The sequence below is a fragment of the Chlamydotis macqueenii genome, chromosome 16 (assembly GCF_036417535.1).
Source record: "Chlamydotis macqueenii isolate bChlMac1 chromosome 16, bChlMac1.mat, whole genome shotgun sequence".
NCBI classification, from domain to species: Eukaryota; Metazoa; Chordata; class Aves; order Otidiformes; family Otididae; genus Chlamydotis; species Chlamydotis macqueenii.
The window spans coordinates 10824093-11112450 of NC_141571.1; the positions used below are offsets into that span (position 1 = coordinate 10824093).

Here is a 288358-nt window from a genome sequence, read left to right on the forward strand (position 1 = left end):
TGAATATTCTGAATATTACAAAAGAAACTACTCATAATTGGTGCCAGAGGAATCTGTGCCAAAGGCCCGAGCCCAGCAGACGTATGGACATGGAAGAACCAAGTGACACTTGTCCTGTAAAACGCTGCTTAATGAGGACATAGGTACCAACACTGTGGGCCAACACAACCATGATCTTGTAGCACACACCTAGCTAGCACGATTGGTGTTACAAGGTGCTAACTGCCTTGAGAACATCATACCCCTGCCCAAACCACCGGATTTTGTATTCCAACTAAACCCTTGCTTTCTCCTTCTCACCCCAAGAGGTTGGCAGACTTTCCTTCCCTTGACCGCCACTGCCCTCGGGGTTTTCCTCTGCGTATTCTTTCCGTATAACATAGCACAACTCATGAAAAATGCTAATCACGAGCACTTCTGGCAAAAATATTTAAATCACTTGTGGTTGTCCCGCTCCACATATTTTAACCACATACACTTTTTCAAACGCTGCTCAGAGACTGACGGGCACGCATATAATTCCAGAAACTACAGAAAATGGGGGGAAAGTGCTGTAGTGTTAAGGCTGAGAACAAGAAAATAACTTCTTGCGTGAGTCATTCAACAGCTCCTTTGTATGTAAATATATCCACAATCCATCAGCATCTATGGGGAGTACAATTTACATTTTGAATGATCAAAATGTTTAGTATTGGCAGAGAAAATGTTTAAAAAGAGAGAAGGCGGTGGTTTAAAATTTAGAAACTTAGTCAACCGTGCCAGATTATGATCTCAACTTCTCTCCCTCCAACAAATACTATCCTCCATAAAAACAAAATGAATTAGAACAAAATGCTTTTAAATTGAAATTTGGAAGTTCCCCTGATTTTCAAAAGAAAGAGAGGAAGGCAACAAATGCAATAAATTTCAACAAATTAGTAGAGAAATATAAAACTTGGCCTATTAAATGGGATTCACAGAAGAGAAGCACAGGAAAGACTAACACGAGGCGTACGGAGCCATAAAACATTTGCAACAGCTGTGTTATGAAATGCACTTGGTATTCTGGGAAGCAAGAAACAAAATACTTTGTTAAAACACTTGTGAACGTACTGGTGGCTGAAAAGAAGAGACAAAATGAAAAGCACAGTTTAACCATTAATGCTGTCGAGGACATGGTCTCTGGTACCTTGCTCATGCCGTGATTCACTGAATAAGAGAACAGTGATGGACGCACCCCATCCACGGGAGGCTGTGCTCAATTCCCTTCAGGTTAGTGCAGTCCCTCTACCTGACCTGTATCTGCTCAGGCAAGAAGTCCAGCTTCAATGCCAAGTACTCCTGTTAACACAGATAAATCCGTAGCGCTCAGACCCAGACCTTGGTCCAGTCTTTGCACACGTTGAGATGTCTCCAAGCCCGACGCCATCCTTTGGACTCATTTCTAATGTTTCAAGGTCAAATTTTGACTGTGTTTTGCCTTGTTCCTTCAAATCCCTTTCTCAGATGTCAGTCTCAGTAGTAATTAGCTTGAGTGTATAAGATATCCACACACCTGTATTCTGTCAACATGATGAAGGTTAACCAAATAAATAAAACTGAAAAGCAACATCCAGCTTGCTGCAGAACTGTTACTGGAAAGAAGTGAAACCCAACTTCAGATCTCTCAGTTCTCTGATGATAGGGCTACTTTCAGGGAAAGAAGTAAAATTCAGAGAATTGGCTCTGGGAAATACTGTTTTCCAAAAACCTTGGCTACCATAGTAACGTGATTTATTCCATACTTGCTGCAGTGTAGTCAATTAGCTCCCTAACTGGAAGACAATTACTGTAACCAGAGGGGTACCTGGCTGGAAGAGTACTGAAATGCTGCTTATGAATGGCAAAGCGGAGTGCTATAAATTCCAAATTAGTAATCATGATTGTTAGTCATGAAGGACATTTCTGGCAGCGGTTTAACCTCAGTGATATGAAAGGGCACATTTGTCAAATGGGTGCTGGCAAACCCCAGTCACCAAGATTCCAAAACACGTCCTGCCACACCTGTGAATCCCCGTGCCGGGGGGAGGTGGAAAAAAAAGGGAAGAAAAAAAACCAGATTGCTATTGTATGCCTTTCCTGCATTCTACAGCCATCACAAATATAGCTTTTGACTGCAAAACTTTAACAGAGAAGGGTTTTGTGAGCAAGTTGCAGAAATCCACATATATTAATATGCAAAATTCAAGCTGTAGCTGATTGTTGCAATCACAAACATCGCTATGGTGTGTTTGTTGTAAGAGGCCATGCAGAAGACCTCTGAGCTGTCCCCACCCAGCGCGAAGGGCTTTATGCTGCCTTGGTTACTATCGGGAACATTGGTCACACCAGCTCTCGTTTTGCTCCTCCTTACGCTGGCTCTATTGCCCTTGCCCCAGCTTTTCTCCAGCATAACCATGACCAGATGCATATTCTGAGATTATTCGACTTCAGTTTTTGTTCAAGTCGATAAGCTGCTAGCAGAGCTTTTTCTAACACACATCCCAGAAATGTTCTGTGTGTCTTCTTTGGAAATGTCAGATACTGGCCAGTGGCAAAGAGAAAACATCTGTTTTAGTCCTCCCAAAGGAACAAAGTTTTTGTGCTGTTTTTATGCAGCCTCAAGGTCTTTTATTCAGCTAAAAAAAACCCCTTTGTAAAACTTCTGGATTTGTTGTTGTATTTTTTGTTTTTAAACCAAGCTACTAGGTTTTGTTCTTTTTCACAACATCATTTCCCAGGTTGAGATGAGCAAGGAACAGTCCTTCCCAGAAATGTGCTCCCGATAAACATCTGTTCTTCAGAATAAACTAAGCTCCACAGAAAATAGCTTCCAGGCTCACAGTTAATAGATTGTACCTTTGCTTTGTATAGCTTTGGGGGCTTTAAACTAGTTAAACTAATAGTCTGAACACTTCCTCCTCCTCCTCCCTGCCTCCCCATCTCATCAGTGAAATCCTAGGCAAGCCCTGTCGCCATGGTGGAGACTGGCACAGCAACAGCATGTGCGTACAAATGCCATCTCAGCTATGAATGTGAAGAGCACAACAAAACCTCATTTTACCCACCGGAAGCCATCACTGTATTTATATATATAAAACCATCAGTGTCTTCCTGAACAGATGAGAAACTTCCCATGGTGTTCTGGAGCTCCAGATCCTGAGAGCAGCTATGAATAGCAGCTTTAAATTTAACCAAGGTTGGAAAGAGTGAAACCTAAATTCTATGAGATGATGCCAGTTCAGCTGGCTCAGAAGCCAACAGAGCCTCGCTTCCAAGTGGCACGGAGATGAATTCCAGCCCACAGGGCGAACAGCATAGCCATCACTATCCAGTAACACTGCAAAAGTGTTATGACTTTGCATGACTTGTGCACTGCTCAGTCTAGAGCGCTACAACTCTCCCAGGAATTATTCCCACTGGGACTGAACCTTCTGGAGGTGACAGCACATTGCACTGACTCTTGTTGATCAATTTTACTCCCGTGTTCCTTTTCCAATAGCTTGTTCAAGCATGGCCAGGCTAAGTGCCTGAACTTTTGTTCCACCTCAGTCGCCGGATTGCCTTCATGCTAAATAGCAAGCTCATGAAGAGCTGCATGGCAGTGACAGTGGAGCTGGATGGCTGGGCTCCTGCTGACTTCGGTGGTGACAAGAATCATCTGCAGGTTCTCTGCTGAGGTTTGTTTTTGTATATTTGATCTTGGTTTGCCCTTCAGTTTGGGATACTAATGGTTACTTGAAGCTCCAGAGGTAGCCAGTAGAAAAAATCCAGATGCTATGAATTTAACTAGGACAGCAGTTGGGAAAGGGAGGGGGAGGCTGTTTGAGAGCTGTGGGATGACTGGTGGTCTTAGAGTACAAAAACAATATTCTCTGACACCAGTAAGTAGAAGCAGGCCTCAGATTCTGTGGAATTTTCTTGGTCTTTATGGAATAAAGACAGAAATCTGGCTCTATTTCATCATAGTTATCAGCACTCAGGCACCCCTCCACCCTTGAAGGAGATTAGTAGTGATAATGCATCTGGTACCTGCCCCAGCAATAACATCTTTGTGGAGAAGATCACAAGAAATTGTTTGGACTTCTGCCCAGTTCTAGAAGTCCCACCAACCATTTCCAAAAATCCCATCAGTTTTTATGGCTTGTCTCTCAAGAAGGCTGCTGAAACCTACATGAAGGAGAGACTTTAAAAAGATTTTTGCAGACATTTATTTCTGGCCAAATTATGATTGCTTGGAGGAAAAAGAAGCCACCATACAAATCTTGTTAGAGACTTTAGCAGGAATTCACAAACCCATGCAGAACTGAGATAAGCTAAAAAAAGCAATAGCATCCAGGAAGGAAAGACAGACCAGCCAGCCAAATGCAACTCTAATTCCAACCCGTGACAGACCCCTGGGGCAGCTCCAAAGCCACTTAGCACAAGCATGGAGCTGGGCCAGGAGGAGACGCTGGCACCAGAAGAACAGCTCTAGCAAGTCCAGACTGCAATTTGGTGATTTGCTGAGGGGGACAGACACAGACAGACTCGTTACCTCCAGTGCTGTGAACACACAGCTCCCCACCTCCAAAACCCTCCAAGTCAGATGGCTCCAGGGACAATGCCGTCCCCAAGCTCCCTGTACAGCAGACCGTGTGCGTGTGTAGGAAAACAGGGTAACAGCACGTCTGTTAATGACACAAACACGCTGGCAAAGCTCGGTGCTTGGCAGGGGAACCTGTATCAACTGTCTGCAGTTCAAGGTCTAAAGGGCAATCTGCCTTCAGAGACACCTGTAACTTCAAGGAGCCGTGGCCCGGGGTGAAATCGGTGCCTCTGCAGCACTGGGCCTGCACCAGGCCCCCGACACGTGCCAAGTGAGTACCCGCTTCATGCCACGGAGGAGGTGAATTTTCCAGGAGAAAAAAAAGCACGCATTGCATCTTGAGAGGCTAAAGGCTAATCCCTGTGCCTCTTGGACCCCTCCGACAGACCTCACCAGAGGGACTGCTCTGCCAGCACAGGCAGAGTGCAGGGGACATCAGCACAGGGTTACCAGGTGCTGGGAATATTGGCTACAGTAGGGACTGAAAAAATGCTCTTTTTTTTGAAGCATACAGTGCACAGAGCTGCCAGGAAGGTTACTGTACTGATGAGTCTAGTGCAGGGCTGTGGGCCGGCTGACAACTGCCTGGCCTGGGGGTCCCCAGGCAGCACCGTTCAGTGCCGTAGGAGGAAGGCAGAGGAGGGGGACCATTGCTGGGACCAGACGGTTTCCAGCAATGACAGCTCGAAAACTCCCTGCAGGCTGTGTCACGCTGCTGCGGTATCTCCAGACAAGCAGCTCTCTCCCATACAGCTGTACCTTTACAAAGCAGAAGATGGAAACAGCTTCTGTTCCAGTTGCTGGCGAGCAGCTCCCAGCCTCCCAGTGCAGGTGACCGTGTTTGCTGGATGCTGTCCCTGCCGCAGACAGGCGGGAAGGCCAGGGAGGGCACCTGTTCCCAAGACATTTATGATGGTGCTGAGTTTTTTGAACCACGAATTGAACAGAAACCATGTTGCACCTTAAATGTCACTGCCAGGCAGAAGGGAAGTCATGAATCTTTAGCAGTCTTCCCAACATCATGATTTTCACGCAGAAAATGAATATACATTGGAAGAAACACTACAGCTGTGAGTGCCTCAGTGAAGCCATTAACAAATGCAGTGTAACACGCTGAAGCACAGTCAGCTCCGTCTGAGGGCTGCCGAGTTGCTCTCCCATCCTTCTTGCCCTGTCGCTCTGCTTATTGTTTGCTTCATTGTTAATCCCACCTAATTTAAAAATAGGAAATTGATTTCTTATGTATCCATTACAAACCAAATCATTTCTTTATTACAGCAAGGATCATGTTTCATAAGCAAGTCATGGAAAATTAAAACCATGCCTGTTGCTTTGATGAAATAACGCACTGAAAGGCTGGAGGGGAAGGCACAGACAGCTGGGGGCTGTCGTGCCGCCAGTGGTGCAAGTTAACTCTTTGCAGGCACCCAAGGCTCCCGCAGCTGCCAGTTTTACTCCTCTAAGCTTCTGGTTACAGTGCTAAGTACTCCCTTATTGCTAAGCCTCAAAAGCATCCAAGAGAAGGAATGCAACTCCGCTGAGCAAAGTAGGTCAGTGATTTTGGTGGCTGGAGATCATGCTGTTAACAGGAGGTTTGCAGCCTGCCTGTGTGCAGAACCAGACACTCCTCAGTACTAACGCTATCAAAATGAGGTCCTATCAGTTGCTGTTGCATGGGGTACAGAACACAGGAACCCACAGTACCAGCCACATGTTAGTGCAGAAGTCCTTGTAGCATAAATATTTCCAAGCCATGGGCATGTGAGAGCATCGTGCTTTGCTACCAGGTAGGGAGATTTAGACCGAAGGGAAACCACGTTTGTCTGGAGAGACATTCAGTGTACATCACTCACAGGTTGTGTCCGTACAGCAGGGACCTCGCCCAGATCAACTGCTAGTTAGCAGTGTACTATGACTTGAGGCAGATTATAAATTAAAACAAAATCCATTGTGTGCACTGCCAAGGATTTATGGACTGCTCTATGAACCTCCCTGTGGAGCAGACAAGACATGGGTCCTCTGAAAAGTAATCCAGATAAGTACTACAGCTCACAGGACATTGCAACATCCAACCCAAAGTTCATCGACTACTTCATTAACATGCTGATCTCACAGAATTACAGCCAAAACCAAACCTCTTCAATTTCCCTACTGGAAGCAAGAAGATCAGGGAGTTATCACTGTGCAGATTTTTTTTTTATGATGTATTATCTATAGATGTGCCCATATAAAAATGCCGTATCTGAGGACAAAGAATAAGCAAAGCCATCACAACAGACAAAGAATAAGCAAAGCCATCACCACAGAGTGAAGGGTAGCAGAAGAGACTGTTTCAGAGCAGCAATTCATGTCTAGGCTGTTCATCTCTCTGAGCACACCCTTTTGAGCAAGAAACTGTTTGCCATCACTTCTTTGGGAGAATAGTCTCCCATTTTGACAAAAAAAAGAGTCCATGTTACAGTACCTTGCAAGTCTGTGTTACTCTCAAAGTCTGCCATGGCTCAGGGACTTGCTGTTCTTCTTTCTGGAAGTTAGGGCCAGAGAGATTATCATAATAAAGTAATTCTTACCCCAGTTAAGAGGGCTGCAAACACAGCCACCTTTCCTAAACCTTCCCCTGCCCTGGGAGGAGGCCAGCCAGCAGCAGGCATTTGCCAGTTCGCTGCAAAGAGCTTCCTAACAAGCGAGCCAAAGAAAGTCCTCTTAAAACTCTTTATGGTCCTTTTGCGCTGATGATTCTCAGCAAGTTTTGTAACTGAGAGGGAGTGAAGGGAACTGGCTCCTTCCAGGAACATCCTGCATCATCTCTCCTGCACCCACCTCCGAAGGGCTTGTCCAAAGCTGTGTCACTGGGAGATAGCACATTCCTTTCTGCTCATTTCTCTTTTGGCTGCTATGTTGAACCAACTTATTTATGCAATAAAGATCCCAAGAAACAGTCTGTGTAAACTACTGCAATTTACCACCAAGCAGCACCAAGATCAGCTGAAATGGCCAAAGCTTTCTCAGCCTCTGTAGAGTTTTCCTACCTAAGGGGCATTTCAGTTCCTTGTTATGGGAGATGCCTTATACACTTTCTAGTCTGCCATATTGCTCCCTTGTCTAACTTCACCAGACACTCAGTCCTCTGTAATTTGTATCAGCATTTTAATTATTATTGAATATATTATATGAATTGTTTTCAAGAAGTTTCTTATTTGGAAAATATCCTCCAGGAGTTCTAACAAGTATTTGTTTTGATGATATGTTTGATAAGATGATCATCAAAAGAAAAAAAATCAGAAATACAGAAACATTCACCAGCACTTGCACAGAGCCAGTTCACCACCTAATATTTTAATGGAACCACTGGATGTTTTCGTTAGCTGGATTTACCGCTATGACAGCAACAATAACTCCCAGACAGAATTCAAGACAAGACACAGTAATTAGGTCAAACCTTCGGGACAGAGCTGTCACCACTAAACATAAATGTAAGTTATTCCCTCGCTGCCCAAGCTCTGTGAGCCGTGCTATTGCTGTGGGTTGTCTACGGAGGATGAAGGAGTGGAAGAAATGAGGGTCATTCTGCCTTTTGCTGTTCTTCACAATTACCCTGTGTTTAATTGATCTTGATTAATTATTTAAGGTAAATGGAGCTTTCCTGACCTAATGGCAACATGTAAACTGATTAACTTTACAAAACCAGCAAAATGATCTGCACAGTAAGATCAGCTCTTGTGATGTATTATTTAGGTCAAGTTATCCTGTGTCAGTCCTGCCAAGCACAAGACAGCGATCATGAAGGTGTGATGTGGGTGCCCTTGGGGTGAGGGCTGGACTCCCCCAGCCCCTTAGCACCAGGGGGAAGGGAGGAGGAGGAAGAGGGGGGAGCCATCTTGTGCTATGGCAGCACATGGTGCCTCCTGGGGCTGCATCCACATGGGCTAGGGGGAAGGAAGAGGAAGATAAGCAGTTGCAGGGTGGGATGAGGGCTGGGAGCACACAGGGAGCTCAAGGGAGACAGCAGAGCAGTGAGGAGGAGCAAAGCACCTTCGACGGCAGTTTGAGCCGCCCAGTGGGACCAGGCCACAGTTTGGCTAGCGGAGCCAGGCACTGCTGCAGTCACAGCCCAGCCCCGAGAAGCAAATGCAAACTGGGCCTGTGTCTGGCTCTGCTTTGGCAGTCTTGTCAGTCTCTCATGTGTGACATCACTAGGGGTTACAGGGCAAAAAAGTTTATTTTGTGCAGATAACGCCTCTCTTTGCTAGAAATCAAAACCTAGATAAAAGGCTTTCCAAGAGATTCTGCTTGGATTCAGGTCCGAGCTTTGCAAAGGGAGCAGCAGTGCCCTACCCAGGCTAACAGGCAGTGCGGTAAAATTGATTCCTAGAGTAATCAGAAGAAAGTGATTTATTTAGATATCTACAGTGTTTAGATATCCACAGTATTCCCCATCTCTTCTGGCCAATCACTAAGGCAGGTACACAGATAAATAAGAACACACTCATCACCGCTCTGGCTTCAGGGGAGAAGCAGATAAGGCTGATAAGGCAGTAAGTGAAATTCTCCTCCAGGCTCCCATGCAAATACGGACGTGGGCAAAGGCTGCTCAGCTACAGCAGAAATACTGCTGTGGTGGTTTGAAATAACAGCACCTCCAGGCACAAACAGGACAATAACCTCCCATCTCCATCAAAAGCTCCTTGTCCAGAGAACTTGTGGTCAAAAGAAGGAAGACAGGGCAGCTGGGAGGAAAAAGGGGCACCCAGGGTCCTCCTTGGAGGCACGGGGACAGGTGTGAGACCTAGCAAGAGGTGGGTCTTTATAGAGAAGCCAAGACCACCACCCCTGGGGAAGCAGCCTCCCCCCAGGCTGGTTCTGTGTAACTTCTGTGTAAGTGTGAGGATGCAGTTAGCTTGCGAAATACAGAGGGGCAAGAGATGTGGGCACCAGAAGCCAGCTCCACCAGTGAGGTTCCCTGTCACTGCAGGCTGAAGGGGACAACACCCACCGAAACCACTCCATGCTGCTGCCACCAGCCAGGAGGAAAAGTACAGAAGATGGGAACATCCCCCACGAAGAGGATGGACTAATCCCTGCCAGCTGTGCACAGAAACCCCAAATCCTTCAGTCGGTGAGAACTTTAACGATCCGGCCATGTCACCAGACGCTTTGAAACTATCTCCCTCCCTTTTAAACAGGGATTCATAATGTCTCATGAGCCATATTACAAAAAAAAAAAGTGATAGAGTCTGTCTGCCAAATTGCTGAGACTTCAGGGTTTACTCCCCACCAGTTTTTTACATCCCAACAGTTCCTTCCCTGTATTTATTTCTACTCAGTTTTCTACCTCTGGGACCTGAGCAAGCCATCGAACCTGGGTTAAATGTGCCACAAAAGAATTCAAGCCTTGACACGGCCAAAATATTGGTTTCCAGTGAAACAAAACAAAAGGCTAGGATTAAGTAACTATTTCAGCAGCTTGTGCAGCCATGTAAATAGATGTTGCCAAGGGAGACTGAAGAGAGATAAGACTCCACCACCCCTCCAGTGCTCACAGAGGAAACTTTTAAATCCAAGCTCCATTTCCCAGCAGCATTCACTGCTCCAGCTTCAGCTGAAGCAGTGGATAAGTCACATTTAAAATACAAGTGTTTTTAAAAGGGACGGAAAAATTCAGGCTTCCCAGCTGGGCACCAGGAAGGCATTTCCTCTCAGGGCAGGTTTCATTTCCAAGCTGTAGGACATCTGCACTCTGCTACCCGTGAGGAAGGGACCTCAGGCCTGACCCAGGCCAGCAGCGAGAATGAGAGCACTCAGTGTTTGTTTTTATTGAAAAATATATATATTTCTTTGGATGATAATCTTCACTGGCAACACCCAGACCTACCAGGCTGCCCCACTCCAACAACTCCAAAGGCAAGAACCAGGCAGAAAGGGCTTGGCAAGTCTGGGAGAGCAGAGCTCCACGTCCTGCAATGCCAGGGATGTGCTGAGGGGCCAGGGACTGCGCTTGGGGAAGTTCAGGCTGAACAACAGGAAAGCTGCTCCTGGAGCCTGGAGGGTTGGTGCAATGCAGTGAGGCTGCCTGAGATGCCAAGGATTCTCTGTCCTTGGAGGTTTCCAGTTCTGATCCAAACCAGCCCTGGGAACAGCTCAGAGACCAAACTAGAGCCCTCCCAAGGCCCCTCTCACCCATCACTTCTGTGAACATGAGGGAAATCAGTGCAGAGGAGATGAACAAGACTGACCACAAAAACACAACCAGCAGGTACAGGAAAGAGGCAGCTCTAAAATAAGTGGATTTATACCTGTGTGTTAATTAACACTGAACTCAATAAAGCCTAGCTATACATATGTTTTAATTAAGAGAAGGGGCCACTTGGCAGCTCCCCCTTCAGCTCATCTATCCCAGGGACACCCACGCCAGGCAAAAACACTCAGGAATGCAGCTCCAGCTCACCCGCTGGCGTAACGTGTTTGTTCTCCGACGCGTTGGATTCCTGCTTGCAGCCGGCTGCACTGGCTGTACTTTGGTCCGGGAACATTTCACCTGAATGTACGAACCAGTGCTGCAGGCACCGGGGTAAACACTGTTTTCAGAGGGCAACACACAATGCATATATCAACTTTATTTGTATTCAGCCTTTTCAGCAAATTACCAGGCCAGACTGTGCCAGTTCTGCAGAAATCACAGGATTGTGCTGGCCTGTGGGCCTTTGCTTTCCAAGGAGGGGGCTGGAAAAGCAGTTATGGGGAAGCTGGAGCCCCAAAGCATCACAGCAACCCAGAACACCAGGTTCATGGGCTCCCACTCCCACAGAGGCAACACCAGTTGATTTTTGTGGTGGCCTGGGTTTGGAGGGGGCAGAGGAGAAGGGAAGAGGCAGGGCTGCTGGGTGGCTCGGGCTGTGGTTAGCAGGGGCAGGCGGCCCAGGCTGTAAGCACTGTTTGGTTCTGGGGAAGAAAGAAATCTAACCAGATCCTGCAAGTGTGTATATACACTATATACGCTTAAGACACATTGGGAATTAATTCCTACCCCACCGCATCCTTCCCAAGTATGGGCAGAGGGGTAGTACAGAGCTTGGGGAGGGCAGCCCCAGAGGAGACCTGACCCAAATACCTGCACAGCACTGCCACGGGTGTGTTTGCTTGTGCACAAGAGCATGCAGGATTTGAGAAAGGCTGCAAGTAGATGTATGCCTCCAGCAGAGACCAAAAGCACCCCATGCTCCAGGCCAGTGGTTCAGGGCTCAGATCAGGACAGTGAGATTAAGCGCACCAGTGCCTCACTGGCTGGTTCACATCTCCCAGTTACCCTACGCTGCAATGCCCACATGATGCCTCCTTCTCTGCCCAAACCAGCTCCCGTGTCCTAAGGAAATCAATCCTTGAGAGCCAGGCTGCTCCCTCCTACACAGGACCCCCACGAACACCAGCCGTGAGGTGAGCTGGACACAGACCTCATCCTGCACAAAGTCCCTTCACACAAGGCTGGGTGCCCACCCAACAAGGCAGGCTGTCTCGGGTAACTTAATCTCAGCGCTGCATGAAGGAAAGCAGGATTGGGATGTTTTGTTTGTTTTAAAAGTACACCTTGTTTCAGAGAGTGTTTCAGGTAACCGCTGCAGGGAAGTTCGACATTAATGATGCAAAAGTCCCCTGATGAATACACAAGCATGCACCGGTTTAGGAGGAAATGTGCTGCCAGGATTTAGGTTGCCCACTCTCAGCTGAACTGCAGTCCCAGGCCACGAACGTGCTCTTAGCACAGGCTGCATTAGCCTAAACCTCTTTCACAGGAGGCTAAACTACCCCAGCACACATGCTGAGGACCAGCAGGCCAGTTTCTGTGGCTCAGCCGGCATTACCACTCAGCTACAGTGCCTTGCCCACGCGTTGGAGCCCTTCACGACAATCAATGTTTAACCCCAGTAACCTAAAATGACCCAGCAGAGAAGTGCCTCCCATCTGGATACCTGCCAGAGAGCTTAGAGCAAGCCTGAACAAACGTCACCTCAGATGGCAAGGTGAAGCTGGCAGCGTCTGCGCTCATTCCAGCCAGAGATGTCCCCCCACCCAGGCACCCTCCCAAGATAAAGCCTCTGTCCCAACGAGGGCCAATAGCTCCAGTTTATCTCATGTTGTCTGATTGCTGGTGCACTACGGTGCTTATCTGTCAATGTACAAACAGAGAGAGCAGGGCACAATAACCCCTCTCTCTCTACTCGCCTTCTGTCTTAAGAGGAAAAAGTAGCCAGAAGTTTCTGAACACAAAAAAAAAAAAAAAAATCAGGATACTCTGGACTGCCACAAATCGTAGCTGCTCAAACAGGTGTGCAGGTCAAAGCACTACTAGAGAGGTGCTGGGTGTGTGTCTGTCAGATTACTGACTCCCATGACAACACATAACGTCATTACCACCCTCGCTTGTCTCCACAGGGCAGAATTGCTGTGATACTGAAAGATAAGGGGACTCCCGTGCCCATTCAGCGCTGCACCACGAGGGTTTGGTGCTGGAGGTGATAGTGCTGAACACGCTCCTGGGGCTCCCACAGCAGCCAGACCAGGTCTCGCTCCTGAATGGCAGTCGCGTGCCACCCCGACCAGCAGCACTGGGGAAGCGCTTAGACAGCTCACGTACAAATTCCATATGTGCCCATATTTAACAAAAACCCCTCTCTGTTCCTGCAGACATCTTTTCCAGTGGAGGTGTGAGCTGGTTTCCACAGGAAGCTTTTCCAGCAGAAATACCCACAGGGAAGTTGCTTGGCTGCCTCTTCTGCAAACTAGGGCAGACAGGTAGCCCTCCCACCCTGCCTCACGGGGGACAGGCTGGCTTGGGGATGGCCCAAACCCTCCTGTCAGGCCAGAGCCCCCAGGCCAGCACCAGGAGAAGGTGTGCAGCCCAGCAAAGGTGGTGGTCACTGGGGCAAAGCACAGAGAGGAGAGCCACAGAGATCTGGTAACTTCAGGAGAAAGCATCAGCTCAGCAAGACTTCAGCCCTACAGCTCATCATCTCCATCACTCACACAGAGCCTCCCCACCCCCGGGCAGAGCCAGCCCCCATCACTTGCCTTCATCCAACCACGCACTGTCCTCCTCCACACACTGTCCTCTTCCACCACACCCAGGAGAGGGCCTTTCTGCTGCAGCACCTCCAAACAGGGCTCCTGCTGCTCCACTCCCTCTTGAAGGCCTCCCCACCCTCCAGCTGCCCCTCATCAGCGCTCAGGGGGCAGCCATTAACACCCTCCTGCCCCGCCCTGCTGCTGGGGAGATCTGGAAGTGATGGGTGATCCTGGCGGTAACTGGGATGGAGAGGGGAAGCAGGGAGGAATCTTCCCTTGGAGATTTGGCCGTTGCAGAGAAGAGGGGTAGTAGGGGGGTACGAGCAGCCACACACTGCCGTGTACTCCCAAATTCTGCTTGGATTGTTTCAAACATCGTTATTCTTACCCAGACTGGCCATGGGTGTCCCCCTACGTGTTCCACACTCTCCTTTCATCCTTTGCTACAGAAAATCACGATGAGAGATCCCATGCAGCCCAGAGCCGAGCACCTTTCTGCAGGACAGCCCGCAAACAGGCTCCTTCGCTCGCCATCTCGTGGTGGCAGCAGGCAGCCTGCCACCACCCACATCCCCACCACCCACGTCCCCAAAACCCACGTCTCCACATCCCTTCACCAGGGGCCCAGAGTTTGCAGGTGACAGGGCAGGGTCTGGAGCATCTCCATGCCATGGGGTGCTGGGGACCCCCAGCACCACATGCCGGTCAGGTCCCCCTTGTTCCTCCCGGAGCAAGTGTGACCCAGCCCCAGCAGCGTTGATGGGTTTACACCTGTATAACCGGGGCACAGATTTGGCCCGGCACCTGCAGGTCCTCCCTGCGGAGTCGCTCACACTCAGGGCTTAGTCATAGCCCAGAAATTTCCCCCGACTTCGACAGGAGATGCACCAGGAGATGAAGACAATGAGGGTGACGATGTGTCAGCCATGCAGTGATTTCATGCTCCCAGTCTTGTAACACATTTTAAAAGTTTGGCTCTTCACAGCCCCAGCACATTACGTCTGGGGTGCCCACCTTCAGGGAGGCCAAAATTGCTGTAGGTGTCACGAGTTGGGCACCCTCACAAGTGCCCGCAATGGGAACGAAGGTGCCATGAGTGTTCCTCTGTGACAGGGGGACGGCCAGGGCAGCGGGTGGGCAGTCTTGCAGTGGCACAGCTCTGCAACCACCCGGCAGCGTGGTTGCAGAGCTCCAAAGGCAAAGCTCCTGCCTCAAACCCTGTCAGCATTTTTCTTCCGGGCTGCCAGGGCAGGAGCTGGGGCTGAGCCCCAGCGAGCTCTGCCACCCCGCGCCGTGCCAGGGCTGCAGGGCCAGGCCCTGTGCCACTGCTGTGCACACACACAAAGAGCAGGCTTGGTCAAATGTTTCTCATTAAACCTACAAAGGGAAATTCACCGCAGAAAGAGCCAATGCCTGGAAGCTCTTCCAAGCCTGGATACCAAAGCCATGGCTTCTGCAATGTGCCCTTTCGGGCAGGGTCCTCCAGGACCTGCTGTGCAGCCCCAGCCCCTCCTCCAGCATCCCTCACCCTTCCCATCCCTGCAGCACTCCCAGTCCCCACCAGACTTACCCCTTTTCTGTTTCTCCCCTCTAATTTGGGATGAACAGCATAAAAGGAGCAATTTTGCTCCCCACCCCCTTCCCATCCTCCCTCCTCCCCTGTCTGGCAGGTCTGTGTTATTATTAAGACACTTGAGATTATGGTTGTCTGAAAGTCGAAGAATGACAGCAAAGAACCAGATGCTGCACGCTGATAAATTACAAGGGCATTATGCAGAGGCAGCTGTACCATATAAAAGCCTAGTTTTTATACTACGCCATGATTCTCCATGTGGCATCGTATGGTTCCAGCATCTGGGCGTCACCGTCAATGTCTCCCGTATATTTTGCTGAGCACTGTCATTATGATAATGAAGAAATTGCAGCAGACGTTAATTGCAGTTCCCGCTGGCTATTGCGAGAACTCGAAGGCATCGGGGCGGGCAGGGCTTCTCTCATCTCACCGTGGGTTTCTTCACTGTGTTGGCAGCGGATGAGAGGGGTCTGGATGCTCTGAGCAGCATCCAAGCCCCACTCTCCCAGTGGCCAGCCCCGTTCAGGACTGGCCGGTGCTGGTCAGCACACAGAGATGAAGTCAGCAGGTCTTTGTTCAGTTCTCACTGCAGAGATTTATAAATTTGCTTCCCCTGCTTGTTTTTCTAATTGGTCTTAGCAGAGAGCAGCCACGGACTTTGTGCGGGAAGGAGGTCCCCATGTCCCCTCCTCTGTCCCCCCTTCCCATCCTGGCCAGGCAGCGCACAGCGGGGAGGCACCGTGGTGGAGCAGGGCTGAGACTCGCAGCCCCGTGGTTTGTGTCTGGATAGGGCCCCGCAGCAGCTAATCAGTTCAGAGCCTGGAGGGGAGGCCAAGAGGACTTTTAAAAGTTTACTCTCCATCTCTCATGCATTTAGGGATGCCAAGGCCCTGAGCTAGAGCTGCCGCAGCACAAGCTGCCCCCGGGCTGGCAGTGCTGCAGGAAGGGACTCGTGGCGGTGCAGAGCCCGGGCTGCAGCAGTGGGCTTGTGGTGGCACCAGCTCAGTTGCTCATGGTGAGGAGGTGGGTCTCATGCTTGAAAATGTGTCTGTAAGGTGCACAGGTATCTGGGGATCTACTGGCAGGACAAAACATCTTCATTTTGCTAGTTTTGAGTTTGGAAACATTCAAATTATGGTCCTCTTTGGGCCTAAATATCCAGGCTCACCTCTGTGTTTGTCTTCCCCCCTACCCCTGCGTCCCTGGAACTCCAGTTGCATGAGAAGCTACTCATTTCCAGACATTGCTGTAGGATGTATGGAAACAATATGCTCAAAAATTCTCATGACATTAAAGAGGTTTCAGCAGGGTCTGGGAACATTCACTGCTTCCCTGAGCAATTGCCTTTGTACCCGTGTGAATCCCTTTGCAGGACTGAGCTTGCCTGCCGGTGCTCGCCGAGGGCCAGGACACCTGCCTTGTCTGGGGCAGGTCTTTGGGCACCACGGTGGTTGCTCAAACCAGGCAGGATCTCGGTGTCCTAACCACACCGCAGGTGGCACCAGCTGCACGCTGGAGGGCAGCTGCCAGGAGGCCCAGGAACCGCAGGGATGGGAAGATTTGAGGCTCTGGTTTGTCACCCCGTCACTTGAAGAGCTGTTCTACTGCAGGTGGTCCAGCCCTGGGCGTGGGGACATGAGACGCGGTGACAACCCCTCACGCCCTGTGCTGATTCACAGCGATATCTGACAGCCGTCTCTGGGTGATGGTTTTGGTGTCACGCTGAGGGAGGTCATGGGGAGGGTGGCACGCAAAGCTGCAGGAATCCACTGCGGGTATGTCCTCGCTCAGCAGCAGCGGGGCAAGGATGGACAAGGTTGCTATCCTATGAGTCACTCTCCAATAACCAGTCAGACATGAAATCCTCCTGCTGTCTTGCTCCGCCGCCCAGCAGAACAGGGGCTTGGTGGTGATGTGACTCATGCCAGGGAGCAGGGGCTTGGGGTTTATTGCGCCAGTATCACGGGCTCTGGTAACCACCTCCCGTTTGCTCTGGTTGACATCAAGGGCAATAAAGCATCGCACCCACCAAAACCAGCTGCAGCAAGGCCGGGGGAGCAGGCAGCCCTCGCACCCCAGAGCCAGCAGGTTGGACCACGACGCATTCATAACCTTCCCTCACAACTCCACCAAAGCTTTTACAAGTTTCCAAAGCCCATAAAAGCAGGTACCTCTGCTTCCCCCTGCTTGACCCCATCAGACACACATGTTTCTTTCCAAACAGCGCCATAAAGTCACAGGTGGGATTCATGCTCTGCCAGGGTGTTGCTGGTCTGACCAGTGGCAGCAAAGCCTGGGAAATCCCCACGAGTTTCCCTGCCAGCGCCAGTTGAGAAGCAGGAGCTGTGGCAGTGGTGTGCGCCTGGTGCTGTGCCTCCTGCCAGGGCTCCAGGGTGGCCCAGGGCTCCTCCGGCACCCCCGGGGTGTCACTGTTAACTGGGAGAGCTGGCCTCTCTGTCTTGTGCAGCCGAAGAGCTGACTTGAGAAATGAGCTCATTCCCTTCCTCATCACTCTCCATGGCCTGTGGCTTCACAAACCATCCCCAGGGCAGCCCTGGAGCAGGAGGATCTTCATGCAGCATCTTGTACCTCGCCTGTGCCCGGGAAGGTCTTTGCTTGAAGGCAACGGCTCGGTGCACCGACACAGCATTAAACCTCTCCCTCTCTGAGAGCGGTGCTGGCAGTTGTAACACTAACCTCTTTTTTTTTCCAATGGGCAGCGGAAAATATGATGAATAAATATATATGGCTGCAGCTTCAATGGAAAATTACTTTAGTTGCCTGCGCCTGGTCGGCAAGCTGTCCTATGAGATGGAGTGTGCCAGACTTTAACATAAACAAGGAGGATGTGGAGTGACTCAAGCAGGTTCTAAAAAGGGGTGATTTTTCCCCTGCAAGGGGATGTTTTAGCTGCCTGTGAGCCAGAGCGCATGGCTGGGTGTGTGGGCAGATGAAGGTGGCAGGGAGGCGAGTCGGGGGGCCGGTATCAGCACCTGCACTGCACAGCCACTGCCTGCGGCATGGGAACCACCACCTCTGCCAGGGACGGGACGCCAGGTTCCTGATGGAGACGGTCCTGGGGTGCAGTTTTCAGCAGGGAGGTGTTCCAGTCAGAGGTAGCCTGGAGAGCAGATTCAGGGAGCATGAAGTTAAAAGGGATTCAAGAGGTGCAGTGAGGCTGTCAGGAAAAGGACACAGGACTGTCACGTGCTACTGACACCGCCATAAAACGAGAGGAAGGAAGTGTCTTGGAGCTCAAGCAGGCAGGGCCCTTTGTTCATTAGGCTCAAAAGCATTTAGTATTTCACTGAAACAAAAAAATAAAAACTTTTTTTTTAAGATCAAACAGTGTTCATGCTGGCTGTTGTCAAACCTCCAGCTACCAGGAAAGAAGAAAAGAAACGAGATGACCACCAGGCATTAAACCCATGGAGAGTTGGAGCAGGACAGGCGGGGACCCCGCTGCAGAGCAGGACGCTGACCCGGCGCTGCTGGGGAATTAGCTCACTGCTCAGGTATGGCTCAGCCACAAACCTTCCCCCGGCTGCCACAGGCCAGGAGCCACAATTAGCAGCGATGCTCCAGCAGCTGCCTCAGGCGCGTCTCCTCAGGGTGGGACGAGGCACTTGGTAATGCAGGGTCTGACCACCCAGCCCTGCCTCTGTTGCCGCACATAGAGCCTTTGGAGGTGCCACGAGGTGGTCCTCAGTGGCTAAGCACAGCTCCTGCCTCTGTCCGGGCTGGATACATCCCATCCCAGGGAGAATCCCCACTGAACTTTCTCTGAAATTTGCTTTCTTCCTCTTTGCTTTAGGTCACAACCAGCTCTCACCAGCAACTCACCATTCAGCCACACTGGCAGTTTTAGAAATGAGCAACACTATGGATGCTCATCTTTAAAATCTCCCCCACTCACATTAAAATTAAAAAAAAAAGAAACAAAACAGCTCTTCACTCATGTTTGCCTTTCCCCAGAGAGGAACCCTCACCAAGGGGCAGCATCCCACGCTTCGAGCCCCCAGAGCAGTGGCTGGCGGGGGGGAGTCACCCTTCACCTGTGGTCCCAGTGCTGCCTGCCTCTGCACGGTTGGGGAGCCCATAGCCACCCCATGCCACGGCCTCCCATGTTAGCCCTGGGCACACAGAGAGGTGCCATGGGCAGCCCCCCAATGGGTTGGCACTTCTGGGTGTGGGGAGCCTGAGCCATGTCAGGCGGGCAGCCCCGCGATGCCAGGAGCCAGCCCCATTGCCCGTCGCATGGGGCAGGTGCATCCCACAGCCCCTGACAGACACCTCACCATGAAAGCGTCGGCATGGGCCCTTTCCCATTCCTGGCAGATGTCTTCAGCAGAAAGAAAAGGCCTGGGGGACACAGGGGAGATTTTCCTGGGGGGGGGGGGGGGGGGAGGGAGAAAAAGAGAAAAAAAGGAGAAGGAAGAAAGAGGGAGGCTGCCCATCTCAGCTCATTGCTGCCTGGCACCTGTGTCCCGGGGCAGGCGTCCAAGCGCGCCGAGAGCAGGCGCAGTGCCATCACAGCAGATGGGCAAGAAGGCAGGCAGCCCTGGGCCCGCGATCCTGCCGCAGCTCGGGGAGGGGGGCGGCTGTTTAGGGCAAATTTCCCAGCTGAGAATGTCAAAACAGCTGCCAGTCTGGAGTTTATACACCTATAATTAAGGGGGTATGTGATTTCTAATCCAGCTCAAACGGAGCTGGATTAATTGGCAAACCTAAAAATAGCATCCGTGACCATGTAAGGCAAGCTTTTGTGTGTGGTTTAAATTAGGAAAGTGGGCTCTGGCTGTTTGGAGGGAGCTGGGAGAGACAGCAGCATCCTTCTGCCTCTAGACAGCCTGTGAGGGCCTGATCCTGCTGAGGGTCAGGAGCAGCCCGCAGCACACAGCACTACCCAAAAGTAACAGCCTGGGGCCAGCAGAAGGAGCTGGGGCAGGGAGGCAGCACCCTCACCCTCGGGGGTGTGTCCCAGGGGAGCAGGAGAGCGCTGCCCTCAGAGGTGACCCCTTGGCAGCCTCAGCCGGGACGGCTCTGCTTCTCCTCCCCGCGCGCCAAAGACCCCACTGCTCACCGTTTTACCCTGTCATGTCGTTTATAAGAGTCCACAGCAAGTTTGCCTGCTCTGCTTGCCATGCCCAGCAGCTTTACATGGTGGAAAGGGACTTTCTGAATTACTAAAGCCCCCCAGAAGACCCCCTCAACTTCCCCACACCACTCCCAGCTTTGCACCAACGCAGCCACCGACAGAAGAGCCCCCGTTGACTTGTGCTCTGCGATCCGCTCCCTTTCTCAAACGCTCATCTCCCCGAAGCCAGACTGCAAGGTTAAATTGCTTTTAATTTTTGTTTAATTATCTGCAGTGGCACAAATAACTAACAGCATCGATTTGAACTTGGCACACAAAGGCAGGTTCCAAATGGCAAAGCATATTATGAGATCGAATTATTAAACGTAGCTAATGAGCAAAATAATGATGTGGTGCCAAGCTGTAAAAGGTTAGACTTTAAAGTTGTCACAGTTCATGAGCAAGAAAGAATTAATCGCATTCTTAATCAAATATTTATATGATAATGTGTTTTAATCAAAATAATAGCAATTAATTTGGAAAGGAATATATTGTACACTTCCTTTTCTTGCTCTACAGAGGGTTTTTTGCGGTGGGGTTTCAGAGCACGTATTTCCTTACTCAATAATGAATTCCTCCCACTTGTAAGGTATTCCAGCTGTCCGTGCCTGGGGACATGCTGGTGGGGCAACAAACCGCAGGAGCAATTCAGGGCCAGTGGGTGCCCTTCACCCTGCCCAGAGCCTCGTGCCCTCCCGGTGCTGGGCCCTGATCCATCCCGCTGTGGGGCCGAGTGAAGCACGGGGCAGCGGGACCCACGCTGGCACCCACCGGTGAGCCAAGGCCCTTGGCTGTGCCTTTGGAGCACTTACAATTCACGAACGATTTAGCTGCTACCTCTTTCCCTCTGAATCCTGCCAAATCTCATAACTCTCCTTGGCAGCTGATACCATCGCAATGATTTCCAGCTGTGCAAGAAGTGGCTTAAAATGGCTGCTGTGCTGGAGCACGGATCCTCGCCTTCCCCCTCCTCCTTTCCTGGGCAGAGAGGCCAGGGGACGCAGGGCCAGCGCTCGCCTGCTCCCACCGCTCCTGCCCTGCTTGGCAGAGCTCGGGCCTGCAGCTGGATGCTGAGCACCGAGATGCAGTGAGTTTTGCTCCGAGCTTTTAATCCGGTGTGTTAAAAATAAAAAAAAACAGGCAGTTTTAAGACAAGAACACCAAGGTTCAACTCCAAGTGTGTGCAAAGCACAGGGATGGCTGTCATGTCCACGCCTGCCGAGATACCATGTGTGAATGCCATGGAGGAAGGGCCATGGAGGCTGAAGGGCTTGGACATGTGTAAACCTGCCAGGGTGAAGAAAAAAAAATCTAAATCTTTGCTCAAAAACTAAAAATGAAACTTGTTTGATATTTTAAAAAGCTTGGAGGACTGTTTCTAGCAAGAGCTGCAACATGCAAAACACCATGAGAAAACGTCACCTCTTAAGGAGAGCATCAAAGTGCTTCCCGTGCAATTAGCTGAGGGAAGCATCCAAACAATTCCAGCATTTCTTTTAAAATGGAGCCTCCAAACCACCAGCATTCACTGAATGTGGGGAAAAAAATCTTCAAAACACCATGCCACGCAAAACAGGGTCTGCTGAAAGGGAGCATCACTCACCCAACATTCCTGGGGAGGACATTCCATTACTCTGTGCATAGCCCTGACAAAGCTTTTGAAAAGGAGAAATGAGGGCTGTCAGGGCAGTAAGCTCCCAGCTGGCTCATGGAAACCAGCCATGAACCGCCCGTACAGCTTCGCTGGTCCGACAGTGCCCATAGGCAGGGGCACACGGAGCAGCTGATGCAGGAGGCGCTGCTGGAAGCAAGCATGGGGGACTTGCAAGGCAACCATGGCACCATCCGGTAACCGGCCCTTGCAATAACGTGTCAGTCCTGGAGCTACACGGCTGCTGGGAATTCAATCAAAAACACCGTGACGGCATCGAAACGCTGGCCCTGCCTCTGGGCCCCTGGCACACACCTCCACGTATGCACAGCCCGGTATTTTCTCTCCTCCTCCACTTAGCCTCTTGCGCTGGGTGGATGTATGTGCACTTTTCCCTGCCTGACTTTTTAACACTTCATCAGAAAGCTGGAATTTTTTTTTTTTTTTAAGTGCAAAGTTTGCCGTTTCTGTTGGAGTCGAGATGAAAGCTTTCAGTGCACCACCTTTGATTGGAATCACTTCTGTTGCCTTCAGTTTGGCCAGATGTTTCCTAATTACTTATCTGTCAAATTTTTTTTTTTTTTTTTTGTAAATGCACAGACATTTCCTCTAAGTGAAAAATAGTGTAAGGCTCTTGTTTAGTGTCTTCGCCTGAGTGAAATAAGCCAGGCTAAGCTTCATCATCAAGGCTGGATTTTATACTTGAACATGCAACTTAACATCAAAAGCTTGATCTTTTTTATTATTCAGCGCAGCCTTTTTAGACCAACTTCAGCAGGAGCCAAACGGCACATTATAACTTGGGATTTAAAACTTTTCTTTTTAAAGCTGGATCTGAGTCATGCAGCTTTCTCCTGAGCCCGAGCTGGTTTCATGTCATAACGCAGGGCCAGAATCTGCCACCATCACCCACATCGGTGAGGGCTTCCTGACATGAACAGACTTTCTGAACTAGTGCTGCTTGGGGAGGGCAACGGGTACAGAATCAGGTTTGATCCTTCTCCCAGCAAAAAAATATTCCTGCTGATCTGAGTCAGTCACTGCGTCCTGCGAGGATGTCCTGTCCGTGACTCATGCAGCAATTACTTTGGAAGGAGAAAGACAAAGGAGGAAACCGTGAAGAGTTTAATTCCCCAAACCGAGCACCTCTGGCAGTGCAGGCCCGCCTGGCAGGGAGCAGCGATCTGATCTAACGAGGCAGATGTCGTTACGTGTCGGTCATTTGTGGCATTTGGCATCGAATTGCAATTTGGCTGCTGTCAGATCTTTTACTTCGGGTAAGCATCCCAAGGACCCCGATGTTACTGCAAAAGGAAGGGGAAACCAGCAGAACTCAGTCCTGAACAGTTCTGTGGATGCTTCAGAGGTTTTGTTCTCTTCCCACTCTGTTCAGAGAAAAACAAAAATCCAGTGTCTGTGGATAAAATACCAGTACACTAGAAGGAGACCGAATTAACCAGAAATAAATCCATATAACAATTTTTCAATAGCTTTAGCTGTCTTCAAAGCCAAGTAGCATTCTTTAATGAAAGCTGGATCGGGCCAGTAAAGCTTTAAGAGTTTAAAGTTATTTGATAGCTAGTTATTTTTCTTCAAAAAGAGACAAAGTAAACCTCTGCCTGCAGCCTTCATCACTCCACCAGAAATGCTTTGTCAGTGTATTTGTGACAAATTAATTATAGCGATTGAAAATCTCAGTAGAAATGAATATTCAAAAAAAATTTTTTTTAGACTGTTGACTTCAGGGAATGCACTTCTATTTCTAAAGCTGTGTGTTTTCCTCATTAGCTCTCTCCCTCCCCTAATTCTTTTCTGACTTTCAGGAGTGATTAGAAATGGTTTTATTTTCAGCTTGCCTGGGGAATGGCATTAGCAGTGGAACAAACCAACGACAGTAAAGTCTTGCTGGCAACAAGAAATGGCCCATCAGCAAACTTTTCAGGGAAAACATCCTGAAATTACAGTATCACCCTTGAGTACCTGATGCTAATGTGCAGGAAAATGCTTGCATGGGGTTATCTCACAAAGCTTTAACACTGAAGGATCTTGTCCTTGCAGCTCCAGGGATACACAGGAGCACAGCTCAGCAGCTCCATCGTCTAACAAGACCTGGCCTGATCCTGCAAGCTGGGGCAGACCACAGGCAGCTCTAACTTATGGAAAGAGATATGTGGCTCTTGCTCACTGCAAAGGCTCCCACAAAGCAGAGGACTCCAGTGTGTCTCTTGCTCTAGTCATCATCTGTAAATTGCAGATCTCTCTCATCCTGGGGAAAAGTCATTTCAAGGAGCACAATTCCCATTTGTGTATCTCATGGAGGCTGACAAAAGCAGGTGGTCACCGCTCCCTGCCACCTCCAACATCTCCAAGTCATCCTCCCCACCTTCATCCCATGGTCATGCTGTTCCTGTCCCAGTGCTTACACAGCTTAGTTGAAATATTGGCCTGCAGGTCCTGGAGACTCTTCTCAGCAGGTTGGTTTAGGCTGACAAGAATAAACATGAATAAAGCTTCTCCCAAGTTGTGACTGCATGACCTAGCTCAGGAAGCTCCTATGACCGATGGCCCCACCCGGAGCCACATGGATTCCTGACTGTGCTGCAGGAACCAGGCAGAGATCCTCCTCCCCATCCTCACCTTCCCCTGACAACTCAATTACCAAGCTGCCTCATTAGCTTCCTATACTTAATTAACAAGTTGAATTAATAAGTAGCCTGGGCTGCTTAATTAATAATTAATCAATCCTTGGTTAATAAGGACATCAGGAACTAGTTCCTAAGGGAATAATTTCAAGAAATTAAGGTGACAAAGATCTGAGAAGGCATTAAATGTCTGCATGGAGCTGATGCATCTCACCCCACCCTGAGAGCAGGTGTCCCTCCCCTGAATGCAGCTGTGGGGTGCCACCTCACCTTCAAAGCTCCTCTGGCCACAAATCCAAGTTGGAAGTGTCCAGAATGCTCATTTGGTTCTCACTTCTACTGATGATGCTCTTCAGAGCCACTGCTCCATGGCTCCTCCCAGGGAGGTCCCTGTCCCTGCTGGAAAGGAGCAGCTGGGGCTGGTGTGTCACCCCTGGCTCTGCCGCAGTGCAAGAGGGTGATGTTACTTGAAATGAGTAATAAAAGAGGGAGGAATATGTACAAAATACAATCTAAAAACTTCCTTCCCATGCCCTGCAATGCTGTATTACTTTCCAGAGAAGGACTGTGAATGCATTTTAGTAGCTGAAGTTTAAACCTGCTCTGGGCCAATCAACCAAAATTTACTGGTGCTGGGCAAGAGCCCCCACAGAACCCCTGCCCATGGTCCTTCAGCACAAGGCAGGTGTGAGGGGTGCTGAGGGTCCTGGTTCCAGGAGGAAACCCTGTTCCCTTGGGCTCAGCCAACGCTCAACTCAACCATACCCAACTCAATATGTTGACCACAGTTTGACAACATTTGGCATTTTTCAGTAGGAAAGTGTGAAGAATTATGTTGATGTTTGCTTCTAATTTTGATACAGAAATGTCTTGTTTCCATATTAATATTGATCTCAAGGCGTACCTACGTATATATACATACACAGCATTGAAAACTACTCATATTATCATATAACCTTTCGGATTTAGCTAAATAGAAACAGTTGATTTTTCCTGATAGTATTGGTTTGAAATTTCCCATCCACAAACCATTCTAAAATCCCAAACAAAAAAAAAAAAAAATCAGAGTTGTTATTTCCCACACAACAGATGCATTGCGACAATCTCTAGGAAAATGAATTTTTAGTTTATTGTTGCTTATGGTGACTTCTGTTAGTGGCTGGTTTCAAGTAAGATATTGAGTGTAGCAACAAAACACCTTTGCAGAGAGATAATTAGCATTATTTTCAATTATAAAGTTGTCATTTCCAATCCAAGTATTTCAAGACTGAGAAATACAAACTTTACTGTTATTGCCACATTGATAAATTACGTTGCTGGTTTATTCTGAGAACAACAATTCATGGTGCTCTATTTTGTTCCAAAATTTGTTGGACAACCTGAAATAAAACACAGCATAAATCTGTTACTAACAATGGCAGCAAGGAGGGGGTTGAGGGGAAGGTGTTTATTGACAAAGTACTCTAGACACAGAATCTATAGGTAAAATGGAACTGGAAATTCAGCTTCCTAGTAGAAAAATGTGAGATGGCATTGCACTACTTCATATGGTGGAAATCCGTGCTCCCCACACCTCTTATTCAACACTTTTTGGTGTCTGGTGCATCTCTGATGTCTCAGAGTGCCATTTCACCAAGTGTCAGTGGGAAGGCACTGAAAGCAAATGCAACTTATTGGAGACAGAAGGAAGTTCTAGTTAATTTTGGATTCTTTTTTTCTGACACAAATCAGTATTTTCATAAGAGCTCATCTCTATATAGAGCCAAAATGCATGGTGTCTCAAACAGAGTCCTTTTTTATAAAGGGTCAAAACTAGGAGGAACTGAGTGGTTTTTTCCATGACTCGTTGAGTCAGCAGCATGGTTATAGTCCTGAAACAAAGGCTTGCTCCCAAATGCTTCCCACAGTCAATATTCAGTAACAAGTTGGAAAGGTTTTCAAATTATTTACCAGTTGTTGTGTCTGTCACCTGGCGTGGAAGTTCCCACTGTCTTCTGCACAAACTCCACTTGCTTTACCTGCTTTTCATTGCGTAGCATGTATAACACTGTGGCTTCTGGCTTTGCGATGCAAAGAGCGGTAGCAATCTGGATGGCCTTCGGGACCGTTTTGACTATTCTACGTTGGTCCAAAATCCAGCAGCGATGCTAAAGACAAGCAAAAAGCTACCTAACCCTTAAGGCAACTTAACTTTTGTGTAGTGATTATTGCAGCCAGAGATTCCCCCGTTTCCTAGCCACTCTCTTCCTGAATTTTGCCTTTGTGTGGTCATAACAATAATTTTAGATTTGGGAAGAGAGCTGCAGTCAGAAAAGGCACCAAGTAGAGAGCATGCACCACTCCCATCCCTCTGAGCAGCTGGGAATTGCAAACATAACTACAAATTCCTGTCCCGTGAAAACTGTATTTACTCATCCAAAACAAATCCACATGTCACCATTGCCAAGGGCTCTAGCTCCTATTTTGGACCACAATGGACCACACTGATTCATGTGCCTCAGAGACGCCTTGCCAGAAGACTGGGCTTGCTGTGGGTTCTGGCATTGCGAAAACGCAAGCCGACTTAATTTCAAAGAGCAAGCGTGTTCAGGAGAGAAGCCCTGAGCTTCCTGGCTGGCGCTGCCCCATGAGAAGGCATAGAGTTGCAGCTCCATCTGTCATCAGTGACTTCCTCCCGCAGGTCAGCACCATCACAGCTAACAAGTTGGCACTACCATGCTAAAACAAACCAGGAAAGGAGCAGATCTGCCAGGTCTTCCTGCAAAAACATCTCTTCTAGAACCTTATATCCTCTGTGGTCACACTATCTTTTGCAAGCTATATCGACTTCGAAGCTGGGGACACAGAAGATCCTATCCTGTTTCTCATAGCTGAGCTCTGTCTGTTCCCCGTGGCAGGGTATGGATCTGTTTGGAGCTGCCAGCTCTTCTCCAGCAGCTGGATTTCATGTGAGCAACATCTGGGAACTTTTGCTAGTGAATCCCTGGATCAAGACATCATCTCCTGTGAGGCTGGAGCCCCTGATCCCATGACTCCTGTCTCTGGGCCAGACATGGCATGTTTCACCCAAACTTAACCTCCCATCAGCACAGCAGGGCATCCAATAAAGCCTGCAGACTGATTTTTAACCTTCTTGTTCTTCCTAGGTCTGTCTTGAGATTTTTGTTTTCCCCTCCTATTTTTTTCATGAAATCTAGGCCAGCAAGGAGGAAGAGAGCGCTCAGTGCATCTGTTCACCACTAGCATTGACAAACAGCACAGAAAAGCTTTGCCAACCTGAAAGGTATTGGCATATCTAACCAAAACTCACTTGATTTCCCCTGGAAAGCAAAAGCTGTGAAAGGCCATTACTAGCAGGTCGCCCTTGCATGTGAAGTAATTGAATCAGGAAATGGGAAATGTGAGGCAGGAGAGCTTAGCTGTCATTTTACAAAAACAATTAAATGCATGAAATGTATCTTAATGACATAATTAAGGCAAAATTCCAATCTGCCATTAGTAGTGGCATTAATTATTGCAAGCACATTACATTCCGTATCACTGGAATGATTAAATCCTTTGTTATGCAGCTTTATTAACAACAACAAAATCAAAATAAAACAGATTATCTGCTGCTCCTCAAGAGAAGCTCTAAGGCAGAATGACTTTTGAATAAACCTTGATTACCTTCGTCTGTTCAGGCTGATAGTGAGACAGGTCAAAGCACAGGGAAACCGCTGTAAAATACTACATGAGTGCGGGGACCCACTGTGGGCTGTTACAGAGGGTGCGCAGAGAGAAAGTTCTGTGGAGCAGAGTTGGCTGGTGCCATCACAGACCTTGTAAGCTGTTGCCATGAACTTGGAAGAGGTGTATCCATCCCACACACAACCCAGGACACTGGGCAGCACAACATGCAGGCAGGTTTGTGAGCCCTCCCCACCTGCAGCCACCAAATCACTGGTGCATTCGCCCTGAGCTGCCCCAGACTGTGGTCTCGCTTTCCTCCACGCTCCTGGATTTCATCACTTCAAAGGCCCAGACCTCAGTGCTCAGACAGCTGGGAAGCTGCTCCGTGTAATCCCCACCCTTCAAAGGGGCCAAAAACTGCATTGGTGTATTCACTCCTGATGCAAGCCAAGTTTTGTAATCTCATGGACGCTAAGAAATCTCACATGGGTATCTAAAGATAGAGCTTGGCCCTCAAGCAGCCACTAAATACAACCCTGTCATCCACTTCTCCATCCCATCTAAGTATGCTTTCAGCTCCCAACTTCTGTATTTCACAGCACTTTTCACAAATAGCCCCAAACATGTTGTCACCTTTTCCATCACTCAAGAAGTTAAACCCAGCTCGTGTCAACAACTGACTTCTCTGCATGCAAACACCGCTTTCCCAATTGCAGTGGCCAGGTGCCATTCTGGTGGGATCTTTATTGCCAACAAGCCTTTTTGGAAGGGCCAGGCTGCTGCTCCCCCTCCCACAGGGACACATCAGAGCCCATTTGCTCCTTTTGACTCTGCTCCCTCCCCAGCTGGGCTTTCCTGCCTTCGCCTCAGCATCTACAGACTACAAAATGCAGCATAGCTGTAAGATTTTGACCATTTCCTACTCTTCCCAGAGGAAACCCCTCTCTGCTGGCAGGAGAGTTTCATGCACTGCTGGGCTAAGGCACCCAAAACAGCAAAGGTGGCAAAGGATGCTCCCAGGTGGGACACTGACCCTGCAGCTCTTGCTGAACACACTGATTTACACACCAGCTACACACAGGACTTGCTTTTACCCTCCTAGAGCAGCTGAAATCTGTTGTCACCTTCAAGATCCAATCTGCAGCAGGGCAGGATCTCACCTGCCTTATATGAGAGGTGATGAATCACAACTTTTCAGGTTTACAATTTATTTTATACTTATTTTTAGACTCTGCTCCCACTCACTCAGCCTGTCGGTTCTCCACGTTAGGTTTCCAGTTTAGATGCAGTTGGTTTAGCACACTGGAGACAAAAGCTTTGCAACAGAGTGTCTTCACTGCAGAGCAGCCATCGATCAGCTGCTAAAAGGCCCCTGGATATTGCTCAAAATAGTTTTACATATTGGGACAAGTAGTGGATTTGCTGATCTCGTAGGTGTGAAGGCATCAAATATACCCTTCTAACCAAGGGAGGAGGCCATCGATAACGTTCACCCTATGGGTACACTTATTCAGGATGATAAGCAAACTTATTAGACATGGAAGCCTGTTTATAGTGATTTTTCAATACTTAATTCAGCTCAAGAAACAAAAATTAAAAAAATTAAACCCCTCCAGACAGCCATGCGACTCCTAGGTGATAACTGCCAGAGGATAAGCAAACACATCAGCTGAGTGATTATGTGGGTACCTACTGAAAGAGGGGGATTTTCAGTTGTGTGTGGTTGATTTTCTACATGTACATCTCACATTATACAGGGGGTGGGGTGGGAATCAATTAGCAAGAGTCATTTGTTTCCAAATGCATTGGTTGGAGAGAAACATTAGTTCAGAAACATTAATTTCTGGACAAATGTTTACAATTAAAATGCAATTTTGATTCCACTCAAGCCCTGTACTGCCACTCTGTATCTCAGCCAGATCTGGAGAAGAAATGAGATCAGGGTAGCAGCGGTGGGAGTGTGCTGTGCTGCCCGTTGGTTTGCCTTGAGGATGTTGAGATGCATCAAAGGACAGGGCTGGTGAACTGGGCTGTTTCTGCAGTTGCACCTTGTTCCCCGAGAACTAACAAGAACAAAGTGAGAAGCTCATGCAGCTCTGAAGTGCTCGGGCTGGGAAGATAAAGCAATGACAAGCTTCCATTCCAAAATGCAGGAGCACTTGATCTTAGCTACCTGCTCACACAGATCTGAGGCTCCTGATAGAAACAGGGATTAAGAAATGTTTTTATTATTCTTGGATTCAGAAGACCAAAACAAGTGAGCAATGGGCACAGTCTCCTGGGGGCATAAGAAACCGCCCCCGCAGGAGCAGCACATGCAAAAGTGGCAACTTGTGCCCACGCATGGCATTGAAAGCCAGAGCAGGAAAGCAAAACCGATGCCTTTTCCCATAAACCAGAACTTTAAGAGAAAAGGCAAAGCCCAGTTTCCAAGCTCTCATTCAGTTCCAGCAATTACTCACAGCTGGTTACTCATGACTCAGTCCAAGAACACCTCGATGCAGGGCAGAAACCTCACCGAGGAATCAGGCATCTTCTGACAAATCGGAAGAGCTGAGTAAACCCGAACAAGTTTTTAAGAGTTAGTCTACTTCCTTAAAGCTTTTCTTCATACTGTGGGGTTTTTATACCACAAAAAGTATTAATTATATTCCTTTATACTGTCCCTTTGTTCTCAGGCAGAGCTACCCAAACATCACACACCCTCAAACGGAAGAGTTTCCTTTGAAGCATCGCCAGGCTACAGGCAACGGCGACCACATCCTTCCGCGTACATGAAGAGCAAGTGTGCCGAGTGCGCCTCGCCTTCCTAAAGAGCCGTTGCACATAAAGCACCTGCCTGCATCGCCTTCCAGAGGGGTTTTCTGCAAGAAGCGTTGCTCTTCCGCTACAGGTTACTCATCGGATCCAAATTCTCAGCAGCAGGGTGCAAGTGCATCCAGGTACTGTGCAAATTTGCAGAAATTGTTGAGATAAATAGTTTATTTGGGCATTTACAGTAAAATCTGGCCTGGGTGGGTAAAGAGAGTTCCAGTTTCATGCCACTCTTACATTACTGTAAATCTAGTCATATTTAGTATTTTTTCCTTCAAGTGCAGGAATTATGCACCCAGCTGACCTTGCACTGGCGCAGGAGGAAGGAAGCTTTCCAGACCTCCTGTTTGCAAAGCAATAAAACATAACAGGGCTCAGAGATCAGAAGGAAAATAAACAGATCCTCTCACTCACCCTCCCCTCCCCACCCCCCCTTTTTTCCCCTCCCCACCCCCCCTTTTTTCCCCTCCCCAGCTTATATTTAGCTCCAGCTCCTCCATGCCGATGAGAGAGCTGCCAGGGGAGTGGGGAGGCAGGGCACCAGGGCCAGGTGGGGAACCTCAAGTTTTCCTCCTCGGAACAGAAAATCTACAGAGCTGCTCAGCAGAGCAAAGGGAAACCACAGCTCTCAACAAAAGGAAAACAGATGAGAACAAGAAAGCAGTGGGGCCCATCAGGGTTGTGCATCATTTGTTTTTTAACCTGATTCTGCTCATCTGAACATTGCAGAGCCTTGGTTTGAGATTTAAGAAGTCTGTGTGCACCATGATGGACAAGTACATTAATACATTGTCTGGAGTGAACACATGCTTACAGCTCATAGTCTTCCCCAAGAAAACCACCGGTGTGCACTCACCCTGAGTTAAAACCCAACCCAGCTCCCTCCTCACCCTCACACCAGCTCTGCTGACCACCCAGACCTACACAGACTCTCCTTAAAATACCACAGAGCACCCCAAAGGGGCTGGTCTTGCATTACTGCATTTTAAAGCTTCTAAATTGTTTTGGATGCCTAATTTTTGCCTATCTTAATAGGCCCCAAGTACTAAAACACCGTGAACACCTCTTGCAGTAAGGTAGCTGACTGCATTTGGTACTGAAGACGTTAACTCAACACTACAATACCAGAGCAGGAGCTGTGGCCACAGCCCATCCTCTGTTGGTAACACATGGCATGGCAAACTGAGAACACCCAGCCGTGACACTACAGCGGCTGCCTGGGAGTTCGAGCGACCGCACATCCCGCTGACGAGCAACTCAGCAGAGCTGCTGTGGCCCCCAGAAAAGCACAGCCATTCCCCTCCCTGGGTGGGGTATATCCATCTTAAAAGTCTTTTGAAGCAGCCTAGTAGCTTCTGTGGTATTGGGAAACAAGATATGCCAAGTTTTCAATGCAGCAAAAGGCACCTTTTTCTTTCCGTTTGTGCCTTGACAATAGCAAGGCCACAGCAGATCGGAGAAGGTGGGAGCCTGGTGCAAAGCCACCTGCCTCGGTGCAGCGCGCTGCGTGGTGAGCAATGCGGCGGGGGTGCTTTGTGCTGAAGCCTCCTGTCTCTTTTTTTAAACCAGGCTGCTTATTAGCAATGCACATCAACACCAAAGCAATAGCTTTGTGCTTCAGAGTTACTCTCTTAATCAAACGCAGTTTCACAGAGGCACACGGCTCTAATTGCTCACTGTCCAGGTTCCCTGCCTTTGCAGGAGATAAATACTCCAAGGAGCTGCTTCTTGACTGGCATCCAGCACTCACCACTGGCCGCTGTGATTGTGATTTATTGCTGGTGCTAGCAATCAATCTCAAGGCAACTGCGTGCATTTGAACCAAGAGTCAGGACTGCACAAGGGGGAGAACAAACACCCACCAAGTGCTGACAACTAATGAATCCTGACCTGCAGTCAACGCTCTCCCGGATTCCTGCGTTGCAAAACGCACTCCAAAAGCACAGCGGGGAAGGCTTCGTGTCACCTCTCCTCTGCCTAGTCCATAACCATCAGTTTGGTCAGCCAGAGCTCTAAATCTCATTTTCGCACCCTTTAATCTTACCTGACAGCAGGCTCTCCACATGCAGAGCCAGGCAGCAGTGCATCCACCAGCCCAACTCAGAGGCCACCATCCCCCAGCAGATGAGGGATGCTCTCCAGCAAGCTCCACTCACACAGGGAGGAAAGTGCCCCTGTGGCTCCTGCAGCACATTGCTTCAGGACATCCTGAAGCCCAGTTTTGGGTACCCAAAAAAAAAAACCCCAACCCAACCATAAATCTCAATCTCACCTCAAAAATAACAAGCACTGAGCTTGAGCACTAAGTATTGAACCAAAACCCAGTCCCACCTCATGCAGCTGCAAAGGGCAGTCAGAAAACATCCTCTTCCAAACCTCCTGTAGCTCCTACTCAGGAAAAACACAGAGAAAACCCCCAGCCAGCCACCCCCCTCCCTGGAGCTGCTTAAATTTGCCTCCTGGGCCGTGGCAGGATTGTGTCCACCTGGGTCACAGCCCCCACCTGCCCTGCCTGCTCAGCAAGGAAAACCCCTGAGTCTTCCTGCACTGGGTTCAGAGGAGAAGGCGAGCTTGTCTGCAGAAGGGGAAAGAGGGAGGGGGAAGCAGTTTTGACCTCATCAGACCTTAAATGAAGTGGAACTAGAGGAGTGCTTTTCTAGCCCTGTCATGTCCAGAGCATAAGGCAGAACTTAATTCCTCTTTTCTCCTGTCCAGTCTTTTGCTTTTGCTGTAACAGTGCTACTAACACTGTTACGCAGTCCTGTTTTATGTCAAAGCAGTGGGAATTTCTAGACTTTTTTTTTAAAAAAAAAAGAGTAGCAGCAAGTGTTTGGAGTAAATTCCCATTACAGTCAGGACAGTCAATGGCAAGGACTCCTGGGAGAGCTTAATAAATCTCAGTGTAACCCATCGCTGTGACTCTTGCCATGAGGGAGAATTTGTATTTCCAGCCACCTTACTGGGTTTTCTGTCCCTGGTCAGGGCTTCCCCTCCCTCAATGGTATGGTGGGTCTCAGCCTGCGCAGGGGCTTCGGGGCCAGCAACGTGATGGAAAAACCCCTCCAATCAATCAACCTGAGGGAAAAGCAGCCTGAGCAGGTTAAAAAGCAAGAGTTTGACCCCAAGTTTCACACCTTCCCCACCTCAAAGCACCCCAAACCATCTTCTCCTTCTTTACTGGGAGGGAATCGCTGACAGGGACCATCCCCGAGCAACCGGACTGGAGCTGAACAAGCGCTGGGGGGTTTTGCTTCGTGCCCTCCAGACACAAACCAGAGGAAATGCAGGCGCAGGCAGCGACGTGGCGCGAGCTGTCGCCGAGACCCCATGAGAAATGAATCATCTGCCAGGGAGAGCAGGAGCGGGGATGAACGCGGCTCCCGATGAGCGCGATGGTGGAGAGGAGGCGCTGGCAGGGAGAGGGGAAAAGTCTGGGTTAGGGCAAGCAGATAAAATATGAAGACAAAAAGGAGAAAGAAAGAAAAAAAAAAAAAAGCTGCTGTGAAGTTCTCATGCTTTGAAGTTGGAATTTACACCTTCCAGCGCACGCAGCCAGGGAGGGCCAGCAGCGCTGCAAAGGGTTTCGATGCTGGAAGCACAGGCTGAAGCTGAATCTGGTTTCTTAAGTCCTATTCAAGTTGCAGCACAGAAATCTGCTTAAAATCAAAAGCTTTGCCACTTGTGGTTTCCAAAAGTCACAACATTTTTTCTTCCACTGAGTTGCAAAAAAAATTTTTAAAGGGTTAAAAATAATCTTTTGCCAATCAATGAGCTGTGCTGCAGTGTCCCCAGATCACCTCGTTAGCCGCGGGAAGGTAGCTTAGTAACGATGTTTCCCTGCCCATTCCCACGCACTGTGCTGCTTGAACTTGGCTTTTTATTTGCGCTTTAAAAAATTCCCCTTTGGAAAATGTGGTTGCAGCTGAGTTCCTATTTTCTGTGGGAAGATGTTGGTTTCAGCCGTGACTCCAGGGGTGAATAATGTCATTTTTGAAACAGTGATTCCAACCAAACCCTGCCCTTTCCCCCACTTTGTTGTGCCTGGAGCAAGGTGGATTTTTTCCACTTTGATATTTATGATCCTGAGGTTGGGCAGGGGTGTTGCCCCCCTCTCAGAACTATGGCTGTTTGGTGGGATGGGAAGGTGCGTTTGGAGCTGCTCGAGCCAATGCCGGGGCCATCAGCATCCCACCGCAGTCACTGAGCTCCTCGTCCACCCGGGCCGTGCTGCTCCTCGCAGCCCGCGGCATCACGTTCATTGATCGAAGTGCTGTGTCAGTAAAGCAAATCCACTCATCCCTGTGGGTTTTTGCCTTGTTTTTTCCTGCCAGCCCTGATACCACAATACTCCCGTGCACACTGAGCAGGCCATATCTGTTATTCACAGTGCATTAAATGAGATGTCTCTGTCTTTTCAGGATGGGGGCCCGGGTTTCCACGAGCCGTGTCGGCTCCTGCGGAGCTCCCGCCGTATCGAGGGTTAATCCAGCCGTGCTCACATATGGCACATGAAGATCGCAAGGAAGACAAAACTCACATCTTCATTACCTGCTCGAACACACACAACAGGGAGAGTCACCTGTTCTGGTCCGTGTACTCAGGCTGAAATGCCTGCAGCTTTTGCTTTTGCTTCCTCAAAGGCTGTCCCGTAGCACAGCCGTCCCCGGGAGTGCCGCTGGCCTCCTCGCCGGCCTGCTTGAGCTGCTAAGGTACCGTCCCGAAGGGAACCAAGAAGTCCCGCCCTGGAGAGCCCGGCTTTGGGACAAAGCACCACTCTTGATTGCAAACAGCTTAAAAATTTTAGTTCCAAACACTCATGTGAACGTTGGTCAGTTGCTAAAATGGAGCGAGCAGGGTTGTGCCCATTTAAACCACAATTTAGAGGAAAAAAAGGCTTCCTGGCTAACAGCTGGTGGTTGGTGAATGGCCCGGAGGGCACCAAACCCCGGCAGCACGGAACCGTACTGCATACAGCACACCCCCGGTACCTCGGGTACAGCACCTCAGGTGCTCTGTGATGCCTTGAGAAGCCCACTTGCACCTCCAAATCCTTGCTGCCCCATTCATCCCAGAGCCCAGACTGCTGGGGCCGGGGTCCTACGGTCTGAAATGGAAATGAGAGCAATTTAACCTGTAGCGCTGCTCGTCAACCTCCCCTGCACGGCAACGCGCTCTTGCTCCAAGCAGTGCCTGAGCTCTCTGGGAGCCTCTGGCTCCCTCGGGGCACTGGGACGGTGCCAGGCTTGAAGCCCCACCGCTCGCCCGGGCCCTGAGAACAGGCGAGGACAGTCCTGTGCCAACCCCTCCAGCCATGGTACAGCTGCTGACACCAGGGTGTGTTGAGTAATTTGGGTCTAAAGGTAGATGGGCTCCAAACTAGACTCGGTTGGGTATGTGGCCCCTCAGACCCTGTGAGCAGTTACTGGTGAGCAATCCCTGAAGAGCCCTGCTAACGGGCCAGGCCATGGCACCGCATTTAAAGCAGCCAATTGCTTCTGGGGAAAAATTAAAGTGTTCCAACCCAAAGCAGCTCTTTTCCAGTACTGTATCACCCCGTTGTCTTTCCAGCAGCGATGCACAGAGTACACCAGGAATCCCACTGTGAGCGGGAGGTGAGCGGCACAGTTCCAGGATCAGAGCTGAAGGGCTGGATTTGGGGTTCTGCTCCCTGGGCTGCAATTAAGCTGCTTTCAGTCATTACTAGTGACAGTTTCCCCAAGTGGCCATCAGCTCAGGGCTGTCTTGAAAGCAACCGGCTGTCAAGAGCATTCAGGCATCCAGCTGAAGCCCACAGGAGCGCCTCGTGCTCATGGCTCCCCCAAATTAAAGGCACATTTGCCCATCCAAATCAGCTGGAGGAGCCGCTTGTAAAAGCCAAAGGCCGCTGTCAAAATGCTGCCGCCTTAAACAGAGGTTTGCCATCAGCCAGAGAGCAGGGCTGGGGACACCGAGGGCTTAGGCAGAGCTGACAGCCGTCAGACGAGGCACAGGGATCAGTCACTGCACACGCCTTAGTCCCAGGAGGGAACCCAAGGTCTGGGTGAACCTACGGGACAGCCTTCAGAAACACAAAAAGAAAACCCCTGCAAACAGTTACGTTTTCAATCATTTTAATGTGATCACTGCAATTTGACCACAGTCTCAGAAAGGAAAAATTCACACAAATTATCTGTGCTTAGGGTTTGAGTCAATCTACACAGTTCTTGTTGATTGACGGTTATTCAAGTTAAGACCTTCTGACCATCAGTGATGTTCTTGGCTGAAAGGCAGGATCGCAAGTGTTGGACATACTGGTGCAAACCAGGAATGCTTCTTCTGGGATTAAAGCTGCGACACCTGATCTACTCGAAAGAAAACAGAATTGTACACGCACACACGGACCGAGCATGCAAATACACGCGGAACCAGCTACAGCTTCACGGGAAAACATGTCGTGGCAATACAGAGGTCGGCCTGTTCTTCAGAAGGAGCGGGGGCGAACCACACAAATATAAAAACCCGAGAATATTCATTTTCCAATATTCAAAAAGAAAATAGGAAGAGCTTTTGGAATTACATTGTGTTGGCAAACTTTGATTTTTGGGTAACAAAGCAAAAGGTGAAGGCAAATTTTCCAAAGTATTGTAAAATTTATTGTATAAGTATTGCAGCTTTCAGAATGACATATAATTGCCACTATTGGTTACTGGTACACAATAAGCGTTTACAACAGATTTCCGTAAATTGGCATCAGAGTACATATTCATACTAAAACAGCAAAATATAGATAAGTACTGCATTGCATGTGCCGTCAATAGTTTACATAAGGTTAAACTTGAACAGAACTCAGGATACAGGACTGCCTATAACAAACTCCAAAGCCAAAGCAATGCAACTGGAAGTTTAAGAAAATATTAATACAATGAAATGTGTCTATAAGGCAGGCAAATTCGGACTTTAATGTTGTCCTTCATGAGCTTCTACAGTACAGCAAAAATTTGAAGCGCGATTTCTGGAAAACTTTGTTGTTTTTTGTAGCTTTGTGTTGTACATAGAAAATTTCTGAGCGAGACAGAGACAAGAAGAGATTAAAAAATTCATTCTGTTGTCATCTAGCATTGTTAATGCTACACATCTGGATTCAGTCTTTTCCCAATTCTTAGTAAAAATGTTGGGTGTTTTTTTTAATATAGCAGTTAGTGCAATTTTGTAGTTCAATACACACACAAAAGGGTGATTCTCCAGAAAGCAATTGGATTTCCTTGTACCCCCACTTAAGCTAGAACAAATTTCATAACATTTATGGAAACGACGCACTAGATTAGTAAAGCTGAGTCTCCAAACCAGTGAAATGGAGGGTTGTGAAGGGAACACAAGCTTCACCAGTGTCAGCCCCAAATGAAACCCATCCTGCCTCACCATCCTGATCCACAAAGCCACATTCCCATTCCAGGCCAGTAAGATTCGGGGGCACGTTAAGGACGCTGTTTGCCGTACTGTAAGCTAAGAAACTCTGGAAGATTAACAACCCCTTTTAAAGCTAACGTGACTCTTAAAACTTTGAGCAAAAAGGCAGGCTAGGACAAGAGGTTGCTAAGCATTAGCAATGCCTTGTTTCTTCTGTATTTATTTAAACATAAATCATTCCTAAGGGGCCTGAACCTCTCTCTGCTGGCAGCTGCAAGGTGCCAGAGACTCCTACGGAGCAGGACCGGGGTCCAGCTTCTTGCACGAGTCTCTCCTGAGCTGCACAAAGGCCAGAAGGAAACAAGTAGAGACATCAGTGAGGGTGTGCAAAGCAAACTCTCTGCCTTGGCGGCAATATGGGACGTGGGAGTTGGGAAGAAATGGACCCCGAGGCAAAAAGTAACATTAAATAGTAATAATAATAATAACAACAACAATAACAACAACAATAATAATAAAAAAGAACAGACCATTATTTCTAAACACCCATTCAGAACTTGGAGTTGATCTGGGCCCCAGATCTGGTATCTGCACTGGAAATACACAGTTCTCAGGGCTGCAAAGCAGAGGGATGGACAGAAGAAAGACAAAAGGCGACGACTTGGCTCCGTGGAGGTGGACTCGAGTCGCACCCGCTGCCCCGCACCCGGGGCTCCCCCGCAACCGCTGCCCAGGGCCCTGCACCGCGGTGGGGAAGGTGGCAGCCTGGGTTCTGTGCATGGCATGGCCCGAAAGGCGGCGTTTGCAAAGAAATGCGGCGTCGATGAGCCACCGCAATTCACACTCGTTAAACTCCCCAAACTGGAGAAGAAGTAAATGAAAGCGGACCCAGGAACTGAACAAACTGATCACTCAGCTGCAGATGCCTGGGGTGATGCCTGAGAAATAAAAGCTCACCCTGGGAGTGGATTGGGAAGAGAAAAAAAACAGGGAAAAAACCCAGAGAATCAGTTGAAATTTTGAGGACTTCAAAGCACGAGAGCTGTGTTTAATTGCACTGCATTTTTAGACCTCCTCCCACTACCCCTCGGTGCCTTTCCAGAGCCTCCCCACCTCCCTGAGGGGTTTGGTGGCCAGGGGACGCCGCGTGACAAGGCAATCCCATCACTTAACAACCTCCCGTCCCCACCGCAGCTCCTCATTCACTGCTCAGTTTCAGATGCGTGATGATGCATATTCCACCCAAAACCTGCTGAGGTAACTAGTTTTGGTTTTGTTTTTGTTTTTTTTTTTTTTGTAGCAAACAAAGTTTAGATCGCAGAACAATACCCCCCCAAAAAAACAACCCCAACACCACTATTCACACATTTTGGCTCAAGAGGGCAGCAGATATTATAGTTCAGTTTCTCTTTTGGTTGGGATCTCATTGACAATATCCACCACAGTTTCCTACCTCTCTGGGCAGGACAATGTGCAGAACTGCGTTCAAGTTCCCTTAGAGAGAGCTGGAGGAGAGCGGCGGCACAGGGAGCTGCTCCGGGGAGAGCGGGCGGCGCTGCCGGGGAAGAAGGGACTGGAAAATCGAATGCAAGGTCCAAAGGAGCAAGAGACCAGACGCTGGTTACTTCTGACGCTAACGATAATTTTCTTTTCCCCTCTCTAAAAAGGGAGGGTTACTGTTTCTTTAATAAGGCACTAAATAGACATGTTACATAAAGGAAAGATACATCTTAGAAACTTGTACAAATTCATCAGGTTTGTACCTTTCATGACAAACTAGATTTATTCCTTTGCATGACTCTTTTTTATTTTTTGTGGCTTTTTTTTTTTTTAGGTCATCAAAATTTAGGTTACACAACTGTAAAGCTATGAAGATTTCAAGAGCTGTGGAAAAGCAGTTTGAAATATTGAGAAGGTACAGGACTATTTCTAGGCAAAAATTAAAAAGCAAAAAATAATGATCAAACTTCAAGTTCAGCTATTCATCATCTTTAAAATATATATAAATATTGTTCAAATGGTCAGAACTTCAAAACCGTTCTCATGGTTTGTTTTTTTTTCAAGTAATAGAAAAGTTGCTTAAAAACAATAGTTATTGCCTTTATATCTTTCATTTATGTCACTCTACTAGATAGCATCCTGCAGAAAATGAAATCACACCTCCTTGTAAAAGCTTCGCGCTCTGCGGTTCCCCTACCGACGCTTCCTCGCGCTCGGAGAGATGCTCTCCCGGCTGGGGAACGGGACCCAGAACAGGTTTCTTCCCCTTCTGCTTTCTCTCTCTCGCGCTCTCAGGTTTCTCACTCGCTCACTCCGTCACATACAAATTCACCGCGAGGGTAAAACACCTACCAGACACCTACGCAATATAAAAATGTAAACAATAGCATAATAAGACAAAATGCTTCCAAAACCGAGATAAATTAAAGACGCACAACACCCGGCAGGCCGGAGGGCAGGTGGGACCGTGCTGCTGTGGATGAGGACATCTTCAGAAGAGGTAAAGGGGGTTTGCTTCTAAAGCATTAAGCGTATTTCTTTAGCCTTTAACTAATACATCACAGGAGCAGATTCATTTCCATCTACTGTACCTGACGCCTCTTTAGCTAGGATAATAACGTAAAAAACAGCGATGACCAGCGGCAGCCTGGGGATGGCAAAGCTGCGAGACACGGCTGCGCCCGTTTATCACAAACAGAGGTTTGGGAGGTTAACACAAAACCAAAATTACTTTCTCCACCACCACACTTTTCAGCTGGTGCTTTCCATGACGTATTTAAACTCCAGCTGAAAGGCAGCTGGTGGGCACGTTACCATTTCCTCACATTAACTTCCATCACCACTGCTTTAGCTCCCAATAGGGCCCTTCAGTTGAACATTGAAAGAAATAAACCAAAAACCACTTTGTTCCTTCAGACACAGAAGTTTATTCTCATCCCCACCACCCCCCTCCAAAAAGTTAGAGGTTGTCAAAAAAAAAAAAAAAAAAAAAAAAAAAATCAAGTAATTTTTGTCTGCTTCAGTCATTACTGACTTTCAGAAGCAGGGAGTTTTTATTTTACCTTTTTACTCCAATAATCCTACCAGGTGACATAGACACACACCGACTCCTTCTGCTTTGTAGGGAATGTATAAAGCCGTGACTGTCGGCAGCCACGCGCAGGGACTCTGGAAATTAAGGATTTGCATAAGCTGCAGTCTCGCTCACCGCTCCTCCCAGGGCTGGCATCTCCAGCGTTCTTCCACCCCCTTCCAGCTACTTTGTTCTTCAGTTCGACACATATCCCTTAACAGGTTCATGGTAGACATGATAGAGGCTTTGACCAACACAAGCACTGACATATTTATATTAAAAAATAGTGCAAAATTTCAACATTTATATAAATAACTCTAAACCCCTGCTTTTTATTTTTTTTGTGTTTTGTTTTTTGTTTTTTTTTTTACAATGTAATACACACTTTTTGAGTTGGCACTCAAAAAATTGCCATTTTTCTTCTAGTTCAGAAAACAACTTTTTTTTTTTAATAGGCCTCTTCTAATACAAAAATACTCCTGCTCCTTACACATACACTTTCTCTTATTTTTAATATATATTTATATATTTATATTGCAGATCTTTAAACAAAATGTTTTTTGTGCAAATATTTTGTCTTTAAAGATAAGTGAAATAATCAAACAAAAAAAAAAAGCATTCACACACAGCTCAACTAGAAACAAACAAAAAAATGGACTACAGTTGATTTTTTTTTTTCCTTTTTAAACGTCTAGACACAGCTCAATAAAGAAATGTTTTTGCAAGCTTGGTAGGCTTGTGCATTCAGACCAGACATAACAAGTAAATATTTATACATGGAGAGATGGGGAAGGGCTTTTTTTTTTTCTTTGCTCATCTTCCTCAACTCTCTCTCTCTCCTTTTTTTTTAACGAGAAGTGCAGAGTGTTTCATTTACTTTCTTGCTTTTTTATTTTTTTTTTCTTTTCTCTCTCTCTCTTTTTTTTTTTTTAAAAGGGGTGCCCTTTTTGTTTCTCTTTCTCTTTGTTCCATGCGGTTGTGCTCTCAAGGCCATTGATTTGTGAAGGATGGAGTCTGCTGCCCTCCAAGATGGAGGGCATCCCGTTGTTGTTCTGCTGGTGCTGGTAAAACGTCGACCCGGGGTAGTGCCCTATCACCTCGCTGTACGTCGGCGGCGGTCCCTCCATCCTACCATTGCTCCCATAGCAGGTCGCGCTGATGCCAGAGTTACTGCTGGGGGGGCACGGGCCCCCGTAGACGGAGTTATCTATCAAGTCACTGTCGAAGATGGTTCTGTTGGGGGGGGCCCGCACCGACTCTCTGTTGAGCTCCATTTGCTGCTCGGGGTCTCGCAGCTGCAGTGTGCAGGGTCCCTGGTACGGGGGGGGCTCCTCGCCGTCCGACAGCGAGATGGTGGGCGGCAGGTCGATCTCGTGCTGCATGTAGGGGTAGGTTGGCTGGAACCTGTTAAAGCGGTCCCTCTGCAAAAAGGATGGCACTGCCAGGCGGTCGCTGGGTCGCGGGGTGTAGATTTGCTGCTGGAAGGGAGAAAAAGAGAGAGAGAGAGGGCGAGAAGCATGAGACGCCGCGGCCCAGGACAGCGGGAAAGGCAGCGGCACCCGCACCCGCGTCGCCCTCACCTCTGTTATTCCGTTCCCCGACACGGTGCTTTCCGAAGGCCACAGGCTTCCCTCCTGCATTGGAAAGGAGAAGAGAGTGCAGGGTGAGTCTGACTGCCAGCAGTGCTCAAGCTCCTTCTGCAAACGGCTCGGTGCCAGGGTTCGTCCTGCACCGGAGCCCAGGTGAGATGCTGCTGCTGCTGCCAGGACGTTCCTGCCCCGGCCGCAGCAACACAACGCGCAGCACGCGCCTCCTCTCAGCAGGCCCCCAGCTCTGGAAGGGGTATTAGCTACCACCACATACCCTGGGTGTCCCATGGGTACATGCGAAGGAAACACCGCTTCTGATCAAGATTTCCCTCCGTTTTCACCTCCATTTACATTTAACAGATCACTTGCAGAATGAATGATGAGATCGACACCAGCAAACAACTCTCTCCCATTTGCAACTTCCCCCCTCCCACCCACACCCACCCAGCACGTTTCTCTCCCTGGTTCAAACACGCCAGAGGAGTATTTTTCAATTTGTGATCCATGAGCCATGGGTGATTCACAAGGCATCAGAAAATGCTCCATGAAATAATGACAAGATTTAAAAACAAAACAAAATTAAAAAAAAAAAAAAACAAAACCCCAACAACAAAAAAGAAAACCCTCACACCCACATTCTCATGCACATGATCAAGGAAATAATGGGAAAATAAGTGAAAAACCATGAATAACCAAATGTTAAGCCAAATTTTGATTTGGCTAAAAAAAAGAAAAAAAAAAAAAAGAAATCTCTGCAACAGGATGGTTCTAGAGTATCCAAAAGGATAAGTGGTCCTTGGCTTAAACAGACTTAGGAACTGTGGTCTAGAGACCTTCTCACCCTGCCAGCGTCACCCCGATCCTGCAATCTGAACCCAGGCGCCAACCACCCCAGGCACGATAAAGCCACAAGCCAATTTCTCCCAAACCATGAGATTAGTTTACAACTCATGATCAAAACAAACAAACAGAGGCTCTTCCCATTTGCTGGTGATACTCTGAGCACACACAGTTCACCCTAGACGCTTTTGCCTTAAGAAATGAAATATTTAAATATCACTAATACTCACACACGGCAGCACCGTGCCGGCGGGCAGGGCTGGCGGAATGCAAGCCAGAAGGCTCCTAATTACAACCTGCAAGAGCTGGCACTTCCCAGCTCCTTGCAGGTGAATCTCCAGCTCTGGCACTAGCAGGTCAGGCACAAGCAGACGTACTTACCACCAGCAGACAGAAAATGCCGAGTGTGTTTCTTTTTCCCCTTTAAGGTGTCCCACCCAAAGGCCGTTCTCAGACCCAGCCTACGCAGCAGGGCTCTCCGGATGAGCAAACCACAAGCTTTCCTACCGTGAAACAATCTATTCCTGTAATAACCATGGTGGCGGTCTCGGCAGCCCGGACAGAGCCCGCAAAGAGCTGCAACGGTACCGCAGCGCTGCTGACACCTTCGCTGACAAAATCCGAAGGGATTTTGCCTGTATGATGCTCGCTGGACCTCGCCAGCCGTGAAGCACGCAAGGCAGAACGTTGCTGCATACCTCTGCAGCTGCCCCAGCAAACAGCTGAGCAGCACCCCCGCTCCCCCCAGAAGCGCCTGGGACGCAGACCTGGGGTCCCCCCTGGGCAGAGCCCCAGCGCCTGGGCACCCCGCAACTCGCATCTGACTGCCTGAAATGCAGCACCAGCACCAAGTTAAAAAGTCCAAAGAAGCCTCCAATTATATCCCCACCTCTCCTTCTCTCCCCTCCTGCCTTTTTCGTCTTTTTTTTCTCCCCACCTTTGGAATGTATTTTCTCTTGTAGCATCGCACGTTGTATCAGACAGGGAGACAATCCCATCAGGTTCCTGTTTTTGAAGCTCTGCACATAAACCTCAAGGCAGTCCTGTTACCAGTGCAAGGAAAACAGTGATTTATATGGAAATGAGACAGCCTAGACTCTTCCCACTGCTCGGTGATTTTTACGGAGCATCTCCTTGGAGCAGAGGTGAAGTGCCGCAGCACCAGCACCCTTCCTGGCCGTGGCTAACGGATGCGCTGAACCGTGTGCCGCATACCCTTCCTGAGCAATGCAATGCCCCGTTTTACACAGGCCTTGAGACTTCAATATGCCCCTGTTTACACAGGCATAAACTGTTTACTCTGGTCCATTTTACACTTATTTCTTGCCTGCAGGGATGAGTCTACAGTCAAATTCCCCCAGCAGCCAAAAGATCCAAGAGGAACTGCATCTGACGCAGATCAAACTCTTGCCCTCTGCTCAGCCATGGCGCTGACACCAAAGAGGACAGGGAGGGTTTCCAGCGCTGCCACCTGTGCTGCCAGCCCTTCACCTCACCCCAAAGGATGCTGAAGCAGCAGGCAGGAGCGGGAAGCACTCTGAAAATTGTGTTTACTTTGCCATGTCCCCGTGGCAGACTTCCTGAGCAGCGAGTACCCCGCTGCCTTCTGCTAGATGTTTTATATTTAACTTGGCGGTGGGCAGTGCCATGGCAATATCCCATCTGCTTCCCTCTTTCCCGGGAGAGATGTCAGCCGGCTCCCGCAAGGGCAGCTGCAGCCCCGCGCTTCCCGGCATGCGGAGCATCACCATGCTCGGCTGGGGCTTCCCAGGCAGGCAACGGGGAGGGCACCTACACACCCCTACCTGAGCTGCTCCAGGCCAACATCTCGCCTACCCTCAAGTTCTCAGTCACGCAAAGCCTGCACCCCGTATCACACCCAGGTGTTTAGAAGAAAAGCTCTGGCTCACAGATGAACTCATCTGTTTGTACAGATCCTCCAGCCGACACGCAGATGCAAGGACAGCAGACAGGAGACCCGTTTTCCGCAGGACCTGGATCTCTGAGCTGTTTTTAACCACTTCTCCTGGGACTCCAAGGCTCAATCCGCAGCTGACCTACCACGAGCACGCTCACCGCGTGCAGACACTGACCCTCAGCCACGCACAGTACTGTGAGGTGCATCGGGGTAACTGCTCATCTCTCCTAAAAACTCAACACTGGGATTAAAATTGCCAGAAGGCAGCAGTCAGGAGGGCAAAGCCTCAGAGACAGAAAACGCATGCTTTGAGCCTTCGTGTTCTGGCCATGGGATGGCTACGCAGCCCCACCGAGCCAAGCAAAACCGCGCGGCCCCGTGAGGGAGCATCACCACTGTAAATCCTTGTCCTCGGGACGCTCCTTGCTCCCCTCTGGTTTTCAGAATATTCACGACTTGAGTTCATCTCAGCCATGGCCAAGTCTAGAAAGCTATGGTTTTCTGGAACAAAAGCTGAGGTTCTGATGGCTGACGAGCAACACGGCTGTAAAAGCCTCCGCAAGTATGCCAGGACTTACTGCAGGACCTAAAATTACTTTAAAATTTCTTTTTTAGAGATCAATCTTTGACTTTTATAGAATCATTTGTTTTAGTAATGCCAGATAGTTTTCTCTGTAAAGCTGCATGGTGCACGTTAAGTCTCTGAGCCTTCAGGAGGACTTGTATTTTCCATTTTGGGAGATGAAGGTATGCTTGGAAATTGCATTTACACCACTTTTTCTTGGTGTACTGGGCTATCACTACAGGTGCAGGGACTTTCTTAATATAAAAAAGTTTTTAGTAGCATTTCTTAAATACTCTTAGTTCTGGAAAAATAAGAGTACTTGTTATGAGGAGAGAGTTCAAGTACAGTGAGAATGGTGATGGAGAAACACACAACACAATCCTTGCCAGCAAGAACCGCATTAAAAAAAAACCTTTGGGGAAATCAGTTTCTCCTTCAGTTTTAACTTTTGAGCTACAGCAACAAAAGAGGACAACTCTGGCAGATCTAGCAGCATCCTGCCATGGGATGAACTACTTTAATATTTCAGAAGACGAAAAGCGTGTACGCAGCTCCAGTGCCCGTCTGCGGTCACGACAGCGAAATGAAGTTTGGGATTTAAAAAGCCCAGCACCAGTTCAGCGCAAGTTTAATGGATTACGTAAACTGGTATCCAGTTCAGCACAGCCTGCCTGCCATGCCTGAACACTCGTTTAGACTGGAGCCGTTTTCTACAGAAAGACACGCTGTGCTGAATCCGAAAGGAGCCACCTTCCAGATCATTACGATGACTGATCCCACTGTAACCAGCTTCCTGCTCGGCACACGAGGGGCTTCTGTCCCCCGTCAGGAGGGCGCTCGGGCCACGGGGAAGCTTGGCTGCCGCTCCATCACGCTGTGCTCCCAGCACAGACAGGGGCAGGGAGAAGGGGAAGAATTATAAAGAGGTGGAAAAAAAACCCCAAAATGGTACATTGGCATTTCTGTCCTTAGCTCTGAGAGAGGTTTTGAAGACTCTGCATCCTCACTGAGGATTTTCTAGCAGAGGCGCAGAAATAAACCATTGCTAAAAAGCTGTTTAATCGCTGATGTGCCTGAAGGCTGAACAAACAATGGAGCTGTTTTGGTGTGGGGACCGGGCCAAAAAAAATAGCTGGATTTTTGGCCTGGTGAAATTTAAAAAAGGGAAAAAAAAAAAAAAAGGAAAAAAAGGGCATTCTTTTTTAAACAGTCAACAATTTTTGATTCAACCTGAAGTTTTTGTTCAATTTCCATGTGATTTTCTCTCCTCTTTCCATGTTGTCTTCTTTCCTCTTTTTAAAGATAACAAAAAAATGCCACTTTCTTAACAGAAATTAATGTATTAAAATAAAAAAGGCTTAAATTGATATTTGCTTTGAAAATGTAAAATGAAACATTTTGTACTGTTCAAGTAAAACATTCTGTCAAAATGTCAAAATAGTGAAAAATCTGAAAATGGGAAAACAATCTTTCTGCTATTTTTAAAAACTCACACGCTTAGGTGCCCACATTTTGCTACTGCTGAAAGCAGGTGCATGGGACAGCGAGAGACGTAAGATTTCTGTAACTCTGGGAGGAGCGGGGATACATGGCTGTGTTCAAGGTGAACACTAAAGAAAAAGTGTCAGTACGAGATATCCCTGCGCTGAAGACAGAGCCACATAGGCAGTGTGAACAGCACATGCTCACCCTCCAAGCAAAGGCGATGTCTCTGTATGCTCTGTAAGTCTCTCCGAGCTGCTGCGTTTGAGGAAACCCTCCAGCTCTGCATAACCCAACACCTGCCTCCAGGCTGGAGAGGCTCCCCCTTGAGTCCTCGTCGGAGGTGTAATTGAAAACTGAACATAGTCTTTCAGGATCGCATATTCTCTTCAAGGCAAGCAGCAAGTTTTTTAGACAGTCATTTCAGACTCTCCCACTGGAGCGGCCAAAGGACACGGTTCATAGCCGTTAAAGGCAAGGCATATGCACCTCAACTAGCTGAAGGTACGTGGTGGTTTCAGGAACAGGACATGCCAAGAACAGCCCGGTGCAGCTACTGTACTGATGTAAAGTCCAAATTGCAAAGCTCAGGGCAAAGACGGAGGCTACGGCTGTCCTGTCCGTATATCACAACACACAGCGCCCTGAAGAGCCAGAGGCATCCCTAAAAGCCGCCCCCCATAACTGAGAGTCAGAAGGCGATGCCAAGACCCAAACTGGAGGGCGTCTCTTCATGCAGTGCCAAGTGGCACGTGGGCAAACGCGACCCAGACGAGTGCCTTTGGCTCTGATGATTCCCAAATATCCCATCGTTTGTCAAACAGCGCCAGACAACGCGGGTTGGAAAAGCAAGGTGTGACTTACTGATGAGAGGTTCTCGTCTCTCCGCCTCCCCTGGCTGTGCCGGCTGATGAAGGATCGCGCAGAGAGTTTGTAGTGGTTCAGCAGACACGTGATCACCACCACCATCACCATCATCACCACCACGATTATGATTATCTGTACAAACTCCAACTCCGCTGCAAGAGAGACAGACAGACTTTAAGCCACTGGAAAAAAGCAGCAGGTAATTGAGTGCAAGAAGAACTAACGTGGCCAAGACGCCAGTGACACCACTGCATCCCTCCCCCATAACGCTCTCACACGTGCATACGTGGGCTCTGTATGCTTTGAGCTCAGCTACTTACTTAATAAAAAACTCATTAATTCACTTTTTCAGTGTCACAGAAGAATCTCTCAGAGGGATCTTTAAAGACAATCTACAAAGCAGAGCGTTTCCAAGCTACAATGCCGACTGGATGCCCCCACGCCGGGTACAAAAGCAGCAGCGTCTCAGTGCCAAAGGCACTTTGCTCTGGGCCGTGGAGCCACGAGCCAGCGCAATTGCTCCTAACGAAACAATTTAGTTAAATGCCAGCTAGATTTCTGCAATTCTCTCCCCATCACCACCACTCCTTCCTCCAGGGAGGAGCAGATCGAAGCCCTCCTCAGCACATGCACACGTCCCCTCTGTCACAGGGGCTGGATGGCGGCACGGGGAGCCCGTGGCATGGCGCAGCACAGCATGCACGGGCGCTGGCAGCCCCCCGCTCCCCGACACCGGCCCATACACCACAGGGCACAGGCAGGGAGACCTCCTGCTTTTCGGTGAGACGCCAGACCGGCACGGTGCGGCTGCCGGTGGGGGCTCTATCCCAGAGCTCCAGACATCCCTCGGCTCAGGGCTCCGCCAGCTGACAGCAGTGGCTTGAGTTGCTTGAACTGGCACAAAGGAAAACTGCCAAAAATCCTCCAAACAAACAACAACAAGCAAACAACAGACTATCCGGTTAACTGTGCAGACACTTGGCAGGAGGCAGCAAGAAGCCGCTCCTAAAAGTTCCTAAGGAAATAATTCCTCACACCTCTCTGAGGCTAAGGAAAATTGAGCACTGGAGGCAAACGCAGCACCGGGGTAATTATTTCCATGCATTTGGCACCCAGAGAGCAGAGGCCATCCCTGATCTGCTTGTTTGCTCCCCCCGAGCGCCCTCGTGCCCACAGCGCCCAGGGCTCGCTGTGCCAGGACCGGGCAGCAGCAGCTCCAGTGCTCATCGTAAAGGAGAAGCCAGACCAGCAAAATTCAATGGTTTTGGGGATTTAAACTTTGTTTGCTTCTCAGAAGGGACAGCTATAAAATCCAGTTTTGGAAAGCTGTGCCCTAAGCTATCTCGGATGCTGCCATCTGTATTTTATCTGTACACACACATATATATCTGGGCATTCATAGAAGACCCATCACGCCTCGAAGGGCAGCATCTCACCGCTCATACCAGCTGGAGTGGCTTCTGCTGAGTCAGGCAAAGTTTATTTTATGTTTTTAATGGAAAGTTTTCTCCTGGCAGGTGGCATTTAAGTGCCAGTAAAAGGAAATAAATGTCAAGAAAACACTCCAGGTGGTGAGTGCTGCCAGTCACCTCGGAGCTCATTGCTCAACAGCAGCTATTTCAGCCATAGCCCAAAAATGCTTAACCAGCTCTGCCCACCGCCTTCAAAAAGCAGAATTATGCCTTGAAAGCAGGAGCCTTATCCGCCCCACAGACCCCTCCGGGTGTTCTCCAGGGCACCCACCAAAAGCCGGACCCCACAGGGGCACTGACCCAGAGCCCCCTGCCTCACGTGCGCGCGGGCAGCAGAGCCCACGGGCTGGAGAGCAGCCGCCCCGCTTGGGTGCGGAGCTTGCTTCTCACAGAATTCATTACAGAGAAGAAAAAAAAAAAAAAAACACACAAAACAAAACACAACCAAGGGTTTTAGGAAGAATCTGCCCTCAAAATACAATATGTGCTTTAGTCACAGTAAGAAAATGCAAGGGGAAAAAAAAAGTTATGCCAGTGATGGAAAACTTCCTCTTCTTAAAAGGGGTTATATTTCTGGAGAAAAACAAGACCATGGCAGTAGTAAAGGAAAGTCCGTTTCCTAGCATGAGGGGTCCCTTATATGAACCAAACCTCGCTAAACTGGTCATGGTGCCTTGGTGACACAGGGGAAGCTGTGGCCATCAGGAAGCGCTGCCCTAATTCCGAGGACGGAACACACACGAGTCATCTGCACACCACCTCAGCCGAGTTCCCTGCACACACGCGCAGACACCTAACAAGCAGAGCCTGAAGCAGAAGAAAGGGTGGGAATGCCATCAGGCTCCGGGCCAACACAATGGCACCCCATCCATCCCCATCCAGCCCTGAACGCCGTTCGTTCTGGCTCCGGGACTCCTGTAACGGGAGTGTTACAAAACAGCTGCCAAGAGCTGCGACAGCAAGGCACAGTGCAATCACCAGAACGACGGGGACACTGCTTTCCGGCAGGGACGCTCCTCCTGCCCCATCCCTCCCTCCCGTGTTCTCCTGGAGCTGGGCCCCCACAGGGCAAGGCCTGGAGGCACAGGCAAGGTTCGGCTCTTCAAACTCAAAAGTGGGTTATTCCAATGTGGAAGCTGGTCTGACGTTACGGCAGTCACACTGGCGTTATCAAAAGAGAGCGATTTTAATATCTCGCTTTGTGGGAGGAGGGAGAACAATTAAGCTGCAAATTAACATTCTGTAAATGGGTTTGGTGAAACATGTCTGAACATTAAAACCTGATCAAACCCCCCCAGCTGAACTTTGGCCTTTTCATGCCATCAGCCTTGCTCTCCCCCGGTCTCCTTCACCAGCACAGGGAAGCAAACAGCTCAGTCAGTGCAGCGGAGCACATCCACCCTGTCCTGCGTCACAGGCGACGGCTCCAACGTTTAAATATTGTATATGAGAAACACATCTGCCCCCAGGTCTTCTTTGGTGGTGATGCTGAAATTAAAATTTCGTCCCAATGCTGTCTGTACACAGGATGAGGCCAGAATCGGGAACCTCCGCCCTCCGCAGCAGCGGGAGCTCAGGGCAGAGCGGAGGGCACGCCGTGCCCCGAGTTTTGCTCTACGCCAAGGAGCAGCACCGCGGAGCAAACACATCAGGAACGCTGAGATGAGCTTTAATCCCAAGAACGCTCATGTTGCCCAATCTGGCCTTTGTAAAAAAATAAAATAAAAAAAAAAAAAAAAATCAAACCAAACCAAAAAAAGTCCCACGCACTCATTTGGTGCCTTTCAAGTTTCAAGACACTCATACCCACTCGAGGCACCAAAGCTTCTGCCAACTCTCCCTCTGTTTTAACTTGTCTTCATGGGCTGCATTTGCAGAAAGGGGAAAAAACCCAACACACTGGAAAGCTGGATACACTCAGTCAGATTTTATCCAAGCAGCTCAGTCAAACTAATGAAGAAAGATCATTAAAAACCCAAACTTTGAGTTAATACGTTATTATACAAGTGCAATTCAGCTGCTATGCTAATAAAAAGCCTTTAGGGAATGAAAACCAAGCCAAACTGCAAAGCACATAATTTATAATGCTACTGGTATTCTTAAAAACACACACACAACAAAACAAGGAAAAAAAATACTCAACACATTTTGTATTTGACTTCCTAATCATTGTCACTTTTCAATTAGGAGAGACCTCATTCCATTTCTCTCCGTAATTCTCCCCAAGGGAAGCGTTATAAATGCACTCGGCTGTACAAGATGGGCATATTCAGCCTCCAAATGCAGAGTAAGGTCACACTAATTTAATTTTGCATAATTTTTACCCCAGAATACATTTCAAACTAACAGGTCCAGACATCACATTTAAGTGACACAACCTGCTTTTCTGTATTTTCTGTCTAGACGCTGCAGCTTTGGGAGTCGGTTGCACGCGTGCAACTGTTTCGCAACTCAGCATTTTTCCCCCAGATTCTCACAATCCTGAAACTGGATATTTGTGATCGAGTAAATTCACTTGTCACGTCCCATTCGTCAAGTTTGTTGCTCACTTGCCACTTTGAGCCCCATGTGGCCTTGAATAAGGGTTTCACAGCGGATTACAGCGTTACATTAATAAACGACAGGAGAGCCCGCTGCTTCCCAAAGCCTGCCCGCTCCGTAACACGCGGGCTGCGGCTGCTCTCCTGCTCAGAGGGCTTTCGGAGGAAAGCAGCGTCATGCCCTTGCTGCCTGGCCACTGAGACAATAAGGCCATAAAGCATCTGAAATTTATCCAAATGGAAGCTGGTGCTGAGGCAGTGGCACCTCACCGGCACGGCTGCTGGGGCACCCAGCCCCACTCCTCTCACCAGACATCTACAGCTGGATGGAAGCAGCTGCAGAAAGGTGCATCTCAGAGCTTCCTCGAGTGCCTGGGAACAAAATGCTCAGCGCGCACAGGTTCAAAGCGTATTAACATTTTTGCAAGGGGGAGAACTATTTGAGTCAACGGTGATGCTGTGAGCGCTGAGCCTCCACACAGACACACACACGGTTCACGGCGGCCGCAGGGGACACGAGGCTACGGCACACCTTAAAAGTGTTCCCTTACTTTTACAGCCACACCACAGTTCATAAAACGCTTCCTATAAACTTTATTAATGCTCTTCCTTCCACAGAGTATCACTGCTGAAGACAAACGCTCCAAAGTATAAAAAGGCAAGTATAAACAGGAAAAAGAAAGAAAATACACCTGCATTTTGCTGCAATCATGATGGGTACTCAGGCTGTCATTTACACGTGGACAGAACAGCTTTCAGACAGGGTCTCAGCCAAGACCACCTTTGCTTTCCAACAGGTACAACACACATCTGCAGGTCAAAAGTTATCTGTATGCTTCAGTTACAATTTCTCTATATATTGGAATTGCATACCCTGTGAGAAGTGATGAGAAGAAGTGAAATTATTCAGGAGATAATGGCTTAGCTGAACAAATGTAGCTGCACTAGCCACAATTCCTAAGGAAAAGAAGTTTTAAAGAAAAAAAAAAAACCACCCAGTCATCATAAATGCTGTGGTGCGTCGTGCTAAAAGCCAAGTCTGTTTTGCTGAGACAAAATTAAAGCAAGCAGAGAATCCCCTGCAGAATACTTTGCTTCTCCTATGCTCACTTTCACTTCCTCTGGGTATTTTTATCATTTAAAACCCCTTAGTTCTGACTTGAAACAGATTGCTGGGACAGTTCAAGCACAACGAGTCCGATCACAAGCTCGCACAGACTATCAAAAATGGTTTGGAGAAATAACTGCTGCTGCTTTCGTCTGCTGGTGAACATCGGCCTGGTGCAAGGCAACCCAACGCCCTGCTTGGAGCCATCAAGAGACAGCCCCCGAGCAGGGCTCACTGCTGAACGTTAATGAACCGTCAGATAATTATCACCCAGGAGGGATGGGATATGCACCTCAGCTGCCGGATGCTCCTGTGACAGTCCCGCAGCATCAGAACCCCACCATCCCTCCTTTCATCAGCACTCTTTGGGAAAATACATCTAAAACTGTGGTTTGGGGTCGCTCCATGGACCTGAGAAAGGAGGGCTGGTAACAGAGGCAGGCAGAGCCTTCACTGGGCTTTGGGAGCGCTGGGCACTGCCCCGTCGCTACGGGGGAACTTCCAACATTGCCCCAACATCTGCGACAGCAGAGGTCAGAGAAAGGCCAAAAAAAAAAAAAAAAAAAAAAAAAAAAAAAAAAAAAAAAAGTGGGTTTAAAACGAAAGCTGAACCCCAGCAGTCGCCTCTCATCTAGCAACTGATGTGAATTTGAGTAGTAGAAAAATCCAAAAGGAAATGAGTAAGAGTGGGGGAGACTGAAAAGCAGCTGGGAACAATGCAGACTTTGCTGTTTCAAGTTTCAGAGAACTCTGGAAATAGCATTTTCCCCTGAATCACTGCTGCACCGTCACTGCCCGCGCAGGTACTCGCTCCCAGCAGCCTGGCTCCTGGCTGGGCCGGAGGGGTGTTCGGCCCGGCCCCCGGTTTTAGCCCACCACAGCACAAGGACTGTCTCATTGAAGACCCTCCACAAACACCTACAACCCCAGATAAGAGCCCCTGCCTGCGCTGGGATGTTACTCTGCAACCCAGCTGCAGGGAAGTCTCAAAAATGGCCATTTTCCACCGTACACAGGGACTATTTTTAATTACATGTCAGTTGTTTTCCCAGCAGAACACCCTGTGAGTGTCTAATGCAAGCGCTGAGGAACCGCGCTGAGGAGCCCCGCTGCGTACGGCGCCTTCACCTCTGGTCCTCACTTTCTCTGACACACAACTTTCGCACTGAGGCTGAACAGGATGGTTTTGTATGGAGATTCCTCCTGCTGCCTAAGAAGGCTCAATAAAACAGGCAGAAATAGATCAAGACTTTTGTAACGTGCCTATTGTAGTACAGAGAGATGCAATTGGGTCTTGTACAAGCCTGGACAGCATCTCTCCAGAAGACAGAGGCTAAGGATGACTTCTCATGGCGGGCAGCGTGAGCTCCATCCTGCCCCTGCAGCACCTCGACCATGGCAGCAGGGCCCGCAGGTGCCCACGCAGGGTTTTGGAGCCAGGCTTTGCCCGCAGTGGTGGGCACACCTCAGTCTCCCCCCTCCCTCCCGGCTCGGGAGAGCCGCAGAGCCTCAGCCCATGGATGAAGTCACTGCACAGATACAGGGGGCTGGCAGCAGGCAGTGATGTAATTAAGGTCTCCGGGAAGCCGAATAGGGCGAGCAGCTGGAGCAAGGCTTGGCGTGGGAGATGCACCACGGTGAAGGGGGAGTGCTCACCCTGACCCCGGGCACCTACATCAGCTGCCAGGCAGCAAGCCGAGGCACCCAGCCCATCCGCTGCAGAGGGACAAGGTCTTCCCCGGTCATGCAGCCCAGGATTGAGATGCAGCTCCGACTCTGCCTCACTGAGGACCCTGATCTCTCCTGGAACTGCAAGAGGAACACGGCCCCAGTGAAGGCACAGAGCCAAAGAGCTCACCAGCATCAGGACGGAATTACCGGGCACAATCTATTGGCATGAGTGGAGAACCCATGGCAAAGGGCACCCAAGGCCTCTGCAAACAACCAGCCCTCGGGTGAGTACAGGTCTTGTACAGGATACCTGATGGCACTGTGCGAAGAGCCAGGCGATGCTTACAGAGAGGTGATGGCAGTGCCAAGAAGGGCATCTTGCTTTCTGCCCCTGCAGCCCTTGCTCCAACTACGAAGCAGCACTTTCCGCTCCCTGCCGCGCACGGCTGCTTCGTGGAGCGCCTATAGTTATTTACAGAGCCTGGTTCACAACGGTGACTCAGCACCGTGATTCAACAGATCCCAGCCAACAGCCCACAGCAACACGGAGCAGGGTACCTCACTGTGGGTCCCTGTCCCACAGCAGCTGCTGTGTGACCGTCCCACAGCAGCGCTCGGTCAGCGGCACCGGCCTCCAGCACAGCCCCTGGGGACTGGGGACAGTTGAGTCACGTCTGGTCCCAAAGCTTACAAAATCCATAAATGAATTGCTGCCTACCGTCGGCTAAATAGGGCAGCACTGTAATGTCACATTGCATGTCCCGGCTTCTTCTGTAATCCTTGGGGATTTAGGGTAAGTTCAACCAACTGCAACGCTCCATCCTCCATGCACCCCTGCTCACACCCAGAAAGGAAGGTCCCTACACAAATACACACACACAGAGTCGTTCCAGACAGGACAAAATTAACCAGATGAATTAATGAAGAGCGTTCACAAATCTGCAGCAAGCACTTTCATCCCTGATTTTCCATTAACACCTCCGATATCCACAGAGCCGCCCTGGCTGTGCAACTCGGAGCAAGAAGCAGCAGAGATGCGCACAGCCCTGACTGCAGTTCCTTCTCCTCCTGATTTTCCCATTTTTTCATCCACCTCCACCCTTGGGCATCTTCTGTTTGAACAGCTTCCCTGTAGCCTCTGGCAGCAGCACTCTAGTTACATTTAAAAAGCACATAAGAGACATAAATAAGGGTACAGCTACTTTTTGACTGAGTATGTGCAAATGAGGCTATTCAAGAGTAATCAGGAAGGTTCTGGGGAGAAATGGCAGTCCACAGACTGGTACTAGCAATAATTTGAATCCTGGAGATGAAGAGCATCCATGCATCCTTCCTCCCTATTCGTGAGTCCCCAAATTCTGCACTTACAAGCTTTGTGGGATGCCAAGCAGGGACACCTAAGGATTTCAGCCAAGAACAGTTTCAGGCCAGTAACCTTAAAGGCTTCTAAACAAGTCTGCACAGCTCCTCAAAGAGCAAACGGAAAATAAATCCTGGAATAGGAGCAGACAAAGGTCTCCTTCTTCCAGGATCAGTAAGTGCCTGTCAGCACCCAAAGCCTGGGCTGCTCCATTACCATCCTACAACAAGCAACCCCCTCAGCCGCCGGTCCAGAGGTCCCTGCCTGCCGCTCTGCCCAGCCACAGGCTTTGACAGGCAGCAGGACATGAGCCAGCATTTTCTCCAACAGACCTGGGCTGCCGTCTTCGCACGAAACTTATTGCCAATGGGTAGGCAGAGATGCTGCCCTAAACGAGAAGCGATGGGTCTGGTTTCAGCTGTTCTCAGCACCCACATCTCTGGCCGAAGGCAGTGGCAAGGACGGGGGCTTGGGCACCAGCAGGCTGCAGAGGAGGAGGAGGAGAGACACCCTTATCCATTCTGTCAGCTATCTGACAGCCCGACCCGCTCCCCTCCCCAGTCTTCGCTGACATTTCAGAGCACCACAGCCTCAGCAGTGCCTGCAGGCACTGGCAAGAACAAGGGGACGTGCAAGGACAGTCCTTGCCACGAACAGCTGAGAGCCTACCGCTACCTTGTGTGCCCTAATACTTAGGGCACAGAACAAGTCCTGACCACTTTTGGAAAATTAAAGCTGAGGCCACCCCATACCGTCTTGCCTTACACATATTGACACATCATCTTCCACAAGCAGAGAACCAGAAAGGCCAGGAGCTGACATTTCTACGCTGGGCTGCAGCGGACCTGGGCCAAAGAGGGGTCCACAGAGCTGGCCCGGGGTCTGCTCGGTCCCTGTGCGTGCCCACCTAGGCTCAGTTCAGAGCGGGTTTTATGCCTGCCCCAGGAGCGCGCATTTCTGCCTGCCGGCTGCGAGTGCACTTTCGGAGAGCAGGGGATAGACGTTATACCACAACTTGGGCAGACTTTGGACCAGCATGTGGCTCCCTGGAAGGCCCAGAGAGCTTAACTCAGCAGAACAGAGTCCAGCCAAAGTGTGGTTGTTAGGCCAGATGCTCATCAAAGCCTCTGTAAAAGGATGTGGGTTAAGCAATGTAGCCAAAGAGTGGACCTCATTTTTTCTACTCAAGGCTAAAAAATGTGAATTTGAGAAGAGCCATTTGAGTCTAGTCACCCTTCAGAGCTATGATCTTGGCAGGGAATAAACTCCCAGCTCCTCAATGAGCAGCTGTGGGGGCCTGGACCCTGCAGCATCACACAGGAGGGGCAGCAGGGCCAGCGCTGGGACCACGTCTGACCACAGCCCCTCACGCTCCTCTGTCCGTATCTACGGCGTGGAGGAAAACACCCTGGCACGGCAGCCACACAGCCCACTGCAAGCAGCTCTGCCCTGGCCCATCCTTCCCAACTCTGCCTGGAAAGGAGACATGTCCATTATGCTAAACGTTACATCTGAACTGCTCTAATTGAAGCAAGAACCAAAACGGCTCCGGGCAGCAGCTGGAATCCAAAGCTGCCAGGGAGGGTGCAGCACCGAACCCTGCTCCGGGTTTACAGAGGCCATTTCATCCACCAGATGCCAAGCTCCACTTGTTAAAGAGACCAGTGTTCTCCCTCTCCGAGACTGTGAACAGGAAAGAAGAGATGAAAGAACAAAGAACTTCAGATGGTAGATAACTCACCCTCCACTGCTCGGCTGTTAGGTCATCTTAGAAACAATCAGACCAGGCAAAGTCATCACTGCAATATTTGTGTGTTAGCATTTATCTGCTACATTTATCTTCTAAGTCATACCTCCGTAAAACCGCATACAAAGGGCCCATCTGATTGTCAAGGGTTGTGTTTGTTTACGAGGCAGCACGGGAAGCGCTGGAGACAGAGGATGATCTTGACGTTGCCGCTGCCGGCACTGCACAGCAGCATCCTGAAGTCGGAGCTGCAGCAGCAACGCGGAGGCATCAAAGGGAGCAGGACCAGGCCTGTGACAACAGGCAGGACAGCTGGAAAGAGCCAGCTGGATCTGGTCCTGCTTCACGCATCATCAGTACAGTTAACAGCTAAACTGCATTTCCAGATTCAACACGGCCAGTTCTGACGTACACAGCAGAAATAACACTGAGCTAGTGACGGCAGGCTGAGCACGGGGCAGGGGAGCAGAGAGCAAGCAGGACTCAGAAAAGGAACTGGTTTGAGAAAAATCGTTGCTGGAAAACGGGTGACAGGGCCCCAAGAGGTCATGTTCATGGTGTCAACCCTTGGGCTGTAACTGTGTGTTTAATATAGTTCGTTTTCTTCAGTTGTCACCCAGGGTAATCAAGCATCACATCCTCTGAGTCACTGGCAAATGATGGCCTCATCCTGCACCCCCACCAGCTCTTTTTGTTTGTTTTAAAGAAACACCCCCATTTCATGCTTATAGCCACAGAAGTATCAGACTGGTTGGGCCTTGGAAAATTTTTTAATCCTTAAAATGCGGTAACTGTCCTGATCACACCGCTGTGCCTGATTTTAAAAGGTGACCTTTCCGAGCTCACACGGCGACGGCGGCAGCTGCGGGGAGCGGGACCTGCGTTGAAGGGCCAGAACGGCAGGATCGGCGTGGCAGCGCTCAGCTTTTACATGGGAATCGCAAACGTGAGAGCTGGGGTTGGCAGCTCCCTCAGCCGGGACACCTCCTGGCTCTGAGCAGAGGCCTGTCGGCTGGAGACTTGTTTAGAGAAACTCCTGAAGACATTAGCCAGCTCCCTCAGAGCAACGAGAACTAACAAGGTTCCCTGGGACACTCAGACTCTCTGAAGTCTTGCACACACCAACCCCTTCCCTCCTTTTTGTGCCCATTTCTCTCGCCCTCCCCCTTCCCAGGGTTTTGAGAAAACATATTTTCTGCACAGTAAGCTTGATCTCAGCCTACTGAGATGACTGGAAGGAGTGCGTTGCTTTTGAAGTTACTCCCAAGCGTAAGGGCAGCTAAACTGGATTAAAAGAATAAAGTAATTTTGATTTTGCACTTGAAAGGTAAAGGTAAATTTGCTTGCTCACTAGAAAACGCTGAGCAAGGCTCATGGCCTCCACCAAGCTGAGAACAACCAGAGCATCTCCTGCTCCTCAAGAGGTGGCACAATGGCATCAGGCCTGGACGATGTCCGGGGCAGGGGCGAGGGCAGCGCGTCACCTTGCCCCTCAAACATGAGCATCCAGAGAGGGACACAGAAACAGGAGTTTATGGTCTGCAATCATAAATAGCACAAACCCACCAAAAAAAAAAAAATCTACCAAGGAACAAGTGAAAAAACACCGTACAAAATATCCAGATCAAACCCTGCCAGCCAACCCTGAAAGACCAAAGAGGTTTGTTTGTCAGGGGTACCTCTACAGCCAGTAAAAATAAACACATTAATAAATAAGTATTTTCCTATACCCTGGAAACACTCCTAATCAATATGTGGCTTGCTACCGTAAATGGTTTTTTTTCCCTTCCACCCACCAGAAACTCATGACAAAGGAAAGCACATCCCATTTATGAACTTAGCTATAAATACTTTTGCTAACTGCCATTTAGGAATTTCATTTCCTGCTTGAGCAAGTCCTGTTGAAAGAGGCAATTACCAAATTTGTTTCTAGTTATAGAAATAGATGTTTGTTGCTGCCCACATCTGTTTCAACAGACAAATTGCCAGTCGCAGACGCTCCGAGGAGAGCAAGCGCTCCATCCAGGGAGGGCTTTGCCACCTCTCCAGAAAGCTAAGAGCAATTAAAGGAATCGGGTTTCCGATTCCCGCTGCGTTGGAGCCCTGTCTCCCGCTGCACCCGAGCCGCCTCGCACCAACGGGACACCTGCAGCTTCAGTCACCCGGCGCACGACACCGACGGCTGCTGGCAGGCAGTGCCGTAGCCCGCTCCCCGCTCCCGCGGAGACGCTGAGGAACACGCGTTTCATTCGTCACCGGGCCCATCAACACAAGGCAACTTTAATTCCGCAGGTCCCGAGGACGCAGCGTGCTGCGCCTGTTGTGCGCGCAGAGAGGAAGGCAGCAGCAGGGCATGCTTGCCTGCAAAGCAGCGAGACGGCACAGGCTTTCCTGCTCCGCGTGGGACACCCCGCTGCAGAACAGCCAGGGGCAACGGCGCGCGGGCGCAGAGATGGAGGTTTACGGCTGTCATCAGCACGGACCGCAGCCTTTCCCAGCTGAAGGCTGTATATACCAGGTTTTATTTGCTGGGGCTCCCTCCCCTGTGTGCTCCCTTGCCACTCCCCTCCATCCTGGCTGTCCTCTAGAAAGTTTCCATTTCCACTTATTCCTGGGAAAACCATCCATCAGGCAACTGCCAACACGCTCAGCCGTGGCCCCACCAGAGCCAGCTGTGGCCCAGGTGCTGGCCCCCAACCCCCAGCACGGTGCCTGGCAGGTCCTGCGGGACCAGCGCTCGAGCAGGGGCATCCCAAGAAGGACACGGGGACAAGCAGTGACGCCCGTGCCTCCCTGCCGCAGCACAGCGCCCATCGACTCGCGGCCAGCGCCCCGCTTAGGGATGCGGCCTGGGGTGCAGTGCCACAGGGGCTGCCCCGACGCGCGGCTCACAGACCGGTGTTGAAACAGGGATTGAGCAAGTTGGCCAAAGCCCCACAGGTCACGGCAGGGCTGTAACTGCGACCGGATTTCCTCAGCCCCATCCAGGGCCCTTCAGCAGGGCGTTCTCCTTTCTCTGCCTCTTCCCAAGCGCCGTTATCGTCTGTATCGTTTTACAGCTTTTGCTTACAAAAGGAGTGACCTTTCACAAGGTAAGTTACTCCTACGGAACAAGGACAATCTTAAGTTACAGACATAATTATGCACTGCAGAAAAAAAAATATGCAAAACGCACGCAAATGCCCAGCCACACACACCGCGTTCGGTCACCGCAATATTCAAGTTCAGTTCTTGAACTGGTCTGACCACCACCAGATGGAAGCGAATGCATGTGTGCACACGAGATGTGAAAAAAAATGTTATATTTATACACACACATACACACGAGTGAATGGGGGAGGTGAGTAAAAACGCCCCAAATCTGACAAAATTAAAGGTAATAGATTTATTTCCACCTCAGCTGCAGCAACAGCTTGAAAAAGGTTTTAACTCCTACAGCAGATCTGCTGGGAAGTCTAAGTTTTGTTGTAGGGTTTTGCATTTGTGAGTTTTTAAGCACAAACAAAAAGAGAATCTTGTTCTCTCACATAAAACCCAGCAGCGTTCGCTCAGCGGAGACGGCTGTCGGAGTTGAGAACGGGGCTGGGTTCCCATGCCACGGCTGGATGAGCCAAACCTCATCCCAGTCCCCATCCCCTGGCACATCTGCGTCCCTCCTGCCCGCCCCATTGTCCCCAGCACCCCCATCCCGTCCCCACGCAGCCCCCAGACAGCAGATTGATGACACGAAGAGCCGACCCGCGAGGTCAGCCCCAACAATAGGTTTTGGGGGCGAATGGAGGGAAGAGGCCACGGGGGCGAGGAGCCCCCCAGCTTGCCCGTCCCCTTCGCAGAGGCGATTTCTCGCCCGGCTTTTCAAGCTGCCTCCGCGGGCCACCTGCCCATGGGGACGAGGATGCTCGACGGCGGGTGGGCACCCGGGACCCTGGGAGGAGAGCTGCAGCTGCCCTCGCCGAAGGGCGACTTCGGGAAGACGGGGAAGCGGGGAAGAGCACAGAGGGGAGGATTATCCATGGACACAGCTTGTCCCCTTTTCACTGCATCTAACAATAAAGCAGTAGCTATAGCAACGGGGTTAATTAATGCATGCAATTTGCATAACTAAAACTCTCAACCCATTCAAATCTTGCTGATATTTTCATTCTTAAACCTGGCCTGCAAGGCTGTGCTCTTATGGCAAGGGGAACCCAAACAAACACAGGCACGCATACGTACTGCCGGACTGGCAGAGCGCTGTGGGGACACGCAGGGCATCGCCCAAAAACAAACGGGGCACAACTGTGCCTGCTGCAGCCTGACCTGCCGGGGAGGCTCCAGAGCTGAGCTGCTCCATGTACCTTATCCCCCCAAAAGCATCAGTGTTTAAAAATAAACATGCAGAAAAGAACAGAAAAATAGGGACTGAAGTGCTCTTGAAAAAATAAAACGGGAGGGGAAAAAAAAAAAAAAGCGATTTTTCAGAGATGGAGGGAGTAAAGCGCATTCCAAGACAGAGGGGTAAGGAGATAGGCAATGTAAAGGTTTCAGACTATCGTATAACCAGAGGGGGAAATGTCTTCTCACCACAAACATGCATCTGCATGATGTCTAGACAGTCATAAAAAGGGCAATTAAAGTACTGCAGGCTGCAGTAAGCTAATGTCTCCTCTCCCAGTCTAAACAGTTGAAACATACTGTACTAACTTCAAAAAAAAAAAAATAAAAAGGATAGAGAAAGACAAGTTTGTAAGGAAAAATGTTTTGAAATTCAGTTTTAAATAAGCCAGTAAATTAATTCAACCTTGTCAAATCTTTGCCTTATAACATATCAAATATTCCGCCTGCGTCCTGTCTAGACTGCGATAACAAAGGGCATTTAAAGCCCGGCAAGATGCGCTGACAGAGTAGCCATTTAAAGATGCAGTATTGCTTTCTCCATCTAAACCGATTTGTCAGATGGAGTTAAAATGAAAATGATAAGTAATCACTCTGGTTCACAACCATTTCAAAAGGAAAAAACCACAAAACCCCCACAGCTCATAGATATAAATCCCAGTAAAATCATTCCAATGTATCATTCCAGTGGGATTTGTCTGGTCTTTTTTTATTTTATGGCATTTACTTATTTTTATTTGGTTAATCTGAGATGTCACTAGCTTTCTGCAGCACATGCATTTCTAAACAGGATGTATTAAGTTTAAAAAAGCCAGCTCCATATATTAATTGTTTTATGGATACAAAATGAATAAACTATCTCACACAAAGAAACCGACCAGTCTCCATCACCCATACAGCTCAGCCCAGGCAGTCACTGTCCTCAGGAGAGCGAGAGGGAAAGAAAAATTAAAGCAAATTATGTGGGTGTGCACAGCATGGTTTTTTTTTTATTGAGAAAGGACAGTTTTCTGGAAAAAGCAAGAGCAGATACAATCTTCTCTGACAAAAGAAACATTCTCCTCCCTTCCTGAGCTTTATCAGCTGCTGAAGAACCACATCACAAGAAAAATAAATATGGAAAATATCTGATCTGGCTGAGCAGGACGGCTAACGCTGCCCATGATGGAGCAAGTGCCCGCAGGCCGACAGTGACCTGCATGCAGCCACTTTTAACAAAGTGCAGGACTGACTTCTAGAGACTTTATTTTGTTGTGATGTGCCCCTGGCGAGGGAGCGGGGCTGGGACATGCCCAGCCCAGGTCCAACCGCACCACTCGGTTCCTTCTCCAGAGGGGGGCACGGCGGGGAGTCACCCCTGGAAGTTCAACGCTGGGCTGACCGCAGTTCCTCTCTGCTCCTCACCCTACAGCATCCCACCACCACCTCATCTGCACCTCCCGCTGTCTCCCCACCCTTATTTCTTAATTATTATTTTAATAAGACCGTTTCCAACTTCGCTGCTCATTTTGCAATAGCCCAAGGGCTACAACTGTTCATTAGACAGAATTTCTGCTGTAATTGCACTGACACAGATGTGTAGGTTATCTGGAAGAAATTACTAAAATGAGCAGTAAAGAATGGGGCTGGATGCTTTCCTTCCCTTACGGAGGGTTTAATTTAACATGCTTTCTCTCTGTACAAGCACCATCATTCAGAGCATTGTGGGTTCGCAGAGGAATTAACCCCAAATTGTTTGCCCTCAGGGGCTGCAGACGTGGTGCTGGAGAGGCCAGACACCACCGGACCCACCAGGCTCTGTCACCCGTCCCCTGGGCAGCGCAGGTCAGCAACACGCACCCGAGACCAGCAGTGACCGAGACCACTGGTAGAGCTTCAGGGAAGAAGTTCAAGCTGTCGCACTGCCTTGACCTGATTGCAACTCGCAGGTTTTGCCATAAGATAAAACCAGGTCCCCGATGAACGCTTGGCTGCAGTCACCCTGTGCTGTTGCGGCTTTCAGCGACTCCGCAATCATGACGCCCCAGTAAGACGTGGGCGAAGCACCGAACCCCGGCGGGGCAGGAGGGCAGGAGGCAACGCCACCGCTGCCCATCGGCTTGCGTCCATCCCCGCACCAGCACTGCGGGTGCCAGGGCTGGGGCGGGAAGCGGGCTCCCTCTGGCCCCCCTTACTCTCCGCAAACAGGTAAACCACCGGACACAGAAAGATGTCATCGCTTCTGCCCAACGGCGTCCAGGCTTCGAACACGCCACAGCTGTGCACCTGTCAGATCAGCCATGGAGTTCACACGAACTTCCTCTGCAATTCATGTTGGCGAGAGCCAGACACATAATAGCCTTGGATTCACAGAGAAAGAGCTGCCAGCGTTATTTCTATTTAAAACCCCTATTTGAGCTTCATACACTCATTCTTCACACATAATACACATGCACATACACACAAAGTGCAGAAGTGAGCCAGATCCAGAAGCATTTCACTTCACGAGCGATTGCAGGTTTTGGCTCACTGTTACTATTTAATAGATTTTAATTCAATAATAAAAAGTATGAACCTGCCAATTTTTTGTTATGTCTTCCTGCCAGGAAGAAGGAAAAAAAAAAAAAAAAAAAAGAAGGAGGAAACATGCAAGAAACTTGCTACCACCTTCTTTATGGAACCGTTCCCCCACTCACCTCCCAACCCCCGGGCAAGGGGCTGCCCCCTGAGCCGCAGCGCAGGGCACCCTCCGGGCCAGGCAAAGGCTGAAGCTGTGGCAGAACCCAGCCAGCCAGGGTGGGCTGGGGAGGGGGGGACAGGCAAACACACATCAAGGGCTCAAGTCCTCTCTCTGATATGTCTGAAAATAATTTTAAAATGTCTCTTTCAGCAAAACCCATCTTTGATTTAAAGTGTGGGGGGAAATTCGCAAATGCTTCACGTCAAAAAAGTCTGCATTAAGGGAAAAAAACCTTCCCTTTGTTGCTAGGGGACTTACTTGCTCTGTATCTGCTGAAAACCTTTAAAATTCCACCATTATATTTTAACAAAACCCTGAGACTGAAGCATCTCATGTGCTAGATTTCAAGAGACACAGCGCATCAGTTCCATCCTTCATCTGTAAGTACTTTGCTCAGGCCCGACTTCGTTTTGTATCTTGGTCCTCGACGCTTTTTGGCAGTTTGCTCTAGACTTACTGGCATGGGCTAAAAGGTTTCCATTGAGCTGGTGTCAGCTGAGCATCTGTGCCTGCAAGAGCTGGAGTGGGGGTGATCCCCACTGCATTCCAAAAGCACATTTCTTTTTGGGAGCTGCCACAGTAATTTTAAGTCTGGGCGTGTTTGGGTAGCGGGGTGACTCCCTCCAAGGGGTCCCCACTTCTGTCTGAAGCAGACCAGCCAATTCCTGGAAGCATTCCTGACCAGTGGAGGTAAAAGGAGCTGGGAACGCTCCCTAACCTGTGACCCTGCTAACAAAAGGCAGGGAGAGCGTCTAGACCTCCAGTCTGAGGGCGAGAGAAGGCGAGCATTGTGCTGCCGGCGCACGGGGGCTGCCTCACACAAGGCAGGCACACAGGCGCTGCGGGACAGGAGCGGCGATGCAAACCCCAGCTGCAGCCGTCGCCCCTGAAACGCGCCGGGTTACTGAGGGAGGGAGGCCACGCACAGCCCACCCTTCCTCGCCAGCGCGGGGTTTAGCCGCGGCTTTCGGGGCAGCACCCAGTGCAGCTGGACCCAGGGGAGGTGAAGGAGCTCATCGGATTTCCAGCCTGACTGGCCCCGAGTTTCCCTATGCCTCCATGTATTTCACACATACCATCTTCACCCTCCCAAACGCAACCACCCCATGTTCCAAATCCACGCGCATCACCAACAGGAGAGGACAAACAAACAAAGTGCTTTCTTCCAAGAAACCTTTATGCTTTGCTTTCCCTGTCCATCTCCGTTAAAAGGTGACAAACCAAGGTTTTCCCTCTCCACCAAGCCTGGAGATCAGCTCAATTCAGAAAAGCTGAACCGAGACCTAGCTCAGCCACATATTGCTCGTGTGACCCCAGACCAACCCCTTTGGCTTCTCTGTGTTGTAGGTCCCTACATATAAAAATAAAAATAAAATTACCCTAAATAAAAATGCTAGCGCTAATGGCAGTGTACTGCCAGGGAACTGCTCGAAGAGAAAACAAAAGACCTATTAAAAGCCTTCCTTCATCTCTGCCAGAAAGACAACACTATAACCCAGTCCTTAAAAAGATGCATTAAAGGAAACCGAGCAGCCGGGGTTTGAGGACGCCCCTGGCAAAGGAGCGAGGGGAAGCGCTCCGGGCCAGCCACCCCCACGTGCCCCCAGGACGGGGCTTTCCCCAGGGTGCTCCCACGCCCCGGCCGTGCCCTCGGCCGTGCTCCGGCCACGCCACGGCTGGGAGCCAGAGCAGCGCCGGCCTCCAGTGCTCCCGCAGACAGTGGGGCTGGTCCCGCACCAAAACGTGCCGTCATCAACCTGCGGATCAGAACTTTTGACAAAACTGACATGAAACAAAAATAATTAGCTTCACTCTTCCCTAAGGAAAGCTCACCTCTCAGAAACCGGGTTTGCTGCCAGAAGACGTGTTCCACATCAGTCGTACAGACCCTGAAACCGGAGGGACCAACATGCGCAGAGGTGGTGGCACCACCCCGGGCATCGGCAGCGCCCGCTGGCCTGGGACTGCCGCCCTGCACGGGACCCGCAACCCTGGGTGCAAGCAGCAGCCTCCTCAGCTGGCTGCAGGGCTCTGCTCCCAGGCTGGCCTTTCCAGGGGTACAGCCTGAAGCCAAGCAAAAACACCCCCAGCAACTGAGATGGTTTATGTAGCCATTAAAAGCCCACCTCTTCTGATGGGAGGTGAAATATTTGCAGCTGAAGTTTTATTATCCTGGTAGTCACCTGATACCAATCCTTCACCAGAATACACCACCACATCCATACCTTTCTACCTAGAGAAAAGGTGAGGACAGGGATTTTCTTCTTCCCCTGCCTCCATCACTTCCTACCCCATTTCCAAAACACCATGCCTCCTGCAGCCACTCCTTCCCCAGGTCCCCAGGCCCACCCAGGCACCCAGAGCTGCAGCAGGACCCTGTGTGGTGGCATGGGAGCGAGACGCCACGCACCTGCGGGCTCAGCGTGGTCTGGCCCAAACTTCCTGGCAGCTTGGCACCTGCTGTGGCAGCAGCTCATCCTCTAACAACTGTGTGTGATTTATTTTTGGTACATGTGCACAGGGAGACTGACAGATCCTACCCCAGGATTTTATCAGCCGTATCCAGCTATGGAAACAAATCCACTCAGACTAATAGAACAAAATGCCCAAACCCAAAATGCCCTTTGATTTTTAAAGAGTGCAAGGACAGCATCTCCTCCTAAATCGGATGAGGGGCTCCTTGATAAGGGCATCTCCTCTTCACCCTCTGTGAGAAGCAGGAGAGCCGGCACAAGGAACTGCTGCACCCCGATTTGCTCCCCGTGGGGAGGACGGCAGCGCCCGACCGCGCCCCAGAGCACGGCTCTGGGCAGAGGCTCAGCAGCCTGATCCCCTCTCAGCAGGTGAGGGAGATTCACCACCTGCTTACAGAAATTCAAGAACTGGCATCCACTCTGGAGATATCCAGGAGTTACCAGAAGACAGTGGAAGAGTTTAAAAACTCCAGAGGAAAAAAAAAAAAAAAACCAAACCAAAAAACCCCAACAATGAAAGGCAGCAGCAGGGTGCTCCGGGAGGAAGCGGGTGATGGAGGAGGCCATGTCTGGCAGTACTGACCCGGGCTGAAGCTGCAGACGAGGACCCAGACAACAAAGGCGAGGCAAAAAGCTACCCGATAGAGGCAGCCGAGTCTGGCAGACTGCAGCTTTCAGCGGCTCAGGAAGACGTCCCCCTCTTTCTGGGCACGCACCGGCGTCTGCCAACCCAGCTCCTCGCCGGGCGCACAGTTAAGCTAGCAGCAAGATCACGGAAGTGTCCTACACTGCACTCCAAATAAAATTCACCTAGCAACGTTAAAAATCCCAAACACGTGCAAGTGTGCAACGAAGCAGCAAGCAACTGGGGACTGCAGGGAACAACTCTAGAACAACAAAAAAATATATTTAGTTTTCTGTTACTTGTAGTCTAAGACGACCACACGTTTTCACTGGCATCTTTGCCTCCCTCCCCGCAGCACAAAACGGGACAGGGAAGACGGGAAAGCAGAAGGGCAGCACAGCGACACCCCGTCCCTGCCCGCCGCCTCCCAAAATCGCAGAACAAGAACACGGGTGCAAGCCTCGCCGCAGCCGAGCGACAGCAAACACCTTTTGCCAGCGTGACACTGGGGCTCTCGCTGCCCGCTGGGCTTATCTGCGGAAACCTGTCCTTTAAGGCATGAATATAAAATAAATATAAATAAATCACTGCTGCTCCCCTGTCCGACGTGTGCACCACGGCGGGACTGCTGGGGTCCTACAGCTTTTTTGCACAAGCAAAGACTCTTTTGTGGTGCAACCAAATTTTGCTATCAGCCTCAAAATAAAGAAACTGAAATAATTCTTTTTCGTCTTATTTTAGATTATGACTTTCACTAGCAAATGCTTGATAAATACCTCATGAATTATTTATAGGTATAAGCACGTTAAAGATCTGAGTGTGGTTACAAGACAAGGTCATAAGCTTTATCGACATCCCAGGCTCTATAACAATTGATTAGCCATTTATTAAAATAATTTATTCACCACTTGTTAACGGTTTATTTAGTTGGTCTTTCCCCAGCAGACTTGGGGCACCACATCTGAGCCAAGACTCCTGACTTCTGAGGTACTCCCACAAAATCAATCCTAAACCGAGAGGCCCAGCAACGTCACAGCGACGGCTTTGTAAAGCACAGCAAAGGCGCTTTCGCAAAGGGTTTCAACTCAAATCCAGGAGGCGAGTACAACAGGGCTCCCAACGCCTGGCGTCGTCGGTGCTGAACACAGGCAGCCGAAAAGGGGCGGGAGGCCGAAAGAAAAGTAGAGGCCGAAACAGGGTGGGAGGCCAAAAGAAAAGCAGAGGCCGAAAAGGAGCGGGAGGCCGAAAGAAAAGTGCAGGCTGAAAAGTAGTGGGAGGCCAAAAAAAAAGTAGAGGCCAAAAAGTGGTGGGAGGCCGAAAAAAAAGTAGAGGCCAAAAAGGGGTTGGACGCCAAAAGAATAGTGGAGGCTGAAAAGGGGTGGGAGGCTGAAAGAATAGTAGAGGCTGCATAAATGTGGATTCCCAAGTGGGAGGCCAAAAGGAGCGGGATGCTAAAAAGGTACTGGAGGCTTAAAGGGGGTGGAAGGATGAAAAGTGGTGAGAGGCAGAAAATGGGTGAGATGCCAAAGGGGAATGAGATGCCAAAGGGGAATGTAGAGGCTGAGAAAACGTGGAGATCGAAAAGGGCTGGGAAGCCAAAAAGCAGTGAGAGGCCATGGGAAAAAGAGAAGCTGAGAAAAAGGGGAGGTTAAAAAGGCTCAGGAGGCCAAAAAGGTTTGTGAGTCCAAAGGAAAGCCAGAGGTTGAGAAAAAGAGCCTCCGTGCCCGAGCCGGCCGGATCAGGATCCGCTGGTCTCCAGTTAAGTTTCCAAAAATGCAGAAAGCAACAGCCGTCCCCACACCCCGCTCCGCAGCACGGGCAGTGCGCCGGCTGGGGCTCGGCGTGGCAGCACTGCGACACCCCAGGTGTGACGCCCTGGGCACGCACGGAGACGTCACACTGCCACATGATGTCTCACCCAAAACATTTTGGCAACGGCCTGGGATGTGTGGGAGAAGCGAGCTCGAACTCTCTGAAGGCAGGTGTGCTTTTAGGAGGCTGCTTCTCGTCTCTCCCTGCGCCCTTCGTGGCTCTCGCTTGCTCACGTTTGCCCGTTTGGTTTAGCCACGCGTGTCGCCATGTTTTTAAACGCAAATGAGAATTTGCACTGGACGTCAGTGCTTTAAACTCGACCAGAGCCGCCCTCCTCTCTCACCCCTTCCTCCGTACATACATAACTTTTTAAAATGTAACTGGCAGCAGGGAAGAGATGCAGGAATGGGTGAGCAGTCGGCACCTATTCCCTGTGGATCAGTGCCCGGAGCCCTTCCGCAGCCACAGTCCCACCGGGTGACTCCACGAGAAGGGTGGCTCACGCCGTCCGCCTACCAGCAGCGGCAGCAAGGAACCAGTAATTACACTGGCTGGACCAACACCTGCTGGTGGTTTTGTCTTACACTGTTTGTGCAACCAAATAGGCTGCCAACAAAACAAAGACATACTCAGTCTAAACAGGTGAAAACATGAAACTGGGAACGGAGCTGCTGCGTCTGCCCAACTACGCCTGCGCGCAACACAGGTAAAAGCGCTGCATGCACTGAAAAAACAAGTCTGCTGCGGGAGGAGGACAGAGGACTGCCCGTCTCTGGAGCCCAGCGCCTGGATTCGGCCTCGTGCTGTGGCACACAGATGCTCTTTGCTGGGCTGTACCACCAGCGCCAAAAAAGCCTGGCTTGCCAACAGAGTCCCACTGAAACAGGCATCCCACGCAGGACCGGGCCTGGCTTGTGCCAGGCTCCGCACGGGCAGGGGACCAGAGCCCTGCCCAGCGTTTCCCAACCACGGAGCCAGAGCTTGGCAGGAAGGTGGGAAGGGGAGGGCAAAGACCCCAAAGGAGCACTCGTGGCAGTCTCAGCCTTCCCTGCCTCTCCGCAGGGCAGAAAAGCCAGGATCAGCTCCTAACTGCACCAAGTCACCCCCAAGATACGCTCCCCCCTCAGCAGATGGGATTTATTGTAGATGATTTGCCCAGGAATAAAAACATCAGCCCCATCTCTCGCAGCATATTTACTGAAAGCTACTAAAAATATTAAAAAGGCAAAAAGTGTATCCCAGAAACATCTGGAATTTATCCCTTCCTTCTGCATAAAAAAAGGAAAAAAGAAAAAAAAAAAGAAAAATCACACTCTATTCTTTTTGAGAGAGAAAAATGATTATACAGAATTATTATGCTGGAAGAAGATCGAGAAGAGCAGATATTTTCTTTGAAATGCTGTTTGGACAATTTAAAAGGGAATGTTTCAAACAAGAAACAAATCCTATCTCAGCTTTTTCCACCGTCTCACAGTGCCAGGCTTTCCTCCCATGTGTTGGCTAAGACACTCTTGGGAAAGCAATGGATTTTTTTTCATCTTTGCAAGACCTTTAGTAAGCTAGAAGGAAAATGAGCTCTAAGATCTAACTGGTTGAAGAGATACCAAATTAAAAAAAAAAACAAAACCCATCCATTTCCTGCCAACAAGATTCAGAGAAGCCTTGTCTTCCACAGCAAAAAGCAACTTGGGGACCAGCTTTCCAAAAGAGGATGGGTCGGTCTTTGCCCAGGAGAGCCAACGCTCTGTCTCTCCAGACAGAAGAACAGAAAAGCTTTAAATACAGAAACAGGAAAGACTACCTGGATTAGTACGAGGATGCAAGGTCACATCTTCCACTTCCTCAGGCTCCTGATCCCAGAACGGCTGGGTGACAGCCCCACAGCATCACCTGGCCCCGGCCTAGACCGAGGAAGCCCCAGTTCGGATGGAAACGCTCCCCAGCCTTCCTCAACGGGGGACGCAGAGCGGCTGCTCATGCCAAGCCCACAGAAGTGCCTCCAGCTACTGCATTACCCAGCGACTTTAACTGCATCAGTCAGGCTGGAAAACAAAGCTGCAGCTCTTGGCATGCGCACAGTTAAGAGGGCACAGCTGCAAGAGGTTGCATTTTTCACCTGCGAGCAGCTACAACCACAGCAAGAGACACCCCCTCCCCTGCCAGCCCCGACACCGGGCAGCCAGTGCTGCAGGGAGAAACCCGAGGGCAAAGGCAGGCGAGAGGAAACCACTGCTCCAGACGCCTCTCAAACAAAGCCGAGCCTCAGCAAACGACAGGTACGTCCGACTTTGCAAAGGAGGGCAAGGCCATTCCTAGAACTGGTCCCATTACTCGGGCTCCTCAACCCCCGCCTCCTCGGCTGCGCGGTGACTGGATGTAGGATTTCACCAGGACATTAAACTCAGAAGCTGTAAAACCACTGTGCAAAAAACCAATTGTATTTTCGTAACAGCCAATTTAAGCTTGTATTTAGGTCCCCTCACATACCCCTACGTTACATAAAACATTTCTTCCACTTGAAATGTAGCTTTCTGAAGGCCATTTTGCTTAATTTAATAGATGCTTAATGTGGGTCTGCAAATTTCTAGAAGCACAACCAAGGAAGACACATGGCTGCAAGATACGGCGGGATCCCTTCCTGAGCACACAGAAAAAACAGAGGGGGACGGAAAGCTTCTCTAAATCCACGAACCCGCTGCGACTGGAGTGCACTTGTGATCTGAAGAGCAGTAAAACCCCACGGTCAAGTCAAAAGAAAAATTCCTGAACATCTGCACGCGGCTGTTAACCCGCTTGAGACCAGCCAGCGCTCTGCGGGCTGCACGGCGGGACGGATCCTTCCCTCGCTGCGCGGCCAAATTAGCTGAACTGAGCCCACTCAGGCATGCTTCCCTCAGATCTGAAAGAGCTACTTTCTGAACTTAAATAAACGCAGTCATCTTTTTTCCTTTTTTTTTTTTAAAAAAAAAAAAAGCTGCACTAATAAAAAGCTCATAGTGAATCTATTAAATTGAGGCTGTCCATTACATTTATTGTTCCTCACAATTCAGGCCTGGATGGCAAGTGAATGGATGTTGAGAAGAATTTATCAAGAAAACCCAGGAGAATGATGAGGATTAAAAGCTATCAGTAAAATAGAATACGTTTGTAACCTCATAGTTCGCCCTGCGCCTCGCTCGGCGCACGCGGGAGCCTCGTCAGAGCCCTCTGCCCCTTCCTCCTTATTCTTGAGCCCACCTCTGGCACATTGGTCAACAGGGCAGCCGTCACCTGCATCACAGCAACGGCGGAAAAAAGTGCAATTTGTACACACTGCTCTGAGTAAGTCACACTACAGAAGAACGTTATAAAACGTTAACTGCATCACACACCAGTGATCAGTACCGTTGTGTCACACACCTCCTGCGTGTGTCTGAGCACGCTGGAGAGGGAGGCACTGAACTCGAAACCGCATCTTCCAATTCAAGCAAAGTCCCATTACGGCAATGTAAGTGTAACGATAAAAGGGAGATTACCATTTATTATATGGGAAATTTTTGCAATTTAAGATAATTTTACCCAGAATTGTGTGAAGCAAGCGTCCATAAATCATGTTCCTTATGTGTCCTAAAGGCAGCACCTAGCAGGCCAAGGTGCTTTCAGAGCTCAAAGAGCCTAACCTGTATATGCTGGTCTACATTACTGAAGCGAAGAGACCACCCTCAGTAAAGTGGAATAATGAATGAAGGAATGAAAAAACCATGGGAAGAGCAGGATCTGCTCCTCTGGGAAAGCAGCTGAGGCACTTGCCTTTGGCAAACCCGAGCCCTTGCCGCCCAGGCCAACGCCAGGAACACTGATGCTCTGCGACTCTTGTGGAACCAGGTCTCAATGCACCGATACTTGTGAAGAGCACAAGGAAATTCAGTCTGGTTTCACGTCTGGAGCACGCACCAAGAGGAAGTCCAACTCCGGGTCATGCAAGCTGCTGATCTGTGGGTTTCATCCCGCGGCTGTAACAACCAGCCGGTACCCTCAGCACCGTGGGAAACACGGCACAGGAGGATGAGGGAGGCTCGGCACAGCTTTGCGTTGGGGGACATTTTTTGGTTTTATCAGAAACAACAATATTAATCAAAATATTAAACTGAAATCAGTAAAGGGGAGAATTTCCCAGCTTGCTCAGCAGAGCCCAACCCACAGAGACCCCACCAGCGAGCAGACGCAGCAGGCAGCTTCCCGGGGACTCGTCCACGGCAGCCGAAGCTGTGGGCATGTCGCATGTGGACGGAGGAGGCAGCGAGCAGATTCAGGAGGGCAGTTGTAGGGACTGAGGCTCGGAAATGCTAGTCTCAACGCTCAGCAGTTCGACATCTTTTGGGAATTCATCCAAATGGCACTGCTTCCTTCCCTCTTGCCCTGCAGGTAAATCTAGCATGTGGCTTACACAATCTGTTGACTTAAATAAAGCAAGGGCAGAAGAAGAAAGCTGTTCAGACATCAGGAGAGGCTCATCAGTCCTTTGGGCAAAAGTCTGGGTCACTTCCCCCTCCGCAGCATACTCCGTGCGTCAGCCAGGGCCCGTCCCCCTCCGTGAGAGCACGTGCAGCACGGGTGCAGCAGAAGCGGTCACAGCATTCAATATGACAGTAACAGGACGACGACATGTTGCCAAATTCTTCCATATTTTTGGCCAGCGTCGATGCTTAAATTCAATTTACATAAATTTGAGGCCGTGAGCTCTGTGCTCCTGTCGAGTCCTTTAGAAATCAAACACAACCCAGAAGTGACGGCACGAATCTCCCGGGGCTCGGAGAGACGGGGCCACCGCCGCTTCCAAACCTCACGGCACTGGTCCACCTGCGCCTCCAGCTCAACACTCATCCATCCTGCGGACGTGGGATGTTTCCAAAGCACTGTGAGACCATCACATGCTCTGCAAGCACAAAATCTTCTTGGATACACTTATCTCAGGTGCAAACCGCAGCTGCAGCATGCAAGACTGAAGAGCCGGCAGGCACTGGCAGTAAGCGAGCCCACCAGCTGCCCCCATCCGTACGCCCCAGGAGTGCTTCTTCCCCTGGCTATTTTCTATCTACAGTGCCAAACTCTCCCCTTCCCACGTTCAACTGAAGCACCCAAGTGCCAGCCCTGGGGGCTCGGTTCCCCCACTCTCCAGCACAGAAGGGGCAAACTGCCTCCCCCGGAGCAAAAGACTAAAACCTGAAGAAAGCAATTCTGACGCGGCTGCAGCCACGGCTGCTTTTGTTAGCAGAGTCACAAAGGGGAAAATTAATTCTTTCAATTAGTGAAATGAGATGGAAGTAGAGGCAGGCTACCTCGTAAGATGCAGGTCGTCTTCCATCTGAGATTTTAAAAGCACTGAAGATGCATGTGGAAGGAAAACTGACTCAGTCGACCACCGCTGTCTCTATTAGGATGCGGCACAGCCATTCTGCCTGGTGTGCAAATGAGAAAACCGACCACCAACAGCAAGTTAATTAAGGGTTTGGCCAAATTCTGCATGTAAAGCATATAATGACTGAGGTCTGCAACAGCAGAGAGCTGGACTGTGCTACTACAAATACTCATAATGCAAGTTAGCGTCTAAATCTCAAGGAATTTAGAAGAGACTACCCTGCAGTTGTGACTGTGAGCTCCTTAGGAGGCAAGCTAGACACTCAATCCATCTCTCATACCAGACCTACGTTAACATTTAAACAGGACCTACTGCCGTGATCTTTAGCAATGAGTAGATGGGGTTTTGAGTAATGGTTAGTGTTACTTAACCGGTTATATTCACTAATGTAATTGACACCTATTCCATCATCCTTAATACACCCACTTCTTTCTCCGATACCATAAATAGATTAGAAAAGTTTCTGCAGATGGCCATGACCCCATTTGTTTGTGCACTTAGCCATGTATGAATCACTCTTGGCTTGTAGCAGCACTCTGGAATTACTGAAAGATAACTAGTCGGCACAGACACCAATAAATGAATCATGCTTTCCACAAGACCAAACCTTTGGGCTTTCACAAACTCCAATTACAAAGTAAGAAGAAAAGAACAAAGAAATTACTCAGTCTATTTGCACAAAGTCATGCAGAGTTGATTCATAGTTTTACAGAATTATTACTGACAATCATTTGTAGGAGGTTAGAGTAACAAACCAGCTACTTAGCACATTGGACAGAACGAAGAGATGGGAAAAAAAAAAAATCCCCAAACCACGTCCTGCATATATTCTTGAAAAGTAGTATTGATTTTTGTGCAAGTACCTCTTTTCATTCTCAGTATGCTCCAAGCCTGGGGGTTAATCAGCTTTCACTCTCCAAGGCTAAATTCTGCTTTGCTGGGTTACTTGGGCCAACTTTACAAATGTGGGAAATCCTGTTGTACCTGCTGCAGTGCTCACACCTCACACCAGCACGGCATCACAGGCACAACTCCTCAGCGCTGCGGGCAGGAGCAGGGTCTCACAAACAGATCAGAGAACGGCCATGCGCAAAAGCACTCGTCTTCCTAAATGCACATTTTCGAATGCATAATGCACGTGAAAAATTAGCGAGTCTGCAGCATTTTATTAAAGATACGTGCGAGACCAAACACACCGAACACAAATGTGTGAACCACTTGAAAGCACTGTGGACATCCACCAACACTGACAACTTGTGAGGCAAGTTTCAAAAGATGTGCAGGGTATCTCCACGTAACGCCACAGCGTGCGACAACACTAACGCACAGCACAAAAAGAAAAACACACCCTCTTCTAGATGGAGCGTAACCCTGGTCTTCTGTCAGTGAGAAACTGAAGTCTGCCCACTTGGAGAAAAAAGGGGATACTGCATCAATTACAACCTTAGCAATGCTACCTTGCTGTATGCAGTGAAAAAGCAGTGTTAAGTTAAAAAAAATCTAAAGGTGATGGTGAACTTGGTGGCAACCTAAGCCTGCAATATGCACCAGTGCACTGGCTGCAGCACCTCTGAGCATGACGGCTGACTTCACAAGTCTCAGGGTCACGCAGCCTCACACGCTCCAAATCAGTATCCTGTACGATACGCAGAACAACAAGGATAACGTCCAGCTGAACGAAGTCACTGACAGTTTGGAAAAGGACCTAAGTTAAATGTATACATGAAGCTGTTTGTCTAAGGCCCTCCAGTGACGATACCCTTTACGTGTAACCGAAGGCCCAACTTCACAGGCTCATTCAGTTTGTGAATTACACGTGTGCCCGCTTCTACACACCAGCTGAACTTGGTCCACAAGCAGAGAGCTGCCAGCCTGGTACAGCTCATAGTCACAGCTCAGGAGAAGCCAAAACCAGCGCCGGAAGAGCTACCACACAGCTCTAAATCAATTTGGGAAAGTTTCCTTATTTACCCCTGACCCTTAAGACGGCTGATTTCCCAAGAGAGGTATAAACCCTACCCCAAACTGGCTACAAGAAGGAAAGATGCTACGCCAGATTTAAATGAAAACTTGCATATACATTCCCAACTCTTACCCTCTCTCCTACTCTACCCATACTACCTACATTAATGCAACAAGCTCTTCTATAACAACACATAAGCAACAACAAACAACGACCTCCTGCCTCCAATGAGAGTTTGTCTGAGGATGCGCTGTAGATAGAAGGGTAACAAAAAGGTTCCCAACAGCACCTCTACAGCAGCACCGAGCTGTCTTTAGAAAGCTTGAGTCACTAGCACCAAGGTCTTCAGGTGCAACTCAAGACTAAAAGGATGCACGTGCTGAACAGTACTGTGTCCTTGAGAAGGGGGGGGGGGGGAAGCTCTATCAGGAACCAGCAATATTAGGTGGATGCTTAGATAAATACTGTACAACATACCACAGCAATAACGCTAATGGAAGTTTAGGTTTGACGTAGTTTAGTCCCACTCGGGACCAAGCTACACAGCCTCTCGCTCACTCCTCCCACCCTCCAGTGGGACGGGGAGGAGAACTGGTGAAGAAAAGAAAGCAAAACTCGTGGTTGAGGTAAAAAAAAAAAAAGTTTAAGAGAATAACATATGAAAACAAAACAGAAATGGAAAACGAACACACACACCCCACCCCCCCATAAGAGGAAATACGTAAGTCTGTAGTCCGCATTACAACAGCTCCCAGTGGATCCTGATGCTCAGCACCCTCCTCACTGATACACGGAGCATGGTGTCACATGGGATGGACCAGCCCTGGGGCTCATTTGGGTAAACTGTCCCACCTCTTAGCTAATCAGTAACCCACCCCAGCTGTGTCCCCCAGCCACAGGTGCCACCAGCTCCAGCTCCCCTCCCAGCTCAGGTGAAAATGAACTCTGTCCCAGCCAGAACCAGGACAAGGTTTCAGACTGGAGATGTTTCAAAAGATTTGCACAGTTTTGATAATATTTAACATCTCTATTAATTTCCTTTTTGGTGTAATCATAAATTTACCATAGTAGCCAAAAGATCTGGGATGAACTACAAGTTCTAGCTGTCTCCGACACCAACAAGAATAATGTGTGCTGTTACTATTTCCTCTCAAAACATACCTCTGCAAAACTGACTGAAAATCAGAAAAGAAATTGTGAAACTGTCATTACAAATAAGCATTTAAAATGCAGATAAAAGTGCTGTCTTAGAAGCTGTATTCCTTGCCAAATCATCAAAACTCTCTTTACTCTCAATAGCTCCCCAAATCCTCTGGATGATAAACTTCTACAGCTGAAATTTATCTGCTTTAAAACAAACAAACAAACAAACAAACAAACAAAAACCCCAAACTTCACCACTGCTTTCTCTGGTTACCAACTATTTCACTAATCAGTTCATTTTGAACTACTTTCTTGCCTTACTAAATCAATTAGCTTTCAGAAAAGCATTTACGCCTGCACACGCACACAGGCACTACCCCAACACTTTTCCAAGCATTGAGAACTCGCCAGCTCTCAGAGGTGTCCAGGTGTGCGGCCTCACCCTGCGAGTGCGGGAGCACTGACAGCCCAGGCAGCTGTTCCTGCACGGCCGCGCCGCGCTTAACGCCGGTACTGCTGTTACACCGCTCCATCGCGCCCTGCGCTCGCCCTGCGCTCCCCACGGGGCTCCAAGACCACTGCGAGAAAGCGGCCACGCAGCAGCCCACACGATCAGCTCTGAAAGGTGGAGATGATGGGTCAGATCCTGCTCTCGCAGAGGGGAGCCTTGTACCGAAATCCTTCCCCCTTCCTCTCTGGGGCCGGACTCGGCCGCGCCGCTCGCAGCCAGAGCAGGTGTCTGATGTGTTTCCTCACCTGGGATCTACCCAAGTGACCTACCTTCCGTCACCCAAAATAATTATAAAATAATCACTCGGCAATTTAGCCACACAGACAGGAGGAACACTGCATAAAACATCCCCGTTGACATTAATGATTCCTTTGCTTTATGGACGTCTGGGAGTGTGCTCATGGTGTGAACCAAGTTTCCACTTAATTGCAGCAAAGTGGCCCTTGTACCTCCCTCCTCGCAAGCTTTCCAGCCAGGCTTTATTACTTTGATGAAACATGCCAACAACAGCAGCACCGTGTATCGGAGAGCTTGAGGGATCTGATAAGGCAAACCGCACACATGGGATCTCCCTCCAGGAAGCAAACTGGTAGTCAGTTTTCACACGACACACCAGTGCAGATAAATGACCTTTTTTAGCTAATTAGGGTTACCAAATTCTGACGGCTGCTGTTACCTGAAATGAGACCAACAGACATGACCGTACAAAGAGTTACTCGGGGACGAAGCTGGAGGGTAATTACTGTCTATTAGTGACACCAGGTATTTTGGTACTTCCCTTGGAAAGGTCTCCTCACGTCTATCCATTTATAATTTAGGTTTACAAATTCATTCTAAAACTGGATTTATCTAGCCACCAACTCTCAGCCCAGGAAATCTAAAAATATTAGTATATTTGGTAAGCAACAGCCAATAAAAATAAGTAAGAGCATACACTTGTAGGTACTCTTCTCTCCATCTGCAAAGCAAGCAGCAGTAGTTTTGGATAATTCAACATCCTGAAAATTTAGAGGTGATCCCAGACCCTACCTCAAGAACTGCTGACTTTACGGAAAGGAATATGGTTGCTGTTCCCCACACACCCTTCCGTGCCAGTCCTCTCACAGCCGGGACCTGAAAGCACACTACTAAATACAAAGAAGGCATCCAAAGGCTTAGGCAGGGGTAGGGACACCTTCAAGGTACCAGGCCTTACTGTGTCAGACATCCTCTTCTGAATACACCCTGAGACTGACTGAAAAGGAAGAATCAGCCACTAAAGCCCACTCCGCATTACGTATGATCACCTCCGATCACACAGGATCGCCTCTGGTGCTGTGCGTGCCTGGCCGGTCCCGCTCTGCAGCACAACGCAGTCCAGGTGTTCACCCAGAGGAAAAAAAACGAAGTTTGACTCTTTTCCTCCCATTTCCTCCTCTACATCTCTTCCTTCTCCCATTCAACGCCTATTATAAAATGCTAAGATTAAAATCACTGCCTGAGGGCACAAAATAAATTGTAATTTTAAGACCCCTGTGCTCTCCAGGCTCAGGGAATTGGGACGTTCCCTGCTGCCCTCGGCACGAGAGGGGGACCTGCAGAGCTGGGACCGCAGACCGCCAAGGTCCCTGGGGATGGCCAAGGGCACACACTCTGCTCCTCCTGGGCCATACCTTGGGACACTGATGTCGGCAAAAAGCCATGTTCGTCATGGAGACACAGCCGGAGTCAGACATGGGAATCTCCTCGGCTTGGTTGAAGTCAAACTGAGATGCCACAAGCTGAACATACTCTGTGCAAACACTCTCTAGCTTGCTACAACACTCGTAGCACCTCTGGCTTCCCTGCGTGTCCCTACGTCCTGCAGGAAAACTTGGAGGGGAATAAAGAAGTACGTGGTTATTATCCGCTCTGCCCTGGAAGAAGCCGTAACTGCCATTGACACAGAATCAGAAAAGAAATGTATCTGCCAAAAAAGCAGTCTGAAGTGGAAGGAGACGTGATCCCTAGTTGAGCCATCTGCGTTTGGTTTGTTATTAAACCAAAGAATGTTAAAACCTAGAAGTCCTCGCTTGGACAGAAACCCGCTCTCACGGTTCGCTCGCCCCAGCCTGCCACCGGCCGGGCACGCCGCTCTGACACCGAGGGGGACGGCTTCTTCTCCTCGGGGAGACCTAACAACACCTCTTAAACTCCCAAATGCTTTGGCTAATGCTACTGCCCGAGCAAAGCTCTGCGGAGACACCCTGCCCTCACGTCCTGTGGCCGAAGTCATCATCTCGCAGGGACGGCTGGGTGCCCATGGTGGCAGAATCCCGAGCCTCGGCACCGAAACCCTCTTTTGGGATGTGAAGCAGCCCTGGCGCAGCTGTGAGGCCCCCTCGCCATCGGTTCGTACCGAGCCGCTCCGGGCGAGCGAGCAGGGAAGCCAGCGGAGAGGCAGGCACGCCGCCTTGCTCCGCTCCCTGCGCCAAATAATTAGTTATTTACAGACCCTTCCGCCACGACAATCACCCTGAGCTCTTCCACCCAGCCGGAGCGATTAGAGACCACTGCCGCAGACGTCTGGCTGCTTAAAGCCGCCCGGCATATTGGCACTACAGCCCCCGGCGGGTGAGACTCCACGCCCCCGCCCCCAAAAAACCCTTTTATAATCCTAATCTGGGAGCGCCACACACAGAAACCAGCTGCTTCCTCCACCGCAGCGCCGCAGCCTGCCATACGGAATACAGCCTGCAAAGAAATATTTTGGGGGATCAGTTGTACAGTTAACCTAATTAGAGGGTTAAATTAAAAGAGTTTACAGTTATGCCACTTTCCCAAAGCATTCCTGCGTGGTTAACTTTTGGCTAGAAAATTAAATAGCACCTGGTGGTAGCTGCTCTGAGGTTCCCTCAAAGTCGTACTAGAAAGACAAATGAAATCAAGTGATCGGAGGTGGGGAAAAAGCCGTATAATGAATTTATCTCAGGGAGGCTCAACTCTGTCCTTTCCACTGAACCCAGGTGGAGGAAGCGATCAGGTAACAGCCGCTGCAGTGCAACCAAAGCCCTCCTGCAGCACAGAGGTGAGCTCACGCTGCCCGCCATCGGCAGGAAATAAATAAATAACAGCGGCGATAAAGAAACCTATCCGAAAACGAAATAAGGAAGGGCAGCATTAAGGCAGCTGGATCCAAGGCTGCCAGGAGCTAATGGGAACGCAGCGCCTGGGCGTCAGGACCCCAAGCCTGAGCAGCTGACACAGGGGGACAGGCGCAGCGCTGGCAGGGGACGAGCCAGGGAAGGAGCCGGGGAGCTGTACGGCGTCAGGGACCAGGCTCCCGCAACGCCCGCCCGAGTTCAGGTGAGGTGTCCTCCAGTGTAATCCACTGTCCCCAGCCTCTCACACAGCCCCATCCGCAACTGGCACGTGCCTGCTACCAAGCCTTTCACATGCTGAAAAAACAGGGGAAAAAATTATAAAATGTGCTATTTCTGAAAAGTCAAGGAATTAAATTAAAAGCCTGAGTTGTTCCAACACAACTTCATGCCAAGAGCTAGACTGGAAGACAAGCTTTTTCTTCAAAAGACACTATGCATTTTAATTCACAACTTTCATCATAACCATGAGCCTTGATCAGACACAAAGTAAAGTCTCTCATCCTTGCAGTTCTGTGGGACAGAGTTTATGTTCGCTAACGGGCTGACACAAAAAAGAACTGTATCTTCATTATTTATACACTGCCATTGGTATGCACATCTAGCCCGGCCTGTTAAAGTCAGGGAAGAATAATGGTCTATTCAGTACCAGTAGTGTTAATAAAATCAGGCAAATCCAGCTTAGTTTTGTCTGAACACGAATGAGATTAAATCAAGATTAAATGTGCATACAGTACAAAGGGTATGGTTTATGCTAAAATTCAGAACAAACACATTTTAGTAGCCGGTATACAAATGCCTACAGACCTCCTCCAGGACTCAGACACCTGAACTAAACAACGATGAAACTGGAGAAGGCGAAGGCGGACGACACGGGACAAAAGCCATCCAAAATACCACGGGACAGATGCTGGCTCTAGCACACGGCTCCGCAGCCCCGCTGGAGGTAACGGGGCAAACCCCGTGCTAGCACAAACAGGCTCGGCTCAGCTGACTCTCCCCTACACGCACCGAGCGCCAGCCCGCCCCGTCGCAGTGCCAGGAATATATGCAAAACCCAGACTCTTTCCCCGAGTTTGCGTTCCGGGCCATTTTGCATGAGTCTGTGCAGGGTTTAGACCTCACGGCACAGAACGAGGTGTTAAACCGGGTACAATCCTGACAACCCACCCAGCCTGGAACGCCCCCAAAATCTTCCCTCTACAGAAAACACCATTCGCTCTGAATCGCCAGTCACTTCTCTCTCCTCAGGAATAATTTCCCTCTCACCCCCATGCGCTTCGTTTCCAAGAGGGGCAGGGCAAACAGAAAAGTGGTGGGCACGGGGGGCAGGCACTGTACTCACCGCCACTCCGCGGGGGCTGAAACACATCAACGAGAAAAGGCAAAGCGCCCTTCCCCACAGAAGCCCCAGGGGCTGGAGGCGCGGGGAACGGGCTCCCAAACCGAAGCCCTCCCTCCTCGGGTTCCCCTACCCCCCCCCCCCCACCCGTAACGGGATGTTTTACACCTGAACCAGGGAAGACCCCCCGGGAGGGGGCTCGGGGATCGGACCCCCCACCATCACCCTCCCCCGGAGGAGGGGAACGCGTGCGGCAGAGCCGCGGGGCCGGCGGCTGCAGCAGCCGGGGCGAGACGCGGGCGGTGCCGGAGCCCAGACGGGGAAGAGCCGGGATTTGGCAGAGCGATGCGGGGAGGGCGCGGGGTGCGCGGGGCCGCTCCAGCCCGGCCCGCCGGGACCCGCCCGCCCGCGCGCTGTCACGCCGTGTCACGAACTCACTCGCCCCGTGTCACACCCGCACCGGACACCCCCACAGCAACAGATGAGCTACCGCAGCTCCCACGGAGAGGCGGGGGGGCGGGAGGGGAAATAAAAATCACTCGCAGAAAGCGCACGGCAGCGCGGGGTCCCGGCGCTGCCCCGAGCCCCCGCCGAAACTTCCCCGCCCGGAGCCGCCGCGCAGCCCCGCACCTCGCACCCACTCGCGCCCGGGGACGCGGCAGCAGGACAAGTACTTACTGATCTCCATGCTCTGGAACAAAGACCTTTTGCAGTTGCATGTGCAGGACACATTGGGCTGAATAGCTACGGCCGTGCTGTTCAGACCCATGAAGTTATACATTTAAAAAAAAAAAAAAAAAGGAAAAAAAAAAAAAAAAAAAAAGAAGGCGACGGCGACACAAAGAACTTCACGGCCGCCGAGCGCTCTCCGGGCAGCACCACATAAAGCCGGGGCTCCTCCTCAGCGCGGGGGGGCGGGGGGAGGGAAATGCAGCTGCGATCAAAAATTGGAAATAAAAAACCCAGCCCGGCGCGGCGCAGCGCCCCCCGCAGCGGAGCGGCACGGCCTGGAACGGCACGGCGGGTCTCGGCCCGGCCCGGCCCAGATTAGCACGGCCCGGCTCAGCTCAGCCCGGCCCGGCCAGCCCAGGTCAGCCTGGCCCAGATCAGCCTGTCCCGGCACGGCCCAGGTCGGCCTGGCTTGGCTTGGCTTGGCTCGGCACGGAACGACCCGGCTCGGCCCGGCTGGCACGGCGGGGCTCGGCTCGGCTCTTGCTCCGCGCCCCTCCGGCCCTGGAAGCGGCTGGGTTGGGCCCAAACGCGGCAGCCCCGCACTTTTGTGGGGCGCGGCGCGGTGGGAGCGCGGTGGGAGCGCGGCCCGCCCGCTCCCCGCTCCCGCTCCGCTCCCGCCCCCCGCGCTCATTCACGGCCACGGGGACGCGGCCGCGCGCCGCCGCCAGCCGCGGGCGGGCTCTGTGACGTCAGCGCCAGACGGGGACTGCCCGCTCCCTCGCGCCGCCGCCGGGCGTGGAGGGGGGGGGGACGAGGGGGGGGGAAGGGCGGGGGGAAGACGGGGCGCGCGCGTGCCCCGGGGTGCCCTGCGCGGGAGCGGCGGGGGCTCGCGCAGCGCGGGCGGGGCTCCCGGCGCCCGTGCCGCCCTCCGGCCCCAGCGGCCCCGGGAGCGCGCGGCGGTTCCGCCGGTCGGCGCCGACAGCGCCCGGGCTCGGCCGTCCCGCGGGAAGCGCGCGGGGCAGCCCGGCTCGGGCCCGCAGCGGCCGCCGGAGCCACCGCGGCGCGGCCGCCGAGACCCCCTCCGGGCCCGGCCGCGGGCGCCGCAGCACCAGAGCCGCCGAGCTGTTGGCGGCTCCCAAACGCAGCGTTTCCGAACGAAAAATGGGGGCGGCTGGAGAAGAAATGTGGGGGGAAAAACCCGTAAGCGCCGATCTGGCTGTGGCTGAACGCGGTGCAAATTCTGCCGTTGGCTCCAGAGCCACTGCAGACAGCGCTGCTTGCTTCTGCGAAGCTCAGGAACTATTTCAGAGAGAGAAATTCCCATTTTTCTTTCAAACCACCTGGTTCGGTTTAAAATGGAGCAACCCCATTCACTTTTTAGACAGGGAAAAGGGAAAAACGTCCTCTCTTCCCTGAGCGCACGGTGTGGCAAGTTTTAGTTAAGGCAAATTTTTTTTTTTTTATTTTTTCTGGAAAATAAACCTGTGAAAACGGGTTTAGAATGAAAATGCAGAAACAAGCTTAACTATTGTGGTGCAAAGTAGCTGCTATAATACTTGGTGAATCCTGTTAGTGGGAGATAAAGGCAGCTTCAGTTCTCTTCTAAGAAAGCATATTTTTCCGTAATTCTAGACAGCTCTGATTTAGGATTTGGAAGTATCTGAAGAGTCCCCAGCTGGGCCTGTGCTCCTGAGAGACGCTGCGGGGAGGGTGGCACGGAGCACGGCCAGGCTATGAGCGCCACGCAAGAACCCAGCACGTGTGCAAAGCTGTAGAAATCACGGAGGATGGACTGATGGTGTCCAGAGTCAGGTCAGGCACGGTGGCGCTCGCTGGTAAGGTTTAACTTTTATTCACACACACCCCCACAAAGAAAATGAATTTATTTCTACATGATTATTTACAAACTAACATTAAATACACGCCTGTGCTTTACTCCTGTGGCCCCTGGTCCTGTGAAAATGCCAGACGAGAAGGAACAAGGAGTTGCCGGGTTGTTTAATCTCCTATTCTTTGCCACTTGACAGATGGTAACTCCCAACAATTACTAATCCAAAGGAAACACGGAAGAGCTTTGAGTAGTCTGTGCTTCCCAACACTGAGCCGACGTGAATTATCGTACGAGTGCCATTCCCCAAACGCACGGGAGCGGTGCTGGGGTTAGTGTGCAAGCCTGGGAGAGGAGGGAAAATCACCTGGAAAAATCTACCCTACAACTGGAAATAAAGCATTTCCAGTCCTGTTCTTATGCTCTGTTCCCAGGCTCAGTTTCCTCCTTACCTGCCTTTTGGCCAATGCCTTCAGCTTGGTCCTGGAGTCTCAGTTTCTTTTGTGCCAGGCAGATTTCCTGAAACACCTCGTGAAAATGTGAAGCAGCGTCCCCCCTGTGACAGGGACGTGGGCCTTGGGCGGGAGCCTGCAAGCCTCAGGAAGGCCAGCTCACATGTTAAAGCAAGGCACACGCACGGCCAGAAGAACTCTGAAGACTAATGTCTGTTCAGGTAGCTTTATAAATTAGCCCACTTTTATTATTATTTAGCTGAAAAGATATTTTTTTTTTCTCTTTAAAACACTTGGCGGTTGAATACAGAGACCCCTTTCTAATGGACCTTGCTTGACTGCCCAGAAAAGGTGGCTGTGAGCTACGCTGAGCCCACCAGCCTGCAGCTAACAGTCCTTCACACTTAAAAAAACCAGCACCTCCGTAAGTCAGTCAAGGTGAACGCTACACGCTTCCTCACGTTGCGGGAGATACCAGCCACCAGCAGCCTGCCAGCACCAGCCCTGCCACCGCCGCCGCGCCCTCAGGGTTCGTCGGCTGCATGGATGTGGCCATAGTTCGTGCTTGACTCAGGATTCTTGTATTTTAAGAGACAGATGTGACAGATCCTTAAGTGGTCCTAAGCAAGTACGTGCAGCTTCAAGTAAGACATTATTCTTCTGTGGCAGATCCGTTCCTTGACTGGTGGGTTAGAGTCTTTCTCCGCTCTCTCTGCTGCAACAAGCATGGCTTTGCCTTTTGCAAACTGGCACGGAGGAGCCTTGGTGGAGGCATCTCAGGACCCTAACAGAAGAGTCCGTGCGCTGATGACTGAGCAAGCGCAGGCTGGGAGGACTTGGTGCCCAGGTTGCAACTGAGCTGCGGAAGAGCCAGCTCCGGCGGGGGGAAAGGCGTCTGCCCTTCCCATGAATCAGCCAGCTTGTTCTAGGGGCAGTTTTTACAAGTTTGCAAAGGTTTGGTGGATAAAGGCTCCAGTTTCAGATGCAGGCTGCTGCAAGTTCGCACATTTTCCTAACCTTCCTTAAAAAAAAAAAAGGAGAAGAAAAAGAAAAATAACTGTTTGCAAGTCAATGCTGGTTTAAAAATGTGCTGTTTACCACCATCCCAATTTCATCTGAACTACTCATGTGGCTTTAAGAACAATCAGCATTTTTCCACCATGATTTAAGAACACATAATTGAAGTCATCCCAGATGGGCTTGTAAAAATTACAAGTACATCAGCTAACTTTAAATGCTTCACTGCGTAATGACGCTATCCACCCTCCATCCCACTGACGTTTGTCAGAGCTTCTTCTGTACCAGCTCGGCTGGTGGGATACTTCCAGAATGCACTTTTGTTGATTTTGGCTCCTGTATTCTGTCATTGATGAGCTTTTTTCAGTTTCTTTTAATGTCCTCCCTCGAGACACCTCTGATGGCTCCAGGAGGAGTCTGGCACTGCGAGATCTCCCTTCGCTTCCTGGTTTTGCCACAAAATTTCCGAGTGAGATGGGGCTGCTCACTGTGCCTCAGGCTCTTCATCCATGGGAAGGGACACAGGAGCTTCAATAATATCTGAGGTCCTTGGACAAACTGAGCTACACAGACACATCAGTCTGCTCCGGCCAGGTGTGGACTAGAACATAATTTCACTCATTGCCAGGCCAGAAGTCAGGCATTTGCCTGTGCGGTCACATTTAAATCTTCCCTGTTATTCCTCACTGCAACACCTCAGGGTTTGCTAAAGTTTTGAGTGACCTCGCATAATCGTGACAGTGGGGCACGAAGGGCAAACGCTTAAAATGTAACGGGAAAGAGAGATCCATGTGAGAACTAAGTAACCCTAAGAGTCAAATAATTTTTTTCCAAAAGTGGTTGAGGCGATCTAAGGAAAAACTAAACAAAAAACTCCACAACTCCCCAGAGCTTTGTTAACTAAAAAGTTGTCTATTAAAGAGACCAAATATTTCACAGCATTAGTCTTTGGATTAATGTTAAATTGATACGCACTAATGCAACAGGGCAATAGTTACCATGGTGAATAATTCTATATTTATTTTCAAGCAGGCCTTCCTTCTAACAATTCCAGACATGGCTTCCACTTTCTCGTGACTAACCTCTTTTTTTTTTTTTTTTTTTAATTATTTGGTAGCAGAATTTTGACTTTTCTCCCCAACAATGAGAACAAGATCTCTGCTGCGACAGAGGAGAATAACGCCGGGCAGACGCGGATGCTCACCAGTTTTAGCTAGGAGCTTGTTTGCCTTCCACAGTCAGTACAGCTACATCTCAGGTACGATTCAAAGCGTACCAGAGGTGAATTAAGTTTTCGGTAGACTAGCCCTCATCCTTGCTTGGAACAGCAGAAGCGTTTTCCTCCTGAGACTTCGTCCCATTTGCTAACTTCACGGGTGAGGCCGAGACCCTCCTTCCTTCCCGCTGCAGCACTGGGCTGACAGGGGACGACGATGCTGGGGCAGGAGCTGCTGCCAGCAGCCTGGGCAGTTCACAGCTGCCTCCCAAGAGCCTTTTCTCCATCTCCGCGCAGCACTGGGTTGGGTCCCATTTAGGAAGTTTTGTTCCCAACCAGGGGGCCTAAAAAGTCAATGAGTATTTGTCTGTAATGAACATTTTTACTGAAGCCACCAGAACGTTATTCCAACCCTTTCTGTCTCATTTGGGGCCTGATATAACTCCAGCTGACGTCACTGGGAAGACTCCACCCTACCTTTACATTTTATTGGAGGCACTGGTAGGAAATCTATCACTTCACTAACAAAAAATAATCGCCCTCTGAATTCACAGCTCCCCAGCTGAAAACATTTCATTTTCTTGTGCTAGGAAAAACAGGATGGCATGTGTAAAATGAAACAGCGCTAAGGGAAGAGTTTTAAATGCATAAATATAAAATAACCCCAGGCTTTTCTTCATGGAACAGCAGGCATTTTGGAGAGAGGAGGGGCGTTTTGGAGAGCAAAGGTGACCCTGAACTTCCCGACTGAGGGCTGACACACTGAGGTGAAGACTTCGAGCTCATCCCAGGAAGCACTCGAGCGATTCGGAAATCCAGCGCTGACCCACTCGCAGCGGCCCTGCTGCTGGGTGGTTTAGAAGCGGAGCGGCTGCAAACAGCTCACAGACGGCATTGCCCCTGCGGGATGCCCGCGTACGCGGGTAGACAGACTCACACGCACACACGGCTGCTCTGTGCTCGGGTTCCCTTGGTTCTTGGTGCGAGCGGAGGAACCCGGGCTCCGCTCGGCAGGTTTCCGCCTCGCCACGGGCGGACTGGCTGGGGCCCACAGCTGCCCCCCAGCCCGTGAACAGCCCCACGGAGCCCCCACGGGCTCGTTGCGCGGGGGCTGGTTGGCGTTACCCGCGCTGCACGGCCCCCGCCCACTCGCGCCCCCACACCGCCCACCGCGCCCGGCCTGGTGCCAGGGCCGGCCAGGCTGCGCGGCGAGGTGCCGCGGGCCCGATGCGGGGCAACCCCCCCCATCCCGGGGCGGGACCCGAGGCTCCCTCCCGGGCCGCAGCAGCCGCTCCCGCGGGCGCGCACGCCTCGGGGGCCGCAGGGGCTCGGCCTCGCTCCCACGCGGCCGTTCCGGGTTCCCCCGGTGATGCCCCCTCGGTGCTCACACCGAAAACTGGGCGGCCTGGACCAGAGAGGCCGAACCGAAACACCCTCGAGGACGCGCACCCCACACCTCGCCACGCCGCGCGCCCGCGGGCTCTCTGCCCCTTTAAATCCCCCCAGACGCCGCGGGGGCGGCCCCAGACGGCGCCCGGTGTCACGGACGGGCGTTCCCCCGCCCTCCTCATGTAAATGACGCGCGCGCTCAGCCAATCAGAAGGGGGGGAGCCGGCGGCCGGGCGCAAGGCAGCCAGTCAGCGCAGGGGGCGGGGCGAGCCCGGGCGTGCGGGCTGCAGCGCCACGTGGGGCGGGGCCATGACCGCGCGATGACCCGGCGCCGTGACAAAAGCGCAGCGCGCGCGCGCGCGCGCGCTCGCGCCTTCCCGCGCCACCGCCTTAAAGAGGCCGGGGCGGGGGCGGCGCGCGCCCTGCACCCGCGGCACCCACGGAGCAGAGCGAGAGCGGACGGGGCAGGTCACGGCCGCCGGGAGCTGTAGCGCTGAGGTGTCCGCGGTGCACGTTAAGCGCTGCGCGTGCGTAGGGGCACTGCACCCACGGCGTTTCCCACACCGGTCAGCGAAGCCGGTTTCGCGGGGGCCTGCGCACAGACATCGGCCGCTGGGCCCGCGCAGGCTGCCGCCACCCTGCCCTCGAGCTCCTGCCGTCCCATACCCTCAGCCCCTCCCTCACACCTCGGAAAACACCCATATGGGGCGTCGTCCGCGACGGGCGCTGCTGGTGGCGGTCGGTACGGAGCGGAAGGAAAAGCCGCCAAGATGCGCGCGGTACAGGCCGAGCTCGTGGCGGAGCGGTCGCGGCTCCGGGTGGTGGCGAGCCAAGCGCGCAGCTGAACGGCCCCGCTGCTGCAGAGAGGCCCATTGTTCGTGGACGGGCTGTTGAACTTGCGCTCCGTTTGCTCTGCCCGCGGCGGCTGCGGTGCAGTCGAGGGGCCGTGTGGATTGCCTAGCGGCGCGTTTGACATCGGCATCGCTACCTAATAAACCTGTTAACTGGGAAGCTTCAACACCAAAGAGACAGAAAAACAAACAAACAGGGGGACTGGGAAAGAGGGAGGATCCTGGAACACAAATGCTCCCATAAATGCCTTTTCCGCAAGTCTATTTACTCAGCTGCTGAAATGATTTCAACCGAGCGATTAGTCTTACATGCTAAAACCAAGCCGTCCATTCTCCTCTCTGATTGTCCAAAATCCTACATCTGGTACTTTATCTGCAGTCTTTTTTCCCCCCCTTTTGTTTGAGAGAGAGTTTCCGCTGTATTTGATCCCTAGATGCACTGTATCATCACAGTTTGGGCTCAGAGGTGAGTCACAGATATTAAAATTGGTTGTTTCAATCCCCCTCGACTGCAGGGAGCTGAATCCTCCCTCACAAGGCTTTATTTTCTACACGAAAGACACAAGATTGATAATTTGAGAGACTGATTTTCAAAGAGAATGAAAAAAAAAAAAGATGAGAACAACCTTACAATGTACGTTGGACCTCCTGTGGTGCCTTGGGGTGCTGTAGCCCCAAACCCAACGTGCTGTCTCAGGGGATGAGGCTCTCCGGGGGTGCTCTGCTTCCTAAGGCGTACACCAGGAAAAACAGAGGAATTTGTGTGAGGCCAGATCGTCAGCAGCAGCTACAGCGATTCTCTGAACTTGAAGCTGGCTGGCGTGCACTGCGTGTTGTACATCCAGGTATCAGTGCTGTGTACGATAAAATAACTGAACACGGGATGTGTATACAACATCGCCTACTGCTCCATTACCAGTAATGTCTCGTTTTATTAGAATGTTTAAAAATTATTTAGAAGAATGTTTAAAAGACCAATTTTTATACTTCTTTCTCAAATCATGAGGAGTCTTGCCTGAGCCTGGTACTGCCTGGCACGAAGAGAACTTACAGGCACATCTAATTAAATCATATGAATCAGGGATATTGGACTGTCGAAGGGGTTTTTGTTGTTGTTATTGCAGTTTTAGAGTTCTAATGATTCTGATAATCTGATTCTGATAAAATGTGATATTATTAATTCTAAGGTTTAAGAGAAAACACAAAAAAGACACCTTTCTGGGACTCCAGGGGCCACATCTGAATCTAATTTTCCCAGTGAAGAGAGTTATAATATCAGTTAAAACCTAAAGGCTTCATTTTGCAAATCTTTTATGCTAGATTTTATACAGCTAATACATCGCCAATGTTTCCAAGGAAACCAATATGCCCTGTTCTCACTGAACCAAATCTCACTATTAAAACAATTTAAAACTTAATCTGGGTTCCCTCCCTCCCCACCCCTGCCCCCCTTTTGGTATTACCATATGCATTTTAATTAAAATCGCTATTGCGATACATTTTTAACATATACATAGGCTACACTTTAAATTACCTAAAGGAAGCTTGGCTCCAGAGCATAATAATTGGGAATCACATCTATTGCAACAATAGAGCAAAACCAAATTAACGTGAGTTTTGATGAATCAGTTATAGCCACTGCTCATCTCTGAAGGCTGCTGGCCATAGCTGAGGGAGAGGAGTTTATAACTCTGTCAGGCTGTGAAAAATACAGGTTTAGGTGTTAGATACAGCTTAGAGAAATTCCCGAGTCTCAGCTGACATGGCGCGGCGAGACAGCCCTGGCTGGCTGCAGCTCCAGCTGGCCAAAGAGCAAAAACCAGCTCCCAAAGGGCAGCGACACGGCCGGCGCACCGGACTCGGCTGTTCGGAAGGAATTCTCCCGATTTTTTCCGCCGGGTGACTGAGCAATGGGTTTTAAGGTCACGGCGGCTACAGAAGGCATCCGTTTCACAGCCCCACTTCCGCAAAGCCATCGCACAATGTGCACAGCCCTACTGTACTAACGCTTACCAGAGCCTCCAGCGGGGTCGGATGCCATGGGACAGAGTTGCCTGAAAGTTGAACGCAGGCTCAGAGGGGTCTCCTGCCTCGTGCTCGGCGGGTGCACCCTTTTTCGGTGCCTTTTCAAACATCTGCTTGTGAATTGCTTGTCCATACATCCGCATCTGAAGGCCCAGCTACGGAAATGAACCATGTGAGAGGCCCGAATGCCCCCACCTGCACCCGCGCGCTCTGCAACACTGGGAGAAAGAGGGGGCTTGAAAATCCATCACTAACAGGGGGCTTTGAAAATCTGATGGGGTTCTACAGCAGCTGTCAAAGTGCCACCCTCCAAAGCTGGGTGTCTCAGGCAGGGCAATGGATGGCCTTCCTCTGAGGAAGTTTCTTGTTGTGCCAGGTTTCTGTGTGTGAGATTTTGGGGGTGCTGGCCTGAGCTGACAGCCCAAATCAGCGCCAGAGGCACCTTCCACGCACCCGAGCCCAGCACAGTCCCGGGGCGGCAGCACTCGGGTGAGCCCTGCTGCGCCGCCTCAAGCCTCTCTCGGTCTGTTTGTATTGACTTAGAGAGCACCATTGCTGTCCTCGAGAGCTGGAAAACAAACACAACCCAGGGTGCCAGCGCCAACGAGCTTAAAGCCTCAGTGCAAACACACAGTTCAGGCTCTGTGTCCAAAGCGTTTCGCGGGTTTGATCTGAAGAGGCATAAGGGTACAGCCGCGGGGCTTCGGGGTCTGTCTGCTGAAGAGAGGGATCTGCAGGTCAAGAGGCTCATGAAAAGAGGAAACCGGCTCCAAGCACGAGAAGTGAATGCCACCAGGAAGGCAGTAAATACAGCCCCGCTCTTTGTCTCGCCCGCATTGTGTTCCCGGCTCTGCCTGCTGCATATTGACTCGGCTTTTCTGTTCCCCTTCTGTGTGCGCGCGACTTCCACTCCCGTGACAAGAGGCTGAGCACGAAGGAAGGGAGCAGTCGGCACAGAAATGTTTCATGTGGATCCAAGAGCTAAATCTGGCCCTGGCTTGTGCGCTGCCCCGACTCCCCAGGGAGCAGAAGGGAAACGCAGCCAGAGCCGCTTCCTCCGCCATTGTCTGAGCACTGGGACATCCTTCTGCCCGCGCTGGTGAAGGGCAGGGGTGGGGACAGGGCGTTTGAGGAGCTTCCAGTTTGCCTCATGCCGCTGCGCAGGGCTGGATGGGGAAACTGGAGAGTGGCCCAGGCTCTGTCCTCCCTCTCTGGGATTCCCTTAGGGACTGGGTTGCCTGGAAGATTAAGGGAAATGAATCTTGCTCACTCCTTCACATACATCTTCTAGGGTACCGCACGTTGCCGTGTGCTCTTTGCAAATGCAGTTTCCTGTGAAAAAAAATCCCAGCCTTGCTAACATCCCACATGAAATGTGATACATTCCCATTCATACACACTTCCCACCACTCCAACACGCAGCGCTGTACAACCAGGGAGACAGAAAGTGTACGGCACGTCTGCTCTCAGAAATACCAAATTCTTCTGGTGTGCAGGGGGTGACTTGGGGTTATTTGGGTGGTTTCCCCCCGCCTCTTTTCCAGAAGAGTTTGGAAAATTACTTTCCACCATCTGCCCTTCCAGAGCTAGGAAATATTTGGAATACATTCCATTCTCCTAATGAACACGCAGCAGCAGGGGTGCCGCAAATAAGAGAGAGAAAATCTTTCTAATGAACAACAAATGAACTAGAAATCACATCTACATAGCTTCAGCTTTTGTTGCCTATAGCTTTAGGGTGATTCATGGAGACAAAAATCAATGAATGTGCTGGAGACCCAGGTCTAGCATGGCATGCAGAAGTCTTGCCGTGACCCAAGCCGTATTTGTTTTGGATACAAATACAGACTCTCGCTAGCGTTCTTTTCTTTTAATTGAAAAAAGAAAAAAATGTAGGGGAAGAATTTAAGTATGGTTCCTACAACTCTTGTTAACACTCTTCAAAACGTGTTGAATTTATAGGATACTGTCAAACGCGTATTAGTATTCATGACACAAATCACGTTGCTTCCAACTGGTATAGAGAGCTGTATCACGCTCTCTTGTTAAAAAATAATAATATGCTCAAATGGAAGAAATTAGTGGTTCTTTCTCAACGGAAAAGGGCCAAAAAACTCCTCTTGATCCATGCACTTCAGAGACTGGGGATAGACGTTGCTGAGCAGGGCCAGAGGTGAATTTACAGATCCACCACAGTAGGAATTAAGGGCTTCTCTCACCGTGCCACTATGAATGTGCAATTAGCTGTTCTTCTTTTAAGAGCTTTGCCTGCTGCAAACCATCCAGACGTAAGCAAGTTTCCACCCAAGGCTTTTGGTGTCAGAAACTTGGACATACCAAGTGGAAACCTCAGTTCAAGGCTCAGACGCTGTGCGACGCACGATGTGACCCATCACAGCTCCTTATCACAGGGGAAGTACAAGGAATAACGCATTCACAGAGCTGCAACCCATCCCATGCTTATTGACAAAACCTCAGCTCAGATACCAGGACTTTTCCTCACACCTCCTTACTGGCCAATTTACTTTCTTGCACCAGTCTACAAGCTCTACCCTGAAACACTCAAGGAGTGACAAGTGCCAACTGATAACTCGGATCATCAGCTCCGAAGCTGAGGCATCTCTCAGCCTCTCCTAAAGGAAAAGCCACGGGAGAACAGTGAACATTTCCAGCCTGCACTGAGTGTCATGACGCTGCCAAAAGCAGCATTGCCAAGCCAGGCAGATGTGGGTTCTAGAACAGGGAAGGTCTTAGTCCTACAAATGTAACCTTAGAAGATACTACTGACGCTTTCTGCACTACTCTGGAATCCTAGATTGATGCCACACATTCCCTAGTCCCCAGAGCACCAAGTTCCTCATAGGAAACATCACCAACAGGCAAGATGGGAATCAATTTAGCAAGAAATCCATCTCATCCTGCCCTTACGGGAGGTTTCTGAAAGTCTGGAGGCCCAGAGATGTGCATATAGCAACCCAATAAGTAGGTGATAAAAGTGATGGCCAGGTAGGCATTGCTCTATAGGTACCACAATATCTGCTCTTCTCTGTGCAGTCTCTGCATGCTTCCATGCCTTCTATCCTATCTGCATCTTGGGATAGAAGGCATGGCACGGGCTTTCCCCTCTGCACATGCTGTTTTCACCTGGTTGTGTGCCGAGGTGCCGATTTGTTGGTGTATCCCCTCATTTTCTTGCAGCCTGACTCTGCAATTCCTTCAAGCATTTAACCTGCAAAAAAAGTCAGCAGTTTCCCCAACAAGACCTTACATGACCAGGCCTCCTTATTTAACACCATCCCCTCCATACGCGTTCACCTTCCTTGTCTTCCATTCCTCGCAGTTTCACCCACCTGGAAGATCAGCTGCGTTCAGCATCCCAGCCTCATTAAACAGCCACTTGGTTCCCCCTCGTTCTTGAAGTATGCATTAAAAAGGGGAAAAAAAAAAAAAAAAAGAAAGAGATAAGAGAAACAGAACGTTCCTACAAAAAAGCAATTTCTTGGCTGGCCATTTTTTTTTTTTTTAAACTCCCCTCAATATGGCAGGAGATATTTATGTCTGAACAAATCCTTCTCCCTCCCAATCAGTCCAGCTTCCCTTGCTTCTGCAGCGCAGTCACACAGTTTATATCAGTCTGGTGCTGTGAAAATTAATGTGACAACACACAACGCAACATAATGACTAAAGGTGTGTGAAATAGTCCTGGAGAAATGCGAAGTGACTTCAAATGCAAGGTATTTCCTCCTTCCCCTTTCTCCCATCCGACAAGCTGCTACAGTTCTGAAAATGGGACAGTTTTCAGATAGGCTAAATTTGCAGAGCAAAGATGGATGCTATTTTTATTGCAAATTAGCAGATTTTTTAGCAGATCCAACCTCATTTGCAAGTGAAAGTGACTCTGCTTACCATGCAGATATAGGTCTTATGTTGGAAACTCATGGAAATTCATGTTTTGAACATACTTACAGGAGAAAAAAATAGACTTTGCCTTTATTTCTGGCTGAGACTAGCTCCACTGAAGAAAAACCAGTGGGGCAGTGCATATTTGCTCAACTACTACATAATGTGAGCAAGTGGGAGCAATCCTAAAAAGGTTCTAGCTGTGCCCCATGAACTTCTGGGGTGTAGGGACTTCAGGGAGCCCGCAGAGATATAAGAAAAGGTATTCAGCCATTAGCAGCCCGAAATTTGCTATCCTTGGATCCACATTTCCCCTCGAAAATTCTGGATGGGCTGCACATTGATGAGGACTGAAACATCACTACCCTAATACAGAGGGCTGCCTGGGGTTGTCTATGGTCTGCACTGATGTGAAAAATCCAATGTAGTAAACAGAATCAGGAAAAAACCATTCGGTTAGCAGTTAGTCCTGCAAAAGATGTCATTTCAGAATGCCAAAACTTTTCATTAAATCGGAAAAAAAAAAATCTGGTGAGTGTTTTAAGCCAAGAAAAACAGTTGAAAAAAAAGTAGGGAAACCAAAGCACTGCATTTAAGTGCTACTGAATCAAAAGATTTTAAGGGTTTGTTGTTTCAAAACAAGATTTTTCAGTTAAAAGTCAACCTACAACTTGAGAAAGGTGAGCAAATGGTTAATTGCCTCCCAAATAAACCAGAAGAATAAGTCATTACATCCCAAACTGTGCCAGTTGTGTCAAGCCCAAACCCATGTCATAAAAATTACTGAGAAAGTAAAATTCAGGGGAGTGAGAGAAAAAACTGTGCACACCTTTAAAACCTGCATACAACATTGGTGCTGGATTCCCAGAGGTGTGATTCTGGATTTGGTTACAGCTCCACCATGAAAATGAACTAAGAAGATTAAAAAGAAAAAAAAAATCATTTTAATATAGGCATTGCAAGAAAGTGAAAAATAGAAGAGCAGGCAGGGAAAGCAGAGAGCTCTGGTTTCAAGAAGTGGAGTCTAATTCCTACCTGCCAAATTTGCACATTCATTCCTTCGACCTGAAGCTATACAGCAGGTGTGAACCTGTTCGTACCTCTCCTGACAGGAGCACAACAGGGGGAAACCAGCGGTGCAAGTATTCAGGCATGCTAACAAATTCTTCTGGCAGATGCCAGTTTTGCAGTGATCTGCTGCACGTGAAGAAGCAGAAGGTGAGCATCAGCCCTGCTGTTATGGTGCGGTGTGACAGGCTCCGCTCTTCTCTCTCCCTATCCCATCCCTATGTGTTTTTGGGGTATACAGCTCCCATTTCCATAACGTCCATTAAAACTGAGCACATTCCTGAACGCTGTTACCATGGACTTGAATGAGACTGTTTTCACCACAAGCGAGTTTAAAATCTGAGGTAACATCTGAAAAACACCTAAATTCATCTTACAAAAAAAAAAAAATTCAAAGCTAAAGTTGTAAAGAAAAAAAATTCTCAGACACAACATCCCAAACGTCCACTGCTCTGCAAGCTCAGGGGCTCTGTTCGTACACACGTAGCAGCAGGCAGGTAACACCCCATGTTCCTGTCCCAGACACCGATTCGCCCTCCTGTGAGCAATGACGCCCTTGGGTTGGTATCGCGGTGGTAGCACTTCCACCAGCACCGGCTGAGTCACTACAACTGAAGTTACATTTTGGAAACTGAAAAAAAATGTGCTTTACAGTTTTTATGGGCCTTATTTTCCTTAAGATAGATAAAGAGAATATATTTTCTTATTACTGACAAAAAGATCAGGGGATTCTTTTGTGAGCATGCGGCATGCTATCATTTGTAGCAGGCATGAATTATTGCAGTGTCTCCATCCAAACAAGTGAACATCTGTATGCCATTTCCACTGGCACCGTGAGATACCTGGCGCAGCCCCAGAAGGGAATGTTTAGCTACAAGGGTTTAAAATGTGCAGTAATTTGCTGTTGTGTTATCTTCTGGTATTCTCTGCTTTGGAAAAAAAATACTTTATCGGTGAAGTCCCCCCACTGTCTATTTGCCTTGCTCTAGCCCGGAATGAAATGAATCAAGTAAAACAATTTTGAAAGCTTCATTTGTTTTCCCTCCTCAAGAGCGGTGCTTATGGAAGCCAGTTGGAGCAGCATCCTCTGTGGAGGATGGGACATTTCCTGGCCCCCCTGAGGATGTTTTATACAGACACAGAGGGACTAAGTTTATTCAGCTCTCCCAAGGACAGTATTACTGGAAGAGCAATAGTCACAATCCAAGAGTGGGAAATTAACAGAAAGAAAGTCTGGGAGCTCTTTCAGTTCGGCATTGCATCCTTGGCTTTTGATAATACATCCAAGACCGTGTGTTTGTCAAAAGCAAGGTGTGTTTTTACAGCAGATTGCTACCTACAGCAATTAGCCACCTTGTATAAAATTCTAGGGCAGAAATACTCCATTTCTAGGGCTTTCAGCTCAGCCCTTACATCCTGATTCTGCTGAAGTATCTCAGATTCATTGTCCGTAGCACCCAAGATGTCCACGTAGTTAAAATTCTCCCTTTTTTAAATACTGAAACATCTTTATCCCTTACTTTTAGAACTGTCTCCTTGCCCTCTCATGACCAGGGAGAACACTACTGAGAAGATCTTTTTCTCAGTTGCTTGCACTGACCTGGTCACCCTTCTCTGCAGTCTCAGCAGGGTGCCCCTCACCTCAGGAGCTCCTTTGGGGTGACCCCCAGAACTGGCGCCGGAGGCAAGTGAAATGGGGATCACCCCAGAGATAACTCATCAGCTGCTGCTGCTCCCAATCTGTCCAGCTCTGGAACCATCCTCCACCCTTGACCCTACCAGGCTTCAGAGAAGTCACAGCTACCTCCTTTAAATCCTTAACACTCTCCTTTTTCAAAGATTTCTGTACAAAACGAAGCCTCAGCACTGCTGTGCGCCATGACTACTGCCCATGCAATATTACCCACATTTTAACTTGTCTTCCTTGGCTGTTCACACCCCTTTGTAGCTTCCTATAAGGATTATGGGGAAGGGGATTTCCCTTTTCCCTGAATTTGTACAAATTGTACTGAACAATGGGTCTTCACTCCTTTGAGTAGCTGAAGCTCTTAAATGGTTACTCTAGTTGTAATACTACTGCTTTAGTCCATCATGGTGGTTGTACTACTGTCTGCAGAGTGCTCATGTCACAGTCACCATGCCATCTGCTAGATGAACTCACGTCATCTAAGTCACTGTCACCCCAATGTTCAGTTACACTTCCCTTAGTGCCTCTTGTACGCGACTCCACCTCCAGTTTAACTCCCAGGATAGATAAATTGGGCAGAGGGTGGCATATTTCCCCCAGTGGGTCAAAAATGTTCTGGGTAACTTTTTTAATGTGTTGCTACAAGCAAAAGTTTCTTCATCCTTCAGCTGTGCCGAGAGTGACAAACCGTGGCTGGCATGGGCTGCGGCGCAGAGGGAGAAGCAGGGTCTCTCTCTGCCCAGGCAGCCGTCCCCGCACACTCCTGCTATGCGCTGACGGCACAGGACAAGCCTGGAGCAATCGCCTCCAAATGGGAAGATGGAAAAAGTCCTTGATTAGCAACTTGGCCTTTCTCCATCGCTGGGAAACTGAGGCACCCATGGCAGATGACTGCATCTAAACCACAGATGGGCCGAGGGTTTCAGGCAGAGCTGGGTACTGAGTTTGGATCCAAGCTATTCAGACCACACATCACGTCTGATGACTAAAATGATGGCATTACTACTCTGTTTCAAACTCTGCTTGGCTCTGGAATAAGAGACAATTAAAATGGTAGGAAACCTCCTGTTATTAGATGTCCACAGGGAAGCTGAACTGACAAATAAGAAACAAATTCACAAATATCAGCAGACAGTATGTTGAGCTATAGAAATAAAGATGAAAGAGAAATAACTCGATGTCTCCATAAAAAAAACCACAGTGTTACACCAGTATAGCTATAACTGCCCTGGAAGCCCTCTCCTCCCAGGGCAAGGAGGGCTTTTGGGGCTTCAGAAAAGTGGTATTAGCCAATATCCAAACAGTCCTGCTTTCAGGTGTCTTCGCTAAGGAAGATATCCCAAAAATACCAATTTCAGTTGACCCCTCACACAATACTGAGTATTTTCATAGAGTTGAAATCTCATTACAGCCCCTGTGCAAATAAGCTCTCACCAGCTTTGGAGGATCCTCCTGGCAGGACAAGCGCAGGACCCGTCCCTGATGCCGCTCGCCCAAGTGTTTACTGTGCTCCCTGGCAGCCTGCTATCTAGGAGAGCATCAAAGGGGAAGGGATGCCGCTCGCCTAAACGTGAGAGACGATTGCTGCAGGCAGGAGTAACTTGTGCTGTCAGTGTTCAATTAGCACCAAGTTAAACTAAATGTCTTGTGAATATTTCATAACGATCTGCCAGCATCGTATCTGAACTCTCTGGCTTTTACCAAGCCATTTCCCTTCCAAAGTGACATGATGTGGAATTAAAGAGGAATGATGAGCCAATCTTGCTTGTTTCAGTATCTGCTCAAGAATCATGCTGTCTAACAAAAAAGTAGTAATAATTAAAAAACCAGCATGAAATACCTCAGCAACAACTGTCATCTAAAATTATCCTTTGATAATAAACTGTCTTTGAACAAAGTGAGAGTTCATATGAAGAACAGCTCTTTTTTCTGACTGTAAATTTATTGTAGCTTTTGCATTCACTTTGTGAGTTACAGGAGCTGATGTAAGCTTTTATATTTCCCATCTTGTTTTTCACAAAAAGCTCAGGAGTTAAATGGGTTGGAACAGACCTTAAAAGCCAGGGCTAACTTTAACTTTAATGCGGAACTTGTGGCAAGCACCAGGTGAGCTGCACAAGCGAGCCAACCTCGCCGGTGCTGCGTGCGAGACGGCAGTTCTGAGCAGAGCTCCCTGTGGGATCCGGGACAGAAAAAAGACACTCACAAATGCAAATACCTCCCTGCTGCAAACCAGGCACTAAGCAGACATGCAAATCTCAGGCTGGAAAGTAGCCGTGGGATCTGCATCACCTGCCCGAGGGTCCTCGGCAATAACTCTGGCTTCTGGGCCTTGCAGCAGGCGATCTGGAGCACCCGCCGAGCCCTGGCAGAGGAGGGAAGGGCTCCAGAAAGTGGAGGCAGCAAAATCTCAAGGGTCACTGTGCTGATTGCTCACAGCCCCCACTAAAAGACAGCGGCTGCCTCCAAGGAGGGAAAGGTGCCACCGGGCACAGAGTCTTTTCCAGACTTTCTGCTGAGCTGCCAATAAGGAGATCAGTTGGTTCCAACAGTAATGGACCAAAGCCACCAACTCATATCAACTCATCCATCATACACTCAGATGATAAATGACCCTGGGTTTCCACCAGCCTGGGCTGGTATTCTGCAAAACACAGCCAAATTGCCTAGCTCTGCTGAGGAGACGGTCCCCTCAACAGATGAAGGGCAGGCTGAACTAGAAACTTCTGCTGGCTTGGCTACACAGGCTGGGATGAACGTCCCAGTGGATCGCATTTACAAAAGCAGAGCAAGTGCTGAGACAGGTTTTTAAGTGAACTCAGCAGGTAAAGAGCAATAGGGAGTCTGAAATACCCGCAGGGATAAACCATTTCGCTTGCGCAATGCTGAGTGGCCCACGGCCAGTCTCACCGAGCAGCACTGCCTTTAGGTCTTGCGTCTCATCGCCACTGGATTTTACAGCAAAATAGCTAGCATCTATTTGTTATCTGCCCATAATGAAAAAAAAAAATAAAAGCTACAGCTCTTCTGGCAATGAAGACTTAGTAGGAAAAGCCCCATGGGAGCTATGCTACAGCATTGAACACAGTGCAGTTACATGCTGCCGTAACTGTACGGACGTAACGGATCAAACCTGCTCACACAGGCAGGATTGGCGCTTTGCCATTTTAAGAGTAGTATTCTATAGCACAATATATAAAAACATATAGCAGCTCTTCATCTCTGGTCTCCCTCCCCTTGATGCCCAGTCCTTGCCCACTTTGATCACTCACGTTGCTGCTAGAGCCGCTTCACGAGCGCCGCAGCCACGCTGCTGGCCCCGCAGAGGCATTCCTCGCTCTGCCCACTTCTGCTGGCACGGGCACGCGGAGAGGGCAGCCGCGGCTGGGAGACATCAAACCCAAGGGGACGTTTCTCAAAAGGGCCAAATGATCCAGGAGCTCAAATCCCAGTATAATTCGCACTCACTTCTAAGCTGTTTTGAAAAATAAAGTGCCTTACACTTCTCTTTTGCTTCAGCCCAGGAATCTTGTGGTGAAGGGTTCTTCAAACAACCAAGGAGAGAAAACAACCAACCAACCAAAGCCTTATAAAAGGTGGGGAGCTGCAGGAAGGAGGGGCAGGGAACTCCAGAGAGATTGGAGGCACCCGGGGAGATAGGAACTAGGCCTGGAGGAGAAAACAAGGCACAGCTCTACGCTTCTTAGGGCCAGGGCACTGCTGCTAAACCCTACGCTAATACATGCTAATTAACCCTCCGCCTTTCCAGATAACGAGGGAGTCGGCTCTGCTGGAGAGAGGGATTGGCAGGAAGCCTTATTCACCCTTTGGCGCTCACACCTGAGCGATCTGCGTGCTGGCTGGGGGGATACAGCCCAGCACGTGATGTTTAAAGGCTCCCAAAATTTACTTAACAGACCCAAAGACCTACCAGCGTTTATCTGCCCCAGATATAGATGTAATACAAACAGCAAGACAAACCCAAGCATGGCAGTGCTGCAATATTAACCCATCCCTCCAAGGGCAATGGACAGATCATGTACACGGAGGGATTTGCCTGTGGACAGGCAGCCTCATTAACAGCAGGATGCCCTGACCCTTCTGAGTTACAAACGCCGACATTTACCTCCCGAAACGGCTGCACTAACACACTGATAGTGGTGGTGGCATCCTTCCAGCAGATGGGCCTGATACGTTCTGTACACAGACCTGCTGGGGTTTTTGACACCGTTACTTGTCTGAGTGCCAGCATCTGAAAAACAACTCAGGAGGCCTTTTACGGCTCCAAACCGGAGGCTTTGGGGACCTTTTCCATTTTTCTTTTTTCTGTTAGACAATCACAAAGAAAGGGAATTCTACTGAAGTCTGGGCAGATAAGTAACAGAATAGATTTGCCTGACTCTGTGTTCAGCTGTATAGCCGTTGCCAGAGTAAATTCAAGGATGTGCTTTAAAATGCCAAAGTATATTACTAACGCTCATCTAAGAAAATAATGATTATGGGAAAGGGATTTGTTTGTAAGCCTTAAAGAGAAAACACAATTCATCTCATATTTTGCTGGGAAAAAGTCCCGTATCAGCTTGTGAGCTGAGAAGCAGGGGCTGGCACTCTCCCAATGTCACCAGAGCTTTTCCAACCCACCCAGTCCCACTGGCTTTTAGCAGGTTGTTAGAAATAATCAGGAGGTTGTAAAAATAATATTTCTGACTTGATTAACATGATGTTCCACTTAGCCACTCCACGGCTGTTGTTTTTTGTCCTTGGTAATCAACGGGTAGAGGCTGATATCGAGTGTGTAATTGCTAACCACCAGATTGTATGTCAGCCTCAGCCCTCCGCAGCAAAGGGAGTAGTACACGTATAACTGCTCCTATAAACACAGGGACCGGGCAGGACAGGGGATGAAGGGCTTTTCTACAAGTACCTGTCAAAGTTGCTCATCCATCATCAGGCTCAGGTAGGAGTGGACCGTCATTGAATTAGGGCCACAAAGCCTGAGCCCGTGACTTGGCATGGACACTGTGAGACAGCAAAGGTGCCACAGCACCCACTGGGAGTGGGAGCCCAAAGGATTCCCAGGACGCACACTGCACTGCAAGACCTGTGACCTTCACCTGCACTCGGACACCAGAGAGGACTCAATTAGGATCAGCTTCTGCTTCTCTGCACATGGAGATCCAACTCACAGCCTTGTGTTCCTCACTGCAGATGGCCCATACCAAACCCAGCCTTCCTGCCAAATGCGCTGCACCGGCTCCGTGCCCCTTCTCCGGCAGCAGCCACGGCCTGCAGAGTGAGGTGGGGACCCCCACGGCACTGCTTGCAGCTCTCTGTGGTTGAAAGCCACAAAAAAGTCCCAGTTTTGTGAAGTATTATAGTTCACCAGGTGCCTCCAGGTTTCTGTGAGATGTTTTATTGCATTAATGTTGTCAAATGGTGACATTTCTGAGTGTAAGTCATAGGGTTGTTGTTAATGCCAATTTAATGGTGCTAAAATGATTAAATATGGCAGGCTTTTAAATAATGAGGTACATAAAAGGTGTTAATAACCTCTTAAGTGCTTTAATAATATTCTGTGCTATCATAAAATGTTAGTAATTGGACCTCTTAACTTTCATCTGCCATAAAGTAATGAAAGAAAAAAATCTCAACACAGGCGCTGAATGGCTGAAAATTTTGCTTAAATAAAAGAAAAAAAAATTGAACAATGGTAAAACTGAACCCTATTTGTTAAGGAAAAAAAAAGAAGAAAGAAAGAATTAACTGGAAAGCCCAATGGAACATGCATTTTAATATCATGCAAATTTTTTAGCATTTCCAAAAAATGTCTGTGGTATGAGGTACTGCCAGAACAAAGGATCCCCGTAACGGCGTGATGGCTCGCTGCTAAACCCAACTTCAGCTGGGCTGCTAGTCTGATGTGAGACAAACCTGTGTGAGAGACAAACAGCCTCTTACCTGTATGTAACAGAGCTCAGCTACGCCTGGGCCACTCTTGCAGACCGTGCAGCTGAGCAGAGCTTCTCACACTGGTTAGTAACAGTGGATCTGCTCCTGCACTGGGAACATCTCCTGTGAAAGGTCTTCTGGGATAGGCAGAGCAGTAAACCACCAGAATTTCAGAGGAACTGAAAGGGATAAAGAATAAAGGATCGTTCAGCGGTGCCTCTGTAGGTAATGAATCCTGAATGTTGAAAAGCACAGAGTGAAGCACAAAACTGGGTTGGACGGGACGCAGAATAGCCAAATGTAATGAAAATGGCAAACAGGGAGGCCAAATAGGAATACCTAAATAAAATTTGGACAGATCTTGGGTAAGCAGCAGCTTCGCCAGAGGTTATAAAATCCCCTCCATGGCAGTGCTTGAATCCCACCCAGAAAACAGCCAGAGGAGCCGTAGCAGTGTCCATAGAATGTACTGACACTGGGCTGGTTTGCCCTAAGACTCAGCAGGCTCCCCAGCACCATTTCCAGTAACGTTCTTTAGGTCTTTTCCTCCTAAACACCAATCCAACCCAATCAAATTATTGTGAAAAACCTGTATCAGCAAAATAATTTTCATTAATGGAGATTTTCAGGTTCCTGACTCGATGGATCTGCCAGGGAAACCCTTTGAAGGTCTTCCTAGCTCCTGCCTGACATGCTTTGCTTTTCCTTATCACCTGTTAACATGTGCACCCAGCTCATTTTAAGAACAGGTGCTTTGAAATGATGCTGAAAAAGAATCTCTGAATTCTGGGACTAACCACATAACAGACATTTCTGAGCTATGCCAGCCCACCTCTGTGAAATACGGATAGCTGGGATACCAGTCCGCGACTTATAACGTTGTCACACAGGCAGGGAGCAAGAGCAGAGCCATGTGAGTGAGGCAGCCAATTGCTCAGCAGGAATAACAATAGGAAACAGCAGAAGCCAAGAGTTTGCCCATAGGCACTGAAAAAATTATAATGAGCAAATCGATTTTGAGTAGTCTAAATTTGCTTGGAGATAAATCAGGAACAGAACAAATGCTCTAACAGAGAAATGATTCACCAAGTACAGCGTTCCTAGATTCATGCAGAAGGCTCTTGGCTGCTGTGAATGCTGCCTCTTTTTGGGTTTTTTTTTTGGTTAGGGTTTGTTGTTTTTTTTTTTTTGGCTTCATTTCACAGACAAGACCATTATTATTTTCTTCTTACGAGTGTAGTGCCGATCCCACTGAAGTCAATGACAAATTTTCCATTAGCTTCAATGAAGGACTTGGCCTCAGAAAAGCAATTATTCATCCCTACATAAAGTACTTTCTTGACTCTTGTCTTTAAGAGCGAGAGTCTGCTACTCACTCATCAGCATCTCTCTCCAACACAGGTACAATTTGCAAAGTTCCTCTACATCCCTCTGCAGGCCCCAGCATCCCAGAACGGGATCATATTTCTCCTTCCTGAGATGCTCTTTGGTTCATTTGATGTGCCCATTATTTGAGAACCGTCTCTCCTTCTGTCCATTAGGTAAATTCTGGATGAGCTTATTATTCTGGTTTGGTTTGTAACAATCCCTCTGGATCCATCTTTATGCTTATTAGGATTTTAGAAATGCAATCTAATTTGTGCTAAAGCATACAAATCCAGCTCCCCTATGATCTATGCTATTCAACATGCCATTACTACGTCTGCAACACAGCCCCAACCTAAACACATTAGTGGGAGGAGCAGTGGGGGGGTTCAGGCCAAGCAGGGAACCCCACTGAGACAAATACGTGAGCTCCGGTGAGCCTCGGCACCGTAAGTGGAACCAATTGGTTTATAGATAGTTCTTTTAAATTCCTTTTCAGCTCCCCATGAAATACTCATTTTTTTTCAGCTTGACTGGAAATCATCAACCTCCTTTTGTGGCCGTAAGTGCAATCTATATTTTGAACAATGTTCCTGGAATGTCAAAAGATGTGCAAAGCCAAAGAGATGCTGATGTGCTTTTAAAAACTTGTTCTCTTGTGTTTTTTTTTTTTGTCTGCACGCTAGTTCAGATGGTAGCCAGTGCACGCTTTTGCTTTGTTCTTGCTTGCAAAGCTCTGTGCACATCTTCAGCAACATGGAGAAACGCAGCCAAGCCAGACACGCCAACAGCTAGCGATGATTGGGTTCTTGTGTTGATTGGGTAAGTTAAGAGCAGAAGTTATTTTGCTAGGATAGGTTAAAAAAAATACAGAGAAGAGTGTTTAATTTTGTGATTCGGTAGCTTCGGTTTCTGGGGAAACATCTCCAGACATTATGCTGTGCCTTGGTGTGGCTCCTGTGCGGCAGCAGAAACCTTGCCGCGGCACAGACACTTCCAGTTTCTTTCTGATTTCACCCCTGAACTTTCAAATATGGTAACTTACTCACACCAACTGATAACTGATAACCGAAACCAGTTACCTCCTCTGGTACTCCATCTGAGTTTTGTCCCCCCTTCTGCCAGGCAGCGTGCTGGCCCCACTGGAGAAGAGGCAAACACGCAGGACAGGGTCCCGCCACCAGAAAGAAAATGCTTTTCACTCTTCGTTACAGCGGAGTTAGGAGCCGGCTCTGCAGCAGGCTGCCTGCTGCCCTGCCCTTGCAGTGGGGACAGGAGACCAGAAGAGTCCACCCTGGGCCACCAGCAGCCCCTGGGCTGCTCCCCTGAGCCACAAGAGATGCCAAGGCAGGTCAGCGCGCGGCCACGCTGACGGGGCCATGTTGGCCACCTGGTCTCCTTCTCATCAGGGCTGACTGTTGAGTATTTGGTTTCTCCAAACTCCATACTAACTTCAGCCAAGCCTTGTCTTCCTAAAGACTCTTTGCGTGCCATTTAATGTTTAATACGCTGTGCTCTACATCATGTAAAAGAAGCAGATAAAAAAATCAATAAAGTGCTTGCAAAGTTGCTCTGTACCGAGTTCCACATGCATATTTAGAAACCCTCTCTTCCCTGCCACTCACCTCATGAATCTATTCTTGGAGAATAAAAACTGGGAAATACTTTGCAGCCAAAAGTAAAGTCATAAAGAAGTTTGCTCACGTTCCTCGACACATGAGATACAGAGTTAATTAAAAATTGTTCTCTGTACAACAGGTTTGTTTCACTGGAAAATGTCACTGATGTAAGGCTGTTCTACTCCTGTTGCCAGCTACACTGAACTGACTCCATTAAAAGCTTGCTCCTCCCCCCTCCCCATTACTTTTCTTCCAATAATAAACCAGAGAGATCTCAGATCCCATTTTTTTATTGGAAAAGGTGCATTAGAATCAGCTGAGTTGGAGCAGCCATTTAATGCTCTTCCTGTCCCTGTTTATCTGTGGTTCTACAGAAGCAGCAAACACTTCTCCTTGCCATGCATGGTATAAATGAGATATTTGATCCTACAGGCATGATGCTGTTAAAAGATTTTTAATTAGATAAATACATTTTATAAAAAGATTTTGCAAAATAGTTGCCTCTAGCAACTGTAACAATCTTGAAGCTTCATCTTCTAAAAGGAAAGAAAACTCTTGCAGAAGGCTAGTGTGTTATGTAAAAATGAAAGATGGTATTACTGAATTAAAAGGAAGAGGCCAATGGAAATGTAGTCCCACTCCTGGACAAGGGAGTTCGTTTCATTAGTGACTTCAAACAGCACATGGATTTGTGCTCTAGTTTTTCCAGCCAGATTGCCAAGTCTCAGCCATGGGCTGGAGGAACAGCTGGACCAGGCTGGAGGGAGATCCTGTGAGTGCTCTCTTTCCATAGCTGACGTGCTTCAGAAGGCATCATGCAAATGTCAGCTCTGGAGAACACACTTGGCTCTCCCTACACGGCCAGCCTTGGTGCTTCATGAACTAGCTGGGGCATCTTCACCCAAACGTGGCTGGATGTCATCTGTACCCTGTGTTCACAGCACAGCCATATCTCAGTCAGGTTGCCTGAGCTTGCTTTCCTTGCCAGCCATCCATCCTAGAAGTATCCCCAAGACCAGGAAAAGATCTCGTAGCTATCCCTTACTGCCTGAGGATGGGCAGCTACTGGACAACAATCAACATCCTGCAGTCCAGTGCATTCTGCCCGCCTACGCAGAGAGAGGAGGTGAACCCAAACCTCTTGGTCCTACCACCACAGTTGGGAGTCCTAGGAAAGAGCAATGTTAAGTTTAGACGTACACCTAGTTCATGCCAAGGTGACCAGTAGCTACTTTGATGCCCTTTTTCTCCATTCAGCTCAGAGCCATGGTGAAGGCTGCTCCGAACCCCTTCTGACTGCCACGGCCCCGAGGGACCTCTCCGCTGCCGGGGTAGGATCACTGTAGGACTTCCCCTCTTCCCCTTGCAGATCCCAGTGAATGAAGCTTCCCAATGTGCTGGCAAGGTGGGGAGTTTTATCCTCGCAGACTCAGTACAGGATAGCAGCTGGAATGGGAACTTTTCCATCCTCACCCCCATACTCAGTATATTTAGCCCTGACCTAGAAAGACCATCCTTTCTAGGGCTGAGCTGTGATTCAGACAGTCTGCTTACTGAGCAGACACTGCCAACTGTGCCGAATCATAGCTGATTAGAGGTGGGAGAGAGTCTGAAAAACAATACACCCAGGCAAAGGCAGTAGGTTTGGAGCATTTCATGAAAATTATATTTAACACCATTTCGGTGACTTAAAGAAAAATTAAAACAAACAACCCTCGCACCTTCCAAAATAACCCTACCTGTCTCTGGTGGGAGAGGAGAGACTGGCAACGTGTTGCTATTTTAAACCACAGTGGAACAGGGTAAGAAAGAATATACATACAGATAGATACATATATATATAGGTACAGACACACACACATCTCAAGATGAAGCAGAATTCCTTTTTCTGAGAAAGGAAGAATGGACAGAGAAGCGGGTACTTTCTTGCAAGTTAGGGGAAATTCTGTCTTGAAGCAAAACAAATCCTATCAGGTCTAAGGGGAAACGAGCAAAAGAAAAAAAGTAGGAGAAGATGTCTGGAAACATGTAAAATGCTGATACAGAAGTGTCTGCTGTCAGGTCAAAAAGTGTCCCACCTGCACAGAGTGGAACCGGAGCTTGTATCCAGTTATCCTCTGTCTGCAGACAGCTCAGGCTATCGCCTGGGATCTGGAGGAGAAATCTTATCTGCAGGCCTGTGAGAAAACAGGAGGAGGTACACATAGTTCTTATAAACTAGTGATACAGTCAGGGAGTTAAACTGGAAAGTACTGCATCGCCCAGTCTGGAGAGAGCAGAGCAGGAGACTAAACACAACAGTTTAACAAATAATTACAGGTTCTTTATACGGACTAGAATTTGTAATCCGCCTTCATCCACTTCTCTTTGCACAGTTTAGAATTACAATGCCAAAGGGATCACAGGGAATCATGAAATAATGTCGCGCGTTTGAGTGCAGAGCAGACAGTCTCTGAGGGTTTTAGACAGTCCATTTGATACTCTTTTCATGAAACATTTACCGTGTTGTACCGAAGTGTTCGCTCCATTGTGCCTCAGCAAACACAGCGCAGACGCTGTTACAGTCACTCACATGTGCAGGATGTTTGCAGCCATTAAAAGTGATGAGAAAAAAACCTGACCTGGATACATTCTCTTGGATTTAAATTCAGTTAAATATGGGCATTGAATATTATCCCCATAATAAATTTGCCACACCACAAAACATAGTGGGGGATCAGGAAGTAATATCTTGCATTTCAACAAATGCTTGGTCCCCGAGGACCTCCGCATCCACCTGATACACTTGGTATGTAGGAGTACAATTTCTAGTCATCTATATTTTTTATCTTAACTGCAAGGAGAAGATAGCCTTATGGCAGCGGTGCTGGACTGATATTTGGGCCACTGCGGAGCAGTTACCAGCCCCGCAATAGCCTCCCTGGCTCCCCTGATAAGCCGCAGCCATTTGGTTTCCCATCGGCAGAACAAGGCACCAATGCCCCTGCTCCCCTGCCCTGCGCCCGTTCCCAGCCCTGCTGCCGGGACGGGACAGGTACCTTCTTGTTTCCTGGAATGACAATAGCGTATCTGATGACAGGGAGATGAAGCTTACCTTTTAACTGAATTGCAAAATAAAACAAAAAAATTAGTCCACGTTCCCACTTGAATTCTAATGTATAGAGACCACTCTATTTTGGTTTTTTTTTTTTTTTTAATTTGTTTTTGTGTGTTCCAGTACCAACTCCCTTCTTCTGCCTTTTCTTTGGAAAACACTGTTGGAGGCTTGCTGGAGGTGGAGGGTTGGGAAGCTGCGGGGTTCTGCAACGTCTCTTCGGCTTGGGAAGGACGCAGCTCTGGTTCACACGCTGCCCACAGCTCCTCCTGCAGCCCCTCCAGCAGTCGCCAGCCGCTGGGACGAAGCAGCCCTGGGCTGGCCAGCCCCGAGGGGCCAGGGGACACCACCGACACCGTTCCTGCCTCTGTATGGCCAACTGGGCTTCTACATTGTCTTTTAAGGGAACAGCTTAACTAAAGAAACAAAGCCTTGTCTGGCAGTCAAGAATAACTATTAATAATAACAAATGCTGATAAATATGTCTAAAACAACTCAGTATTTTTGATTCAGAGGAACTTGAAATTAATATTTGTCAAAAATCTTTGAGGAGTCAAAAAGGAAAGAGAAAATATCTGAAGTCAAATAAGAGATACTGTTTGACTATAAATAAAAGGCTTTCTTTTTACATTATAAGTGGGTTTTAAGCATTTCTAAATAATGCTGGAAGAAATTGCAAAATGACAGTTTGAAAAAATTGAAATGTTTTGCTTAGAAATACCTTCAAAACCATTTCAACTTTTTTCATATTTTTGGTTTTTCTTTATACAATTAGTTTGGGAAACTGGTTTGGGAAACACTGCAGTATCACCACCTCTGCATTTTTCACCCCTCCCTCCAAATTACCAAACCCATGCATTCAGCTCTGATCAGGAAGTTTCTTTTAACAAATTACAGAATAAAAGGCTTTACTTTAAGCATAAGCTTAAATTCGTTTGATTTCAGTGAGTTAAGCATAGACTTAAATAAAGGAACTGCCAAATGCTTTGCTGAGCAACTCCGCAGTCAAGCACCGAGCGAGCGCCGGGGCTGAGCGGGGTCCTGGAGCACACGATGGAAAGTGAAAATAAAGCACGAAGAAACAAACAAAAAATAAGCACAGCACTTGGAGATTTTGAGCTTTGTTTGTACAGTATTTCTAAGGTGTGTTTTGTGTGTTTGAAAAAATCCCGTTATTCAGGAGCCCAGAATCGCTCCTCCAGCTTGGGCGCTGTGAATAGCAGAGGCGCAGCATGCAGCCCTTTCTTCTGAGGGAGCCTTAATCGCTCCCCTCCCGAAACTGCTGCTCCGTTTGACTGACAGAATTAGAAGCAAGCCACATATTGGAGGGGAAAAAAAGAAAGGCAGACCCATTTGGTTGTCAGACTGTGGGTACATACACAAAGCTTTTAGCAAAAAAAAAAGAAAGAAGAAAAAGAAGAATAAGTTGTTGCCCTCCTAAATCACATCTATATTAATGACATGAATGACAGGCTTAAGGGGAAAATTATAAATCTTTCTTTCCAGCTTTTCTTTTATTGCCCAACCATATATTTCATCTTTCCAGAGAGCAGTGCCGTTAAACACGCAGCTGACAGAGGCGAGCGCTGTAGATGAGCTGCAGCGAGACCGGTCTGACGCAGGCTTAAGCACTTCAGGCACACGTGCCCCGTGGGCCCAGCTGCGAGCCTTTCTGCACCAGGCGATGCCATGCCATACCAAAGCAACCGATACGGCACTTCGCTTCCGTAGCCCCCAGAGTGCCGGTCACCGTCCCTGCGTGGCAAAGGAGAGGACTGCGAGACCGGAGCCCTCAGGTGGGGCTATGCTTGGCCATATAACCCAAAAGTCCTGACACGCTGGTTGTTTGGGACTTCCCACCCCTCGATATCCTGTTTCAAAGGGAATAAGCAGCCCTGTTCTCGTGGCAGAACAAGTCTCTGGGGCTGCCACCTGCCAGCAATAGTGTCCAGGGTGACTCCAAAGGCTCCAGAGCCCGCAAAGGATGTCCCCTGCCTTGGCAGAGCAATAGCCTGTCTGTCTTTATGAAGGAGCTTTGGACTCCCAGTGGAAAGGAGAGTGTTGGATCTCCTCTCCCATGCCACACGAGGCTGCCTCTGTCTCCAGAGCAGCCACAGACCTCTGCATTCTGCTTTGTTCATTCTCCTACACAATCTTCAGGGCAAACACAGAGGAAGACAGAGAAACCCCAGTGTCTCGCAGGATCACAGACCTAGATGTAATAAGCTTAAGTTAAACATAATTCCTTTAAATTTCCCCAGACCCAAGCTGCATTTTCCGTGGAGGCGATATGTAACTAATATGACCGAGAGACCCACTCTCTGTAGTGTATGTATATACATTTATATGTGCACATACATGTTATCCTTCTTCCGTACGAGTCTCTGTGAAAGACTTACGGTCATGTGTAATTGCCTGTGCTCAGACAGACTGCACAGATCCTTCGTGGGGTTTTATTGTCTGTGACGGCCATACTTACGTTTTATAGCAGCCTAATTGCAAACCATCCACTTTAAATGCTGACACGCAGTGGTAAGTTATTCTGCAGGTGAATGAGTAGATACAACATTTCTCTGTGTTCTCTAAAGTTGTGTAGTATCATTAACTGGATTTGTCAACGGCAGGACTGTCTGAAGAAATGAATCTATTGAAATGGTCCTTGATTTCCCATCAGCAGGGGCACCCAAAGCATAGTGTTTGGGGAATGTTTTTTCATGAAGGAAGTGGAGGATTAAAAAATGAAATGGTTTCCTTTCAAACTTCCTGCACAGCTTAGTTTATAACAATAAAAGGCAATGATGGTTCCTTACAAATCAATTGAGGGGGAAAACAATTAAGAAAAAATCAAAATGAATAATCCAGGTGCTGCCACATCCTGCTCTCTGGCTCTACCTGTGCCACACAGCCCACACAGATACAGCTCCCACCTCTTCACCAGCATTGCTACCATAGATAATAAAACTAATTTCATTTTTTGTCACTCTTTTCATCTTAATGGACACCCAGAGACTTCACAACTGTAGGAGGACAGTGCACAAAACCATATATTTTCTGGAATGAAGAGGCACAGAAAAAGAGAAATTTGGGGTGGAAATGCCAGAAGAAATACTGTCATGAAAAACAGGCTTTAAATATTGAAAACACATAAAGGACATACAGCACAGGGGAAATAGGCTGAATAAAACATGCTGCTATTAAAGCCTCGGAGCTCAGTCCTGAAGGGATTTGCATTTTTCCGATGCAGACTGTGATTTTTCAGGGATTCTGAGCACCGCTGGAAGGCCACGGGTCTGCCGAAACGCCGTGCCTCCGGAGCAGTCCCCGTGCTGTGACAGGTAGCTCTTCCCTCCCAGGCTCAGTCTAGCACATTAAAAAACCAACAGTATCTTTCTTTTTTCAGCTCTCTGCTTGAAAGGCTCTCTAACGCGTTACCATTACCCCGTGCTCATCCCCACCGCAGCGATAAGCGCAGTATAAATAGCTACCAGTAGATGACAGATAGAACATGGACATGACAACAGTGTCCTCCCCCAGCTCCCGCAGTCGGCACAGCAATATCTGTCGCGATGCGCTCAGCGCTGGGACTGCCGGAACGCAGCAGAGAGGCAGAGGCGCTGGCAGGAGTCGAGCTGAAGCAAGGCAAACTTTTCATGCTGCCCCCGTAATCCCATCGGAGGGGATCATACAGGTGAATATTTATCTCAGCAAAGTAATAACCTCAGGGTTAATTAGGACTTGGCATAATTTAAGAGTTGGTCATAACCAGGAATTGATGTAATTCGATGTTCAGTGCTTCAGTGAGCTCCCATTTCAGCTCTTAAAACCTAAACCCTTGCAGCAGTGCTACCCAGCTCAGGGATAATGGAGGGGATTAAAAATGAGCTCCTCATCTCATGCTAATTCTGTTTGCCTCACTGTCCTCCTAGATCCAAAGCAGCAAAATACCAGCAGGATGCCCAGCTTTGGGCACCGCAATTTGAGAAAGACAGATCAATTGGCAAGAGGCCAGAGAAGGGCAAACAGGAATGGTAAGAGATTTGGAAAACGTGACCTGTAAGGAAAGGTTGTAGGAATTGGGTTTGCTTAGGCTAAAAAAGAAAAGAATAAAGAAAAATATGACAGAAGTCTACTGATATGCAGAACTTTGTAATAAAGAGGACAATGATCAACTGCTCTTGTTCCTTAAGAAATCACCTTATTTACCGCAAAGACGACTGAAGTTAGGCATTAGGAAAACATCATTCCTACTAGAGGAGAGTATGGAAATCCTGGACCAGACTGCGTACGGCAGTTCTGGGGCCTTCCCTGCTCTGGTGGCTTTCGGAACAGGTTAACAAGGCAGAGGCCACGTACCTCTGAAACCCTCTTCTGGCCCCATCTCCTGCTGCTTTGTGCCCAGCTCTTGCAGCCAGACGCTGCTGGTGACATCCATTGTGTGTGTGTCCATTGTGTCCCGGGCCCTGAGCAGCCCCTGTGCTCTTCCTGGCAGGGTTAGGAAAAAGCTGGAGCTCCCTGCTGGGAAACACTGCCCGTTGGGTACGGTCACCATTTGGAGATCACTGGCCTCAGAAGCTACCCGCGTACCCTCAAGCTTCCAGGCAGGCTGCAGTTATCACTGGCCTATTTGGCGCGTGCAGGGGCAGAAGATGACTCTGTTTTTCCAGCTCAGTGCTCCATCACAGCTTGGCCCTTCATTCGCAGCGGAGGCGTTTCTTCCGCTTGGGGTACTGTTATTTATTGCTATTAGCCCCTCGCAGCTCGAAGGGAAGCCCCACTGCGTCAGGCTTTGTACGAAGTGAGACCAGTGGGCACAGCACAGACAATCTGCGCAGCAGGCGAGGAGGGGAGGGACAGCAAGGCAGGGACACGCTGGAGAAGAGACTTGGTCCAGGTTGTGGTTTTGGGGAAGCACACCCCTGTGCAGGTGCTGCATTTCGACCACTCACATGGAAACCCAGACAAACCAGTAGTGTCCTGGTAAAGAGGTGAGCCCTGACCTGAAGTGAGAAGAGAACCAGCTTGCAAAAGCCAGTCACGTTCTGCAAAGCTAGTAAATATTTCACGAGGTCTGCAAAACCTCAAACTCCACAAGCTTGGCAAAGCCTGGCCAGCCGCTCTCCTCAAGAGCTACAAAGAGTCTGGATTCAACACTTAGCTGGTGATTTGCTGAAGACACGTAGGGCATAAAAGAAACAAAATTTGCTCTGTTTAGACTGACATTGGTTCCCCACTGTTGACAGCAGTCCAGGTTTGGGGTCTGGTCTTTCTCCCACTGAATTCAACAGGGAATTTTTCCATTGGCTTCAATGGGGGAAGCAATAAGCCACTGTATCTGTCCGTGCAGACTGCCAATGGAAGACAAACTGGAATGGCTAATGCTGTCTGTAATGAGAGAGCATTTTTTCCCCCTCCCTCCTCTTCTCCCCCAAGTCCATTTTCAGACCATAACCACATTTTAATGAATAAAAAGTTGTTGTTTCAAATCCTTGCAGAACTGCAGTCCCTGCCAAGCCTGTTTTTCTTCTGGAAAGACAGATGGATGTGCTCACATTATGGTAGTTGTTTTTTGCGTGCCATATATTTTCAGTGATGTTCATGAAACTAGAATTAGTGACACTAATAATGACAAATCAGAGGGCTAATATTGTTTAACCCCGTTAAAGAGTGTTATTACATTTACATGTTCCCACAGAGTAAATGCTGTTTGGCTCAGACATATGTCTTGCTATCTGTTTATTTTTATGAATCAGAAATGAATCAGCAGTCTAAGAGTGTCCCGTAGATTTACTTGTCTCACATACCGTTTTAGAAGGGGGAAAAATCCCCACAGAGGTTTATAGAATCATTTTGTGTTCGGTATAGCCATAACATTTTTATTAAATTAATTCTAATCAGTAAGACGGAATATTGCAGTTCTGCATGGACTTATCCCAAAATGCTGAGCCATTGAGGAGGCTAGACTGTGCTCTTGCTGATGTAATACTCATTTCTATTCAGATGGTGAAGACAAAACTAAACCTTCAAATTAGATCTCATGCGTGCGGCTGTCTGGTTTTCACTGTTTATGAGCAGACACACAACTGCCTTTTTCTCAAGCCAACGGGTCTTTCAGAATGCAAAAAGCAAAGGCACAATGCAGTCTGCAGCACTTAGGTCCTATTTGTGGACAAGATCTACAGTAATTTAGACTTGGGAAATTATTCCCTCTCTGCACTTCACTCAGCAGATTAAAAGGAAACGACAGTCACTAATATGATGCTTCCATCGATGTTTCTTCAACACTCACAGACTTCTGAGAAAAGGATTAGGATCCTTGGACAAGACTTTGAGAAGAATCCCCTACTCTTTGAATTGTTAGTTTCCTTCCTCATACCTAGGCCTTGCATCTTATTTGTAAGGAGCTGATAACAGGCTTGATAATCTCTGCCTTAAAAAAATAAAATCAATACACTGCTTCAGAAATTTGACCAAAAAAAAGTTATGCAAGAGGTAAGAAAAACATCACACTTTCTTAGAGCATCAGACATTCCAAGAATTACAGAAGGTAATTTAAATTCAACTCAGCCGCTACTGTTGCAATATTGAGGTTTTAAAGTCAGTTTATTTATATTTTAGCTTTGCAGTTTCCCATAAGGCACGGTCAAAGTCTTTAACAGAATCACTGACATTAGGAATTCTCGTCCTCCTTTTCCCTTGCTCCTTATCAAGTGTACTTTGTTTCCTGCAATAGTTTATTGGGACCATCTGCATCTCCTCCTGTTTTCTCTCAGGCATGGAGATAAGATTTCACCTTTGGATGTCTGGTTGAAGTCCAGCTGGCAGTCTGGATGTGTTTGGTGGCTGTGGCTCAGTGCCTGTTGCGTGCACGCGCCAGTCTCACATGGTGGCGACAGAAAAACCCACGTGAGAACCACCCTTCATGTTTAGGTACAGCTTTGTTTTCCTCTTCAAGGCCGGGGCCAAGAGCTTCAAACCTGGCTGCCTGAAATACAAACTTCCCCAAGTCCTTATCGGAGTGATTCACTAAACGGCTGGCTTTATGCAGAGACACTGAAGCCCTCACTGATGTAGGAAGGGAACGGCAAGGCCTGCTAGGATGACTAGTGCACTGTTTGCTAAAACAACACCCAAACCACTTTCCAGAGTTTTTCAAACTGCTTTTGGGCAGACTTACGTCCTGGCAGCTGTCTTCCTCTCCGGTCACCGCTTCCTCGTTTCTCTTCCCACTGCCCACCCTGACAGCAGCGCAATTCTGCATCCGCTCAGAACTCACAGTGCTCGTGCCTACAGCGGTCATCACTTTGCTAGCAGCAAAAGCAAACAGGACACTTCCACCCGATGTTGCCCAAGAAGGGGAAATTGCCATAGTACAAGACACCATTTACCCCACGCACCTCAGAGCGCTTCTGGATGTCAGGCCACCTTACCATGTTCCCCTATTACTGGCTTCAGCCTCATCCAGTACTTGAACATGAAGAGAAAAATCCTGATTTCGGTCTTTGGAAGTGGTAATATTCTCTGCTGAGGCCAGCCCAGCTGGGTAATCTGGTTTATTTGCAGCTGAGGCCTGGTAAAACACGCTGCAGCAAATGGTTAGAAAGGGAAATCAGCCCTCCACCAGACGAGGCAGAGGATGATGTTTCCCAAAGCGGGGGGAAGGATGGGAGAGCTCTCCTTCACAGTTTATCTGAAAACCCTGCAGAAATGTTGCAGTCTTTGAAGATAATAGGAGCAAAGACAGTTCCTTTCTTCTTCCTTGCCTCCTCCTTTCCTCCCTTCATTTTGGCAACACATTATCCACACAGAGGGTCAAGTATCTAGTTAAGTGAAACATTTTTCAAAAGCTCCATGTGAAGGTTTGCAATGCAGACAAACAATCTGGAGCCTCACTGCACATTTTCCCAAGAAACCGAAGGAACACCTTGTGTACTCAGTCTTTTGTTTCTTTCTTTCCTTATTCTGTGAATATATTTTTATTCTTTTTTTAGTATCTCATGAAGTAGAGGGAACCGCTCAGCTTTGCTCTGCCTATTTGATGTTTTAGAAAAGCCAAAGAGACAAATCTGTAAAAGCATTTTCTCTGTTTGTTAGATTTTTTTTTTTCCTTCTTAAACACAGGCTGTGAGTCTCAGAAGAAGTCAAGGACTCGACTTTCTCTTTGTTTTTAGTGTCTGGCTGCTTCTACTGTGTTAAAGTGTCAGCTCCAGATAAATAAGGGAATGAAAACAGAGAAGGTCTATTTAAGAGAAAATGTCTGTCCTTCAAAGTCTGGAGAGATAGAAGTAGATTTATGTTCCCCTGGGCAACATCCAGGGAATGGTTTGGAGCCTTGAGGCAAAGTGTGGATGCTGCAGCCACAGCCCTCAGTGGTTTTGTGTGTCCTTAATACTGCACTGCGATCTGAGCTGCTTCACATCCAGCAAAGAGAAAAGTGGATTAAACTGGGAAAGGGAGGGGGCAAGAGGAGGAGGTCTTTGCCCTGCCATGGTTTTGGCATGAACCTCGCAGGAGGGGCTGGTACACGGCCGAAGTGGCAGTGGTATCCACTGGCTGGGACAAAGAGGCTTGGGGCTGCAGGCTGCGAGTTAAGAGGAAGTTCGGTGCTGCGAAATTGAGACTTTGAGCTGAAGAAACTGCCCACAGCTTGAGCACGCTGGGCTCTGCAGGTCAGGATGCCAGCTTGGACCATCTCTGCTGCAGAGGTAAAGGCAGCGGCTTCCTGGCCAGGTTTGAGGGGGCTGTCCCTGCAGTGAGCCTGCCCAGACCTTCATCACACGCCCCGGGGCAGAGTCAGTTATTGCTGGAGAAGGCAAGCAGCTCGTTCCCTCTCCCCTCAATGCGCAGTGGTCGGGCTCAGCGCATTTTACCCCACCATGGGCCTCCAGCTAGCCCTGCCTCCTTGCTCAAAGACCCTGGGAGCAAACGCACGCGGACACCTTCACGACAGGGAAGAGCCTCTCTCTTTTTTGGGCTACACCGAGGAAGGTCTGGCATGGGTGTACAATCTCTGGACCTTGACAGACCTGGGTGAAAGTGGGCTTCTCTAAAGCACCTGTGTGTGAGCATCACAGCTTACATAATCATTTCAATTAGTACCGCGCAGTCTCGCTTATTTGGACTCATGTGATTACCTGAGAACCAAGGCTGCATTAATTCAAAAGGAGAAAAAAAAGTAGGTGTCTTTTTCATAGCTGTGGAGAAATATTCAAGGGAAGTGTGGATTTCTCTATTGATTTTCCACAAAAACATTTCCAATGTGTTCTTTTCCCTCATCATCTTTTTATTTTAACAACATATGGTAAAGCAGCTCTGCCTCAGTGTGGATGTGCGGGTCTTACTGAGCAATGCTGGCTCCCTGGACTGGAGACAGCTCGGATTCTTTTAAAACAGCAGCATTCATAATTGCACTACATGCAGAATCAAAACTAATACAGAAGAGTTACCATAACAACAACACCTCAACATGGTGCTTGCACAAACACCTAACACATCCTAGGATTCCATGCCCCGTTGGGAGAACAACATTCATTCTTTGAAGAATGGACCACTGAAAATGGTGGTGCCCGAGTCATAATTTTATAGCAGGAAATCTGTCCATGAGAAAAGGCTTTAGCAAATTAATTACTAGAATTTTATTGCTATTTTACCTAACCAGTGGCTATGTTAGCTACTGCAGAGATTGTCACGCACTTGCTGGCTGACGAGTCCTACAACTCAGCACATGCAGGAGTGGTTCATCACAGGGTTTCTGGCAGCAGGACAGCCCACTGTGGTGCTAGGCACTGCACAAGCACAGGGCAGCAGGAAAAGAAAAAACCTCTCATCTTCCAGAGCTAAAGCTAAAGATGACTCCAACACACAGTAGGAAGGGAAACAAAACACACAAAATCCTAGTGGCAAATGACAGATTATCTTCATAAATATGTGCTTTTCTGAGGAAAAAGTGTATCTGTCAAAAATAATCCGACTGGAAAGAAATGGAATGGGAGCAATGATTAGGGGGGAATAGGGCAGGGAGGAGAGGGCAGCAGAGATGCACAGAAAATTATGAGTCCGGACAAAGAGAGGTGACCCTACCAGATCAGCTAACAGAGACCTCTTCTTCCATCCTCACACCCAGAAGTTGCAAGTGCCTTCAGAAACACCTTACTGACTTCCACGCTCCACTGTTAGTGGAGTTCTCAGATAAAATACCACATTTCAAAAGACCATTTGGCCTATTGAGAGGTTTGGGGGTAGAGGTTCTTTACTTTACTTTGAGGAAGACTTCTTGTTGGTGTTCAACATTTTGCTATCTTAATCCCACAAGTTTTTTTCATTTAGAGGCCAGGTAGCTAAACACCACACAGTTCCTTTCCCCTCCAAAGTAATTCTTCCACCTGGATCACCGGCTGTAATGAGGCACTCTGCTCACCATGCAGAGCTACGCAGGATATTCACTCCCACTAAAGAACAACCCAACAGGGCAAGCTCCCCACTCCAATCATTGCATCGTCATTATTCTTCTTCGTCTTGCAAACAAAGTGTCAGGCGCTAAGTTTCCTCTAAGTTTCCATAAGGGTTGTTCCAACACAGATCCCTGCTCTTTTATTTATTCCCAGAAGAACAGTGCTTGATTTTGCTTACAGTCCTGCACTGCTATTACAAAAAAAAAGAGCTCAAATAGCTTCTGCTCTGCTTGCTTTGATAGTGATATTCAGCAACGAGATTCTTTGTGTGAAACAAAATCCAGGAAAAGTAGCTTTTCCTAGCATTATAATTTGTTATATTTAGGTGCTAAAGTTTTCAGCTGAGCTGCTTGTAATAAACACTGCATATGCTCCAGCCAGCGTAGGCTCCCACTAGCTTTTCTTTGTCCAGGTTAGCAACATAGTAGTTTCAGGTTCCCACTGCAACTAATGGAGAGATAAAGGCTTTTGAAGAGCTGTGATTTATCCCACTTCAGATCTGAATCATTCTGAGGTGTCTTTCTCCCCCACTGAGCGCAAAGGGATCACAGGGCAGGCGCTTTGCTAACCGACACGGGTACCTGTCAGGTTGGATGGTGCCTGCCCTAAGCTGCTCACCGCCTCAACGGATAAGAAAATAAGTGAATGGGAAAGAAAAGCAAGATGCAATAGCGGGAGGTAGGCAGGAGGGCTCAGAAAGATCAGGCACTGGCTGGAAATCACACAAGGTGCTGCAATGGGAAGAGAATCCAGATCTCTTGATAAAACCCAGTTTTGTGCATTTTGTACCACAGGGCCCTCTTCTCTGTCAAACAAAATGCACGTGATTGTGTATTTCCTTTTTCTCTTCACATCCAGTAGCTGCATGTTAACTAACCACTTAAATTTTTCCAGTAAGACCAGAAACCTCTAAGTCAGATGGAAAGAGCTAAACATTTTGGCCAACGTGAAGTAGCCAGAAAAATAAGCATGTGGGAAAAAAAAACCCCATTGTACAAATAATATTGCTGAGGGAAAGACAAAAATGACATGAGAAGGACAGATAAGGGCATTGTGCAAAGGATAAGGAAGGAGAGTTAGGAAGAAGGGAGGGCCGCTAATTTTGCTTCGTAAGCACAGCTGGTGAATTATTCCCGTTCCTGTTCCTGGTCCCCAAGGTTTTTGACCCCCAGAGCACAGCCACACAAACGCTTCATTTCGCACCACGCACAACCGTGAGGTCTGTCGTAGTTCAGCCCCGATCGGCCCCCCCTCACTAACAAAACCACGACAGGGTCCCGCGACCTTCAGCAGCCAGGCAGTGGGGACAGGAGGGAAGATGGGAATCAGGGGTGGGAACCTTGCCAAGGGGATCTGCCACAGACAAAGAACTGAGCTATCCTGCCCACAGCCGACCTACCTCAGGAGTTTCTTGCCTCTTGTTTTGCTCTGGAGCTGGAAATTTCTGCCTAATTTATTGTGCCAAATGCCAGATTAGCTCTTTGTGTGGCTACAGAGGCAGAAACATCTAAAAATTATAATCAAGGGCTAAACTGATTATTTTATCTGACTTGATCTGATTTTGAACACAGCCCTGCCCCGAGCAGACAGCCAGACCAGATGACCCCCAGATGTCCCTTCCATCCTAGTCTTCTGATTCTGTCACAGGTTACCAGTAGAAGCTGCAAAGATTCAGGAAAACAACTCTTCTATCCTGTGGACTACAAAAATGGCACTTCCAACAGTTGTCTCTTTTCATTATCAGAAAAAGACCTAGACCTCAGAGGCTCAACATCCCTGAAATCCCGGCGCAAAGAGAGGATGCCATGCTGTCTTTTCTCTCCAGTTTATTTGCCTCTCAAGAAAAAAGACAAAGCCAAGCAAAATATAAACTGCAAATTCTACAGACCTTGCTCCTGCTGCTCTCCCACAGCAGTCAAGGAGTGACGATTGCAACATTCAGCCAGTAGAGTTTCTTCATTTGTTTTGAAACCATCTCAGCTGGGACATCCCAGCTTTGGGTCATTTCTTGGCTGTGCTCATAGCTGCTGTACACAGGACCTACAGGTGCCCAGCACCTCCAGAAATACAGCTGAAATACAGTATATGTATGCCACATTGGGCACTTCAGATCATTTTCCCCAGAATTTGGTCACAGAGTCTAAGGCAAAGTGAAGAGCAGGAGGCATGGGGCTGGTGTTCAAAGCTGTGGCCGTAGCACACAGCACGGCTCTGTTTTAGAGGCTGGGGCCAGCAGCCCCGTGTCCACAGAGAGGCATGGGTTTGGATCGTAGTGGCAAGACAGCCACTTGTCTGCAGTGGTGGTCCCTGGCCCTTCCAGCGCTGATCTACACTGCCGCGAGTGCCCACCTCATGAAGGTACACGCATCTCAGCCCACACCACCCAGCACGGGTACACGTACCAGTAATGACCTCCCAGCTCTGCACAGCGCTCACGGGACACAGGTCAAGTGTCCTGACTTCTGGAGTTGTGGTCAGATCATTAGACCAGCGCACTTTGAAGGCATTAAAACTTTTTTATACCCCCTTACAATCCTAACAGCACTTGGCACTATGCCTCCGTAACAGTTTTAATCAGTGTGGTTAGAGGGGGCTCTTACCCCCGCTGCTGCTTTAAACCAAACCAAGATGGCAACCCACAAACCCAGCCACAGTGGGGTTAGATCTGGCGGCCCCCTTTAAGGCTGGGTAGTGAATTAAGTCCTTGATAACACCTGGAAAAGGATCTCTGCATCACAGAAGATCAAACTTTGCTCAAAAGAGGTTATCAATGGGACCCCAGGAGACCAGTCACTTCATTCCAGAAATGTTTTGGAAGCAATTACTTCATCTTGTTCTTTATTCACGGGATTCACTTAACTGATGACATTATAGCTCAGTCCATTAAGTAAATGGGTTATATATTTTCTCCAAGTTTTGAGGAAGTAATGTTGCCGCTATGTCACTATCATTGTCAGCAGTCAATGGGACAGATTTTCATTTGTTTAGTGAGGTTTACCTCTGCTGAGATCTTAAATATGATGTATCTGGCTCTGAGTCTCTTATAACATTTGAGCAGAATTTAGGGAAAAAAAAAAAAAAAGAGAAAAAAAGAAAGAAGAAAGCAAGTATTATTTTCACAAAAATTACTGGCAGCTGTACCGTTTATTATGAGAGGAAAACGGAGCAAGAAAAATTGGCATGTCATTTCTTAAATGAATTTATATCCTCATTTCCTTTAGAAAATCAATCCATGCTCCATCTAGCCATTTTCCATCAATCTGCAGGGGCAAAGTTTGCAGAGCAGAACTGAAATACACAGTTACAGCACAGGCCAGCGTGCCATACACGGCTTTCATAATAAGATCCTCCCCCACCCTCGCTGCCAGTAGCGCTTATAAAGGTTTTATTTTCCATCAGTTAGCCATGCAGTAGGTCTTAAAAGTCAGCAGCAGCTCAGAAAATAATCAGGGCCACATGATCAAAATTCTGGTCACTGGGGCCAAAACGACGCCGAAGGCTGCGGGAGCCGTCGCTCCACGACAAGCCCGTCTGCTGAGAACTGACTCTTGAGCTGCATTCGTCCCACGTCCCTGTGCCGTGGGGGTATCGTGGCGGGCGTTTCTTTTGTTGTTTCTTTACAATGTCTCAGTATCCCAAGGAGGAGAGGCAGCAGGCTGGGGAGGAGATTTGCCAAACGATAAGTGCATTCAGGAGCCAGTAAAAAGCACTGCTTTTGGGAGCCGTCACAAAATGCTGTCATTCAAAAAGAAGCTTCACACAAAATCTCCAAAACAACCTCTTCCTCCTCCACATTCATCCGCCTCCTCCGAGGGGTGGTGGTTAATATACTAAGTACAACAGAACCACTTGGAAAGCACTTTTCATTTTGAGTCACCACCTTGCTATTTTTGCAGCGGCAAATACAGACTGGCGGAGCTGATGTCATCAATCTGGTACATACAGGAACAACCTGGGGAGCTGGAGTTCTGAGGCAAGAGAGGCTCCCGGGAAGCGTCTTCTGGGGAAGGCAGGATGCAGGCAGGGCGATGCATCAGTGCCAAGGAAAGGAAGGAAAAAGAGGATAATAGCACTGTAACGCCATTTCTGGTTGACTCCAGTTTTTGTTTTAAATTATTATCAAATTAGGAAAAAGGAAGGGGAAACATTTCATTTGCCCCCAAGACAAAATGGTTTTGTTTCAGATACAGGCTTTTTATTAGTTTCATCTGAAATCCTAAAAAAAAAAAACACCCAGGAAAGGAATTTCAACCCCCAAAGTTATTTCAAAATGAAAAGTCAAAGGCTCCTGTTCCAGCAAGAAGTTCACGAGGACTGGGTGGCAGACAGGGTGGAAACGCCAGACACCAGTCCCTGGAAGCCTGACAAACACAAGGGAGGGCCTAAATGCCACAAAGCTGGGACACAAAACCCACAGAATCTCCTGATAATTTGGGTCAACATATGGCTCAACAAACCATCTTTGGCCAACATGTTTCAGTCTCCAGGGTAGCGCATGTGATTTTCTCACATCAGAAGTGGAGAGCATGGATGGCACTACGGAAGGAAAAGCTGCTTTCACCGCGCCTCATACGTGTTCTCTGCAAATGGGCTGCTAACGTGCTGTTTACCGCTACATCTGATCTACAGCTCTCCTGGATCTACTCAAAGCTCAGAGGAAGTGTCCTGATGGGTATTTTGGCTGTCGCATGAGAAAGCCGCACAACTGGTGTTAACCAGGGTCCCTCGGTCACACAGAGCGTCAGCGCGAGTGAGAGACATTTTCCCTGACAGGGTGTTGGGTCTGCGCGTCCAGCGAGCACAGGCTGATGTCAATGGGACTATTATGATTTCACCCAGCCTTGCTGCTCCAGCTGCAGTTTCCCTCATTCCCTGAACAGCAGGGAAGGTCTAGACTGGAGCTACAAAGATTTCCACATACATACACACAGACAAACACAGTTTTTTTTTCCCTGTCCTGCCAGTTTCACCAACCATGAGAGCAATCCACAAAGCATACGGAGGCTTTCTTTTCTCCGACTTGCTTGGCTGGCTTTTCTTAGCCTGTCTGAATGGCTCTTCTAGCCTAACCATGAACATACAGAAAACACATTTGAGCCTCTTTCATAGAAGAGTTAAACTTTGGGAGAGAAATGCAGGCATTGAAAGATCAGGGGGAAAAAAACAAACAAACAAACAAAAAAAAACCAAAACATATCCATGCTAGGGGAAGAGGGTCACTCTGTGGGATGGAGAGGGACAGTTCAAGGCTGGCATCTGACTTTGCTATGTGCCAAGTTGGGATCTGTCCATTTTGCGCCAGAGGAGCAGACAAAAACGATTCAAGCATTACAAGCCCTCCACAGTACTCCCTGCAGGCAGATGTTCTCCCGCTGTGTACTTCGTGTCTGTACTGGTGAACCCAGAAACATCTGAGAGTTCCCAGTCGTACTCTCAGCTTTCTCCTTACCCAGGACCAAGCCCCGAGGGTAGGGAGCCACGGGAGGACAAGCTGCAAGGGAGAGCTGGGAGGACGACTGCTGCATTTGGGTCCTTGAGCAAACCATCTCAGTCTGGTGAGCTTTAGATTGCCTCTGCGCACAAAGTGCACTTACACACAGAAGTAAACAGAAAAAGCCCAAGGATGCAATCACCTGAGCAGGGATTCGCCCTGGGAACGTTAGTCAGTATGCTCAGGCTCACACGGCACGCAAGCAAGAGGCCACGGAGCAGCTCTGCAAGCAATAACAGCAACCACAGGAACACGGACTCCAACCGGGCCCGGAGCAGCCACAGCACTGAGCGCTCGGCGCACACGGCGCGTAACGAAGAGCTGCCTGGCAGCCCAGGTTAATGCTGCAGCATCTCCTGCGCGACTCTATGAATCTGCTCAAAACACACAACAGACAAAAAAAAAAAAATAAAAGCAAGGTCAGAGAAAGCAGAAGAAAAATGCTGCAGTGATTCATGTACCTGTAACCAATCTCAGAAAAGTAGCCATGACCAGAGGCATTTTCAATAGGCAATACCATGTCGCAGACTCGGCTGTTTTTAAGTTAATTTCCTTGAAAAGGGCTGATTTTAGTGTAGGCAACAATATAAACAATTTGATAATAATCTGACTTTTATCAACCTCGGGATTTAAAAAGAAAATAAAATGAGAGGAAGGGACAAACACCCACATGCACAAGAGAGGATCTTCAGGAGGAACACAAACAACAGCTGGTTCTGCTTGTATTTGATTTTCAGTTTTCCTGAAGGAAAAATAGAAGGGCATGTAAGAGTGAATTATACTAATGAAATATTGAATAAAAATATTAATACACTGTAAGAAGAATAAAGCATTTAATCTCCTGCTGCCCCTGTTTTTAATGAAGCAATTTTCTCTGTTTTCAGACCCTGTAATACAAAAGGAGAAATCAAAGATTCCTTCTCTCCCGTACTTGGTGTGCACTTCCAGTTCAGTGCAGTTGTTCCAGTTTCTCTTAAAAAAACCCCAAACAAATCAAAAACCCTTCAGGAAATGAAAGTTTCGTTTAATGATCCCTCTTTCTCTGATATGTTTAACACACTTGCGTCAGGTGTTAAATTTGGCATCAGCTGCTATTGTATTGGAGAGTATTTGCTTTTCTATTTGAGTTTGCACAATCCCTATCGCACGATGGTGCATGCCAACAATTTCTGTGCTGGAAAACACAGAAATAAACACAGGAACAACTGTTCTGCATTACTGCATAGTGACCAGAGAAAATTATTTTTTTTCCCCCCTTTTCTTTCCTAATGACTCACACCTTCCAGAATCACATAATCTAAAGTCCATGTAACCTGCTTTTCCTCTTGAAGTCACTTCTCATTTTCCCTCTCCCGCTAGCCAGCTTGGTAAGAAAAAAATTTGCATCTTAGTCCTTTTTATTCTCTCTTTGATAAACGTTGTCTAATCTCCATGAGAAGAGATGGGAAAACCTCCAAAGGTTTCAATTCATTTATCTGAAGCTTCGCAGAACTTTTAAATGTCCCACCCTTCTGCCCAGTCCCTCCAAAAGCTCACATTTCCCCTTTACCCTCCACGGGCTTGTCTACAGGGAAACACCTTCCCAGAGCAGCTGCACTACAATAATTAATCCATATAGATCGGCCAGTAAAATATCCTGCCTGGTATTATCCTGGAATAAGATTTATCTTATTCTGGAAGCAATTCTCTGTGCAGCCATGGCTTTTATTCCAGAACCTGTGCAGGGGTTTACCAGGGTGCAGCTTGCACAGAGCAGTTACTGTGACACAGCTACGCAAGGACACGTCCCTGCACAGGCACCAGGCACGCCAGGAAGGACAATCTGCCCAGCAAGGACTTGAGAGAGAAAAAAACTGTAAAAAGATACTGGGATTAGAACTGGGGCTGCTCTCTTCCTCCCTGAGCTGTTTTGCTCATCAACGGTGCTTAACATCAGCCCAGGACAGTGAGGTCCTTGGAGCACAGAGCAAATGCCTGAAATACGGGACAAAACTGGTTCCACCGAGATTAAAGACCATCACCTTTCCTTGCACTAGCTGTACAGATCTGAAAGCTTTTCAGACCTAATGCTACTCCTAAATATGCTTTCCCATCTCTCTCTCAAGGAAGGCCTCAGTGGTCCGGATCTTTATTTCTAGTGCCTGGCCGTCCCTCTGGCCCCTCCTGAAGAACGCTCAGCAACGCACAGCACAGGGACCGGCAGGCCTCAGGAAGACACCTTCCAAGCTCTTCTAGAGACAGGTGATTTTCCAAGCTTTTTTGTTTTTCTAAATCACCATCTAGTCCCCAAACCCCAGCAGAACCCAGATCCCACTGTGGGATCTTTCCAGGGCCCTCCGGGTGATGTTCTGCGTGATGGCAGCACAGTCAGGAGAGGCAGGGAAGAACCCAGGCTATGGCATGGACGGTGTCAGCGCCAGCTCCGTCACCTCTGCCTTTCGGCGAGTTCTTCTCATCCCTGTGCTTTGGTTTCCCATTTTTCTAGTGGGAATGTAATACTGCTTTGGGGATTAACTAATTGATGAATATAGAGAGCCTGGAAAGTATAAAGCACTACACAGGAGTTAAGTGTTGTAATTAGGAGCAATTCTGATCTTGATTACAATGAGGTAAAGCTGGAAGTCCTACATCATTGACAGATTTAAACTGATTAAAAAAAAAAAAAAAGGATCAGAATCAGGGTCTTATGATTTTGAATGTAAACTCAGGCAGATTCCCTGCCGAGTTACATCTGCAACTGTAATAAGATCATGGAACATGACAACTTGTCATTTCAGTAAGAGATATAGGGAAAATGCCCTTTAAAAAAAATTAAACAGGAAGGAAATTTTTAAAGTGTTTTCTTTGGCTCTGAAACATATGCCCGGGGAGAAACTGTTCTCAGCAATGCTGTGGATCTTGAAATATTTACTGGGTCTGGCATTTAACATAATCTTTCTTGTACAAACGATATAGAAAAAACACATACTATCTTAGACTGCAATCTAGTGTGAGGATGAGATGATATTTTAACAGGGCTGCATTCATCAACTGTAACAAGAGAGGGAATGTGCTCCAACCCAACAAACCCTCCGGGCAACGTAAACAGGAGTGACTTCGACCATCAGATAAGTACAGCAGCGGGAGGCAGACAGACAGACTGCTGGGGAAGGACGGCAGCTCCGGGAAGGTGATCTGACCAGGACAGGTACGGCACCCGTGGCCCGTTTCACCGGGATCCCATGCTCTCACTCCGCACTCAGAAGTGCGCCCAACAAGGGTCCTCCCGGAAACCTGACTTTCTTCCTCAGCTTGCAGCGGGATTTGCATGTCTAGCCAGTGACACTACTATTTTCAGAAGTAATTACATTTTTAATTATGCTTTTTAATAGCCAGTAGCTACTGCTTTGCAGTTTTGCTTCTGTCCCTGTTGGATGCACCATGGAGCAGAGCCATGAACCTCCAACTGTTCTTCCAGAAATATTTGACAGTCCAGTCACGCAGCTAGCAAGGGGGTCGGGACGTGGGCAGCTGAGCTTACAGCCACATGTCATAGTTGCAAACTGAAATCGGAACTGGGCAGTACATGTCAGAGCCACAAGAACATCCCTTCAAGATTTTTCCAACACAAGTTTGGAGAAAGAACTGTGAGACGGAAAGGCCCAGATCATCAACCATTATCAAATTTGCAAACAGATTTACTCCCGAGAACAATATACCAACTTTCCTTCAAACCGGGCTTTCAGGCTGAGCGCTGGTAATTGTACAAAAAAGAGAAAGTCACCATATAGATGTAGCCACAGTGAAACTGAAACAGAAACTCTTCAAAGAGGACTTGTGCTGAAGCACATGCTGTATTGAAAATCATCAGGGAAACTCAATGAATTATTTGTGACCTTGGGCAAGTTGCTTAATCTCTCATGAGTTCAGACAGGCAGAGTCACACACTAACACCACAACCTCCCCGTTCCTCCTCCCTGCAGAAGGGGACAGGGAGCGTGGAAGAATGACCAAGTCTAGATTTTTCTTAACAGATTCAAAGGAAGAGGAGGTCTAAACAAAACATGGAGAAATTAAAAGGCAGCTCATTGTCTGCCTTGTCTTCAGACAGGGACATCTGAGTGAGATACAGCTGGATCACTCAAGTTTGACATTTAAAGGACCAGTGACGTTCCCAAAGCAGTCCCAAGACTCCCTTGCACCCATCTGCAGAGCAAACAAAAGACCCTAAACACCAACTGCTCATTAATTTGCTTTGCTTTTCCTGCAGTTTCTTTGCTAGCTGGTCTGTGGGGGAAGACAGAGCAGGTTTTTACTATTTTCTAGTCATTGCTTGATCCACCTGATGCAGGGACCACGGGAGACAATGGAGCACAAGTTGAACATCGTTGAGCTGCGATGTCCGTGAGCACGGTGTTCGGGCCTGTGGCTGTTCCCAGTCCCTTTGGTGGCACTCCCTCACACGCACCCTTTACTCAGCATTTCAGATGTACATCTATAATCATCCTACCAAGACTGTCCGGCCCCCATGGCACTGCCAGGGGGCAAACGGCTCTGCCCAGGCGCCCTGCCACTCTTGACCTGTCCCCAGACGCTGCCGTCCACCAGCAGCCGGGGCCGGGCCCCTGCAGAGCTCCCACCACCTCCCTGTTGATCTGCACTGCCAACCAGCTACAGACCAGCAGCACCCTGCTCTGCTTCTAATTATCACCATGACTTCAGCAATTCAGGTAACCATTTTTAAATTGCTACTAATTGCTATTAATTTGTGTACAAAGTGGCCCAACTGCATATAGAGCCGGGGTGGCAGAGGGCAATACCTGGTTTTCAGGTCCTAATTTTATCTCGCTTTTTAAAGCGGAGTCTGAACCTCCAAGGTTTTGACTTCTTCAGATGTCCATGTTATGAAGTTATGAGGAAACATTTGTGGTTGGGTGATTTCCTTTTGCCCTAGACAGCTGTCGAGAGCAACAGAATGGCCCAAGGCAGAATGGGATGCGGGTGTAAGGAGTGTCTTAAGCCAGTAAGTTAAAGCGATGGCTTAGAAAGCCTGAGGAAAAAGTGAGCCAATAATTGCTGAAAATCTTCCTATTCTAAATTTATTTAGTCAAATTCAGTGGCCCCTCTCCAGGCCTTCAGCCTTCTCCACAGAAAAGAACCTTATTAATCCCTTTGCCTCTGTTGTTTAATTATCCTAAGCATTAGCAGTGCAGACCAACACTTGGCTCTCGCGGAACAAGTGCCAGCCCTCTCCCAGACTGCAGCATCCCGGCAGCTCCTGCAGCAGGAGCAGGCCAGCTCTGCAGGCAGCAGAGGCCAGAGAGGATTTGGGTCCCAGCGAGCGCCAGCCGGCACAAGGCTCGCCCTGGGTCACACCACGCACAACGCCGCTGTCGCCACTCACCCCGAGCCAGCCGGATCAGGGCTGCCTTTCTCTCCGACTAGGAGCTGGCAGTCAGGAGCCTTTCAGGAAGTTTAAGCATCTTGAAAGCGTTGTCACAAATTACATTTTAGAAACTGGGAGATCAGCTGCTGCCTAAAACCCTCTGAGTAGATTTGAGAACTGCAACCAGATTCTTAAGAGTCCCCACAACAACTCCAGGTGAATCAAACTGAAAATATCTCCTGCCCATATACTGTTTGGAGTAAAAAATGCATTAAAAATATCTTTATTTCACCTTGTCAGTTCTACTAGAAGATCCATTTAATGAGTGGTCTCTCTTGAGAATGGACGAAAACTCTCCACCAAACATTAAAGGAGGTGGAAAAAATGGATTAGGAACTCCAAGACAATTGTCACAGATTGTGCTTGTTCTTGAAAAATCTCAATTTTAATGAACAAATGCACATCTCACCTCCAAACAATATTACCAACTGAAAGAAAATCTGTTTGAATAGTCACTATTTTCAGTGGTATTGGGGGGGCACTTTGTCTGCCAAATTGAAGAGTTTGAGAGAGACAGAAAAGGGGTATTTGTACGTGATTCCACATTTTTACAGGTACTAGTCGCAATGGACGTGTCCTTGGCTCTGGACACTGGCAGCATCCATTGCTGTGCACAAACACGAACCCACATAGCTTGCAGACTGCTGCTTTTGGATGGACAATTGCGGTTGTTCAGAGCTGCACTGAGGCCTGGGGGTTTCTGGCTGCACCCCTGCACTGAGCAGCCCAGCACACGGCACGGGGTCTGCTTTCACCCTCCGTGCTATAACCTGAATAATTCACAACCCGCCGTTCCCTGGAAGTTTGAGCCCCTGTCACAGCACACTTCATTTTACTAAGCAAATATTTGCAACACAAATATAATTACCTTTCTTTCTAGTAGCCTTTGTGCTCCAAATAATTTTACTGGAGTGCTTATTCTCATTCAATTAAAAACTTAAATTACATTTATAATAATAGCAGATTTTTTTTTTTAATAAAGACTCTTAAAATTCAGCTTTTGCTTCTCCTGCCAAATGATTGTGCACAGAGCCATCTCTCTTTGGAGATCTCAGTCCGAGTCTTTCATGAGGCATTCACTGAATATAGACTGGTGGTTATCAGGAAATACTTTATACAAAAGACTGAATCTTTATTTAATAGTCACTCTTCTATTGATTCATGCAGCCAGTAATGGTGACTAAGAGAGCTGTGATTCATTGGCACCTGTTGGTGTCTGGGGCTTGATGTTTCTTTTCACTCTTTATAACCTCTTCCTTCTGCTTCCCCTAAACACACGCATATATTTTTTTTAAATACAAAAGAATAAAATAAGGCAGCTATTTTTTGGCAGTAGCTCTACAATTGTAGTAAAATTAATATCTTACTATGTATCATACCTGCAGCTGTTTCAGACCCATCTCAAAGTTCCTAAAATCTCTCAAATTTACCTACCGTGCTATTTGTCTTTGGTTTTTTTCATCAGCTAGGAAATACGACGTGAAGTCAAGCATATGGGCTATAAGAAATCAGTGTATGATTCATGGCAGTTATAATGCTCAAAAATTAGCTATTCCTTATCCATTTTATACAAGTAGATACACAGTACCCTGCCTATAAGAGATCAATTTCCCCCCAATTTGAAAATAAATAAATAAATAAATCATATTCATATATAGCTGGTAGTAGTACTTTTGAATCAGTGAGCAAAAAGAAATAGCAAGGCAGGAGTCTCCAAAATTATGAAAAAAAACAAAAACCAAAAAACAAAAAACCAACCCTCAAACAAAACCTCCACGCACTTTCAAAGCTGTTCCATAGTTAGTTGTACATTTATAAACACAAGTGGGTCGCATGGGCTGCAGTGCTGAAGCTTTGGAGGCACCCCCGTCCCTGCAAAGCGACTTCAGCGTTCCCCAGCAAGGAGCAAGACCCTTCAGCAGTGCAGTCTGTAGGCCCCCGCTGACTCCAGACTCAATGTTCATTTTTGCACAGAGAGATGGTTGCATCTCCAGGAGTGCATGGCCCAGGACCTGAAGCGAGGCCACCCAACCCATTTTTGGTGAATGAACCTTTGCCAAATCCTCTTGGTTGTGCCCTCAGAGATGCAGACACTAATGGTCTCAAGCTTTGCTCTCAGTCATATGAGATCATTACCTTTCATTGCGAGTCTCTCACTCTTTGATATCGGTTTAAGAGGTGCATATGGCAGGCAATGAAACCCCAGACCTTCTTCCCACTGCAGAGTCTCCCCAGCTCCTCAAACCAGCTTTGTTCTCTCACTTCCCCTAATCATGCTCCTGCCCAACGAGATTATGAGCATCAGGCATGAAATCTTGGCCTCGTTAAATCAAGTCTGACTTTCACCATTAGCATCAGTGGGGCCAGAATTTCATTATAGGCCCTGTTTCCCCAGGCCTAACTAATGGCAGACAGAGCTTCACCTGGGGTAAAGCTGGGTTATTGCAGGATTTCGTTCATTAATGGGTCATGATTTGACACTTGCAGACACACCACTGATTGCTTCTGTGGAACTGGGAGCTCAATAAAACCCAAATATTTGAAATTCAAGCTCTAAGGCCACTCAGACCAAACCCACTCTTTCTTTCTTTTATTTTTTTTTCTTCATCCTTTGCTTCACAATCCACCCTTAAAATCTTTTTTCCCTTGGAGCCTGTCAAAGCTGCCTCCCCCGGCAGTGCGAGCCCTCATGCAGTCCCTTTGTAATACCCAAGCTGTGCAGTTGATGCTCAGGCTGAATTAGAAAGCAGGCCTGCATCTGATCTGCAAACATACCTCCAGCCTTATTTCCCTTCCCTTAATATATTCCAGTCTATGCCTGGGTAGTTAAAATCTTCAGTTCCTACCACTCTCTCCTTTTTACATGCCTGTTTTATTTGCACAGTCATTTCACAGTCCAGTTGTTCTTTCTGGTCAGGTGGCCTATAAAATATTTCTATTACTAGTTTACTCTCTGAAACATCTCCAACTGCAGCCCATAATGACATAGCAGCCCCATTCCAGCCTCTCTCAGATCCCTGCTTTCAAAGGCTAATAAATCCTTTTCCTTCTCAAACAGCTCTCTCTTCTCTCATTCCCTTCTCTTCCTCCGCAAACAATCTAAACAATCTCTACTCTGTAATGTTAATCTCTCTGTTATCTCCTAAGGAACTGCAGCTCCATCCATACCTCTTTCCCAATGGGCAATGCCAACCCTTACAGCTCAACTCAAGCATCCTCCTCCCTCCGCTGCCCGTACAATATAACCTCTTCCTGACCGCGTCTGGGACTGACGGCTTTGCCGTTCCTGAGCAGGGTAAGCAGGGCTGGTTCTTATTTCTGTCCATCGCCCCGCAAGTCTCCACTTTACCAACTGCTTCCAATTTCTCTGGAAGGGAGGATCTGGTTAGAGTCAAGGATTTCTACTTTTTAATGTGTTTCTTCCACTGTATCCCATAAATATGTTTAACTACTTTTTCCCACTCCCATTGTACGAAGCATCCTTCCATCTGGGTTGTGCTGTAGGCTGGTAAGATGAACTTAGTGCTTGGGGTTGAAACTGTTCATGAGATTTTCACTGCGTACCTTGACCTCCAATGCCTTAAATTCCTCCAACTGCATTTTCTTAGCACATGTTTCTGCTGCAGTGGGAGCGTGACCATAACTCATGAGATTCTTCTGCCCAGCCAGGTCTCTGCAGCTGTTTCAGGTACTTGCAGTCCTGTGAGGACAGACACAGCTTTGAGCAAAGCCATGGGCTCTCCCTTGCCATATCCCAAAGACCTTGCAGTCACTCGCGTGTGCCCTATGGAGAGGTGTGACCAAATGCCTTCTCATCTCCCATGCTAAATCTGTGCAAGGATGCTGCAGCAGACACTCAGCGTGAGCTGCGAAACGCCCTCCTGCGTTTAGCCTGCCAGCAGCTCCACACGGGGTGTCCTGAGCAAGATTTTCTGAAGTAGCCAAATGAGGAGCTCATGAAGAAGTCAAACTCCAGAGCTTCTCAAATGATGCTCAGAACACCCCTGGAAGCTGGGATGCCCACGTTCTTTTGTCATAATTGATAGGAGAAACTGTAAGAAACAGCAAATCCCCTCACAATGGGGAAAAAGGAGATAGGAGTGGCTTAGGATTTGCTCCCACATGCCAAGGGTTGCTAGTGTGCTTTTAAGCACCAGGCCAAAGTTTGAGGAAATTTACTCTGCATTAAACTTAACTATGCTAAAAAGGAAATTTGGCCCCAAAATTATTTGGTCCTATGGTGACTGTAAAATGGGATTTAAATGTATTTGTACCAGTGATCTGGCAAAGAGCTTGGGAGGGACGCAGAGGGATACAGCCAGCACAGTTCACAGCACCCAGCAATCCACCCTGCTCACTGCTCCAACTTCTTATTTGTCAAAAAGGCAGAGAAAAGCAATTTCCTTATTTTCCTCTTTTGCAGCCCTGTGACTGGAGTCTCCACATAGCCCCATGGGGCTCCCTCGAATCCAGGGAATCAGCTGTATTCTGCACCAGAGGAAAGCTCTGTTAACAGTATGGGTACTGCTGATACAGACACCCACACCCACCACCACCACCACCACGCTACATACATCCAGCCAAGCAGCCAAATGGTTTTGAGCCAGGCCGTGGTCTGAGAGCCAGTAACATACAGCTCTGGGAGAGCTCCGAGAAGACCAAATGCAGCAAGTGTCCACCATTCTCCTCTGTCTCATGGGCTCTTCCAGTTTCCCAGCTATAATTGGTGCTGGTTTTGCAAACCAGGCCATACCTGAACCTGTACCACAGACCCAAAGCCCGGTAGCTGCACATCTGTCTGTGTGATGATAGAACTCCTGGCGGTGGTGGAATCTCCATCTCCTTCTCTTCTGGCCCCAATGAGCTTGTGATGTTTCTAGCAAGCACACAACCTAGGTGACACCTCTAGGGCACAGTCCTCCAAGAGTCCTGAGCAGAAGGACTTGGCTGGAGCAACTGTACTCCCATGCTGAAACTGGAGAGAGGACTGGAATTACCAGCCTCTTAGCCCACTTGTGTGAAGCTGGAAAGACCTAGAACCCACCTCCTCTTATAAATTATTGAAAAGCTCCCTTTGTGGTTTCCCCATCCCTAGCGTTGACACATTTTGTTGGGCCTTATAATACAGCAGTTGGACTCGGTCTTAACTGAGTCAGATGGATCCCACGTTTACCCTAAGTCCATTAGCAGAACAATTTAGTCCCTCTCACTCCTCTTCCAACTTCCAGATGAAGTTTCTAAAAATCTGTGAATCTGCTTTTCTTAGTAAGCCCCAAAAATAAAAAAAAAAACAAAAACCCAAGACTTGGAAGAAGTTATCCTGAACAAGGACTGATTCATGCCTCCCATGGGCGCACATCTTGCACTAAGAGTCAAAGATACAACTCAGTGAAGAGCTATTAAGGATTCGATCCTACCACTGATTTTACATGTGACCAAACCCAACTCATTTTACCTCTTTATCGATAACTTTTCTCATCTGGAAAACTGGCTACTAAAGATAATCTAAACCCATACATTTTCTGGTATCAAATTCGCTGACCATCATGCAGTACTCTCAGATACAAGGGTGAGTTCATTAGTAGTTATCTTGTCACTCAGTAAAATAAAGTTATTAATTTTTTTTTTTTTCTTCCAAACAGAAATTCCCACCATCATTTATGAGAACAGAGGCAATACATCAGGACAGGTCATGAAGCTCCACTGCCCTACAGCATCCCTGCAGCTACGTGTGACACAAGAACGTGACCCTGGGCTGTTACGTGGATGCACCATCTCCTTTCCCAGCTCATGCACAGCCGATCTCCATTCCAGCGCGCTGAACCACACCTCAGCTGCTGGAAGAAGTCACCCTAGGACATGCCAGGAGGAGGTGAGGCGGTGCAGGGCTGAGGTCTCTGCCCACCCTGTGCCCTGCTCTTGCCCTGCTTTTGTGCCAGTGGCACAGTTTGCCAAGGAGCACAGCAGAGCAACGCAGGGCAGCTGTAATTCTGCGCAGGGACCCTAGCACCTATGGTACACGGCATATAGACCCAGCTTTACTAGGTAAATGACACAGTCAAACAAGGTAAATCAACAATGAGGGAGAGGATGAGAAAATTACATTGAGTGTAATGTTTACAAACACTTGTCACCTTCCAGCTCACTGATGAATTGGTAATTTTTTTGCTGGAAGAAAAGATCCCTCTTGCTTTAAAGAAAGCTATTTGATGAGGCACAAGGGAGACAATTAAACACTGAATTCAGTTTGACCTGCTCTGTCATTACAGCTCTTTGTTTCTCCATCTCTTTCTTTGACCTTTAGGATGTGGTACTTCATGGGTTGTTTTTATTTTTTATTTTTTTTTTTAACCAGGTCAGATCAAACAGATCCTGTTTCCCAAAGATAACATGAATGCGGAATATTAATACAGACCTCCCCTATTGTGTCCCTCTGCCTCCCTTCCCTCTGCCCCTAATTTCCCCGCTCCCCCCGTGCCTCCCCCGCCTGCGCGCTCATTTGCACAAAAGCACACCGAGTCCCCACTCAGCAGCCCACCTTGAACAAAACACTCCAGGACTCTCCAAACAGCAGAAGTGCTAATCAAGCAGGGCCCTGCGCTGTGCGCTTCTGCAGTGGTTGCCTGGCATAGAAATGGGCTGTCTGGCCGCAGCTATGAGGTAACGTCTGGCTTTTTTGCCAAGCTGCAGAACTAGTCAGACACTCCCTGGAACAACATTTCTTCAGGAGGGAGAAAAAAAAAAAAAAAAGAAAAAAAAAAGTTAGGCAAGAAATGATCTTCCAGAAACTTCCTTGCATCTTTCTGTGTGTGGGTTTTTTTTTTTTCTCCTGTGGGTTTGTTTTTTTTTTTTTTGAAAAGTTATATAACCAAATTACTTAGAATGCAATGGGTTTCATCAGCTGATTTTGGGCAGTAATCTTATGAAACTGATTTCTCACACTTACTAGGGAAACTGGAAATTTGGAAAGGGGAAAGAACACACACGCAAACTATATACACACACAGCTGTCCCCCACTCTCTTTCCTGCAACACCGTCTGAATCTACCAGCTATTTTTGGATGCAAGTTGAAATAGAGCAATACAAATCCAAGCAAGGCAGAGCTAACCTGCATCTGCAGCATCTTTTTTGCAGTGCTGCCGATTAATCTAATTAACCAGTTAGGGGAATTTTTTTTTTTGTTACACTGCAGCAGCAGCAGCCCTTCTCTTTCCCTTATAAATGTCTTATTTACCAAGGCTGCACAGTATTATTGATTCAGCCTATTCTGCTTTTTATAATATCACTGACAACTTCATTTTTTTCCCTGAAGGACAGAAAATATACAGTTCATTTTTCTGCAGTGATGGCTGAGAAATAATCTGAACTGAAGAGATATGCCTATTCTTTTGGAGTTTCAAGCTGTGGCTAACAAAATCTCTTGTATTAAATATGTGTGTACAAGCATCAGCCAAAAATTTAGACTTGTCCCTAGGTGACAGCCTTCAAAGAGTTAATTCCGGAGACGCAGCAGCTTTGAAAAGGTGCAGGCAGAAATGGCTTGTCCGCGGGTGGGACCAGCCAATGGAGCCGGGTGCCGGTGATGTAATGTTTCACACCGGGTGCATCATTGGTTCCGCGATATGAGACTGGTAGGATCTTGAAGAGTTTGGTGAGAGGAGTTTTTGCAGAAGAGGCGGTAAATTTCCCTGCACCAAGGACACTTCATTTCAGTTCTCTAGTGTTCTTCAGCCGGGGCATGTCTAGCTGGTGGAAGCTGCTCTGACGATAACACTTCTGTCTTGTGTCGCGCCGGTACGGCTTAGCTGGGCTGCGTCCTTCTATTTGGGAGGCATTTCTCTGAAGTCAGACTGTGCTGGAATGACTTCTCCAGCCTGCCCACGAAACTGAAATGAATTTTTAATAAAAAGCAGTTGTTTCTTCTCTGTACACCTTAAGTCACCTCTGACTGTTAATTGTTTCAAGCGCTAACTTCCATTCCCCCAGATTCCATTACCTTCCCAGGTTTTCATCTGCCCAGTCTTATTTCTTTAGCTGATTACTTCATGAGGAGATGGCTGATGATGTCTTAAACGAACCTCTCCAGTCTGGGCTTGCTCTGGAGGAATCTGCTTAAACCACCGTCAGTCAGCTCAAGAACACGCCGCCTTTTGCCCGCCAAGGTCTGATGCTGCAGGACTTGCAGGAATGCTGCAGCCTCTGAAGCTGCCCGGCCACTCCAGTGCACCAAGTAGTTTGTTTGAACTTTAGCCATGATTCAGACACAGAATGCTCTATGAGATTCTCATCCTTTTCTCTCATCCCCTCTAAATGAAATAAAGAGTCTCACAAAACTCTACAAGGACAATTAAAGCTTTTGTCAAGCCAGGAAGAGGAAAAGGGAACTGCAGAAGATGTTCACAGGCTGTCTTCCACCCGTCCCCTGGAGATGCGGGCATTGGCCATGCTGAGGTCAAGGCAGCAGCATGGGAAGCGCAATCCAATCCACAAATCTCCGGAAGCACCGAGCAGTTCAGTTTCCCGTGCTTCCCCTGGGCACCCTGAGGAGCCCTGCCAGTTGCCAGAGGCCAAAGATCACACAAGGGCTGTGGAGAACAGAGCCATTCCAAGATATAAACGACTTAGTGCTTCTGAGGTTTGCTTCTTTTCCAAACAAGAATAAGGATCTAAAATCCTGAAATTCCCTGGAAACTATGGGTAAATATAATTTATACTCAGGTTTTAAATTTTATTTCAATAAAACCAAAATGTATGTTTTGATGCAGACTTTTGAAAATACATAGAAACATATATAATTTACTATAAAGAAAATCAGAAGTGAAATAATTAATTCCAGAAATAGAACTTTTCTTATAGCCTCCCATTTTTGTCTGAAATAAAAGTTTCGGTGAAACTGGGTCAGGTTAGTGGCATGCTTGCATAGCTATACACACCTTCCCTCGACCAAACTACCTCCACTTCTTCTGATAAGGGAAGCACAAAATGGCCTGACGCAAACATTGCATGTCCTCTCCTTGTGCTGGATGGTGTAAGACACTTCTACACATGGATTATCCCCGTGGTACTACTGCCTTCCCTCTCTGTGTAACACAGCCTTAAAAACCTTTCAGAGAATGAGATCTAAAACTAACCCAGAAGGTCTGTTCCACTACCTAACTCTCCTAATAAGCAGAAAGTTTTTCCTAATATCCAATCTAAATCTTTTTTTTTTTGCTGCAAATTAAGCTGATTTCTTCTTAAACTGATGTCCTGCCTCCAGTGGAGAAGGGAAATAACTAACCATCACCCTCCTTAAATCGCCCTTCTCCATGGCACTAGGCTATTACCATGCCCTTAATCTTTTTTCCCCAGACAAAACCAATCCAATTCTTTCGGTCTTCTCACTCACAGTCTCTGAATTTCAGATAGTTCCTGTTGTCCCGTCCCTGGGATTTTGTCTCTATTTTTTTTGACTGTTTCAAAACTGGACCTACTGTGTTGTGCTCCTGACAAACGTACCGCTGCATCCTCTCACGCTGCTCATCAGCACAGGCAAGGAGAGCAGTGATTTCTTCTCTGATCATGGGCCCATAAAAGCTAGGGAGGGGAATGCCATCCACGTAGGGCCCCTGCTTTGTGACATTTTGTTGAAAAAGTGTCCATGTTTGAAACACTTTACGCAAAGAAAAAATGTGTTATACCTCCTCAGCTTCCCAGAGGAGTAGTGATGCACAGTGCACCCTGAAGGAAATATTTTTGGTAACTTTGCCCAGTGCTCCCACAGCTCAACACTGACCTGCGCTTCCCATGTGCTACCAGCTACCTTTTCACTTGTATCGACCTTCCAGTACGGCGAGGCCAGAATATCTCATGAATGTTGATCAGATTATTCGCATGACATGGTAAAGAAGTAGTAGCGACCCACTGAAACATATGAGAAATGAAGACCACAGCGAAGCACTGTTCCAGTGCAGCGGATGCTGTGGTTGCGTGAAGTGTTAGCAGTTAATTTCATTCTTCTGAATACATGGGATGCAGTCCATCCTTGGTCATCTTGACCTTTAAAAGGTCCCTTCCAACCCAAACCATTCTACGATCCTTGTCATTTGAAGCCTATGTTTGTCATCTGTATTGAATTGGTAGAAAGTTGTTGCCACCAAAGAACAATGACATCTGATTTCTTTCTTTGCTCTATTGAGCAAAATGAGGTTTTGTTTACTACCTTGATGGAAACAGTGCATCATTTCACTGCTACCTAAGCAGAGGTATTAAGATGAAGCTACTGTACAATCATACAAGATTGAATCTAAAAAGCCCCACTGTGGAATTTGTTTTAACACTGTGTTTATGGATTTTGACAATGAAACTTGTGACGTTAGAATGTAATGACAATGAAATTCATATTCTGTGATTCTACAGTTAACTTTCAAAGCAACAGCAAGAATACCTTTTCTCTTCCAGACCTTTCTAGCTTTTAAAGAGACATTTTGCGTTGGCTTTGGAGAATTACTGTTGCAAGAAGTAATGTGGTGTGCTGAAGGCCCTGCGTTCCCTGCACACACTGTGTAGAGACTGCAGGGGTGGCTGTGCAGGGTGTTTGCTGTGTGGTTTATGGAAACGCATCTCAGTTGTGCCTTCGGCCCCGTGAGCTCCTCCACATTGCTGCAATACAATGACAGCTGTGTTCAGAGGGGTTTTGTGATGCTTTGCTACAGCGAGCCTTTCCGTTTACTTCAGGCATTTTGAGAAAGGGCCTTTGGTTTAGCAAATATCTTCTGCAGCACAGGCTTTCATATAAGCCAGATACTAAAGCAAACTATAGGGAATATACATGAACATAGGGAATAAAAGTTAACTGGGAAATTGAAAATATGGCTATTTCCACATACCCTTCTGATGTGACAGAGAAATCCGGTGGACAACCAGATGCTCAAAACGCACTACCAGTACTTCTTCTTCTCACAGTGTGTTTGGAAAGCCACACAAGCCACTTCCCAGCCTGGTGCCCTTAGGCAGGTGCTTAAAAAGCATCTGCAGGTGACCTGCTGCAGGGTGACAGGCAATCCCCTCTGTGGCAGCCCCTGGAGCCGGGGCGTTCAGCCTCCAGCCAGCCCCATCCGGCAAACCGCTCCGGCTCCTTCGGGTGCAGGCAGGCCCAAAGGGAGCACCCGTGCCAGTGACTCCTGCAGAAGGACACCCCAGTTTCAGACGTGTTACTGCCACCATGTTTCTTTACAAACTGCATGCACTTGAGAGCAGAAAAACTGCACTCCGCAGGACATAAAGTGTCAATTTAAGAGTTAATTATATTTTCATATCAGAACATAAACCCCAGTTTGTAAGAACATGGGCGTCCTTAAAATACGTCGTAATAAAAAATTGAAAACAGCTAGTGTTCTTGAATCAATTTTCACATTTATAACTTTAAAGAACAGTTCCCTTTTCCTGTCTCTTTTTGTCAACTCTGTATGGCTTTGTGCTTCGCTTGTCATTTCATCAAAAATATGTCAGTCTGTAATTTGCAGTGCTTCTTTCAATTAAAACCAAAATGCCCCAAAATAACAAGAAAACAAAAAAATGCACCAGAAGCAAAGCCTCAACAATGTGTTAAACTATGTGGCCATAGTCATCTGAAAGAACATGTATAATTTATTTTATCAACTATAGAGAAAACTGCAAAGATTGAAACTACAATTGTGGAGATAATATCCTTCTATTGCTATCGATGGCTGCTGTCTGTGGCCTATACATTACTTCTAATTTTCACAGCTCATTCGCATCTTAAATGAAACACAAAGAATCCAGTGGAAGACACTGTAGATATCACATTTATCATCAGATCTGAGGGCTTTCTTTGGAATCAGAAATTAGACCTTACATATATGTGATTTACTTTACTTATTGGATTGCAAAATTTTAAATCTTTCCAAGGTCATTACACTAATGGGAAGCACAAGCTTAAAAGATGCTGACTACAGACTTTGCAGAACATTTCCGATACCTTCTAAGCACTCATTTCTAATTCCTAAAGCTACTGATTTCTTATTTTTAAGCTTCTCCAAACTCCTGCAAATCCCAGGAGCCCGTAGCACTCTTCCAAACCTCTAGCAGTACATTTACTTTCTTCTGAGTTAACTGCTAGACCTAATTAAACAACGCTGTCTCATCTGAGTGGATGATATTCTTACAGTCTGAATACAAATTAAAATTCCAGTTCTGTTAACATTCAGGTCAGTTAATCAGAATAAACCTCTTTAAAGACTAGAAGACTAAAGTGATTTCAAAGTCAATCATACTCTTAACTTATTTTTAAGGATGTCGTTTGTAATATTCTCTATTTCCCTTTAAAAAATAATTAAAAAAAGATCTCAGAGTTCTCAGATCAGCTTAATTCAATGAAAGAAAAATACAGAATTTTACATGAAGGGTTGCTAAAGAGCTTCAGTTTCCAAAGGGCAGGCATGCAGTTCTGCGTGTTGAAAATTGCACAGACAGTTGCCAAAACAGCATGTGCAAATTAAACATCATTCACATAATGAACTTGTTAGAAGACTAATTCAAGATTTGTATGTGGAAATCTGAATGTGGAGCTACATTATTCCTCGTGAATGCAGATGTATCTATTAGCCTGTGTTTTTTAGCAGATGTTATTTTGAAAACAAGATCCCAAGTCCTCACAGTACAGAAATTAATAACTAGAGATTGTAGTTTCATGGAGAGCTTTTCTCTTACGTAGGACATGGCACTAGACAATCAGAAATGTTGAGTTTTCATCTCACTCTCATAACAGTTTTTCAGCGTGAGCGCAGAGAAATTATATTACTTTTACCTACTTTTGTTTACCTATCAGTGAAATGGCTTTAATATTCCTGATCTGCCATCACACGTGCACTGTCAGACTCAATTAGCTTTGAGCTCTACAAGTGATCACATGTTTTGGAACAGAATTCAAACTTGAATTGTTTAACCCAACTGTCTTCTTACTGCAAATGGGAATCACTTAGCAATAATTTATGAGTGTTAAAGAAGGGGGAAAGAGTGAGAAGGAAACGGACACAGATGCAGGCATACTGGCAAACTCTCAGGTAGGCTGAGAGTCTTCTCCAGAAGACTCTTCTTCAGAACTGGCGTTGGCACTTTGGTGAATAAGTAGGCTGTAGATGAGCGCGTACAGAAGAAGTCAGAAAGCAGAAGTTGCACTTTCACCCACCGAGCAGGAAAACACTGCATTTGGTTGGGATCATATCCCTCCCACTAATCCCTTAAAAAGGGGAATTTCAAAATGTGCATGCCGTGGGTGCTTGGCTTTGGGCTTGGCTGCAACAATGACAAACGCAAGGCTTTCCTTAACATTCAGTTTGCATATTGCTAAAATACACACACCTTTCTGCCCAGGTTTTAGGCCCTGTAATCAGTCTTTTGAAAGTGCAATGCTATTTCCTACTTTATCTTCATTTTATTCTCATCAAAAATAATTGCTGTGATTTAGAGACTGTCTAATGCCCTGTCGTTATCTCCAAATCTCTAGTAGTACGCCGGCATCCAGTAGTGAACCTAAAAGCTGCATAGATGTTCAAGCTGCAGCCTGTTAATCTCATTCACTATGTAGAATGATCTCGCTAAGTGAAAAGATTAATGCAGCTGGGGTTTATATGTACTTTTTCTATGTTTCCAATTGAAGTCCAGTAAATGCTAGGGAAGGATAAAACCCCACCGCAAAACCAAAATAAAATTGATGCAAGTATTGGTTTTGAATTCAATAACCACGTAGGATTTGGCCTGCCCCAATGTGCTCTCTCCATAAAAACCGAAGGTGAACATTGTTCAAATTACCTGGTAGGGAAAGAAATTTGCATTCATGGAGACTGGAGTGTAAGGCTAGTGAAACCTTGACTTTGTCTAAGACATTAGCAAACCTTTTGTTGACTTCATTAAGATTAAGATATCGCTGCCGGATGGTACAATACAGCTGTCGGCAATAACTTTATAGTATGTTGAGACCATTTTGTGGAATACCCTGAGATGTCTGTGTAAGTCGCATTGATTTCTGGTTCTCAAAACCAGTCAGGGAGGAAGCCTTCCTAAGAAATCTCATATAGGCAGTAAAATGCTATAATACGGATTCAGAATGGTTGCTACACCTCACACATTCATGTGGTTTCACTTACTCTGCTCCTACTCTTGCTTTCAGCCGGTTGGCAATACCCAAGGGTGTGGTTTGCGTGTGAGATTAGACAGGTTGAGAGGCAGGCTTTTATCATCGTTCCTGCAGCGCATGTGATTTTTTTTATGTGTTCCTACTTGTAATTTTATCACTTGGTTATTATTTCACAGTGGTTTTTATTGCACTTTTAACTACAGGAGTCTTGTGGGTTTTGGCGTCAGCAATTGGAGAGCAAGCTTCTGTCGCTGTAGCCTGCCTGTGAAAAGCAGGTACTTAGGTGGCCAGCGGAAGGTGGCATTTTCCATCTGTGCAGTCTGTACATTGTGATGAAACCTCAGAAGGTGCCTGGTGTCGTTTACTCAAAAAGCCATCTGCATTATTGTTTCATGCACATCCTGAAGAAATTTCTAACACCGTGCAGCCTGGTAAGTGCTTGAAAGAGCTTATAGGCAAGTTGGTTCTGTTATCCCAATTGGGTCACTCCTTCCCAATTATTTATAACCTCTGTCTGCAGTGTATTGCGCAGCATGATGAGTACTCTCAAATGGGAAACTTCTTGGACATCAAGCTTCTCCTGTTTCAAACTTCTGCTTTCTCTCACAAGGAGTCCCCAAGCAGAGTTCCCTTTGGGCACACAAGAACTGCTGCTTTTCTGCTGGGCCTTGGGGCAAATCAGCATTGTGGATGTGCTCCCTCCTGACCTCCAGCCAGCCTCAAGAATAACATTTGCAGACTCCTTGTATAGCTTCCGATAATGAGGGCTCCCTCATTACAACGTCTAATTATCAGAGTGTGATTGTAGAGGACACAACCTTAACATAGAAGCCTGCATGACCCTTTTCTTTACCCGGTTTATCTGGATGCTTCACCAAGTTGGAACTGGCAGCATGCAGCTAACATCCTCACTGAGCATTTTCCTTCAGTCCCACACCAGCAGTCAGTTGGAATCAGTTTGATGAACCGGTGGGTCAGCAGGAGAGAAACATGGCATATTAGTCTTTAAGCTTCTTAGATAAAATGTCCCAGTGACCTCTGGCAAAAAGAAGAATCAGAGTGGGACCCTGCAGTTAGGGGAGGGGAATTAATGGACATTTGCTGTTTTTATTTTCAGGAAATCAATGGACTTGCTGGAGACTGGGTGATGGAACACACAGCTGGTGGAATGGACAGCCAAAGATCACTATTTTCCTTTTAAGCAAATCAATGTGTTAATTGGGATTCTGGTGGGATTCTGAAGCTGCTAATGGAGGTGGGGGCCAGTGGAGATCATTAGTCTTTATTGTAAGCAGTACAGTTAGTTAATTGGGGTGTGATTGTGTTGTTGAAAGAGAGAACAGGCAAAGAACGAAAAGTGATTTTTAAAAGCTGTCACTTTAAACCTTCCCTAATGAAATGAATTTATTAAAAAAGCTAAGGGAAGATATAATTTGTTACTCCTTCAGGTCTTTGAACTTGGGGAGATCTTAATTTTGATGAGCCCATTCTCTTTTATAAGGCAGGTTTTTCCAGCTTTCCAACCCAGATTAGAGAGAAATGAAGTAATCCTTGGAAAGTTACTATTTATCAGAGCCTTATGAAGTTGGTGGCAATGTTTGATCAGGCCAGATGAGATCAAGTCTTCTCCAGATACCCATACAAATATAGGCACAGCTCTGTGCTTTATTTCAACTTGGAATTTTTTATGGATGCCTGGGTGAAGATGCACAGTTTCAAATAGATATTAGGGCTGTGCCTCAAAGCTAACTTTCTGCCTAACTCACAGTTATCCCGTTATCCCACATTATGAAATCCTCCAGGGTAGATTGTGCAGTGAAATCTAGAGTTTGCAGAAAATCAAGACAGTGTACATGGGCCTTCTTTGCACATGCAAGGGAGTTGCTTGCATACAATATGGACCCAAAGAACTAGACTCAAACATTTATGAGACTTTCATGTTAATTGGAATTTCACGTCAAATTCTCTGGAATTTTACTTTGCAAACAGACATACAGTACTGCATTAATTTATTTGCCTAACTTCTAAAAATCCAGCCCGCAGTTTGAGGACAGCGCAAATTTTTGCTTGTAATTTCACCCCCAGTTTACCTGCCTAGGAGAAGCTCCAAGCCTGTCTGTGTTTGGCCAGTACATCACATAACTGAACAGCGTAAGGCCAAGCAGGTTCCTTTCAGCCCTCAGTCTGCCCTCAGGTCTGCCCTCAGCAGCCAGGAGTGGTGAAAAGCTGGTTTATTCTCACTGAAAGACAGATAGAAAATCTCCTGTGGAGGAATGGCTGTTTCTGTGGATGCACTACAGGGTTTCTTATTAAAGGAAAGGAGTTATTTGCAAAATTGTACTGAAAAATTGTGGAAAAAACATTTTGGGGTAGATTCAAAAGGAAACGTCTTTTTTTGTTCTTTTTTTTTTTTTAACTAACTTAAATGAATCATTTAGGATGAGTAAAATATGTCACTTAGTTTGAAGTGAAAGGTATTGCTTCAACTTATGGTTCATAATGCTTCACTTGTAAGCATTTAAAAAATAAAACCAGGTACATTTCTTGAAGGTGTACTGTTTCATCTAAAAAAGTTGAAAGGGAATATTTTTACTTGCTTAAATTTTAAGAATGAAACAACTTGTTACGTTTAACAGGAATTCACAAAATGTTTCAGTTGACCCAAATCTGTTTGGGTCTCTACAGAATTACGCTTAAGTTTCTCTTAAACCACCTCTCTGATCCCTGCTCAGGGGGTCTTTCTTTTAGTTCCACATCAGAGGTATGTTACTGTGCAATCAACACTGGACTTCTCATGGATTCACAAGTTTCAGACCAGCTCTTCTTCTCCCACTCAAGCATGCAGTATCCACACTTACCATAATGTGATTCCCTAATCGCCTTGTTGAATGTTGAAAGGAAAGCCGGCAGACTTTCTGGTGTTGCTAAAAGCCCTCAGGCCAGGCTGGCAGATAACAACCCTTTTATTTATTTGTCTAAATAAGCATATAGCATGATGGATAAGCTGTCAAGGAGAAATCAAATCAGTGGGGACATAGCTTCAAGGGAATTACTATCTCTCTGCCAGTTCTGCTGCACTTCTATTAAAAAACATAAAAATGAACATAGTTGGTGGTGACTGCCAGAAATTACACGTTGAGAATAACAGTGATATTTTCTATAGAACATTTCAGCTGGAAGGGTCCTGAACTATAGCATACAGTAATCACAAAGATCATTTTAGAGAGGTGTTTAGCCCAGAAGCAAAAGCCGAGTATGTATGCGAAACTGCAGATGACTCCATGTGGGTGATTGACAGGAGGTGAAAATAATTTGATTTTTCCAGATTTTCAACTCTTTTTATATATTTATTTGTGTGTGTGTGTGTGTGTTTGAGAAGAAAGTACGGGGGTTCCTGAGAACCTTAAAGCTTTTAGCAAACTCATAAAACGAGACACTGTAGGAAATGAACTCAATCCAAAAAAGAAAAGCTACTTTTAGAAATACAGCTTCATGTCTGGCCACAAAGTAATTAAGGTTCTTAAAGCTTTCCCGTCCAGATGAGTGACTGGCACAAAAATAATAATAACTACACAGTAATGACAGCAGTGACTTGTCACTGAAGGGAATAGGCAGCAGTAAACAACTTCCAGTAGAAGGGTCAAAGCGCAGGAGTGGTGAGAGCATGCGGTACAGTAAGGGGTAGTGAGTGTGTGCGTCTCTGCGTGGGTGGGTGTTGGAGGAGATAAAAGGGAGAACAGAGACTTCTTGACAAAACAATGCGAAACATCTTGTCTTAGAGTTCAATTCATAAAAAAGAATATAACTGAGTCATATTCTTTCCACTACTCTGTGTGTGTGTGACATAAGATGCAAATTCCATGTGTGATTCATAGAGAAAAATGTCAGTTTTTCAAAAGCCTACATGAGCCCAAGAGCTGGTTCAGGTCAGAATTCAGCCATTCCAGGGAAACTGGCTTTTCTCTTCAAACTTACCTTTCCATATCCAAAGGCAGAACCTGGGGACCTGGCACAGACAGGGGTCACCCACCTCCCACAGTTTGTTTAGCACTTTCCGTTCTTTCTAGCATGAATGGAAGAAACTTGTCATGTTACAGAACGAGCTCTGCAAAACTCATCCAGTTCAACTGGAGTTTTCCATGAACACCGATGGGCATTGCACCAAACCACAGAGGACAAAAAAGGGTTCAACTATGAGCAAAACTCAACAAACTGCAGAACATCTTTTCCCAAACATCTGCCAAATTTTTGATACTTCCACTTAGTGAGTACTTTTGCCATGACTAACTTACAGTAGAAAATTCAGAGAAACTGCAAGTTCAAGTAAGGTGGCATCTCCTGAAGATCCAGAATGTGAGACTGAAAGTCCCTCAGTATAAATTATTTCTGGACTGACATTCACCTCAAACTGACTTGCAGTACAGTTCCACTGCTTCCTTTTTGCACTAGAGTAAGTGAAAACATGCAAGCGATGCCTACTGTCCTTGGATGGAGCATTTTGTTTGGCATTTTCATCAGTGTGTCCAGTTGAGCAATCCCCCACACCACCATGTAATTTGATTATTTAATACTTTCATGGGCTGCCTTTGTTCGAGATGTCACAGAACAGATGAACACCCATTTGTTTCGAAAACCATGCCAGATCTCTAGCTTTGCTTTTTTAAAAAAAAATTAATTGCATTGCGGAAATGAAAGCAAAGGAAGGTTCTCAGTGAAGTAAATTTCAGGTTATTTCTAACTCTGAGGTTGATCAGAAAATACTCGTTTTTCTCAAGAAAATGGAAATAATTTTTCTTGTATTTTCTATTCAAATATTAGTCTTTAAACACATGCACACATATATATGTTTGATTATTTGAACATGTATTTTGTCTTCTCTCTTCTCTATAAGCCAAACTTGGCATGATAGTCTGCAAGAGCCCTACCTTGCTGGCATGGGGAAGTAGTTTATCAAAATAAGCACTAAACAGCTACAAATCATGTTAAAAGCAAATGATAAAGTCACACAAACCCTACTGCATTAGCAGTTTTTGCCCTCCAAAGATACTTTTTAGGAAAGCTGATAGTAATCCATACACATTCATTCAGTGCAGAAGCCGATTCAGAACGGGGAGATTAAAAAACCCCACACTGCACCCCAACATTCACAGTCCCAGCCTAGGGCTCATGTTTTGCGGAATGTTTGAACATCTCTCTGAATGTTCAGAGGCCACAGATGTAGGCTTGGGAGGCCCACCTAGGTCATCAAGCCCATCCTCTGGTGCTGTAGATGAGTACAAGAGGGCACATTCAAGAAGCAGGGGGGACAGTGCCGTGAAGCTGCTCTCCTTGGACGGCTCGAGTTCATCCAACTGGAATCACCAACCAAACCTTCAAGGGTCAGTTAACTTCAGCCACTGCAAAGGAAACGATTTCAGGTTCAGCTCATGGACTGCATTTGTAAAGGGCACCCTGAGGTGCTCACACAGCCTGGAGAAGCAGATCCACGACACTGCTTCTCTCTCCTTTTGTTTTTGGTCTTACAGCCCTTGCTTGGTTATGATTCACCCTCACAGGAGGAAATGAAAGTGTGGTAACTGTTGACTTTTCAGTCAGGGAGACAGACATACAGTTTATGGAGCAAAAACTCCAACAGGAACAGAAGTGGGCTGAACTGTAAACTGAATTCAGATGGAATAAAAAAAGGAACAAAATTATCAGCAACTAAGAGCAACAGCAACTTCGAGCTCCGGTTTGTTGTTTGGCCATCACAGGGTTACAAGGCAAACGAGTGTTTCTATGAGACTGAGGACATGGACTGCAGTAAGAGTACATCTAGGAAAATACTCTGATGGCAAAAACTACTTGCATTTGTATTTCAGTTCAGTTTGTGTCTGGGCATAATGAAGAAACCTCATCTCAAAAAGTGAAAAAGGAACTAAAACTTACAAAAGGGAGGCGTGCTGCAATCTATGTAGAATATCAAGACCAGTAGAATATCAAAAGTGAATATAGCAAACTTTGAATGGGTGTGGGGTTTTTACCAGTGCCCTGAAATATTTGCATGTCTGCACAAGGTTTTTTGTTCTATCAACTTCAAATGGTGGATAGAGAATCAAACATTCCTTACTGTTTATTTTCACTCTCCCAAACTTTCAACAAGTTCTGATAGAATTGTTAACTCACTATGTCCTCTCAGGTGTAAAGGCCACCATAGCACTATTACTGGTTTGAGACGCCAAGGAACAAGAGGGCTGGAAGGCCAGCTTTCTTCACATGAGGGTTATCAATTCAAAATAAGCCCAGCAGAGATGAAAGATGCTCTCTCCATGACAACTGTTTTGCATCAAGTAAAATCCAATATCTCAAATAAAGTCCTTAAGTCGTCTATGTGTACTCACCAGACAGGAAGCTATAGGGAACCTGAGCTGACAAAACAGCACAAGATGAATCAAAGAAAATCACCTGCTGAGTTGGGATCAGCAGTCTCTACAGCTCTAAAACCTACTGTCTCTGAGTGTTGAGTAAGGGAAGAGTAACTTCTTGGGTGCCATCAACGGATATTTTATTCCTAAAAAACAATGTAATGTAGCTGTCAAACTGAAAACTGCCCCACAGACCTACTGGAAATGTCCTGTACATGTTTAAATGTGCCTAAAGCAAGGACTGATGAGTCTGCATTGGATCTTGTCCAATTTTGACATTGGCATCCAAGTGATAGCCGCGTTGTGTTATCTGCCCACACTCCTGAATTGCCCAAGGCATCAGAGCAAGAGGCACTTGCTCTTATCCTTTATAAGCACAAACTTACGCTTTATTGCCTGTAACCCAGTAACGGCTACAGGCTCCAGGTACATCCCCTCTCTCTCTAGAGCCCACTGCTGTTACAAACAGGTTGCCTACCTCAAATCTCCAGAGTAGGATGCACTAAAAGGAGTACCCACTCTTACAGCTGTTAGGTCTGTGCATAAACCAACTCATTCATCTCTCCCATGGAATTTAGGGGATGTTACAGTTTCTAATGGGCCCTCGTGGCACCACAGTGAAGTATGAAAGCCTTATTTGCCCTGGTTTAGAGACAGAGAACTGAAACACAAGAGCATAAAATATCTGGCTGAGAGTCATGTGGGAAGTCCCTGGCAGACCAAGGAACTGAACCCACTTCTTCCATCTCCTCCTCTCCTGTCGTGACTTCTGGCCTGCTTCATCACACAGAAGGAAGACTATCCAGAAAACACCCTGCAGATCCCTGGCAGAACTGGGGGTGAGCTCAGGGGGCCGGTGTTCAGTTGGATGCCCCTGTAAGTGAACAGGGTTGAGCCTCCCAGTCTGCCAAGGCAACAGGAAAACACTGCCTGACTTTGGTTTGCTTCTGGCTAATTACAAGTTGGAGAAGTGAAATATACTCCTTTGCTCTTAGCGTCTGATTTAGAGAGAGGAAGGTCAGTAAAATCATGACCGCAGTACATCAGCCATGAGCACAGCAAGAGACACCTGACATGAAAGTAAGTAACAGGGGCCTACTCAGGTGGCTCCCAAGTTAATGCTGAGCTGTGGAGTCCTCCGCAGCTTCAGACAGTGCCAGAGGCACATTTCGGCCTGGATGGTGAAGGGGAAGAGAAGGATGAGATTTGTACCACAGTGAGGAACAGGATTCTGGGACGTGCCTCTAGCAGACTTGTAAGTGATACAGCTGAAGGTTAGCAACTTAGGTGGGTTGAAAGTACATGAGGACCTTTAAATTATTCTGAGCATCCCTCCCACTCCCCACGGTTTCCTCTCCTTAAACCTCCCTTCATTCCCTGCCTCAGTGGGAGACACCCCTCAGCTGCTGTCCAGAACCCAGGAGCTGCACGAGAAGCTGTGAGGTCCTGTGAACAATAGCTTTATACCATCATCCTGAAGATACGGGTAGTTTTATTGTTTGAACCTACTCATTCAGAATAAAAAGGACAGTGGAAAAATCTTGTAGCTGTAGATCTACAAGTAAATCAGAGAAAGTACCTCTCTATTCAGTTTGTATTTTGGAAAGTGCTTTGAGTAAAACTACTGCATTGATTGTAGCTATTTCAGAAAACCTATGCAAATTTTATGAAAAAATACAGAATTAGTCATGGAAAAAACCTAATAAAGAAACTCTTTCAGGTCTAACTTGGCCTAAAATTTAGGCTTTGTAACAGTAAGCTTTAACAACACTTGTATTTCCGTGACATTTTGTTTTAAATTCCAGTGGGATGGGGGGATAAAATTTTGAACAAAGATTCTCTGTAGTCCTTGCTTTGTGAGAAAAGATGTGAAGCCTGAGAATCTTGCAGTGAGAGTGACTTAAAGCCAGCCTGGGTGAGCACTGTCAGGAATTTCTGTTCATCTGAACACATGCTGCTTCCAGGCTCTCTTCAGTAGCCTTGCTAGCAAACTGCTTAAAAGGCACTAATCACTGCCGACCCAGTAGAGCACAAAAGCCTGGAGCAAAAATTTCTCAGAGCTGGGTTCAAAGAGTTAATTGCTGTTGTCTGGGCACAGTTGCCTGAACTCTGGTCATCTGAGGGCCTGGTTCTTGGTTGCACTCCAGGTGGCCAAGAGCCAGGGTTCCAGCAGAACCTCGCTGAAGTCAATCGAGTCCATACGAGTTCCACCTCGTCTGGGTGCCTATTTCAGGGTCACGAGCTCTTTTCCAGTAAGAGAATGGCCAGCAAAGAGTTGCTCACAGCGCTATTCAGCAAATAACTGGGTATAGTCAACAGATGTGAGAAAACTGCGACGTGTCTTCCAAAAAATCAGCTGAAAATCCTAAGAAGTTAATCTTCAGCAATGACATCCTTTTCCCTTTGTGGGACCTACAACAGAATGTCGCCAGCTCAGAAGGATCTCCAGGCCCTCTGTGGATAGCAGGCATAGCCCATTTGCTGACCTGTAAACCAGCGGAGAGGGCTGGGAGGATTTTCTTCCAGTGAGGGTGGATTTCTTCTTCTCAGATTTTTCATGTATTGAAAGTTATTTATGCATAAATGTGAATTTATGGCAAAAAATACAATTTCTAAGTATTTCTGCTGAACACACAGCAACACGTACATGTAAGAACCATGCTGTGGGCCCTAATACAGATGCCTATGCCCTCTTTTGCTATTGCTCCCTTAGCTGGGCTACTTGCACTGTGCTCTGTATTGGAGAAGCCAGAAATGGTGAGTTACACGCGGCGTGAGTAAGCTGTAAATCTTGGAAGATAAAGTCAGGCTGATTGATACAATGGAATGGGAACATGAAAAATAGGAACTATGGCTCCCACCACGCACTGCATGGAGCATGCCTTGGTTTGGGAGACTTACTTCTTCAAAGATCAACAAATGTTTTCCGTAGTCCTTCCAGTCCTTGCAAAATATTTCAGTTAATCCAAACCCCATTTTTCTCTCCAAAAAAGGAAAATAAAAAGAGATTTTTCATTAAGCCCTAGGTAGGACATTATTAGTACAGTCTAAGATCACAGTAGGTACATTAGGAAATCAATGCTGATATTGAAGATATAATGCAATACAACATTATTTATAGTGAATAGGGATTGTGCTTTTATGGAACTTCTGGTTATCTCCTACTGAATCAAACCGAGAGTCTCATGGCAACAATTAGGGTAAGGCAGCTGGATGATTTTTTCACACAAAAAACATCCCTGCACTTGAGTGCCCCAAAGGGCAACATCTTTACAAGTGTTCCCAAGAAATATATGGCCACGGTATTCATTAGTAGTTTTACTTAACTTGAAGTACCATTTATAAAGGATTTTCTAACATTTATCTGGCAGCAACAGCAAGGGGTTCTGATAAGCACCAGTGTCTCCATCGCGCTGGGCACAGTACCACCCAGTGAAGGCACAGCATGGGCCCCAGGCTGGCATTTAGTTTAGTCTGGGGTTGGACCATCCAAAACCTGCTTGAACCTCTGAAGAGAACATTTCAAGGACACTTTTAGGCAGATTTTTAATCACAAGGGGAAAAAACCTAAAGTATTTGAATTATTTATCCCCGACAGTGTATTTTTAGAGAGAAGAGGTTAAAATAAACTTTATCTGTAGGAAGCCTTGGCCTGATTGCAAACCTCTCCATCCACCCGCAGCCCTGGTTAATAAGCCATCCAGACAGAGGGAGCATTCTTCTGCAAAGCCCGTTTGGCACAGAAGCCCGCAGCAAGAGCTGAGCAGGCAAATCCCACGGCAGGGGAGAGACAGCACTTTTTGACCCAAACAATGTCTAGACAGCCTGAAAACAGATAAATTAACAGGCAGGCAGCAGCGGCATCACACAGCAGCAAAGCGGTGGATATTTGTCACCTCTGTGATGGGTTAAATGAAGATTCAAGGCCCCGGTATAGTCTTTATGAAACACAATGTACTCCAGCTGTCTCCCTGCCTCCTCCTGAGCTATTTACTGCGTTAACAGCTCCATGCAGAAAGTTCACATCCACTGACATGGTAGACATTTCCCATCTTTTCCACACTGCCCTAATGAGGCAGCGGGATCAGAACAAATTAGTGCCAGAATTGCCCGTCCCCGCGCTCACAGCGTAGGAACAAACACCCTTCCCTCACTGCAGACCCTGCAGAATCCCAGCGCCGAGCAGGATGCTGAGATTCGTGGCAAACTGGGGGGGGTTGCTCAGCCTAATGGGGCAACAATATTTTAAATGCGATTGCTGCCTGAGGGTGCTGCGCTCGCTTCACAGTCTGGCTCTCCTGTTTGAGAAAACACATGTTTTGCTATATATAGTGGGGCTTGAAAAATAACTTCCGTTACTAAAACAAGCACAAATAGTTTCAGATGACACTTCTGGTAGGGAAGATATGTGATTTCGTTCACTGTGTTTACTGAAAATTATGCGCACACAAATTACCTTAATGAGATGCAAACCTTGTTTGCATTTAGTGCACCAGTAACGAAATTCTGGTAGCTGCAATGATAGTATATTTAACATACAGAAAATAAATAATTTGTTACATCAATGCTGTCAAAATGAAACAAGCCAAACTGTGATTAAAGCAGTCATCATTAAACCAGAGGCTGACTTCCAGAGCTGTTGTGAAAACAGCAAAAGAGCAATTTTCCTAAGTGCATTTCAAGTGATTGAGCAAAAATTGAACTTATGGTAGACTGTGTTATAGAATACAACTTAAAGTGTTTGGATGATGATACTTCATAACACAGCAGCCTTCATGCAGTACAATTTTAATCCATTTTTTTGTTGCTGAGCTTGAAAGCATATTAAAGATTGAGAGACTTTCTGTCTGTGAGACTCAGCCCCACCAGTCTCCAATGTGACAGCAAGGAAGTTTCGTCTGTGTGAGATTCCTTGTGTGTGTAGAGGGGTGGAAAGGAGAGACGCAGAACTTATACCATGCAAGAGGCATGTCTTGGCTCCTGCCAAGCAATATTCTGTGCATCCTCAGTATGGCAGAAGCTGTAAACATGTTGTATAATCACATAACTGGGCTGTGACCCATTTGTTAGCAGCACAGGAAAAATACATCAAAGTCACAAATAGTCTCTTCAGACAGGCCTCGACAGATATCCATCTGGCAGTAACCTCAGACTGTGAAGTACGGATGATTTATAAAGGTGTTAAGGAACTCTTCTTTTTATATACATAAAAATCCCTGTTTAATCTCTGTACTGATTAACTATGAAGCACCAGGAAAATAAAAAGAAAAAGAATGCATTGTTTTAAAAACAGTAGAGAATTGAGTGACGTGTAAGAAGAGATTTGTGCTGGTTTTGGCTGGGATAGAGTTAATTTTCATAATAGTAGCTAGTATGGGGCTATGTTTTGGATTTCTGCTGGCAAAAATGTTGATAACACAGGGATGTTTTCATTACTGCTGAGCAGTGCTTACACAGAGTCAAGGCCTTTTCTGCCTCTCATCCCACTCCATCAGCAAGTGGGCTGGGGGTGCACAAGAAGTTGGGAGGGGACACAGCCAGGACAGCTGACCCCAACTGACCAAAGGGATATTCCCTGCCATATGGCGTCATGTGCAGTATATAAAGCTGGGGGTGGGGGGGAGAAGGAAGGGGAGGATGTTCAGAGTGATAGTGTTTGTCTTCCCAAGTAACCCTTATGCGTGATGAAGCCCTGCTTTCCTGGAGATGACTGAACACCTGCCTGCTGATGGGAAGCAGTGAAATGAATTCCTTGGTTTGCTTTGCTTGAATGCTTGGCTTTTGTTTTACCTATTAAACTGTCTTTATCTCAACCCACAAGTTTTCTCACTTTTACCCTTTCAATTCTCTCCCTCATCCCACCAGGGAGGAGTGAGTGAGCGGCTGCATGGTGCTTAGTTGCTGGTTGGGGTTAAATCACAACAGCCTGTAGCCATATGAGAGCCACACGTAGTGCTGGGTAGCCCTGACGATCTGCTATCCATTAAGCATATGTGAGGCCAAAGCACAGCAGCCCCAAATGATAATTAACCTTAACTGTCAGTCACTCTCTGGAATTTAAGTGCAGCAGTTGTGACAAGTGCCAAGACAGGCGGTGAGAGACTGCACTAGCAAGTTTAGATATCCTGTATCTGTGGTAAAGTCCACCTATGCAGATCTTGTGCTTTGATTTTATGGAGTTGATGAGCTGCTATTCATTACTCGCTTTGTTTGTGGTCCTTTCCTTTCCAAAGCTCTTTCAGATTTGGGGAGGATGCGTCATTGTTGGTAGGTATCTTCTGTGGTCTAGACTTACAAGTTCCTACTTTGTTGTTATACAGCCCCACTGGAAGGTTTGTAAGTCACACTACTTGTCAAAGTTATGAGGATGCTGAATCATTTTTATTAGGCATCAAAGTCTCCCCCCTACCTTTCATTTCTTTAACTGAAAGCTTCATTAGATTGCAAAATGGCACCTCTGTGCTCAGACAGGCTGTGGGCAAATCAGATTCTTTCCTTTGTTAAATCTGATTGATTTATTTCACATATAAAATGAGCAGTAAATGTTCAAGTTCTAAAAAGTTATTTAACAAGTGTCTGAGTGGAATGAAAATAGCTTTCTAAAATAGTGCAAATACTTATCATAAGCATATTAAAGAGACTTTTCATTTTCAGACGTTACCAAATGCCCATAAATTCTTAAGTAGTCAAGCAGTCAGGCACCTGAGGAAGCTTAGGATAACAATTAATTATGAGACATGCTGCTCAAGCAGCTCTTTGCAACTCGGAGTTCTACAGCAATTTACAAAGAAGGTAGGTACCATTCTGCTTATTTAGTGCAGAGAAACAAGAGGCAGACAAAGGAGGACTGGCATGAGATGGGACATTATCTCAACTTTCTCTCCAGTCAACCCAGTAGACACACACGAGACATCACTGTACCTCCGGACTCAGGAAGGACCTTGCAGAACTGGAGTCTGCTAGTAGACCCTTATTCACGCAATTTGTCAGTGACATCACTCATACAGGATTGTGCCTTGACACTTAGTGCCTCATCTAAGCTTGCGAGGTTTAATGGGAAGAGACGGGCACTTTGCAGGAGAATCCCATCCTCCTTGGAGGCACGTATCTGTCTTCTGCAGGGTGCTGTCTCTCTTGGGACAAGCTCTAGAAATTCAGCTAAGCATCTGCACCTTACCTGGACAAAAGATGAGATAGGTACTGGAGCAGGGAGACCTTCAAAAGGGCAGGAAGATGGGTGTGCACTTTGGGCTCAGCAGCGACCTGGAGGGAAGAGTGGAGAACAGTCATGGAGATGTAAGTTGCAGCTTGTAAATCCGCAGACTGTGTCGAACAGAGTTAAAGAGAGAAGCAAACATGAAGCTGCAGGTGAGCAAAGGCTAGTTCCTATTCTATGCTAATTTTGCTACAGATGGCTTGTCCAACTTCAGAGTTACTGTGCTCATATCCAGTTACTTTTCAAATCTCTCTTGACAGAAGAAGAAAAGAAAAACAAAAAGGAGAGAAGTGTGTCAGAGATGAGAAAGGATTGAAGAAAAGAGAAAAAAATCAGTTGAGAGAAGGTGGCAGAGGACATCTAGGGATTATGCTCTGTAAAAAAAAAAAGCTAAGAGCAGAGACTTTCATAGCAACTGAAGGGGAAAATAGAAAAAAAAAAAAAGCACAACAAAACCCCCTGTCTCCTGTGGTGAAACTTCAGTGAAATGCTATTAAGGATAAATCTTTATTGTATTGTCCTGCAGGCAGTCTGGTAAAAACTGTATTCTCAGCATAAATGAACTCTCCCATTATAAAAAAGGAAAAAATATGTGCTTTCAGGACTGACTCCACGTAATGGCTGCTGAGATACTCACAAGGGGATATTTAGGAGCAGAAACAAGGAGAAGCAGGTCCAGATATTTCCTGCTGAAATAAGAAGGTCTTCTGACTGAGCAGACACATCGGATGTGTTTGCCACCAGCTTCCCATGGGCTGGCAAAAGACTGCAGTTCACATAAAGGATTTAGCCCAGGGAGAGCATTTAAGTGAGCGTTTGTTCCGTGATTTGTCAGAATCTCTTTTAATTGGGTCTTTGGCTGAGAGATAGGGAAAAACACAGGCCAAATTAGCCTTGCTGGAGTTACAGTGAGGATGGATTTGACCCTGAAGCTGTGGAAGAGAGAGAAACAGTTTTCAAAAGGAAAGGGAAAAAAAAAAAGCTTTTTAAAAAGTTGGTCTGGAATAGGAAGTCTGGGTTTCAAAGAGATGGTGATGTAGTGGGGCTTCTGATTTAGCACATCTTCCCTGGCAGTTATTACCTAGGATAGCCAGAAGCCACTGAATCACCCTCTCCTAGACAGCGACATAAGCAGCACATGAACGAGCGGATGAAGATGCAGACAAGCAGCACATCTAGCCAAAGGCAGAACCACAAAATCTTGCTTTTTTTTTTGTCCTTCTTACTTAGTCCTCAGTGGCTTATTAAATTTCTAATGTACCTTTGCCCTCAGAATTTTCATACGTGCGTTCTAACCTCAGCAAAGCTCTTACCACCCACTAACTTGTAATTTTAAAACAGATTTTGAGGCGAGATTTTAAGACAGTTTAGAGGTGCCATCATGTATATGATGTGCACATGTGGTCAAACAGTCAACTATCAACTCGATAATGATATTGTTTGCATGCAAATCACGGTCACCAAATGCACACACGCACACACAGTGTGCGTCAACTCCTGTTGCATTTGAAATGGTGGGTTAGCTCATGCCAGTGGATCTGGCCATGGAAATGAAAGCTCATTTGGAAAAGCACAAAAAACTGCAGTAATACACTAAAGATGCTCTCTACAACTCACTCTCTACAGGTCTTTTGCTCCAGTCAAGTTCCAGGCTAGCTCAGGGCCTCATTCAGCTGAGTTTTGCCAACCCCAAAGGATGGAGAATCCACTGCCCCTCTGGGAAGCCTGCTTTGGTGCTGCAGCAGTCAGCGAACACTTCCCGAGGGTGCGTGCCATCTCCACGGCTGTACAAGGTTGCTGATGAAGACTGTGAACAGCACAGACCCACAACAGACAACTACAGCAGGAAATCCCTTGTGCCAGCTCATCAAGGTAGAGTTTTAACCCTCCCTGTTCCTCCTGAGAAGCACTGACGTTCTTGTGGTCAGACACTTTTAGTCACTTTATTCTAATTTCAAGCCTTTAAGTATTCATTACAAATATATACCTGTTTGTACCAGTTTATGCCTGTGTCCTACAATAATTCTTATTTTTCTTGGGGAACATGAATTCAAGGCCTCTTGCTGCAGGAAGCAGCACTTTCAGAATTCAAATAGCCCCTCTTAATCACTCAGTCCAGGCATTTGAAATACATTCTTCTAATGATAGGTTTTGCAATCTCAGTCTTTGAACATGTGAGGAGTTTACCTGAATTGGTTTTTATCCATTCTCTCATGGTTCCCAACCCTTCCATGTGAGTGTATCCTCACTCCCTCCTTCCACTTAGATAAAAGATCAATTTGCTCAGTATTTCTTTTAAAAAAAAAAATTTAACATCTCATACCTGAGATACTACTGCTGTTGCTATACTAAGTAAAGGATCATTTTATCTTTTCAAGGAAATAAAGACCATATTTAAAATCTTGTGCTCATTAGTTTCTGAAAATGAGTGTAATCTCACTGCAGTTGGACGTGTTCAATCTCAAGTTTACACACAATACTATAAACATACACATTTCTTTACAGGTAACACCGTCCTAAAAGCTTTGATGATGATAAAATGTTTTTTTTCTGATTTCCATATAGGTTGGGTGGGGTTTTTTTTTGCTTTTCTCTCACCTTGGACAATAAAAATAATTGCTGTTTTTATAGCCTGTTTCATTTTTAGGGATGGAGAAGGGATTGCAAGGCAGGATGCTGGGTAAACTAGAATTCATAGTTTACCCCAAAGTAGATTCCCTGCTGGAGCCAGATTTAAAGGTATTTTTCTTCTTTCGGTGTGATTAATTCAGATGCCAGGGGATTCTTGATACATTTCCTAAGGATAAATCCATGGGAATTGCAGACACTTGCTTAAAGATGATTGTTCAAAGTGCAGAGCACTGGGAAAGAGGCCTAAAAGTAAAATCTGATCAAAATTCTGCTGTACTTGTAGTCTGCAGAGATTTAGGGGTCCTGGATGTTTCAGAATCAGATTTTCAATTAAAAAAAAAGTCTTTCTTCTAACCCAAAAATAAACTGGGACTGAGTAACTCTCCGTGGCAGGCACGGACTGGCAGTAATATGCTATAATTACATACAATTTCCTGCATAAAGAGGGATATTTCCAGGTTATTTCTGACTGGCCTTTAAAAACCGTATTTTAGGCATTAAACCCCCCTCAAAGTTGATTTTAATGAACTTTAAAACTGTGTGATGCAGTAAAGTCACACTCCGTGCAGTCTGTCAGGTGGGGCAGACGAGAACGCATGGCTGCAGAGCAAAGTTACTGCTTCCAACCTGAACCTGGAAGCAAGGAAAGTGAGTTTGTCACTTCAGGAAAAAAAAGGCAGCTCCTGCTCACACGGTGTGCAAGGAGTCCTCTCCTCATGCCTGCTGGTAAGTAGCGCCTACAGAGTATCCGCCTCGTGATACCCTGCAAGGGTGAAAACGCTGCTTCCATAGACCCAGCTGCTGTTCTCCATGCTCGGACCGAACAGCTGGCTGCACAGCGGACGGCAAATTCCCCGGTATGGAAGAACCTGTTAAAAGCCTGCAGAGCGGAGACAATAGCAAGGAATAGTGCTGGCTATGTCTACGTTAGCATTTTATGTTGGGGCAAGAATGTGCCTTTAAAGCCAATCAAAAAGGAGGAAGAAGCTAAAACCAAGAAAGTTTTTCCAAACTCTCTGCTGGAATAGCTCTGTGGATGTGCACAGTGGGGCCTGAGAGGCTGCTCCTGCTAGTGAGGTAAGGACGAGGCAGATCTGCAGCATCTTCCACAGAAAGCCACTTTCCTGATGTGAAACCTCATCTCAAAGGTCCGTCAAGCATTTTGTGAGCTCCCCTAAGTAAGGAAAACCCCATACTGGCACCAGGTTAATCACACCGAACTGCTTCTACTTCGTATCTAACCAGCATGGCATTGGGTGAGAGTTGCTCCCAAGGCAGTGCAATGCACTGAAACTCATTTGTGCGTTTGCATGTCTGGGGCTCCTGGACTGAGTTATGCTCATGAATGCAATCCCCACACGGTGTCATGCAGCCCAGAGTTTGTTAAAACAAAAGGTGAACTGCCTGCAGTATCAGAAGGTCTGATTCTTTCCTATGGAAGCTCCATCAGCTTTCACTGTTGAGTGGAAGCTGCTCATCCCCAGGACCTTTGAAACACAAAGTTTTCTGCAACGAAACTCTCTCAGCATAGCGTTACAATTACTGGCATTAGAGTTCTCTCTCCAGATATTCTGGCAGATCCAGTTTAAGTCAAAGAAGCTAGATGCTTGAACAAGGAAATAACATTGTTCAACCATTTCCTGAACATTTGCAGAACAACCTGAGTGCACAAAATTAGAGATGGTTCATCCTCTTACTTGAAGGCTATTTTAGTCCATTGTAAGCAGTATTTACATTTTTGTATGAGGCTTTAACACCAACCTAGAGTTGTTAGCACGTAAGTCTAGAGATGTAAAGCTCTGTAGGTGCATTTTCTAAGTCCTGAGAGAATTTTAGTCAAATGCACTGGTGCATTTCTGAATTTTCTGACAGTGTTTTATGAACTGTACAAGGCAAAACCGTGCCTGAGGAGGGATTTCACATGACTTAAAACAGAGCAGAATGAGACTAAATGCACAAGGCTGGACAATCTGCGTTAGAATCTAGAGCATCCCGCGGAATGCCCTTAGGCCCTCCCCTACTAAACAAAACCATGACACCAGCCCACCCGTGGGCAGGTAAGCTTACACTCCCCAGGCCACGCTCTCTGTGGAGCCTGCTTGCAACTACCTCATCCCAGCTGCAGTAGGGTTTCTAAGTTTTTCTTTCTCTCTCCTCTGCCTCTTCCGAGGTTTCAGGTCTCAGTATTAGCACTGATATCTGTGACTCACCATGTGTCAGACAGCTTGGGAAAAAGAGAGCGGGACAGTTAGTTATGGTAGGAATGAAATATTGCTTTGGCTTTGATTTTCAGTTTTCATTGAAAACCTTTTTCCGGAAGACATAATGGAGCATCAGCAGAACTGTGGAATATTTAGAGAGAATATGAATATTTTTTGCCCCTTTCACTGTGGCCATACATGGGAGAATTTTTTCTCAGATTATTTTTAGGAAGCAGAGATCAGTCTTGCCATTGTGAGACAAGAACAAGCTTGTTTCTGGGAACTCCAGGTAACTTAGATGATTGCTTCAAGTTTTCATCTGCTAGGGTTGAACCAGAACTAAATTTTAGGTGGGGTTATTACAATCAGTTATAAAGTTCCCCCGCAGCTGAATTTTTATTCTATTCCCTTCCCATCTAAATATTATTTTAAAATCCTGTCCTGCTTTCTTAGTATATTTTGAGATGGCAACTTTTCCTTGGTTTCTCTCATGGCTATTACAGAACAATTGTCTAGAGCACAAGCAATATCTGAGGTTTCAGTGTGGCCTGATAAAACTGCAGATTGCTCAGCTGAAATCTTTATCAGTACACAGCTCACAGATATGAGAGGTATGTGCAGCGCCAAGCACTAAGGGACCGTTTATTCTAAGCTAGATGTATGATTATCCAGCTAGTGAAGTTATCAAGAATTTTAGTAGTCGTATGGGTGGGAGAAGTCCCAGGAAGCATGACTGAGAAATTACAGTAAAGCAAAGAACTTAAGGCACAGAAACCAAATTGGCAACTTTCCTCTTACTCGGTCTGTTCTCAGAAAAACTTTTAGATGCTTTCAAAGACACATTTAGTCCCTCCGTGCTAAAGCAGTGCCAGAGCACACATTACAGCCTTGGATTTACCCAACGCAACTGATGAGTTCTCTATTAGGTAAATAATCTTTTCAGTTCCATCAGAATTAATTCATTGAAAAAAATCTGAATTTAAATGGAAAACACAGGCTCAGGTAGGTGGAATATCCTCTGAAAGTTAAGCAAGGGTATTTTTTTTTCCTCTACTTACAGCTAAGGTGGATTAACAAAGGCATATGGAGAAGATCAAATATACCTTGAAAAATGGATGTATAAATCTGCAGACAATCCCTCTTGAGTACTGGGTGAGAGAGGAAATATAAAAATGTGGAGATGATCTACTGAGGGGACATAATACTGGAAAGCCAGAGGGGTTCTAGGATCTTTAATATTTTATAAGAGGAAGCTTAAAGCTATTTTAATAAACCATTGAGGACAGTTTTTAAAAAATGTAAATGTACAACTGTGCACACAATCTGCATATGCAAATCACCACAATTGGGCAAGCAAATCAGATAATTGCATGCAAATATGCACACTCACTCTGTGCCTGTGTCTACAATGGTAGTAACTGTGCATGCAAATTAGGTACACATTTTGTACACATAAAGGTGCAGCTTAAGTGGCATATGGCAGGAAAATATGGCATATAATGTAACAAAAGAGGGAGAAGGAAATTGCAAGGGATCCAGAGTTAGCTGTAAATAATAATATGGAGCATACACAAACACACACAGGAATCTATAAACACTGGATTATATAAAAGAAAATACATGGGTCTTTTGAGTGCTTAAGGAACTGAAATGACGCACAGAGTGTGGAGCAGGCATCTGTCCAAACTAATACAGCTTCCCGAGAGACCCAGCGCCCATTCACAACAGGCTGAGTATGGCTTGTCAAAGCCACACCAACTTCTCACTCATTTGACCCAACGACCCTCTCCTTGGGGAGGAGATGGAGCTCAGGCTCTTAGGCTTACGTTGGCTGAAGACTCAGCCACAACTGTCAGCCATGGTGCCAAATGAACATCAAAGTTAGTGGTGGTTTCTTCTGACACATGGACAGATATCTTCAAGGAAAAAGGCTTTGTAACAGTTTTGTCTTTCAAAAGAATTGATTTTGCTTCAACTACCTTCCTTTCTGCTCTGGAGCCAACCAGTGTAACCTCATTGCCTTTCTCCATTTGGCTTATTTGGATTCAGAGTGCACTATAGCGAGACGGCTGGCTGATAGGATGGATGGATGGATGGATGAATGGATAAGAGGAAAGGATTCTAACCTCAACTGTATCCCTGAACTTAAAATCTGTGTTATATTTTTAAAGCACTTAGACCTTTAACTTAGTTGTTAGCAGATTAATGAGATGCACAGACTGACATTTTATTTGAAATTTTCCAGGCAGAGAAACATAAAGTGCTCCGCATGAAAAGCAGACTGAGTTGCGATGACAGCAAGCCCCCTCATTCACTCCAGTCCTCAGCATGCTCACAGATAAGAAACAATGAGCACAAGTTGAAGAACAGAATAAAAATGTTGATTAAATTTTGATTCAGTCCCTTTTACGTGTGTGATTCCACATTCATGCCACACTCAAACAGCCATAACAGCAAAGATCACTGGCCACTTGGTGCCTTCAGTACTGGGCTCATGGTACTCCTGGCTCTGAAGAGCAGTTTGGAGGCTCACAACCCAAAAAGTTCTTATTGATTCCAAGACAAGCTGGAATCACAAGAGTGACACTGACCCATAGGCATCTGAAACACATGGCTGCATAGGAAACTCAGATGGAAGGTGGACAGAGGTCCAGAATCTCCTGTCTCCAGCTTTTTCAGTGTTTTTGTTGTCTGGCTTTCCTTTGCATCTCAGAAACCTAGGTGAAATTTTGCCGTTACCCACACAGCTCTGCAAATTCATTGAACAGCCCCACCATGAGGAATTTTCTGGCCATACTGTTTTTCTTTTTTTTTTTTTTTTTCATGAACGCAGCTGCCTCAGGAAGGCTCTAGAGGATGGCACTTCTGTGGGAAACTCAGGTCCTGAAAACAAGGGAATGGCTTGGTGAACCATTTAGACATCTTGTTGTCTTCTACACTAAAAATATTTTTTTCCCCAAATCTCAGCCCTGTTTGCCATTCTTTTATTTTTCAAATGCCCTACTCCTCCAAAAACCAGAGACAGAAACTGAGGAGATGTTTCCATCACGTGCATAGTTTGGCTCTGTCCATCTTGTGAGACACTGACATGAGCAGCCCGTTCTACTTATGACTAACGTCCTAATTGTCTACTGTTTTATTTCAGAGCAGCACAGTTTTAAAGTTTTTAAGTCAGCTTTGGCCCAGGTTCAGAGCACATATTTTCCCTTACAGTTCTGCATGGCCTTACAAGCCAGAGCAACAGCAAGTTGGAGCTGCTTCTCACATAGCGAGGATGGGTGCCCATGCACGCATGAAGAGAGCATTCACTTCTCAGTACGTAGCTAGGCTAAACGGATTTCACTTTTAAGAAAGGAGGAAACTCAGTGCTTAATGGATTTTTACTAAACTGCAAGGCAGTTGGGAAGTACTTTCTGACATGCAGCATTAAATACACTGCTCCAGCTGCGCTCAGAGGAACGGGCAAACGTGTGCCAGCCCACGGAGCAGGGCTTTTACCTCACCTCGGATTGAAGCCGGTGCCCGTGGGGGCTTTTCCCAGCACCCAGTGGAGTTAATGAGAAACCAAACAGATTTCGGAGGACTTAGGTGTATCTGTACTATAAATTTGCTCTTAGGAGCAGCTCTGTTGATAAAAATAGGTATTTCCAATCTAGAACAGGTTTATTTTACATTCTCTCTGCCAAAAATAAAAAATGTAGCAAAACTTTGTGCCCAAACTGTTTCATTCTGATCAGGTCTTGTGTCTATTATCACAAACTTACGCAAACGCATGCTGGATGGTTTCATGGATGATACCCATGTGTGACTTTGAAATACATCTTAAGAAATACGTTGGGCATCTTTGTCACAGGCTTGTAAGTAGGAGCTTTGTCTCAGCTGAAAAATTATACTTATTTCTTTCTGTCAAGAGTAACAATCAGGAATTCAACTCATCAGAGCAACTATAGGTAGTAAGAATTTCCCTTTTATAAAAATTAAAATAAAATCAGACTAACCAAGGACTATAACCAGCTTGCCCATTTCTCCCTGTCCGTACACTTTCCCACTCCTGCATGTATGTTGTATTATTTTTCCTCTAATTCTTCTCTTTATAGACATAGAGTCTTCAGAGCATCCCCTGTCTCTTTACGTATTCATTGTTATTTCTTAAGGGAAATAACAATAAAACTCTGTGTTGCAGGCACACACAGGCAAACAGCCAGGACAGTGAGAGCCACCTCAGTGCTTTGCTCCCTGCAGGTAGGCAGCCAGCCCAGGAGCCAGCACAGCCTTCACAAGTGACACCAGAGGAGAAGTTTTGGCTGGGAAGAGCCGAGAGATACAGGCTTTTCCACTCAACTGGCTGTGATACCATTTACCCTCAGGTACTTTGAAACAAGCTAGAGCAATCTCAGAGTTGTTCGCCGTTGTTTTTGAGGACTCCTAAAGGACAGCGAAGGGCCAGAGTTCTGGCAGAAGACCAGCACAGCATCCACTGGAAAGCAGGAGGGGAAGAACTGGGAAATTACTGTCTGGCAAATAAATTCCAGTTTCTGGAAGGATACCGAAACAAAAGAATGAAACCATTTGTAAACCCACAGAAGATAACAAGAAAATGAGTAAGCACAAACATGCAGTTACTGGGAACAGATGATGTCAAACCAAGCTCAGTTCTTTCCGTGACAGGATAACAGGCTCAGGGATAGAGGAGAAACAACAGTTGTCATGGCTTGTTTTAAGCAAGTCTTTTGACTCTGACTCACAAGACATTCTTATAGGCAAGCTAAGAAATTTGTTCTTGAAGCAACTCAGCAGCGGATGCAAGAGACTGCAAAACTATGGAACAGAGTATTTAACAAGAAATTGTTGTCAAATTGGAAGAATATATTGAGTGGATACCTGGAAGGCCTGTTCTAGGACTGGCTGCATTCAGTACTTCTGTTAATGTCTTGGAGTGTGGAATAGGAAAATTTATGGAAGACACAAGGATAGCAGGGACCTGTACATGACAAATTAGAAAACCAGAATGCTTTTCAGTAAAGGGCAAAGTAGCAATAACTAAAAATCTTTGGTCCTAATAGCAGGAAGTTACAAGCTAGAAGCTAACAGATTTTCTGCCACAGGAACTCTGAAAAACATTACCAGCTAAACCCTCCCACAGTCTTTGTAACCTCAGGAGATAATAATCATAATTAATAATAACAGGAGGTTGCAGCTAAGGCCAAGGACCGAGGTACCGTTGATGATCTCTGTGCATTGCTTGCACAGCATTGTTGCCCAGGGCCAGTAGAGGCTGGGGTCAGCCAACCTTCATTATGCACCAGTGTCTTTTAATTTTGATCTAGGCATATGACAGACATCTGCTATGAAATATAGATGTGCACAGGCTCCAGAAGTAGCCGGTGTGCTCTGTGTCACCCAGTTATCATGAGCTTAATGAAATCTAGGTTAAATCCCCTCGGAGATCAGAGAATAATGCCTTTTTTCTTCATCACAAATCTTCAGCTTGCTAGCACAGAGTGAAAGACGAAGTCTTGCATGCTTTACAACCCCTTCCAAGTCCCTGTGGGATTAGTTAATTATTCTTCGCAATAATTAAGGCACAAACAATTGATATAAGAATCTCCATTTGTTTATAGTGTGAGGATTCCCTTCCCCCAAGGCTGGAGAAAGCTCCGAGTATATTTATACGCCAAAGCTGCTGCCCTCCAAAGGGAGATTGTTCTGCTTGGCTGAGAATGAAAGCCATCTCCTCGCCGTGGCAGGTATGGCTATATTAAGGCAGCAGTTGGGGGCCCTCAGGAGTTACTTGATTACATGTTGGAACAGCTTCATTCTTCAAGAACTGGCACCGAGCCAATTAGTCCTATAGGAAGACTGATGTTTTCACCAGGCACATCCATCCGCATTGCAGCTTTCTAAATACACTGTTTTCTAGGTATGGACTCCATGTGCACTTCTATTTCTGATTTTCTAGAAAGGTCAAGGGTCACCTGTGATTTTTGTTCAAGGCAGATGTTCTGGAAACCCAAAACGCATGTCAGTGAAATGCAGACTCTTTCATGTACTAATTACCTACAGCATTCACTGGGGGACAAGGGAGATCTAAAATTATTCAGTTTGGCCTTCACCTGATAGTCTACCATAGATTTAAGGAGCTAGATGCAAAACAGTTGTAGTTTGTAAGTGTCCTATAAGGTCCTACTCAGAAAATCTAGCCAGAACAAAAGGAACCTGCCGACACTTAGAAATGAGACCAAAAATGTACATTGGCTAAAGTAACAAAAACAGCTACCTCACATAAAGACCACAACCAGATATTTTGTCTGTTGAAGTACAGACAAATGTAAAATGAAGAACAAAACCTGCAGGCAGTTTGAAAATAAGAATGCAGAAAGCAGCAAGGCAGGAACAGCACTGGCAGGGACAGGGGTACTGGCAGGGCATCTGCTCTGTTTGTTCTGCGAGGGACCCAAGTTAGCAGGGGCTTAATTCTAAGGCGACAGACGTGCCCCGCAAGCAGTGAAAGTAAAAAACTCCAGTAGGAAATACAGGCACCTCTGTAAGCTAGTTTCAAACTGCAGTACAATACAACACTTCTGATGTCAGTGCTTAGTTCAAAGAGAAGACGACTGAAGGATGATACGATATTCCTCCAAATATATGAATCGCTGCTTAAAGGGAAAAGGAATAATCTGTCCTCTGATGGGAAGGACAGAAAGGCTGGGCTATTACTATAAGAGGTGAGGTGTGGGGGAACACTTTCTGCTAGTGAGGTGGGGAGGTTACAGCATTTAAGTCATGGGGAAGGGTTGGACAGACACTGTTGGAATAGTGTGGACTGCCTTGGGACAGCCGATAGAAAAGATGATGTACGGAATACTTTCTAATCACCATCTCACCAGAAAGCCACAGTTTGACATATTCAAAATGTGGAAACAGCATTAATAGCTAAAGCAACTCAAAACCTGCGCTCAGGTGACAAATTTGAAGGTCTGGTGAGGTCTGGGCTCTGCTCCCTGCAGCAGGCTGGCTGCGCAGTCTCACTGAGGGCGTCCTGCCAGGAGCTGCGATGGGCAGAGCAAGGGAGTAACAGCTTCTGCCTGCCTGCGTTCGCACGGCCGGCATCCACCTGTCAAGGTGCGCCGCAACAAAGGCTGAAACTTGGACACAGACAGACAGATATTTTCCTAGTGCTGTTGCTCTTGACTCTTAGCTCTTTTAAGTTAATGCAACTTACTTATTTTAATAACATGAGTTTCTTCAGCCTTCAAGTACTCTCCAGCTTAACCGCACTCCACATTCAACTGCAACTCTCACGATATTTCATGGTCTTGCTTTTTTAAAGCCCCAGCTGCTAGATTCATGCATTGCAAAGCAATTTCACTTTTCATTTTTAAAAATTATATTTCTAGTTCTCATGGTTATGGGAAGAAGCCTGAAAAGATGAAGTGCCAGTACCCTTACAGCTTCAAAGAGAAAAGGCAAATAAAAGGAATTCAAAGTACATTGATTTAAGCCAATCTCATGATTTCTTTTTCTCCAAGGCCTGGCTCATGATTTTTGAGAACTGGTGTTTGGAAATGATGGACACGTAAAACTCTTAATAAGGAACAGGAGGAGTTACTAAGAAGCATGAAGACAGACATAAGATTTGTTCACTGCAGTAAAAATGTGAGCTTTAAAGAACTGAAGAGGGAGACTTGTTAAAGGCTAGCAAAATTCTATTACTTTCTCACTCAACAAGTCAGCTACACAGGCCCTGGTGACTTAACTGTGCATCTTTCTTGTTACAGTATATTGCCTTTAATTGCACTATCAGCTTGATGGTTTGAACATGACAAAGTCATTTTGTTTACTGGAGAAACTGAAGGGCCTTTTGGGGCTATAGAGAGCTTGGTACCTGTAACAAAACCAAATAGCTCAAACAAATACGGATGGAGGACAAATCCAGATTTTTGTATTCATTGTTCGTGGTCTAGTTCATTTTGCTCCTATCCAGCATCCTTGTGGCACACGTTGCTACCAGAAAGCATTTTCCCCCCTGTTTTTAGGAAAAGTATATTTTTATGATAAAGAAACAATTATGGAATTAATTTGGTTTTTAAACTCACCATAAAGATAAGCTATTCTTACAGAAGTTTTTCTTTTTTAATGAGCTTGAATAGCAAAAATATCATAAAGCTTCTGTTGAGGTACTTAAAGATGCCCAAATAAATAGCATATTTTCAAGTTAAGTAAATACCTACATACTAAATCTGTATCACATTTAAACCCCAAGAAAAAGAGTTATATTGTCTATACATGTTGATGGATATGTTTATATATTATTCATGCCTTGAGATTGCTAGACAAAATGCTACATATATGACAGAATGACTACATTAACTGAAATTCAGTAAGACATGTTTTCCATTCTTTAGAAACTGAAAATGCACAGGATATCTTAGATTCTCCCACTAGGACAAAAATATTTCTTTATTGTCTCTGGCCTATACATCAGCTGAAGCGGGCTAACTTCACAGGCACGCCCTTATCTCAATGCAAACTGTACACTTCAGGTAGCATGTGCTGAGTAGATTAAATCAGAAAACAAGTAGTTGCAAATATTACTCCTTAAAACTTTCCAGGCAATTTTTGATTTAAGATAATCTTGCATTTGAGTAAAGGCAGCATAATTAAAGCAATTTATTCATTTTTAGGAAAGACTCATTGTACTTAGTGATCAATTTCAGTATTCCTGTAGGTACAAAATTCAGCTTTCCTAAAAGTACAGAGGTTCCTCATTCATAATATAGAGACAGAGATCATAGATGAAGTGATCTTGAAAAAAACCAAACCCACAAATTGTTGTACAAGGGACTAGAACAGAACATACTTGATACTTTTCATATAGGAAATCAAGAATATTTCTTTACCCATTGGTCTTCATTGGTTCAAAGATATAAATAATTTTTTTTTAAGAAACAGCTTTGCTTACAGAAATCTAACTAGTATATGGGCAACACAAGTATATTACTTATGTTAAAAGAATCATCTAGTTTATGAATAGTTCCTCTGGTTTCAGTTCTGCTTAGAGCAGCTGAGGGAGAACTCCAAATGCAAGCGACATGGAATCAGGTCCTAGTGATTCCAGAGACGCTCCAGATTGATGAGGACAAATGAGTGTGAAAGAAAAGTTGTTCCAGAAAAGTTAGAGGAGAAAGGCAATGGACTTGAAGGCAGCCATAGTAGAGGCACGCTAAAGGAATTGCTGGGGGCCCTCAGCTTGCCACGTTCACTTGTGAGTTCATGTCCTGAGAGAGTTAGGACAGTGCTGCCACGTGAGGGCCACACTTAAGCCTTCAGTTATAATGTTGAGCAGGTTACAGTTGAATGAAGGGAGGTAAATGGAATTGCTCGAGTTAGAAATTGATAAATATAGGAAGTTCACCCTGATTCTGTATGTAATTGAATGTGTCACTGCAGTGTTGGCATCAACACAGCACAGAAGCTGGAAGATGTGGCCAGGTCCCAGTCTCACCCAGGTCCAAGAATGCTTTTTCCCTGATTCAGTGGGGAGCAGTGAAGGGTCCTGCCAGTTTCTAGTCTTGGCTCTTTTACAGACCATCTTGGGGAAATTAGAAATCAAAAAGCACTTCATTGTAGATGTCCTAGAATGAAGCACTCAACCTCTATGGGATTTCCACGCGCAATCGCAAAACCAGCCTAAGAAATGAAGTGATGCAGCCCTTGACTTTCAGCCAGGAACAGAGAATGCCTGGCTTGCTTGCTTATGTCAGAATAAGGCACAGACACTACTCATGCACATTCAAACCCAAGAATGAAAAATGCAACACGAGCTACTACTGAGCCAATTGCTTGGGCCAGAACACAGCTACCGGAAGAATCTGAAACTGAACCCAAGATTCCTTTACCCGAGATCTTTCTATGCAGTGGCAGGTATCCGTATCCTAAAATTGCCTGCCTAGCATATTCAAATAGACCAGGAAAAGTAAAGGAACATGGAGAATAAAGCAGCTGGAAATAGAAGAGACTGATCATATTGCTTTTGTGATCAGACTGTGTTTTGTATGCACAGCTGCCTCAGCAGTTCCCCCATCAGATGTGCTGCTGCATTTGTGCTGAAAGACAACAAAATGCATAGGATTTAAATGAACATGCTTAAGAGGATTTTAAAGAAAATGCTGTGACAACTTGGCCTGCACAGAGCAGCTCTGTGTTTGACTACCTGAATTAGATTTAATCTGGCTCCCCCAGCGGTAATAATAATATAATAGCTGTAAAAAGGAGTCTAAAAATCTTAAATTGAATCTGTATGTTTACTATGAAAGTAGCTGTGTTGACTGTGCAGTACAAAATTTTAATATTTTCAGCAGGCAAGTAATACATCTTGTCTAGACACAGGAGAAATTTTCAGACACAAAATTATTTTAAATGCTAAAACAAATAATGCAGACTTCACCTCCCATCCCTACCAGATTGTGGAATGTCATTTACTTTAAATTTGCAGCCAGACATCACATAGCCAGAGAAATTGCCTGTAAGAAAAATAGGCTGACACTTGTCATTGCATTCCAGTGGGATCAGGGGGTGATGTCAGCTCTCTCTGTTCCTCCCAGACAATTGAGCTTCCTACAAATCAATAAAAACAAGGTTTATTGGTATGTTTGCTTTATCACACTTGAGCCACTTTCATTGTCCTAGTGACAAAGTCTTCACAAATTGAATCATTAAACACAGTAATTGTGTTTCAAATACATTTTAGAGAGGAGGAAGGGAAGAGAGGGCATAAAAGATTATTTGTTATAGTATTTATGGCTGCAGAATTTAGATTTGTAACAGGTTGCCATATCTCTATTTTGTTTTTCAATATGGAAAAAGGAGCAGGGGAGGGGGCAGAGGAGGGACTCTGGTAAGTGGAACAAACAGTTGCACTCAAATTCAGACCAACTAAGCTTTTAATATTTAGCTGAGGGAATGTTATATAAGGAATTTCTCAACAGCTCCTCACACAAAATGTCAAACTTATTTTAAAATTATTTTTTAAAAATAGATGGGCTTAGAAAAAAAAAATTGCGCCCTGGAGTCAGGATCTAAGGACTGTTACCATCCTGGTGGTTAAAATAATTCCTTCCCTGTGTTGCTCAGTCCCTTACGCAAGCCTGTAAACTCATTTCGCCCCAGCACTCTTTAAATCTTTGTCGCTCTTTGCATATGTGGTTGCAATTTACATGCCACCCACATTTAAAGAGGTATTGACATTTTCAAGTCAGCTATTTTAGCCCCTGGATTTAAAATGGTATCAATCACACTTTATTTCTTCACTTAGGAGCTCAGGCCTGTATTTGTTGCACACCCACCTCTCTCACTGCAGCCCAAGAGGCGTTTAAAAGCCATCTATTTGCATATTTATCAGCCCTTCAGCTCTCTTTCTGTCATGGATTATTTCACCCTCCAGGGATGGGGCTGGGTGCCCCCAACGACGGAGATTTTGGCCGCCCTGTTCTCACAGTTGCCATGCAAACTGTGCTTGTGGCTGTTCAGCGGACGGCATAGCAAAACACAGGCACATTTCACAAAACTATCCGGCATTATTCAGCAAAATCGGGTGTGACTAGCGTTCTGGGTGCTGAAGAGGCCTTTGACGAAGCTGGCATGTCAACGGCATTGTTCCGCGCTGAATGGCGGTGACCTGTGCCGGGCAGGGTTAGGTCAGCGGCAGGCCAGGGTGAGAGAGCTCATAAAAGTTCCGCATGCTCCAAGCCTGACTTGGAAGTAAATCGCAGAGTGCTCTAGACAATGGCATTTGCTCTTTTGTCTTAGCCAGCACCCCTCGGGAGCGGGGAGGGGGAGGAGGGAACAGGAGAGGCTCTGTTGTTGGCAAAGCCAGGCTTAGCTGCACAAACACAAACACAAGCTTCTCTAAAGAGACGTTGCGCAGGTTAAGCGCTGTGAACACCGTCCTTTCCCTTTTATTAGGTTCCCGATGTGAACTGGAGAACATTTCTCCCTCTCTTCTTTTTATCTTGTTGCATTTTTCTTACTCAATTATCCTGAAATGGAACATGATCATGCTTCCAGCTGTAGTTTCCTTCCAGCACAGTGGTATCAGACCTTTCCACACATTATACAAATTGTATTTTATCATTGAAAATTAAATCTAGAAGGCAATGATGTCCAAGTTCATAATACTACAAGGATGTACAAGTGCTTCCTCCACTGCATTGGCTCTTAAGATGAATGGAAGAATGTCAGTCAGGAGCCGCTGCGCTTCCAGCAGTTCCAAGTCATTCAGGGCCCTTCACTCATTACACTGAGGCTGCTGCGGAGCTATGATCAGGGCAGCGCGTTAGGGAAACACAGCAAACCACGCTCGGTGCTCCTACCGCAGCAGGAGATCTCCAGGTAGAGCGTTCGCAGTCTCTGTCCCACCTTGTCCAGCAGCAGAACTACAGCTGTATCCCAATGGGATGCACAAGCCCCTTTGGCAGGAATTAATTCAAGCCTCCCTTACACCATATGTATCACAGCTCCAGGAACCAGAGGTGTCTCTTTTGTTCTTTATATGACAAAGAACTGAAATTTGAGTCACTTGTGCCCATTCCAAATCACAGCAGCGGATCACATCTCAGCTAAGCATTTTGTTAAATATACCTGAGCAAGGTCTTACGCACCTCAGGAAGGCCGAGCTATACTCTGCCGCTCCTGACTGCTTTTTGTCGGACATTGCAAACAGGGAACACATTTGGCACCGCTGCCCCTACAGCTGCAGCTTCTGTAATGGTCGCCATCAGCCCACACCCACCATGGCCTGGACTGACAGAACCATTTCATGGTATCCTTGAGAGAATCCTTCGGGTTTGTTTTTCCTGAAAGGCCATTGCTTCTTATCTGGTTTGATTCAACTCGATTCCTCCCTCTTTCTTTTTTTTTTTTTTTCCTAATATTCAGCCACTGAACTGTTACATACAACTGTTTACCCTCATTTCCTTGCGTATGAACATAGGATGCTGGAGGGCTGTTTGCCTTAGTGCATAGCTAGGAACAAAAATCTGGTGCTTTTCAATGACATCATTTCTTATGAAGGCATCATCTCACACAGGAACAGTCTTGTGTGTGCTCTCCTCTGGCCAATTAAGCGTGGACTGGATTGACAGACTGGCTCGGTGAACCTCCTGCCTTTCCCTTTCTGAGGTAGTTGTTGAGGCAGGAAAAAGTTCTGGTGTGTGCAGGGCAGATATTCTCCAGGGGCTCCCTGGCACCATTTCAAGACTCATGTGTGTAAGGGAGCACGTCCACCAGCCCTCCGTGCTTTCATCCAATGCTCCTGATGGAGCCTGCAACTGCAGACCCACCTCCGTTTCTGCAGCTGGAGGAACAGCGACAGAGTAGTTCTGTTGTCACTCTGCTGTTCAGAGCACAATGCTACCCATTGGTACACACTATGGTAAAAGCCTTCTTGAAACTTAGAGGGGGAGGATACACGTATATTGCTCATGTGTCTGAAAAAAAATCACCTACATCTGGGTCATTTCCTTTCGTCATACCAAGTAAAACAAACGCAGCCAGCAAACAATCCAGATACATGGGTTTGCTGACGGTTAAACCTCGTATTTTAAAATGATGGTGGTGCAAATTAATTCAGTTGGCTGTATCACACACTATTTATCTTGGAGAAGGTCTGCTCCAAAATGAGAGTCTGAGTTTGGTAAGTCTGTCAGCGATGGCTCTGTTTCCCAGTATATATTTACACTCACATCAAACTTGGTGAGTGGGTTTGCTGTTGAACTCGCAAAGCGCAAACCTGACAGTTTGGTTTGAAGTTCCCTGCACTAGGGTCACACAAGAACACAGAATAGCTGCATTCGCTATAGGTTATAGCAATCTTGACAGTAGTGAGTGAATGATTGCTCCTAAAAAGTACATCTTGTTCTGACATTATCGCTTCATTGCATTCTAAAAGTGGCTAACCCAGAGACATCCTTCCCCATCTTTCCGCACCCCTCCTGCCATTCAGGATCTCTCTGGTTCAACAGTCTGTATTTTCAGACTGATTTGAAGGGGTTATGGATTTACACCAGTGGGACGTAATGCACAGTGGTAACATTTAAAGCATAACAACTGTACGTTTTTCCAGAGACGTGCTTAGCTAATTGATGAAAGGAAAAGTATTTTACCCTCTTGTGTGTCTAACTAGTCAATATCCCTATTGAAATGAATAAAATCCCCATAATCTCTTCCACTGGAGCCTATTTCTATTATAACTGAAAGGAGAAAACGTTGCTGCTGCATTCCACGGGAGCAGTGTTTGCCTCATGAAGAACAATTGGTTAAACACTGCAGAATTTACCAACTCCCGAGTTAAACAAAACTCAGAGACATGCTCACCAAGAACGCCACATTGTTTGTAGCTGGATCAGCCTGGCTAGATCGGCAGCAAGGGCAATAAGAAAACGCTGTAAAACATAGATATGAAAAATGATGAATTGCGTTTATATGACTATTTGTGCTTAAAATTAGGGCAGACACTCAAGAACTTTGCTGAATCAGGGCCTTGATTATCGGTACCAGTAATGAATGCAGACATTTGGGAAGGTATGTTTCATTGCTGCCATCTTATTTTATTTTTGGAGATGTTAAAGAAAGATATCAAGAAGATATAAAACAAGTAATTAAATTCCTGTTTTGTGTAATGCAGAGCAAATATTTGCTTCAAGTTTTATGGGCATCTTGCAAATCAAAATCATAGAGGCAGATGAGCTTTTGTTTAAAAAAGACACTCTGATGGCTCAGCAGAAAAGAATAAGAGAGTTTGGTTTTGGAAGGAAAAAAAACAACCGAACCTTGACATGAACCACAGATACATTTAATTAGGTGACATTAAAGATTAGAAACTAATTAAAATTAAAGAGAATGTGTTGAGGAGGATAGGGGTTGTCAGGTGCCTTCAGTAACAGCACATCCTCTCACCTCTCAAGTTTGTGTGGAAGTCAAGAATGCAGACTTAGTGAAGATAAGATATTTGATTTGTGTTTGCTCAGGAAAGTGCTCTGATAGCTTAGGTAAAAGGAATTTGTATTTAATTTGGGTAAAACTTGGACCAGATAACAGCCAAGAGAATACCGGTGCTGGAATGGAATCAGCATTAGACAATGGAAACAAGTTGGTGAGCAAGTTTAAAGGGAATATTTGCTGAAGCACATTCTTTCTAGCATGAATCTTGCAGAAAGTGAAATTCAAAATGCCAAAACCGCCTGTTTTGGACACAGTAAAAAAAAAAAAAAAAAGTTTCCAAAGAGTACAATTCCATAATTTTCTTTCTTTCTCTTTTATTTTTATTAACACTTTCTTACTCCTCTACAAACTACCTTGATCTTGACCCAGCTGAGGGAATATAAAATAGTTGTTACAGTTTTCAGTAGTATTTTCATGCTTAGGGGAGGGAGGAAGGAGGAAGAAATACTTGGATCCTGGAAGGCCAGTGTTTGAAGGTTTCCTAATTTAATCCTCCTCTCTAGGCTGAGCTCTTTGTATTGTAACTCTCACAGTCAGGCCTTTCTTGCAGAAAAAGGGAGAGCAGCGTGCAGTGGAGGTGTGTGGTTTTCCAGGCATGTGGCAATCCAGCCAGAGAACTGGGCCCAGAGAGGATTCTGGAAGCATAAATCAAGAGCTTGCAATTCCCCATCAGGGACTGCAGGCCTTCCTGGATTTAAATATTTCCATTTTTTAGAGAAAATAATTCATTTAGGTTGTGAGCTCCTATACACCATAGTTAACATTTTAGAAAATAAGAGACTTGGTGCAAAAATTGTTCAAGATGGAATTTTTTTTACCTGCACTATTTTGGATGATGTCCACATTAGTTTTTCACCTCTCCCTTGACCAAGCAAAGATCAAGGTTGGTATCAATGTAATGTCCACATTTAACATACAGTTAGGTGCACAAGAAAGATGAAGAGGGAGGTCCTGATCTCTTCTCCCTGGTATCCAGTGATAGGACTCATGGAAATGATGCAAAGCTGCATCAGGGGAGGTTTAGACTGGACACGAGGAAGCATTTCTGTACTGAGAGGGTGGTCAGACACTGGAACAGGCTTCCTAGACAGGTGGCCAAGGCCCCAAGCCTGTCAGTGTTTAAGAGGCATTTGGACAATGCCCTTAATAACATGCTTTACCTTTTGGTCAGCCCTGAATGGGTCAGGCAGTTGGACCAGATGATCACTGTAGGTCTCTTTCAACTGAAATAGTCTAGTCTGTTCTAAAGATACTGTAAGCATCACAGTTTCCTTTTCTCAGATAAGCTAAGCCTGTGGTGGAGCACTTCCAACAGATCACCTCTTTGTCTCTGCCTCTTAATTCAGTATTACATATGATAGGAAAGGTGAGTTCTATGAGAAGATATTTTATCTGAGCAGCTAATGGAATTAAAAACAAGAGAACAAAACCAGATGAGCTCTAGTGTGCACAAGCCCTTTCAACAGCGGAAAAAAAGGAGGTGCAAGTCAAAGTAACACAAGTTCTCCACTGTCTAATCTGAAAAGAAGAGGCAGATGATTGCTGCTCTTTACTAACTACAAAAGCTCAGTCTTACCCATATTTACAGCAACTAACAGCAAACGTACGAATATATTTTCTGCTGTTTCAATATCAGGCAGGGTTTAAATTATGAACTAGCTTATGTAATGCACAGAGCAGAGTGTGTATTTATAGCCTAAGCACCATCTTTTACCTTGCTGCATGAACTGCATTGACATCATTGTATTACAAACCTCCTCGGCTGCAGATCTCCTCTAATATATCGCACCCCCATCAAGTAACAAATCTGGCCCATTAAGCATTCCTCCACTAGCAGATGAAATACTCTGATGTCCCTGCGGAGTGCGTAGGTAAGACTCTCCGCCATAATGTCTTTTAGCATATGGTCAATGGACAGAATTTGGGAGAGTTCCAAAGAAATTTGTACTTTCCAGGCTTTTGTCTTTTGTAACGCTGTAGTACTATGCCCTGGGGGTAAATAATCAGCCCCATTTTCCTAATGAGGAAATTCATCCAAGGTCAGATGGTAAGTCAGTGGCATTGCAAGGAATGAAATTCAGGTCATGGGCAGGAATCACCTACTAGTTTCTCTGCAGCTTAATTGCATTCCAGAAGCTACATTTATTTGGCGTGATAATACACCATCACCTGTTGTAACAAGACAATACAAGAGCAGCAGCCAAAAACAGGCAGAAATATGTCAAAGAAGTGTGGCAAGCAACAGTAACTAATAGAAACCACAATCAGGCTAGGCCCGGCCGAGTCCTCTGAACAAAGGGAGCAGCTTCTAGCAGTTTCCTGCAGAAGCGGTGACCATAGCCCCCCCGCCTCCTAAATAAAACCAGAACACCCACTCCACTATTTTTCAATAACTCACTTAGACATCATTAATCTAATATAAATTTAGTTCACTTTCTAACACAGCTCAAATGATGATATAGCTGTTTGTAAGAAGAGAAAACACACATCTAGTTACCTCCCGCGGTACACCTTTACAAAGCTTGCACCTTTTAAGTGCACTAGATTTGCTGATATTTATATTGACATTTCCTACCTTGTTTCTGTGGATTTACTCCTGGATTTATAATGTATTTTATTCTTAGTCTTAGATATTTGGCAATGAGCACTGCAGAAAACAGAATTTGGATATCCATACATGAAAAGAAAATGCAAAAGCACGGTATAATTTCAGACTAAATCTTAGCATCCCGGGGAACTTCTGATAGCGTTCATGCACAGACAGCTGACACTTTATTTTGCAACTATTTACAAACCCAACAAGGTAACATCCACAATAATTTCAGATATTGAAAAGCAAGTCCTGAATGTTCTTTATCCTTCTAGATCAAGGCATATTCAATATCAGAGATACGCTGAGCAGTTTAAATGCATTTTGCTGCTTTCACAGAATCTAGTTACCTAGTAAAATACAATTTAATAGTGTGAGCTGGAAGTTTGTCTGCACGTCACATTTATTTTCTAGAGTTATTATTTTTGTATCCTACTGGGGAAACACACCTCCCCAGCCCTAAAAAGAACCCAGCAACCCACATTTTTTTGTATCTACCTACAAGTAGGCCATGCTTCTAATCTTCCCACCTGGCTCCCGTGCCTGGACTGATCCTTTAGGCTGCAGGAATAGCTCGATTTAGCTCATGGCCCCACTGTACTCACAGTCTTAGTTTATTAATATACCTATTCTTCTCTTTCCTGCTGGCTGTATTGATTTCATCTTACTGTGAGGTTATTTTCAAGCCTGTCTTACACCAAAAGGCTTGGCTTTTCCCACTTGCACCTTGCCATGACAGACTCGCAAGTATGAGATATGAATTAAAGAACAAACAGAAAAGCAAAGCCCTTGTTATACATTATTTCTCCTAAAGAAAAAATTTGGAGTAGGATGCGTGCTAAGTTTATTTCGTAGCTCTTCCCCTCACTTGCTTGTGCCATTGCACTCTAAAAGGAATTTAGCATCACTGCAATCAGCTCTGTATAAAAGGAGCACTTTTTTTTTTTCTTCTTCCCTCACAAGGACTAATGGCATGTGCTTGCAACTGCACAGAGCAGAGTGGACAATAAGATGTACCGAATGGGCCTTGTGATCAAAAGTAGACAGAAACAGGATAATCCTTATTTCCTGGGCCAAAGCTTCTGAAAAACAACAGGCATGCACAGAATTTCTGCAGGCCCAGCTCACACACGTTACAGAGCAGAGCGATACATAAGCAGTCAAGTTCTCACGCGGATTTTCCAGTACCAATCCTTCATCGCTTCAACCTCCCATCACACTAAAGGGGCACATCAAGCAACAAGCCACAGAGATCAGTGGACTTTCTTCATGTTTTCACTAGTTTAATATAAAGAAATTGGAAGGAAAGAGCCTATTCCCCAAAGGAGGTGTTTGAATGTGGAGCAGAGGTTGCTTGGGAAACAAAGTGCTTATGTGCTGGTGGTTGGAATAGGAAAAACGAGTGTGAGAGAGATTTAGGGATGAGAAAGTTAGAAGGTGTTTTTGCTGTAGCTATCAAACAAAAAAAAAAAAGCTAAGTTGTCTCCTCCCAAGTAGAAAAGTAGAATAGCCCACAGAGCTGCCATCAGAGCTGTCTAAGCAGTATTGCACTTACCATTGATACCAAGTTCACTTTTTTGCACAGCACAAGCAATGTCCTACACCACTCAATATGCACTTCCGCAGAGAACAGCTGCTCTTCCATTCCACTACAAAATTCCCACTACCAAAATACCAGCTGAGCACTCTTACGAGGTTCAGCAGGAGATTGTTCAAGTGGATTTGGTCAGTAATAATTTATCACTCATAACTCATTCTTGCCCTCCTCCCTCCCTTACTCGGACACTCCCAGGATTTATGGAGTCTTGGACCATAAGGTGAGCACATGTTACTGCTATAACAATGATTTTTCACACAGGTCTTCATTTTTAGGATCACAGAAGAAATTGTTCTTTAAGAGGTGTCTGGAAGATGCTTTTATTTCCAGAACTTTTTGTTTTTCTATGGCAGGAAAACATTGCCGTTCCAAGTTGAGTCCCAGACAGATTCAGGGCAACGCAAGGCCAAGTTCAGGCAGAGTGCGAACAGTCCGTGTCTCGAGATGGAAAGATGCCGATAGCAGGCTGGTGGGTGTCAGCAACAGGGAGCCAGCCGGTGGCTGGTGTGCAAGCATGACCTCAGTGGCAAGTGGACGTGGCAACAATTTGTTAACACTCATCAGTTTATATTTGCAAGAAACTACCTCCCAGGACCTTGTCCAGCAAAGAACATCAACTGGAAAAGTGCAAAAATGCTGCTAGTGTCAAGTGAGATCGCTCATGCACAGACATTTATACAAGTGTCCAAGCACTTCCCAGGATTCTGACCTGGGACCACTTTGAGGGCTTCCTGCACACTTAGTAAAATACATATAGCCACATACTTGGCTGAATGAGGAGACAGCGCACTGCTCACACTTTCACGATAGGAAACATCGGATATTTTAAATGGAAAACTACGTCAGGGAAGTGTAGAAATCAGGGTGCCAAATGTCAACAAGTCAGCAGATTTAGTTAGTCTAGTATTAAGTTTGTTACAAGCTGCACCCATAACCAAAATAGCTTGATGGAGAATGAGGTATCGGTTTGTTGCTGGAAAGAGAAGGGATGAGATGCAAATCACAGGAATACGACCAGGCACCAGAAGCTTGCACCTGGAGGTTCAGCTCACGGTAACCCTGGCCAACTGCAAACCTGTTTCTGAACAGATTTAAATCCTAATCAGCCCCAAATAAATGCAAGAGAGAAAGCTATGAAGGCCTAGTTCATGCACACAAACTAAAACTTTCTGGGATTCTACTTGGAATCCATTAAATTCCAAGCTTCCCTGAAGGGTTAAACACTATCAAATATAATCAGATTTACCTGCTGTCCTTGTGTTGGTGTTAGAGGTTACTTTCAAAATCCCTCATTCTCAGGAAAGAACACTCATCAGGCTTTTAAGACCACTGTGCAGTTGGAAAACTGCTGTACTGCTATTGAAGTTGCAGAATCTCCTCATTCTTGAAACAACAGACATATTCCTGGGGACTTTTTCTTGGTAATATAGATCGTTCCTGCAGGAGGCCTCTAAGCTGAAATGCCATTGCTGTTTTATTGCCTGTTTTAAGCTTGAATTTCACAGAACTCTCTCTGTTCTGGTTGTATCCCACCTGCTGGTATATTTTTGTTCCTAATCATGGGGAGACTTGCAGCACATTATCCTTCCAGAGGGAAAGTATTTCATCTTTCAGTACCGCATCAGCAATAAGATTTGTGACTTACATAATTTCTCTATTAAAAAGAACTAAAAGCAGTGGTATGGATTTCAAAAGGTGCAATAATTGCAATAGAGCCACTATTGTTACCATCACAAGACATTTGTAGCAATAAATGTCACTTGAATGGGGAATACTAATTGATTAATTGTGATTAAAGTTGTTCTATTCCCTGGAATGCTCAGGCTATTGCACAGATTTCTCATCCACCTGCATTAAAACTGTCCTCAAAAACCTATTCACAGCTCACAGCATGCCGCAGTCCTGACCAACAGAGGGATTTAGCCACAGACATCGGGATAACAGCTCCGGTCTGTTCTCCAAGACACTCCGTGATCCTGCAGCAGGATCCTCCCTCCCCACCGCCTACGTGCAGGGACTTTGCGCTTCGCGAGGGGCTACGGGCAACGGATGCAGGCTGAGTGCGGCTGCCCCGAGCCATGACTTCATCCCGGAGCGCTGCCGAGCAAGTGAAGGTCACTGCAGCAGTCTTTAAAGCCCATTAAATCGCTGAGACGATTCAGCATTTTTATTAAATGTAGCATTTATTTTACTTACTTTTTCTTCATTTTCAGAGTTACCTTTTTTTTTTTCTTTTCAGTTGTCATTTTTATGTCTGCAATTTTTTACTGTGGTTAAACAAAGAGACTGGGAGCTGGGACCCCTGGGCTCTCCCTGCTGAGCCTCTGTCTATCTGTCTGGCTATTTATAGTCTTTCTCTCACTAAATTGCAGAAGTGTTGAGAGTTTTGCAACTACATTTTGGGGACAGAATCCTGAAGTGTTTCCTGCCAGACAAAACTAAAAGGAGTTTGTGAGATTTCTGCCTCATCAGGAGTATATATGAAAATAAACCAAGCCTAAAATTATTTTTATCAAGTTCTAAGGCACCTTTGCCTCATTCCAGTAAGTAGTAAATTTTCAGAGGAAAAGACTTGCTGTTTTCCTGCTTCTGTAAGAACAGTCACTAACCCCATGTCTACCAGTCCAGTGGACATAATTTTCAGGGGTTTGCAACTCTGGATGGCAGCTACATGGCCCTTTCCATACCGATAAATAAGCAGAGGGCTTATAATATAGGAAAAGCTGAGGCCACTCGGCAGTTAAAACTTCATTATTCTGTATTATCCACACCACACTTCCCATTGTAAATGCTATATTCATAATCAGAGAGTTTATTTTCCTTTGCTCTACTTATTCAAATCCAAAGAAATCTGAAGTTTTAAATAACAGGGAGGACAAATTGTGCTTTCTGAGAAAGGGAATTGGTACTCCTGCTTGAACAGATGTTAAGAATGTTTTTGAGTGTGCTAGACTCATTTACGAGTCTTTTTCACACATTTGAATCTTGGGGACATCAGCAGTTTGTTCAATATTTTTCAGCCTCCTTCCTAAATGCCACACTGGGAAAATGAGTGGAGGAAAAAAAATGGAAAGAGAGAAAAAGGAAAAAGAAAAAAAAAAAAGGATAAAAAACCACACACACAGAACTAATCTTCCATCAGTGTGACAAATGGTGTAAGCAAGAATCACAGCAAAATAGTCAAGGCAAGGCAGACGCAGCCAGACAGTTGGTAAGATAGAATCAGGCTGGAAAAATAGTGCAAGACGATTTTAACACACAGCCCAAACTAGTCACCTTCTGGACTGTAATCCTGGGGTGAGTTTGCAAACATAAGGTTCTCTCTTCTGAGGGAGAACTGAACTGACACCGGCTCAGCGTTAGTGAGACTCTCTCTGCAGACGTGACATAAAAAGCAGCCTAAGCAAGCAGCACGCTAGAGATCCGATTCTCCTTTCCCCTAGCATATTTTAATCACCTTCAGGGATGCGCTAAGGTTTCCTGAAGCAGAGATACAGCAAGAACAGAAAGCATCCTTCAGAAACCATAATTTAATACTAAGTTCATACAGTGCACAGAAGCATGAAACTCAGCTGTGTTTGGTACACTGGGCGATACAAAAAAAAAAAAATTAATGACAGGTCTCCAATTTTGAACCAAAAGAATGATCGGTCCTGGCAGATGATGAAACTCAGCCACTTTAGTCTCTCCGAAGCACACTGATAGGCGCATCTCTTGGAATGGGCTAGCTAAGCAGTAAAAAGGTTTTCCTCTTGTTAAAAATACTGAGAGGGAGGAGGAGAGGTCTCTATGGAGACTACGATTTTGCAAGACTTAGTTTCTTTCCTGTTCTGCTTTTTTTCCTGTCCTTTATTGATGCAAGTAGTTACACTTGTAAAAGGTTTAATATTCGCAGTTATTATGGAATTCCTCATCAGATTACTATAGATCCCAAAAGACCAGCTGCACTTTGTTATTTCAATTTGTATTTTCAACTGAGCAGACCACAAGCCATCAGCACTATCCGAGCCATGAGTCTCTTTATGCTTGCTTTGAAAGGTACTGTAGTTCAGCAGAAAGAACATTTTTCTGGGAATCAGAAAACTTTATTACTATTCCTAGGCTGCTGTTGACCTAGCATACAATTTTGAAAAAGTCACTTCCCTCATCCTTGCTTTGTTTTCCTTCTCATCCTTGGTGTGTCTTGTTTCTAGACAGAAGTTCTCTGAAACAAGTATTTCTCCACCCATGTTCCTCCAGAAATGATAGATCAACTTTGCTTCTGTACTGAGTTAATGAACAATGATTTTTATCGAACATCCTTCTTTTCTCTCATATGTTCCAGTATAAAGTATAACATCTTCTAGTTTATAGTAGAAGGCTAATAAAACTTTCCTGCCGTTGCTAATTTCAGAAGGCTGAAGCTGGTGCACACAAGTAAATGGACACTATCGGATCATTTACTCTACCTCCTACATTGACAAAATATAACACCGGTTTTATTTGTGTGCGATTTCCTGTTTTCAGCTGGAAGCATTTCACCAAATTTAACACACACACACACACACCAAAAAAACTTCAACAAATATTTTTGTTTGGGTAGGAGGTTTCTTGCCCCTGGTGATTTTCCATCATACTTAGAAGACCAACCCCAGTGCGGTGCATTATCAGTGACAAGGCAGACACAGTGGCTGTGGATAATGGGGCCAATTTTGCTCTCAGGCAACCCCAGTGACTTCATTGTCTGGTCTATCTGATGATAGGGTATAAGCTGGTAGAATGACTCATCAAGAAAAAAAAAAAAAAAAAAAAAAAAAACAGGAAAAAAAAAAGCAAAGGCAGCCAAGTAAAGACACAAGGCTGTCTCCTACGGATAATTTTAATAGCAAGACAGCAAGAGCTTTAAAATGCAGCACGGAGCCAGAAATCTCTGCAGAGTGGGGTTCAGCAAAGAGCTATGATGCTGTGATTCAGCATGTGGAGCCTAGGGGTTTTCTGCTTTGGGGGTTTTTTGGTGCTTTTTTTTGGGGGGGGGTGGGGTGGTTTGTTTTTTTTTTTTTTTTTTTTTTTGAGGGGGGAATGTCTTCTTTTTTGGCTTTTCTTTCAATAAAGGCAGTCTCTTTTTTCTTGCTCCCAAATAGCCAGTTTCTCCTCTTCCTCTGAGCACACAGGCCGAGAAAGGGGAGCTGAAGTTAGCCCCCTTTTCATGTATGCTATCTTGGAGCAATAGCAGCTCTCCATAATCACTGCATTTGCTAGAAACAAGCTTTTAAAAAATGTTGCTTTAACATATAATGGGTCTGCTGTATTATTACTGCGTTCTCAGGAACACAGAAGGCCCCAGACAAGGTCGGGATCCCTCGTGCAATGGACTGTACAAACCCCTGCTGAGGAAGAGTCCCCGTTCTTAAAGCATTTAAATAGATACATCAATCACAAGGCTGACAGCCAAATCAGATGAAGAAGACATTTAAATTCTGAGTGCTCCAAGTCTCCTGCCCAGTGCACTTGGTTCCAGCTCCTCTCCTTCTGCAGGGGTACATGGCAACCACGCAGGAGAAGCAGCTCAGTACACGCTATTCCTCCTGTCTCTGAAAACATTTTATAATGTCTTTAGCCAGAGCTGACTTGGAGTCACCTGGTCACTAAAATCAGCAGAAAACTTAGGGAGAAAAGCTGTAATATTTATCCCTGTGACTGGAAAAAATTGTACAAGTCTTACGTTTTCTCAGCTCTTCCCACTGCATCTATTTACTCAGCCCATGAAGATCTGAAGGAACATGGGTAAAGGACCGGAAAAGTACACCAAAAAAGAATCAGACCAATTAAGTGACAGGAGAGCCAATACCACAAGAAAAAAAAAAAAAAAGAAAAAAAAAAAGAAGGAAAAAAGACTAGTGGGCATTTGGATTGATACTAATTAATTTTTCAGTTTCTGAAAAACATTCCCAAGCGAACAATTTGTAAAGTCACCTCAAGCCCACTGAAAATTTTTACAGCACCTTTATACAATCCTCAATGTAAAGGATTTTAATGAGATTAGAAGTCAGAACATAGACAGCACTGTTTAGAGATCAACAATGGAACATACGTAGTCTCAAAGTACTAGAGGAGTCATGCTCTAATGTACTAGATGCTTGAGAACATACTGCTGGTATTCTGGAGTTATTTAGATAATGTTCTGATTGTGGCTTGAAGTCAGTAATAACAAGCCATATGTTCACTTTTTCAGAAAAATTATTATTAATTCTATCAATAGTTACCCTATGAATTCTAAGGGAAAAAGCATATGATCTGTTCCTATGGCATTTAAGTAAATTCTGCTTTACTTTAAAAGGTCAGATAATACTAAAAAGTCTCTTCAGGATATTTCTTACTATGAACCTGTTGGATACATCTCCAGACTTTATTCCTTTCATTATTTTATGCACCAGTAATAGATACACAAGTCTGCCTTGATTTAACTTGAATGGAGATTTGCTCCTACAGAATCCTTCTCACAAAGTAGAAAAAAAAAAATACATGAAACCCTCACCTCCTGCCAACTCAAAACCTTACCAGTTGAGTTTTAAATGGAGTATCTCAATTAATGAAGCTGAGAGTCCAGCTCTCCATTACCTTGGCTTTAAAATGCAGACAGGAATCATCCTAAAGGATCCTCTACCACAACATTTGGTTTGGTTATGACTGTCATCTTACACTGGAAGGGACATAAAATCATGATAGCCCATGCAGAAGATTTTTCTACATCTCCTTCCAAACAATCAATTTATGTTAAGAGAGGACCTCGTTAAGTGGTTTGACATACTTTGTCTCATCCTCAAACCAGCAGTCTACTACAGTTAATGAGATTCAATTTGAAGCTCAGTTCCTTCATTTAGAAAAAAAAAAAAATCAAATAAGAATGCAGCACTTTAGCACTTTGTGATAATCTCTTTCTAATAATAAAGGACACTTACTGTTTGAAAAATCTTGCATACCCAAATTAATGATCCATGTAGGACAGAAACCCAATGTTCTCAGTGCTGTGTAAGACAATGCTTTACAAATAATAATAGTTATTACTAAGGCTTATGCACCACTGCACTTTCTAATACTGCCTTGAAGTGAAAAGGACAAGATGATGTCATAAAACCATCCCAAAATATCAGACAAAACCTTGTTTTGGAGATGTTTCCTATTTGTTCTTCACTAAACTAATTTAAAATTGGTTTCAGATAAGTACTCCCCAACATAAAACTGGTTCACACAGTACACCATGTACAAAGTAGGGTTGCATCAATTTCCAGATTTCAGATACCCCTTAATTCCAAATCTTCAAGGACAAGGATAGGGAGACAACACAGGGGAACGACAGCTTTGTTCATTAGCTATTCCCCGATTACATTACAACCCTCACACTATTTGAGCACACAAGTTGATTTGCTAAGATGGTGCCTAATTACAGTGTGTTACAGTATGGCCAACGTTACAGGAGCTTGTGAACAGTCAGAACACTCATGATGAAAATTTGAGATGAAAAATTAGAACTGAGAATTTGTAGACTCAGCCTGCTTTCCAAGCTGGTTGCTACTGGAAATGGTTGATTCCTCAACAGGGCTGGGGGGGGGGAGCGGAGAAAGAAAGAAGAAAGAGCGAAAGAAAAAGACCAGAGCCTTCTGGATGAAGACTTAAAGGAATTTAGGAGGGAGTAGCTCCTTCCTCCTTGCCAGATGGAAAACAACTGCTTTAAGTAACACAGCTACATTTCAAATGAAGGAATTAGTACAAAAATTTTTGTTAAGAGCCATTGTGCCAGAAAATGTGAGAAAATTAAAATCCTCTCAAAGTATTCAGGATGCATCAAAACCAAATGCATCTGTTCCATCAGCACAGACATTTGGTTATGGAACTATCCAGTACCTTTTAATAGGAAGCAGATTGCAGGTCTATTGTAAATTCGGTATCAACTACATGTAGATCTATGAGATTACATTCAGTGATTTCATTTCTAACAATGAACATCTTATCTGGGTCTGAGTAAGATGATGTATTTTGTTTTCTGGATCCTACAGAGTCAGCTATTTAACCGTGCTCACGCACAGACACAGACAGACAGGCAGCAGAGGGGCAACCTCACAGCAATTGCGAGGGATGGGAGTGACGCTGTGGCAGTCACGGAGAGATGGCGCAGGACACATCACGCTGCAGAACGACAACGATGGTGACAAGTGGTGAGCGCAAGTGGTGGAGATGGAAATCCAAACAGCCATGCGTTTGGCAGCTCACAGTAGCAGGGTGCAGATTAGCGTCAAGGTCAAATAAACATCATAAAACATTGCTTAAGCTGTCAATTAAAGAACAAACAAGCTGATCATAATTATACAAGATAATTGTTATCTGCTGGGTGTTAATTAGATACATTTTATCAGAGCTGCTGTCACTGAACGGAGAGTAAAACTGGTCAAAGATTTTTTTTTTTTAATTGTAATGATTTCATATCTAGTTTTGTTCTTCCTTTAGATGAGACTAAGATCTCATTTTCCATGGTTATGTTTTCTTAACTGTAGTCCTTCTTTTAAGAAGTTTTAAGTTTTCAAAATAAAATTATCCTACTGTGTACCTAAGCTTACCAAAGAAAAGCATGTGTAAAGAAAGATCCAAAATTAAAAATTGTAAGAGACACTTTAACTTTAAAATGGAAATTAAAAAAATCACTTTTCCCTCTAGAGTTTCAAAAAATAAAAAAAAAAAGTGTTCCATTTTATTAATTTTAAATTAAAACGAAATTTTAATCCACTCTAAAGATAAATAAGGACTAAAATCCTGAAAGATTAGCATGTAGGTCTTGAGCAATGCAGTGGCAGATCTGGCCCATTATCTAAGGCGAACATGTTCCTGAAGGGTTTCTCACTACAGGAGATCGGCTTTGAACGTACGGGAGAAAGACAAGACGGTCGAGAGTCCTGTAGCACAAAGGCTGCAGCCTCCCAGTATCCACTCCTCACCCTGAGAACAAGGATGTGACACTATCTCAGAGGCACACAGGGATGGAGAAAATGCTGGAAAACACACATGCCATAGTTCTGTTCAAAGTCTGATTAATAAAGTATCACGCTGAAATAAAAAACAGAGGGAGAAAGAGAGGAAAGCCATCACACAGTCACAGACTTGCCTCCTCCCATTACCCTCCCCTTACAGCAAGCCTCTCTCCATACTGAAATTCCTTTCCATCCTCAGAATTCACTGTTTATCTGCCCAGGTAACAGTTGCCTTAATGTATCGCTTTCTGGCAAGAAAAGACAAATGCCCAATGTTTATTCAATCAATAGAAATATTTAAACTTTCAGCCTTTGGGGCAGGGACTTTTTGTTCTCTATCTGTACGTCACCAAACCCGTAACGGGAACTTCCTGACACTACTGCATTGAACAGCAGCAACAAAAACAAGGGGTTGGTAGGCCAGCAGAAATACGAAACTGTAAGCTTCATTTAAATTCAGGATTTATTCATTATGAAGATAACCAACATTTATCTCATAAGATACAGAGCTTGGTATAAATTGTTTTGGTTTTAGCACAGAAAGAAAATACCAGAATTTTTTGAGGAGAACAGTGGCACAAAGGTTTACCACACACAGCCTAAAATAGTGTGAGAAAGGAACTGACTTCAGCTTGAATAATAGTCATTAAATCAAAACACTGGAAAATGCATTCCTTGTAAGAACATAGCCACTGGAGGCTTGCCCAGTCCTAAACAAAGAGTAGCCGTTCACAGCTGTAGGGGACGTACTGTGGGTACGCACGGGTCTAGGGTTTAAAATATACTTGTGGTCTGCAGAAACTTGGGGATTCCAGTGGCTGTTGTGAGAAGACATTTCAGGTTGCATTCATCCCTGTATCCGATAATAGCATTTCTCTGCAGTTCTATCATCTCTGCCTAAGTTACTGGAAGAGTTGCAAGTTTAAGCTTTATACTGAAAAAAATTAAGAATTAAGAACTTCCAGAATTATATACGTACAAACCAGTAAATCCACTCACAGACTATTTCAAGCGATAGGGAGTGTTTTCATGGCAAAAATTGGTGTGGATATATTCTTAGAAGAACTCCTCCAATATAGTGACAAAGTTCAACGTGACTCATCTGTGCAGGTAATTGATATTATTAACACAAACAGAAAATTTGAGGTCACTACTGGCAAGCAGTATAAAAATCAGGTTTGTTTTCTATGAACACGAAAAAGAAATTACAAGAAAGGCAAACTGAACAAAGATCAGTTAAATATTTAATATATACATGTATATTTAATATTCATCTAACAATACCTCATTCATAGCTTATGCAACCCAAATGGATCACAGGTTGAAGACATTTCCTCTTGTTTCACAAGTTAAACATTATAATACAATGTCCTTTTTTCCTTCCTTCCTATACTAAAAGTCCGTGTTATTGGTTAGTAGTAGATACAGTTGATACTTGGGTAAAGACCTGAGACCTTTCACATCTATGAAGCTAAGTGAATTCAGAAAATCCGGACTTGGAGTAGAGACTGTAAATCCTTTGAACTGTGCAGAGCCAGACCCAAAGCTTAAGTGAAGCTGATGGCACGATCCAAAGACTATTAAAAGCAATGAGAACCTTTCTCTTGCTGGGTATTGAGACGTTTTGCAACCATAAAGTGAGAAGCAGCCAGACATTCAGATGAAAAAATAATCTAGAAAGCCAACAGCAGAGGAGGGAATAGAAAGAACAGCCAGCCAAGCCTGTTAACTTTTCAGATTCTTTAGAAGTTTGTTCTAAGACAGAAGAATTGTTCCTTTGCACTTGGGCTTCTTGCCAAAGGAGCTTTTCAAAGAGACATCTGAGATAAGAGGAGGCAGGCATCTATCACCAGTCACCTTTATCAGTTCTAGGATGCACGATTGCTAACAAGGCTGAACACATTCATTTACACAAGCTGCCACCAAGAACGGAGAAAGTCAAAGCAGCATTTGTTGATGCTTCTGCGTCTCCTCCTCTGACCTGGGAACTCTGCTTCTGGTGATCCAGTCTTCCAAAAGAGTGATACTTAAAAATGCCCTTTAAATTTAGAAATTAGCAGGTACGTGACTTGGAATTCAAACATGAATTTCCATTACCTTGTGTCTTTCAATGAGACAAATGCACAAAGATGGAAGACAGACATGTCTGAGAGATACCAGGCATCAGGGAAATCAATAGCAGACAAGATGACATCTTAGCACTGCATAAATTTTACCAATGAAAAATCACCTATTTAGTGTTGATGGAAACCTTTGCAACCTCTAAATATTGTAAATGTTGGTGGTTTTCTGCTAATTCAAGAGCAGCAAATTTTTCACATGTACATGACACGTGCACAGCATATCAAACTGTTCCGAGACATGCTGATGACTGGAAATCCAACCCTGATTTATCATCTGCTTGAAGACCTCCCCTGGGCTTGGAGCACCTCCACTGTCCTGCGATTCCATTTGGAATTCTCCTTATTGCTCAGTAGCTGGTGAACTCACAGGAAAGCAACTACACTGCTTACAGCGAGAGAAGCTAACCCAGTGCGTTGAGTATCGAACACAGCTACGCTGTTACAAGTTACAAAGTGCCTCAAAGACAGCAGAGTGGAGATCTCCGGTGTTCCACACAACACGTGCTTTCCCAGTTGGTGAACGTAACTCATAACAGGCTTCACTTCTTAGAAGGCGCAAACAGTAATATAAGGCTTCTGAAAGTTGGACTGTTGCATGTTAAGTTATACATTACCACTTTAGTCCACCTATGCACGACTTGGTTTTTTTTCACTGGATATTTAACATAACACCTACCTCATACTACACGAATTATGATTTAATTCATGCCATTGCCTTCACATTCAATCATCATTGGTGCCTATTAATGTAACCTTTAACATGATTGCACCAGTAATTAGGCAATTGCTGTTATTCTTGAATGCTACTGAAAGGTTTCCCCACGCAGCACTTATTTTTGCTGCACGAAGATGGCAGTGACCGGCAGAATGACTGGTGACTAAAGCAGCCTCTTCGCATCCTCGTTAAATTCAAGGTTTCTTTCTGATGGTTTCAAGTCCCAGCAAGGAATCTGCAGGAAATATCCCCAGAGTTTTCCTCAGGTTATTAGCACTACGATGTAGTGGTACGTGTATGAATGCATTCTCATAGAATCGCTGACTACACCATTGTTGCAATATGATGAAAACCATGTGTTACATCCTAGAAAGAACACATTGCCCATGTTGTACAAAAGGCACCTGCTGAGTCATTTAAATGTATTTTTATGTAGCTTTGTCAAGTTTACAGACTTAATTGAACATTTGTACAGAGAAGAATCCAGTGCCTTGTACAATGGATATTGTTTAGTCTAGTACACTGAGTTATGCTCAAGTGGGATAAAATCTACATTTCATCTTCTGTATTAAAGCTTCCTGACTACTGCCAAGAACTACTTCTTGGAATAAAAATGAACACTTGTTCTCATGTTTTCAATTCTTTTTATTCATTTCAATAATAAATCATCTGAGTACTTAATTCTGTTTAATTTTTTTTTGTTCTATTTTTAGGAACATTGATAGAAAATTCAAATCATGTAAATATTTCTCCAACTCTTCTCCTCATTTCCCTGATTATATTTGCTTTGGGAATTATTTGCCTTACTATCTTTATGACTCTTTCTCCATTTCTTCATAAAAGCTACAATTAAGCAAGCATAGAATAATAAAAAAGTAAAAAACAAACCAAAAAACCCCATATGGCTAAGACAGCTAACTATCATAAACCAGGCAAACGTGAAGGGCTCCTGAACAGCCCAGTGATTTAGGTATATTTGCATGAAGCATATGCCAAACAGTACAGCAGAGGAAAAACTAAGAAAATTTAGTCGTGGGAAATCTAAACGCAGAAAAGGGGTAAAGCTTTTGAATAAAGTATTTAACACATCTAGTTCATCCAGTTCTGCTCCTTCCTCCTCATCCAGACCCCAGGCCCACTCAGATATTCTGAATACTGAAATACTGAAATTCTGAATGTGAAACGTCCTTTACAGTTATTTTGAACTGGTCCGCAGAGGTCTAAGGACTAGAAAACATTTTCCATGCTACATGTCTACTTTCTTCAGGGTTTCTCCTTTGCCTGCTGAAAACATGAACGCACAGCATTTCAGTGATGGTGCACTGGCGTGTACACAGCGCATGAGGCAGTGTGACCAGCACGCAGAAATCAAGGCAAAATAGGGAGAAAATGCCACACTTCTCTACTAGATCTGCAGTGTCATGAATACAAACGTTCAAGGTGTAGAATCTATAGAGGGTAGCTATGTATCAAGTTTTAAGTGTCCTGCAAATAACTTTTCCTCTCTCCAAGGCATATAATATCCGCTCCAAACATAATGCAGAGTATATTTTCTAAATAAATAGATTTATAAATATAGCTGTTTCTGTTGTAATGAAAATGAAGAAAAAACAAAGGGATCAAAAAGACTAGTTTTTTAGAATTCTCACAAAAACCTACCACCAAGACAACATTAAATGCAAACTTTAATATTTACACTGAGAAACAGATGACTTCCTTTCTCAACATTAGGACCTGTACTGTGTGATGTGGATTTTAACAGGGTACAGTTGTAAAAAGGGTAGGTCATTGTAAGTCTATACAGGAGATCTTCTGGCTCATAGTCTGGAGGCAAAGTAATGCATATGAGGTTTAAAAAGATTCAGATTCAGCCCTTACATCCTTCCAGACTTCTGGCTACTGTTTGCCTAAGAAGGAGAAATAACCAGTTGGTGTGTGCTGGTGCAAAACTGAGAGATTTTAAAGATTAATTCATGAATTTTCTAAATCAAACTCCTGGGAAAAATATCTAAATAACCTAGCAACAACTTTTGGATAATCTTGCTTTAGAGATGGCTTCAAGGTGCACGGTTTGTATTTGTGTCATCATTTCTCAAAAGCACATCTGAGGCACTCAGAGCTTTGGGCCTGATTTGGAGCCTCCCAGTTGAGAACAACGCCAAACTGAAGTCAGCTACTCCACTGGTGTATCAGTGCCTCTGAACCCTGTACCTTCAGTCTGGAAAGTCATGTGCAGATACACATCTTCCTCATTACAGCCGAGTATTTTTGAGAGATGCAGGCAGATTTCATCTTAGAGTTCTGTGCAACGTCATGACTTGCATTTTGTCCTGGGTCAGTCAAGGTTGGTCCAAAAGCAGAAAAAATGTTTTCTGAATCATAGCCAAACATCCTTCCCATGGGAGAGGAGAAAAAGGGGTTTCTCATCACCTGCTGGGGTAAATTACAAGAATTATGTGACTAGATGAGGGAATTTCTTTCTTAAGACCCACTTTCTCCATTCCTCCTGAAGGAACAAAGATATGCAAGAGCATATTTCTTTGTGCTGCTGCCAAATAGTGGAAATTTATCATCATAATTAAAGAAACAAATTGCCCCAAACAAATATTATTTGCAGATGGATTCCTCTGTCTTCTGTGAAAATTCTCTGTTTACATTTCAAATGAGTGGAAAAACAAGATTATACATTTGAAAAAGCCTCAGGCCAACTATTAGCAGAGATAGCGGTGCTCTGAACTTTCTCCTGCAAAACACACCTGAAAGACTTTCTAATTTCTCAGCATGTTGACATTATTTAAATTCCTGTCTTACTGAAATATAGCCAAAGCTGAAGCTCTAGCCTCCAGAAAATTAACTCTTGTTTAATAATGTGATGGGTAAATCTATCCAGGAAATGTCACAAAATAAGTCTGAGATAAATTAAACAAAACTGACTTCCTTTCTTATGTCAGATGCCTCTAATTTTGGCAGTTTGAGGTGACAAAGGGAAGAAAGAAAGCACTTAGAAATGAAAATGTCTGTTTAGCAACAGAGCTACAAAGAAAAAGTTGCACATTTCCAAATCAGTAACAGAATCTAGCAACATGTGACCTGGGTCCTCCAGCTATGCTGTACACAAATCTCTCACTGGCTTCAGTCAGAGGCACGTTATTTCTCTTTATTTAGAATATTGACTATTGCTTAGGAATACGGGTGCAGGAAGGCTATGCATCAGAGAATGCTAGAGGTTGTATTCATCCATCCCATACAATGCTAGATATTCTTGCCACTCCTTGACTTTCAGATAATAAATTCCTACAAACCATTTGCTAAAATAATAGAATGTCAAGATAGAAGACTAACTAGCACCAACACCAGATGTGTGGAGTTACAGATCACAGAAGCCATTAAAATAATGGTAGACATGGTTCTTCATTAACAGTAGACATGGAGAATTGGCAGTCAAGACTTACACAGACTGTTGATAAATAGCCTCGTAAAGTAAAACAGATTAATATAATATATGGGCAAAAACACAAGCAGTTAATATGAAGGGTAATTTGAGGTCAGGGTAAAACATGGATACTTGTGAGATTGCAGTGTTTTTCTTTGTGATAACAGAACTTCTCCTGCTCCTCGTTTACTTCCTTAAATACCTGGTTCATCCTTTTCACTTCTCCTCAGCCGAACTGCATTCTCTGTTGCAGGGTGCTCTCCAATGCAGGGTTACACAGACTTTCAGCTGCAGGATTTGCAGGCTGCTACCTGAGCCTGTCACCTTTTACAGATGAGCTACCCAGCTGGCTGAGCAGATGCTGGCTGAAATAAGGAAACAATTATCTTTGCACCTGGATGAGTCCTTTAGATATTGCTAAGAGATAGATGACCAACCATGAAAATATGCCGAATAGCGGCCAAGAATATTTAAGGAATTAAATACAGAATTTGCCTAAGTCTTGTGGGTATAGAAGTGATTCCCCCCTGCCCTTCAGATTCTCTCTGGATGTGATAAGGATGCTTACTCATGTGCCATCCTAACCTTACTCACTAATCTGGACTGGGGCTTCATTTCTTTATAGCACCAGATGCTGCTCTGATTAAAGTCACATGACCTTGTAAGCCACACTTCACAATGTATTTTGGGTTGGGGTGGGGAAAAAAAAAAAAAATCTGTCAAATGAAAAGATAAATGGGAACTAAAAGAAGAGACTTATCCCTTGAAAGAAGTCAGGGTAGAAAAAGATCTCTCAGCCAAGCTTTGTGCCTCTAGAGATTTAAAGAATGTGCTGTTTGTGTTACCTAGTACATTGCAATTGCCTATTTTCTAAAGAATAATGTGATTTCAAACCTTTTTCCCACTCCCTCCTTTCCTCTAATCTCTTTTTCTGAGCCTCCATTCTTAATGCCTCTGAGGGAGCACACAGGTGATGCTGAATGCTAATGAGAGAACATCTACTGCAGCCCTGGACCAACAGGGCCCAGTTCCGTCCCTTCAGAAACAGCCAGCTGACAGATACTTCATCAGGCACCGTACCATTCTAGTTGTCCAGCCATTGGTGACTCAGTGGGCAGACTAGAGGTAGTATACCCACAGCTCTTATTTTAAGCTGCGGGGCTTCTTCATCAGTACCTTAAACATAGCCATATGTGTGATGGGGAAGAGACAAACAGTAGAGCAGCAAATGAGAGAACAGTCTTTCCAGCAGATTATTCAGGGGGAGGGAAGATCTCTAAAGTAGCATCAACTTTCCCTTACGAACAAATCCATTACAGCAAGATAGCACCCTCCATCTGGTAGGGAACAAAAACCTAAAAGTTTTCACAACAGCCTTCAAGAAAAGAAACATAACCCTCTTCACATGGATGAAGAAAACAAGGGGCAAAGAGTGATGTCCTCAGGTTCACACAGAAGAGAACAAAAACTAAAACACCCAGAGTGTGCTTGTTCAGCACTGGCAGAGTTCTTGGAAGTATGAGATAGTTTCACATATTACAATCACAGAGCATCACATGGGGTGAAGGAGGGGATGGGAAAGTCTTACTGCTTCCCACAGAAAACCCCACAGTAATAAGCCTGGGGAAGGAGTTTTCCCAGAAGACTTCTTCCCACATCACTTATTGGAGAGGGTGGGACATCAAACCTCAAAATATGCAGCTTGACCTGACATACTTGTTTTTGCACAGTAAGTCTCAGACAGACAAGGCAGCTGCCTGCTAAAGGCGTCCTGTTACTGCCATGCCACTCCAGAAGTTTATTTGGAGGGTGTTCTTAGCCAACTATCTCCATACCAATCTTCCAGTGTCTTGTTACGGGAGGAGAACAAGGGAAAGCAAGGGAGCTTTCCAAAGGGAGAAAAAAAACCCCTCAGGTCTGATTAGTGGAAGACGTGGCATTCCCCATTTGGTTTCTTCCTGTGTGGGAAGAGAGGAATGCGGCCTGCCACAACCACCAAAAGTAGAGTCCGGAGGGCCAGGTAATCTTGAGCGTTTATCCTATATTTAACACTACCTGACACCCTCTTCCAGTAGATAGATCACTGACTCTGTGCCTCCGTTTCCTCCTTGTCACCTCAGCAAGCCGCTTCACAGCTATGAAGCAATGGAAGAATGAAAACGGTCGACCCCATTCAGAATGGGAGATCATCATTCATTTTTCTGAATTTTCTGTACAGTTTTGCAGTTGCCCTAGGTAGGTCACAAAATGCCTGTTTCTCAAAGCAATTGAAATGAGGAAATTCCTCATTTCTTTCTTGAGTTATGATACCAATAAGTGCTACGCCACTATGTACTAAATCAGCATAACCCTTCACGGCTCATATGTCTTGAAAGTGTTTATTGAACTTGTTTTGAACTGAAGAGGACTGCAGCACCCTAGTGAAAAAGGGGGGAGGAAGAAGGGGTAGAGCCACCAAAGAAATCAAACTTATTCTAACAAATAACTGCTCTAATCTCATAATGATGGAAAGTTTCTGGAGAGACTTGTTTTCTTGCTCCTTATTGGGAGCCTTTTTGGCTCCAGTAACAGCCAGAAACTTGGAGAGAGAAGGGTGTATTTATACAAACGCACGATTTTTAAAAGCCCAGCCAAGTGCATAAAAGAAGCAAGGCAACTTTAGCCTCGAGAGAAATAACCTTCAAATCACAATTTGACAAACAATATCAGAAACGATCAGAGAAGGGAGCGATCTAGCTGACTGCAGTGCTTTCGTTCCCTTCTCAGCAGTGTGACCTCATCACCGCCGCACTCGCGCAGAATCCCATTACTGCTGCCTCAGCTGCAGAGCTGCAAGACAAAGGAAGGTTACAGCCATCGCTCCCCTCTGTGCCTTGCTAATCAATAGTTTTTATCTAATTTCTTTGCTTCAAGATACAGGAAAACAAGGTGCTGCATTTGAAATAGAAGGCTGGGAATAACTGAGCTTTGTGGGAATCAATACAAAACAGAATAGCTGACAATGTCATCCTGCCTGAGACACTATGAAGACAGATTTGAAGTTCCTCTAATTATCTAGATGTTTGTATTTTTAAACACTGACTTACTGCCTGCCAAAAAAAAAAAATTTGCTTTATTTAATAGCCATTGTGGTTTCAGAACTTTTTGTGCTACCTGGTAGTCTGCTCAATTTCCTTACGTTTCTGCTCCAGGTGGAAGTTTCCCTTTTGGTGTCAATTTAGGACACAGCACAAAGCGGCCGTGCTAGCTGGCAGCATTTCGGTAGGCAATTTACCCATGACAACATAGTGGGCTGAACCCTGGCTAGCAGGGATCAACACAGCCCAGTCAATGGACAGTAGTTACTGCAGTGGTCATACTTTTTTCCATTTATTTAAATGCTAGGTAATTTTTAATAACCTCACATTATCCCATTTCCTCAAATCGGCTAATAAGAAACATAAAAGCCCAGCACTACTTAAACTAGAACTAGCAGCATTAAGAAATCCTCTAATAGTCAAAGGAGAAGCCCAGAGATACCGAACTCAGAAGAGGGCAAGAAGTCAGAGTTAAGAGATGTAAAATCATCTTCAGCAATACTCCACTGTGAAACGGAATTGTCAATATCAAGCATACTCTGTCTCTTCCCAAACACTAAAGCATTCTTTAAACTAAAGCACATAGGAGAGAGCTGAAAAGAAGGCTGCTGAGCCCACCCCACTTGCCTTGGTGCCTCTCCAGAGAGCCTTTCACCCAGGTATCAACACCAGCAGAAAGCCACTCATTTCCCCATCTCAAACTCTTACGGTGTTCCTGTGGGAAGTCCCTAATGGCTCACAGCTGGTGGGTCTCTGCACTCAGGACAGGCAGCTGTGTTCCTGCATCCTCCCCTGCCCCCCGGGTGAATTAACACTTTCCCAACAGCCCCTTAGAAGGGAACAGAACACATTGTCCAGACTCTGCTCAGCAAAACCCCTTTTCAACTAAGGGACTCCAAGGTCAAAAAGATGGGAACTTCCCAAGCGTCTACGGTTTTCCTGTTGAATGTGTGTATCAGTCTCTGCGAGACTGAGAGGGAAAGCACCTATCACACATCCAGGCTACTCTGGGATTCTGAACTGAGCCATTCCTTTGCCTGCTTCCCCTAAAATCCAGTAGGCTTTTCTCAGTGTGTGCCTGCCATATTGCAGTGGCTACCAGTGCTTTCTGTTAAGAAGGTGGCCAGAGGAGTCCCCGTAATCCAACTGCTTAGTGGTGAGCTTGGTCAGGATGTGGATTCAGTTTCCTTCTTTGGTTGGAGGGATTCAAACCCATTTCCTTGGACATCTCCCCCACTTCGAGGTGAGGATCCTCACCACTGGGCTGCTGCAGAAGAGGGACCTTTCCCAGCTCCTCCTCACACTGCAGAGGCTAGCACACGTCCTGTTTATTGTAAGGGGGAAATAGGAGACTGGAGTACTTACCTCTAAAAGAGAGCTCCAGACAGCTGATCCCACATGGAAAGAGCAATGAGCCACGAGCGCTGAGCAAGGAGCTGGCAAGGGTGCGGCTGAAGGCACATCCTTCTCCTTAGCAGTGGCTGCTTTAAGCAGCGTCCTCCCAGCATGTTGCCTTTTCTGGCTGCCATTCTGAGGCTCCTCGCTCAGGGCTGTGGATCCCACTAAGGGGGCAGGCATCTAGAGCTCGGCATTTTGGCATCCAAATAATACTTTGGGTCTTAGTCTGAGGTGGGCTCAGTGTTCCCTGGCAGAGTTTCCTTTCACCTCCTGCTGCTATTAGAACAGCATCGTCTTAGGCTTCGGGTACAGAAATTGTGAAATCAAGTGAATGCAAAATTCCTTCTGTCACAAAAAGTAGCTCTTGCATATGAACTGTAATGGCTTCATAGCTGAAGCTTCTCAGCTAGAGCAAAATCTTATTTTTCAGCAAACCATAAGATTAATTTTTGTATAATAATGTGTAATAAATATAGTTAGCATATAGCCTCTATAACCTCCCAAAAATGCAGTGCAAGCACCAACTACTCCATGACACTACTTCACTGCAGCTTGTGATCTTATTTTGGAATGCTGTGAGTTTGGTCTGGAAGAGGTTGTTTTAATTTAAGAATTTAGCTATGACAACCTCTAAAACTCATTCAGAATTATGACATGCTTTTGTTTAACGGATAAACAATTTTTTCTTGAATGAACTTTCATAAATCTGGCACCAGCTAGGTTTTTAAACAAAAATATAATTTTAATGTCATGGGAAATTTCTCACTTATTAAACTAATCATTCTTCTCACTCTTACTTTCTTTGTGGACCACAGAACTGGTTGCAAGGTTGGAAGCTGGACACTGTAAAGTGAAAGTGTGAAGATAGATAGAAAACCACTAACAAGTCCAAATCTGAGCTGCAGTAAAGGCAAGAGCTGCTTTATAAGATATGCTTTTACAGTCGCTTGGCTGATGTTTTAATGCTAACCTGGCAGGAAGGTTAGCTGCTTACCCGGGGAAAACTACCAACACAACCGATTCTTATTTGCTAGACAAACAGTAAATTCAATTTAAATTTGCTAAAGTTTCAGTTTCAAAAAAGGGAGACATTTTTAAAATGTCAAAACATTTCATGTTGACATTTTTTATCTAAAATGTTTGTTTCAGAAATGCCTAAAAGTTTCATTTTGACATTTTCCCAATTGAATGTTTTTTTTAAAATCAGCATTTTTCATGTATAAGTTCAGGTAATGATTAAAAAATGAACCTTCTTTAAGACAAAATAAATAGCTAAAAAATGAAGTGAAATATTTCAGTTCAGGTCAAATAAAATATTTCCCATTGATCAAATGCAACTTTTATGTTTCCCTGAAAAGTTCACTTTTGTTTGAACAACAGTTTTTCTCTAGTCCTTTATTCATAAAACAAAACAGAAGTTTTGTCTAAATTTATAACCATCATATTGATGTTTAATAGATTTCTTTTGGTTTTCATAAATCATAAGTCAGGTTCACAAATCAGTTTTTGCATGCTAATAAAACATTGTGCATCATCTGAACGATTTCAGATAACCAGGTGCACCTTTTAGCCCATCACAAACATCCAATAAAACATGTAACTTGAGCTTCGTTAGCTGATGTTTAGGCTAATGGGATTTATTTTGTATTTGCTATGGGCTAAAATTTTTGTTAAAGATCATTCACCACCAGAGGGTCCAGTTCACACTTGGGCTCGGCTGGGGAACAGCCGTGATTTGCTATTTATGGAGCTATATGCAAACTTAGGAAAGGAGCCTAAATATGTTTCCTGAAATAACATCAGCCAAACCAAATTATGAGCTAGAGATCTGCAGATGGATTTGATCAATTAGTAGATGAGCTGGGACAATGCATTTTTTCATTCCTCAATGTTGAGGTCCTACAGATACAGCAGATACAGCAGAGATCAGTTAAATATTTCATACGCATTGTTTCTGATTTATTTTATACTAGGATGTGTTATGAACCGGCTAAATCAATCAGAGAGCTGTTAGTAGGTATCATGGAGATATTGCCCTCTATGGAGAGTAGATCAAGTTGCACATGTTTGAAAAAGGTCAATTCTAACATCTGGTCTTTAAATGGGGGCCGGGACGGCGAGGGGAGGCAGAAGATAAGAGGTCAGTCACTTTGAATTGCGAGGCAAGTATTACAATAAACTACCAAATGTATTTTTATAAACATTTCAGTGGAAAAAGAAGATGAAGGTGAAATTTAACTTGATCCAAGAATTTGTCAGCATCAAAGGAGGAGGTCCTACCTTCTTCTCCTTTCTCTGCATTCAACTGCTTACTTTACACCTGGTGCACCTCTTACTGATGGACCAGCTCTGCTCCAAATAAGGGGAAAAAAGGTGCAGATTCCATATTTATTGACATCAATAAATATGGAATCTGTTTCATATCGTATCTCAAAAGTAAATGGGGAAAACATAGTCTAGGTCTATAAAATGAATGAAAAACTGGTCATAAAATCTTCTGTAGGTAGAAATGATCAGTGGTTCACTGGAAGGATATAAGAAGTGAGGTACAACCCTTCATCTGGTACTAGTCAATATGTTCACTATTGATTTTGGTGACAAGAACACACCAAAAAAAGCTGCAAACACATTGGAAAAAGACATGAGAATGTAAAAGGATTTTGACAAACTAGTGAAATGAAACGAACACACTAATTCAATCAGGAGAAGTGCAAGGTTCTACAAGTAGGCAAGAACAGCTAGTTACACAGATAGAAGATTAAATAGGGGACCAAACCTGTATCTAGGTATTCCCATAGATCACAAACTGAGCAAGACTCAATAACAGCATATGAATTTTTGAAAAGTGGTATCACTTCTGGGACATGGGATGCAATCCTTCAGGTCTGGTGATCATTAGAAAGGCCTCACCTTGAGCCCTGCATTCAGTATGGTACTTCCAGAAGGCTGCGGACCACTGGGAGAGCATCCAGAGGAACACCATAAGAGGACCAGAAATCCAGGTGCATGAGGAAATCCTGATGGAATGCAGCTTGCTTAGGGTAGAGAGGAAGAGATGCAAAAGCAGTCTATACAAAGGTCGATCACTAGAAGATAAAATGTTCCTCATGTCCATGTTTAGCAGGACAAGAAGTAAATTGCAGCAAGGAGTGTGTCACATGAATGCAAGCTATAATTAATTATAATTACTAATTTATTAGTACTATAGAGTGTGTCTGCCAATGTTCTGCTAAACATTGCCAGGCTGTGGGTACTTATGGTTCGTTACCACTCATAAAGTTCTCCCCAGAGACCAATTCAGGACATCAGCCAACTGGTGCAGTCTTTCATTAATTTAAAAAGTTGTCCCACTTGCCCAGACCTACGAAGGAAAGCATTCTACACATTTAATGATAGACTAATAGTTTTATGTCCCTTTGGCTGTTTATTTACTGAAGGAGAAGAAGAGACATGACAGCTGTAGAATTCTTCAGTAGTTTGATTAAATTGTTTCAGTGCATGTTGGCCAAGAGAAGCAGCGCAACATGGCTCAGGATTTGGGCTCTGCTGCAGCAGTAGAGCAGTGGGAGTGCTTTCGAACTGCAACTGGATTGATTACAGCTAACAGATATTCATTATAATTAATGGAGAATCTTAACAGAGTTAAGTTTTATTTTCCCAAAGAACACTAGTTAAATAAAAATTGGTTATAAATAATTGGCTCAGTGCCATCTCTAGAAGATGTTCGAAGCAGAGAAAGAGAGAAGTAACAAAACTTTGCGCCTGAGCAGAAATAGAGTTTGAGGACTCAGAGTGTGTACTTAGTCTCAGTCCAATTTCATTAGTAGTTCTGAGCCTCAGGAAAAAGAAAAAACATAAAGCAAAATCCAGGAGTTGCATCAACACTTAACATATTATATCATATTATATCATTAACTTGTGGCATACTCTGACTCAAGAAGCCTACGGAGTGTAGCAGACAACTGGTTATATGGGTAACACAAACATTAGTCAGGATCAACATCTGTAAGGAATATCCATTCACGACACTGATTACTTGCGCCTTTTTCTCAAGCTCTATCCTATCCAGAAACAAGTAGGAAAATTGTTGGTGGAAAATGCACTTTCTACAAAGCTCAAAGTACATTCAAAATACACTCTCTGAAGAACTGAAAGCTTAAAAAAATTTCACATCAGTGATAACTTTAAGAAATGCTTTCAAAATACCACAGAATTTCATTTCATTCATTTCCCATTCAAGTATTGCCAGGAAACCAAAACCATCAGATTTCTACCACCTCCAAAAATATTGGAGAAGTCTCAGTGGTTGTGATTCAGTAAGGCAATACCCACACAGCTGTGGGCAGGACTTGTCTCACCTAGTCTGAGACATCTACAGTGTTGCAATCCCTGTCTGAGCTAGTCATCACAACTTCCTTTAATGTCAGTGGTAAGAAGCTTGTGTGATGCAACATTTTTTTTATGGTAGGCATCTAAAATAGGTCAGATGCATCCTATTTGTCGCCATTGACAATAAAGGGAATCTAGATCAGATGGAGAACTTCTGCCCTGTTGATGTCTTATGCTAAGCATTCGTGTTTCTGTACAAATGAAGCAGTTTTAACATTAGGAGTCAGACTCAAAAGGCATCACACAGCATCTGTTAAGACAAGCACAAGGAAGATAATGTCTACAAGAGGTGTAATTCATTGCAGAATGGATTCTCTTCACCATCTACCAAATGTGATATGGAGGATCTTCTTCAGGGCACTTGCAAGGCCATCTGCTTTCTCTTCCGTTGTGTCTGCTTTTTATTTGTTGCTCAAGATGGAGATATGTAGGTATCTTTGAGAGTTTTGCTTTCTGTAGCCCTAAGGACTTCAGCAGAGAAATAAGATATCACTTAGACATTGAAAAGATAGAAAATGTGTGAAAAATTGTAATGATGTTCTCAAGGTTGTTGGATGAACTTCTTGTTGCTATCACTGACAATGATTTATCCTAGTTGTTTGAATTCTGCTGGTAAACATGATGCAGTGAGGTCAGCTATGCTCTCATTGTGCCGAGACAGAATTTTCCAAAGCCAAGCACGAATCTCTTACTTTCTCTCAGTGCTCTGCTGACCATGTTTTTAGTAATATGTGCAAGGAAAATAACCCTTGCTACTTAGACAGATACGTGTAGGTCACTTATTGTTTCCCCCTCGTTCTCCATTATAACTGTTCAAGCTCCTTAAACATCACAATTGGAAGAAATCAGCTATTGCATATGAAGTAGTATCTTCACTTAATAGATGGGAACTAGTGACAAGGTGTTGCTTCCATTCTTCCACCTCAAAAAATATACCGTAAAGATGGAATGAAGAAAAGAATATGGTCAGTGATGGAGCGGTGAAAGCCATGAGCTAGCAGTGGAGCAGGCCAGTGGTTCCACACAGCACAATACAGCACAAATGTGGTTATCCTGCTGCAGACATGAGCTGGCTGAGATGGAGCCAGGTTGGCCACAGCTCCTTCTGTAATACAGTCAATCCACCCCCGTAATGAAGATTCATTCATCTGACGCCCAAACTCTATCATCGAGAAAAACAACAGCAACAATGACAAAAAGTTAATAAATCCCTCTAAAGCCTTTTGATGGTTTTATCATCCACAATATCAGAGGAGGCGTTGACAGAAAAACCCACTGTTAAAGTACTGATGTGATACAGGGGCAAATGATTAAAACTTCATCAAAATAATTCAAAACAGGCTTTCTTTTTTTAAAACCTCTCATTCTTCCTATCATTGTACTGCTTCTCTCACAAACTACACTCAGTGGCAAATGCCAACCGCCCTCTGCAGGAGAACAGAGCACATTCTCCAATGACTAGCACTCAAATAACTCTGGCACTCAGCAGTGCCAAGAAATCTGAGGGGTGGGTCAGAACTTGTGTCCTGTAAAGTCATAGAGCAAAATCACAAGAGTGCTCCAAAAAAGCTACTAGAAGGATTCTCTGCTGAAGTACTCATCTTCAATCGAGGTCAAATGGAATATCCAGGTTTCAGAGACTGTTTCTTTGGGATGCATTGATCTGTTTCTGGTTTGCTTCTGGAGATACCAGTCCCACGAGAAAATAAACTCCTACCCACAGAGTACTTCTGGGACGCTCCTTCCTAGTCCTGAGCAAGGCAATAAGATAGTGTCTGTCTGTGACTGTGACCCTCTTTGTGGCACGGAATACCTGCACAGTCCCTGTAAGCACAAGGATGGAGTCTGAACTTCCTTCCCCTGGTTCACCTCCAGCTGTGCCCTTTCCTGTAGGATATTACAGCTGATGAAGAATCCCTCTCCCAGGAAGACAAGCTGTTTGCCCTTTCCTCTGCCTGACTATTCAGTTCATGGATCAGGCCAGACTCAATGAAGACATCCAAGAGGACATGGTTTTAAACTAGAAGGAGGTAGATTTAGACTGGACATAAGGGAGAACTTTTTTACAATGGGGATGGTGGAACACTGGCACAGGTTGTCCAGTTGGGTGGTGGATGCCCCATCCCTGGAAACATTCAAGGCCAGGTTGGACGGGGCTCTGAGCAACCTGGTCCAATTGGAGAAGTCCCTGCTCCTTGCAGGGGGGTTGGAGTGGATGGCCTTTAAAGGTCCCTTCCAACCCAAACCCTTCTGTGATTCCATGAGGTGGAAGGAAAGGGGTAGAAATCCTTGGCAGAAGAAAGGGAAAAGTCTGTGGTAAACCAGTCCACTTGTGATGAAGGGAACTGGACCTCCAAGTCCAGGTCAATGTCCAAGGTCAAAAGAAAGGGAGAAGCTGCCTCCTAAACTTTTAGAGCCAGAATCCAGGAGGGGTCGTTCTCTCTTTGGTGAATTATAAATGATGTCTGGCCATCATTTAGGGCAGGAGCAAGCCCAATACAGACAATCCTTCAGCCAATTCTGCCAGCAGTCACATCACATGAATTTGCATTGAAGCTTAGTTGCCGGGGATTTTTTTAATGGAGAGGACATTCAGCTCACTATATATTCTCATTGTGTAACCATCTATCCATCATCTAGAATATGAACAGCTATAAAAGCACCAACCAGATCATCATTGTTATTTTTTGAGAAAACATTCCTTTGTTCAAGTGCAAAGCTTTGTCTCCTTCAGTTGTACTGGGTTTTAGTTATTCTAAAATCTGACTTTATAAAAACCTTCTGCAAAAGCAGATAAAATGAAGGCGCTCTCTGTGTAGGAGTGATTAGTATTCTGTAGTGTCGCAGTACATTTTCATACTGATTTTTTGTGTGTTTTTCCCCCATCAGAATAGTACACTTGTGGGCTCTACATATCTTAAAATAGATTGAAGATAAGATTTTTTTTTTTAAACCTACACGTGGGCCCCAACTTTTTTGCAACTTTTGAAGGAGGATTATCCATTTTAGGAAACAAAAATGCAGGCAACTACACTTCTGGGGCCAAAATCAAGCATAACAGTGTTTGAAAGGAAGGCTGAAAATATTTGACTCATACGTATTTTCCTTATTACAGGTGCAGAAGTCCTTGGGAATGTAAACATTGTACAGTTTCATTGTTTCTGTAATACATTTGTGGAAAACAATAGATATTAGATATTCCCTAATTATATAAAATTAAGGTACTGACGAGGACGCAGCCTTACAGTTAGATGGAGATCTCGTCGGAAGGGCTGAGCGCCTGCTGCCATTCCCACTGCAGTCTGGGAGCTGAGGTTGCTCAGCATCCTGGAGAAGTGGGCTTTAATTGCCTTGCAGTTCATAAAAAACCCCAAAAGATATATGAGGCTGTTGCAAAGCCAAGGCCTCATATTCTTCACTGGAGCATTCAAGTGAGATATGGCATGGAGACCTGAGCAAATATTTAAACCAGAAACAACTCAAAGCAAGTGCACAAGCTGATCAATGGGATGTTTGAGTTGGTCTGGGCCAAATATCAGGGAAATAAATTTTAAAGAAAAAAAAAATTGTAATGACTTCACTAGCTTTTGAATTGGACCTCTCTAACACAAAAAATCAGATTTTTTTCTCTTCCCTTCCTGTTTATTTTAATGTATGATTGAAAAGATTTTTCTTTTAATTCTTGTTGCCCTTGAACAGTGATTTTCTTTCTGGTTTTCTTTCTGGATATTTTAGGCACAAGCAACTGCCAGTATCATTCCATTGACTTCAGCAACATTACTAATATGCTTACTGATAGAGATGTGCTTAATTACCAAGCAGAAAAGAGACCTTGAATAGTTCCCCAGTATGGGAAAGCTCGTTTAGGTTAACTACGAATGTGATTTGCCTTGTGGGAATCTTTTCCTCACTTCCATGATTGAGGGCAAACCATAATGGAGTAATGGACAGATAATGCACTTAACTCTATTTTTTTTTAAACAATATTTTATTGATTTAACTGAAAAATCTCAAGTCTGTGGGTTTGCTGTCTATAATGTCAGCCAATAACCGTTAAAGGAAAAAGAAGAGGGTAGGGGAATGGGGGAACACTAACACTTCACTCTGAAATGTTAACCCTTTCAAGTTTTTTTCCCTTATAAAGCTCCTTTGTCTTAGAAGATGGTATGAAACAAAGCCAGAAGCATTTCTTTGGCAGACCAATTGGAAACACAGATAGAGAAGGCAAAACACGGACAGCCCAATTTGTGTCACAGCTCACTACATTACAGCATGTCTGAGCCCTGCATTTTCTCTCTGTTCATGCCAGCACTCCTTTGATGATTGCTTTATCTGAAAAAGATAAGACATTATGAATTTGATTATGGCATCACGCCATGTGGGTTGACAGGGCCTCAAGCACATTGGTAAATCGCTGTCTGAGCAGTTCCATTATTATTACAGAGCATGGCTCACAGTTAAGGACTAAGCTGGAACAAATATAGAATTTAAAAAAAATGGTAACAGTCACTCTTAGCCTTTAAAGAAATTACTCTTTTAAAGTTACAGTGTCTTCTCATTATTTGCAATGTCACTCAGTTAAACATTAATAATTGCTGGCCTGTGTATTACCTGCAAGCTCAAAGCAATCTCAGAGCCTAGCTCTACAATGCTGAAATGTCATTTTTGACCATCTTTGTAGAATTTAATCAGTACTTAAACTGTACAGGACTGACAAAGAGAACTGTGGACAGCAGTTGCTTTGAGACTGATCATGTAATTTTCAAGCTGAATTTTATGACTGTGCAGTATTTTAAGCAGAACAGTACAGTAACTGTAATTTTAACATGAGGAGCATTTTATGGGTTTTTTTCCTATGCACTAGTCTGGAATTCTATGCACTTAATAGTCTCTTAGTTTAAAGACCTCAGTCTTGGTACACAGAAAACAAATATACACTACAATTCAGAGCAGGTCATCTGAAGAGCAAGCATATACATCACTTCATTGTCACTGTTAAGTTCAGAAAACCAATTATGTATTATTATTATGCCTTAAAAATACAGGATTATAGTCGGAGGGAAGTCTAAGGAATGACTACTGCCAGATCATCCTTCAGCTAACCGTGATCAGTGCAAGTGGTAGCAGCAATCCAAGACCAAACCTGACCAAAACCAGGGGATGCATTTGGGAAAGCAGAAACTGCAGCTTCATCAGTGGAAAGAAGAAACTTTAATTCATAAGGATCAGAAGCCCATGAAGTGATACAGAGAAGGAGTGACTGCCCTCTCCTATATCATAAGATACTTGCAAATAAAAGTGTATAATCCAAAGGCTAAATCCTTCTTTAACTGGCAAATAATGTCCTTAGTTTGCTTGATTAAAGACAAAGTAGAAATCTCCCAAGCTGTCCTGAAAGGTGCTCAAAGATGGTCATATAGCAGTGTATCTCAGATAGACTGGTACTCATAAGCCAGCTGACTGGGAAGCAGTTTAGAAGTAAAGGAAAATAAGACAGTGAAAGAACTTCCCCACCAAAGCAGATATACACCGATGAGAATTCCAGGGCAGCCACACAAACACATACATGTGTATCTCTGTGTGTGAACACATGTGTGAGTGCACATATGGCTTTCACTTCTCAGGACTTAAACCTATTTAATTTTCTTGAGAAAGTCCCCCCACTCGATCCAGCTGTAAAGCAAGTTACAAGTGATAACAGCTCTTGGCCTGTTTCTGTTTCCTAAGGCTCAAAGCTCAGCGAGTGAGTCAGAGGTATTGTAGCAGCCTCCATGGAGGGTCCAGCTCTGCAAAGCCTTCCTCCTAGAAATCGTTCATAACCTTGCAGGTTTCCTGGGATTGTTTTTGTATATGAAGTTTGCATACCTTAAGCTTGGGCTGTCTACAGAGCCGTGTTACGCTTGCTTCCTCCTCAGCTGCCATGGTGTGCGTTAAGCTAAAGCCAGGAGGGCCCCCTGCTTTGATGTGCCTCACTGGAATCCAAGAAAAGTGTATAGAGAGTATTTTAATAATTAAGAATTATGGATTGGAAAGCAAAGCTGCTAGCATTGCCAAGCTCGACCAAAGTCTTTGAAAAGAACACTGTCAAAATGCGTTTCTAAGAAGAAATTATGTTATAAATTATTTTTATGGAATGTTCCAATGTTAAATGAATATTTAGGTTGCAGTTCATGAAAACCTCCCTCTTTTGAAAAAATGTTTTCATATTTTAGATTTCTCTTTGTCAGCATTTCTAACAGTAAAAATGACAAACTTTCATGGGTAGGTGCCAATGGAGACAGCTGTATTTTATTATTGAATACTTCTGGTGCTTAGTTTGGCACCAGTCCTGTTTATATTGCTAGCAAGATTTCATGCAAGCCTTTGCAAGGTCTTGTGTTTAAACTTAAATGTCTGATATGGTTTGTAATTGATTCCACTCAGTTCCCTCTCTCCTCCTCCTCAGTCCAGTTTGTGAAAGAGAATTTATCATTGTGTGGGGAACACAAACCTTCCAGCGCCGCAAATTCAAAGACAAAATTCCATAGCAAGATCCTAGAAACCTCTGGTTCTATTATGATTCTCTTCAACTGGTAGGAGAATGTATTAATCCCTGCTGTTCCTGCCCTTGGACTCGTATTTTTGTGTGTGTTTTGATTAATTGACTTTGCTCAGGGTTAAATCAAACCAACCCATGTGCTTCCCATCTTAGAGCAAAAATCTAGCAGCTGGCTGTACCTCCCAGTTTTTATTTTTCTGTTCCTTTGCGCCATAACCTTGTGCTCACTACGGATATACCAGGCAGTTTACTGCATGCTTGCATCAGAGTCGGTGAATATAAAAAAGCAACTTCACAATACTGTCCCTTAAACAGGGAGATGGATTTGCTTTGGTGCCTTTCTGCAAAACACTGGATGGGAGAATTTCTCTCCTGTCAGGGCTCACATTACATGAACTCGAAGTCACTAAGAGGATTTGTTTTATATGAGTGAACTTCAGAAGGCAACAGAGGAAAAGAGTTTTTAAAACCCATGCTCTAGAGCTCCATACTGACAAACAAGGCAGATTCATCTGCCTTGGTCCAGTCTATAAAGAGTCAAATATAAACCAAGAATAACATTCCCACTGGCCAATTTAGCATGTAATGAGTTACTCCTAATGGAAATCAGTGAACTGCAGTTGGCCTTGAGAATCACTTGTCATTGCCGAGACCTTTGTGATAGCCAGTCTGGTCACACCTCTTTTGTCACTGCCATGCCTTGTAGCAGATACTGCTGGGCCTGCGATGCTCTTTTTGGCATTTCCCAGTACAGTCAGTATTACAACATCCATGTCTTTGGCTGGGGCTTTAGGGTTACTGCAGTACAAGAACGGAGTGTGTGCCATATTTTGCAGCATTCTGATCTTGTCCTTATCAAATCATGCAGAGAGTTTCACAATATTTAAAATTAGATTTTGCTTTTGCCTTATTTTATATCAGAACAGCTTCCACGCTTTCGAAACCCATTCCCTATGCGCTGCTGATAAATATTATGCAGAAAGATAAAATGGGTTATTCACAATCAACTCAGGTTCCCATGTTACTCTGTATTCTGTGGTGGGCCCCTGTTAAAACTGCAAACATACTCCCTTACCTCATTACTTCAAATTCTGTTACAGTGAATTGCATGTGCAGCTTATCTTACCATAACAAATTTCTCTATAGCCATAGCTGGAATGACAATGTCTTTCTGTAGAGGAAGAAAAACTATATGGGGCTTTAAAAGTCAATGTTTCTCTCCCACCCACCGTAAAAAAATGTCTAGGAACTTCCTGTAGCCATAAAATGATGAAGATAGTTGCACAGGGTATGATTGTCCTTCAAGGGAAATGAAATGAAAGAATACTATCCAGAGTCCAATATGGAAAGAAAGCTATAATTGCATGTTATGCAGATATCATTCATGACAGAATTACAACAAATCTCATATGCCAGTAACTCAGACGAGGAGCTGTCGCGTTTAGCTAATCCCTCTCTCATGGGGTGAACAGAAGATGGGGCATCAGTAAATTGGCACCAGAGTCTAATTAGTGCTCTCATTCAGCTTACCAAGTAGGAAGAGATGGCAGAAGAAGTAGATAATATTCCACAAGCAGAGGGCCAGGCAGGCAGATCTGGATTAATATAAATTACAGACCCAAGATCTCTAGAGAGTGCAAAACACAAGCTAAAATTTTATCCAGCTTAATCACTAGAATGCAAAACAGAAGTCTCATAACTTCTTTTGCTGCAATGGATATGAAGCCAAATGAACCCGTGTTTCCTCTAACTGTTTATTTCACCTTCTACTATGCAGGAAGAGGGGGAAGTAGGGGTAGGGCTAGGATAATAACTTATCCTGAAACATTTTTGGAGCTAAAGGTCAGGTAGAGTTCCAGGAGAAGCAAGTTCCAGAGGAATGTAACTCTGAGTAAGAATTCCCACTCCCATCCTGATGGGGATGATTAGCTGAAGTTTCCTGATGAATGTAGGTGTTTGTAACAAGCCAGAGGGAGAGAAGTGATAGATTAGGTCATTTAGCTGAGCCTAGCACTGCTGTGTGGATAAGCCAACACTTCAGATTTGACACAGCACTCTCAGGCGGTATGAGGCATATAGCACAAGCATAATGAAGTTCTCTTCCACTTGGAAGGTGGACAGCTTCGCTACAATTCAGCATTCATCAAAGGTGCTGGACAGTATTCAAGATTCTTCCCTAGTACAAAAGCTTCACTACAGGCCTGGCTAGAAGCAGATAAGCTTTTTGATTTTAACATCTGTGCATAAAAAACCCACGGCAATTCTTGACTAGGAGCAGATAAAAGAATCATTTTGCTGGAGTGGGATAACATTTCAGACTCTTGGACTGAAGGTGCATCTAGCAGGACCTTGACATGATACACATTTTGACAAGAGGTGGGTTATTGATTGAACACTGGTCAGGTAAATGGAACTTGCTGAGAATTGAGTATGCTAAACAGAGCTTGCTCCACTGCCAGGCAAGCGCATGTTATAATCAATTTGATTTTATAATAATAATAATAATAATCTGCATTAGTCTTAGGATCCATTTAAGCTGAACTATTACTTAGAAATTTCTATTCAAGGGAAAAGTTGCAAGAACTATAAAAACATAATGCTCTAAGATAGAGAGCACTAGTTGGAGAAACTCTAGCAGAAATCACAATTTTCCTTACCCACAGAAAGTTCCAGAGGCTTTTTCTTCATCATCTCATTATTGAATCCTATTGACAGGATACTACAGTAGACGAAACAAGAGGTATTATTTACCAACAGCCTTCAAAAAAGCCTGGAAGTGTGTGTTTGGGAATCCCACCATACCAAGGCTATTTCTGTTACTTTGAAGTTAGTACACGATTTTGAAGTTTTGCCTTTGACTTTCACGGGGCAAGATTTGCCTCATGGGATGGAAACTCTCGCTGTTTATATGCAAGTGCAAATGACTGCAAAACGGAGGGCAGAGACAACTATTAAATTTCCCTGGGCCTGGCTTAACTGCCAGTTCAGACTCATGCTCCAAGCCTTAGCCAGAGTTCCCACTTCACTTATCACAGCCTCCCATCAAGTTTAAGTTCCAGAAATTCAATAGCCAAAAGAAAGAAGCCACTGATAAGTTATTTAAAGAAATGCATTCTCTTTGCTGTAATGTATTAAAGGAAATAGATCACAAAGTTCTAGAATTAATCCAGAGAGCCCTAACAGGCATTGTAAGGTCTTAAGACGTATAAAATACAATTAAAGCATGGCTGTCAACAGCAGAGGTGAATTTGGTCCATGGGACCTTTAAGGAAAGAGATCCATTCTTCTAGAAAGCATGAAACCTTGCGAAGTGATGACACTGATCTTTAATGATGGTGCCATAGCTTGTCTATGTACACTGAGTAGAATGAGCTTCACATCACCTTTCTAGTCTAGGATGTAATAAGCAACAGTTTAGTAGGGCGTCTTTGTAAACTCCAGGTTAAACAGTGCTCAAGGGCTGCTGATGACAGAGTGGAGCTGTGTGATATTTTGGGGTCTGAATGGCAGAGTTTTCATAGGCAAACACATTACTTCAAATTATTACATCTGGCAAGGATGTGTTCATTAGGTTTCATCTGAAAATATAAATGAAAAAAATATTAGACTTTTGATAATAAAGTCAATATCTGAAGTCCAGGCTGGATCAGGAAGCAGGAGCTTTGAATTTAGAAGAAAAAAAAAAAGTATGAATATTCAAGGCTAGATCTGAACCCCGCTAATATGTGAGCAGGTGGACCTAGATAAGAAAACACCCACATCTGGTTCAGCCCAGAAACTGAACCATAGACCTGAAAAGCTGAAGCTACCTCTGCTTGTTATTTCTTTTCTCACTTTCTCACTTTCAACTTTTTTAGCTGTTTTTCATTTGTAGAAACAAAAAAGAAAAATAAGGAAAAAACATATCCACCGCTAAACTGACCTTCCAGATGTTCAGTTCCAGTCTCAATCCAGCTTTTATGAGTAAGATTACAGAGCCTTGGAAAATAAGGTTTCTAATGAAAAGGCTTGTGCAATGACACATTAAGGCAGCCTCTGGAAAAAAATTCAGAGTTGCACATTTCAGCAGAAATGCATCTGTTGCCACACTACAAAATGTAAGAGGTGCCATCCTTCAGCCGGCTTGTTTAAGAAAGAGAATGAAAGAAAAAAAGACTCCTCAATGTTAGTATCTTCCAAAGGGAATAGTCAGTGTCCAGGAACGTAATAGGTCCAGCCCTTTTTTACCCCAATGGGAAAGTAAGGCAGCAACCCTTCCCTTGATCTTACAATAAGGATATGACTTTTAACAATCATTAGAGTAACACGGCTTCAGAAGCACAAGGAAAAAAACTTTCTTTGACTTGCTTTGGGGCTTTAGCAGTTTGAAAAGATCCCCAAATTGTTCTTTCTCATTGAATTGTTTATCACTGATCTTTACAATTCCCCACCAAAATGGTTCCTTATAATTTTCATTTGGGCAACTATGACAGTACTCCTCACTTTTTCTGCTGTTTTCCTTACTGCCTCCTATTGCTTCCGAGAGATTTACTGCTCTACTGACGTAAGTTTTCAAAACCCACGGTACGCAGCATGAAAGCTGTAAGGGCTCTTAATTCATTTGGCAAAACCCATTAAGATTTTGTGAGTGTTGTAGAAGTTTAACAACCTTCCCAAGGGAGGCGTTCAGCAGGAGTGATGACTCAGAGGACAACAAGCTGCCACGCACCGGTTTGTTGTTAAAGATGAATGCTGTTCTTTGCCGCACTGAAGGGAAGCTCTTAAAAACACGTGTCAGACTGGTTTGATTCTTGACTTTGCCACATGCTTTCCGTGTGACCTTGGGCAAGACATGCAGCTTGCTTCCGAGATTCAATGAGACTGAGGGCGGGTGGCACTCAACAGATCAGAACTACAACTGCCAATGGCCCCATCATTCACAAATATATATAGTATACTCTACCCACTTGAAAAACCAAAACCAAATGCTGATCCAGCTCTGATGTAGTGAATCAACTCTGAGAGAAACGCTCCAATCTGAATGCAGACTCTAGGCTTACTTCAGCAACAACTCTCCATAAAATAAAAAGTCCTGGGTCTAAGAAAAAAAAAAAAAATAATCCCAGTTGCAGGACTCTCCCAACTCTGCTAACAAAGCACCTTTATTTAGATCATAGGACAGGTATAGATGTTTGGTTCAGCTAGTACTCAAAGCAATTGATTTTTGAAACCTGCATAATTCCTATGAAGCATCCCTAAATCTTCTGTCCACTCATCAGTGGAAATTCTTGATGACATTTTGCTTCTCATTGTACAAAAAAACCAGCTCAGTTCCTAAGAAACATGGGACAATTAGCATTTTCTCATCAGCTCCCTTTTCAGTTTAATCTGCTTGAATGCTTTAAACTTTCTAGAGAATGAGAAGCAGCACAAAATTGAACATTAATGCCAATGCTTGGTGCAAGACATAAACACACTTCAATTTTCCTAGCACGGTGAAGCAGAGCTCTGCATTTTAACTTCTGTTTGATGCCTAAATTAAGCCCAGCAAAATATTCCTTGGTTTATGAAACTGTAGTAATTAAGAAAGCGTGAGTAGGTTTAAAATGACAGATTTTGAAAATTTTTAGGTCCTGGTGACAGATGTGGAATATTTAAAGAGTCTACTGCAGTGTGGCAAAATTTTGTCTGGAACTTCCAAAAGAAACAAGTGTTTATTACAAATTTATAAAAAGATAGGCAATGCCCTATCTATTTCTGCAAATTTTCCTGGATGAAGATAGGACATTGAAAGATCTCAGACTTTCATATCGACAAACATAAAGGTCATATCTGTGTAAAAGTAATTGTTTCAGCTGCAACCATGGATCTGGAAGCATCAGAAGTCGATCCATGCCATGCTATTTGGAGGGTTCTCAGCTTTATCACTCTCTACTGCATGTGGGTCTTCTTGCTATGTCCCAGGGCAGAATCTATTCCTACATAATCATTCTTCTCTTTCCCCCATTTCCAGGTATTAACACTGGCCAACGAGGGCAAAGTCATGCAGCACACCAGGGACACACTGGGCAAGGCTGAAAGTGGGAGGATGCATTCACTAGGCATCTCTGTGCAGTGCCCATGAGATGTTCCATGCAATAAATATTTGTTCAAGGACCTCAAACATCCTCTATGGCATAAAGGAGAGATACATACAGGACAGAAACAGCCTTGTTCAGTTGGTCCAGAACGAGTGAGAAACTAATAGCGCAAAGGTAACTTTTTATCCAAGATTATGCTAACTCATTCTTTTCTTGAAGCTAGAGATCCCTGCAAATCTGCAGCACAAGATGTTCAGTACCAGTGTGGCTACCTACAGGTCAGTGTACAGAGAAATACAAATATTCCAAAGAGAGAAACTGTAGTCGTCCTTGTCCGCCCCTCAATGTTACATTTTTTTCTGAAGCAGGAGAAATAGTCTGATCCAGATTTAGAGGTTGTTTGTTTGTTTGTTTGTTTGTTTTTTAAAAGAAGACATCAGTGTACTTAATGTTTACACAAGAATTGGTAACTATCTCCTGGAAAGTTCGCCAGACAGAATCCTTAGTTAAATATATTATTATGTTTCTGTCTACTAGATAGAAGACCACATCACATTTCATTTTGAATAATCCTGCCATTAAAACGGCAATTCTTTTTACAGAGCAGTGATGGAGACTGTGTGCCGGTGAGACACCCTCTACCAGATGGCCTCTCAAAGTCACCCACAGGACAGAGCAGACGAGCGTACTTTGAGGCTTTGTGTCTGAGAAAGGTGCTGTCAGCACTGAAAAGGAAAGCCCATGAGTCAACAGGAAATTTGGTTTCTCGCTGTTGCCAGTTCTTTGGACTCTGCAAGCACAAATATTCACTGCAGGAAAGAAGTGCATGAAAGAAAGATACTGTTGACTGCTTGGAGTTGTTGCTGCCATGCCACCCACCATACTAACTCTTCAAAATAGGATTGCATTAAAGTAAACCCTACACATTTCCTTTACGTAATGGTGGTTGAACACTGGTACCCAAGTGTCCATCCCTCTTCCATGGCATTCTGTTTTAAATTATAGCCACTTGATGTTAATTTTCTGCCCTAGCAATTACTGAATAATTTCTGTGGTTTATAGAATGTGTAGCAGGAATATTCCTCTTGGGGTGAATCAATATCAGCTTATGCCAAGAAAGAGAGTATTTTACAGTTTTGCAGTAGATAGTTACTCTTCCCCACCCCCCCGGCCTCATAGGGAGTCATTAATTCCGTGGGTGATTCTAATATTAAGTGTACATGCATGTGGTAGGTGGGTGGCAAAGACAGTTATTGATTATTATATGGACATATCTGCTGGAGCTCATACTGATGTAATTAGAAACCCATTGCAATGAATACTGAACTATGCACACAGCTTAATAGCAATCTTTGGAATAGTTCTTTACAGTGAGTGTAGCAGAATAGACAAGCATGGAAAATGAAGATCTCTGCTTACAGAAGATGTAAATCTATGACAGTTTCCCTCTGCTTTAACTCTAGAGGAGTTAAGATCTATTGAACTTAGAAGAAAGAGCTTCAGTGCACGAAGCATTAAAGTCTGGGCCAGAGATAATTCTCTGACCCTACAGCTGTAGGCTACATCTGGTTAGAAGGTCCCTGTTTTGTTACAGGTTTCTAAGCCTGCCCATCTCCTTTGTTATTGGGAATTATTTATAAATTGCATTGCTGCAATAGTGGAACTAGAGACATGCCATCAAAAAGCTCAGAAAAGAATTGTTTTGCCATTCCTACACTACACTCGTATATTTTCCCACCTGCACTTCAGATTCATACCAATTTCAAACACCAAGATGAAAACATACACACAAAAGAGCACATAACACATTGTATGAATGATAAATACAGCAGCTTGCATTGCAGCAGCGCTGCAAATCTCTCCACTGGAGAGCAAAAATGAGTCTAAGCTGTCTGCTTCCAAAGAACTTTGAAGTGTTCTTTATGAAACAGATCTATTCTACAGAAATTCTTTTCTACAGAAACCCTGAAAGTTGCTAAAACCTTCTGAGAACCACTAATCAACTCAAATTTCTACCGCTTTTGGCAGATGTTCAGAGTGCTCAGCATCTCACAAGGATTTTGCCTTGAATCTCACTAGAATGGAGCATCTAATTTAAGCAAAACAAAATTAATTTACTGTGTTGCAGTCTGTAGCAGCAACCATCTCAGGAGAGAAAATCCAACCTCCAAAAGAATAGCTATGAATGCAGAAATCTAATATCCTCAGGATGCTATAGACAGGACCAAACAAGGACACAAAGAGCAAGATTTGCAAATTAAAATGCTTTAATAATTAGTAAATATCCAGGTACATGCAGTAACCATGAACCTCATATTTGACATTCTAATTAACTCTAAGCAATTGCCTCAATAGTGTTGATGAAAAGCTTGACAAAAGGATATGGCTGGCTACAGTGAGATTTGTACTGGAAAAGTCTGGCAACCACAGACTTCTGTAATATCCAGTGGTGGGTAACTATGCAAATCCACGTGAACCTCTGTAGGCAAAAGTTTAAACTGGGACACCTGCTGGATACTGGATACTATGACCCACCACAAAACATCACTGCTGCTCAACCTTTCTGTATCCAGAATATCTTTGGATGGGAAATTGCTTTTCCACAGTGTTTTTTGGGAAAACCTGTCCGTTGGATTTCCATTTAAAAACAAATAGGGAAATGAAAGTGGGAAGTGTTTCTATTTTTCTCAACAGAGAACTGAATTTTAAAAGAAAAAAAAACCTATATTTTTACGGCAAATATAGATATATTTATATATAGGGCTCTAAGCAACCTGATCTGGCTGGAGATGTCCCTGCTTCTTGCCAGGGGGGGTTGGACTGGGTGGGCTTTAAAGGTCCCTTCCAACCCAAACCAGTCTGTGATTCCATGATATTGTAGCTTCACTGAAGGAATGTAAGTTGTCTAAAATTCTGTGGAGAAAAAAAAGCCTGACTAGCTCACGCGCTTGTAAAATGTTCTGAAATCCATGGAGACAGAGCCGTACTCTGATAGCCTTCCTCCTACTATGTGTCACGTAGAAGGCCCTGAGCATGAGCAAGGCCAGGAGTGTCTAGCAGAAAATTACAAATGGCTACATGTGCAATTTTAATTAATGAACTGGTGACCCCACAACACAGTATTCAGGAAACACCAGCTGGTAAAATTCTGTTCAAGAAAATGAGGCTAAGCAACTGGAAAATCACTAACAGCACAGTGTCTTTTTGTGGCATTGCAGCTAAAGAAATCCATGTACTTTAAAAAGAAACACAAAAGTGAAAGTTTAAATAAAAAGTATGAAAAAAACTTATTTGTTATCAGTATTTCTCCTGTAGGAAATATTATTTTATTCCTACACTAAGTTCAATTGAATTAGTAGCAGTGTAAGAAATCTCTTCAAAGCAGTTAAAACCAGAAATGAGTTAAGGCAGATCAAACTCTTTACAGAAAGGAAAGTGAGCCTGAAGAGACCAGAGTTAGTTCTGTGTCAACACTAATATCAAAACATAGCATTTTCTAATCTTCCATTTCTACACCCAAATACTGTTATTTCTGAGCAGATCAATTTTAAAAGTGAGTGCAATGTATCAAATGTAAACGTGGAGTTTAAATTATTAAAATTACCTCCATTAGCTTCAAGCACCATGACTCCATTTAAGCAAATGAATTAAGCACATGCTTAAGTACATTTCTATTGAGTTAAGCTGTTCAACAAATGCTTTCCCTGCAGGCCTACTGAAGCCAAAAGCATGTAAGCATATGCAGTATTTGGGGATCTACTTAACTGCATGGTTTTCATACAGGTGCAACACTGAATTTGAGACTAATCTTGGACCCAGGATTCCAGTCTGTATGAACAAACAAGCAACTGCATGGCTTTGTTTTGGTTTTGCCCTTATCACACAGTAAAAATAGAGTCTGTAATGAAAGAAATAATTAAAAATCCTTTCAAAGTATTTATGGAAAGGTAAATTTCAGGAATGATTAATGTTATGGTACCAGAGGCAGACAGACTCCAAAGGAGGGGAGGAAAAAAAACCCCACAAGCACTAGATCAATCCATCGTCTGTCAGTGCACAATAAACACTGTGGTCTTCCTGCCTATAATTCACCAGATTCAATATCAGGTCATTTAAGAATCTCTGTGTGACACAAATAGAAAAACAGGTTAGCAGGAGAAATATAATGATCAATTTTACATGTGGCAAAGAGATCTGCATGGCTATTCAACTCCTCGGAAGCCTCTTGACAGCAGATTTTTTTATTTTTATTTTTTTCTTTTTAGTCTACAATTGACACCGTGTTCCTGATGACTTGAAATGAAGTTGTCAAGGGGAATGAATATCACTTATGAGGAGGTTTTGCTGCCAATGGGCATTAAAGCAGCAGCAACATTGTCCTGCAAAACTGAATGAAATTAGTAGCTCCCTCTGTATTGGTGCAGGACAATATATATAAATAAACAGGAAAGCGTGAAGCTAAATGATCATTTATAGCAGCACAAAGACTGCTCTCGTCCCAGCATCTGCATATTTATTAGTTGCTGTGGCACAGCCAAACGCTAGAACCTAAATTACGCTGAGATTCAACACACAACTGAGAGTAGACAGACTGAATTAAACAAACACGACGCTGGTTGTTCCCTTTCAGCTGGAAGAACAATAGCACGGTACATGTATTTCAGTAAATACGCAGTGGTGATACTATTAGGAACTGGAGTAGTTGTTGAGTCATAGAACTAATTAGCAGCTTTATGACTGATGAGTGAAAGAAAATGTTACATAACTTCCTGAATTGCTTTACGTAATCACACAATCCCAATGAATATTTGCAGAAACAACTTGGGAACAACAGCAATAGGCCCAGCTCTGTATCTAGCTACAAACATGGGAAAATCTCCATTAATTTTATAAGAATAAGGAACGTGTTAATAATTTATAGTAAAAAATGTTCACATTTTTAGAAGAAATATGTAGATATACAAAAGTCCATTTTATCCTAAGAATTACTTAGAAGAGCTGTAGAGTAAGATGACAACAATCAAACAAGGAAATACTTCCACGGGTTTCCAGAATATGGCTATTGTCAAATTTTCATGTGAATCCTGTATTTGTGACATTTCCTGGTGAGTTCCTAATTAATTCTTTCTAGAACCAGTACCAATGAGAAATAATTTGAAGTAATAAACAATTAAGTTTACAAAATAAAAGAGAATTTAAAAATCTTTACTATACAGACAACATCCAGGACAACTAATATCCTGTATGTCACTGCTCAGGCCAGTGGGACCGAATAGTTCCAAAGGAAACCTCAAACCTTTTTCAGTCCCTGGAATCTGAGTTGTCTGATCTCAAGAAACTATCATAAATGTGTGTTCTGGCAGTTGATCACTTAGGGGTGTTGGAGCCTGGAATGAAGAGAGACCTTTCTCTGGAGCAGGTGTCCCTGAGTATGAACCGTTCATATCTTTATACCTCCTGCTGCAGAGCTTTCTCCAGACATACTGGGCTCAGGGGAGCTTTTCCCACTGATGTTGCAGGGCTTTGGGCTGTGAATTTACTCAGCATCTGCTCTGGCAGACAGAACAGTCTTTGGGCAAAACTGCAGGCAAGTTCCTACGTGACTGAATTGGATCCAGTTCTTAATAAAGCTTTAAAAAAGAAATGTCCAAATCTAGAGAATCAAAGCTACTAAAAAGCTGGATGAAATCATGTGGCAAACAGACATTTTCTTTCCAGGAAGTAGCTGCACGGCTTTGGAGACACAAGCAGCCTGCTCTGCTGAAGCCATGACCAAAGGGTCACCAAGACGCAGCAGCACAGAGTGCTTCACGCAGACTTTCAGGTAGGCTACTCGCTAGCGACTGCTCCACAGGGTCTTAAACCAAACTGTTAGCTTAGGCACAGAATAATAATGCAATAATTTCAATTGCAGCAACTGCAATGTCATTGTTCAGCAGAGCAGCAGCTTCTGACAGCGCTCTGTAACTCGAGGGGGTGAACTGTCTGGTTCATGACAGCAGAAAGCTACACTGCACCAGGGCAGGCGATTCTCCGAGGTGCTGTTTAAGCTCACCTCATGGTAAATACTGCTGTTTTCTCAGCTTGCTTGCTGTCATTTCAACCAGTGACAGGTTGAGCTGGATACGTAGCAACTCTTTAAAATGCTGCTGTGTTTCCTTTGGTTTGGACTTCAGCAATTAGTGGAAGTTTAAAGTAGATTGCTGTTTCTGAAAGGTTGCAGCATCTCAACGCCTTCAAAGAGAGAGCTGAGATGTACAGGGCCCAGAAGAAGAAAACAGAAACAGCTACCAACATAAGAGCCAAAGAACCTGAAGTATGTAAGACCATCTGGGCATGGAGAAAATAATGACAGAAAATGGAGAGATTATGCTGGGCATCCCTGAACCCTAAATAGGAATATCCCTAGGAAGTGTGGAAGAGAGAGCTACGAAGGATTTTATCACCAGATCCAACCCTCAAATTCCTCTCAGTTAAACTCTTTTCTAGGGAAGAGATTGTTCTCATGACAGCATCCAGAAAAGAACTTAGTAAAGAAGGGCTGGATTTAAAAAATCCTCAATTGTAAACAGTCTTGACACATTTCTATTACTTATTTCACGGAGGTGGAAGATGGATTAATTGTTAAATAATAACAGTTTAGAGCTGGACAAAATAACTCAAATAAACAGGCTCATCAGCAACAGAATTTGTAACACTGTGGCAGTAAAGATATTTTCTCCAGGACCATGTGATATTTACAGAATTTTATCCATTTTACAGTGGTTCTGTGAAGCTGTCAGGAAAGTTTATAGCAGAACAGTCTGTAAAAGAAATAATAGAAAAAAAATCTACAACACTTTGTAGAATTTTAATATATTTTTATAAGCGATATTGATAGTTACCTGCCCTCTACTTTCTCTTCCCTGCCTCAGCTAGATCTCCTTCTTCCCAGCACTCAGACAACTGGCTTCAGGTTTGAGGCCAAAACTGGGATGCTGGATGGTCGCTGCACTCCATGCTCCCAAACACAAACCTCCAGAATACAGGGGCTCAGCACAGTAGAGATCTTCTGTGCCTTCTGTGCTAGGGGAGCGATTAGAGATGGATGACACCAGCACCAGAAAATTTGGCCTTAACCTCCCAAATAAGTACACAGTGTATCTGTGTGGCCTCTACTGAAGGCCAAAAGTAAGGGAAAGCTTTGCAGGCCATGACACTTCTACACTTCCTCCTTGTCAAAGATTCTCAATATTGAAGAGTTTCAAGCACTTTTGTGGAGGAGGGAATAGTAAAACAAGGTCACACAGATCCTCTCAGTAAGTCGGTGGGGGCCACAACCATCAGGATGAACGTGAAGGAGTGCTGTGCGTACAGGGAACAGGCCGCACAAGCTGGGGAATCGCTCCAGGTTCACAACTACCACAGACTCCTGTCTTACTCGCTTCACATTTTTTATTTTAAATGAACAATGAGTTCTTTGGCTTGATGAAGCAATACAATACATACAATTATTAATACTGTAATTACTAGTACTACTGTCTATTGTGAGTAGATTTTTGCTCAGCAGCATACGGAACTGAATATTCTTTCTCTTTGACTTAACATTCTCCTCCTCTCTGTTCTGAAAATTTTTTTCTGAGATCATATCAGACAGTTATCTATTCAATTTTATAACTTTTATGAAGGTGGAGTCCCTGATTCCAACTTAAATTCGAGCTTGCTTTTCCAGGGGAGCCTCACATTCCCAGAAGCAGAGTTGCTTTAATTTATAATCTTTACCTTGCATTATAAAATAAATGCCAGGATGATGGAGAGCTGCCTTTCTAGGTCAAGCAATTGCAGAAAAGCCAAGGAGAGGCTGGAGGGGAAATGCCTATTCAATCAAGAAAGTTCACTAATTATTTCTAAAATGTCTTAATTGCTTCAGCACAATCTACAGGCATCGCTTTCATGCCTCAGACAGGACAAATAACTCCGTCTAATATTTCAGAATTAGCAACTTGCTGAAGTAACCAGACTATAATCTTCCTAGTCACGGGTTAGAATTTTTGAGGTCTCATCAGCACACCACAGCTTCTTTCTTTAAGTGTTTTGTGTAACTGCAGGCTTATCTTCAAAGAGCAGATGTATGAACTATCATTTGTGATTAAAGCCATCCAGTTGGAATAAAAAAAAAAAAATCATCTGCTCACTGCAGTTAGAATCATCTATTTTAAATACATTTACATATTCCCTTAGCTGTCCAAGTATTTTTTCCCTACTTTCCCTTCTTTTTGCAGCTTGGAATCCTGCCACATTTATATTTTGTACTAACTACTCAGGGTCCTAATTAGCAGAAATGGGATGTCAGCAGGGTACCAGCCAGCAAGGGAGGCTTTTTGCTTCATTGGGAAGATGTGCAGCATGTGGCATGGATCAAAATCTTTGCAACCCATGCAGAGAACAGCATGACGTGAATTGCAGAACAAGGTAAATGGGAGAATTTGGGTATCTTGGAAATTTGTGAATTGGCAAAAGCTGCCAATTCACACGTTTTAGCTATAGGCAAAATGAAGGGGTTTTTGCCAGAAATAGTGTAAATTAATCCAAAATTTAGTATTTGAGCATGTGACATACTAAAAAATAATCTGCAGTTCTGGTTTCTGAGCCCACAGCTGTTATTCACAGCCCAGTCCAATTGACATCTAGGGCTAGATAAAAATAAGAGGTTTGGATGTCACAACAGATATTGCGAAGTCTCACTTTAGCTACCTGACCCCCATGAGAACTCAAGTCCTCCAGAACATACAGTGTGGGGAATTCTGCAATTTTAACACCATGGGTCCTCAGTCAGACATCTGAACAGAACAAACTCTCTGATCTTACTCTTCTTACTTCACTAGGACTACAGTATTTCAGGAGATTTTTCTGTGGACATTTGGGAGAGAAGGAACAGTGTGGAGTGTTCTTTACAAATGGTGAATGAAACAGAGACATCATGAGATACAAATTCAACGTAGAGACCTCACTTGCACAGAGTGAGATTCATTTATCCATGGAAAAAAATATTTCACCCAAGAGTCCCAGTAAATCAAAGTAATTTAGGTTTCAAGGGGCTTCTGGAAGTCCTTTAGCCCAGCCTTCTCCTCAAAGGAGGGCTAACTTCAGACATAAATATGGAGCCACTTCTTAACTGAATGCGCAATAGGGGACACTTCTGGTCCTTCATCATGTCATGCTGGGGTATTTTCACAGGGCTAGGAGCACAGCCTTTCTCACTATAATGGGGCTGTGTCCAACAATAGTCAGAGATGACACTGCTGAAACATGAAGAAGGGCCAGAAGAGAACTGGTATGAATGAGATACAGAAGCAGGAAAAAAAAACATCAGAAAGGGAAAAAGAGACTGAGATGCAAGCTATAGAAAGTCATGCCTAGGAAAAAGCCAGGAGCAGATAAAAAATGTACAAAGAATAGATAAATAGTTCTCCATTTGCTGATGCAAACCTTGTGCTTATTTTCAGCACATCGATTTCTGCAGTCCACATCTACCAGTGCACAAAGACAAACAGCAGTGGGTTGTAGATGGCAAAGCTGTTGACTTGCATGTGTTCAGGCATTTCCTGGTATTATTCACTGCTTAACTCTGTCATTTGTAAAAATATAGAAAGCAAAGAAAATCAAGAGAAAATTACTTAGCCTTCAGGGGCACAAATTTGTGGCTATATGTGTTTCTGACTAGTCTGTCTGTCCCTCTCTTAACAGAAATACAGCAATAACAAAAGACGCAACCAGGAAGGTAAGAACTGCAAAAAACACGTGGGTTGCAAGGACAGATTGATCTAAGAAATGACCTGTCTTTGCTTCTCGCCTTTGAAATGTATGGCCACTGCAGCTCTGATTCTTTTCAACAGAAACTCAGAAAGCAAGGAGGACTTCAGTTCTGCAATGGGCAGGAAATCTTGAGAGTAGACATAATTTTATATACAAAATGAAGTGGAATGGACAATTCAAAGGCCAGGTGCATTCTTCACATTTTCTTTTAACACACACACACACACATATATAAATTTGCTTGTTTCTAACTAGCCTTCATGTTTAAAGTCTGTACTGTTATCAGAATTTGTTTTATTTTTATCTTCTGCTAGTTTGTTATTCTTCACATCTGCTTAGAACATAACTCTGTCACAGACTCGAGTCTTAAATAAAGGGACGGCGTGCTGTTTGTTCAGAAGGCTCAAGCTGAAGGCTCAGATCCTGCCCAGCTCCTGGAGGGAGCTCCGGCGGCCGCTGCCTCCTTCTGTTGGTGTGTAAGGACAGCAGGGCCACAGTGAGTGACTGACTGCACTGCACAAGCCGCAGCATTTCACCAAGTGCTTTCTGCAGCATGTGCTGCTTACGCTGTGCTTTCAGAAGAGCATCTGGTCTTGCAGCAGCAACTTTGAGAGGTTATGTCAGTGGTCAATTGCCTTCATAGTACACGAGTAGCTGCTGATTTTCACAGCTGGTTATGGGCAGTAAAGAGCTGGTGTTTCAATAGTTTAAGTGGAAGATATTTGTCAAAATACCCAGACTCAGTGGAAAACTGAGTGGCTTTTATCACTGGTCAGACTGATGGCTTTGGTGCAATTTGCTCATACACTGTCAGAGGGAAATATGATCCTTGGAATTACAAGTATGGTCCTTTGAACTTACAGATGTGGCGCCGTCAAGGACTTTCCAAAGGTATATTAAGCATTGCTCAGTAATGAAATATGAGTTATGATAATAGTTGGTAATGATAATTATTAATATGCTAACTGTATATCCAGTATGAAAATCTTATGTAAGCACTGGGAGGCACTAAAAGGTGTCAAACTGCAGGGGTGAGGTTTTGATCTGTGGTGAAGTCTGTTTTTATTGTAGATACAAGAAGAAAAGAAAGAGAAAACACTATTCTGCTGACAATAAAAAGTAAAAATAAAGAATTTTTCTTGCTTTGCTTTTTGAACAGGTTTGAGTTTGCTTTAAATTCTCTCACTTTCACTCTTCTCTTTTTTTGCTGTTTAGCTTCAGAGTTTATGAAGTGACAGAGGTTTGTTTTGTCTTTTGCCATTAGACAAATATTGGATCTGTTTTGAAATGTACAGAGTGGCATAGAAAAGAGAAAGGAATGGCAAAACACTTTACACTCACTCTTCCTTTTTGTTTAGGAACAAAAATCAGTGAGAGAAGCAAAATCAAAGACAGAAAAAATACCAAAACCTTGACATTTCTGAATTTGAAAGAAAATCTGGAAAATTAAAGAATTAAAAAAGGAGACTTTGCAGTTTTGACCATATGGCCCTTTCTGCAGTTTTATTTGAAAAATTGCCGCAAGTGTTATTGCATCTTTGCAAGCTGGACTGTCCTTTGCTTCAGAATGCCACAGCACCAGGAGGCAGGTGCTTATGCTCCGTGCAAGGCTGAGTTACGCAGAGTGCAGAGAGTGGACAATCAGTCACGTGGGTCAGAACTAGAAAAGGAACAAATTAATGAACCCTTGGAAGTCACAAGATTTTAATTAAGAATTCCAAATGACATTAATGCCAAGATTTATCTACCTGAAACACAGACATTACTCAGTAGAAATAATTTATTTGACCCAGTTGTACTAGGTTTGCTTCATTCTCTTCTAGCTGGTGTTGTGCTGGCAAGATACTGTTATCCTCAGACACAAAGTTCCACCTGATGAGTGTGGTGATGAACCAGAGCTCTGTATCTGCTGTATATACATTTGGTACCGCCAACCACACTGGGCTGCAAAAATAATAACACAAATACCTAAAAAGAACAGATTCTGTCATCTCTTTATTACTTTCTTCACCGTGACTCTGGAAAACAGTAAAAAAGAGTGGGTTATAAAGATTTCTCTAATTAAAGGCATGAATATTCTGATCAACTGAGAGCTCTTAGGCAGTCGTTTTTATCTGCCTAGTGGAACACAGTTCACTGTTCTGAATAATCTCAGCCAACCTCCCAGTTTTCTGAGCACTTTGTAGGAGGTTAGATACTATTATGCTGTCATTACTCTGTATTACAGCAAAGCTGAAATCTCTTGTGACTTTCTTCATGGAAAAGTTAGTCTGTGGCAGGGGAAAGATGTCTTTGGCAGTGTGGGATAATCCCATGAATGACTGAAGAGCGAAGACAGAAACAGCCAAATAAAGAGAGCTTGCAAGTTGGACTTTCCTCTGAGCTAGGGACCCAAGTATTAAAGCTGTCCACTAGAAAAGCATTGCGGCCAATGACAATAATGGCAATGCTCCACACGTCTGTAAAGGCCAACGATGGGCTAGATGGAGTGGAACTTCTCAGAGGAAGTGAAATATTGGCCTCGGTGCAATAGGTGTGGCTTCCACCAGAAGGTGGGCAAGAAGAATTTGCTATGGATTAGCAACTCCAGCATAAACTGCCTCTCTCGGAATAATTCCCGGATGATGACAGTTTCTTCCAGGAAAACAAACCTCACTGAGCTCTGCTCTGGGAGGGCACAAGGAGTCATGAGCACAGGCACTTTATTTTACTGAGAGATTGCCTAGCGCTGCTTCTGAACAAGCAGAGTTATTTCAGTTAATGTCCCTCTGTAGGCATATCTTAAGAAAGAGAGAAAGAAGACAATTTAACTACTTTTTTTTTCCCTTTTTTGTAGAACAAGTAAAGCCTATCAACCCCAATCCTGCAAGGTGCTTTACACCTCCAGCCCTGATGCAAACCAGAACAAGTTAAATCAATGTCCCACAAGAAGTTTTGGTCTCTGCAGTGCTGATCTCAACCAAGGGCCCTTGCCTCCTGCCCCAGAGTCTGAATAACTTTTACCAGCCTCAATGTACTTTTATCTTGCAGCAGGGAGACAGGACCCTGCAGCATCACAAGCACTGTTATTTGCAATGCTATGGCAAGGGCTGTGGGACGAGGAGACCAAAGTAAAGGCTGACTCTTGAAGGCATTGTTCTCCTTATCCATTGCACAAAACTGCTGTACCAATAGGTTATATCCAGAATTATCCATATATTTTAAGTCTGTACCTTAAGGATCTGTCTAATTAGCCCAACCCAATGTCAGCACATTAACTACACTCCAGCAGACCGAGAGTATTTATTACTGAGAGAACTCCCACTAGAAACCTTGGAATTTTTACAATACATTTTTGTCCATACTTTTTGGAGCAATAATAATGTAGTACCACACTCCCTCCCCAAATAGCTGCAGGGTCCCTTTTAATGAATAGGAACAAACAAACTATCCAGCTAAGCCCAGAAACATGACCCCTATCAAAAGCAGAATCAAACAATACCCCGAAACAATCTACATATACAAAGAACAAACTTTTCTTGTTCTTCCAAAGATTAACTCAGCAGGTATTTGGCATTCAAAAAATTCTACAACAACAGAAATTATTTTGTGCTTGAAGAGGTTTTCTTTAGCATTATTGTTGCAATTATTTTGGAAAAAAAAAAAAGAAGAAGAAAGGTTTTAGAAAACAATTCTGAAACATTAATCTAGGTAGCATTCTGTACAGCCAGTACTCCTGTGCTCTCATTCAATGACAGTTTGTAAAGTCTGTTGTGTTTTTAATGTAGAACTTTTTTCAAATCTCTTGGCCATCTACTACCAGCTCCTGTTCAACATTTATTGCTCAGTCAACAACAGTGGCATTTTCCATTTCTCCACAGAATAGCATCTGGTGACCCCAGCACTGTACTGGGCATGGAAGAAGCTTATCCGGAGCTCAGATAGGAAAGGACACAGCCATACATAAAGGGTGGGGCCAAGTGGAGGTACTGAGGTGCTTGTTTGCCCCACACTGAATACCATAGGTTTGTGATTCTTCTATCAAGCCCAGAGAGGGGAATGACTCAGGAAACACCTCCACCTCCTTCGGGATCAGGCAGGACCTTTCCCGGTCCATCTGTTTCATGGGAGTGAAGAAGACTGGAAAGAAAACAGCATCTAGCAACACGGGGTTCAAGTTATGCTCTCCCTCTCCCCCCACCACACCAGCTGCTCTGCCCCCCTGCCTCACAGACTGTCAGGGTCTAAATGGCACAGACCGGTGCCACGCCAGCCACCAGACTGCCCAAGCGAACCCATGGCAGCTGGGGACAGGCAACTCTCCATGCTTTGCATCCACAAAACACTTCCAGCAGAAGCTTGTGAAAGCAAGCAATCCCTCTGGGCTGCACTCCTCTCTCAGTAAAACTGAAATTATCTATTTAGATTCTCGGTGCCCTTTGGCAGGGATTGTCTGATATTAGTGTGTAGCACAGGGCGCCCTGATCTTCTTTAGGATATCAACGTACCACTACAACTCAAGAAATGCCACATGGCAGAATTTATACATCCCAGTGTTGCTTATGGTGCTGATTGATCAGTAATCCCTATAGGGCTACTAGCGCACTGAGCTCTGAGTACTGGCTGCCTCTCTGGGAAAACGTCAGTTCTCCTTCTGGTCATCTGTATTTTTAAGCTCATGTTTGGAAGCATTACAAATAGTGGAAGCAGAGGCTGACCCTTCACGCCTCTGTGTTAGGAGACTGGAATAGTAAAAAAGAAATCAGCACGGAACCGTGAAAATAATACAGATTGTGTAGGCTATCTGTGATGGTGTCTCCTAAGTGCTTCTGTTGCAAAGTGTAACATTCTTTTAGCCAGTCTTATGGAATGAGATGGGAAGGCAGTGAAAATATTGAATAACCTGGTCATCACTCTCAGAGCTGGAGCTTCAAGCAAATATCAGGAATTTTCCAACTTTTTATTAATGGAAAATGCAGTTTCCACATCAGTAGTTTCCAACAGAAGGGTTTGATTTTGCTTTTTATTTTTTTTGAAAAAAAAATTATTTTCACTAGAAAACCTGAAGTAACACTGCTCATCTCAGCTCAGATCCAAATGATCCCAGCACTTCCTCTGAGTGAACCTTTCTCTGAATGTGGGTAGCACTACAGCAGTCTGTCATGGAGCAACTGCTCCCATTCCCTTCACCACTTTGATCCATCAGAGCTTGGGTTTTTCAATTGTGCTGTGAAGCCTATATTGCTTATGGGTGCTCCTAAAAGAGAATGAGTAATAGGATGAGCGTGTCTTGGGCTTGAGTTGGGGGGCTTATTCTACAGAGGGTTTATGGATTTGAAACAAGTCCAAATATGAGTCACTATGCAGAAATGTTACATTTGCAATCTTGCAAAGTGCTGAGGATCCTTGAGTGCTGCAAATAAAATTGGAGCAAGTTCATTCTGCACAGTTCTAATGAGAAATCACTCGGGGATTTTACAGATGTCAAGGGCACACGACCTCTGGCTCAGCGGCAGAAGAGCAGTGGCAGGGACCCGAGGGAGCGGCCGGCTGCAGGCAGCGTGGGAAGGGGAGCACTGCGCCTCCTGACAGCACGGGTCACCGCAGGGGAGGCCGGGGTGGGATCGGGGCAGGCTGCACAAAGCTGGACGGAGAGCAATGGGAGACAGGTCTGATTCAAGGTCAGCCGTAGACAGTCTACAGGAATAATTGAAGAGTGGCAATAAGAGCTAATCACTTCAACTACCTACTTTTATTGTTTACTGCCTGCCTGTGTGTTAAGAAAAACACTCAGTTACTGGGTTTGCAGCTGCTCTTGGGATTTCCTCACACATACCTACACCCCCCAGCCTCTACACCACTGCCTGAGGACCAGAAGCATCCTCCATTTCTGGAGCCAACAGGGCACAGCAAGCTGGTGGTGGCCACACGCTAACAGGGGTTTGGACACCAAGGCGAACACAGCAATACAAGATTCTACACGGACGAGACAAAGTAGCCCTTCAGTCACAGATAATTGTCCTGCTCTGACCTACAGCCACCAACCAGGGAAACAGAGGGGGCTTTAAATTATTTTACGCCAGTTCTGAACCCAGCTTTGCCTTCTCTACATTTCATCAGCCTGGGCTGCGTATTATTTAGCTCTGTGACTCTCAAGCATATTGTCCAACCCGTCTGTCTGGACATTGCTGCAGGGAGGAGGAACGGAGCAGCATTTTTCCAGCTTGAGGCTGATTATTGAAACACAGGGGCCTGCAGTTCCTGAATACTGAAGGTGAGAGAGTAACTAATTTTTCCTGGCTGATTTTCTTTCCCTTCCCAGCCTCCTAATTATTTCTCTGCCTTGGTTGCTGTTAGTCTCCATGTGATTAGGCTGCTGGAAAGAGCAGTTATGCAAAGAAACACGCATGAGGTGGGATCTTGCTTTGAAATCCACAAGTGATGCATTCTCTGCTTACTGCTGCAGTGCTGCACAGACTGATGCTACTCTACAGACAGATGCAAAGACTGTTCTGGATGTTGAAAATATTCAGCATCTGCTTCAGTTCTGGAAGGACAGAGTCTTTTTTTTTCCTTAGTTACTGGAGCAGGCTACTAAACATATGTCTTTTTCTTATTAACATGAGGAGCTTTTGTGTTCGTTCCAGTGCCCAATTGTCCAGTGTGATTAGACTGCCAAAAACAATAACTCAGGAAATTTCATTTTCCACAACATTTTAGCACTGGCTGACTTGGTGGAATCCCAGCAGTGAGCTGTGAGCAATGATATATGAAGTGAAAAATGTTTGCCCTCCCTCCCAAGCCTCTCTGCACACTGCACAGGCTTCCTGCTTGCAATCCATACTGAGGTCATGGGTTGTGCTGTCAGACTGAGCTCCAACGGAGATGCTTTCTGCATGTTTGCCAGGTGGTTTTGATACCACCGTGGCCAGATAGATAGCAAATTACCATCTCAGAAGAAGTTCTCCCTGTTGCCAGTATTACTTTCAGATCAGAACTTCCCATGAGATAATGCAGGACGACTGGCTTGAGGCCCAGGATAACTTGCCTTAAATTTGTGTTTGCTTAGTTCATGTTATAAGGAAATAGTTAAGTATCTAGTCACAGCTTATTATGTACAGCAACCCTGAAAACACCCTCAAATGTCATATACCAAGGGAAGTAGATGGACTATAACAAAGTCTGGCAGTTGGAAAGTTTATAAGTAAAGTGAAAGTGTGCTTCGAAGAGGAAATAATGCAGTTTACTGTAGTATGGATATGTACTGAGTGGTCCTTCTGAAAGCTGTTCATGTGGAAAGAATAAAAAATATAGCAAGGTAGGCAAGGCAGAGTCCATAATAAGCCATAGCAGGCTCTTATCAATGGCTTTTACAGCTTTTCACTACTGAGATGCCATTCTGCATTCAGAGGTTAGGATATAATGGGATGTCCAGATGCACAGATATTTTCCCTGCTTTTGACTGACTGATTTGAAGAATAGGAACCACAGGCTCTGGGCCACAAATGGGAAAGGCAATTCTTCAAGCTTTCATGAGAAGTTGCTTAAATTATTAGCTTCAGCAGTAAAATGTTGGCTCTGTTTATGTTTACAGAAGAAAAAGTTGAGTATAAACTTTCCAACAACTACACAAACTCTGAAAAGTTTTTCTGTTCCCCTTCTCCTCTGGCATGGCTATAATATTTGCTAAATATGCAGTGGGTTTATTTTTTACTCTTAAAATCACACAAGAAAGTCACCCATTAAACTATTATTCCCATATGAAATTAAGCAGAAGCAGATTAGTAGTTAAAGTAGAGATTCTCATGGAGATCTTCTCTAGATGATTATCTTTTATTATTTTAATATTTGAAGTCTACTCTGAGTATCCAGTTTAGCTGAAAAGAAGTCACAGACTTGACAGTGTTTTCAAATTTGTCTGTGCTTTTTATTTCACTTCTTTTAGGACACCACAATCCTGTTTATCCAAAAGTCACTGTGCTCAAAGCAATATCTGCAGATAACAAGAAATACTGAAGACAGTCACAGAGGGTAGAAAAATATGAGTACAATAACCCTTCACCTCTATTCTTTTTTGGTCTATCGGTTTTACAGATGAAAACAAAGGAAATTCTATTGTCTTGAGTTTGCCTGTGCAAAATAAATCAAATTTAATTCTTGGTTCCCTTCTCCTCTCAAAAGAACACACTACATTCTGAAGCAGCAAGGCGGCTTTGGTTTTGTTAACCCTTCCATGGCTCATGCATGCTCAGTCTTCTCAGTCTCCATCTTCTGGTCACATCAAAATTTCCAATATTGACACATCATGAATGAAAGCCAGTTAGCACAGTGGGTAGGAAGAAATCTCTTCCAATAGTATACTAAAGTAAAGATGTAAATTTATACCCTCTCACATGTTTTGATTAGACCATAATTCAAAATAAGATTTGAGTCTAAGAAAACCACTAAACCACTGATCTATTAAAGAACTCTTCCAAGCTATATTCTTCTATGACAAACACTGGACACTTGTGTACATGGCTGGAATGGGCAACCTGAGTCTCCAGAGTCACAGCTTCTGCTGCTCAAGGCTATTTTAGAAAGCACCGAATGTCAAAGTGACATTACTATACTAGGCCACATGGATTGGCCAACACGGTCAATCTGTAGGAATCACTTCTTTTCCAGAGAAGTGTTATCTGTAGCATGATAATGACCTGATGGCTGCTAGCAGCTGATACACTGCTGTGTTAAGAGGTATCACTGAAATCAAATAGGTCAATAGTCCTCAAAATTACTGTCAACATCAGACAACCTTCTTCGTGATTTGACTCTTGGAATATGACAAATAAGGTGGTCATATCAACTAAGCATGTGCTTGCTGTGAAGGTTCTGTGATCTCCCTTGGGTTCATATGTCTCCCTACAGTCATGCCTATATAGATCTATACATGTTGTACATATGTATGTGTATATATATGTATATTTGCAGCCTCTTTTCTAGGATTGTTCTCTTTTTGCAGTCTGTAAACGTTATGTGATGCTCTTGGATCGGAATCATACTGAAAATAAATATCTCCTGTAAAGAAAATTGTCTGTCCCTTCAGAAAGAGAAGCATAGATTTACAAACTGAGCACACTGCTAAACTTTTTCCATTCATTACACCAACGAAAATGTTTCAAGAGAAGTAAAATCTAGGCAAGTACTGAACTTGGAAAGCAGAACACAGGAAGCTGACATGTGCAGCCAATTCAGCATGCGGAAACTAGACATTAATATTTTAAGACTGGAATCTGGGGCCCACAGCTGATAATGTAGAATTCAATACTCTAGGTAACCTGTAAATTTCCAATGGAAGCCAAAATGTCATGTATGGAATTTAAGCAGAACATAAGCCATTCTACTGACAAGAAACACATGCACATTGACTATAACCAGCATCAGCCTCTTGAGGTAGCTTTTTCTTTTGGGTGTATCTGTCCCACAGTCTCCTCCAAGGCCTTTAGACAAGTCACAACTTCCTTTGAGCCACTTGACATCAGAAGCAAGCCTTCAGACAGACTCAGCCCGCTCACAGAATGATCACTGCAAAGGAAGGTTGTACACCTTCTCTCTAACCAAGGACTGAACTTAAACAGTTCTGTTCCAGATAGGCTCACAAACAGATCCCTAGTGCAAACTGCTTTTGTCCATTCAGCCTCTGTCAACAGAGAACAGCATTGATTTTCTAGGAAAGTATCTGTTTTCCTCAAACATTTTTGTTTTTTCATCACAAAGCAAACAAACAAACAAGGTCTGAAAAACTGAATTATTTTGGCAATTTTTCAGCCAAAATAATCTATAGAGTTTAGCAGTTTTTGACCTTGCAAGAAAAGTCTCTGTTTTCCATGCCAAGGAAACCCTTTTCCCAGGTGTTGCTAAAGTCATCAGGAGCTTAAGTAACAAATAAATTCAGCTGCAAAAAGATGACTAGGGAAAATGTGGGCCTACTGCTGACTGGGGCAGGGGACCACAACTGTGACAAAGACAGGAACCAAGGTACTCACTGCCTTCTTCACCTCTGTCCTTACTGGTAAGATTTGTCTTTAGGAATCTTAGGTCTGGGAGGCTAGAAAATCCTGAAGTCTCTGGTGATTAGAAGTAGTCAGCATAGATTTATGAAGGGGAAATCATGCCTGACCAGCCTAACAACGTTCTGTGATGAGTCAATGGTCTTGGTGGATGAGGAGATGAGGATGTTATCTCAGCTGTAGTAAGGCTTTTGGTGCTGCATCCCATAATATCCTCATAGAAAAACTGATGAAATACAGAAGATATATATATACACACATATACAGGACATAAATAGACACATAGATAGGAGAAGGCTGTGAAGAAAAAGGATTCATGCTGTTCAGCAGTACTAGTCCCACTCCTTTCTTAGTGGCTGGAAAAGGATATGAAAATCTTGTAAAACACTTGCATGGGGCAAGTAACATGTTGACATGGCTGAACCATAATTACCACTTGTTATTGTTTCCTTCATCATTATTAACATCATAAGAAAAGGAAGGGGACTAGACAGGGTGTCTAAGATGGCCATTTCCTAGGGCTTCATTACAGGTGGCCACATAACAAATCCAGCATTTCAGACGCCAAAGGCACACATTGATTGTCAATACCGACCTTAGCATGCAAGTTCATCATGATCTCCTGCCTCTCTGCCTCCAAACAGTAAAAGGCTTCCTCATCCAACTAGCACAGGGAAGAGGAAGGTACCTGAGAATGAATCTGACTTCAAAAGAGGCTGATGTCTTTCTACCTGAGTGTGGCAGCAGCAGGGTGAAAACAACAGATGGCTTAGGAGTGAGTGGGCCTGAATCCTAGAATAAGGCGGCCCAAGATCTTGCTGGGAATTAATACTGACAGCAGTAGCTCCATGAGGAGACAGGGCTGAGCCCCTCAAAAGATGATATATTACCTTTCAATTCCTGGGGTCAGCTTGCCTGGGGACTGTGAAGAGAATGTCATTTTTGTTTGGGCTGCAGCTGCTGAAGCCATCATGCATAACATGCTGCTGCATTGTATTCCTACGAAGGGAATCATTCTTCACGTAGGCATCTAGTGATTTTCGAGAAAAGAGTGAGAGCAGTATTCCCTACACCTTGGCAGCACAGGCAGGTTCCTGACTGTCACTTCATGGACCACCATCGTGCAGAACTCCCCACGATGCCCCAGGCTGAACGACCTGCCTGACTGCCCACAATTTATACTTTCTCTGGACCAACCTTTGAGGCCACAAGAAGTGAAGTGCATAGTAGCATACAAACACAGTCTGAGCTGGGCTAAGCACAGAGCTGCACGGCCAAACAGATGCTAACACCTGCATTAACGCTCTGCAGAGCACCCAGCCTGCAGCTCCTGAGGGTCCCCCTCCTGTGCTGCCCTTCCACAGTGAGGCTTGTAACACGAGTTACAACAGTGTTTCAGCATTAACGATTATTAAAAATGAAAAAAAGCCTTGTCTAATCACCAAAAATGCCAATTTGCAGGACCTGTTAAAGCTCTTTTTTAATGCAAACCTCTCCCATTTTTAGCTTGAGAATTACAAGAAAGTTTCTGCAGTGCTGTAACCCTGCCAAAACCCTGGCTCGCTCTTTCATTTGCTCCCTCCCTCTGCCTTTCTTCCTTTTCCCACCCACACATTATTTACTCAGAATACAACCTAATTACAGTTTGTGCTTATCTGAAGGACCTGTACTGCATCGCTTCAGTTAAGGGGGAAGTTTGAATGAGGATGGACAAAAGATCTTGCTAGAGAGAGCAGGAAAGACCAGTTGTTAGACTTGAAGTAAATGAGCAGAACCCACTGTGGAAGGTGACGGTAAGGACTACAGAGGAAAGGCAGTACCTCCTTCAGTCTTGGATCTAAACGGTTGTCATTGCAGGTCTGGAGTATGGCTGATTGTTTTAGCCAAAGTCAGCTTCTCCTCTACTAAACCCAGTTGTGTTATTTTCCCTGGCCTAATCTTACTCACGCTGAAGTAAGTGGTGATTTTGCTGGAAGCAATGCTATGTCTTTTGTTGCTGACCATAATGACGGTGTTTACTCTGCTTCTAGCCAAGATCCTAAAGAGACTCCAGAATTTTTTTTTCTCTCTGTAGTCTCACAGAAATAGTTTTACTTTTCTCTCTTTTAAGACAACGTGAAAGAAACAAGGAAAGCAAAACACCGGAAAGTGGGTGAAGAAAAAAAGCATTGCCTTTGAAAGAAACCTCTGTAAATTTCTGGCACGCATGAACAAAAGAGAGGAAATGGGAGGTTAGGAAGGACAGAGCATCTGCTTACATTGTGATTGCTGTCTCCTTCCAAACATCAAGCTCTAGAAGGCCAGAGCTCTACTTCTGACTGTGGATATCTTGGCTTGTGTCAGATGCTCTTCCTGCACCCACTGACTTCTGCTGGATTTTTGCCATTTACTTCCTTGGAAGTACCATCACACATTAAACCAGTGCAGCTTTTGGTCTTAATGTGTAAAGATGAATAAAAATGATCCTTAGGACCTACTGGAGCAAGGGAACTCAGTAAAGCATGAGTGTAATGTGCTGGCTAACATCTCTTCCAGCAGCTGGCCCTCAGCAAGCACCTGAAGGTCTTACTCCTTCCCTCAGCAGTCAAGGCTTCTGCTGTGATGAGAAGTCCTGGCCATCACCGAATCCTACAGCAGCTTGGTCAGCAGTCCTATGGCATCCCTGCTAAGCAGGGAAATTTCCACATTTGCACAAGGACTTATTTGTCACGTAGGTCAGTTAGATACAACACATGAATAACCAAGGAAGCATGTCTGTGCTGCATTCACCGTGTTGATTACTCCCCTCATACAGAACTCTGCACATCTGGGACAGGGTTATCGTTACATTTGAAATATTCCTCAGTGCAAGAATCCCAAGTGCTTTTCACCGTATGGAAATTTAAGGAAATGTGAACTGCCCAGAGGAATTTCAGTCTGGAGTCCTATGGTGCACCAGAAAGCTGACTGCGCAGAGCTGGAAAAAGTTAAAGAACAATTGGAGAGGATACAACTGAAATCCATCCCAACAGGAAAAAGGGTTACAGAGACCAAGGGGAATAAGTGAGGATGTGAAGATTAGCACCAGCAAAATCTAGAAGTCTTTCAAACACAAGCAATCTTTGAGGGAGGGAGATTGGGGAGAGTTAGTCTAAAAAAAGCCAGCCCAAGGCTGGAGCAAGTTAAAAGAATAGTTAGAAGAGGAAAAGAAATACAGACCAGCTTATAACAGCCCTGCATTGTTCAAAAGCTCTACTATCTGCTAGCAAAAGGTGAAAAAAATAGTTTCTGTGAAAAATAAATGGGAGAAAAGGAAAGTTAGGAAAACTGTGAAATAGTTCCTCCAGAAACACAGGAGACCCCTGTCAGCCTAAGTGGGTGTCACCTAGGGAGGCTTCCAAAGACAGACCGCAGCTTCACTTTGTTTCTGTCTTCACAAGGGAGGACGATAGACAGCACTAACGTATTTCCCCTTGGAATGGCAGCAACGCCATTATGAACTGCACAGAAACACTCACAGAGGGAAAAGACTGGGTGCACCATTTCCCACCACAACTCTTTGGGTTCCAAAGTGGGGAAGAGGGGGTGAGCCTCCTGCCTGACCATCAAAGCTGCTCCTAAAGAGACGGGAAACATCTGCATGGTAGAGACAGTAGTTTACAGAGCTATCTGCCCGGGTGCAATTTGCGACATATTAAATGTTGTTTGCCAGGTTTAGTGTGACAGTCTGATCTATTATGTGAGTCAGTATAGCTTTATTGGTGAAAGATGACTTGGCTGGAGAAATCTTGGGAGTTTCCATCTCCACAGCTGCCATGACAAAATAAAAGAAATGCAGTAGACTGGGAATAATAATGACTCCATTCTGCCTTCATTTATATTTATGCAGTTGAGCTGAAATCAGCAGACTCACTTTTTTCTTTCTTTTTTTTTTTTTTTCCCCTAGTAGTCTTTCACTAGGCTTGAATGGAGTTAACCTCTCTCATACCAATGGAAGTGAAAGGAGAATTCTGTTCACTGATCTCTTATGAACACATAAACAAGAGAAGAATTTGGCTGGTGGCATTGTTAAAAGCATTTTGTATTACACTTTATTGGAAATAAAGTTTATTTATTGGAGAATAATTATGCTTTAGGGGATTAAGTATTTCAGCACACAAGTGTTGTCTAAGAAACTGAAATTAGCTGCGCCATAAAGTCTGTATGGCCAAAAGGGGTCTCTCCCAGCTATCTCCTGTTTGTCAGCCACAGCATTTGCACTGGTGCTTTGCAGGCTCTTGAAGTCCGTGGGAAGATTCCTACTGACATCACTGTTTTGGATCACTTCCAACAGACACCTTGTCTCTTACCTTTCCAGCTAGGTAAACTCATGAAAAGGTTTGCATGCCACAAATTCCCACAGATTTCATAAAGTAATACCACAAATCCTGAGATAACCTCATCCGTTATCACAGACTATTGAGGGGGTTGCAAAGTTACCCGTTCTGAATGGTTTAAATAAGAATATCAAATGTGAGACCTTTGTATCTGCTGACAACACTAAAACTGCAGACATGGTTAAGAATGAAGACAGAGAAGAACCACAGCACTAGGGAGATATTCTGACCTTTCAGGAGAATGAGACAGCAAACAGAAAGTGCTGCTTTCCTGGAGCAATGACCTAAACCAGAAAGGGTTTATTAAATTCATCAGCTATACAATATGATGGCCAAGAAAGGAAGATTTAAAGGACTATAATATGAAAATCTTTGAAACAGTCTGTCCAGTACATGGCAGCTATAAAACCAAGAAATAAGAAGGATGTGATAAGAATGAGGCAGAAAAGGAATCAAGGGAATGATATTGTCATATACAAGGCTCTGATTCACTCTTCTGCAGAATGCTGTTCCAAGTCTCACTGGCACCACTTCTTGTCCCCAAAAGCTCTCAGTATTAACAACTGTAGAATTTGTTCCATTGGTTAATTTGGGCATTTTTATGTTTTTTTTTCTGAAAGGTTATTCCAGTTGTGCAGAAGATGCCACATGAAGCTAATACAACAATTCCAAGAATTAGGAATATTTCTTGTAAGAAAACTTGTGATCATGCAAGTAAGAATTTTTTCAATGGATCAGAGGCAGAATTAATTCCAAAGTGATTTCTTGGGAAAAAAAAAGCTATTGAGGAGATAAAAACAATACACCAAACTGCAAATGTTAACAAAGCTCTTGCTTCTATATCTGTGAACAGCATGCTGCTGCAGCAAAGAAAGGCAACAGGATGCAGTAACAAGGGCATCACCAGCAGAGAGAAAGAGGTCATTATCCCACCGTACTCAGTGCTTGTCAGGCCATACCTGGAATGCTGCGTTCAGGTTTGGTCCCTGCTACGCAAAAAAGATGTGGACAGGGTGGAGAGGGTCCAGAGAAGGGAAGCCTGGGTAGCCTGCCATATCGGGAAAGGCTGAGAGAACTGGGTCTGTTCAGCCTTGAGAAAAGCAAGCTTATCACCATGTTTTAAGAAGATGGAGACTCCCTTTTTATAAAGAGTTACACGGAAAAGACAGGAGGTAATGGGTACAAGTTACTGCTGGTGAGATTCCTATTGGACACAATTTTTTTCGCAATGAGAACAATCAGCCATGGAACGGCTTTTTCCCCAGGAAAGTGGTGGATTCCCCAGCATCAGATACTTCTAAGATTCAGCTGGACAGGGTGCTGGGCCATCTTGTCTACACTGTACTTTTGCAAAGAAAAGTTGGACCAGATGATCCTTGAGGTCCCTTCCACCCTGGTATTCTATGATTCTGTGATTCTGTTGGCTTGTCTGAGACTGTATCCTAGAAAAGTGAAGAAGTTTGCCGTAAAATAGAAATGTGAAACTCACAGCAAGGTTTGCTGAAGTTTCCAATAAGTCTGTTTGTAGCACAGCAGGAATAAATACAGCACTATGGGGAAAGCCTGCAGCGCCAGGTGGCGTGCAGCAGCGTAAATCACAGACAGCACTGCCCTGAACTCACTCATGACCACGGCAGCTCCGTAATGCAAAACCTTGGTAGTTTTTGCCTGGCTTCTGCAAAGGTTTAACAAGCCAATATATAGAGTTTTTCAGCCTGTAATGAATAACCTGCGTTGCCTATGCATTATCTATAGGCATTCAAATTGCAACAAATGGTTCTGGTGAGAACTACAGTGCTTCTTTATTTACAGAAAAATGGGTACCTACAGCTTGTAGATAAAAGCTCAGCTCTGCACTGATAGTTATATATGTATAAATCTAGTAATTACATCTAGATTTGTTGAAAATTCACAAGCTGATCAGGAACAATAAGTAAAAGTAAAGGAAGAACATCTCTTTATCCTTTTGTTGTACTGGATCCATTTAGAGTTAACTTCCCTGATCTGCTGCTGGGTATGGAAAGCCATCCTTTGCAGAGGGAAGGTATATGAAGCCACAGAGCTTTAGAGAAACCAGATGCATGAGTAAAGCAAGAAGTAGAGAAGATATGCACAAAGCCAAAAATTTGTGAAGGAATTTGCAAGGAAGGAGAAAGCGCACCGTGCCAGCCACAAAAAAAAAAAAAAAAGATGGAAGGGAGGAATAAAGGGGTGGGAGTAAATCCAAACTCTTGCTGAGACTCCTGGAACACAGACTTCAGTGGCAAGAGTTTCATTTATAACACGGATGAGTCTTAACACTACAGCACCTAGTGAGTTATATGCTGGTCTCTAAAGCCATTCTTTCTCAGGCCTTACTAAAGGCAAGATGTCTTCTGACAGAGAAAGCCAGTTCCCTGTCCTTGCACCTCTTAAGCCCTGAAATCAGCACTAAAGTGAGACATGGGTTTTGTGCAGACTTTCTGCAGCTGGTCTGACTCTGCATAGCAGTCGGACCAGACTACAAGGCAAACACTTTCTTGAGCAGTAACAGTTCTCCATAGCAGGATTGTTCAGGCAGGACCCAGCATGGATCAGAGCATGAGTCAGTTCAAGTTGGGATCTTGATGCTCTTTCAAAAAAAAAGAGGGTTTGTTCTCTACATAAAAATATTAAATGGCTGGATACAGCCTCCTCACAACCCAGTTAGATATTCTCTGTGTTTTGTTATGTGCCGTTTATAGAATACAGGAGATGGTGGTTGAGGTCCTAGAAATACTAGCACATGGAATCACTTTTCATAAGCTGAATAAACAATTTTCAAAGCTACCATTGTCCTTCCTCTTTTCTGCACCTTGGCTGGCAATGGAGAGGTGTTGTAAAAGAAGAGAAAATACAGTGAACAGTATGACTTTCCTCAGTCTCGGGAAGGAAGCAGAAGGTGCTGAATTAAGTAAACATCTGCCCTGGCAAATAGCAAACAATGTGTTTGTCTAGTAAACTGAGCAAACAGGACTTGGAAGTCAGAGAGAGGGGAGGATGAGACAGAGGAAGCCAAGATGGCCTTTTTGCCAAATGACTTTTTTTCAAGCTCTAGCAGTCATTGTTGTAATTACAAGGATCTCTGGGGAACTGAGGAGTCTGAATCTTCATTGCTTTAGAACATTGCCAATAAGATATAAAAATTGCTAACACAGTGAAAACATTCATATGCAATGGAGTTTGTTTGTTTTTTTAACCAGCAAAATGTCTATTGTGCAAAAAAAAAAAAAATCTACTATAAATTCTTTCATCACACAAATTTCATGCTCATCAAAAGAGCCAAATGAACAATGGCAGGAACCAACGTCTGGTGTTTATTCAAAGGTGAGGCACAGGCATTAATAGGGCATGCTTCCTGCTAGAATGTCCCAACCCTGCCGTGAATGGCAGCTTCGAGATCAGAAAGTCAGTGACTCTTCATGGACCTGTAGAAGTTTGCAGCCAAGGTGACAATAAGAGCAAGCGGATGAGCAAATTAGCACCATAGCTGCAATGGGTTACACTTACTGCAGGAAGTCTCCAGATCAGGAACACCTAACTGCACATTTTATACTCATGTGGGATACTCAGTTTATGAAATTACACAGACACATATTCAAAAACGGGAAGGTCTACCAAGGGCTACATTAGTTTTGTGCTCTACTGTGTCTGTGGATACGACAGGCAAATTTGCACCAATGTAAAATGAGGCAGGGGTAGAAAAAGTAGTTCCTTACCCTCCATACGGGAGTGGTTCCTTCTCTCTTGGCCTTTCACAGATAGAGCGTGAGCACACAGTTCCGAATGCCCTTCATGCCCTTACATCCTCACCCTTGTTAGACCCCTACACTGCAGCTGGAACTGAGGGACCGTGTATTCAGCAGGGCCGGCTCCTCAGCACTGCTAGAGACCGCTCTGTCCCAGCCACCTTTTTCTTTTTCAAAACCACTTCTATGCTGGGTCACAGCTTTTTCTCTTCTGTCTTCAACTTTTGTGAGAGTTTGAACCTCATTTTGTACTTAAAAACCCTAACCGTGGATGTTTAAATCCATTTTCAGCCCTGAACTTCAGCTCTCAGTAAACAATGGCAGTGCTGAACATATGGCTCCCACGTGCAAGGTTTTCTGCTCCCTGAAGAGGTCCATGTAAGGTGTCATTTGAGACAGCACATCCATTCGGTGGCGGCCAAAAGCAGCCACTGACCCCACAGACACTGCATGAAATAAACTAAACTTGGAATTTCCTGCCTTTATTACATTTTTTCTGCCTTTTTGGGTTTTATTTGCCTCACAATTATTTTTTCCATCGCTTTCAAATTAGAACATCATTTTTCTCTGTGTTAAAAGCAAGGATGGCCCTTCAATCATGGATCTTGTTCTTGTCCTTCTTCAGCAGACAGGAATATGTGTATTTTATTGAGACAATGAAATTAGTTAACTAACAAAATGTGCGTAAGTCTTTTCCAAATACTGTAAATGCTAATCACTGTTGTAACCTTCAGTGGTAATTGACAATAACTCAACGACTACTTCCTTTGACTTTAATGACTACAATAGCTTTTGTAATCATTTTGTTGGTATGCTTCAATGATTTAAATTTAAGACATGCAGGGTTATATCTCTCAGCTCCTCTGTTTCAGGAAACCTCTGCAGGCACTGAGAGGAGAACAGAATTTGCAGATTGGGGGAAAGAGAAACAGCACCATAAGCTGGTGGCTGATTTAAGATATTCCAGTCACACAGCCTTTGGTGGAGCATACCCAGTGCACGGCAACAAAAGGAGAATTTCATTTTGTTTTTGAAATGCTGTTATTACATTCAGGAAATTTGCAAAGGCACCTTGACAGAAAATGATCAAATATCTGAACTTCCAGTGCAACAACATTTACTTAGTAAATGACATTTTAATGCAGAAAGTCAAATTTGCATACTAATTAAAATTTTCTTTTAAAACATTTAGACTTTTTGGCCTTCCCACCTACCCACAGTGACAGAGATTAAAAGATTTTTTTATTAAGTCCTGTCAAACCAAACACACTTTTTTAAAGTGCTACAGTACAAAGTAGCACTTTTAACCTATTTTCTAGTCATTCAGGATTTAGGCAGTGGAAGCATTTCCACATGCTTCTTGATCTCAGACAGGCAGCTGATGGTGGAGAGATGGGAAAGATTGGGTTTTCTCCCTCATTAAATTTATACATTGTGGGAAAACAGCTTCATGTACTGCATGCTGGGTAATAAAATAAAAAGACATCACACTTGTAAAACTACACTGGCTCTTTACTAAGAGATTTATAGAGGAGCTGCAAGTTAGAGTAACACTTCAGCTATCTTCACCTTGTTTGACTTCCAGGCAGGGCTAGAGGGTGATACGGGTAAAGTAGGCAATAAATAGTCTCAGATGGCAGGATGAGGATGTTAACATCAGACCGGAGGGAGGGCAGTGGCTAAGCAGCTCTCCCAGCCTCTGTTTTGCCCAAGCAGCCTGGGATTCCAGACCTCAGCTCTAAGTAGCTGCAGCCATGCAGTGACTGGACTTTGCACGTTGCTGCTTTGCCAGCTGCCACCTCCGCACGTCTCCGCACACGAGCACACGCACCAGGCTCTATCAATGTGACAGGGCACTGTGAGGAAAGGAGGAGGAGGAGGAATGCAGCCAGCCTGCAGCCTTGGTTTGAAGTTGCCTTTTTTAAAAAAATCAACCACTGAAGCAAAATTCCTCATATAATAATTTCCTGGCCAAGAAGCTTCTTACTGTGAAATGACCATTTCTGTATCTTTTAGTGGAAACAAAAATATTTCAGGAAGATCAAGACAAACTTGTTACACCATTTTTTTCCAATCTCCTCTTTGTGTGTGCCTGTTACCACCAATAACTTCCTAAGATGTGGCCTCCCCACAAACTGCTAGGATCACTACAAACAGGCAAGCGATTCTGCTAAGCTTCAGCTGGTTTTTGCTCTTTTGTTAAGCCAAGAACCAAAAGCTTTGCTTCTGTTTTGCTTGACAGGACAACTTCAACACTCTTCAAAGGCTGTTTTCTTTGAGAGAATTTATATTCATTTCTGTGTATGATCAGACTTGTCTATTCTCTGCTACACTGTGTGAGTAAAAGCATGTTTACACCGAGTACTTGCTAGAGGACTGCTACGGGGAAGGCTCTGGGATAGCTGGTACAGCCAGATGGCACAGTGCACCAGACAGAGCTGGTACTGCGTTCAGCGTGTTCCCCAGCAGGTCATTAAACGTGGCAGAGAGAGGGCCACGCTGTGAGTCGGTACTGGTCCCATCTCTGGTATCACCACCACCATGAGGACTGGATGTGTCCATGTGGGCTCTGTCTTAATATGCACAAAGCTTTTCCTCCCTGAACCAGCAAGCAGCTTGGGATCATGTTTTCAGTGCTTGTGCAGTCTCACAGACTACAGCAGACATCCACTGCGCTCATGTCTCACTGCAGTGAGAGAAAGTTTAATGTCTCACAGGTTCCCTTTGTAGTAAAAATTGGTCAGTAATATGTTCCTGGATCAGTTTGGGAATTTTACAAGCTCTGCTGAAACCCCGATAGGACCATTTCAAAGGCACCTGAGAGGCACATCCTACAACCCTGAAAGGCTGCAAACTTTTAAGTCTCTGGAAGTACTACTCTGACATCACCCAGGACCCATTCACATCAGTGCAGATTCCACAAATGCTAGCATAGACTCACTTTCCCTGTCCTTAAGGACAAAATTATGTTTCCTGGTCTTTTTTCCTGCGGACACTTAGGCCACCTCTTACTGCTCTGCCAGATGTCTTTAAGTGAAGCTAAATAGCGTTTAGCTTAAGTGCCATCCTAGGGTTTCCCCACACAAACACTATCTTACAGTGGTACAAACGGCAAATTCCATCATCTTGAATTAATTATTTCATTGTGAAGAAGAGAACTAACTAGACATACATCAATCTGTCCCAGGAGAACAGGACCAAGTTCTGTCAGCACTTAAAACTTCTCCTTGTCCCATGTCTCATACCTGGGTTATGTAGAGCAATTCTGGACCTGGAACAGGAGTAATTTCTGACACCCAGCCCTACCAAGGCAGCCTGGCCTTTACGTCACCCTCCTCTGAGTGCACAAATACCACAAGCAGTGGTTCTTAGAGAAAGGGAAAATTCTATACAACATAAGGCACTTCGTAACTTGGGTACGGACTTCCACAGGAGTTTCATTGATACAAATACTTCATTGAGAACTGTCACTCTAAAGGCAAATTATACCCATAAAATGTACTATCACAGTCCCAGTCCTTAGCTCGAAAGGTGAACCAGAGCTCTGTTGATGCTGCCTTTTTTGCTGAAGCACTAGCTCTTAAACAACAGACTGAGGGGTTTTCCCCATAACGCTGAGTACTTATTTGTTTTCTTTAAAGTCTGTTTCTGCAAAGCTCTGAGTATTCCATTTAAAGGTACCAATAATCTCCACATCCTGAAAAATGCTCAAATAGTTTCCCTTGAAACCCCTACTCTCGCTATCCTTTATGATGATGATGATGATTTAGAGCTCTGAAAGGACATTTCAAACACAAGCACCTGTTTTGGTGCTTTTGGTTTTGCCAGGTCCAGCAATGGAATCACAGAGAAAAACTGAAAACTCTCATTGTCATCTTCTAAAAAGAGCCCTGTTTCTCTTTAAAATAGAGACAGAGAGGAACTTTGCAAATGCTCCTAAGGTGCTGACACTTTATTTCCATGTAGGGCAATGTTTGTAACTTTGCTGTCTCCAGAGAGGACTCGAACAGCAAGATCCCAGTGTCTGATGATGTCAGCTGCAGCTAGGCACATACAACCCTTGGGCCTCAAATCTTAATTATATCTGCTCCTGTTTACAGCTTATAATTATTGACGTTAATTTACTGAGTGATGTTACACTTCTAGCCTCAAGTTATGTTTTTGGTATGTTAATCCATTTGCACACAGACTATTACATCTGATTGTACAGGCTCAAATTAAAGAGTATTTTTCACTTTAATTTCATTTTATTTTGCCATGTTCTACATGATTTCAAAAAAAAAAAGTAATTTGACTGTTTCTAGTAATGACATAAATATTTTTTAAATTATACGTGATGCTTTGACACAACAGCAAGACAAAAATACTTTGCCCATCTGCACAACAAAGCCACGTTGGTGTCAGGTATTTCAGCAGGCTGCTAAAGCCACAGAGGGCAGAGAGCGGAAAGCCCAGCAGGTCTCCTTCTGCAGGAAACGCCTTCCCCCGAGGGCACGTAGCTGTGACTCAGCTCCAGGGGAGAGATGGAAAGGTTCATAAATAGCCCAGGAATGTGCACTTGACTGGGTTGTGTTTCATTTCAACACATCGGGTAATGAGCCCTGGTCCTGTTTCATTACTCACAGCCCACCAAAACCATCACCTCACCCTTCCTCGTCTCTACACCAGATGGTGACGGCTGTAGCAGCCTGTGCACGTGGCGTCTTAATGCCACGCATGTGACTGGTCTGGCCAGTCACGTGCTGCAGGGTAAGAACTTGCTTAAGCAAATTCCGGATGATGATTTATATGACGTAGTTGCATCAGGCTTTCTAAGGACTGGAGCCAACCATTTCAATGATTTTTTACATAGGGATTTTAAGAAATTGCTTTTGAATTAAGGAAGGATTATTGCTGTTGCTGACTTACTCCTTCCCAATTGCTTTGATTTCAGTGAAGTCTAGATAATTATCTCGCCTTTAAGAAGAGCAATTTATTTTAATGTTGGAAGACCCTGATTCTACGTCTTTAGGCACGGGACAAACTTCAGCGTGCTCTCAGCTACTCACGCACTCCACACTGCCCAAGAGCAGCAAGATGTCAGAGGCTGTAAAGGACAGCAGAGCAACGGCTAGGTTAGGACAATGTGCAGAAGAGGAGGCAGCTCCAGGCTTTTAGCAGGCCAGGCAACCATGTCATGAGATTTGGGAGTGCCCGACATGCCAGCTAATCAGGTGGAGCAAGAAGGTGGTATAAACCCTCCCTTAGCCTTCCCACTTTTGGGAAAAAAAAATCCTAATATCCTTCTAGGAATCATTTTAAGAGGAATCAGTGTGCATTTCAGCAGGATACCTAGCTACTTCTGACCTTTGTCAGATGGTATCATCACTGGCACACAGTATAGCTACTGTCACATAGGAGCTCCCACCGCTGCATCAAGACACAAGCCACTGAAGTGGCTCACATATCTGGTGCGCAAACTCCTGCGTTAGAGGGGTGCTTTGTGCAGGCAGTGAGCAATCTCATCTCTGGTGCAATTTCACTGACAGTACAGTAGAGTTATGGACACTTTCCACGGGAACTAGGTGTCTGCCTGCCATTTATGCCTTTCAAAATCCCTCCCTAAGTGCCAAGAGAGAACATTGAATGTGAAATTACTCCCCTTTAAAGTCAAATGAGATGGAGGAATCAGACTGTTGTTTCTTTCTCCCAAATATGTTTGGCTGGAGACTGCACAAATGTGTACTTTGATTTCCCTCAGAAAGTGAAGTTACTAGCAAGTCTTTCAATTAGGCTAGGAAAAGAAATATTTTAAAATTAGTAAGATCTTCTGCCAGATCGTATTATAATAAAAAGAGTGTGCTATGCTTTTCTGAGATTTTTGTAATCCCAAATTCAGTGGAATTACAACCATCTGACAGCAAAACCAAATACTGAAGTTAGTATTGCTGAGCTTTATTGCTGAAGAGTTACATCCTGCAAATACGCACTGCCGCACATGATCCTGAGCACAAGGTTTATTTCTCTCAACGTAATCTGGAGCACTTACAGAAGTTTTAATGGGATCAATTAAATCTTTGTAGGCCATAGTGTTCTGATATTATGAAACATTTTTACGGCTAAGAACTCAGAACAGGAGTAGCCAGAGATACTTTTTTCTCTGTTGAAACCAGAGTCTTAGATTTAATCTTATCCAGTGAAACAAGCCACCTTCCTCTTCTGACTCCCTGTTTTCTCCAGTCAATAATGTGTATTAATCAATTGGTATTATTAATTTCGGAAGTAATGAGCTAAAACATAAGGTTCCTACACATGGTTTTAATTCATGCCTTTTCCTACATCCTAAAGAAGGACAAAGAAGGTACAATGCAATTTGAAAAAAATAGGAAAACCGGAAGACATACAGTAACTTAAAGAAGTATTCCTCATGTGAAATCTGAGACCATGACTAAGCAGTCCAACCTTCCTCCACAAATGGGTACCACAATTTGAGATACACTGACTGAACAACTACCCTCACTAAAACCAGTGCTTTGGGACCAAATTTTTATTTGTTGCTACTGCTTCATCATCCTGAGGCCCAAACCTTTCTCTGTTCCCTGCTTCCAGCTATCAGGCCAGAGAAATTTGTACAAATATCACAGCAGGAAGAAATACCATTCTTCTAGAAGGAGTTCTAATTTATCAGGTTCTCCGGGAGCCCACGAGGAGTGTGAGCTGCCTCAGCCAGCATTGCACATCTATCCAGGGTGAAGAATAATATTCCTAACAGTACTATGCTACCAAACACTCACCCGCATATGGATCGTACCCTTATATCACAGCAATTCTTCTCCACAGTAAAACAGGCTGTTAGGAAGAATGATAATGTTCATAAACCAGCGTATTGAATACAAGTCAAAGGAAATATTCTTGCCATATAGAAATAGTGGAGAGAACACATATATTGTAGACTTCTCTTATCAGCTTATTCTAAGCTGATGTGATAGTAATGCAAGGTACAGGAGAGGGCAGACAACGATAGGGGAATGTTGGATTTTTTATCTTGTCTAGAAGATGAGAGAATCTCAGTGCTAACAGTTTTTTTAATCCGGCAATACTTACAACTGAAGACATAAGATATCTCTAGAGTAGGCAAAAAAAAAAAGCTATTCTTAAGAATATGGCACCGAGCATATTCTACTTACTGCTGCAGCAGACAGATGTGTTTCACTGTGTGCTGACTGGGAGACAAGTTATGGGAAAAAAAACTAACTTTGAATCATAGCTATTAGAATGCAAATTAATTTGTTATGTGCCCCCTTTTTTGTCTTCATCATGACAAAGCCAATGGCAAAGCCACCCAGAAGGGTATAGCAACAATAGATTCTCCTTATCACATTTTTTTAAAGCCTGATTTTCCTTGCTAGGGTAATTCTTGGTTGTTGCAGTTGGTATTATCCAGAATAACTCCCTAACATGGAGGCACAGGTGGATAGGTATGTCTACATTGCATCAGCTTCTTCTGTACCACCCCTCGCAACACTACAGGAACAGAATACATACTTGCACTTGCTTAAGCAGCAGTTTTGCTGTTCCCAAGTGTTGGTGAACTGTGAAGCCCTCTGAGATGGGAATTTTATGTGTCACTTAGGTCTAAACTGAGGCATAAAACAGTTCTATGATTTAACCTGTAGTCGTTAGGAAGGATAGGAAGTGAATCCAGGACTCATAACTGTCATGCTTTTATCTTTCGTACTAGGAATCTCGCCACGTATGAATAGGCCTATGGAAGAGGAGAAGGGGAATAGCGAGAAGTGCAGCCTGCCTGCAAAAATGGTAACAAAGGTGGATTTCCATAACATTCAGCACTAAGGCAAATGGGACTGTTACCACTGACTCCAACAGAAAAACATTTGGCTCAGTGCTGAGTGATTTTGAAAATGCTGCTTTGACATTTTAGGCCTGAAACCAGACATTTTCCCTGACATTATGAAACACAGAGAGGTAACATTACAAATAAGTGTAAAAAATAAGTCCAACTTGGAAAACATAAATGACCTTTCAAAGCCTGAAATCATGTAATAATAACTGGCCTGACCCATTGCTGAGGTTTTATTGTTTGAGTTTCACTTCTGTTTTTGCCTTTGTCCCTTGGATAAAGTGAACAGCTAGGGACAAAAATCCCAGAACAAGTGCATGCCTATTTACCAACAAATGAAATTTCTTGAATAGTTCCAAATATCTAATCTGCTGAGGGGGGAAAATAATACAAAAGAAAAAAACCCAAACCCTCTCACCCTGCTTTCTCCAGGGTATGCCTATATTGTTTGCTTCAGACAGCCCATTTCTAATGAATCTAATAATTTGCTGGAACTTGAACCTGCTCCGCCATCTCTCACTGTTCTTTCAGTTCCAGGAAAACTGAAGCAAATTATATTTTTCTTGCTCAGCATTAAAACAGCCATAATAATACTAATGTTTACATCTGATTCCAAACCCAGTTTTGAGCTTCAGTCAAAACAGAGATGAAATTTAATGCACACAAGGTTCAACTTTTTGGGAACTCATGTTTCCTTGGTTGGTTTTTCAAATTTTTATTCTAAGAGCTTTTCTGTCCCCAAACGTGGTAGTACTTTACCTAAGGTGAGATTATTAGAGCAGTACCTACCCAATACAGTTATTTGGGTATTAAGTCAGCACAGCATTTTTGCAGCACTCTAACTGCACCCAGATGGGTAGGTGTGTTCTAGAAGTCTACTGCTAAAAAGACTCATACACTGTGATTTTCTTACAGCTCTGCTAAAAGCGTGTGGATCAGGTTCTTTGTGAGGAGACAATGGCAACGCTCTTCTCTGAAAGCAACATCAATGTTATTTATTTGGCCAGCTTCTTCATTTTACAGGGATGCCATTGCCAAGAGTTGCTAGCATGCTAGGTGGTATCCTTTGGTGACGGGTTCCTAAGTGGTGGTTTTGTTGAATTATAATCTAGCCCAGAATGTGGTATTTTAGCAAGATTTTCTGTTAATAACACCACTTATGAAATGCAATTTTTTACTGATTTTGGTCCTATGTACCTTACTTTCTCCTCCTCCCTTCCTGTGTTCCATCTCTTCCTATGTCGCTAACATCTTGTCCTCCGCTGACAGTTCCCCTAGTCTGCTCCCACGTTCCCCAGCTGTTTGGTGGGCGAGTGCAGTAGGTACTATCCTGGTTCAGGCTGCTGAGGCCAACAGGTCTCATCTGCATTCCAGTCTGGGAATGGTTAGGTATTGTTCCATCTCCTTTTCCCTCCACGGAGACACTTTGGGTCTCCTTCTATGTCAGTTGCCAAGTTCTGTTAACTTTGTTGAAATTCCGTATGTTTGAAAACTCTCTCCTCTTCAGTCACTTTTCCTTGATAATGGCAAACAAATTCATAAATTAATCGTAGAGGATAGATGCTGACAGACAGAAAGGTAGACAGGCAGACAGCCTCATTTCCTTAGGAAACAAGGCTAAAAAATGAACACACTCCCTAGAGGTTCTGACAGCAATAACTTTGGTACAGTTGCACAGAGCTACCTTTAATTGGATACTGTTGGATTATGTTCCATTTTTCCTCTCGTCCTGACCTGCTCATTGAGTAAATAGAGCCATCTGCCAAAGCAATGGCTCCTGAATTAGAGAAGTGCACCTTTCCCCTGGGAGAGCAAAGTAGGCCAGCAACTCACCAGGGCTTTCTGCAGCTGAAATTATTATTCAGGTTTCCACACTGTAGGAGCAAGCAATCTGTATCTAGCTGAATAATCTGGCAGGAAAGCTAAATCACAAAAACATATTGGCTGAGAACCATGGGTACCTTATATAGAGAGTTTAAAGTGACATTTTCAGATAAGTTTGTCACTCCCTTTCCCAGCCCAAAACTGGTTTTTATTCACCGAATGCCCTTCTCACCTTAGATAGCAGCAAACTGTTTGCATTGGATCCTGAGCCAAGTAGAAATGCTAAAAGTCCTCAGCCATAGGAAGCAAAACTGTACACTGACTGTTGTTTGAACTCTAGATGATCAGGAAAGCACTTTTCTATCATGTGAAAACATGGTGTGCTTTTTTTTTTCCCTTCATATTTGTCAATAAAAAAAACCTAGTTGGGTTTTTATAAAAAGCACTACAAGCAGGATAATTTAGATTTCTCCAGCTACTGTCTTTAATGAAGAGGGTTTGTACTTCCAGTGACAAGCTTTTTTTTTTTTTTAGCAAAATAACAAACAGTTTCCTAGAAAATATTTTTTTTGTGGTTAGAAGTTTCTCGTTAAAAGTGTTTTTTTTCTATAATCTCTGCTGGTAACTGTGGTTTGGCATTTTGGCAAAGATGTAGGAAGACTGAAGTCCATTCAAAGCCTCCCGTCGTTCCTCTGACATTCGAGAGGGTTCACAGCAAGAGGCAAACCCATTCTTAAGCTAACTGGGAGAGAAGGGGGTGTTGCACAATTAAGCGGCCGTGTCTCATACAGGTTAGTGCCAACAGGAGAGACAAGGCCAATCGCCCTGCTCAGTAAATCCACACCTCTTAGGAAGCTGGGGTGAGAGAACCAACTTCCCAACTCCATTTTACCTCTGAGGCGAACAAACAGAAAATAATGCATTAAATAAAGATTCAATTTTAAGTAAGTTTTAAATAAAATTTTAAATACTCAGTCTGTCAACCCATCTCACCCTCCTTTTTCCACTTAAGCTATTCTTCAGTTAATTATGTAAAAAATAAAGCAAGTGGATTTTTTTGCCCCAAGGAAATATTCCTTTGCCATAATGAGCACCCTGTGTTCTCCTTCAATTGTGTAAGACTGTAGGAGGCACTGGCACAGGCCTGGCAGAGGAGAGCAGAGTAACCACTACACGCTATCCACACAGACTGGCCCATGCACGCTCACGTCTGCCTTTTAAGAATAGCATGTCCTTGATGAATGTTATTGATGCTACCACAGGGACTGTCTGGGCACCTTCTCCCTTCACAATGATCTTTCCCTATTATTACAGGACGCTGTGGGAGCATCTGGGAAATTATCCCAACTCCCTTCTTGGATGGACTCTCTGTCCATGTGCATGGGAGCTTCACACCCAGAAGGTTCAGCCGGAGCTGGAGGTGCTTACATCATTTATTATCTCTGGCCTGCACAGTGCACTTTGAGCAGCTGGGTAAATTCACCAGCGTGGAGGCCTACAGGTGGTGCAGCCTTATGGTAATGCTAGGAAAAGCTTAGTTACCCATTTTTGGAATCCAGGATTCATAAAGACTTAAATGAAGTGCTACTACAAATCAGTTCTGCTAAATTGGTACAAAAGGCTGTGAGACACCGTTAAATCGATTTAAGCTTAAACTATATAATTTTAAATTTAATTCATTGGGAACAAATCAAAACCAGTCTACAATAAGCCTTTGTTAAGCCAAAGTAATAGTGGCCTTCTCTAAGCTCATTTAATTAAATCTGGTTGCAAACTAATTTAAGTTATGGTTCTGACACATGTAGAAAAAAATCTGCTGTGAACATCACAAACAGCTAATGAGGGCTCGCACCAGGACTCTGAAGACAGATACTTTTGAAAATTACACGTGTTCAGACATGCTTCACATTCTACATTTTGTTTTCAACTCAGATGCAAAAAGGACCACGTTAAGATTTCCCAGACCAAATCCACCACTTTCCCACTGTTTCTAGGAGATTTCTGAAAATTTTGTCCAGCAATTTGTTCCAAGACTCCACAGATATTTTGATTAAAAAAAAAAAGCTACGTAAATAGTAAAGCAACACTTTGCAGCTCAGGAGCAAAGCAAGGACAAGTAGGCCATGAAGAAATGACGTTCTAAAGCACAGTGAGATGCAAGTCACCAAGTCACTGTTCCAAAAGTGAGGGAACTGCCCACCTGCGTGCTCCCACCGTCTCTCAGGACGCTCAGAGAAGCATATGGAAAACTATGGCAAGAACATCAGAAAACAAATCATTTAGGCAACAAAGTCTGAAACTGTAATGACAAACTAACAGTTTCTTGAACATGAGTAGCTTTTTGTCCTTCTTGTTTGAGTCGGCTAAGTACCTAATGGTGTGTGATAAAAGCAAAGTCAGGCAATTATTTTCCTCTGTTCTGCAACCCGTGCAAAATCATGTGGGGAAACGTCATGTCTGGTTGCAAGTTTCATGCTGTAAGGTCTGGAAATCCACATTCTTAGAGCCCAGACAGACATGAATTGACAAGCACTAGCCATTCCTAGAGGAAAAGTCAGATTCAGAGAGCCCTTCTCTTCAGATAAGTGTCCCAGTTTTCCACGCACGTGTGCAAACCAGGTCTTAATCCTTACCAAGACAACAAGCAAGCACATATGGAATCTCAAAAGACTGATTTTTCCTCTTCTAGACTGGAAGGCCAGTTAAGAAAACTCTTTTAAAAAACATTTCAGGAATTAGGTTCTTTGAATCGCATATCAGAATCTTAGGTTTCATGACAAGTAAACCAAAAAACCTCAGTCTATCATAAAATCGGCCTAAAATAATATTGCTAAGTCCTACAAGAACAACATACTAAGAAACAAGAGTCCCTTATGGGAGAGTGCCGATAGCTGCTCTGGATAATGTTTACTTGTTGAATTTGGTTTTAGTTTGAGCTAAATTGTCAGATTTCATTTCTCATCAATCCAGAATTATGGTCCAGTCCTCTAAGGCAGAATACATAGAAAGAAAAAAGGAAAATCCCCATTCTACAGTAAGGATTAGAAAAAAAAAAGACTTTTTCTTATTTATATAAAGTCCTTTAACGTATTCTGGTTAGATAAGGAAGTCTAAAATATTAATTGTAATGAGATATAATTCCAGTATGTTGAAGTGTTAGTAAAGCTAAATTTAGATGCTAGGATTTTGGGGTAAGAAATCTCAAATTAGTTTAACTTTCCTCTCTCCTGAGGATTTGTTTTCATTGTACCTAGGACAACCTTATCTCTCTAACCATATTCAGTGTATGTTATTTTACACTTACCTCATACTAACCAGGTAATTATCGTACACATTCCTGTTTCTGAGAAATAATAAAATAAAAGGTTTACTTCCTACTAACCCACCCACTCAGAAGCAGTGTCTTCTCATGTTTTGCTTGATAAAGCACATGTGGTCCTTTCAAACAGTCTTATTTGACATCTCGAATAGATTAAAAGTCATATCAGAAAGCTATTTGTTGAGTGACAACATAAGTACTTATTTAATAAGTATATTAAATACATATGCGTGGCTATATACTGTACATGCATGGCTTTAAATATATACCCTACTTAACTGCCATATGGATATGTTGTTGTGGAAAAAAATATTTATAAAATGTTTTTTCCAAATGTTTAATCTACAGCAGATGCGCCTTGCATTCATCTGTTTGGCTTGGCATTCACTACAGGGAGATCTTATTAATCATACAGACCTCCTGTAGTAGAGGAAACAGAGGCTATTATAGGATTCATCTGTTTATGACTAAACAGAAAAAAGGATCTTCATCAAATGAGAGATCCCTTTCTGAAAGCTCTCTGAAATGTAGAAGGTTATGAGTAAGCCACATGCTGTTTTTCATCTGCCAGCATTGTACCCTTACTCCTCCTCTTTGTATTGAAGTAACACAGCAAGACAGGCTGTACGCATCTGGGGAAGGGGAGCGGGACAGAGGAGTAGTGACTACGGGGACAGACCTGGAGAAATCCAGAGTTCATTTGCCCCCTTCCAATGTTAAGATTGTTGAAGTTTTTTCTCCTGACCCATTTGTTATTCCATTATGTTTGAAAAAAATACATAGAAGGATTTATGGAAAGTGCTTCAAAGTCTCATCTTGCTCTCAGCATCTCCAGTACGTATCTCTGTACGCTCTGAGCACCGCTTCACATGGGAAGTCAGGCCCAATGATAACAACAAAACTCTTACGATTTTATTGCTCCCCACAATTTTATTACTCTTCAGTTTCACAAGTTCTGTCCTGACAAAGGGAGTAGCTGTACCCGACCTTTTGAACTGGGCAGGGAAGAAGCAGAGAAAGCCAGTGAGAAAAGAGAATGAATTGGGTTCTAGTGAGTAGGGAAGGTAACTGTCCTAAGGACATCAGCTGAATGGAAACCAAACAAGAGGTGGCAGAACCCAGGCATTCGAAGGGTCTACTTTGAAACAAAGGAAAATCTCTTAAACGCCCTTTCTATTTGCCATACTTCATAAGCAGATTGTGGGTCCTAATGATGAAGGACACGCTCACATTTCCTTTTTCTTTTTATTTCTTTTAACTTTACTGTTTGGCAGACATGTTACTAGAATTAAATATCTAATTTGTAACAAATCACATATCTAATAAATTGCCCTTTGCCCTTGTTTTCAAAACGCACACTGACAGATCACTGTTTCTGGTCCTCTGCTGGGCCATTTGAAGGCCGACTTAGCCAGGCTCACAAACGTGTGTGTATCTGGGACAGACAGTTTCATCAGAGAAATGGAACTAAAATGTATTCAGAGGGAAAACACATAGATATTTGATTTCCAACAATAGCCTCCAAGTCGGTAGATGAACTATGGTAGTCTTTGTCTTTCCTTTTTGAGTGTGATGAATGTTATCCATTCTTAAACAAAATAACCTGTTGGTTCCACATTTTTACTCAGCACAGCATTTGTAAGAACTTGACTGCAACAGAATTATTTTGAAATTGTCTACTCTTTAATTTTTACTTTTGACAATTGACCATGAAAGTCATGTTATGAATTCTGTTTCCTGACTGGATGAAAATGTGGCAGACTGAGGATGGCTCGTATCAGTCCTTCAAAGTGAAAAAGGAAGCGGGTGCTTACGAGCTTTGTTGAACAGGAAAAGGGTTAGGCTTCATTTCAAAATTAAGCAAGCTCTTATCTGTTCTGTTAGATAGGTCAGGCTTGCAAGGGCTGGGGGAGCTCTCTATGCTCCTACAGGTCGTTATAGCTAAACTGCCTTATTTTTCTGCTTAAAAAGGAAAGGGTTGGGCATGCGTCTGAAGTAAATGTAAAATGTGACTTCTGTTTTACACAGCACTTCTACTGTCCTGCTGTCCTTCATATCTGCAGGTGGGTGCGATCAGAAACTGTATTTGGGGTTATAGCCAAATGACAACTCTTCCCTGTTTTTTTCCCTTGAATTACCAATACACACCAACTTCAGAAGTAGCTCCTCCAACACGCCATTCCTCATCTCTGACACAGGCTGGTATGTGGTAAGGCAATTTCTTGCTCTGAAAAATACTTGCCATCTTTTAAATTGTATCAATGCTTCCTTATCCAAAGCTGCCTTCGTTTTCATTATTCATAATTCCTTCATCAGCTCCTGACTCATCCTCCTCCCTGCTTCTCCTTCAGCTGTAATTTTCTCAGTCATCTATCAAGTCTCCAACTCTAGGCAATTCGAGTCCAGATTTTCCTATGCAAATCAGCATCACTTAATAAGGGTCATGGAGCCTCACGACTGCTCTAGTGCAGAGGCTGAGTCAGATTTGTAATGACATTTCTCCATTTCTGGAAAAGAAGGTTCTCATTTGCCCTAGTCCAACATGTGAATGTTCTCCAACTTTGGCCCACTCAGTTTTCTTATTACACAGGTGTAAATTCTGTTACAGACAGTGTCTCTCATATTTAATGGAATGCAAAGATTGTCCTTCATTTATTTTACACTGATCATCCATATCTGATGCTGCTGTCTCTTGACTCTTATTAATTCCATACATTGAAAACTGGCACTCTCCATTCTCCATCCTTATCCTAAACCTCTGGGTGACTCCAGGAGGGGATTACAAAAAATGGTTTTGAAAGAACCTGATCCTGTCTGTGATCTTCTAAAATTACTTAACTTCATCAATAAAAGCTCCTCTAATGTGCATCAGCTGTGACAGAAAGCCAGAGAACCATACACTGCAAACGGAGAAAAGGACATCACTGTGTTGATACCATCTACATGACTTTACATCACCAGAACCAGTGATGACTCCTCAGTCACTGTGCAACGGCACATTCCCTCCACATCTTGGAGACCAGGAGTATGCATGAGGGCTAGTAATGACGAAGATTTGTGAGGACAGGGAAGGAACAACGGGCAGGATACGGTTGCTTTATTTACATGGCTAAAACTTTGCCCAAGGTCATAGACTGGCCTTTGAACTTGAGGTAGATCTGTGCTTGACTCATAAGAATGTTCAGTTCAGCATCTTCTCTGCCTAACTAAGTCCCAGTCCTCACTGCACTTTTCCTGTCCTTTCTGTGTGGAGGATCATATAATCCCTCTCTGCTGTGCCTGGTCCTTGGATTTACTCAAGGCAACTGCTGCAAAATGCAGCATGTCCTAAAAATCTCCCCAGCCTTTTTTGCACAGATGACCTAACAGCAAAGCTAAGGGCAGCTTTGGGTTGGTGGTGACATGCAGGCCAACCGCAAAGCAACAGAATCTGAACCATTATCTTTATCATCGCCTTATTAGTCCCTTAAAGATCAGTCTTCCTGTACCAATAAAATGATGGTCTTCGCTGTTCAGCATAGCTGTATATCCACCATCTGGTTTCTGATTTACAGCGCCCAACTTTTATTGCTGACTGGCTCGCATGTTTTGCCCCAGATGTTCATACTGTCTGTGACTTCCACATGAACAAACTTTTCTGTCCTCTGTGTGAAATTTGTTCTCAACGTTGGCAGTTTACAAGTTTACACTACAGCACGTCTGTAAAAAGGATAACCAGCAGCTGCAGCCAACCAGAACACTCTGCATCACCATCCACCACTAAAACCATTTTGCTACAAACAGCAGACAGTATTTTTAATAACAATCCTTGCAACAACAAAGAAGCATGTCAAGTAACATGCCAAGAGCAGGTAATTTGCCTTATACAGACAGTGACAGGTCAAAGTCAATCGTAGTACTTTAATGTGCACATCTCTCAGATTTATGTCAGAACAATTTTTTCCCAGAATCCTTTTGGATGAGAGTGAAAACTCTAATGAGGCTCTCAGAAGACAGACTCATCAACAGAAACTGTCATGACATGCCAGCTATCATTCCTAACATTCTCAACCTGTTGAAGATGAAAATCAGAGCTTCCATACTAGCACTGGCTTTTGCAGTTATTTACCCTTGGTTCAGTTTGAGCTGAGGTTAGACTATTCTGACGGGGAGCATAAGAAGAAAGAACCCCAGTACCTAAACACTTGGGTACTCGGGCAGGTCAGCCTCAAGCAATCCCCTCTCAGTCTCGTGCAACACCTATACTATAATGCAGGTAAGAAATGTTTTTATCTATTTTATACAAAAAGAATTTAAATAGACAAGTTCTTTGAAATGCTGAAGGTTCCCACAAATACCAACATCAGAAACAGGATTAAAACAAGGTTCTGGTGTTACCTCCCACCTCCACACCTTTCTTGTGGATACATTTTTCTCTATATACATCCAACACCATGAAGGCATAATAGGAAAAGTTATAAGTACTCCTGAAGTGGAGCTTGTATTTTGGGTGGTTGATCGTTCTTAGTGGGGAAAAAAAGCTAAGGGAGGTTTTGAAATTATTTTGTCAATCACATTGCAAGGCACTGGGAAGAGAATTTAATTGGTGTTCTCCTGGCCCCTTGTAGTCATTGGCTGTTCCACAATTTCAGTCACCGAGAGTGACTGAAATTAGTCAGTCTAATTGCCCTACTCCCAGTCCAGTGCCCTATCCAGTTAACACTCTGCTTGGAAAGATTTAGAAATGAATTTCTATCAATATGGATCAAAGTGCACTGGCAAAATAATGCTGAAAGTAGCAGCGGAATCTTATCCCAAATCTTGATTGTTTTAAAATCTGACTGTCCTACATAAAATCCTGTAATACATAGCCACGTGTTATAAAACGTGAAAGTCGGAATTGATGAAAAACCTAGGTCTTGCAAAACATAACATTACAAAGAAATACATTTAAAACCTTTATTTAATTATCTGTTTTTACCTGCATGTTCTTTGAGCTGTGAATTTCCTCAGATGCTGATAGTATCTACTGAGATCCAGAAAGTCATAAGTACTACAGACCCAAACACACGCAGCGCAGAGGCAACGCACGGCCATGCTGATTTGGATATCTAGTTCCAGTTAAGGATTTGTATCATTCAGGAAGCTAAACTGGAAGGACCCATGGAAGGACCCACAAAAGCAGTCATGTGAAGGGAATGGGCATTGTATTCCCAAAGCCTTCATTGCCTCTGAAATTATTTTCTGCTTAATGAACCCTTGTCTAAACTCTACCTCTAGCTGCCATCTGCACTTCTGAATTATTGAGGTTTGTTTTCAAGCATATACTATATGGGCCAAATACCCCATAAATGCAACCCAGTGCTTTAAACTGAGGTGAGTGAAATTACACCAATTTATATTATCTCAGTATTGTCCTAGTGAATCCAGGTTTCTTCACTCAATTTTCCTGCTTTAAACCCTCATCTGCCTCTCTCTAAATGTACATCTTATGTACCCAATAATAACTAGATCAAATCAGCTTAATTAGCTGGTTAATGTTAATTCAAGTTCATGCAGCATCCTCCGTTAAAGTGGGTACAATATTTTACAGTATCTGAAAAACGGCTCAGCTTAATTAACTGATGGAAGAAAAAAATTATTTAAAAACAATCAAGGGACAACTCTTGAATCCAGATTGCAGCATTACCCAAAGAACATCTGCACACAAATCCTTCTTCAAGGCAAGTGCTGCAAAACAAGCAACTCACCAACAAAAGAATTCCAACAGTATTTGAAATCCTTTTCTGACTTTTGCAGTGTAAATCTCTGTTCTCATTTTCAAACAAGAGAGCTCAAAAACTAAACAGTTGCATTCCGCCGTGCAAGCACCAATCCTGCGGCTGTGCCAGTTCCGTACTCTACGTCGTGTCACTGTACTGCAACTCTGTTTCTACCTGCACCGCTTCTGCCTCGCTGGTACAAATGCTGTTTGTATGCACAGCCCTACAGAATGAGCCTGGGTACATTTGGAAGCACGGTGTACTTTCAGGTTCATCTCCTGAAACGTGCTAATGTCTTGTAGTAAATAGCTTTTTTTCACACATTTGGTGTACACATTTCACTAAAGATGTTTAAACCCAACACCCGTATTTAGACCACTTGTGATATATAATTATCCTTTTCTAATTTGTCCACATTTACATATTGTAACCCTATATATCATATACAGCATTTAATGCCACATTTTGAACAGTAGGAAGCAACTCGGCATGCTTCAGCTCTGTTTTTCGTGGTTCAGACATGTCTGAAATATAATGAGAGCAGGGATTTGTCTGCCCTGATTTAATTACTACAATCCAGATAACTCTGTCAATCAATTTTTCTCCTTGTGACTCCTGGCAGGGTGAAAAATGCCTTCATTACGAGGACTGATCATTAGTGGATGTGAAGTTGAGAAGATGATGAAGATGAGTTGTTGGCTCTGGCAGAGAATTGACCCATCAGTGTCATTAAGTGAACTCCGGCAAGCCCAGCAATTCCCATGGGGCAAATAATTGAATTCCCTAGGAGCAAAGGTCTGTGTCTGTCTACACCAAAGCACTTTGAAAAGTACACACATGCAGTTTGCAGTAATCTGATGGATAACTAAACAATTACACAGGCAATAACTGATTCGTCCTTTTCTTTTCACAAAAGAAACAACTTTCAAGGCACCATATTTTAGATTCCTTTTTATGTAATAGTTTAAATAACACTTAGGAACATCCATTGCCCTTTCAACTCCGTATTACAAAAGTTCAGCGCAGAGCTGCATCAACCTCCCAAAGCCCAGATGCTCTTTATTAACGATGTAAATGGCAAACCTAAGTCCTCTTCCCTCTAAGTACTGAAGGACAAGACTGAGTCACTCCAAGCACTATATTAGCGTGGGTTTTTTAATCAATGTTGTTCATCCAGCAGTAAAAACAGAAACTAAAAACACCTTGCCATACAACAGCTTGAGTTACAAGCAATTTAATGACAAATGAACATTATCTGCCTAATGTTTTTTTCTAAATTATGCTTTAATTGCAAAAGGTAATTTCATATAATTGACAAATTAACCCTAAAAAAGAGAAGAAAATAGATGCAATGATTAAGATGCCAAAGAATTGCTAACAGAGCTATTCACACAGAGAAAATTCTGCTGGAATCAAAGACATACTCAAGAGACCCACAGACAATTTTGGTGACCAAACTAAGAGCCTGTGTGTGTGTGAAGGTTACAGGCAAAATCCTGTTAGAATAAGTTGTAAAGCGCATTCTGTGGGGATCCAGGGCTGACTGTGCATTACAGACCCCCATATACCTTAGTCCAGCCTCCTCAGCTGCAGCTGCAGCTTTGAGCCCGCAGAGTCCGGCAGTTATCCTGGTCTGCAGCGCAGCTTCCCTGGCTGCATTAAACAAACTGATCCCCTCCACAGCAGCTTCTGCCTGAGCCTGAGAATCATCACTACCAAACATCCCTGAACTATATTTTCTCTGGAGGACTACAAACATTAATTGAGTTGGTTTGATTGTAAGGACTTAGATTCCTAGCACAGGCTCCAAGCTCCAGTTTGAAGGGAACTTAAGCATGCAAGCGTGCAAGGAGGGCAAGGGGAAACATGCAAGCAGGAGTGGGTAGAGAAGGGAATATAGCTTTATGTATTTTCCTTATTGAAGTTACTGAGTTAGGTCTTAAAACTGAGCAAGAAGGGAAGTGTTACTGCGATGGGAAGGGTGCTGGCTGAGCTAATTGATTCAGCAGTGAGACTGTTTGGAGCAGCTTTTTAGTGCTATGAGTCAGAAGAGCTCAGCATTAACTTTGTTAAATAGTTGGAACTTTTCCTACAGCTTACAAAATCTCCAAAGTATTTTTCCATCTTGATGCCTCAGATATGCTTAACCGCTGAGAAGGCGCTCTCAGGCTCTGCTGTGATACTAACATCGCTTAGATTCTGTTTCCTAGTGCACAGCTCTTTATAAGAACAGCCTGGGTACTCTCTTCAGTATTAGCTCCTGGATGGGCACTATTTAGAAAAAATTCTCTTTTCATTACACTGGTTCACAGCTAGAATCACAGAAGCTGTCCATGGTTAAAACGTACACAAAATGGTACCCGGGATATGCTAGAGAGCCCCATTATTGACAGCATTCACTGAAACAGTATTGAGGGAGCCCAATTAGGCATCTAGAGCCTTAGCATCAAACCACATTTTAAGAAACAAGTCCTTTCCCAAATATTGCCAAAACATAAGAAAAATGAAGGATGGGAGAGAAAAAGCAAGAACATGGAAAAGTGACAGTTAAATCTTCATTTTGTCATTTCACGTAAATCCTCAACATGACTGGAACTGGGCTTCCCATAGCAGCACGGAATAAACAGTGTGCTCAGTAGGCCTGCTGTGGTAAACACTCCGGGAGGGGAATTCTCTTGCACCCCTTACCGCTCCTTCCTTATAACAGGGCAGGGTGGAAAATTACTTTTAAAAGTCAAATTTTGTTTTGCTTCCAGCTTCCCTTAACTAATGTGGGTTCTTAACCAATTTTCTTCAAACTTTCCAAAGCAAGTGACATTTTGGCTCAAGATAGGCATGAAAGGCTTTGTTCCAAAATATTTTTTTTCCAGTAAGCTCAAATAGTGTGAAAATGTTCCTTCTCTACCTGAACTTGATATTTGGCCTCATGATCTATGTCACTTCCAGCTCTCTATTCTGCACCTTTCTACAAATAAAATATTAGAGAAAAAAATAACCTGACAGTGAAATGAAAAGCAATCTTTCCAAATGGAACTGATCCTGAATCCTGAACATGGAGTTATCATTCTTAGGTCAATGCTAAAAAAGACCAGAGTCTGCCAAGTTCTTGTCAATACCATGCTCCACAACCAGTTCCAATGGAAATCACTGAGAGCATCTCGTGAGGCAAGGTGCTTCGCGATTAAGAGAAGCATTAAGAACCACGACCCCAAGGGACTTACACAACACATAATTTTGGAGAATGTTGAGAAAATCAGAAAAGGAGGAGTCGGGAGTAACAATATGGCAGAGGTGTTATATTTTGTGGAATACGCGAAATAAATAAAAACTGGCCAAACTGACTGCTCCTTCGCTTCAGTCAAGACAGCAGGCACCTTCCCCATTTCTGCCTGCTTAAATAGCTTGTATACGCACATCTGTGGCTGCAATTTGAGATGGCATGTTTGAAAGCTGTTCCCTAAATCACTCATGGACTGGAAAAATCAGAACCAAGAGGTTCTTAAAGTAAACCAGTAATCTTCAGTAATCACGAAAACTACATATAATTCAATATATTGACATTAAACAAGTCAACCAGGACACAGCCATTACGCCGAGCGTGCATGATGATACTTCAGGAAGCACTTGTGATGATGGGTCAGATTTACCCATGGTGTCATTCCACCAGTTTCAGTGAAGTTTTAGTGGCAATGAACGCGGCCCATTTCCAAAGGCACAAAGCCAGTTAGTAGTCTGCAGTGGGATTCTGAAAAATGCTGCCATCTGCAAAATGTTATATCCAATGCAGGGCAGAAACAGATGGAAAAGCTTTTTCAATCCAGAGTACCAACTTAAAATAAACATCCTTAAATGTATCTGTTCTTTCAACGGGTATTGAAGAACAGGCAAAAATAAATGAATGAAATGAGGGAGGCTTATAAACCATTTTTTCACAGTGACCAAACTAAAACCTTTTGAGCTCACATAAATCTTCCTCATGCAGGGATCAAAAGCTTCTTGTTTCCAGGACAAAATGAGCATGTAAGTCACAATATTCCTGAAGATAAAAAACATGTGTGTGCCTATTTTGTATTGTTCTGATGAGAACCTCCATTTCCCACCTACTAATCTTCACCCTCAGCTCCTTCCAAAGACCCAAGTTGTTGCAATCCTCTTTATAGCAGCTGCAAAATTTCCCTCCTCAGCCCATCACTGAGATCTCAATAGATGGCTGAGGTTGGCCATTAAGCACTACAAAGGGTCTCATTCTTTCCATCAGGATGCCCGAAATATGCTGCCTCTATAAACCAGGGGTCTAGATTTTAGCAGTACAGTTCCTACTGGTTACTGCAGATCTTAGCTCCTAAGCATGGGAAATAACATAAGATACACGCCTCAGTCCAGCAGGCTCTTTGAACAAGAGTAGAGACAAAATACGCTGCCAAATGGGAAATGGTCCTGCTTTTGTCCTTTATGTCAAATACTAAGGGAAAACTTTGCCTGCTTGTATACATAGATGTGAGTAGCTTTGAGCCCAGGAGAGCAAGCAAGCAAACATAATACTATCCCTGGTTTCCAAAACAAACTTTAAGTTTGGTTGCCCTTCGTTATAAGACACCATTTTGCCTATAAAGTCAGGATAGTTTTGTCTGAGAGAGCTGCATGTCTCAGAATACAAAATGAACTGCTACAGTCACAATGCTGAAATGATTGACTTGGAAAATTGTAAATTGAATGAGGAGAATTGCTCTGGCTAGACACACATGTCGTTAAGAATTATTGGCACAGGGGTTTCAACAACACTGGATGCCTGAATGAAAGAATTTCAAGCTTGGAAGAGATAGATTTAAAAGGCTTTAAGATAAACTAAATGGGCTGCAGATTGCTTGATCTGGCAAATCCGTGTGCCATGGAAACATGCAATACACAATGAAACATATGTAACTAAAACCCAATTTTATGGAGACATTTAGGTAGGTAGCTTGGACATGCTTTCAAAGAAGTGCAACTGAACTGAAGAACAGCTGTGGTTTTTACCTAGCAAATTGTATCCCCAGGATCCAGGAGATAACTAACTGATGGCTGGCATTTGAGTCAGCAAGTCTTAAACTCTCCCAAAAGAAAATAGGATGTTTTTTCTCCTCAGCCCTCTCCAGCAACTTTCTCCCTGTGCCATTTGCAAAAAGAAATCTCAGGGACAAATCTTCAGCCAGTGTAAAAGTGGTGTCTCTCCAGTGCAGTGAACTGATCTCTGCTGATTTGAACAAGCTGAGGGTCTGGCTCCTGCACTTCTGAAACAACCTTGCGGCTTTTGTTATTACAGCTGTATTTTGTAGCTATCTTTGTGTTGGTTGGTGTGCAGGCAGGGCAGTGGGACAACACAGAGGAATTGGGGTGTAATGGAGCTGCACTGAGATGAACTGAAAACTGCTTTCAAATTATGACCCAGAGGCATCCAGAGGTGATCCCTGAGTAAACGGCCTCACACTTGAGATGCGGGAAAGAAAGCCTCAGTGAGTATCTCTACATGTATGTGCTGTCTCTCCTTATGATCAGTGACTTTTCCGTCTCTGCAGATTCTCAGGCCTGATTTCATTCTGGCACAAATAGGAGTGACTTCACAGAAACCAATGGCAACATCTGCAGTTACATGGAATCTGAACCCAAAAGGCCAGGACAGAGAAGCAAAAGGCAGTGTGAGAGCTAAGGGAAAAAAGCAGGTTTGGGTAAGCAGCATTCTTGGAAGCTTCTGCTTCAGTTTCACTACAGACTCACATCTCATCAAGTCCCTTGATGCAGAACATCAGACTCTCTTATGAAGTCACAATGGCACCAATAGCAGCCTGCAACTTTTTGAACCCTCTCAGCTTCTCTTCCTAAAATACCCAAAGCCATCTTCTTTGTTGTTTCCTGCTTTCCTCCCCAACATATGACACACCTCTCCATCGCTCTGTGCCTTTCCCTGTAGGGCTAAACTTCTGATACACTGTCATACATCAGAGACACTCTTTAGCGCTGGCAGTACTAACGGAAAAACCAGTCCTGTTGGAGGAAGCTAACGTGGGCCAAATTTTGCTTTCTATTACACCACCATTGCTCAACCTTTTCCATCCTGAAACTGTTCCCTTCATTTCTAGGCAGAGGCATTTAATATGCCTCTTCCTTTTAAAAAAAATGTTAGAGAAAGGTGAGAATGGCCCCTTGGACATGTGTTCATAAAATCCATGACACCCAAGCATCTGCTCAGACTGAGAACTGTTGTGTATCTGCAATGCAAATGCAGAATAACACATTTATTCTGCTGTAACTGAAAACCGGAAGCTGGCTCTGCAGATTCCTCCCACTCCTCCTGGTGCTTGTTTCCATCCATAACATTTTTTCCAGTAAGCACCTGCCTGACTCCTATTTAATACATCCACAGCTGCAGTTTCCATAGCTGCCTTTTGACAGCATAGTCCAAAATGAATCATTCTCTCTGTAAGGAAATTTCTCCAAAATGCTTTTTCTTTCTCATCTCTTCCTTAATTATCTCCGTATTCCCATTATTTTGAGAAGGTATATGATTAAATTCCCATTAGAAGATCACCCGTCCCCCGTCCCTTTCGCACTCAAATAGACTGCCACAGCACTACGTTGTCTGGTCCTTTTTTTAGTAGTCAGGCTCTTACAACTCTTCCTATTGCCATCTATCGTGAGACATCACTGACAATTCTGCTAGAGCCCCTACATGGATAAAATATATTCTGTCAAAAAATGCTTAGGACAAACTGTATTTTTCAAGCACCTTCATCTATTTACTGTAGAACATTAATCCTGCCAAGCATCTTAAAATATTCTGCCGACAAACCTCCATCTTTTCAACATGGGAAAGCAGTGCACAGCAAGAATTCTTGCACTGAAATTTATTTTCACTATCTTTAACCACCAGCTCATCCTCAGCATTGGTTTTCTCTTCTCTTGTCTATGTTTTTTAGATACCCAAAAATAAACATTGATCAGACTGCCTCCCTGTTCCCTTCAATCTTGCATTACACTTTTCCATTTTCAGCTGCTCAAACTCTCATCTGCTCAGTCATGGTCTAGACCAGAAGTTGTCATGGATTCATACAGGCACAAAGAAAGAGGTCTATAAGAGAATTCAGAATTAATCCCATCCCAAGGCAAGAAACACCGTCCACATCATCATTGGCAAATATTCACGGAACCTCTTTTACAAGTAGCTACCTGGTTTTGGTTTGCCAAGTGAGCAATAGGCCAGAAGTGACCATTCAGATCTACCCACACTGCAGGAATTCCCTGAATTAACTCCAGTTTGAACTACAACAGCTCTCTTCAAGGCACATCCTGTTCCAAATTCAAGTTTAGGTGACTGAGAATTCAAAGGTCAAGCACCCTCCCAGCTCAGTGCCCAGCTTCTTCTGAGACCACACAGCATGGCCAAATAGTCACAACATCCCTGCAAGTTATTTTCTAGAGCCTAGTTCCACCCAGAACGCAACAACTTGTTTCAGTTGCAGGCAACTGACTCATCTTATTTAACAGCAACTACTGCCAAAGCTCTGGATAAATCCAACACAAGCTCAGGTGCAAGCAGAACAGCTCTCAGAATATGGTTTAACTTGGTTGTCTCTTCTTCACATGAGTGAACAGTCTGTGTTACTGTATGCAAGGGGCTGCGCATGACCCTAAAGGGAGAGATTTGGAGAAGAATCAGGGCAAAAAAGAAACAGCTCAAAAGGAAGTGTTTAACACAGAGCTTTCTCGCAATCAACCGTACCCGTTTCTCACACATGCCACACAGCTCCTTTGGACCCTCTGAAATTTCAGTGACATGAAGTGTTCACTAGAGAAACACGTTTGCTCAGGACTTAAATCAGTACCATATTAAGGACAACATCCTCTTATTTATGTCAGTGCCTAGCTGTGGTACTTAGGGGAAGGGAGGAGTACACAGAAGCAAAGAATTTGTCCACTAATTCAAAATCCAGACTGTAACTTATCACCAATGACCTGCACGCCAAAGATTTAATCTCTGTCTACAGAGATGTAAGAACAGGACTGAGATAAATTTTGCTCTGTCTACCATATGTTTTATAATTCATAATAATACATATAGAGCTAATAGAAACTGATTTTGGCAACAGTGTAAGTAATTAAATTAAACAGAAAGCATTTTCTATGTACTGGAGATGAAGTTGACGGGAAAGCATTCATATAATGAACTGAGGAGAAACACGGTATGTAAAGGTTAACAAAAGCTTTCAGTGAATAAAATGTGCCGCTTTCTCTGCTCTTTACGCAATCAGTCCTTTTATAAAGACAGTGAAAGTTTTACCTCAAGGTAAAAATATGAATTTGATTCTAACGTTAATAAGTCATTCTTACAGATTTATATAGAACCAGGTACCGATGCAGGTTATTTTTTTCCCAGCCTCAAAAACCTCCTTAAGGAGATTGAAAAAGGAGAGAGATTCCTTTTATGAAGTAGTTCTGCTTCCTGCACCCCATCTCGCAACCTTCTGGAGGCTGGCTGAACCGGAGGAGATGAGCAGACACCCCCCCTCAAAAGCATTTGTTCCTGGCTTCCCTTATTGAGGGCCTGATGCCAGTGGCAGTGATTGAAAGGTCATGGCTTCTCACAGATCTTCCAGTTACACAGTTCTTCAGTGGGGAAAAAAAAGCATTTTGAACCAAATTATACTTTGCTTAAAAAAACCCCCAAACCTGATTTCCTACAAAAACAATCACAAATGCTTCAGTTTTAGGGCTGAAAAGTATCAAAATAAGCTACAGAAAAGATGTTACAGTATTAATTTGAGTTTCTAAGTGCTATGACAAGTACAAATAAGGATTAAATACTGTCTTCCAGCTGCAGTGGGTTTGATCCTGAAACCTTAAAAAGTCCCCAATCAGGGGATTAGATTTTTTTAAAATATTAGACCAAAAGTAAAAAATCAGAGATCCTGATACAACCACCTGGAACCAAAATCACATGAAAGGAAAAAAGAAGGGCCAGTAGAGGAAATCAGGAAGGTGATACTTGAAATCTCAGTTACAATTAATGTAGATTCAACAGTGCTCTCCATTTCGAAACATCTGAGGCAGGGAATACAAATAAAACCATTCTAGTAAAAATATTTCACATACTTAAAATGATTACCATGTGAATTTACAGAACTTTACTTTCCAAATCACTGTATTAGGTATCTTCTTCCTCCAGCTGAAATAACAGCAATGAGCTATTCTCACTATTCCTTTCCTGTAGTCTGCCCATAATCAAAGCAAATCAGCAGAAGAAACAATATGGAAAGGACAAGGCCACAGTCATCAAGATACTTTGAGTCTTCCTCTTGCTGAGATTAAGACCTCATCTTGTTGAGAAGAGTCATGGCCTAGCTGTACTGTTTCCACCCTCTACTATACGAACAGCAAAAATGAGGGGGGAGCGGGCAGAGAAGTGAAGCGTAATATTGCGAACTTCTGTTAAATCGCACAATCTGTTATCCTGTACTCAGACAGGGCTCCAAACCTCCCTTCTACCAGATCTTCAACACAACACAAGCCACCAGCATAGGCTGCCTCCCACTGTGCTCTGTCTTTTAAAAGCAAACATTGTTCATAATATGCATGTTTTAAAAAGGGTGTGCTCTCTTCCGAGAAATGCTTTGGCAGGTGGATTTGGGCCAGCATCAACAGAGCTGATTTTCCTATGAGTCTTCTGCCTTGAGAACTGTCACATACATGGCAAGTACTCTCACCAATCTGCTTTTGTGAAGACCACCCCTTGCATTGCCCTGGAACCGTGGGCTCCTACTTAGTGCTGTGGTTATACCCAGCACATAAAGATAGAATGGAAGAATATCTCAAGTTGGAAGGAACCCATAAGGATCATCAAGTCCAACTCCCTGCTCCTCACAGGACTACCTAAAACTAAACGATATGACTAAGAGTGTCATCCAGATGCTCCTTGAACTCTGAAAGGCTTGGTGCCATGACCGCTTCCCTGGGGAGCTTGTTCCAGTGAGCAACCACCCTCTCAGCGAAGAACCTTTTACTAAAATGTCCAATCTGAACTTCCCCTAATGCAGCCTCATTCCATTTCCACATGTCTGGGATTTAGGCTTCAGCATCAAGTCCTGCTCTAGATTTGCTTGAGGGAAAGGGGTGTGTTCCATAACAAAATAGCGCACCATCAAAGCGAGCTGTGAAACAAAGGGCAGAAAATTAAAGTTTATTGGGAACAGACTGGAGCTAGGAATCTTGTTTGAAAGCAGCATTCCCCCCTTTGGTTTCTCTGGGCCTTGTTTGAGACGAGCACTCACACAACAGCAGATCTTTTGTAATGGCTAAGGAGAGACTTCCCCACATCACACGTGGGCACACATACATCCACACACAGAAGTACTGCTGTGATAGGCAAATCAGACACGAGAGAAGCAAATCAGGATAACAAAGAACATCTCCTCAGAAGAGAGCTCCTGGCCTGAAGAGCACGTCTGCCTGCCAAAACATAACCACTTCTCAACACCAACTCATTTTCCAGGTGGGCGAGGCCAGGGTAAACTTGCTGACAGCTTAACTATTTGTTCCTTTTGGGAGCAAAAGGTGCCTTGCATCTTCACCAAATGAAGCCAGTGGTTGCTGCAAGCAGCAAGCTCTACTGAAAACTGCAGCCTGGAATATTTCTTCCATAACGATATCAGGTGCCAGTACAGCTCCATAATAGTAACCCTGGACACAATCAAGGCTTTTGCAGCCATGGTGAGTAAATGGTGGTGGACCAGTAGCTTGTGGTATTGATTTTTGTGAGAAATCTGCTGTTGTGCTCTGTGCTTCAGCCTGACAAAGATGGTTCCCAGCTCTTGCCAGCTCTGGATACCTATTCTCCTGGAAGCAGCCATCTCAGATGAACATCACTTTGCCAAACCACAATTAGCCAGAGGCATTGTCAGAATCTCAGCAGCTTTCTCTTAAAAGGGAGCATGTAAAAGGGAAACTGGCCAAAGAGCTAACTTCCACAACCATGGAAAATGCTCCCAGGAGAAGTTTCCTAGACTCCTCTACAAGTACATTGCTGAAATAAAATGGATGAAGTAGCACCATGCTCTGATTCCCATTCACAATAAACCCGTGCACACCATTCTCCCAGGAAAAGTAAGTACCTTATTCTGCTTTGCTTACTGCCTTACTGATGGCTATCTTGCACAAAGAAACCAAAGAGGAGAATGCTGCTCTCAAACAAGTTTCCTGTAGCTGCAACCTGTTCCCAGAACTGTGTCAGGGAGCTCCTGGGATAAGATACTAGCCCTTGTATTCCCACATATCTCAGTGACTTGAAGCATTCCACATCTACACGACGAAAATGAACTTTGCTTGTTATAAACTTCTGTGGGCTTGTGGATTTTTATTCCCATTTCCTGTTCTTGGGTTCCACTGGTGAACATTAGGTGCTGTGGAGGGGAGAAGGAAAAGCAAATGCAAATAAAGGAAGAGCTTTGTATACATCCCCAACAGAGCAGGCAGAAAAGGCCAGATAACACATATTAAAAACAAGTAGCTGGAAAAACAAAGAGGATGCCTTGAAAATGAACCAGATGAGTCAAAAGGGACAGGAGGGATCTGTAAAAAAAAAAAAAGAAGAAGAAGGAATAAAAGTAAATGTAGGATAACATGGTTAAAGCAAGACAATTCTTACAGAAAATTCAGCTGCAGCATAAAGCAGCAACACGCCTGTACAGAGGCAAAAATAGTTGCAGAGAAATAATATAGGGAAAACAAATACGGCCATAAATTCACTCAGTGATCCAAGGTTGCCTTGGAGGAGAGCTGGAGAAACATTCTAAAAATCAAAGATGCTGTTAGAGTTTTCACAAATCCCTGATCCAGCGCTGGGTGATTTCTGTTTCTCACCACTCATGTTAGTCTCCTACGTGTCCCCAGCCATCTGCATTGCCATATTTGTTTGACAAGGTGCATATATACAGCAACTTCTCTGGGTCATTGAGTACAAGGGACAGCTGGTTTCCCATGAAACCTTTTACAAAAACTAGAAGTTTTTGAAGAAATACGTCAGTTTGAACAAAAATGTGTCTTCATTAAAGATCTGGAGACAGCTGAAGAAGCTGCAGTTCCAAAGCTGAAGTAACACTACACAGGGGCTAAAACACACATTGCCCCATCCTTGGCAAAATACACAGACCGTTGTCTGCTCTGGGGCCTGTATCTATCTGTCTGTCTCTGCAAATTTAGAAAGGCTTTGCTGTCATTTCCTATCAGAAAATAAATATACTTCAAAACCTCAAAATCTTTTTCTAAACAGAATGGTTGTTTTCCTAGTCCAAGAGCAATACTCTCCTCTCTGGTAAATTCTGTCCTGCATTGGAACCCCATGGCTTGTTCTCTGAATGTTGATTTTAAACCCGCTTTCATGGGCAGCTGCGGTAAATAAACCCCTCAGATGGTTTTCCATGCCGCAGGGCGTGGGGAGGGACAGGGTCAGATCACATACTGCAGTGATCCTGCTCCAGCAGAGTCAGGCGTTCAGAAGAACTGCATGTGAACTCCTCAGATCTCAGTTTAACAGCATGCTGCCAGATCAGGCCCTGAAAACTTTCAGATGTCTGAACTGGATTCTTTTCCTGAACTCATGATGTACGTTAGCCAGGGCAGATGATGAGTGCGTAATGAGGTGAAGAGGCACTGGGACAGGGGCAAGGCATCTCACACACTACCGTAAAGCCATACACGAGTGGTAGGTATTGTAGTAAAATCAAGCCAAGACACAGGAGTCTGCAGATCCTATATTATTAACATAAAGCTGGAGTTCAACAAGTTAAACCTGTCAGACCATAACCATTACATGGCTATATTGGTAAACATGCTGAGGTGTATTTTAATGTTAACATCTGTATCACTGGCGTATCTTTAACATAAAACTATAGTTCAGCTAGGGTTTTATGGCAAAATTGTTACTTCCTGATAGTTTTATTTAGTTTCAGACTTTATTTGCAGGCTGCAAAACAATAAAATCTTCAAAGAAAAAAAATATATAGGGTAAATAAATAATGAGGGTTATGAGAAATCTCCATGCCTTTAAAAACACCTTTGTTTAAAGGAATAAAAAGGCAGAAGGTCTAAATAGAAGTAAAAATAGAAGGTTAATGCTGGATGAAAGGCAGTAATTTCACTCCATGTTGCACAAAGACAGACTAACACAGAGTGCGGAACGTATCGTGTATCCCAGACATGAAGTTATTGAGCTCATCCCAAAAAACAAGTTCAACTCTGACAGCTCAAGTAGACACAAGGACCATTTATTTAGGGCCTAGTCCAGAACCCTCCTTCCACTTACGCTCCTATTTGCAGGATTAGAATCCTCTGGGAAAATCGCTATTATTTTATCTTAACTTGTCAGCCACCTGAGTCAGCTTTATGGGTTAGGAAGCCCAGGTCATGCTCACACCACTGCTAAATCTGACGTAACTGCATTTGAACCAGTTCAGCAGCTGCAGGTATTAACTGAGAGTTGAATCTGTTCTAACATCTTAAGGTCCTTTCTGAGCTTCATGAATGGTGTGTTTACTGCGCTGGTGTGCCATCATCCATCCACTCTTGACACCACTACTCCACCACACTCTGCTTTACTTGGTCTCTAAATGCATGCTGTACTGCTGGCTGTTTGGCTGGCTGGCACCTATCATCGCCCCTAAACTGGCATACAAAGCCCAGTAATGACAAAGACAATACCACAAGAAAATACTCTGTATCTGAAAAAGGGCTCAGAATCACAAGAGGAAAAAGTGACACCATACTGAGGGGAAAAAAAAGGAAAATAACACATTATACCAGCAGAACGGGCAGGTCAGGCCCTTCCCAAGGAAAAGCGAAGGGCAGTGGGAGGTGTGGCAGTGCTGATGAGAGGGTGAAAAGTTGAGAGTAATCCTAAGTAATCACGCATCCTTCCCAGCACCATTCTCTTCAGTACATTATATTAGTTTAGCTGCTTTTTTTTTGTGCAAGCATCTGTTTCGTGTGGCAGTATGCAACATGAAGGTCCAGTTGTGGGAATTCCTGATCTAACAACTTCACATCAAGAGGCTGAGCTGGGGGATTTATGTATTTAATCAGAAGAAACATCTATCATCAGGCTGAGGTAACAATTTTGAAGGGACCTAATATAGATATTGTCCGTAATTGGTGCATGGTAGAGTGGTACATGGCAGAAGGAGAAACATGTATTAAAGCCGAAAATCTAATAAAAATTATATGTTGCTTTTGGTAAAGAAGTGGACTTAAGGGGACACAGAATGATCAGGAAAAAAGAACAACAGAAATACACAGTGCTTTTCCTTTCCTATAAACTTTCACTGAGCAAATCAAAATAGCCACAGTATACCATGAATCAATGGTCTGAATCATGCTCCGAAATAATTCTTTAATGCATGCCAGTGCAGAGCGGTTCGCCTAAAAGGAGACAATCTCTAGTGACTTCAAATATGTTTTCAAATAAGTTACTTGAATTAGCTGAGATATCATTTATGAAGTGTCTGTCCTGATGTTACGCAAGCATCAGTATTTAAAAATTCAGATGCGAACTGGAGATGTGAACTCCGTAACGTCTTTTGTAATCTGCTTTGCTTGTGGTCTTGGGGACTAACCCATATAAACATGAATATAATTAGATATTTAGAAATAGCACAGAGAGTTCATTTGTTACAGAAATCTATGAGGCATAAGAAGAGTTTTTATAATCCAGTTTTGGATTTTAAATTGGATTCTTCACTGTCTGAAGTCTGTTAGTCATTATTCCCTGGGTGCAGTGCTTGAACTGACGTCTGCAAGGGTTTGTGTATGTATGTGCCTCTATGAAAACATTCTGGATAGTGAGATTCCCCAGGGAGTGCTGACACAAATAACGGCACAATATATTTTATCTATTAAAAACACATCAAGCTTTTAAACAATGCCAAAACCCACAATTAGATCAGTATTAGACACATAGGAAGAGATTATTCAGAAAAAGTTCTTCACAGTAATGCACAGGTGGATATTTGCATGGGGGAACAGGCCAAACTGAAATAATGTTAACTCTGCACATGGGAGTGTTTCCTGGAGTGACAGTGATCCAGAACTATCTTATTCCAGAAGTCGAAGCCCAGTTCCAGAAACTCTCAGGTGAAAGTAATTCTTTCCCAAATCAAAGTGTTTATACTAGAGCCAGCTACAGTGAAATCGTGTTTTTGTTCTGATCATTAATATTCTAGGTGTTATTCAGAAGACAGGTATACAAGCAGCTTAGCTCCTAAGAAATCAGGGATATATCAACAGTTTCTTGAAGAATTCTCTTTTTTTTTTTTTCTTTTTAACCAGAAGAGGTTCCTTCCTGATCACTTTTTCTCCATTTTTTGTCTAACCTCCCATTTAATCTTTCAGCCTTCCACTTTGACTTGCCTTTTGATCAGTTTTACAAACATTTTTTTTCTTCATTCTGGCCATAAGGATACTATAAGACCCCCTTAGTTATTTTTTTTAAGCTAACTGTATCCTGCCATGGATAGTCTTCAGCCAGGCTTGTTAGGTACAAATTGACACACATCCCTTCCTTTTTTAGTTGGTTATTTGAACGCCAAAGTCAAACATGCTCAAATGTTGACACACTGAAAGCTTTGCAAATACTGGTCACTTCTAAAACATCTATCCCTTCTTCTAAAGCATGTATCCCCCCTCCTAACTTGTCATTTTAGTCTCTGTTCCACACACATTTAGTAACATTACCTCACTTTTATTTAATAAAAAATATTTATAACAGAACTACAGATTCACAAGAGTCAGACTCTGGAAAGAGTTATTTATACAAATTAATGACTCCTTCTCCACTCCCAGCATTTTCATTCTCCACTTGCACTTTTTTCTTTTCTTTTTTTTTTTTTTTGGGGGGGGGCTTTCACAAAACTTAAGCTGAGACATGTCATGATTGAAACCTGTCTCATTGTTCTACATGATTATTCACTTCCACTTTGAAAATTTCACTACAGGTTGCTTGTTTGTTCTGGTTTTATTTCTTGGTTATCACAATAAAAGAATATCACAGAAAGTCTGGATTTACAGTATTGTAAGAACAACATCTGAGTGCTCTCTGCCTGTGGTGTAAGACAGCTTCATGACAGCATTTAGCATACTAGTGGAAAATTATGCACGTGCTGAATTTTATTTTGCTCTCTGCTTTATTGCTACATCCATGCAGTCTCAGTGATTTCTGAGAAAGGGAAAATGAAGAAAGGACTTGGTCATCATTATTTGAAATATAGTGTCTTCTGCATTAGTCAACACTATCTCAGTTACCCTTCTCAGATTGTACTGTAGCAAATGTTGATCTTCAGATTTCTGCAGCTAGGGTTGTCAGTGCTAAAAGGCAATTGTACTCATTCATTTGTTGAAAGAACAATAGATGTCACTGATAATCTCATCTCTCTTTACATCAGCTACAGAAACCAGGTGGATTTGTTTTTTCCTACACTTGCAATGATACATGTAAGTGTGCAGGGACTGGAAAAAACATTTTGCAAATGTTTCCAATTAGACAAGTCCTGGCCCTTGCAAAGAAGCGAAGGAAATAGCTTGTGCACTAGATATTATGGAAGGAGTTGCTGAACAAATTTGTGTCTATAACCAGGACAAATCAGTCTTGGCTTTGTTCTGCGAACTATCTGCATCATTATGACTAGCCCTGAAGTAGCGTATATCCCTTGTTGCAGATGTCTACATGTGTCCCTTATCTGTAACTTGTTCCTCCAGTCATCCGAAACAGAAATCTCTAATATGCTGTGATCTCAGCTGAAAGACTTACACGATGCCAATGAGCGGCACTTCGGATCAGCGTTTCCCCAGGCACCTAGCTCTATTTTTTGCTTACCAGTTTGCTCCCATTTGTGGAAAAAAAACCCCTCAATTGTTTTCTTGTTGTCTTGCTGTGGAAGTTAAAAGATTTCCCGGTATCACCTGCTGCCTGACTATAAAAACACAGCTAGCAGAGACCACATGTTCAGTATTGTGCAAATGAGAATAGCAGATGTGAATACAAGTCCCGGTATGGCCCTCGACTGGACCTTGATTCTTCACCTTTCATGAATCAGAAAAAGCATATGGAAATTAAACAAGTCTTACTTTGACGTCAACAATTGTACTTAATGTGCCTGTTCACTGAGACTGTTTGTGTTTATTCCTTAAACTGTTTTTAATCAATACTTTTGAAATGTTTGCACAGAAGACATCTGGAAGAAAGAGACAGCCAAGTCCAGGGTACTGAAACTGTCATGGCAGTTGTGTATGGATTGGTCTATCACATAAAGTTGTGAAATGGTAGTCTATGTTCCATTAAAAAGAGGTGGGGATAATTAAAAGCAAAGCAACAGAAGAACAAACAGTGGAGGCAGATGTTTTCCAGATTTCCTTGACAAATTAGTGAAATATTTAAACCCCTATATTCTCCTTTTCTCCACATCACTGGGTATTTTTTTCCTTGCTTGTATCACATCAAAACAATGCAAATATTTCACAAAGGCCACGTTTCCCAGCATCTTGGGAAAGCCAGGCTCTAGAAATATGGAAGTGCTATTAGAGAAGGTGAAATATCTAGAGTTGACTCATGGGCAGCCCCAAGGAGGCTCAGAGAAGGCAAACACACCTACCAGATGCAAACAAAGAAAAGAAAAAAAAAAAAAAAACGCTCCATCCTTTACTATGCTTGCTTTTCATCTTGTCCCAGCATTCCTTACAGACCAAAATCCAAAATTAAATGGACATTATGGGCACACAAATATTTTACCAACTTAAAAATATATTTGAAAGCAATCCCTTCATTTCTATATCCCTCAAATGTAAAACAGTTTCTTGTTTCTGTGTATCTGACATTTTCAATGAGATTAGGGGTTAGACTCCATGGGTTTCATTAGTTAAGTCAACTTTAAATATACATCTAGAAATAATACCCTACTTGTCATCAGTTTGGCATCCTCAAAGGAGAGACAGACAAGATTGCCTTGGAAAATTTAACTACTCCCTTGCTTTAATTGAAAGCATTCCCTTGTATGGCAAATTAAGATTACAGTCGAAGAGAGGTTTAGAGGTTGCAGGTAGAAGTCCAAAGTGCCAGCTATAGCTGAACAAGTTTATTTTAACATTCCTCTCCCTGTTCTGTATTTTCAGCTGGGTATGCTGGAAAATCTGGTGCTCAGATTCCACTGGCATCCAGATCTCACTTTGATTCAGTTATGATCTTTACTGTCTTTCCTGCAAATGTTCCTGAATCATTTGTCCACACAAATGATGGAGAGGTGCTTTCATTTGCGGAAATACCAGGTTTCACCTGCTCAGTGTCAGTTGGAAGTACATGGAGCAATGGATTGGAGAGACTAGGGAGGGCAAATCCATGAGATACGAACACAGAGTAAATACTGGCAAAAGTCCTCATATCCCCAGAGTAAGCTTATGCTTCACATCTGGTATTACACCTCCTACTACTAAGACTATATGTAGGGCAGTAAAGCAACACTGCAGAAATCTTAATCTCTTGCTGCTGCTTCTTGTAGCTCTCTTTATTCTTTTAGGTCTTTCATTTTTCAGTTACACTTGCCATTTGTCTGCTCTACTTCTAAAGTACCCTTACTGCCGACACAGCAATCCCTAAGTGTCAAACTGTAGAGAGGGAAACATTTCATAGGAAGAAACATCCTTTGCACACCTTTCAAAATATCATATTCACCCGTGATACACATCTGTTCTTGACATCAAGACAGTACGAAAAAACAGCTTGAGTTCAAGTCATCACTGATAGCTTTACACAGGAATGTCTGGGTACAGTTCTGTGAGTCAGTTAAGATCAATTTTATTTTTATAGCTTTAAAATCTATATGATGTCCAAACTCACAAGACTCTGTTTTCAGCTTCAGTTTACACAAATACTTTCTAAGGTTGTGGGATTACATCACATTAAACAAACAAGCAACACAAAACTCTTCCTCAAATATCTTCTTACGGATAATTCAGGTCACTTCTAACAAATTAAATTATATTAGCATAGCCCAGCCACAGAGGCAGGTAAACAGAAAGGCAAACTTGAAGTTAAAATGGTATATGTAAGGCAACTAAGTATAGCCTAGCTGTGTAGAAGAGAGAAAAAGTGACCATCTGCAAGTACTCCCTACTGAATGGGAGTTGTGCACAGAAACGGGAGAATTATTTAAGTACTGTATGTGCTTAAATGGAGGGAGGGAAAGCAACTTTCAAGGAGGGGAGTGGGGAAATAGGAAAAAATGAAAAAAAAATAACCGCCCAATATATTGATTTACAAGACTGTCACTAAAGCCACATTGGAGATTTTCCACAAGACCCATAAAACAGGAAAAGCAAAGCACTGGGCAATACACCTCTAGAAAGAAGTACAAAGGACTAAGTAGAGTCATGATGACAAGTTTTTTCTATG

General features: G+C 44.7%; 1 protein-coding gene and 1 long non-coding RNA gene across 5 annotated transcripts; both read right to left on the bottom strand.

Annotated features, from left to right (window-relative positions):
- Window positions 1-37221: 37221 nt before the first annotated feature.
- On the bottom strand, window positions 37222-85497 carry PMEPA1 (prostate transmembrane protein, androgen induced 1). Of its 3 annotated transcripts, none has more exons than XM_086760885.1 (4): window positions 84905-85497; window positions 48846-49000; window positions 43168-43221; window positions 37222-43062 (listed from the first exon to the last, which is right to left on the bottom strand). In XM_086760885.1, the coding sequence occupies exons 1-4, from the start codon at window positions 85005-85007 to the stop codon at window positions 42517-42519; spliced, it is 858 nt and encodes a 285-aa protein (XP_086617011.1). In that variant the 5' UTR covers window positions 85008-85497; the 3' UTR covers window positions 37222-42516. The 3 variants fall into 3 exon arrangements, with proteins under 3 accessions (XP_086617011.1, XP_086617010.1, XP_086617012.1); XM_086760884.1 differs by having other exon boundaries at window positions 37222-43065; window positions 84905-85489; XM_086760886.1 differs by lacking the exon at window positions 84905-85497 and adding an exon at window positions 83692-83708 and having other exon boundaries at window positions 37222-43065.
- Window positions 85498-106295: 20798 nt separating this feature from the next.
- Window positions 106296-217822, bottom strand: LOC147598716 (uncharacterized). 2 transcript variants are annotated; one of them, XR_015260353.1, is made up of 4 exons: window positions 217702-217822; window positions 161442-161527; window positions 111343-111441; window positions 106296-106459 (listed from the first exon to the last, which is right to left on the bottom strand). It is a non-coding gene; the product is annotated as an uncharacterized LOC147598716 (long non-coding RNA). The 2 variants fall into 2 exon arrangements; XR_015260354.1 differs by lacking the exons at window positions 111343-111441; window positions 161442-161527; window positions 217702-217822 and adding exons at window positions 137287-137422; window positions 140261-140345.
- Between the last annotated feature and the right edge of the window lie 70536 nt (window positions 217823-288358).

Coding starts and splice junctions, on each gene's coding strand:
- PMEPA1 (XM_086760884.1), bottom strand. CDS start 85,007: ATGTATAACTTCATGGGTCTGAACAGCACGGCCGTAGCTATTCAGCCC. Junction 49,001..84,904: donor GTTCCAGAGCATGGAGATCA/GTAAGTACTTGT, acceptor TCTCTCTTGCAG/CGGAGTTGGAGTTTGTACAG. Junction 43,222..48,845: donor GAGACGAGAACCTCTCATCA/GTAAGTCACACC, acceptor TTTCCAATGCAG/GAGGGAAGCCTGTGGCCTTC.